Source organism: Equus caballus, chromosome 3, assembly GCF_041296265.1.
Source record: "Equus caballus isolate H_3958 breed thoroughbred chromosome 3, TB-T2T, whole genome shotgun sequence".
Lineage (NCBI taxonomy): Eukaryota > Metazoa > Chordata > Mammalia > Perissodactyla > Equidae > Equus > Equus caballus.
Genome location: NC_091686.1, coordinates 81,628,373 through 81,916,730, shown reverse-complemented (window position 1 = coordinate 81,916,730; position 288,358 = coordinate 81,628,373). Strand labels below are relative to the sequence as shown.

The 288,358-nt window shown below is 42.1% G+C and overlaps 4 protein-coding genes, 1 long non-coding RNA gene and 1 pseudogene across 9 annotated transcripts; 3 read left to right on the top strand and 3 right to left on the bottom strand.

Annotated features, from left to right (window-relative positions):
• Positions 1-15,223: 15,223 nt before the first annotated feature.
• On the bottom strand, positions 15,224-15,571 carry LOC111773006 (large ribosomal subunit protein eL34-like; annotated as a pseudogene).
• Positions 15,572-32,551: 16,980 nt separating this feature from the next.
• Positions 32,552-54,760, top strand: REST (RE1 silencing transcription factor). Of its 4 annotated transcripts, none has more exons than XM_023638041.2 (4): positions 32,552-32,908; positions 35,296-36,199; positions 42,194-42,277; positions 48,896-54,760. In XM_023638041.2, the coding sequence occupies exons 2-4, from the start codon at positions 35,305-35,307 to the stop codon at positions 51,034-51,036; spliced, it is 3,120 nt and encodes a 1,039-aa protein (XP_023493809.2). In that variant the 5' UTR covers positions 32,552-32,908; positions 35,296-35,304; the 3' UTR covers positions 51,037-54,760. The 4 variants fall into 4 exon arrangements, with proteins under 4 accessions (XP_023493809.2, XP_023493808.2, XP_023493810.2 ...); XM_023638040.2 differs by lacking the exon at positions 32,552-32,908 and adding an exon at positions 33,206-33,738; XM_023638042.2 differs by lacking the exon at positions 32,552-32,908 and adding an exon at positions 33,681-33,913.
• A 13,478-nt stretch (positions 54,761-68,238) lies between these two features.
• NOA1 (nitric oxide associated 1) lies at positions 68,239-78,910 on the bottom strand. Of its 2 annotated transcripts, none has more exons than XR_002807026.2 (7): positions 77,723-78,872; positions 76,531-76,695; positions 75,506-75,708; positions 73,022-73,153; positions 71,999-72,110; positions 68,871-68,991; positions 68,239-68,561 (listed from the first exon to the last, which is right to left on the bottom strand). XR_002807026.2 is itself a non-coding variant. In XM_001916805.6 (7 exons), exons 1-7 carry the CDS (start codon positions 78,870-78,872, stop codon positions 68,350-68,352), a joined length of 2,100 nt encoding a protein of 699 aa, XP_001916840.5. In that variant the 5' UTR covers positions 78,873-78,910; the 3' UTR covers positions 68,239-68,349. The 2 variants fall into 2 exon arrangements, 1 of the variants encoding a protein (XP_001916840.5); XM_001916805.6 differs by having other exon boundaries at positions 71,999-72,115; positions 77,723-78,910.
• POLR2B (RNA polymerase II subunit B) lies at positions 78,896-123,722 on the top strand. Its single transcript, XM_070263748.1, has 26 exons — positions 78,896-79,026; positions 79,456-79,630; positions 84,329-84,401; positions 88,417-88,567; positions 91,296-91,408; positions 91,533-91,752; positions 92,122-92,280; positions 94,848-95,012; positions 97,551-97,747; positions 97,903-98,022; positions 99,116-99,302; positions 102,035-102,178; positions 102,421-102,560; positions 102,662-102,773; positions 106,224-106,378; positions 107,143-107,341; positions 107,664-107,832; positions 115,035-115,131; positions 116,138-116,232; positions 117,278-117,528; positions 117,609-117,698; positions 117,949-118,056; positions 118,773-118,886; positions 119,303-119,463; positions 122,767-122,962; positions 123,460-123,722. The coding sequence occupies exons 2-26, from the start codon at positions 79,612-79,614 to the stop codon at positions 123,547-123,549; spliced, it is 3,525 nt and encodes a 1,174-aa protein (XP_070119849.1). The 5' UTR covers positions 78,896-79,026; positions 79,456-79,611; the 3' UTR covers positions 123,550-123,722.
• Positions 123,640-191,460, bottom strand: IGFBP7 (insulin like growth factor binding protein 7). The gene is made up of 5 exons (XM_001491171.6): positions 190,841-191,460; positions 132,974-133,083; positions 125,660-125,776; positions 124,933-125,059; positions 123,640-123,905 (listed from the first exon to the last, which is right to left on the bottom strand). Exons 1-5 carry the CDS (start codon positions 191,313-191,315, stop codon positions 123,886-123,888), a joined length of 849 nt encoding a protein of 282 aa, XP_001491221.3. The 5' UTR covers positions 191,316-191,460; the 3' UTR covers positions 123,640-123,885.
• Positions 156,159-190,178, top strand: LOC138923647 (uncharacterized). Its single transcript, XR_011437564.1, has 3 exons — positions 156,159-156,268; positions 189,220-189,277; positions 189,843-190,178. It is a non-coding gene; the product is annotated as an uncharacterized lncRNA (long non-coding RNA).
• Positions 191,461-288,358: the final 96,898 nt, after the last annotated feature.

Below are 288,358 nucleotides of genomic sequence, written 5' to 3'. Positions count from 1 at the left end.
CTCTTAAGATAAGTGTGCGTACTTCCCCTCCTACGCCCTGTTGGTAACGCCCATGTTAGTCCATCTCCCGACATCAAGGTCAAGTCGACCTGCTAATTTGCAACTGAATACCTCTTTGAAACTTTGATGAATATGTATCCTGGGTGTGTTTAATGTATGTTCTTTGTTCTAAAAAGGTATTAGACTGTACTTAAAACCATGCTTCTTTGGAATGCTTTCTTCCTTTGTGGAAACTGCCTTCCTGGGTTATAATCCTTATCCTGGCTCAAGTAAAACTCACCTTAGCTTTTTTTTTCTTATTTTTGAGGAAGATTAGCCTTGAGCTAACTGTTGCCAATCCTCCTCTTTTTGTTGAGGAAGGCTGGCTCTGAGCTAACATCCATGCCCATCTTCCTCCACCTTACATGTGGTCACGCCTACTACGTGGCGCCGTGTCTGCACCCGGGATCACAACCGGCGAACCCCGGGCTGCTGAAGCAGAACATGTGAACTTAACTGCTGCACCATAGAGCGGGCCCCTCACCTTATCTCTTTTATCAATAGAATGGTTATTGGTTATTTTGCATTGCATCGACATGTGGAATAGTGTATGAACAAATTGTCACAGAGGACACTAGGTTGTCTACAAGCAATGTGAGATGAATTCTTTAGAAATTGAAAAACAAGGCCAGCCCCAGTGGCCTAGTGGTTGAGTTTGGCATGTTCTGCTTTGGCCGCCCAGTTTCAGTTCCTGAGCAAGGACCTGCACCACTCGTCAGTGGCCATGCTGTTGTGTCAGCTCACATACACAAAGAGGAAGATTGGCAACAGATGTTAGCTCAGGGTGAATCTTCCTCAGCAAGAAAAGGAGGAAAGAAAAAGAAGATTTTAAAAAGTGGCTACAATAGAATCTGGAAGCGAAAAAAAAGAATACGGTGAGAGAAGCCATTTTACCTCCACTATTTTGATGAGGATTTTTAGGCTGCTTAATTTTAAAATGGCTTATGATGAGGATTTTTAGGCTGGTTAGTTTTAAAACTACAGATGAGATTCAGGCTCCAAGGAGTGGAATTTGTTTGCCCCTTTGTTGGGAAACATTTACATTTGTAAGGTAAATCTCTATCTGTAAAAGGTGCCTCCCTCTCTGTACCAGGAAGAAGAGGAGAGATGACCTTGTCCCTAGAAGCTCTTAATGGGGAAGGCAAGAACTTAAGTTGGTTGCTGTCTGGCAATCTCATGTAACTGGTTTAGGGTGGTGGCGTCTAACCTTTCTAACCTTTACTTAATCCGATTTGATTCTTGTCTAAAAGTCATGGGATCACCCAATGACCAGACCCCACCTGCACTGATACCATTTTAACTTTTTTTCATGTTCTTTCCTTTGTCTTGTAAAGAGATGAATCATATACCTATGCCTTAAATTTAGCCCTAACCCACAACTCGGGGCAGCAGCAGGAGCTCTGACTGCCCGTGGGTCCTGTCCCCACACACCAGCTCTGACTGCCCATGGGTCCTGTCCCCATGCTATTCTATACTATTCTCTAAATAAAAGAGCACTACTGCCAGATCTTGAGAGTCTAAGAAATCTTTCTTTCGACTCCTCGGCTCACCGACCCCGCATCATATTTGACCCATATTCTTGGAGCTGACTTTGTCCCAGGGTTGAGTCTAAAATAAAGAATGTGCCCTTTCCATTGTCATTTTTTTAAGTCCTACTTAGCAGTATGAAATTCCAGCTCTCTGAAAAAAGTTGAATACTTAAGAGCTTAAACTTATAGCAAGTCACTTGAATGAGTATACTAAATGTCACAAATCTTATTTTGAAATTGTACATCTGATTTTGGAAAAATCTGATTCTGATTTTGGGAAACATTTCCACGATAGATTTAGTTGTAACTTGTCATACTTCTGTGCAAAAACCTCTTGGATACCTGAAGTTTTCTTAAGTTCCTTTTCCCTCTTTTATAACAGGGCCTCTTAAATTTTAATGTGTGTAGACAGCTTGTCAAAACGCAATTTCTGATTGAGTGGATCTGGGTTGGGCCTCAGATTCTGCATTTTTAACAAGCTCTCAGGTGATGACAATGTTGCTGGTCCGTGGACTACACTCTGTGTAGCAAGACTTTAGATCACAGAATTCTTAAAACTCAGTGGGACCAGGTCTCAAAAGCAGGGATTAAATGGTCTAATAGAGGAAGACTTTTCATAAGGGGACGATTAACATTGAAAAGAGTGTGAATAGAAACTATCTTAAACCAGAACTTGTTGAGCACTTTACCATGGAGAAACATAGACGGGGTGTAAACAAGGAAGGACTTGGTCAGATTGGTTTACTATTACTCCTTTCTTGCTAAGTAAGCACTAAATCTTAGTCTCAGAGACACATTAACAGCACACAAGTCACTACTGGGGAAGGTAGCTAGATAACAGAGAACAAAGCCCTAGCCAAGTCTTTATCTCTGCCTGTCTCCCTCCCTCCCTCGCGGCAGTTAAGGGCAAATTGAGAAATTCAATCAAACATAGGACAGGAGATACAGTCTTTGCTCATGACATACATGATCTCAAAGCGACAAACTCCCAGGCCTTCATAGTTTTGCAGAATAGAAGAAAAACTCTTTAAGGAAGCTTTCTGGATTCCATAACAAGCTGCAACATCTATTCTCTGGTTCTTCCTAAGCTCCAATTTCCAATAGTCCAGCCACAGATCAAGAGTCACTTCAATGGGAATCTTTCCTGGGCCTTTACTGGGCCAAGCAACTCCTCTGGGGTCCCATAACCCCAATGTATGCTTTGATCATGACACTTAATACCTTGTATTTATAAGTCTCTTCAGCTATTTTCTTACTTGAACTAGCTCCTTGGACAAGAAAATAATAAAAGCAACCTTTATTGAGCACTTACTATGTGCCAGGCACATTCTAAACACTTTTTGTGTGTGTGAGGAAAATTGGTCCTGAGATAACATCTGTTGCCTATCTTCCTCTTCTTGCTTGAGGAAGATTGTCGCTGAGCTAACATCTGTGCCAATCTTCCTCTATTTTATGTGGGATGCTGCCACAGTGTGGCTTGACCAGCGGTGCTAGGTCCACACCTGGGATCTGAACCTGCAAACCCTGGGTCACTGAAGCAGAGTGTGTGAACTTAACCACTACGCCACCAGGCTGGCCCCTCTAAATACTTTATATCTCTACGACAGCCTTATGAAGTAGGTAGTACTATCTATCCCCAGTTTGCGGAAGAAACTGAGACTCAAAGTTGTAGCAATTGCCCAAGTTCATTGAGCTAGTTAGTGAAAGGGCTGGGATTTGAGCCCAGGCCATCAGGCTCATCATCAGGTCCACCTGAGTGGACGCTTCCTCCAGTATTGCTCTCGATAATTCTATAACGTAGCACAGAGTGGTATGTAGCAGGCATCCAGTCTTATTGGATTTCACGTTGATAAATTCATCAGAATCCTGTTGGGAATGAAATAATTGTAGAATCTAAATCTCTCCCAGAAGCCTCTGGTACATCTGTAGTGTAAGTTTTCTACCTGTGCTGTCTCCACATCTTCAACTTCTCTTTACCCTTCAATCTATTCAAATTAAGCTAGGCATCTGCTCTAACTACTCCACACAAAGTGATCTTTTCTAAGGCACTGCTGTCTTCCACGTTGCCATATGTAATATATGCATTCTAGTCTTTCTCAGACACAGCCTCTCAGCAGCATTTGACCCAGATCAGCCCTCTCGTTTCTCTGACACTTTTTTCCCCTGTCCCTGTTCTGTCTCCTCTCTCCTTTGTTACCTCTTCATGCTCCATGGGTCTTTAAGTATCAGAGTTCCAATTTGATATTGTATCAGGTAAACTATTCTGTGTCTGTCTTTATTTCTTCTCTCATTCTTTTCCTCACTTCTTTATCCTTCCTCGTTTATCCTTATGACTTTAAATACCTTTTTGATGATGCTAATGATTCCCAAACTTATACTGTCAGCCCAAGCCTCTTCCCTGAACTCAAAGCTCAGAACTTTCTTGACATCTGCACTGACATGTTTCATGGTCATCTTAAACCTCACATGTTCAAGAACTAAACTTGACTGTAAGATATAAGTGGAAAAAATAAGCTCCACAAGCTGTGGAGACTGGGCAAATCTCTCGCCAAAGAAAATGTCTTTTCCCGCATGACATTGACTACAAAAAGGAAACTGAGGGGTAAGGAAAATGATATTTATTAGTAACTTGACCAAAGTTAAAATCTGGCTTGCAGACACATATGTATGTGGGAAAGATTTGTTTAACTTATCTGTGAGGGAACTGGCAGTTCAAAGACCATCAGAAGAAGAGAGATTTATTAAGTCTGCCAGGAGAGACATGCTGAAATCAATTTGCTAGGTGAGAGACAAAACTAGTTAATGACCTACAGGGCGAGAAGACTGTAGCCATTCAGGGGTATCTTTTCTGTTGGAGAGAAATCATTTGCCTCTCTATCAGACAAAAATCTCCAAGTTAACACATAACTTCACAGAGTCTGGGCCTAAGCAATAGGAAGTGGCATAGCAAAGGTAGTCATTTCCCTAGAGAATTAAAGCATCCTTGGGCGGGCCTATTAAGACAGAATTCAAGTATGACGTTGAAAAGACACACAGCCTTCTTTTTGCCTTTTTTCCATGTTTTGGATAATTTTTCTTAACAAGTGTCAGAATCTTTACACTTTTTTTTTTTCTGGAGCACACAGTTTATAATGGACAGAGCTGGGATTTTGACTCCAAAGCTCATATTCTGTCTGCTATACTCCAATGGCACATAGTATCTTTCATTTGAGAGGGCTGCTATAGAGATTTTCAGGCTCTGGGGCTGACAACTGAATATCCATTACCAGGACCAAGTGCTCTTAGAACTCAGAAGGTTGAGGCTTGTCTCTCGATTTCCTCAAAGCCTACTCTCTTAGTCCCATTGAGTTTTCTGTCCCCAGAGACCTGCTAAGTACTTCAGGTTTCTATCATTCATTCTCCAGTTTACCCAGTGTTTTCTTTAGTGTTATTTATCTTTACGTACACGTCCAGTTTCCTCAAGTAGATCGTAAGCCTCTCAAAAGAAGGTTTTCTTTCTTAATACATTGCTGTACTTACAGCTCCTTGGATATGTTCTACAAGGCTCAGCAAGAATTAGCAAGTAATGAAGTCATATATAGGTGACGAAACGAAAGCTAAAGGGCCTGGTGGCGCAGCAGTTAAGTTTGCACTTTCCGCCTCAGCTGCTCAGGGTTTGCCAGTTCGGATCCTGGGTGTGGACCTGTGCAACGCTTGTCAAGCCATGCTGTGGTGGGCGTCCCTCCCACATATAGAGGAAGATGGGCATGGATGTTAGCTCAGGGCCAGTCTTCCTCAAAGAAAAAAAAAGAGGGGCCAGCCCAGTGGCACAGCGGTTAAGTTCACACGTTCCCCTTTGGTGGCCTGGGGTTTGCTGGTTCGGATCCCAGGTGAGGACCTGCACACTACTTGGCAAGGCATTTGTGGCAGGCATCTCACATATACAGTAGAGGAAGATGGGCACAGATGTTAGCTCAGGGCTAATCTTCCTCAGCAAAAAGAGGAGGATTAGTGGCAGATGTTAGCTCAGAGCTAATCCTCCTCAAAAAAATAAAAAAATAAATAAAATTTAAAAATTTTTTTAAAAAGAAAATGAGGGGCTGGCCCCGTGGCCGAGTGGTTAAGTTAGCGCGCTCCGCGGCAGGCGGCCCAGTGTTTCGTTGGTTCGAATCCTGGGCGCGGACATGGCACTGCTCATCAAACCACGCTGAGGCAGCGTCCCACATGCCACAACTAGAAGGACCCACAACAAAGAATATACAACTATGTACTGGGGGGCTTTGGGGAGAAAAAGGAAAAAAAAATAAAATCTTAAAAAGAAAAAAAGAAAATGAAAGCTAAAGAAGTTGAGAAAATGGAGACATTGAAAGTAAAATAATGTGGAAAACTTAATGGAAAGAGGGAATCTGAAATTTGACTAGAAGAAGGAATAGGATTTGTACTGATATACTAAGAAGGCCATACTTAGCCCCAAGGAGAATTCCTAGTGATACCTGCTGGAGGACTTGTTGTTGTTGTTTTGTTTTTTTTGAGGGGGGAAGCGGGGGAAGATTAGCCCTGAGCTAACTCTGGCCAATCCTCATTCTCCAGTTTACCCCATGCTGTGCCGTGGTAGGCATCCCACATATAAAGTAAAGGAAGATGGGCACGGATGTTAGCTCAGGGCCAGTTTTCCTTAGCAAAAAGAGGAGGATTGGCAGCAGTTAGCTCAGGGCTAATCTGCCTAAAAAAAAAAAAACAAAAACCAAAAAAAGCAAACAAAAAAATAACATCTGACAATATACCTGACTGGGACTCCTCAAAACTGTCAAGCTCTGGGGCTAGCCCCATGGCCAAGTGGTTCAGTTCACGTGCTCCGCTTCGGCGGCCCTGGTTTGGATCCTGGACGTTGACATGGCACCACTTGTCAGGCCATGCTGGGATGGCATCCCACATGCCACAACTAGAAGGACCCACAAGTAAAAATATACAACTATGTACTGGGTAGGGGCTTTGGGGAGAAAAAGGAAAAATGAAATCTTAAAAAATTAAAAAAAACCCAAAACTGTCAAGCTCGTCAAAAATAAGGAGAGTCTGAGAAACTGTTATAGCCCAAGGAGACATGACAAGGAGACGTAATGTGAAATCCTGGAAGAGATGAAGGACATTAGGTAAAAAGTAAAGAAATTTGAATGTTCTTATTAACTATGGACTTTCGTTCATAATAATGTATTGAAAGTAATGAACCCATATTAGTTCATTAACTGTAACAACTGTCTCATTTTAATGTAAGATGTTAATAATGGGGAAAGCTGGGGGGGGGGGTGAAGGTATGTGGAAACTGTGCTATCGGCCCAACTTTTCTGTAAATCTAAAACTTAAAGTAAATCTGTGATTCTGTCAATTCTGTAAATCTAAAAAATAAAGTGTAGAAAAAATTTTAAATGCTTTCACTGTAAATAAAAACAAAAAGTATTTGTGATGAACACTAAGAAGGCGAAAAACTGGGTGTTTGCTAGTCTATAAAGGTGGCAAAAAAGGCTTTCCTGAAGAAATCACATGAAAGCTGAGGTTTGAAGTTTGAAAAGGAGTTGGCCAAGGAAAGAGGAAGTCACAATCCTGCTGGGCAGAGGTCACAGGGAATTCTAAGACTGTGAGAAAGTTAAAAGTAAGTTCAGTGTGGCGACAGCAAGAGCTCCAGGCAAAGATGATAAGAAGAGCTATGACTGCCCCAGATAGGCCTTGAACGCCAAGTTAAGAATTTTTAAGTTTTTCCTAAAGCCAAGGGAGACCCATTCACTTCATAGCCAATATTATCAGCACTAGTATGTGAAGCTTGGCTAAGCACTGGCCCTATAGCAATGAACAAGCAATAGGACACCTGCCCCCATGAAGGCCCCAGTGGCTCCGAAGAAGATGGGGAAGGGGATTGCGTCCTGCAGCGCCTTTAGTTTTACTCTGAGATGGAGGGTTTTGAGCCAAGGAACTACTTGACCTTTGCGCATTATGTGTGAAACCTCCTAGGCTGCCGCTTTTCCCTACAATCCATTCCCTGCCATTAGCCAAAGTGACCTTTTGCAAACATAATCAGACTTGGTCATTCCCCTGTTTTAAAACCCCAATTCTGGGGCCAGCCTGGTGGCGTAGCGGTTGAGTTTGCATGTTCCGATTCTCAGCGGCCCGGAGTTCTCTGGTTCGGATCCCGGGTGCGGACATGGCACCGCTTGGCAAGCCATGCTGTGGCAGGCGTCCCACATATAAAGTAGAGGAAGATGGGCACGGATGTTAGCTCAGGGCAAGTCTTCCTCAGCGAAAAGAGGAGGATTGACAGCAGTTAGCTCAGGGCTAATCTTCCTCAAAACAGAAAACCCCCAATTGTTTCTTTTGCACAGTGACAGAAATTGAAACTCTTAAAACACTAAAGAAATTTAACACCTAAACACTAAAGAAATTTCAGCAAAAATGTCAATCTGAAGAGAAAATGTAACTTTCAAACAAGTTTTTACCTACAGCGATTAAAGGGGGAAAAAATCCCTCTCCCGATTAAACCAGGTCTCAGAGGAATCTTGCGTTCTCTCTGAAGTGATCTGCATATGCAAACCAATGTCCCTTACCTTATCTATCTACCAGACCCTTACCTCCATTCAAAGACCTCCCTCCTGTAAATGGGAAAAAAAGTTTTCCCTGGATTCCTGAGCCTGCATATCAAAACTGCACCAAATGAACGGGTTTGTGAAATATCCTCTTTATTTCTTCAATGCTGACTTTTTCTACCCTTCTATTCTCCCAGAACCCTACTTTGGGGAGATTTCGTTCAAGAAGTTAATCTTTTTATATATAACAAGATTTGGTAGGTATTATGTCTGAGCAAATTTTGCTGTAATTTTTCCAAGGGACATGACCCATTGAAAATGATAAATAAATGTATTTCATTTGTACAACATAAGGCAGACTTAATTTCAGTATGCAAATATTTAATTTTGTTTTTGGAACGCTTTAACATTTTTAATAAATGAAATTATGGGAAGTAGTTAAAATGAACTGGATAGATCTGCAGATAATAACAGGTTCAAGATATATTATTAACGGGAAAAAGTTTCAGGGCAGTATGAGAAAATTTTGGTTAAAAATGTTTATTTTGTATGTATATGTATATACGGTTAGAAAAAGCCTCGTGTATGTAACTGGTGACACTACTTATTCTTGAGTGTGATTAACATATGATTTTAGTTTTTAGGTTGTACATTTCTGAAATGTTTAATATTTTCCACAACCTTGTTTCTGATTAGTTGTGACTCACACAAAAAATTTAGAGTCCAATATTATAAAGTATATAATACTTTAGCATTTAAATTCATATTTATAGAAACTGATAAAATAGAAGTAAATGGTAAGACTATCATAAAACAATGATAGCGAATGATGGGACTAAAACTTCCCCCTGAGTGTGCATGACGGGTTTTATTTGGACTTTCAGTTGAGGACGACCTTATACTTGCTGGCAAATTATCAGTGATTATTCTCCAAAAAAAAAAAAAAAATTATGCTGCCATTTTGCAGCTTCAATTAAGGGAAAGTCCACCTCCTGAATTATAATTCCCACTTTCCTCTTTGAAAAAAACTGCTCATCCTATTCCTACCCATTTACTAACCCAGCCCAAGACGGGATTGAACAAGAGTGGCTCTGCTCACAACCCATTCCTTAAGTGAGAAAAGGTGGATGGCACCTGACCACAAGCCAAGTCAGTCTAGGGGAATATCAAGTGGGAATGTTGTCATCTGAACATTTCTTTCTTTTCTTTTTTTTTTTTTTTTGAGGAAGATTAGCCCTGAGCTAACTGCTGCCAATCCTCCTCTTTTTGCTGAGGAAGACTGGCCCTGAGCTAACATCCGTGCCCATCTTCCTCTACTTTATATGTGGGACGCCTACCACAGCATGGCATGCCAAGCAGTGCCACGTCCGCACCCAGGATCCGAACCCGTCAACCCTGGGCCGCCGAAGTAGAGCGTGCGCACTTAACTGCTGTGCCACCGGGCTGGCCCCCATCTGAACATTTCTAAAAGGTCACTGAGACAGTTCCCCTCCCTCCACATATGACTGTATTTGAGGCTTGTTGAGTGGATTTCCTCCACAAAGTCACTGTCTCCTCCAGTAAGCCTATCCTGACCCAGATTGGGTTAGGTACCCCTTTAATGGATCTCATTGGCTGCCATGTATCTGTTCCCCCATCCTAGCACTTCTAGAAATGCCTCGTCATTTTTCTATTACTTCTCCATCTGTCCTCCTCACTAAACTGTGAGCTGCTTTTTATCCTTAAGGCCTGACAGGGAACCAGTCGTTTGTCCACATATTTTTATTTGAATGCCCACTCTGTACCAGGCATTGTGCTAGGTGCTGGAATTACAATGGTGGCCGAAACAGTAGAAATGACGTTACAGAATTTACAGTGTGGAGAGGGAAATCAGTTGCACAAGTAACTAACTAATTAAGATGGTGTTTAGGGCCCCTAAATTACATCCAAGTAGCAGGTGCTAACAGAGCACATACAGGCTTAGGAGGACTTGATCTAGCTCAGGTGAAGGCTTCCTGGCAAACGTGACATTTAAGCGGATTCCTGAAGAATGAGAACAAGTTGCCCAAGCTGACTGTCTCTGCGTTGGGATGCGGCTAGGTGCTGAGGCCCGGAAGAAGCCTCTGAGTCATTGGAACTGCACATAGCGGGAGCTGAGACTGAAATGGGCAGGAATGAATGGTGGAGTTGGTGAAAGGAGAGGTGGCAGCTCAGGCCGAGGCCAGGCCAGACAGCTCCTCCTGGGCCTTTTTTTTTTCCCCCCTTTTTTTGAGGAAGATTAGCCCTGAGCTAACATCTGCTGCCAATCCTCCTCTTCTTGCTGAGGAAGCCCGGCCCTGAGCTAACAGCCGCGCCCATCTTCCTCCACCCTACATGTGGGACGCCTCCCACAGCATGGCTTGCCACATGCCACCGGGCGGCCCTCTCCTGGGCCTTTTTAAGCAGCCTGAACCTTGTGCTAAAAGAAATGTGTAGGTACCAGGGGATTTTAGCAGAGCAATGATGGGCTCAGATGAGCAGATTTGCGTTTGTAAAAGTTGACTTTTTTAAGGCTGATAGATGAAGAATGGAATGCAGAGGAGCAGGAATGAGCAAAGGGAGATTAGTTAAACCAAGAGATAATGGTGGCTTGATGAGTGTAAATTGAGGAATGACTGAACTTTAGAGTCAAAGTACAGGTTATAAGGCCTGGAAAGTCCCTAGAAATCCCATCGAGGTTTTACATGTGAGTTAAGAGGAAACTGAATCCCAGGGTGGTACTATGAATTATTCAGTGCTGCACAGTTTATTCATAGCAGAGCTGGAACTACACACCAGTTGTGCATTTTGGCTCTTTCCATTTTTTCATGGACCTCATCCTGTGACTCATCAAGTTTTTGAATTTTTGTTTGTTTGTTTTTTTTTTTGAGGAAGATTAGCCCTGAGCTAACATCCACTGTCAATCCTCCTCTTTTTGCTGAGGAAGACTGGCCCTGAGCCAACATCTGTGCCCATCTTCCTCTACTTTATATGTGGGACGCCTACCACAGCATGGCGTGCCAAGCAGTGCCATGTCCTCACCTGGGATCCGAACCAGCGAACCCCATGCTGCTGAATTGGAATGTGTGAACTTAACTGCTGCGCCACCGGGCCAGCCCCATGTTTTTGAATTTTTCAAAAAGCAGTGCTGGGGCCGGCCAGGTCGTGCAGTGGTTAAGTTTGCACGTTCCGATTCGGTGGCAAGCCGTGCTGTGGTAGGTGTCCCACATATAAAGTAGAGGAAGATGCGCATGGATGTTAGCTCAGGGCCAGTCTTCCTCAGCAAAAAGAGGAGGATTGGCAGCAGATGTTAGCTCAGGGCTAATCTTCCTCAAAAAAAGTTATATATATAAAATTATATATAATATAATATATAAAAGGGCAATGATTTAACACTTTTTTTGTTAAAAAACTTAGCTATAAGTGACTAATTTGTCAGCTATGATTTCTTAATAATTTTTCTGTATACTCAGGATTTCTTGGGAAGTGAGAAAATCAAGCCTATAAGTTTTTTCTTTCTTTTTTTGAGGAAGATTAGCCCCGAGCTAACATCTGCCACCAATCCCCGTCATTTTGCTGAGGAAGACTGGCTCTGAGCTAACATCTGTGCCCATCTTCCTCTACTTTCTGTGTGGGACGTCTACCATAGCATGGCTTGCTAAGTGGTGCCATGTCCGTACCTGGGATCTGAACTGGCGAACCCCATGCTGCTGAAGCAGAATGTGTGAACCTAACTGCTGCACCACCGGGCCGGCCCCAGGTTTTTTTTTTTTTTTAACATAATGGCATTTTAATAAATGCTCATGAGATAATAGAAAGTGTATATTGGTCTCTGACCCCAGTTCCTGTCACAGAGCTCCTAAAATCCTTGTAATTTCCTAAGGAATAAGAATGCCAGGAGCATCTCCTGTTCTAATATTGGTCTTTTTTTTTTTTTTTTAAAGATTGGCACCTCAGCTAACATCTGTTACCAATTTTTTTTTTTATTCTCCCCAAAGCCCCCCAGTACATAGTGGTATATCCTAGTTGTAGGTCCTTCGGGTTGTGCTGTGTGGGACGCCACCCCAGCATGACCTGATGAGCAGTGCTGTGTCCACACCAAGGATCCGAACCAGCAGAATCCTGGGCCACTGAAGTAGAGCACAGGAACTTAACCACTTGGCCATGGGGCCAGCCCCCCTAATACTGGACTTTGACTTCTGTTCTTGACACAGAGCTCCTGAAACCCTTATAATTTCCTGGGCGGTAGGAATGTTTTTTGTTCTATTGAGGGGACTCTGGGTGGGCTCCTGGATGGCTCCTGGATGAGGGCTTGTCATCAGAAAGACCTAGCCATGATTAGAAGCTTAAAATGTTCAGCCCTGTCTCCCATTCTCTTGGGAAGGGAGAAAGACGGAAAACGGAGTTAATGATTGATGGTGCCTATGTGATGAAGCCTCCATAAAATCCCGAAAGTGTGGGGTTCTGAGAGCTTCCAGGCTGGTGAATGTGTGGAAGTGCTAGGAGAGTGGTGTGCCCGGAGAGGGCTTGGAATCTTTGTGCCAATTCCCAGACGTTGTCCTGTGTATCTCTTCATCTGGCTGTTCATCTGTATTCTTTATCATATCCTTTAATAAACTGATAAAAGTAAGTAAGTGTTTCTCTGAGTTCTGTGAGCCACACTAGCAAATTAATTGAACCTGAGGAGGGGGTCGTTGGAACCTCCAATCTATAGCCAGTTGGTCAGAAGCACAGGTGATAACCTGAGCTTATGACCTGTGTCTGAGGTAGTGCAGGATAGTCTTGCAGGACTGAGCCCCTAACCTGTGGGATCTGACCCAGTAGATAGCGTAAGAATTGAGTTCAACTGTAAGACACCCAGCTGGTGGCACAGAATTGCTTATTTTTTAAAATTTTTTTGATGAAGAAGATTGGCCCTGAGCTAACATGTATGCCAGGCTTTCCTCTATTTTGGATGTGGGTTGCCGCCACAGCATGGCTTAATGAGTGGTGTAGGTCTGTGCCTGGGATCCAAACCCGAGAACCCAGGCTGCCGAAGTGGGACATGCCAAACTTAACCACTATGCCACCGGGCCAGCCCCAGAGTTGCTTATTATGGGGCAAAAGCTGGATACGTTTGGTGACCACAAGTGTCAGAAGTGAAGTCTTCTGCGTGAGCAGTAAAGGGGACTCACAGGAAGGAAAGACGTAGTAAGGAAGAACTGGGTTTTTCCCCACATGGGAAGGAAAACAAGTTTTTCCTTTTAATGCTAAATTTATTAAGTTGACATAATGTATTTGCAGACATTTCATTAAAACTTTGTCAATTTCTGTCTTAACATTTTATTTTTCAAAGTTTGGAGCATAAATCTTTGTAGGCATGGCTAATCTGGCTTAGAAATGATCTCACCAGAGCCGGGGGACATGATTTATATTTTTTACACCAAATTGTCTGGCCCAGCAGATTCTTTCAAAAAATACTGTGGTGCTTAGTCAGTCCAGGTGAGGGAATGTTCTGGAAGATACTATTGACTGTTTGGTGGCAGACGGTGCAAGAGAACGGAACTGGAAAATGACTTAGGTTTTCACAGGCTTCCAATCAGCCTTTTGGTCATGCCTATTCCATGGTGAAGAGAGGGACAAAGATGTGGAGTTTCTGTACAAAGATTGCTCCTCAGAAAAGTCAAAGCAATGAAGCAGTGTAAGACCAAGGCTAGTGGGTCTCATCCAGGACAATCTGCTCCCTAGGCAGGGTTGCCAGATTTAGCAAATAAAAATATAGGACACAACATTCATATCTGGTATGGGACAAACTTATAAAAATTATTTGTTGTAGGGGCCGGCCCAGTGGCCCAGCGGTTAAGTGAACATGTTCCACTTTGGCGGCCCAGGGTTCGCTGGTTCAGATCCCGGGTACGGACATGGCACCACTTGGCAAGCCATGCTGTGGCAGGTGTCCTACATATAAAGTAGAGGAAGATGGACACGGATGTTAGCTCAGGGCCAGTCTTCCTCAGCAAGAAGAGGAGGATTGGCAGCAGATGTTAGCTCGGGGCTAATCTTCCTCAAAAAAAAAAAATTATTTGTTGTTTATCTGAAATTCAAATTTAACTGAGTCTTTGTGTGAGGTAACCATATTCCTAGGAGGCATTTGCATTGTCTGCAGTCACAACTGTGGGTGTATGGGGGGTGCCACTGGCATCCAGTACGTCGAGGCCAAGATGCTTCTAACATCCCAGAATGCAAGGAGAGTGCCCCCACAGTGAAGAATTATCCAGCCCAAAATGTCAGTGCCGAAGTTGAGAAACTCTGATCTAGGCAACTGATATATAAGGCATTCATTATAATAAAAATAGCAAGAAAAGTATTATTTGAAAGCAGAAGTCTCCTGTCAGCCTACTTCCCAAATTACCATAATTAGTTTGAAATGGTATTCCAGATATGTTTTCACGCCAGTATGTACCATTTTTAAAAATTAAAAACTGGCTCATACTACATGTTCTGTTTGCAACTTGCTTTTTAAAAATTTTTTCATTTTTTAAAAATTTTATTGAGATCGGATTGGTTTATAACATTGTGTAATTTCAGGTGGACATTAACATATGCCAGTTTCTGTATAGACTGGATCGTGTTCACCAGCAATAGTCTAGTTTTTATCCATCACCGTCCACATTGTGTCCCTTTACCCCTTCTGCCCAGCCCTCCACCCCCTTCCCCTCTGGTAACCATTGATCTGTTTTCTTTATCCATGTGTTTTGAAACTTGCTTTTTAAAAATTGCACAATGTGCCTTAGATAGCTTTTTTTTTTTTTTGAGGAAGATTAGCCCTGAGCTAACTACTGCCAGTCCTCCTCTTTTTTGCTGAGGAAGCCTGGCCCTGAGCTAACATCCGTGCCCATCTTCCTCTACTTTATATGTGGGACGCCTACCACAGCATGGCGTGCCAAGTGGTGCCATGTCTGCACCCAGGATTTGAACCAGCGAACCCCGGACCACCAAGAAGTGGAACATGCAAACTTAACCGCTGCACCACCGGGCCGGCCCTGATATCTTTTTTTTTTTTTTTTTTTGAACAGAACAAGCCTTTTGACTTTTTTTATTACTTAAAAAAGCTTCATTTATTTTTATTTAGCTTTCTGACTCTGCTTGTGCCTTCAACACTTTCACAATGATTTTCCGCTCCTCAGTGAGGAAAGCGTGCTTGATCCTGTCATGGACACGTTTAGCACACAGGAAACCTCCATAGGCCCTGCTGACAGGCTTTTTCATTTTCGACAACCTCATAAGAACTTCAGGTTTCACAGCATGAACTCCTCAAAGTTGTCCTGGGCTCACACCACACATGGATTTTGGTGATTTCCCAACCATCTTGGAATAAAGGTAAACAGTTCTATCACCAGGGGTTCAGGACAGCCTAATTTTGTTAGAGGCTGTGTTGGTGGATAGCCTGTGATGGTATGTCAAACTCTGAACCATTCTGAATGCCTCTAGACGCCGGCCTGAGAAGAGCCTTAGATATCTTTTTGTTTTTTTTGAAGATTGGCACCTGAGCTGACATCTGTTGCCAATCTTTCTTCTTCTCCTCCTTCTCCTCCTCCCCCTCTCCCTGCCCCTCCCCCTCCCCCTCCTCCTCCTCCTCCTCCTTCTTCTCCTCCTCCTCCTCCTGCTCCTCCTCCTCCTCCTCCTCCTCCTTCTCCTTCTTCTTCTCCCCAAAGCCCTCAGGTACATAGTTGTATATTTTAGTTGTAGGTCCTTCTAGTTCTGCTATGTGGGATGTCACCTCAGTATGGCCTGATGAGTGGTACCATGTCCGCGCCCAGGATCTGAACTGGCAAAACCCTGGGCCACTGAAGCGGAGCGTGCGAACTTAACCACTCGGCCAGGGGGCTGGCCCCCTTAGATATCGTTTTATACCAATATACACTTTTATTTTGTCCTTTTTAGAGACTACATGTCTATGACTATCTTAAAAACCAATTCTCCAATAACGAACTATTAAAAAACTTGTTTCAAGTCAGCCCTGGTGGTCTAGTGGTTAAGATTCGGTGATTTCTCCACCACAGCCCAGGTTCATTTCTCAGTCATGGAACCACACCACCCATCTGTCAGTTGTCATACTGTGGTGGTGGCTCACATAGAGAACTAAAACTAACAATCAGGATACTACAACCATGCACTGAAGCTTTAACAACAAAAAAAACCCGTTTCCAGTTTTTTTCAGTTACAAATGGTGCCACAATGAACATCCTTATAGATATATCTTTGCAAATTTTTGTAATTATTTCTGTAGAGTAAATTCTTAGAAGTGGAATTGTTGGACCAAGGCTATGCCCAAATGAAATCTTTAGAGTCATAGCCAAATTACCCTTCCAAGAGGTTATACCAGTTCACAGTGCAACTTACAGTGTATGAGATGGCTTAGCATTTTCTTTCTGAGGATTATTATTTACTTTATATTTTTTCTCTATTGGAATTGAAAAAGCAATGTAACACCAGCAAATAAATATTTTTATATTCTTTTTTTCCTTCTAAGATTGGCACCTGAGCTAACATCTGTTGACAATCTTTTCTTTTTCATTCTTTCTCCCCAAAGCCCCCTAGTACACAGTTGTATGTTCCAGTTGTAGGTCCTTCTGGTTGTGCTATGTGGGATGTCACCTCAGCATGGCTTGATGAGCAGTGCTAGGTCCGTGCCTAGGATCCGAACCAGCAAAACCCTGGGCGGCCGAAGCAGAGTGCATGAACTTAATCACTTGGTCACAGGGCCAGCCTCTAAATATTTTTAGAAGGAAACAAAAAGCTCTCACTGTGGCCTCAGATCTATTTCCTGCTCTTCTGTGCTCCTCTGCCTCTGAAGGGGCTGGCCTTTGCCAGCTTTTGTTTCCTAGGCTTCCTGTAAGCTGGCGTCAGATTGGGTTTGGTTAACGGGAGGCACTGGTGAGAGATCGGAGTGGTGAAGAAGGGAGAAGTTCCCTCTCTCTCTGTCCTGGGTAGAGTCTTAGTAAGGACAATTATCTCTTCCTTTGCTCCAGACCCTCCACGGCTCCACCTCCTGTTAAACAGGCTACAGCGGTTCCAGCTCCTGTTCCACATCCCTAGCTCTTTGATTGCCCTTTCTTCGCTTCTCAGCTCTTCCATCACCTCTGTAAACCATCCTTTGCCTCAAATTCCCTTTGTTTTAAATACTTAGAAACAGATTCGGTTTCCTGTTAGGACCCTGACTGGTAACACTCATCACCTTGCCATCCTAGCATTATTTTCTTAGCAGATTTTCTTCCACATGCTCACATGTTTTTACATTGTCACAGCCATGTAAGTTAACACTTTTCTGTTATCTTTATTTAACATTGTATCATAAACATATAATATAAAGATGTCTTTGAATACTTTTAATAATTATTACATTCAATGGCTGCAGAGTATCTTTTCTTGTAGATGTACCATGAATCATCAATCTTATCACTTAATGTGTTTTTTTTTTTTTTTGAGGAAAGTTAGCCCTGAGCTAATATCTGCTGCCAATCCTCCTCTTTTTGCTGAGGAAGACTGGCCCTGAGCTAACATCCGTGTCCATCTTCCTCTACTTTATATGTGGGACGCCTACCACATCATGGCTTGCTGAGCGGTGCCATGTCCGCACCCGGGATCTGAACCGGCAAACCCCAGGCCACCAAAGCGGAACCTGCAAACTTAACCACTGTGCCACTGGGCCAGCCCCTTAATGTGTGTTTTTAAATTGTTTGCTGTGAGAACTGAAACTAACTTTCTTGTCTCTGGGCTACACAATTCTGGGATCAGGCAAAAATAACTTTGCTATTTACTCTATGAAATTCTTGCTCCTGGAAGATACCACTACAAATCCACCAAAATAGCTTACTTATCAAAGTTAACAACTCGATCATTAATACTTGTTTCAAGACCCTCATCTTGCTTTGTTCACCAATCCTAAACTATCGTGTTAAAGATTTTACCCTTGCGCTGGCCCAGTGGCACAGCAGTTAAGTGCACACATTCTGCTTTGGTGGCCCAGGGTTCACCAGTTTGGATCCCAGGTGTGGACGTGGCACCGCTTGGCAAGCCATGCTGTGGTAGGTGTCCCACATAGAAAGTAGAGGAAGATGGGCACAGATGTTAGCTCAGGGCCAGTCTTCCTCAGGAAAAAGAGGAGGATTGGCAGCAGATGTTAGCTCAGGGCTAATCTTCCTCAAAATAAATAAATAAATAAATAAAGACTCTACCCATTCTCAACGAGTTCCCTGTCTCGCCAGACCTGCTTAAAGTCATCCAACCTGGCCTAAAACCCTATAAATGTCCTCCTCTGGATCCAGCCCTGATGGCCTAGCAGTTAAAGTCTCGTGTGCTCTACTTGGTGGCCTGGGTTCAGTTCCCAGGCACAGAACCACATCCCTTGTCTATCAGTAGCCATGTTGTGGTGGTGGCTCACACAGAAGAACCAGAAGAATGCACGACTATACACAACCATGTACTGGGGCTTTGAGGGCAAAAAAGGCAGAACAAAGGGGGAAGATTTGCAACAGATGTTAGCTTAGGGCGAATCTTCCCCTAGGGAAAAAAAATTCTCCTCTGACTACTAAGATCTGTCAAGGTGCTATTCCCTCTTTCTGCAGTATCCTAGTAAACTTAGCTTTGTTTGATCATCATGTTTTTCTGGTGATTTTTTTGGAGTTTAGTGATTGACAGCAATAATCTACATCACAGGATTGTCATGAGCAGTGGAGGAAATCAAGTACCTGAAAGCATCTCTAAACAGTAACGTACTTTCCAGTGCATGGCAGACAACCTCTGCGATGGCTCCCCATGATCACTTCCCTTCTCTTCCCTTTTCTCAAACCATCAAGGCCTCACGTGACCTGAGAAATTCAGAAGAGAAAGGCAAGGAACTGACATTTACTGGGTACTCAGTCTGTGCCAGGCACTCTGCTAGGTGTTCTCCATCTGTGATCTCATTTAGTCTTCACATTAGCTTTGGCAGGATGGCATTATTACTCTGATTCTCCAGCCTAAGAGAGCTAGGCTGAGAGAGGTGATGAGATTTGCCTGAGGCCTGACTCGAAGTGGCAAAGCCAGGAATCCACCCAGATCTGTCTGACTCGCCTTGTACTTTCCCTCCTGTTATCACTTTACTTCCCAGGCTTACATGGTTTTCGTTGCAGTTAAAGAAGGTGAGGCTGAGGTTTCAGGGCAGCTCCTTATATAGAACCACACACGGGAACACAACATTCTAGAGCAGCACGGATCAAATAGAAATACAATGCAAGCCACATACGTAATTTTCAGTTTTCTAGCAGCCACAGCTGAAAATAGTAAAAAGAAACAAGTAAAATCAATTCTTTAAACATTTCATTTTAAAATAATTACAGGGGCCGGCCCCCTTGGCCGAGTGGTTAAGTTTGCGTGCTCCGCTTCAGCGGCCCAGGGTTTCACTGGTTCAGATCCTTGGCGTGCACCTAGCACTGCTCATCAAGCCATGCTGAGGCGGCGTCCCACATGCCACAACTAGAGGGACCCACCACTAAAAATATACAACTAGGTACCAGGGGGCTTTGGGGAGACAAAGGAAATATAAACTCTTTAAAATAATTATAAATTCTCAAGAAGCTGCAAAAATAGGACAGAGGTATCCTGTGCCCTCCTTCTTCTACTTTCCTCCAATGATAACATCTTATGTAATTATGGTATAATCTCAAAACAAGGAAATCGACCTTGGCACAATATACTTACTCGGATTTCACCAGACTTACATGTGTATAGAATTGTTCCATCATTGCAAAGATCTTTGTGGTACCCCTTCATAACCACATGCCACCACCCCCCACCCCGGTCTTAATACTTGGCCGTATCTAGTCCATTCTCCATGTCTATAACATCCTCAGTTTGATAGTGTTACCTAGATGGAAGCACGCAGCGTACTAGTTTCCTTGGGCTGCAATAACAAATTACCACAAACTGGCCGGCTTAAAACAACAGAAACTTATTCTCTCACGGTTCTGCAGGCTGGAAGTCGAAAGGTAAGGTAATAGGGGGCCGGCCCCGTGGCCAAGTGGTTAAATTCGCACGCTCTGTTTCAGCGGCCCAGGGTTTCACCAGTTTGAATCCTGGGCGCAGACATGGCACTGCTCATCAAGCCACGCTGAGGCGGCATCCCACATTGCCACAACTAGAAGGACCCACAACTAAAAATACACAGCTACATACCAGGGGGCTTTTGGAGGAAAAATTAAATCTTTAAAAAAATAAAGTTAAGGTAACAGCAGGTCGATGTTCCCTCTGAATGGCCTCGATGGGAAAATCCATTCTGTGTCTCTTCTAGTTTCTTTCTTTCTTTCTTTTTTTTCTTTGAGGAAGACTTGCCCTGAGCTAACATCCATGCCCAGATTCCTCTACTTTCTATGTGGGACACCTGCCACAGTGTAGCTTGCCAAGCGGTGCCGTGTCTGCACCCGGGATCCGAACGGGCAAACCCTGGGCTGCCGAAGCAGAATGTGTGCACTTAACCCACTGCACCACTGGGCTGGCCTCTCTTCTAGTTTCTGATGGTTGCCAGCTTTTTTGGCTTGTGGCCACATCACTCCAATCTCTGCCTCACAGTGTTCGCATTGCCTTCTCTGTCTGTTTTCTCCTCTGTGTGTCTCGTATAACAACATTTGTCCTTGGATTTAGAACATGCCCAGATAAGCCAGGATGATCTCATTTCAAGATCCTTAAATTCAATTACATCTGGGGCTGGCCCTGTGGCTGAGTGGTTAAGTTCACATGCTCTGCTTCTGTGGCCCAGGGTTTCGCCGGTTTGGATCCTGGGCGTGGACATGGCACGGCTTATCAGGCCATGCTGAGGCGGCATCCCACATAGCATAACCACAGGCACTCACAACTGGAATATACAACTATGTACTGCGGGGCTTTGGGGAGAAGAAGAAGAAGAAAAAAATTTAATTACATCTGCAAAGGCCTTGAGACAGGACTATGCCTGGCATGTGTGGCTGAAGCCCAGTGAGTGAGGGCAAGGAAAAGAAGAGATATTGTAGGAGATGTTAGGGGAGAATAGTAGGAGAGATGCAAAAATTAGAATACCAACTTGATAAATGTCTTAATTGTGGCTTGACATCAAAGTACGGAGGGTGTACATTATTAACTATCAAGTCACTTTGTGAGCATGGACTTAATGTCAGGAGAGAGAAATAATCTTGCAATCTATTCTAGACCATGGAAAGTCTGAGTGAACTGTCCTTATCCTAAACCTAGATTATGCATTCCTGTCTGCCAGATTCAGTGTCTGAATCCTCTCTGGACAGTGTTAGGTAAACAGAGCCAATTTTTTCCCCTTCATTTTCCTTGTTTCCAGATTACACGCAGACTAGCTTCTTATAGAACCACATTCTTTCTTCTGCACACAATATGTAAATTTAGGTTTCCGTTTCATCCTATATACTTGATTAGGGTAAGGTTTGATGGTGTGACAGTCACAATTACGATTGGATTGTAGTGCTCTGGCTTTGTTTTTCTGAGAGATTTCATCACTGTTTATTTAAGACCTTGTTGGAGCAAGCCAAGCCCCTATTTAAAAAGATGTCTGTCCCAGACTGATGCTGGGCACTTCATCTTCTGTCCTCTTTTGCTCCAACTCCAGCTGGTTTGCCATTCTGGTTTACCTGACTTTCCTGCATCCCCTCTCCTGTCTCTTCACCTTTCAGCAGAGGACCAGTCTCCCCTCCTCTTGGAATGACACATTAGGAATGACCTTACGGTAACTGATCTCTGGACTTTGGACGCTTCTCTTGTAAACTGTGCCCATGGGCTGCTTAGTTTCCTGAAATACAGACTCCACCTTTTCCTTGAAGCTTTGCTTAGCTGGAGGCCATTTCTCCTCCAAACTCTAAAAGCTCTTACTGTTTGTGCTTTTACTAAAGCAGGGTGTATTTTATTTCCCCAACTAGATTGTACACTGGTGAAGGTCAAAACCCATTTTATACTTCTTTACCTGCCTTTCACTCCCACACCACCCTTGTGCCTTAAACAGAGAAGGTGCTTAATAAATACCTGTTGAATAAAACAGCTTTAAGGAAAGGAAGTGATTTTTTAGTGTAAACTGGTGGAGACTCTATCAGGAGGAAAATCATCATTCTTAGATAAAAGATTTTGTGGAAAGATTTTGAACACTTACCAAAATAGAAAACTAGTTTCTACTGTTTACAGTTGTATTTTTTCTTTTTTTTCTTCTTTTTTTTTTTTCTGGGGAAGATTAGTCCTGAGCTAACATCTGCTGCCAATCCTCCTCTTTTTGCTGAGGAAGACTGGCCCTGAGCTCAGGTCTGTGCCCATCTTCCTCTACTTTATACATAGGACACCTACCACAGCATGGCTTGCCAAGCAGTCCCACGTCCGCATCTGGGATCCAAACTGGTGAACCCTGGTCTGCCAAAGCAGAACATGTGCACTTAACTGCTGTGCCACCGGGCCGGCCCCACAGTTGTGTTTCTTAAAAGTCAGGTTTAGGGGGGGCTGGCCCCGTGGCCGAGTGGTTGGGTTCGCGCGCTCCGCTGCAGGTGGCCCAGTGTTTCATCAGTTCGAATCCTGGGCGCGGACATGGCACTGCTCATCAAACCACGCTGAGGCAGCGTCCCACATGCCACGACTAGAAGGACCCACAACTAAGAATATGCAACTATGTACCTGGGGGCTTTGGGGAGAAAAAGGAAAAAAATAAAATCTTTAAAAAAAAAAAAAAAAAAAAAAAGTCAGGTTTAGGGGCCAGCCCGGTGGCGCAGCGGTTGAGTTCGCATGTTCTGCTTCTTGGCGGCCCGGGGTTCGCTGTTTCAGATCCCAGGTGACGACATGGCACTGCTTGGCACGCCAGGCTGTGGTAGGCGTTCCACATATAAAGTAGAGGAAGATGGGCACGGATGTTAGCTCAGGGCCATGCTTCCTCAGCAAAAAAAAAAGAGAGGAGGACTGGCAGTAGTTAGCTCAGGGCTAATCTTCCTCAAAAAAAAAAAAAAAATCAGGTTATTGAGGTATAATTTGCATTCATCAAGATTTGCTGTTTTAAATTGTTCACGTCTTTGGATTTTGAGAAATTTATAGAGTTGTATAGCCATCACCATAGCCAAGATATAGATGATTTACATCATTCCCAAAATTTTCTTGTGCCATTTTGCAGTCAATTCCTGTCCCTCACCACCAGCCCCCAGTAACCACCTGTTTGCTGTGTGTCTCTATGGCTTCCCTTTCCCAGAATGTTATATAATTGGAATCATAAGGTAAGTGGCCTTTTGTATCTGGCTTCTTGAACTCAGCATAATGCTTTTAAGATTCATCTATCTAGTTGCATGTATCAGTAGCTAGTTCCTTTTTATTGCTGTCAAAGGGGTCCAGAATACCTACTCACTGTGGCAAGAATTATTTTTAGCAGAAGGCATTTGAGTTCCTGAAATCTCTTATCTTCCTAAAAGCAGAGCCTCCCATAAGAACTAAAAAGAACTCAGTTGTCATAAATCCCCTCCTCTGGGATCCTCCAGGGAAGATTGACTCTTATCATGGGAAATGAGAAGTCTCCAGGCCACATCGAAACAGACATTGTCATAAAACTATCATATCTCCCATCTATTCTCCTGAGGCCCATTTTTCTTTCCAAAAGTCATTTGTTTGCCCATAAGTGTCTTTCTCCCCCACGCCATCCCCTGTAAAGATGATATATAAGCCCCAAATTCTAACTTCCCCTATGAGTCACCTTTTTCTGTGTACCCTCTACATACCTTCACAAAAATATGGTAGTTAAATGTTATCTTTTGCTAGTCTGTCTTTGTCAGTTGAATTTGAAGGACTTAAACTAAGAGGGTACAAGAAAGTTTTAACTCTCTGGCACTATTATTGCATTGTATGGCACAGTGGTTAAGTTCGAACATTCTGCTTTGGCAGCCCCGGGTTTGCGGGTTCGGATCCCGGGTGCGGACATGGCACCGCTTGGCAAGCCATGCTGTGGTAGGCGTCCCACATACAAAGTAGAGGAAGATGGGCACGAATGTTAGCTCAGGGCCAGTCTTCCTCAGTAAAAAAGAGGAGGACTGGCAGTAGTTAGCTCAGGGCTAATCTTCCTCAAAAAAAAAAAAATTTGTTTATCCATTCATCAGTTGGACTTTTGGATTGTTGCCAGTTTTTGGACACTCTGCTACGGGGTGTACATGGCATATAATTTCAACTCTTTTCAGTTAACACCTACGAATGGGATACCTAGATTACTTGCTAAACATCTCTATAAGAAACTACAAAACTGTTTTCCAAAATGATTGCCCCAGTTTGCATCTCCATCAGCAATATATGAGAGTTCCAGTTGTTCAGCATCCTTGTCAGAACTTTATATTGTCAGTTGTTTTACTTTTAGCCATTCTAGTAGGTTAAGTGATCATTTGAAGACAAATAAGGAAAATGTACAGGTTGACTTATCTAAGAAATGTTTATTGATAAAACGAGGGCTGGCCCGGTGGTGAACCGGTATGTTCGCACTTTCTGCTTCAGTGGCCCAGGGTTCACTGGTTCAGATCCCGGGCACGGACATGACACAACTTGGCAAGCCATGCTGTGGCAGGCGTTCCATGTATAAATTAGAGGAAGATGGGCATGAATGTTAGTTCAGAGCCAGACTTCCTCAGCAAAAAAGAAAAAAAAAAAAGATAAAACCAGTGCCTGGTTTTAGCTTTGGTTGGGTTGATACATTTTGTCAGATGTTTGATTTTCTTGACTGTGTCAGGAATACGATCGTGTTGGGAACATACAACACTGTTCCTTAACTCCAGGTCCTCAGAGTCAGGTGAGAAAGACATAGAGAAGAAAGTATGTACGAGAGTATACTTCTCACGGCACTTCTGGGAGCGTAGTCTGGAAGCATTTTATCTCTCCCTGGGAGGAAAGGAAAGGCTGCCAGAAGTTGTCTTTTACTTCGGGTCCCCTTTCCCCTAAATTGATGGTGAACTTTGTAGGTTAAATGTCAATGCTGGGTCTTGAGTTTGTATCTTTTTTCTGAGAAAGATTCACCCTGAGTGAACATTTACTGCTAACTTCCTCTTTTTGTAGGTGAGCTGCCACCACAGCATGGCCACTCACAGATGAGCGGTGTAGGTCCGCACCTGGGAACTGAACCTGGGCCGCCAAAATGGAGCGCACCAAACTTAACCACTAGGCCACGGAGGCTGGCCCAGGATCTGGAGTATTTTAAATGCAGTGGAAGACAATGAGGGCTTCCCCAGCCAGAAGGTAATTAATCTTAATATGAAAATCAGCCTAAGAGTTAAGGAATTGTGATCCTTGGAGAGTTCTTACCTCAAATACGCACTGTCTGTAGAGCTATGGACAAAGCATCCCCATCAGGCCCAGGGGAGTAAAAGATGTTTTTGGGAAGGGGACTACTGGGGCTAGAGAAGAACAGAAGGAAGACTGGAGAGTTTGAGAGAAGTGGAGAGCACAAAACTGGCTGGAAATCTGAGCTCCTGGATCCCAGTTCCAGCTGTGCCCTAACTAGCTGTACAAACTTTGACAAGCCAAATGCCTGCAGGCCTGTCTGTCTCCTTTCATCTATAAAACAAGAGCTTGGACCCGTCCCGTAAGATCTCTTTCAGTTGTGACATTCTGTGGTCTGCACACGACATGGATGGAGAATTCTGGGAAGAAAGACAATGGCAAAGGCCAGAGCAAAAAGAGAGAGAATGCAGGAGTGGGGCAAGGCAGATGATGGGCTGTGCACGGAGAGGGGTGTGGCTTGTATTTAAATATAGTCAAATGGGGGGATGCCTAAGGCCCAAACAGACTGTTCAGGGCCACCAAGGAAAACCCAAGTGGAGACTGGTGTGTGAAATGAGGGATGTGCTAGGAATGCAATACACGGAGGAATGAGGCAGGGAGATTTTCAACAAGAATGCAGAGCACAGGGACCAGGTATCCAGGAGCATTTATTTATTTATTTAACAAATAGTTATTGAAAAGGGGATATTTTAGGGGACATTCAAGGAGGCAGGCTAGCATTTAACATGAGGGAAGTGTGTGATGGGTACTGAACTGGGGGTACTGATGTGGGTAAGGGGGGGTCCCCAATTTGAGAGATTGTAATACCAATCTAGGATCCTGTAACCGTCCATTTAACAAATACTTGTTGAGGAACTAACATATGTTATAGGCACTGGAGATAAAGGCCAATTGCTCTGCCCTTCTGGAGCTTAAATTCTAGGAAGGGAAGATAAACAATGAATCAGGTAAAAAAATAAACTATATAGCACGTTAGTGATAAATGCTAATAAGAAAAACAAAGCCGGGAAGGACAATAGGATTGGGTGTAAAGGGGAGGGGGCTGTAATTCTAAATAGTGTGGCCCTTGGGAAGATGATATCTGAATGAAGGAGGGGAGCGAATGAGCACGAACAGAGGGGTACTGGATAGTCTTTCAGAAGAGGAACAGCAAGCAGCGTAGGGGACCTGAATTGGGAGAGTAGCCAGGGTTCAAGGAGGTCGGTAGGGATGAAGGAAGAGGAATAAGGGGAGAGTGGTTCACATGTGGTCTGGGTTCAGGAGAAGGCAGGAAAGAGCCCAGCTCATTCTGGAGTTCCCTGGCTCGCTTCCTTCCCTTCTCTCAGCATTTAGGGAACACCTCTGTGTCTCAAGCCGCACATCCTCCGGTGGATAAGACACTGCATTCCAGTTATCAGAACCAGAACCAAAGGTCAGGGGCCAACAGGTAGCAAGGGTAGATGATGCTGCGTTCAATAGAACTATAACAGGCGTTCCATCCCTCTGTCTTCAGACACCATCAGTTTTGAAGCCAGTGTGGCACAAGGTCTACTGGTGGGTCTCCACAGAGGGCAAAAGGGATCTAGAGAGAAAAAACCAGGGAGGGCAAGTTTATTGCACTGAAGAATATATAATTGCACTAGGAAATACCTGCACATGATTCAAATTTTCAGACAGAATAAAAAACACCCTACGTTTCTAAAATGCTGAGAGTTTTATTTTATTTATTTACTTATTTTAATTTTTCCTTTTTCTCCCAAAGCACCCCAGTACATAGCTGTGTATTTTTAGTTGTGGGTCCTTCCAGTTGTGGCATGTGGGATGCCGCCTCAGCGCGACCTGATGAGCGGTGCCATGCCCGTGTCCAGGATTTGAACCGGTGAAACCCTGGGCAGCTGAAGCAGAGCATGCGAACTTAACCACTCGGCCACGGGGCTGGCCCCAAAACTGCTGAGAATTTTAGACATCACCAGTCCAACGTCTTCATTTTACAGATAAACTCAAGAGAAGTGATTTTTCAAAGTGATAGAGGGAAGAAGAAACAGTTCTTTAGCCTACCTGGCCAGTGCACTTTCTATCCTATCACAACGTTTTTTAACCTCACCAAAAGTTTCAGAATAAGGTTATAGAGAAAGCAAAGCAACTTTTTTCCCCCAAGGAAGATTAGCCCTGAGCTAACATCTGCTGCCAATCCTTCTCTCTCTCTCTTTTTTTTTAAATGCCTTGCTTCTTTATTTTAATGAGATCTTAACATGTTGAGGTAAATGCATAGAGCATAAATGTAATGTTTAAAATTGAAACCTAGAAGATATAATAAGTCAGACCATTTTCTGGGACCTAAGTTTGCTAAAATTGAATGTACACTTGGTTTTCAAACTTATTTGTTGTCCTATTATTCTAAAGCTTTGAATTGTGCTGTCATAGTCATCAGTGGTGTAGAGGGAAAAGAGGCATGTTTCTGGATACAGCAATGAAATGTAGGCTATAGGTTTTATATAAAAACCTTTAAGATATATCTGAGTAGAAATCACAATTATGTTACTAAGTTTTTGCACTTTACTGCTGACAGTAAACTTCAATAAAAAGTGACCGTTATAATAATGGGGATCTGCATGGATGTCTAGGACTAAATCTCCCAAGTAATCAGGGAAGAGATAAAATAGAACTCAACTGTTTATTTTTCTAATTGTTTCTTCCTTTCTTGCTTTCTATCTATCTTCCAATATGTTTGGTCCACAATCCTGTGTCCAAGACTCTTGGGATAAAACGTATTTTTTATCCTTCTCTTTTTGCTGAGGAAGATTGGCCCTGAGCTAATATCTGTGTCCATGTTCCTCTATTTTATATGTGGGATGCCTGCCACAGCTTGATAAGTGATGCTTAGGTCTGCGCTGGCATCCAGGCTGGCAAACCCTGAAGCAGAGCCTGTGAATGAACTTAACCACTACGCCACTGGGCAGGCCCTGCATAGCAATATTTTAATTTGTGCTTTAAGTTCGTTTTTTTTTTTTGAGGAAGATTAGCCCTGAGCTAACATCTGTTGCCAATCCTCCTTTTTTTTGTTGTTGTTGTTGAGGAAGACTGGCCCTGAGCTAACATCTGTGCCCATCTTCCTCTACTTTATATGTGGGACGCCTGCCACAGCATGGCTTGATAAGTCGTGCGCAGGTCCTCACCCAGGATCCGAACCGGCAAACCCTGGGCTGCTGAAGTGGAACCTGTGAACTTAACCACCATGCCACTGGGCTGGCCCCTAAGTTCATTGTTAACTAAATGAGAAATAGAAATTGTGCGGACTCAGAGATCAAAAATTTCAGAGCCAGAGTTCAGTCAATGCAGGATTAGTTACAGTGGGAGAAGATTCCTGGAGGTGTAACTAGTGACAGGTACCACCGGCAATGCAGAGAATGGGAGAAAGACTCTGAATGTTAGTGCCTGACAGACCAAAGTCATCTCTTTGTCTGGTGACAGCAAGAGTGGAACCAAAATCTTTTAAAATCAGGATGAAGATGCTGCACCTTAATTTTTTTTTTCTGCTTTTTCTCCCCAAATCTTCCCAGTACATAGTTGTATTTTTTAGTTGTGGGTCCTTTCAGTTGTGGCTTGTGGGAGGCCGCCTCAGCATGGCCTGACAAGCTGCGACATGTCTGAGCCCTGGATCCGATCTGGTGAAACCCTGGGCTCCTGAAGCAGAGTGTGCAAACTTCACTCGGCCATGGGGCCGGCCCCGTACCCTAATTTTTTTTTTTAAGATTTTATTTTTTTTCGTTTTTCTCCCCAAAGCCTCCCAGTACAAAAGCCCCCCAGTACATACTTGTATATTCTTCATGTGGCTCCTTCTAATTGTGGCATGTGGGACGCTGCCTCAGTGTGTCCTGATGAGCAGTGCCATGTCTGCGCCCAGGATTCGAACCAACGAAACACTGGGCCGCCTGCAGTGGAGCGCGCCAACTTAACTGCTTGGCCACGGGGCCAGCCCCTCCTGTACCCTAATTTTTAATTAACACAAAACTTGAGTAAGATGTAACATTTAAAGCAGATTATTGAACTTCAATGTAACATTAATGTGGGTTCAGTCAAATGAAGCTCTTTTTTTCTAAGGAAAAAAATGAAACATGTTAGGAATAAAAAGCATATGGAAGCTCAAAAACAATATTTTACCAAACTTTTGAAATAAATCTCTAGAGAAAAATACTATTAAGAACATATGTTAATTAAAATAAAAAAATTGATGAATTAAATATGTAGGAAAGAATCCAGATTCTCAAAATAAGAAAACCAGAACTCATTCACATTTCAAAGTCTTTATCTTGCAGGAGATTTTAAATTTTCGATGAGAAAAGTAAAGTAAAATACAGCTTCTTGAAAAACAACTAAGAATTCAAGTTCATAGCACCAGCTTCCCTCAAGGAAATTTTCTATTGATTTGTAACTTGGCCTTGAATTTGACCTGTGGCCTTCATGTCATGATAATTTGGGTCACTCTGAATATGCCATCCCTTGAACAAGAGCCTCTGCTAATTTTAAATGAATGCAGCTGCCCATTTGCCATTATTCTATTTGCATCACAATATGTGGGAATAAATTTGCAATTAATAAAACATTTCCAGTAAGCAGTCAGACTGAGGAAATGAAGGACATTTGTCTAGTAAGTTTAAAGGGAGATGTTTCAGTTTTCCTTTTTGGACCTGAAAAAGGGAAAGAAAACAGTTTATGTCTTTGATAGCTTTGATAGAGGCCAGAATTGTTCCCTGGACTACAACATCTGAAAAAACCATAACCTCAAATCAGATTTTAGCTGAAAAAAGAAAAGAAAGAAATTTTTAAAAAGAGTATAAACAACAACAAACAAACACATAGACATAGAGATCAGATTGGTGGTTACCAGAGGGGAAGAGAAGAGAAGGGAGGGTTAAAGGGGTGATAGGGGTACATGTGTGTGGTGATGGATGGTAGTTAGTGTTTGGGTGGTGAACATGACGCAGTCTACACAGAAATCGAAATATAATGATGTACACCTGAAATTTATATAATGTTATAAACCAGTGTTACCGCAATAAAAAAATAAATAAAACTTAAAAAAACAAAAAGAGAGGGGCCAACTCAACGGCACGTCAGTTAAGTGCGCATGTTCCGCTTTGGCAGCCTGGGGTCCGCCAATTTGGAGCCCAGGCACCAACATGGCATTGCTCAGCAAGCGATGCTGTGGCAGGTGTCCTACATATAAAGTAGAGGAAGATGGGCACGGATGTTAGCTCATGGCAAGTCTTCCTCAGCAAAAAGAGGAGGATTGGTGGCAGCAGTTAGCTCAGGGCTAACCTTCCTCAAAAAAAAAAAAAAAAAAAAAGAATCAATGTAGAAAAGTTTGTACCAGGCCTAAAAAAGTTCTTTCTTTCTTTACTTTCTTTCTCTTTTCCTCCCTCCTTTCCCTCCTTTCTCTCTCTCCTTTCTTTCTTTTGTCCTTCTTTTCTACATTTCTTTCTTTTTTCTCTCTTTCATTCAATTAAAATGAATATTTTTGAAGTTTGATTCATGGAGAGGGCTTGCATTTGATAGTAAGTAATCAAAACCTTTTTGGTGGTTAAGCACTTTAGGGCCTTCAGTCCATCTTGCATGTGATGCTGCATTAATTAATAATATATTGTCCAGAGGCCAGCCGGTGGTGGAGTGGTTAAGTACCCGTGCTCTGCTTCAGCGGCCCAGGCTTTCGCTGGTTTGGATCCTGGGCACGTACATGGCACCGCTCATCAGGTCGTGCTGAGGCAGCGTCCCACATGCCGCAACTAGAAGGGCCCACAACTAAAAATACACAACTATGTACCGGGGGGGCTTTGGGGAGAAAAAGGAAAAATCTTAAAAAATATATATATATTGTCCAGATATAGGGAAACAAGGGTCCTACTGTGGAGTAGACCAAGGAAGTAAGGAGTCTGGAAGCTCTGTCATAAGAGTAACAAGTGAAGGAACTTGAAAGAAAAGGAGCTGGGGCAGCTGGAGGAGGAGCTAGGGAAGTCTCAATAGATGGGTTTTTGAGCTTGCTGTTTTCACTGTGCAGAATGTTCCTTCCTCTATTTTCCACCTGTTGAAATTCTCCTAATACTCCAAGGCCAGAGTAGATAATCACCTACTGTGAGAAGGTCTTCCTCTCACTGTGAGAAGGTCCTCTTAGGAACCTTCTCGCTACTCCAAACCTCAATCGCACTCGCTGCTACCTCTACCACACCAGGATAGTCCCACTTAGCTAGATCAGGTTAGGCGCGGCCATGAACGCCACGCCAAGGGGCTTAAGGGAGCCTGGGAGCCATTGCATTTCTGAGGACAGAATGATTTAAGGTGATTTAAGATATTGAAGGCAGACTAAGGAGGCATTTCAGGTTCACAGAAGGGAAAAGGAGCATGAAATTACTTTCTCTTTTTTTAGTATATTACTATGTGCTAGGTATTATGCATGGTTACCCCGCTTCATAAACCTGGAAGCCACGTTACTCTCCCACACGTCACTAGGCAGCCTCACCACCCTCTTTACCCTCCGTAATCTGAGGGTAATTGCTCCACTGAAATCGTGCTTGGAAGGCTCAGCTATGACCTGCTACCTGCCACGTCTAGGGACTTGTCCTCCTTCTCACTGTTCTGAGTCCATGATCTTCCCGAAACATTTTCTTCTTACAACTCACGAACTGATTGCATTTTCCTCCCTGAATGTTTAAAATTTTCAATGAATGTCTACCGTAGAAGCTTAAAACGAAGCTTAATTAGTTAAAGGTGGCTATGGGTGGAGACCTGAAGAAATTCTGAAGGGTATTTTCGGGCTTTTTAGACTTCAAAGGCTGTGAGAGTTCTAAAGAGAACGGTCAAAGCCTGCAGATTTCTCTTTTAACAGCTCTATTCTCATGCATGCGCGCCAGGGCTGGGGGGTAACTTTTCTGTTGTTTGTTTATAAAAGAAATCCAGAAAGGGAGCGGGGCTCGCCCCTCTTCTGACCCAAGGGCAAGAGCGAGGGGCCAGGCGGATTAGGCGCGGCTCCCCCTCGGCTCGCCCCCAGCCCACCCCGGGCCCGGAGCAACCCCCTTCGCCGAGGGGCGGGGCGCGCCAGGCGGCCACGCGCGCGGGCGGGCGAGTGGGCGTGTCCCGCGGGCGCGCGCGGGCGGCGGAGGGGGCGTGTCCCGCGGGCGGCGGCGGCGGCGGCGGCGGCGGCGGCGGCGCGGGCCGGGTGCGCGGCGCAGCCTCCTGTGTTGGAATGTGCGGCTCCGGCGAGCTCGCGGCGCAGCAGCAGAGCCAGCGCCGCCGAGACCCCGGGCCCCAGACCCCGGCGGCGGAGGCGCCCGGGACGGCGGGGCCAGAGCCGGCGGCCTAAGCACTCTCTGCAGCCCCACTCCTGGGCCTTCGCGGGCCTCGACGGCCCCAGCGCCCAACTTTTCCCCCCTCCCCCTCCCCTTCCCTGAAACTCCAGCAACAAAGAAAAGTAGTCGGAGAAGGAGCGGCGACGCCGGGTCGCTAACCCCTCCTCGCCGAGGAAGGCCGGTAAGCACGGCGCAGGGCTGGGGGCTCGGTCGGGGTGGGGGAGGGCCGGCCGGGCGGCGGCGGTGGCGGTGGCGGCGGCGGCGGCGGCGGGAGGGGGAGGGCGCGGAAGGACGCGGAGCGAGGCGCTGTCCAGGGCTGATTTGCAGATACTGTGGCTCCCGCGGCGGCGGCGGCGGCGGCGTCCGGGCCGGGCGGGGGCGGGCGGCCGCGCGGGATCGGGTTACACCGGCGCGGCCCCGGGGCTGGGCCGGGGGCGTCGGTGGGGAGCGGCGCGGCGCCAGGGCCCCCTCCCCAGACGAGGCCGGGCCGCCGCCTCCGCCTCCGCGCGGGCCGGGGCGCCGCTCGGAGTCGGGTCCTGAGGCCACCGCGCGGAGCTGCCTGGAGCCCCAGTCCTGAAACTTCCTCCTCGCCCTCCTTTTGCTCTCAGGTCGCGCCGCAGCCCCTCGCCGGCCCGCGGGCCCTCCTGTCCCCCGCCCTCTCCGGCCTCTCCCTTTCGCCGGAAGGCGCCGTTGAGTGCGGCCGGGCGGGTTGAGTCAGCCCCGGGGCCCGGGCAGGTCAGCCAATGGGGCTGGACAGCGATTTCTGCGCTCGGGCCGCCCCGCCGCCGCGGCCCTCCGCGCCCGGCCACCCCGCCGCCGGAGCTGGCGGGGCCGGGGCGCGCGTCCCGCGGCGCGCCGTGGGGGAGTGAGTTCGCAAACTTCCGGGGCGCGCGTGGGGCCCCCTCCGGCGCTCGGGGCCCGACGCCTCCGGAGGGCGCCCGCGGAGCCGCCCCTGGCCTCTGCGGAGGGCGAGCGCGGAGGCGCGGACAGGGCCGGGACGCCGGCGACGCGGTAACTTTCTTCCCTCTGCCCAGACTCGGGCCCGCGGGCCGGGCAGGGGGCGGCCGGGACTGGGAAGACGGGGTCCGGCCCCGCGGCGCCTCGAGTGTGCCCGGCTGCCCCTTTTTCGTGTGGGAGAGCCCAGGAGGAGCTTCACGACGAGTGCTGGGGTGACTCCCGCGAGTTGGTGTGTAAATGTGTGCAGTGAGCGGGCCCAGCCGAGAGGAAGCGAGAGCGCCCGAGTTTGCAAAGAGCTGCTTTGTGTTTGGTATTTTGAGAAAATGGCCGAATGCCTATTTCAGTCAGGAATGCCGCCGCCGAGGCCGGCGCTGGTGGCAGCAGCACAGAGGAATTCGTGCAACACGTTGGGCTTTCGGGCCGTGCTGGGATGGTCTTCCCGACAAACGTTAAAATTCCTTTAGGGATGGCAGTTGGGGTTGGGGAGGTATTAGAAAAGTCGGTTTTGGGGTAAATTACCGAGTAGCCAGGACGGTAAAGCCCAGGGACAGCTTTTGCCTTCGGTTTGTTTTCTGTGATGGCATTTGATTCCGACTTTTGTTGGTACGTATAACTCAACTGGTTTGTGTGTATGCACTTGGGGTGAAACATTACTTTTTATATTTTGGATTTAACTTAATTTTTTTAGTACTTGCCACTTACTTTGCTTTTTCTGATTTGCGAGAGAACACCTAATTTTGAGAGTAGCACCTTTTAGATTGGAAAGGAACGTGGTTAAGACGATTTTAAAAGCCCAGCATGTTTTCAAGAAGGTGATCTTGTAATGGCTTCCACCAGGCAAGTAGGCCAAGTCAAGCACAATGCGAGAATGTTGCTGATTGTCGAGTTGAGTTGTATCATTATTTTATTAGGGGGTTGGAAAGATTCTTTATTTTCATTTGTGAAGTTTTAAGTATACCAAACTTCCTTTTTCACGGGAAAAAGGGTCCGAATTTTTTTAACAGGCCAAGTCATCGAGAAAATAAGAAACTAAGTGGTACTTTTTCACAGTAGTTTATTCTTCTAGAGTTAGTTGAGTTCATAGGAAATTCAATTCAGTTGACCGGTTATTACAGGCTTCTACTTTCCAGGCGTGTTGGGACCTAATAAATGCGCACTATGGCTTTTGGATTTCTCCCTTTTCTGATTCAGCCCTGTAAACTGTTGAAGGGGGGAATTGGGAGGACTGCAGTGTACTATTCATGGATTGTAATTTAAAAAATAATTTTAATTAACATTAAAAATCAAGGTTACTTATTTTTTTTCTACCAAAAAATTGAAAAGTACTTGAGGGGAAGGCATACCAGTGGTAGACCTAGGTGATGGATGAGTTATGTCAATTAATAGAGTTTTTTGTAGGGAAATAGAAATTTTTTTGGTGACTGCAGTAAAGAGAATTCAGAATTACAAAAATATTTTAAAGGCTTATTTTTATTAGTTAATGAAGCTCATTGGGTTTAAAGGTGTTTTTTTTTAAAGTTATGAGGAATTACAGTGATGTTTTGGTTTTAGACTAGTAAAAGTGGTGTCTAAACTAGTGCTTCTGTGTTTTTTGTTTTGTTTTGAATTCAGAATACAGTTATGGCCACCCAGGTGATGGGGCAGTCTTCTGGAGGAGGAGGGTTGTTCACCAGCAGTGGCAACATGGGTATGGCCTTGCCTAACGACATGTACGATTTGCATGACCTCTCCAAAGCTGAACTGGCTGCACCTCAGCTTATCATGTTGGCAAATGTGGCCTTAACTGGGGAAGTAAATGGCAGCTGCTGTGATTACCTGGTTGGCGAAGAAAGGCAGATGGCAGAATTGATGCCTGTTGGGGATAACAACTTTTCAGATAGTGATGGAGAAGGACTTGAGGAGTCTCCTGAAATAAAAGGTGAACCCAGTGGACTGGAAAACATGGAACTGGAAAGTTTGGAACTCAGTGTTGTAGAACCACAGCCTGTGTTTGAGGTATCAGCTGCCCCAGAAATTTATAACGCAAATAAAGATCTTCCTCCCGAAACACCTGGAGCAGAGGACAAATGCAAGAATTTGAAGACCAAACCTTTTCGCTGTAAGCCATGCCAGTATGAAGCGGAATCTGAAGAACAGTTTGTGCATCACATCAGAGTTCATAGTGCCAAGAAGTTTTTTGTGGAAGAAAGTGCAGAGAAGCAAGCTAAAGCCAGGGAATCTGGTTCCTCCACTGCGGAAGAGGGAGATTTCTCCAAGGGCCCCATTCGGTGTGACCGCTGTGGCTACAATACCAATCGCTATGATCACTATACTGCTCACCTGAAACACCACACCAGAGCTGGGGATAATGAACGAGTCTACAAGTGCATCATCTGCACATACACCACAGTCAGCGAATATCACTGGAGAAAACACTTGAGAAACCATTTTCCCAGGAAAGTATACACGTGTGGAAAATGCAACTATTTTTCAGACAGAAAGAACAATTATGTTCAGCATGTTCGAACTCACACAGGTAAGAGGACCTTTTTAGTCCAAAAGTTCAACTCCTGATAGTTAAATGAGTGGGTAGTTAAAATAGTGCTAAAGAAAGGGGACTTAGTTCAAATCCTGGTTCTGTTTGCTGTCTTTGTGACCTTGGACAGGTTATTTAACCTCTTTGTGCCTCAGTTTCTCCAGGGGGATAACAGTATATAGGATTGGAGGATTAAGTGAAAGAACACATAAAAGCACTGAGTGTTATTTGCAAGACTAGCCAACAGAAATCTTATTAATGCTCTTCCTAAAATACGTATTCTAATAACTTGGGATAGACCATTTGGCTAAATTAGACTACTCTCTTTTTAGAAGATGTATTTAGTTAATAGTGAATACATTACATCTAAGATGCAGTGTAGTTTCCCAAAGGAATTAAGGGCTTAGACAAAAAGGAAAAAAATCCAATGATTAACCCTTGCATAGCTCCTTTTAAAAGAAGCCTCACACTTTTTAAAACATTGACTTAGGTTTTTGAGTTCCTAAGTGGAGTAACTTCACTTGTCCCCAAAACCTAGACACATGAGAACTAGTTTTTAAAAGCTTGGTGGGATTACCACACTTGAAACCATATTCCTAAGAAAGCAAACACGTATGTAAAATGCAGCTGTTTTTCAGACAAAAAACAATAGCGTTAGCATGTTCAAACAAACGTATCAGGTAAGAGGACCTTTCTAATTTGTAAGGGCACTCTATCAAAAAAATGAAACAGTCTTAAAAATATGAAAAATTTCAAACATCTCAGAAGTAAAGAGAATGCCACACTGCACTGACATGTACCCATCACCTATACTCAGCAGTTATCAATATTTTGTCACGTTGGGCAATTTATTTATTTTTTTGGCAATTTTTTTTTAAATAGCATCTTTATTGACATATATTCCAGTGCCACACAATTTATCCATTTAACGTTACAGTCCATTGGTTTTAGTATATTCACAGAGTTGTGCAACCATCGTATCACCACAATGAATTTTAGGACATCTTCACCCCAAAGATAAATCCCTATCTCCTAGTGGTTGCTTCCCATTTTCCCCCAACACCCCTTAACTGTTCACTTTTAAATTGACTTTCAAGTCTTTGTTTTTAAAGAGTCTCATTTTTTTCAATGAAATGTTTGTAACTATTGGTAGTTAATTTTCACATTTATGTTACATTTTCCTGGCAAGAATTGGTATCTTTGAGGACTGATTACTGGTCTGAATAAAATGTGGATGGAGTATCTAGTAGTGTAATCTTTGGGGCACAAGTGAAAAGGGGCTGTGGGATGCTGTTTGCATCTGGTCCCTTTGGCAGGACTTTTCACTCTGCAGGACTGCACCCCACAGTAAAGTGGGACAAGTGGGGAAGGAAATCGATAATTGCTTGCTTAAGTGGTAGACTTAATAAAACTTGCAGGTGAAATTCCATTACAAGAAAGACACCTGCAGTAAGGTTTCTAAGCTCCAGCACATGGCTCCTGTATTTAAACCTTTAAAATCTAGTTAAGTAAAAGAATTCGTGGACCCTTTGGAGTTTGTTGTAACCTGTGATTGATTGTCTCCATGCTTTGAAACCATTTTATTTCAATAGTAAAGAAGTTCAAACATTTCAAAAATACATAGTATAGGAAGTGAAAGTTACTTGGGAATCCTACCCAATCAATCACTTAACAGTTTGAATTAGACCAACTGTTAGACTAAACTAACTTCACCTACAATATCTTAAAACAAATCCTAGATACCATATATACTTCAGCAACAAGTACTTCATATTCATTTAACAGTTTTTTGAAAACCTTGGGGCCTAATTTAGAATTGGCTGTAATAGAGCTTTCAGGTAGTAACTATGACATGTGGTAGAGTGTGTGACTTTTATGTGTCTGCCTTGATGAAGTTTTACAAATAGATGTATACTCATAACTGCTATGCAAATCAACATAGAGAATATTACCAGCACCCCACTGCCTTTGTCTTATTAAATTTTGATTTTTTGTCAGTTGCATTTTGTTAACTTCAGAACTGTTGAGTCACTGAAAAATTATTTTCCCAAAAAATTTCTTCCCAAAAAAAGCTAAAAATGTTTTCAACAATATATCTAAATTGTCAATTTAAGAACATTTTTAGAAGGAAGGAAAAAAGGGAAATGGAGAGAACTGGAAAATTTCAGTTTTGGTGTGTATTTCCAATTTTTGATGTAAAGGGAAGGGTTCTTTTTTTTTTTCTTTTAAAGATTTTTATTTTTCCTTTTTCTCCTCAAAGCCTCCTGGTACATAGTTGTGTATTTTTAGTTGTAGGTCCCTCTAGTTGTGGCATGTGGGATGCCACCTCAGCACGGCTTGATGAGCGGTGCCAGGTCCGCGACCAGGATCCGAACCTACAAAACCCCGGGCCCTCCGAAGTGGAGCATGCGAACTTAACCACTTGGCCTGGGGCCGGCCCCAGGGTTCTTTTTTAAAAACGAGAACTCTACTTTTTGCAATTTCTTAATTTTTTTGTTATAGTGGTTTATTTTCATCTAATTACAGTCTAGGTGACTAATTTTTAATGGATATATTTTATATATAGTTAACTATACCATCCATTACTTAAGATTTTCTCCAAATTTCCACAATAAGTTTATGATTTACATAGCTAACATTGGTTGTACATATCTCATTTCATATTTTAGTGTTAAACCCTTTGGTCTTTTTTTTTTTTGAGGAAGACTGGCCCTGAGCTAACATCCGTGCCCATCTTTCTCTACTTTATATGTGGGACCCCTACCACAGCATGGCTTTTGCCAAGCGGTGCTATGTCCACACCCAGGATCCGAACCGGCGAACCCTGGGCCGCAGAGTAGAATGTACGCACTTAACCGCTGCGCCACCGGCCGGCCCACCATTTGGTCTTAATGCTTTTGTGAAAGACTTCTACCCCTAGTTTTAGCTTACTTGTGATTTTTTCTTTTTAGTTTCGCACCTGAGCTAATGTCTGTTGCCAATCTTTTTTTTTTCCTTCTTCTCCCCAAAGCCCCCAAGTACATAGTTGTATATCTTAGCTGTGAGTGCGTCTGCTTCACATGGGATGCTACCTCAGCATGGCCTGACAAGCAGTGCCATGTCGGTGCCCAGGATCCGAACCGGTGAAACCCTGGGCTGCCAAAGCCCAGCGCACGAACTTAATTACTCGGTCATGGGGCTGGCCCCATATTTGTGATTTTTAAAACAATTTGGTGGTGTATAAATTGAGGGATAATATTTTGATTATGTGAATTCTGAGAATATCTTTAGTGTTAAATTCATGGTTCTGAAAACTGTGTGGAAAAATAAATTCATCTAGTTCTGAAGAGTGGAGATGAGAAAATGATACTCTGAGGGAATCACTTCTCATTTCTCCTTGAGGTAGCCTGGTTTCATTTAATGAGTTTCTTCTGTTCTTTTATTGAGAGCCCAAAGTTAGGTGTTTCTTCTATTCTGTGCCTTTAGAACAATTCATTGAGGAAACAGAGTAAGTGATAATAGCTCATGTTTACTGAGGAAAACTTCAGACTTTGAGAGCCTGAAGTGATATGCCCAAGGTCACATACAACTAAGATTCAAAGTTCTGAGAGCTCTCTTTTTAAAGGTAATTATCATGGTGGGGGCTGAGGATTATTTTTATATGAGTCTTCAATCAAAAGAATTTAAATTTTGTGGTTTTAATTTTTAGTCAGTTCCCAAATTTTACTTTAAAAGATGACATTTTTGCCTGTGTGTGACTGAAAAATCACTAATTTTTCTAGAGTATTTATGCCTATATTGTAGAATTGCATAGACAGAAGCAACCTATTCTGTTAAAGGATTTAAAAGTAAGTTACCCAGGGGCTGGCCTGGTGGCATAGTGGTTGTTTGTGCACTGCTTTGGTAGCCAGGGTTCGTGGGTTCAGGTCCTGGGTGTGGACCTACACACTGCTCATCAAGCCATGCTGTGGCAGTGTCCCACGTACAAAACGGGAAGATTGACGTGGATGTTAGCTCAGGGGACGATCTTCCTCAAGCGAAAAGAGGAAGGTTGGCAAAAGATGTTAGTTTAGGGCCCATCTCTCTCTCTCCCTCTCCCTCTCCCTCCCTCCCTCTCTCTCTCTCTCTCTCACACACACACACACACACATACACACACACACACACACACGCGCACACGAAATAAAAAAAAAAGTAGATTAGCCTTAATCAATCCTTCATGTTACTCTATAGTGCTGTTTAACTAGTTTTCTGTTAACTTTTTTTATGACAGCTTAATTGAGATACTATTTACATACCATTCAATTCACTTTGGATTGGCCTGTTCTGGACATTTCATACAAATGGAATCATACAACATGTCCTTTGTGACTGTCTTCTTTCACTTAGCGTAAAGTTTTCAAGGTTCATCCATGTTGTATGTGTGATGCTTGTTTTCCTTCTATTGCCAAATAATACTGTCTTGTGTGGATATGCAATATTTTGTTTATCCATTCATCAGTTAATGGATATTTGGATTGTTTCCACTTTTTGGCTGTTATCAGTAATGCTGCTATGAATGTTTCATGTACAAGTGTTTGTGTGGACGTGTGTTTTTTCCTCTTGGGTATGTACCTAGGAGTGGAATTGCTAGGCTGTTTGGTAACTATGTTTAATCATTTGAGGAACTGCCAAATTGTTTTCCAAAGTTGCTGCACAATTTAATTTTACAATCCTACCAGCAGTGTATGAGGATTCCGATTTCTCCATATCCTAATCAATACTTGTCAATTTCTTCACATCTGACCCAATAATTAACATCTGTCATTTTGATTATAGCCATCCTGGTGGATGTAAAGTCTTCATCTCATTGTGGTTTTGATTTGCATTGCCTCATGGCTCATGATACTGTGCATCTTTTCATGTGCTTATGGCCATTTGTGTATCTTTACAGAAATACATTTAATATTTTTTAAACTATCTTAAAATTCTTCCAGGTCAAAGTAGGCATTCTATTGCTGTGAGCTCTTTATAGCTGATCTATAGCTACCAGCTAATTAAAGCTGAACAGTTACTAGGAACACATTTCCCACTTATCACCACATTCTTTTTCCTTTTTTCACTCTATCTTTTCGTTTCCTGTCTCATTTTATTAGACATCTCGTACTCTATCTTCTTGTGTAGACAAAAAACTCATATTTTTTGAGCCCCTTATTATGTGCCAGGCATAGTGTTAAATGCTCAGCATGTATTATCTTTAATTTAAATTATTACAATTCTAGGAAGTAAGGGTACTGTTACTTTTATACATGAGGAAACTTGCCCAAGGTCATAATTATTATCTTGTAGCCAAAGTCTAGATGAAAACAAATTGTCAGGCTTTTCTTTTTTGAATCTGTTTTGTCGTTGACAACCCATGTCCAAAAAGAGTACACATTTCCTGCCTTTGAGTCTTAAATTCTTTAGTACTAAATCATTGGCCTCTCATCTTCAGTTGCTCTCAGTCCCTATGGCTTTATGAGTATAATTTGTTTTAACACTGACCTATTTCATAAAAGTTATATCTACTAGTTGAAATTGTTAGCTTAAAACAACATCCCCACTCAAAAGCATTCTTGCTTTAAGCTAACAGTTTCAAATGATAGATTTGTCATTTACAAGGATTAAAAAAATGACTCAAACCATAGCATCAGAAAATTTGGGTAGATTCTTTTAAGGATAATTCTAATTAAAAAAAGTAATTAGGAGCATTTCTTCTTAATATTTAATGTAATAACATGTAACATTACTGTGAAAATTAAGAGGGGTGTGAGAATTCAGAAAGCCAGTGATGTTTTTTGTCAGCAAAGCTGAAATAATGTAGTTACATGAATTCTGAATTAAATCATTTCTGTTTCCAATACTTGGTATAAATTGACCGTTTTGCCAGGAATAGGGGAAAAAAATGCTTGATACTAAATATTGTATATATTGTTAGTGAGAATTGTATTTGCCTTATTTTATCATATTTAAACTCTAATCATTATATTTTTGCAGGAGAACGCCCATATAAATGTGAACTTTGTCCTTATTCAAGTTCTCAGAAGACTCATCTAACTAGACATATGCGTACTCATTCAGGTTGGTAAGAAATGGGAACTTTTAAAATCATTTTTAGTAAACTAGCATTAAAAGAAAGTTCTTCTAGACCTGGAACTGGGTCATTATTTATGCTTATTTTTTAGTATAATTGAGAAATTTATAGTTAAAAATCAGTGTTCTATTAATGTGGAACTGTGTCTGAAGGGAGATTCTTAACAAGGAGTCCTTAGGTAGAACTCCTAAAACTGAATGTAAATGTGCATATGTACTTTTTCTGGGAGCAGGGTCCTTAATTTTCATCAAGTCTTCAACAAGTTCCATGACTCTGATAAAAGTTGAACTGATAGCATATACCAAGATTGATTCATCCTTCTTTTGAACAGTTCCTGCCTTCTCAACTCCCTCCTCACCGCAGTGTAACGCCAAGTTTCATAGTGTGTGGTTGCCAGGTTCCAGGTATTCCTTAGCTTCTCAAGTCTTGAAATTTGGGTTTATTCTCTTTGGAGAGTTGATAGAACTTCTGAGGACTGATTTAGAAAAGCAAACTTTACAGAATGATACCAGGATACCAATATATTAATCTACAGTAGAAAAAATGCAGGACTCTAACAAGTGGGAGATTCATCCACTGCAGTGACTGAAATAAGTATGATCACCAGCCAGAATTGGTCCCCATTTTCAAGGTATGCAGGTGGCCAATTTAAAGAGTAAATATTAGCATAGGTGGTCTTCATTGGATAATTATTTCATTTTGGCCATGATTGACCTTTGGTGAACTGCCATGGCTGATCAGAACACGGCACTCTCCTTCCTGATTTAGAATATATACCCCTGTGGGCAAACTCTACACTAAAATTTTGCTGTTCACAAAAGTCTATGTAGACCCATCTCTTTTAAGTTAAGTCACTATAAATCTGTGCTGTCTGATTGGGTAGTCACTAGCCACATGTGGTTATTGAATTTGTGAAATGTGGCTGGCTTGAATTAAGATGTATAAAATACATACTGGAATTCGAAGAGTATGAAGAAAATGTAAATTATCTATTTTTTTAAATACTGATTACATGTTGACATGATATTGGGTATATTGGGCTAAATAGTAAAATTAATTTTACCTGTTTATTTTTTACCTTTGTAATGTGACTATTAGAAAACTAAAATCACATATATTACTTGCGTTTTATTTCTATTGGATGTTGCTGTCTCAAGTCAGTGATGAATAAGACTTGATTCTAGTACAGATTCTGATTTGAGCGGCTATGAAGGGGTCACATAGTATGCTTGCTAGCCTTTCTTGACCATACAAGCTTGTCATGTTAATATACTTTGAGTGTTCCTTGTAAATGTCCTAAGCTATTGAGTTGGGTCACTTAATCAGAATCCTTGATTATATTACTTCTGGGTGCTTCCTGGTTTCATTTTCTGAGGGTAACTGGGATGCTATCACAGGCTTTGTGGAGGGTAGGCATCATGTCTTGTTTTTGGTTTTTTTTTTTTGAAAGATTTTATTTTTCCTTTTTCTCCCAAAGCCCCCTGGTACATAGTTGTGTATTTCTAGTTGTGGGTCCTTCTAGTTGTGGTGTGTGGGACGCCGGCCGCCTCAGCGTGGCCTGATGAGCGGTGCCATGTCCATGCCCAGGATTCGAACTGGTGAAACCCTGGGCCGCCACAGCGGAGTGCGCAAACTTAACCACTTGGCCATGGGGCCGGCCCCGCATCATGTCTTGTTGATAGCTATGTTCTAGCCCTTACATCATTTAAGAGCTTTACATGAATTGACTCTGGTCTTCATAACTATTCCGTGATGTATAAGTTCTATTATTATCCCCATTTTACAAATGGGGAAACTAAGGCATTGAAGAAATATGATCACCTTTCCTGTAAAATGTCCCCCCTTCTGGTTTTTGTCTTTCTCATGGTGTCATTAAGTTTTTCTTCTGTCCCTGTGCCTTGTATTACTTGTACACTGGAAATTAAATTCTTGATACCTACTTCATGATGTCTCATTTGGAGTCATGTCTGGTTGACCCATTATTAGTGTTGCCGGGTCACTAGATTAGAATGATGACACACTTGTATTTTTTCATTGAATTCATAATACTTTTCGCATTCTGTAAGTGTTTATCTATGGTATTTTACACCAGTCAATAATCTTTGCCTGAACGATTTTGAGTTTGCTCTTGTCTTTTGAATTTTCTTTGCTATATTTTAAAGATTATTTTTGGTAGTTGCTGTTTGTTACAGTACAGCAAGTATTTTAAAAGTTTGTTACTAATCAGTAGTACTACTATTTCCTGAATGCATGCTCAGTACTGAAAAATTGGGATTTGTTATCTCTAAGTACTTCTAAAATACTTAATCCTAGTTTGTAGATTAGGATACAGGTTTAGAGAGGATAAATTCTCTATCTAAGGTTAATTGTCATTCTTCCAAATTAGAAGAGCTAGGATTTGACTTCAGACTCCTCCACCCGCCCATTTTCAGTTATCAACATGTTAAAAGAACATCATGGCTAAAAAAATGGTTCAAGGGGCTGGCCCCATGGCCCAGTGGTTAAGTTCGCACACTTTGCCTGGGCGGCCCAGGGTTTCTCAGGTTCGCATCCTGGGTGCGGACATGGCACTGCTCATCAAGCCATGCTGAGGCGGCATCCCACATGCCACAACTAGAAGGACCCACAACTGGAAATACACAACTATGTAGCCCGGGGGCTTTGGGGAGAAAAAGGAAAAAATAAAATCTTTTTAAAAAAAAAAAAGATTCAAGAAGCTACAGCATAGTGAAATTGGAACCACAGTGTATTGAGAAAGCAGAGCCATTGTCTTGTATTGGATGCCAAGTTTGTGAGTCACAAACAGGAAACAAACATCGTTAATCTGTTTTGTGTATGAGTGTGCTGAATTATTTATTTTCAGCAGATCCTACGTTTTAAGACTTTGAATACAAGTTACTGATAACACTTGCAGTAAAGTGAGGCTAAGTTATTAGGTGAAATTGAGTAGGTGTGGTGTTTCTAACTGGGTTGCATGGAGTGAATATCTTGGTCTTGGGTGCCTTCTCTGCTCTGAAGTCTGATCTTTACAGATCATCTTGGGCATTTTGGTTCCTTGTTCATGTGAATGTGTTTTAGGGAAGAGATGTGTGTGCTCGGTCCTTTATTTCTGGAAGAGATTAGGCTCTGTTGAGTTGGTACATTTTAGCTAAACTGACAAAAAGATTGGTTTATGAAGCAAAACCACATTGGTTATTTACTTGGAGCACTTTCATCCATAGGGTAGGTCGTCTCATGCCAAATTAGGATGGGATCAGGATGTTGGTTTGGTGAAAAAGAAAATTGGATGTTGGTGAAAATAGACACATTAACCTAATCTGGTGTTATTCTCCATTTTAGTGGTGTTTCTACCTAATGGTATTAGAGTATGCTCGCCTAGGTAGTCCTAGAGGCATTGACTTTTTTTTTTTTTGAGGAGGATTAGCTCTGAGCTAACATCTGCTGCCAATCCTCCTTTTTTTGCTGAGGGAGCCTGGCCCTGAGCTGACATCCCTGCCCATCTTTCTCTACTTTATATGTGGGACGCCTACCACAGCATGGCTTTTGCCAAGCGGTGCCATGTCCACACCTGGGATCTGAACCGACGAACCCCGGGCCACCAAAGCAGAACCTGTGCACTTAACCGCTGAGCCACCTGGCCGGCCCCGAGGCACTGACATTTTGTCCTCAGCTCTCCCTTTCCTATTCTTGGTAGAGATGCTACTATGATGTATGTACTATGAAATACATCCAGTTTATTTTTGCTATTATGGTATTTTTTGTATCACGCTGGCTAGTTCCCTATCCAGCTAGCATAGGAGTTCATTTTGAATATTTCTCCATTAAAGTGTAATGGATATATTTGTTAAAGGGAATTAACAACTGGCCAAGTTCCACCTCCATTTATTACTCTTTTTAAGATGGAAAAATATTTTATTCTGCAATAAATTTATTTTTCTTTCACCAAGTATTTGATGATTATTATGGAGTCACTGTTTTAATAGCTGGGTTTATTTGAAAGATGTTATGATTTGAGAGTCTTTTGTGAATTCTAGAATAATTTTTAAACAGTATTTTAGTGAGGTTTAATTTACACACATGAAAATGCACATATCTTAAGTATACACCTCAATGACTTTATGTATATTTTCACGTGTTTGGCTACCACCCAGATGAAAACATGCAACATTTTTACCACCCTCAGAAAAATTCCCTCCTTACCCTTTCCAGTCAGTACCGCCATCCTCCCCGAAGTGGTACTCTGACTTCTATCAAAAAGAATGTTTGTCTAAATGTTTATGAGATTCGTCCCATGTTGCATTATCAGGACTTTGCATTTATTGCTGAGTAGTAATCAGTCCTATGCCCCTATTACTCTTTAATTAAAAATTTCCCTTGCTGTTCTTTCTGGATCATTCTTGATAATGTATAAAGCTTGTAAAAATCTTTCCTCTTTTGAATTTGCCTTACATCTATAAATTAATTTTGGAAGTATAAAGTAGACGTCTGATACATTTGTAAAGGTGAAGAACATAGGTAAATATTGCTAGAATTGGAAAAGGCACTTAAGTTAAAATCATTAGTACAGGGCAAAAAGATTTATATTCAGCTAGGTACTAATAAACTATAAACTTTTGATGAATAGATATTCTAATACAAGCAAGATTTAAGGGCAGTAAAACAAAATTGGGGGGGGGGGGTGGTGATGAATGGAGCAAGTAAAATATTGCCATCGAATTTTAAACAGATTCCTGTATCCTCTCATTCCCTGACCATTTCATAGATAGAGGCTTGCACCTTGATTGATGCTTGCTGTGTAAATACCCTCATTCACTAGGGGTTATGAAGTGGTGGATATTTTCATTCTAATTATTTTATTAGCACAAATATTTTCATAAAGAGATAAATCCATTAATCAGGTACTTGTTTGCTCAGAGGTAGAGTTTATGTGGAAAGGCAGAATAAACACATAAATCTTCCCTTTTGTTTGCCCACACTAAAAATTACCAGTCTGTTCCCAAAGCGATGAATTATGGGTAATACACATTGACTGCTTGGCTATCTGCCCTATGCTAAGTGCTTTATATGAATTAGATTATTAACAGCTCACAACACTCAGGAGTATTTTACAGATGAGGAAATTGAGTCGAGCTTTCAATCCCTTGCTCAAGATCTCACAGTAAGTTGCAGAGCCCATATTTGATCCCCCAGATATTCTTACTCTAGAACAAGTTCTTAACTTTTATGCCGCTTATCTTTCCCCATTCTGTGTCTGTATATGTTAAGCAAGTGTTTGCCTCCATTGAAGTGATTCGTTGGAGAGGACAAGATAGGGCCAAGTACAGACTAATGTAGCATGTTGTAGAAACCTCTATTTGTGAATCTATTAGTGGACTAACATGGAGAAGGTTAACATGTGGCTGTTTGTGTTTTTTGAGGTTACTTCTGTCTGCTGTTTTATAGTCACAGTGTGGGCAGGTAAGAGGTTTAGGCCCATCCACTTAGCTCCTTATCCAGTCTGATGTACCTGGATAAATTTTTGTTTCTGTGATTGAATCTTTTATCATCAGACATTTTATAATTATGGTAAAGCTTACCATCTGCATGGTTATTACTTAATGTCTGAGTATTTTTGCTTTATGAAAAAATTAAGATTTGATATGAATTTGAGAATGTTTGAGAGATGAATTTTCATAAATGTCAATTTCCATTTTTCTACTATGCATTCCATTGGACCAGTGGGGTATGGATACCATTTGGTAATATTTACTAGAGTGTGACTAGATGGGTATGTATTCAGGTAGAATGTGTTACTCGTACGCCTTTAATGTGGGGGTGGGGGTGTGGGTGCTTCTGGTTTTGTATGTACCTGTGATTATGACTTTGTTTGCTTATTATACATACCATATCTATTTGTATGCCCCTTCTCATGTACCTAATTTTTTTGCCTGTTTTTTAGAAGAAGGTGGGAAAAAATCAAGAAAAGTTTTCTGACTTGGCTATATTTTTGTTTTAAAATAGCAACTCTGGCATTGGAAAAGTTTGTTGAATGAAACTTAACTCTTGCCATGATTGACAAAAGGGTTAAATTTAAAGATGACTTTGATCCCTGAGGCTAAAGCAGTATTTTAAAACTTTTGCACCTGCAGGTCTGCAGTACAGGAAATTTCTTTGAAGTCTCAAGATTTACCTTAACAATATATGAATTTTATATTCTATTCCATTATACATTTGTTCTAACTAAACATAAAAAATTTTAAATTATTTTCTCTTTTTGAGTCTCTTTGCCTCCAAATTGACATCCAGAGCCCAACTGCCAATTATTGTGTACTTTTTGATGAATCTCTGCTCTTTAATAGTGCTTGAGAGCCCTAGCTTGATGAACTTTTTAAAAGATGATGGCTAACTGAGATAATTATTCCTTGTTTTGATTTGAGAATCAGTGTCAAGGGATAGAGAAAAGATATACAAATAAATATGGTAAATAAGGTGCATGATACAATCTTTTCAATAAATAGTTTTTGTGGTTTTTTTTTTAAATATCCAATTCCTTATAAAGTGTATTTTAATAAAACCTTGAATTCATTTCTTAATCTATGTCTTCAACCTCTCTTGTTTACCTTCAGGTGAGAAGCCATTTAAGTGTGATCAGTGCAGTTATGTGGCCTCTAATCAACATGAAGTAACTCGCCATGCAAGACAGGTTCACAATGGGCCTAAACCTCTTAACTGCCCACACTGTGACTACAAAACAGCAGACAGAAGTAACTTCAAAAAACACGTAGAGCTACATGTTAACCCGCGGCAGTTCAATTGTCCCGTATGTGACTATGCAGCTTCCAAGAAGTGTAATCTGCAGTATCATTTCAAATCTAAGCATCCGACTTGTCCTAATAAAACGATGGATGTCTCAAAAGTGAAACTAAAGAAAACCAAAAAGCGAGAGGCTGACTTGCCTGATAACAATATTACCAATGAAAAAACAGAAACAGAGCAGACAAAAATAAAGGGGGATGTGGCTGGAAAGAAAAATGAGAAGTCTGTAAAAGTGGAGAAAAAAGATAGTGTTTCAAAAGAGAAAAAGCCTTGTAGTAATGCTTCGATCCAAGTGACTACCAGAACTCGCAAATCAGCAATGGAAACTAAAGAGATGGATGTGCATATAGGAAATAGTTCAGAAAAACCCTGTAAAACCAAGAAAAGCAAAAGGAAGATGGAAGCTGAAGCCCATTCTTTACAAGATCCTGTTAATGATGAGGAACCTTTGACAAAAAAGAAAAAGAAAGCAGAAAGAAAATCCAAAAATAATCAGGAAGCGCCAAAAGGTGACAGCAAAGTAGAGGAGAATAAAAAGCAAAATACTTGCATGAGGAAAAGTACAAAGAAGAAAACTCTGAAAAATAAATCAAGTAAAAAAAGCAGCAAGCCTGCTCAGAAGGAGACTACTCCAAGGGGGTCTGCTCAGACAGAGCCTCCTCAAATAGAGCCTGCTCAGATGGAGTCATCTCCTCCCCTGGAGTCTGCTCAGACAGAGCCACCTCCTTCCATGGAGTCTGCTCAGATGGGGCCTCCTCCTCCCATGGAGTCTGCTCAGATGGGGCCTCCTCCTCCCATGGAGTCTGCTCAGATGGAGCCTCCTCCTCCCATGGAGTCTGCTCAGTTGGGGCCTCCTCCTCCCATGGAGTCTGCTCAGACAGAGCCTCCTCCTCCCATGGAGTCTGCTCAGACAGAGCCTCCTCCTCCCATGGGGGCTGCTCAGATGGGGCCTCCTCCTCCCATGGAGTCTGCTCACATGGAGCCTCCTCCTCCCGTAGAGTCTGCTCAGACAGAGCCTCCTCCTCCCATGGGGGCTGCTCAGATAGAAGTTGTCCAGAAGGGGCCTGTTCACGTGGAGCTGATTCCCAAAAAGTCTCCTCGAAAAGAAAATAGAAAGGAAAAGTTGAACATGGAGAGTGAAATGGCACGGAAGGAGCAAGTCCTTATTGAAGTTGGCTTAGTGCCTGTTAAAGATAGCCAGCCTCTAAAGGAGAGCACAGGTGCACAGCATCTTTTACCACCATCACCACTGCTGCCAAAGGAAACCTTAGAAGAAGAGGAGTCAAGAGACCAAAAATTATTCACTGAAGGCAAAGGAAATAAAGAAGCCCCTCTTGAAAAAGTAGAAGCAGAAGAGGCAGATAAGAGTCTAACTGGTCTTGCTGCTATTATCAAGGAATCTGCCAATATTTCATCCTCTGAACAAAACTTGAATGTGCCAGAGGGTGAAACTTTAGATGGTAACCATCAGGCTGATACTATGCTTTGTGAAATGGAAATGGACACAGATGAGAACAAAACAGAGAATCCCCCTGGCAAAGACTCAGCAGTTGAAGAACCAATTTCACCACTGCTTCTTCCCTTACCAATAGAAAAACATGAAGAAGCAGTGTCTAAAACTGCTGTGGCATCACCTCCTGTCACCACGGCAGTAAATGAGTCTCAGGAAATGGATGAAGATGAAGGCATCCACAGTCATGATGGAAGTGACCTGAGTGACAACATGTCAGAGGGTAGTGATGATTCTGGATTGAATGGGGCTCGGCCAGTTCCACAGGAAACTAGTAGAAAAAATGCAAAGGAAGCCTTGGCAGTCAAAGTGGCTGAGGGAGATTTTGTTTGTATCTTCTGTGATCGTTCTTTCAGAAAGGAAAAAGATTACAGCAAACACCTCAATCGCCATTTGGTTAATGTATACTTCCTTGAAAAAGCAGCTAAAGGGCAGGAGTAATTAAACTTTGGACAAGGCTTCATTTCTTAGGTTGTAAGATCTATTACTAAATTTACATTCATTTATAGTAGTAGACAACCATTTATTTTAAAAATTGCTTTAATTAGTGTCCAGTGTTGATTTTTAAGTGGCACTCTTTTCCTTAGGACTCTGTATACCTATTGTTGTATAAAGTGTAGCAAATCCAAGGGAGTTAGTGTATTAGTATACTAAACCAGCAGACATGTAAATCTGTTAGCTTATGCATTTAATTGAAACAAGAAGGCCAAGGTGGTATTACAGCGTTCTATTGCTTTGTGCAGCTATAACTTGTCAGTTTTTCTCCTGATGGCTATCTTCCTGTTTTACTTTAGTTTATTCTTAGTTCCTTGTTTAGCTCCATAAAAATTGGCATACTTAAATAGCAAATGACTTGAAGAATTTGCCTGCTTTATATAAAGTTAGCACTTTAAAATTTTTTTAGAGATGAGAAGAGACATGTAAATTGAAGAAAAATTCTCCCAACAACGGACATTGTATCAGTCCAGGTATTTCCTTCCTGAGTTTTGATCAATATTTCTTATTTGTGTATGTTAATCGTTATAAAAACAATGATTTTGGTGTGTTTTTTTTATTTTGGTGCTTTAATGGCTTAAGATGTTGCACATTGTTTTTTGTTTTAACCTATGCAGTTCAATTTTTTCTAGAAATAGCATTTGTGTTGAGCAGTAACACTTTATACATATATATGCATGTTGATTTTGTCCTCTTTGGAGGGATGCTTTTAGTCTTGTTTGCAAAAGGGCAGTTTTCTTTTTCCTTTGCTGCAATTGTCTTTTTTGCAGAATATTAGTGTGCAAGTTTGTGAGCAAATGAAATATGCAGGTTCAATCCATTGATTTTGATTTTCACATCTTATATCTATGCCAGAATCTGTATTTCATGTAAGTTATTTATTTTAAATGGATGTAGTAAATTTGTAGCTCTCAGTTTGAACTTTGCAATAAATAAACCACTAGGCTCTATATTGAAAGATGTTTATCTCAAATACCAACCATAAGTAAGTTTTTTGGGGCCTATTTTGTTTTAGTACAGCTACTTCCTAAGTGTACAGTGTTGAGTCGTATCTTTGAGGGAAACCCTTTTTCATAGATGGTTGGTGTCCATATGGCTCCTCAGCTGAATAAAGAACTGTAAGTGATACTTGGAAACTGCAAACCTGGAATTAGGAGACATAATTACTCCTTCAAGTTATACAGAATATCAGTTGTGAGATTCCAAAGCCATAGCAACTATATGGAAAACCTAGGATGAGAAAGGTAGTTTAAGTGCTGGTAGACCAGCTGCTACTTCCTATGAATACAATGAAAAACGCTGGTGAGACTTAAGTACAGTCCAGATTAAAAAAAATCACACTTTCTCAGGGATCTCCACAAACTAGTGGGTGTCCTGGCTGTCCCTATGACAGCCTCTTTCTACAGGTGAGGCCTCAAATGAGTTGTAGCTAGCCTAGTGTTCCTATGGGGGCACTTTGTATGAAAAAGAGTGTGTACTCCCAAACTTTTGGTGGTTCTTTGGACAGTTGCCAAAGAATATGAAAGAATCCAACATAAGGATTTTTCTTGTTGATAGCAGGTATTCATTGCAGTAAAATAAAGTATGATCCCAATAGGGAATCTTAAAAATTCTCATCTCCCATTTTCTATTCTGAAATAACCACTTTATATTTCATTTATTTTTTTTTTATCTGGTGATCTCTTTGAGGCGCAGGTTTCAGAGTTTGGCAGTGCAACATGAAAGATTAGGAAAAGCATTGATGAAGTGTGGGTGGAAAATTTGTTAAAAATCTGAGAGAGAAGTTTGAGTTAAAAGACATTTGAACTTGGAATTGACTGGGAGGCCAAAGATTTAAAGAAGCAGAAGATTCTCTCAAGACATGAGGAGTAAGTTGTGAGTTAATGGTGTGTGTTTTGTGTGCATGAATGGGAATTTGTAAATGATGTTGAATTCTAGGTGAATTCTCGGCTCCGACAATCATTGTCAACAGAAGATCAAGCTGCAAATATTTATGTTTAAAACTTAAATTATAAAGCTAGTTAAGTCTTTCTAACAACTAGTTTTAATGTTCATGGGTACATTTTATGTAAGTTACCTTTTGCATTATATATGAAAAGATTCATGTTAAGTACAGATTAGAGATTGGGAATCAGTTTGGGGAAGACGTTTTTGTGGATTCTTTCATACTACGAAAGAGAAAAACTTGACTCTGGGGAATTGGACTAATTTTCTTAGCTAGTTTTTAAGATTAGAACGCTAAAAACAAAATATGAAGAAAATTAAAACCCCTTATTATTAAATTGATCTGTGAAAACATTGTTACTGGAAATTGAGTGGAACTTGAGGCCTTTCTTCCAGAAAACAAGGACTTGATTGTCAGGCCTATATTAGGTTCTGAACCTTAATGCCATGTATTTGTACTTACTAAAAATTGTTTCAATGAAAAGCATATTAGTAATGTGAACTTCTGGTCTAGTTGGGAGTTCTTCCATTTGAAAAATGTGATATTTGCATGGAACTGTTTGAATCCTTTTGTTTTCTCAGTTTCCCCTCCACTGGATAGAATTGAAGCTAGAATTTTCCCGTTTGATAAGGAATAAAAAGTGAACATGTTATTTGTAAATTGCTGTTTAGTAACTAGAGATAAACTTGAAATACTAGAATACATTATAAACCTAATCCTAGGTAGTCTTATGAAAATGTATCGCTTTTAACTATCTTTTGAACCTATATTCACATTGGTTTTCAAGATATTTTAAGTTATATTTTTTCCTCTTTTCAGAGCTGCTTCTTCGGGGCTACTTTTTTTATTTTTTATTTTTATTGAGTGTAATTCACAAGGAGCTACTTTTTTTTGGATAAGGCTTCTTATAACTATGGCTGGATGTTTTGCTCTAGTCTTCCAAGAAGGGCCATTTTATCTTTTAGAGTCATTTCTAAAGTCGTGGTCTTTAACTTAGGGGACTATTTTGCATATGAGTGCTAATACAAATTTAAACCCACGTAGACCTCATCACATGTCACCCCATGAATGTTGACAGTGGAGGGAATACCTTGCCTGTAGTATAATATCAGTTCTGGACTGAAAAGCTGGGGAAGAAACTTATTTTTCTCTTTTGCATAAATCAGAAAAACAGCTAGTATGCAGAGTTTTCTTATTGACCTCAGCAGATGAACTGAGCTGATAGTGTTAATTCAGATTGAAGAAATTATCTGAATCTTGGTTTGTGTAGATTTGTGATCTACATGCAATATTAACTAAATCAGATAGCTTTTACAGTTTCACATGTGTACATAGGCTCTCCCCACCCTTTTCAACATCCATTAGTTATTGAACTTTGTAAACTGGCATTGAAACATTACAGCAATGTTTTGTTGCACCAATCTTGTAAACTTTTACAGTGCAATACGTATTATTTTTCAGAGACAAACCAAAGGTTAATTTCTCAAGGTTCTTGCTGCCTGCTTTAGCAGCATTTGATGGAGGATCTTTTATATACATTTGTAATAGATAAAAAATAAACCAGATTGCAAATCCTTTTTTTTTTTTCCTTTTTAAAGCTTAAACCATGTACCAAGTTTTTGGTCCAAATTGTGTAGGATAAGTTAAACTTAAATTGCATTCTATTAACCTATATGAGTGTATTTCTGTAAGCATAGTTATGTTGAAATAAAGTTTTAAAAAGTGTTTTATGCCTTTGTTCATTATTGGTACATCAAACATCACGGAAGCCACATTTATTTTGCTGGAATTGCAAGTGTATTAATAATTTTCAAAATTACTTCCCCCAGATAACCCATAGATGGTAGAAAAGCCGTGGTGGTCTTCATTGTTTGGGGTAACAGTCCAGTGGAGTAGTCAAAAGCATATCTTTTGTACTCTCATTTCTGGGAGGTGGAGGTGGGGGAGAAAACAACCTTCAGACAATTCGCAGGTTTTACATAGTAATTCCTTCCCAGCCACAGGTCCTCTTGACAGTTTTAACATGCATGTCCCTTCTCAGTAGCAGGCCTGGTGTTAGTAAAATTTTGACTCTTAATTGGAAAAAGATGCATTGAAGGGACAATAAATTAGGTTACATTCAGTGTTCACTAGGTGTCAGGGCACAGTTTTAAGGATTTTACTGACTTTGCTGGAAGTCTGAGAAGAAACTGAAACCTAAGAGAAAGTGATAAACCAGCTGAGCTGTACGTGGAAGGCTTATGTGTTTTTGTGGAGTTGAGAGAAAAGGGAAAGGGAGTTGGAGAAACCTCTGGCAAAGCATTGAAGCGACTGGATTACATTTTGTCCTGATGCAGCACGTGACCTGGAAGATCCTGAGTCATAAGAAAGAACAAATATTTTGTGTTGAATTGATGAGAGGGATTCACTCTCTTCCCCTTCCTGCAAGAGTGCTTATTAGGAACAAAGCAAAATGAATTTCCAATCATTTTATTGGCGTGGTAGAATCACTGACAAGGAGCATGGAAGCTCCTGCCTGACCAAAGATATATGGGGAATTTATCTTGAATATATAAATGCTATTGATGTCTGATTTGGTTTGTTTAATGAATGAAAGAATTGTTACACCCACCTCATCTTTCTCCAGTGCCTTGCTGCCTCTTTCCCTGAGGCTTACCCCTGTTAGGACGTTTACTTGTATCACATATTTACTCTTGACCTATTGGCTATTTTTTCTCCCCAGGGTCTCAATCAGGGCTTGACCCTAGCTTGTAGGTCGAGTTGCAGTGTAGTAATATGAGCTCCCCTCTAGGGTACTTTACAGCTCTTGTCCTCAGCTCCACAAAGGCAGATTGGCGAAGGTGCTAAGAACAATGTATTAATGTTTGCCAGTTGGAAAGTTCCAGTGTTAAGAAATAGCTTTTTCAGAGGTTTTTGATGCTCACTGTATCAAGTGTTCTGTGGGCCCTGGAGTTAGAGCTGGGTTCACAATGGGCCCCTCTTCCTTTCTACCGTAATTGGGCAGATTATTTTAACTTTACTAAACCCATTTCTTCATCTATAAATTTGGGGATATGCGTGGTACTTCTGTCCATAGAGTGGTTATTAAGCACTTGGCCTGCATGGTCTATAGTTTTAGTATTAAGACCTCTTCCACTAGATAACAAATCAAATAAGTATTCTTAAATAAAGAAAATGCTTCCTCTGGGCATGATTAAGTTATACAGTTGACATGCTTGTCTTGCACGCCTTGCAAAATAGTGAGCTTTTAATGTCAAAGTAGTATGTGGGCTTTTGTCTCCAACTTTATTGTAATCTCTATGAAACTCAGAATGCTTTTATGTTCACTGCTTTATTCAAACACTGAAACAGCATCTGACCCTTAGGGCAAGTAGTTAATTGCCTGGTACGAGAAGTGTGTGTTTCTCCTTGATTTCCAATTAATTAATAGACAATGGTACTTTTACTGTAATTTTTAAATTCTAATAATGGAGAAGTCTGTTGGTTCATAGACAGACTAGGTTATTTTTCTGGATGCGTTAACAAGGCAGGGAGGGTCAACCCAAGTAGCAGGAAATAGGTAGTCTTGAGAAAGACACTGTTAAGAAACTATTTTGAGAAAGTTTCACACTTACAGAGAAGTTGCTGGAGTGGTACCTTGAAATCTAGTTTACCCTTCATTTGGATTCACCACTCACATTTGCCTTCCGTGTACTATATATGTAGTATTTGTGGAACCAGCAGAAGTGGTTTCAGGCATTCCCCTTCATCTCTGAATATTTCAGTTTTTGTTTCCTAAGGATAAGAGCATTCTCTTGCACAACCACTGTAGAAGTATCAAATGCAGGACTTCTAAGATTGGTGTAATTTAATATATAGTCCATGTGAGAATTGTGCAGATTTTTCGAAATGTCTTTATATTAACTTTTAACAATCTCCCTGCTCCTAATCACCCATTGCATTTAGTTGTCTCATCTCTTGAGTTTCCTTGAATTTGGAACAGTTTTTAGCTTTTGTCCTTCATAACATTAAGAGTTTGAAGAGTGCATGCCAGCTGTTTAAAGAATGGTCCATAATTTGGATCCTTCTAATTGTTTCCTCATGCTTCAATTCAGGTTAGGCATTTTGGCAGGAATACTAAATGCTGGTGTATTATATCAGAAGGCACATGATGTCATTTTATCCCATTGGTTGTGTTAACTTACTTGGTTAAGGTATTGTCCACCAGATTTCTCCACTGTAAACTTATTTTTTCCCTTTATGGTTAGTATTTTGTGGAAGGATATGTTGAAATTATCTTATTTCTCAACAAACTCAATGATTTTAGCATCTGTTGATTTTTGCTTGAATTAAGTATACCTTCTGTTAAGAAGAGTCTTCCTTCTCCCCATAGACCTAGGTTCTTGTTTCATTTATGTGTTAACTGACAGCCATTAGGCTTACCCCATTTCATGCAGTGGGGGGTGTGGGGGCTCCTTTTCTAGCTCCCTAAATGAGACTTATAGTCTGTTAATACATTGAAGGATTCTTATTTATGACCAAATACTTTGAAACTCAGATATCAAATTTCTTTCTGCTTAAGTCATAACAGTACTATAAAATTTATGAAAGCTTGATGGAATGTCTTAAGGGATAAACTGCAAATGGAAATTTACCAGTGGTCAAGATAATACCACCAAAATGGGCAATTTTAGAGAACAAATATCTAATTTTTACTGATTCTGAAATATCACACCTTTCGTTTCTTTTGTGTGTGTGTGTGCTCTAATTACTTCTTTTTTGAGGAAGATTAGCCCTGAGCTAATATCTGCCGCCAATCCTCCTGTTTTTTTGCTGAGGAAGATTAGCCCTGAGCTAACATCCATGGCCATCTTTCTCTACTTTATAAGTGGGACGCCTGCTACAGCATGGCTCGACAAGCGGTGTGTAGGTCTGCACCCGGGATCTGAACTAGCCAACCCCAGGCTGCCAAAGTGGAGTGTGCAAACCTAACCATTGCGCCATTGGCCTGGCCCTAATTATATTTTAAAAATCATATAATGCACACCCAACTACATTCTCATGAAATTGAAACACGTTAAAATCCACCTTGACTAGCTGTCTTCATACTAACTCTTAATCTCATTTGTTTCCTCTCCAGAATTACCTACTGTGTATGATTTACTGTTAACTCTATCTACATATATATATGCATATTGAAATGCTTCATTTCTACCTTTTTTGCATAAATGTGATTATTGATGTTATGCAATTTGCAGAATTTGTAGATATTTGTCAGGAGTTAAAGACCTATAGTGTGCCATATGGATGGATTATGGTTTACTTACTTTAATATCTAGTTCTCTGACATCCTTATTGCCCAAATTGCTTGGCAATCTGGAAGTATTTTGAGAGTGCAAACCATGTGAAATGAGTGGTTCAGAGGACTCTTAATTTCTTACAAACTTATAAGTTATGTTTATGCTTGTGTTCTTAAGATAGAACTTCCTTCAGATTTGCTAATAGTAATCAAGTCTTATACTCTTTATGTTAAAAATTATTTTACGCAGATACATATATTCGGAATGTTTAAGTTAGTGTTGCTTAAAATAACAGAATGACCAATAACATGTCCAACACATAACGTTCAGCATAGCTGTGGTAGAGGAATAGCACCTTGACACTCAACTAACATTACTGAGGTGAATGAATTAGCCATTCAATGGTATGTTAATGAATTACAATTTAATAAGGCAGAGCCCTACCTGAGCATAAGCTACAGCCATAGCTGGAATTTGGCTATGTCTTTGGTGGACCAACATGGAGAGACCAACAGGAGTCTTACTTGCATGAAAGAATGAAGACTTTTCTGATGAGATACAGCTCATCTTAAAGATATCGAGAATAAGGCAGGCTGGTTTGCCCAGTAGCAAGCATGGGGCCTTGCAGTTAGCGGTAGCAGAGGTAACCATGGTGACTGCAGTACCCAGAGATCAGAGAAAGGCAAGGGCAGGAATCATACGAGCAGCATGGGAAGTGTTGAGCCTCTTTGGTAGGGACATTAATAAACACGATTATTCCGCTGGTCAGTAGTGGCAGCAGTGGAGTGGTGAGACATTGCATGCTCTGTGCGCTGTGCACACAAGTATGAAATTCCATTAAAGGGAGCCGTTCTTGGAGAGGAAGAAAATGGCTGATTTCATGTATGAGCAGGCAGGCCTTATTCATGGTCCATGTGAGACAACCTTGGGGACACCTGGAAATAATCGGGCAATATTTTGCCTGGGACTGGAGATCCTGCGTTAGCATCTCGGAGTAATGTGTTTATCAGTACCAAGCGTCTGTGCCACACTGCCTTTCTGGTTGTTAAGTGAAGAATGTTATATGGGGAAATGGAGGCTATAATAAATCAAAGGAGCAGTTAGGAGTGGTGGTCAAAAGGATTTCAGCCTAATCTGAATGTTTTCAATTTACAGCATTAATACATTATCACGATGTAGAGGGAACTCTTTACATAGGCTTCCCTGTATCATAGTATCTAACCCTTATGTTACTAAAGACCATAGAACGTTTACCAGCAGCAGTTAGCTTAATTTCACCTTTTTGAGATAAAAGTAAACTAGGATTTAACAATTGTGCCCTGATTCTACTTATGCCCAGATCTGAGATAGCATAAGCTGGCATTTTTAGATAAGCCACTATATTCATTATGTGGGTAGCTATTTGAAAACATAAGAACATGTCATAATTTAAAGTTAAGAACTGGATTTATTTGAAAATGCGCTTGGTTCCTGGGCCCTGTGAGCCTGCTGTGTTTTAGGCCTTGATATCTCTCCCATCTGATCCATGTATTAGAATATTACTTGTGTTGTAGCCACTTCCAGTAGGCGCAAGTCTCCTAGTCTCCCAGAATCAATAGGGACCAGTGGAAACAGAGTAACACGCTCTCTTATTCTGGAGAGCAGAAAGCAGTGAGAGTGACGAATGTCCCTGAGTTGGGGTTCTATCCGCTTGCTTGGTGTCCGCCAGACACTATGTGCTACATTCCACTTAATTGAAAAAATTTTTTAACCTTTTTTTTTTTTTGAGGAAGATTAGCCCTGAGCTAACTACTGCCAGTCCTCCTCTTTTTGCTGAGGAAGCCTGGCCCTGAGCTAACATCCATGCCCATCTTCCTCTACTTTATACGTGGGACGCCTACCACAGCATGGTGTGCCAAGTGGTGCCATGTCTGCACCTGGGATCTGAACTGGCGAAACCCGGGCCGCCGAGAAGCGGAACGTGTGAACTTAACTGCTGCGCTACTAGGCTGGCCCCTAAGCTAATACTTTATCAAGTCTCTAGATAGGGGCTGGCCCTGTGGCTGAGTGATTAAGTTCCTGTTCCCAGGGTTTCACCGGTTCAGATCCTGGGTGTGGACCTAGCACCGCTCATCAAACCATGCTGCGATGGCGTCCCACAGCACAACCAGAAGGACCTACAACTAGAATATACAACTATGTACTGAGGGCGCTTTGGAGAGAAGAAAAAAAAAAAAGATTGGCAACAGATGTTAGCTCAGGTGCCAATCTTTAAAAAAAGAAAAAAGAAAAGAAAAAGTCTCTAGATACTCTGGTGTAAAGTTCTGGTAAAACATTGATTTGACGGCTGGTTTAGGAGCAAGTGGGACTGCCTATATGATTCCCCCTACTCCTCACTCTCTAATCCAGTCTAAGCCTGGGCCCAGTGTGCTCTCGCAGGACTGGAATGGGCATAGGGAGGGGAGGGATGGAGATCAAGAAATGCTGGTAGGTGGCCAATGCTAAAGGGTTCTGAAATCACTTCCAACTCCATGTCATTCCACCCCTCTTCCTGGTTGTGAAACCAGGAAAAGAAGAGTTTCTTGGGCCTCAGGATCTTCAGCTTGGATTCTGCCTCAAACTCCCATCCTTTTTTCCTTCTTGGAGAGTAATGAGATACTATTCTGAGATATACAGGTCTTTCATTTCTGTGTTCTTATTACCTTCCTCAGCATAGAGACTTCACGATAGCTTTCTGCTAGTCTAAGTGCTCCTTGGGGGTGGGTAGGAATGGGAGTGGAGATAGCCCAGATTTGAATATGAATGGATTTCTTTTCATTTAAATTTTAAAAAGTAATACATGGACAGTTAAAATATTCCTAAAAGATTTATAATTAAATCGAAATTTCCAGGGCCCACTCTGCTTCGGCAGCCCAGGGTTTGGATCCTGGGCGTGGATGTGACACTGCTCATCAGGCCACGTTGTGTTAGCGTCCCACATGCCACAACTAGAAGGACCTATAACTAAAAAAATACCCAATATATATATATACACAACTGTACTGGGGGGATTTGGGGAGAAAAAAGAAGAAAAAATTGAAATTTCAGAGCCTCTCCCTCTCTCCTTTCCTCAGTCACATAGCTGCTATGTGTATCTGACTCCTGAGGTAAATTTAAGTTAGCATCTCATTTCTTATTTGATAAATATACAGTGGATTCTCTTCATATAGGTCCTTAGAACAGACAGCACGTTATATAGCATTTTCCTCAAGGTGATGATCACCCTAAAACCTTGTGGTGCATAAAAATGGCCAGAAAGTCTTCACAACCCTTTCAGTCAGCCTGACTGTGCTGCCACCCCAACTTGCGTTGGCCAATAGAATGCAGCAGAGTGACGCGTGACTTCTGAGCTTCGGCCTATAGAGGCCTTGCAACTTCTACTCTCACGCTTTTTCTGAACAACCCTGAAATAGCCTACTTGAGGGTGACCCCCAAGGTAGAGAGAATGACCAATGGAGAAAGGCCCAAGTTCCCCAGCTGGTACAGCCATTCAGGCTGAAGCTCCTGGCACACAGTGAGGTCTGCAAAAGCATGTTCCCATAGAGCAGAAGCACCACTGCAATGAGCCCAGATTACACTGCCAAACTGAGAAATAAGAGCAAATAAATGCTCATTTAAGGCTACTAAATTTTGGGGTGGTTTGTTACTCAGCAATAGATATGGATACAAGCCTAATTGTGCTCTCAATCTAGTTAATAAAAAAGAAGTATTTCCAATTAACAGTTGAGCAACTGTACCCAGAAGTGACGTATCCCATGCCAAACGGGGGAGTTAATGGGTAAAATGGGATTGCTAGGCATTGTTTTCCTTTGTTGGAGGGTCTCATCCAAGTTCCCATGCTGAAAATACTAACACATTTCTCAGAATGAGCTTTACATAATAGCTTTATTTGGCCAGTGAAAAAGACATTTTCTTTACCTAGTGCTTCAATACAATACATCTTTTATCTGGCATTTTAAAGGAAAGTAGTCCCCATTTCTGTAATTTTCTTTCCTGTTGAGTATTTAACCATAGAGTTTAAAGTCAAAGACAGGAAAAAGATAAATCTTTTTAGGCCAGATGTTAAATGCTGAGAAAAACTGGAGATAATAGAAAGCTTTAATTAGGCAACCAGGATCCCCTTTTAGTGAAAGTCAGTTAAGACGTAAAAAGGAACAGGAAACAGGATGAGTGCTACACAAGTAGAAAAGGCAAGACCTTTTAAACAAGTTCAGGGCCAAATTAACTTGGTTTTCGAAGCTATTTGGTTCGTGAGTAAATAGGGACCACCAGTTCTTCTAATTCTATCTCACTAGCAGGGCCAGGATGAAAAATCAGTTTCTTTCCGTTGACAGTTGAATGGTGTAATTCTTTGGATGTTTGCATTCCAAATTTCCTGTGTATCTAATTTACTATTTTCTTTCTTTCTTTCTTTTTTGTGAGGAAGATTGGTCCTCAGCTAACATCTGTGCCAATCTTCCTCTACTTTTTGTATGTGGGACACTGCCACAGCATGGTTTGATGAGTGGTGTGTAGGTTCAAACCCAGGATCCGAACCCTCCAACCCTGTGTTGGTAAAGTGGAGCAGGTGAACTTACCCTTACTATGCCACTGGGCCGGCCCATAATTTACTATTTTCTCAATCAGAATTGTGGGTCAGGATCTCCACGCATGCTGTGATCTGTCCGTGGTACTTGGCAAAGCTCACTAGCAATGTGAAAAGATTCCCAGCCAGCCATGAAAGCACAGTCGATTTAAAGCTGTCTGACCTGGTAAAACAGCACAGAAATCACACTGGGACTTTTGTTTAGGTTTGGGCAGCATTGCTGACATAAGACACACACACACACTCACAGTCAATCTCTGAGAAACATTCTCAGGGTGGAATTATATATGGTAGAATTCAAAGGAAGCTAGAAAGAGAATTAAGTGGCAGTGACATAGTTTCCAAGGAAACTGTGTCATTACCTTTGGAGGTCTTCCAAGTGGGTTACCTGTCTTGTCTGAGATAACATTTCCCTCCTAAGGTTGAAAGGTTCTCACCTTTAGACTTGTGATGGGTTCCAGTATGTAGAGGAAGTATTGTGTAGTGGTTAAAAACATGGGTGCTGATGGGACTGCTCTGTATCCTGGGTATAGGTCATTAAATGAACCTATACAAATATTAAAATCATAGTACATTGAAAGGGAAACGAGTCAGTTTTGCTATATAATTTTAAAAACCCACATGGGTGCCTGAGCTGGACTGCTTGGGTTTGTTTGAATCACAGCTCCGTCACTTATTAGTTGTGTGACCCTGGACAAGTTACTTGTGCCTCAGTTTCCTCATTTGTAAATGCAGGTAATAATAGTACTTCCAGCATGGGGTTGTTGTAAGGATTCAGTTAATACATGTAAAGCTCTTAAAACAGTGCTTGGATCACTGTACTGTATGTGGTATGTAAGAGCTAGCTACTATTATTATTGTAAGGATGCAAAGGAATCAAAAGAAGATATATGGGCTGTCGTATGATTATAGGAACTATAAGTAGTCTGAAATACAACTTCGGTGAGGTACTGCCTTTATGTAAAGAAGGAAGAAACCCTAGAAAAGTATAAACTAAGCAAATTTAAGTCTCCCCTGTTGCTGTTTTTAAGGGACAGCAAAAACTAAACAAAAAAATCCCCTTATTCTCCTAATTCATTCATTCATACATTGAATGCCTGCTGTTTTCCAGGACTTACTGAAAAGTGAGAAATGATCTTGGCAGTCTTCACTTCCCAAATCACCTGATGAAGTGTTCTCTAGCATGTGTGTCTTTTTTCATGGCCCCAGTTTTCTCAGATTTACTGCAGCGACTGGCCAGAGGTACTGACAATATCTGTGATTAAGCATCATATGTATTGCATTTAGCAATGAGAATATTAAGACCAAATAAATTCTCCCACTAGGTTAACTACCCAGAAGGTAAATTCTGAGAATTATTTGGGAAGTAAAAGGAAGCTTTTGAAAAACAGGAACCTGGGAGGGGTCCAAGCTGTGAGTGTTTTAAGGAAGATCTAGACATACTCAGGAATATTCAGATCATGAGACTCCTGTACTAAATGAGACAATGCTGCTCTTTGACATGAAGGGGAAAAGTGAGGCATCGTTCCTATCTGATGTTAAAATATAAATCATGAACCATTCCCCTCCCACTACAGGGCATTAATGGGGCAGACAACATGACAGAGAGACATTATGAGTAGGCAGAGGTGCCATCTATTTGATTCACATGAGTCTGAAGTCTTGTTTTTTATGTTTAAGCATTACTCTTTGACAGTTTGAGAGAAAACAATCCCCCTGGGAGGAGGAAAGCAGCCAAGAGAAAATAGAACAGTCTGAGAAAGAATGGAAATGATTCTATTGCTCCACGAGACAGAGCCAAGTGGGAGCGAAGCCAGGGTAAATTATCAAGGCTGTCTACGAAACAGCTCGCCTCAGCTGGGGCGCTGGGTGCCTACTCAGTGAAGCAGTAACAGCTCTGCCATGGCTGACACAGCTGGAGCTCCAAGTCAGCCATGTGCAGGAAAGTGGCCTTGATCTCCATTTTGTAAGAAGTGTCTGCATGAGCGAGAAACACAAGCACACAAGATGTATCTGTACTCCACTTCTCCTTGGTTGTCATGGGAAGTGAGTGTTGCAAGTAACATAAACAAATTTAGACTTTGGGGAACTATACAGTAAAGCCCTGCTGATTGGTAGGGCTTGCCATTTATGGTGATTAAAAATACAAATGTATTAAACCTCACTTTGTCTCAGTTAACTTTTAAAAAGATGCTGCTGTTTTTAAGAGGGGGAAAAAGATAAGGTTTAGGGGCCAGCCTGGTGGTGCAGCGGTTAAGTTCGCATGTTCCGCTTCTCAGCGGCCCAGGGTTTGCTGTTTCGGATCCCAGGTGCGGACATGGCACCGCTTGGCAAAAGCCATGCTGTGGTAGGCGTCCCACGTATAAAGTAGAGGAAGCTGGGCATGGATGTTAGCTCAGGGCCAGTCTTCCTCAGCAAAAAGAGGAGGATTGGCAGTAGTTAGCTCAGGGCTAATCTTCCTCAAAAAACAAAACAAAACTTCGAGTTTAATGTCACATAGAAGTCAAAAAGCCCTTTGATGGCACATTTTACTTCTTCTAGGTGTCACGAGTACAAAAGAGGTGACATGCTGAACACAAGGCTGCAGAGCCAAGTAAATGATCTAGTATAAACTTGCTTCATTGTTTTCTTACCACTCAAAAACAACCTCTGTCCAGTGGAAGTGACACTTTACCATTAATTTCTCCTCTTCACTAATTCCTGCATGCTATCATGGTGTAAATGGTTATTGATTCAAGGGAAGTCTTCACACTTAGATTCATGGATTAAGACGTATCAGTAAACTGACTACAGCTCAGAAACCAAGACGGTATCAGAACTTCCTTAAAGGAAAATCCACTGTGGAGCAGTTGAATAGGCCAGCAGTGATCCTGGGCTGCACGAGGGTGGCAGAATATGGAGGAAATTAACACCAGATCCTAGCAGAAGTCCTTGACTGTGTAGGCGCGGAGCATCTTTTGTGTCTGAGGTATGGTAACCCCCATTGCCTGGCTTTCCTGTCTGTTTTTGCAGAGAATCATAAAAGGTTAGAACTGAGAAAAATCCAGTCATTCCCTCATTTTATAGGTGAGAAAATGAAGACCCAAAGAGATTAACTAATCTAACAGGGAAACTGACTGACTTAGTAAACTGCACTGTTTGAAACTCCCAGCAAGGCACCTTGGAACATTTTTAGATATGCCTCAGCCAGGCTTTATGAAACCGGTGAATTTTAGAAGTAAAAGGGACTTGAGAATATAAATTATGAACATTTAAAGAGTTTTTGCTAGTTGAGAGGCGTAAAAGCCTAGAGAGAAGATAAGGAGGGAGAAATGTTATGCCTCTAAAATACATACCCATAAGTTATCAGGGTAATGACAGCATCTGTTTTTAGGTTCTGTATTTCTCCACAATTGCCAGGTTCTCCATATTTTCTTCATTCTATCTAAAGATTCATGGATATGCTCCAAAATCACCATGAACAGTAGATAGATATGTAATGGCTACAATTTTAACTTGTAAAATTAATGGTATTTCATTCTCTACAAAACAAAAGACTAGAAATCAACCACCAATCAATTTTCTCAACTTGGGAAGCTACCGCCCTCTAGAGGGTGGGTTTGGGAAAGTCAGGGGTACTTTTTCGTTGTCACAATGACAGATGGGGCAGAGGGAGTTGCTACTGGCATTTAGTATCTGGGGATGAGGGATGCCTGATATATTGAAATGCAGTTTTACACATAAAGAACCCTACCTTCCCAAGATGCCAATAGTACTCACTTCGAAACATGATGAAAGTGAGATCTACAAAGTTTGTACCAGTTACCTCTTGAAATATTAACCATTTATTCTAAGATGACTTAGTGAGAAGGGGGCTAGAGGGTACACATTGACAGCATGGGTCTGTGTATTAGGAAGTTCATGGACCTGACTGCATTTTAGGCCAGCTTATCCCACTAGCATTTATCTCAACACTGGGATCTGGGACTTGATGTGCCAATTGTTCATTGTACACAGCTATAGTGCTTACTCAACTAGGAATAGCAGAAGGTAAAGACTTCTGATTGACATATGTTATGCAGTGTGTACAGGCAAAAGTTGATAAACTGGTTAAATGCTCTGATAGTTGCAGAATAGACTCTGGATACCAAAAAGATAGAACTTGAATCTTTTTTTTGAGGAAAATCAGCCCTGAGCTAACTACTGCCAATCTTCCTCTTTTTGCTGAGGAAGACTGGCCCTGAGGTAACATCCATGCCCATCTTCCTCTATTTTATATGTGGGACGCCTACCACAGCATGGTCTGCCAAGCAGTGCCGTGTCTGCACCCGGGATCCAAACCGGTGAACCCTGGGCCGCCAAGAAGTGGAATGTGCAAATTTAACTGCTGCGCCACTGGGCTGGCCCCTTGAATCCTTCTTATCTAAGATTTTCAGGTACTTTTATTTTTTTAAATTTTTTAATTTTTATTTTTTTGAGGAAGATTAGCCCTGAGCTAACATCTGCTGCCAATCCCCCTCTTTTTGCTGAGGAAGACTGGCCCTGAACTAACATCCATGCCCATGTTCCTCTACTTTATATGTGGGACGCCTACCACAGGACGGCTTGACAAGTGGTGCCATGTCTGCACCCGAGATCCGAACTGGTGAACCCTGGGCCACCAAAGCAGAATGTGCAAACTTAACCACTGTGCCATCAGGCCGGCCCCTTCAGGTACTTTTAGATCACGTAAGGTAAACTTCTACTTGTTCTGCAGTGTCCATTCTCCCCTTCTTCCCTTAAGTAAGAAAAATCCAAAACGGTCCCCATTTCCCCTTGCAACTCCCAGCTTCCTTGTGGGTGGGTGTGGCCATGCAACTGTTGACCACTGGACAATGTAAAATGATGTGCACAACTTTCAGCTCTTCTCTTCTTTTAAATAGGGAAGCTGCATGCTCTTCACTTTCTTCCCCTCTTCCCACTTCCTGGGAAAGGATGACAACTTGAGCAACCACCTTAGAGCTAGAGATGGAAGCCATGGAGTGTCCCACCAGTTAGATCCTTGGATGACTACACGGAGCAGAGCCACCTACTCACTTCTATCTTATTTAAGCCAATGTATTTTGGAGAAATTGATTTTCTACCATTTTTTCATGAGCCAACTGCTAAGTTGCTCTGTCAACTAGACTCTAAATAAGAAGTGACATCTGGTCTCAATAAAAATAGTAGTGGGAGAAACTTGAATGTAGTAGAACTCCTTTTTAGGTATATTTGGGTCACAGATACATATATATATATACTCCCTATAAAAAAATAACTTCTATTTACAAATTCAAAACATTACAAATCAGCACAGTCCTGAGTAGTTAAAAAAAGGTGGGAGCAAGGGGGTTTTATTATAGCCATATTTAATACAATTCAATGTATGTAGTTATGTTTAATAGAGTTAATATGCAATGTGAACAAGGTCAGCTTCATATATTTATCTGTTTTTTCTTCTTCTGCAGATTGTACACCAGGGAAGGCGGCTTCTTGGTTTTATAGGCCACACTTCTCTTGAGGCGCTCTCCTTTGATGTTAACGATATGTGGCAAGAGAGGGGGCCGGACCGTCAGAACTGTTCCTTGAGGCGTATAGCCTCGGAGACGCAGTCTGTCCTTAAAATGTGGCGTAACTGCAACCCAACCTATGCAGGCAGGCGACAGAACACAAAATGGCATTAGCAACCATCTTATTACAAATACCAAACCAAAGCTCAAAATGGAGGAGCAACAGAGGCTATAGTCTCTTTCACTTAATTTTTTTAAAAAGCATTACAGTGCATTTGTGAAAAGGTACAAATTTATTTTCAGAGTAGGTTGCATTTATGAATAAACTAGTATGTATTTCTTAAAATTCTCAGCTTATGTCAGGTAAGGCACATTTCTATAAAAACATACTATACGTCATAAGGCTACTTTATTCACCTTTTAAAAAGTGCCCGGTGTAAAATTACCTGCAGAGGAAAACTTGATGTCAGCCACTGCTTCAGATTCCCCAAGTCCTTCTTCTAATGTAATGTCTTCACCAACAAGAGGAGGAAATCCTGCCATTCGCTCTTCTCCACCCATTGGGACCTTCCATTGAGACAAAATGAAGAAGTTTGGAAATTCAAATTAAATTCCCCATAACTAATATTAAGTAAAGCACTGATAAGATAATTCTGTACAGGGATCAAGAATAAAATCCTTTTAAACATTCAGCTCTTGAAAAAACTCTGAATCACTTCTAGGTCAAATGCAAAAGCACAGGCGCTCTGTGATGAGATGAAGCCTACAGATCCCAGTGCCAAGGGCCCCATGTGGACATGCACCTGGAGGTAGCCTCCTGAGAGCACAATCTTGCTTTATTTGTTTACACTGTTTTTATAGCCCTCCATAAAGCTTCACACAGAGTAATGTGGGACAAGTAGGGCAACATCCTTCCAAACACCTTGTTTCTTGAGGTCTGGCTGGCCACAAAGATTAATCTCTACCTTATTACAAGTCAAGGGTACATGTATGATAGGTAAGATTCAACTTCTATGTTTATAGATATTCTAGGAATTGGAAATAACTGGAAAATAATTTATTAATTAATCTCGTGTTTAGCACTAGGGACACAAAGATAGAAGTTACAATATGGTCCCTGGCCCCAGGAGATCAGAAGGTGGAAATAACAGGTAAACAAATAACAAGGTAAGAAATGTGATGAAAGGCAGCTATTACTAAGTACTATGGTTGTGGAGGAAGAAGTCGGTCAAGGAAAACATTAATGAAGAAGCAATATCTGAGCAGTATTGTGAGAAACAGGTCAAAGTTACTCAGTGGATGCTATTCTGGGTTAGCATCATGCACAGACACAAAAAGCTGGCAGAGGGCTAATGAGTTCAGGGAACTGTAGTTTAACTGTCCAGAGTATGTTACGTGTGTATCAGTGAGAGGCTATCAGTTTAGACTTCTCTCAGTAATGTGGAACAACCAAGTAATTACAAGCAGGAAAGAGAACACAGATAAGAATAAAAAAAGGATACTTGTGACCTACTTTGTATTTTGGAAAGATCTCTCTAGTGCAGGGCTTCTCAACCTCAGCACTACTGACATTTTGGGCTGAATAAGTCTTTGTTGGGGGTAGGCTGTTCTGTGCATTATGGTATTTTTAGTAGAATCCCTGGCCTCTACTTTGGCATCCATCAAGTTGTGAAAACCAAAAATGCCTCCAGGCATTGCGAAATGTCCCCTGGGGGCAGAGGTCAACCCTGGGTGAGAACCACTGCTCTTGTGGCTGTGGAGGTATATTCGGGGTAGGGGTGGGAGGAGGGCAGTAAAAATGGGATGTTGGGAAAAATACTTAAGGATCTCAAAAACAGCCTAATGGAAGCAGATTACAGCCTGAACTACAAGGCTGGATTCAGAGATAATTAGGAGGCAGGACTGACTAACTGGGAAGGTCAGGAAACCAGGAAGCAAGAATGAATCCCAGAGCAGCCCAAGAACCATCTGAGTCACACTGGGAGAGAAGACTAGGACTGTTGCTTTGGAAAGTATCAATCATGTCCCTTCTGAAAACTACACAGATGCATGGGGGTAGAGTGACACAGAGTTCATTTTTATGACAGCCATGTTATACAAACTAAGGAAGTTTTCTTTCCTGCAAGTCTCAAGCTGTATTTCAACTTGGTATTATTATTTACCTAAAAAGTGAACAAATGTAATAGAACAACTCAAGTCTTTTAGTGGGGAAAAATCAATAGATCGTACCTTGCTGACTGCCTTTATGTGCTCACTCACCCTACAAATCCTGCAGGTCTTTGGAATATTAACTTTAGGGCAGTTATTTCAGTGGTTTTAATTTCAGTCTGGCTTTCTTAGGAAATTCAGAGAGGGGAAGTATTTACTTCTCAACTCAGGTTTGTTTTGATCCTGTTTGAAGGGAGGGTGTATATTTTGCATTTTGACTTATTTTCATTTGCATGAGCACTAATGCTAAATCACCTCTGTATTTTTGCAACAGATGTGTCCCATCATCATCATCATCACAAATAATGACACCGCACTTACAACACTTAGAGCCCCTAAACTTAATCCTCTTCGCAACCTTGTGAGGTGGGTACAACACACGGCGGTAAAGGAAACTTGCCTAGTCACACAGCTTTGTTAGGTGGTGGAGTGGAGCAGGCATTTGAACCCAGGCAATCTGGCTCCAGTGATCTTAGCCATTGTACAATACACACTAGCCAACAGTGTGTATGGCGTGTCTAGTTAAAGGGCTGAACAGTCCCCACTCAGCCTTTGGTGAACTTAGTAAGAACAATTTCAGTGGTACAGCAAGGGCCAAACAGGACTGCAGAGGATGGGGCATGAGGAGCAGGAGCAAGGTTTATTGGAAAGAGAAGAAATGAGCAGGACACTGACTTTTGTTTTGTTTTTTAAGGATGAGAGAAATTTTAACATACATACAGGCCAAAGGAAGGAGCAGATAGAGAAGCAGAGAAGAGGTGGGATAATCAGTATGTGTCTCGGATTAAGAACCTAAGAGGAGAGCTTTTCCACCCAGACCAGGGCTTCTCAACCTTGGCCCTACTAACATTTTGGACAAGATAATTCTTTGTTGTGAGGGGCTGTCTGGGCACTGCAGGATGTTTAGCATCATCCCTGGCTCCACCTACTAGATGCCAGCACCATCTCCCAGTTGTGAGACAATCTGTAACTTCTCTTCACTCAGCATTATCCAATACAACTTTCTGCAATGATGCGTCTGTTGGGCACTTGAAATGTGGCTACTGCAACTGAAGAACTAAATTTTAAATTTTATTTAATTTTAACTAATTTGTTTAAATTTAAATAACCACATGTAGCTACCAAATTGGACAGTGTAGCCTAGAGAAAACACAGCTCTGCAGCTATCCTAGGATCAGTCCAAACCAACATTCCTTTTCTTACAGAGTCCACTTCACTTTATAGCCAAAATCTTCAAGGCGAAGAAAGTGAGGGGCGAGCTAGCTGACGGTATAACAAAGATGGTTCTGTCTAACAAAGGCAGGACTGTGGGACTATCACGGTGTATGATAACCTAACTAGCAATCATCTAAGAGTGTTGCCTCACCTTGAGTAATGTATGACCCGCATGCTTGTGATACACGGTATCCGCCTTGTCCAAAGAAGTAACGTGCACGGGAAGGAAGTTAGAAGCCACAACTGTAAACCAAGCTGACTGACTTCCCTCAACAAAGGAAGAGAGAAGTTGTTATTTTATACAATCAAAAACTTGCAAAACCAGCACATTACAAGGTACAATCAATTACGAAAAAAAAAATCAGGCTCACTTTATAAGTACTGGTATGGCAGCTGTAATCAAACTATATTAATGCCAAAAAGAAAAAGGGTACAATATGGGGGAAGCAGAGTCTTTAACAGTTTATGTAAAACTATGATTCCTTCTATAGGTTTGTTGATACTATTCAAAAAAGTAACACTACTTCTATTATTAAAAATAAAAGGAAATAATGTCTGCTTTAACTTTCCCTGGGGAAAGTCAGGTTTAAAATATTAAAATTCTGTGGGCTTTAATGAAATATGTAAGGGTTTTAAGAATGCAAGGCTAAATTCCCAACAAATTATGAATACAAAACCCGAGAAATATGCTATAGCAATGGCCTGTAAGTTGCATTCAGTGTTGTTGGACACATCCATGCTTTATTTTCCTTTTTTTCCCTCACTTTGGCAAAACGAGAAGCAATTCTAGATACTCTAAAATCCCCAGAATGATGCTAATTAAAAAAAAAGTACATATAAAAAAAGTACACATATCATGGGATATAAAGAAGTGTGGAATCTATTTAATGCATATTAACCCTGTACCTAAAGGTGTGACCTATGATTTCCATGTGAAACAATACCACAGGATAGGGACAGTTATCTTTTCTTCTTAAATTTCTTAAATGCCAACCTGTCTGGGGCACTCAACATCCTCCTGAAGATCTACTTTCTTTTTTCCTATTTCTTTTTCCCAAGTTTTTATTATGGACATTTTCAAACATCAATATTTTGCCAGTCTTGTTCATATATCTGCTTTCTTAAAGTAAATCCCAATACTATGTCATTTTTTAATGGTACAGACTTTCCTTACCTGCAGAAAATCTATGCGGCCTATAGCACCCAAAAATAGAACCATTCCTGGTTTAAGCACAAAAGTTCTCGGCACAATGGAATGTGTTGGCAAAACAATATTTACTTCTTTTTCTGTTAGAAGATTTAAAATCTGTGAAGCAAAGGGCAGATATTTTAGAGAATTACTTTTATTGAAGATATGCTATATTGTAATTTACCTGTAAGATAAAAAGTGCTGAAAAAATATTTCAGACTGCACAATAAAACAAAGTACGTCAGAATTTGCTGCACATAAAATTTACACATTCTTTCTGTCTAAATGAATCAGTTTACGGACAGCCCTACTCTTTTTTCATAACTTAATCTTGAGTAATGGCAAAATAACTTTATAGGACTATGAGACTTTCTTATGTCAGCAGCAGCCTGGGAATGTCAAAATCGGTGTGAACTGAAAACACTGATGATTCAATCCCAAGATAGAAAATATGTTCTCTCCATCAAGGCTTCTAGGAAGCAATAGCTTTCGGCTAAAGGTAAGGCAATGTGCTACCTTATGTCCTAGTGGCAAGTATTCGTGCATTAAAGGCAAAATGGTCACCCTACTCTAGGAGCGGGTAAAGAGCTGCAAGAACCCCTTTCTAAATTCTGCTCTTCAGTTTCCTTATTTCCACCGAATACTCAGCAAAAAATGAGAGAAAGTTATGGCTTTCCTCTGGCTTATAAGGATGAAGAGTTCCTAAACAGACGAGAGAAAAGAGAAGAGGAAGTCAGAAAGTACAAAATTCTAGTTAGATTTAAGGAATTGAAATCTGATTTAAAAAGAAAAAGACCAGAGAAGGTAAAAAAAAGGATAAAAAACTTTTGTGAACTTAAGAAAGTAACAAGGAAATAAAAAATAAGTGACACCTAGAGAGGCTGACAAGAAAATAAATAAGAAGGGGACTGCAAGCAGAAGGAGTTGAAGTTAAAGTGATAGAGTAGCATTAGAAAGCAGCACAGTTACTCTAAAGTTATGGATTGCTAAGGAAGAAAAGATGGGACACAAGCACTTATTCCAGGAGGGCAATAGAAGTTAAACGATCTATGATTCTATGACATGGGATACCAAAGAGAATACAATTCTGACAATGAAACTGTAAATGATCCTGATGAGGCAAAGGAAGGAAAAGTAACTAAGAAACCAGTGTTGTTTTACAGAGATAATTAAGCAAATTAGAGACTGGTCAGGAACCAGATTCAAAAGCTGACTAGTGGATGTGTTGTAAGGCTCTATCCTGGAGGGACACTTGAGTCAATCAATGACTTGGATGGTGATCAAAACTGCAAATGGGGGCCGGCTCCGTGGCTGAGTGGTTAAGTTCGCGCGCTCCGCTGCGGCGGCCCAGGGTTCAGATCCTGGGCGCGGACATGGCACCACTCCTCAGGCCACGTTGAGGCGGTGTCCCACATCCCACAACTAGAAGGACGTGCAGCTAAGATATACAACTGTGTACAGGGGGGGTTTGGTGAGATAAAGCAGGAGAAAAAAAATATTGCCAACAGTTGTTAGCCCAGGTGCCAATCTTAAAAAAAAAAACTGCAAATGAATAAAAAGTTATGAGATTTAATGAGTATGTAGGATATAGGCTGAATTTAACAGGATAAAATTAAAGTTGCCCAGGAGATCCTGCAATTGGATTAAGAAGATGTATAAGGGCAGGACGGGTAGAGTTAATCGTATTCTAAATTATGCTCACATTAGGGCACAGATGCAAGAAATTTAGTTCTTAGTGTCATGTTTTAAGAAAAAAACAAATTAGAAAACATTATGTAAAGAGGCCTAGACTGATGAATAGCCTCTCTCAGAGAACAGCTGTGGGCAATGGAGACAAGTAATCTGGATGACGTCAGCACAGTAAGTGCTCAATGTTTGTTGGATGAACTCATGAAAGAGAAGGAAAGAGCAGAGTGAGGAAGAGATAGGACACCACACTTTAAAACGTTTCAAAGTCTGGCAAGGCAAACAGGCATTAAATTCGTTCCACACAGCTTTGAGGAACAATGGGTACAAGTGACAGGGAGACTGCTCAACACAAACAGCAGGTCAAAGACTGAATGGGTTACCTTGGGAGGTAAGGTGACACTGCTCACCTGATGGTAAGTCACTCCTTACTCAGTTTAAGCTGGATGCCCTCTTCATGGATACGGTATAGAGGGAATTCAAGCATGGAATAAGTGGCTGGACTACGGTCATATTTATGATTTCTTCCAACCTCAAAATCTAGGATTCTGTAAACGTCTCCCTAACTAAGGTAACAACCTCAAGGATATAAATAGGTTGTCACGAGTGAACCCTACCAAATGGAACACAGAACTTGATGGCATATAGATTCGTCCCTGAACTGCTTCTATGAATGAATCAGAACTGAGTCTAAAATGAAAGGATACCTCCTTTCCTGTGTTCTGTCAATTACGACAGTACTCGTGTAACTGAAAGTAAATGTTTAAGCTATCAAATACATACACAATTTTCTTTTGTAATTCCAGGGGTGTCATGAAACCAGTGGGCATCTTTCACATCTTTTGGGGTCAACTGTACTCGTTTGGTGGGTTTATCTGCAACAACAGGTTCATTTCCCATGTCAAAGGCAAGTGAATCAGCATCAAACTCGAAGGCAGCTTCATCCTTCTGTTCTTCTGAATACGAGAATGTTCTTCCAACTCTTCCTAGAACAAGATATACTGAAGTTATTAGTCACTCTTTTAAAGCTTTTGACTCCAGACAGGTAATTCTTATGTTTGCCTCAAACAAGTTACTAGGACTAACTATAGTGTATGGAAGTGAGACTACAAAATAATACCTTTGCTTTTTTTCCAAAGGCAGTGGGAGCCAGACTCTTGCAATGATCAAGTGAGTGGCTGGCTGTTTACACTGGGTGGCGGTGGGAGGAAGGGTTAGAAATCAAACTGTTTTTAGTAAATGGAAGGTTGAAAAGAGATACCAAGGAAAGGGTGACAACCTGCACTCATGTGTGGTCAATGAGAGACCACATATACGACAGTGGTCTCACACGAGATTAGTATCATACTATAGCCTAGGTGTGTAGTGGGCTACACCGTCTAGGTTTGTGTAAGTACACTCTACGTTTGCACAATGACAAAATGGCCTGATGATGCATTTCTCAGAACCTATCCCCATGGTTAAGTGATGCATGACTGTAATTTAAAGCTGCTGTGTGAAGTCAACAACCCGTACTAGTCTGTAGGGAGGGGGCTGTATCTTAGTGAAAAATGCTTCTACTGGTGACAATGGCTGGGTGGGTGGTTATTGCATGTTTCCTTTCCTGGATTTCTCCAAGTATCTACCATCTCAATTTTCTCAGCACAACAAACCCTGGGTTCCCAAACAGTAGCCTTGCCTCTAAAGGTCCTCTATGTTGCAGAATGAGGAAAATATTCTCTCCCCACAAAAACCGGCTAGCCCCAGACAGCTGTATTTCAGGTTGCTCAACAAAGAATTTTAGCATGACTCCTATAGAAGATGCTTACCTACTACATAGCCATGCTTTTTTAAGAGATTAAGTTGATTTTGTTCTTGCTGACTAAGATCTTCTTCAGCTACAGCTGCATCTTTTTTCAGTCTTTTTTGCCTTTTAAACATTCTGTAAGGAGTTGGGTTGCAAATAGGAAACTTCAGAAGGTTTAATGTAGTACCTGAAATACCAAAGAATAAATACTTTTTTATAAACATCGTACAAGAAAGGGAATAAGAAGAGGAAAACTAACATTTTTGAGGAGCTACACTGTCTTGGGGACTGTGATTTATTTCGCTTAACCTTCATGACAACATTCTACAAAATTATTCTTTTTTTCTGCTTTATCTCCCCAAACCCCCCCTGTACACAGTTGTATATCTTAGGTGCCGGTCCTTCTAGTTGTGGTCTACAAAATTATTCTTACTTTACAGATGAGGAAATTGGCTCAGAGACTGGCTCAAAGGCTCAACCAGGATTTGAATCCCTGGATTAAATCCCAGGATTTAAATCTGCAGGCCTGATTTCTTTCCATCCTACCATCCAGTATAAAAGCACCTCTGTGTATAATTCATCCAAAGTCCAGGACAGAGAAGATCAGCTTATCAAACAAAGTTAAACACTGATTTCAAAAGAACAAGTGAGGCAGTTTTGCCAACTGTTAAATACAAACAGGGTCATAGCAGAACCCATTCTGCAATCACAGAAGTTTCACAGGGTCATAGAAGAACCCATTTTGCAATTACAGAAGTTTCGTAAAGCCACAAAGTTGATATTTCTTCCTAACGAAGCTACACATCCTATTGCATTAGTGAATTATTCAAATGTTAAATGCGTATAGTATACTGATCTCATGAAGAAACTCAAGATATGAAGAGTTAGACTGAGGGATGGAAGGAGGTTTAGAAAGTAAAGGAAGGACTTTTGTGAGAAACATACAAAGAAGTAAAGCTACAAGGGAAACCTCCAAGAGAGCAGGAACTCTACTTTGTTCGCTGGTTCATCTACAGTGCCCAGAACAGTGACTGGAACATAGAAGTGCCCCATAAATATTTCTATTAGAAAATTACTACAACATATACTGAATTTCTAAGTACTAAGCTGACACAGAAAAGAGGTGTGACCAAAGTAGGGAGACAATTTTTAAAGGGAAGACTCCAGACTTCCAACTTCTTAGACAACGAAGGGGAATGCCTCGTATGGCTCACCAGGCCAAGGGGAAATGGTGGCTTTGTCGATAGCCTCAGCGCCCTTGGCGATGCAGTAATCGGACTCCAGGAGCGTGTTGAAGAGAGTGGACTTGCCAGCGTTGGTGGCGCCAACCAGGTAGACGTCGCCGCGGTAGCGCCAGGAGCGCTGAAGCGCGGAGATCAACTCTTCCACTCCAAAGCCAGTCTTGGCGCTGATGAGCCGCACGTCCCTGAGCACCGTGCGGGACCTGGCTGAAGGATTCGAATTCTCCTCCTCGTCCCGTGGCCCGTCCCCGCCGGGGTGCTGTGGCCCTCGGTGGCCAGGGAGCGGCAGGAGCCCCGCGCGTGCACAGTCGTCCCACAGCCGCTCCCGGAGCCTCTGCCGGTAGCCGGGAGCGTCCTGGGGCAGCAGGTCCACCTTGTTCCCCAGCACGATCAGCTGCTTGGGGCCCACCAGCGCAGGCAGGTCGGGCAGCAAGGCGTCGGGCAGATCGAGCAGGTCCACCATGTAGAGCACCAGGGCGGGCCCGGGCCGCCGCAGCGCGGCGCTCACCAGCTCCAGGTACTGCTCGCGGCTCACCTGCAGGCGCAGGGCGCGCCGGTGGTGCACCAGCAGCCAGCAGCGCTGGCACACGGTCCTCGCCAGCCCGCCGTCGGCCTGCGCCGCCGCGCTCAGGAACTTCTCGCTGGGCAGGTAGCCGGGCATGCCGGGGTCCTGGCAGTGCAGCTCCGCCCCGCAGCCCGAGCAGTTCAGGCCGCTGGGCGGCACCGTCGGGTCCGGGTGCCCCACGACCGGATGCTCCCGGCGCCTGGCCCGTAGCTTCTGCTGCCGCCGCTCCTCCCGCCGCTGCTGCTGCTGTCTCTCTTCCTCCTCCTGCCGCTGCTGCAGCGCCCGCAGCTGCTCTTCGGGGGTCGGTTCGGGCTCCGGCTCCGGGACGTACTCGGGGAACAGAAAACGCTCCTCCATGTCAGCCCTTCCTTCGTAACCCCCAGTCGCCATCGGGCCACGAGGGAGCCCACGTCCCAGGCCCGATGGGTGCTGGGAGGAGAAGGGGGTCGTGCGCCTCCTCTCAAGGAGAGGCTCCCGGAGGCCATGGCGCGCTACCCTGAGAGCGGATCCCCGCAGGAAGCCGCAGAGAAGCCTACCAGTTAGGCGTGCTGGCAGCATGTAGAACACGGCCCCGGCAAAGGGGCGGAGCCACGTGCGCGCACGCGCAATGGGGCCAGAGGTGTGCGTTAAAACCGAGGGAAAGCCCGCGACTACCTGAGAGCTGTCATTTGTCAGCCGCTGCACTTCGTCTCCTCCTCCCGGGTCTAATCCCGTGAGTTACCGCGATGAACGCTGTGAGGCTTGGGAACCCGCTTCAAGCTAATACAAAGGCACCGCGGGCCTAGACTTAGCTGAATGGGCAGGAAAGGCTAGTGAGTCAGGGTTTGTTCCCTTTTAGGCTTCTTCAGTGCGCCACCGCTGGCACAACCTGCCCATAATAAATCACATTTTTAAAAGCTTCGTGTTTTTTGGTGTTTAGAAATGCAAAAAATAAGAGCATCAAATGCCGCAGACTCATGGCCACAATTAAGATTAATATATCTTCTTGGCTTTTTTTTAGGTGTCATTATTTGTGCAACAACATTAAAAAACAAAAACTTTCACCGGCTGAATCGGGCCCTCTGACCGTAAGAGCCACAAGAGGAGTCCGCCTACAATTTGCGCGTGCGCAGTTCTAACCTTTAGCTTACCATTTGCGCAGGCGCAGATCTTATATTGCCTTTGGCGTGAGACGCAGAGTATTCTGGGAACGCCGGAGACGGAAATCACTTCGTCTAACGCTCGGAGAAGTGGTGGCTGCTCAGCGGCTTTCTCTCTGTGACTTCAAGAGTTAGGAGCTCGGGAACCGTTTGCCAATATGTATGACGCGGACGAGGGTAGGTGCCCACTCAGATCACTCCGCTGCGACCCTTCTGAGTAGGGAAACGTGGGGAGCTGGACGACTTGAGGATTTGCGGCCTCTTTCCCAGCCCGCCGCTCGAGTGTCCCCAGTCGTGTTCCCCACGTCCCCCAGGCCGGGAGCGAAGCCGCGATGGCGAGAGGTGGAGGGTGCAGGGAACGTAGCCTTAATGTACCGGGCCAGGGTGACGCTTGTCGTCTCCCCTTTCAGCTGGATAAATCGGATACCGCCTCCCCGTATTGAAATAACGTGCAGAACCGTAAGACAAATTCCATTGTTTTGGCTTTGTCTGAAGCAGAGGGCTCCTTTCTTGATGTCCTTGTAGGCTAGACCTAGTGGATTTATTGAATATTTGAATTTTGGAGCGTCAGCTTGTGCCGGGAATTGTGCTGAGCTCTGCAAATACACTGGAGACAAAGAATATAGTGTGTGTGTGGCGGGGGGAGAGGTCGGTCTAGTCTGGCCTTCATGCTGTCGTATGGCTAAGTCAGTTGTCTTAAAAGATGACGCTTAAATTCCCTTTTCCCACAAGATGACACAGTTCTCAGGTGGTATATATTCTAGGACCAATGTATCTTTTTTTTTTCTTTTCACGTGTAGAATTTTTAGTCCTGTCTAGTGTGTTTTCATTATGTATTTTAAACCTTCCTCTTCCGTTCTCCACAGCTGCTATTTCACACCTCATGTTCTTCTAGCTCCCAATCCTGTGGCCACCCCTCACATTTTCCCGTATTTCCTCAGCTGCTTCATGGGGAAAATAGAAGCAAAAGCTTCAACTCTACTGTTTAAAGTGCTCTATCTCGTTTATATCTTGAGTCTAGAAATTTATTAGCATCATTACATCCTCTTTTCTTAACTTCTATCTCAGGAAAAAAATTCAAAAAGTTTTTTTAGCATAGTTTTTGAGTAGGTAATATGATATAATATTCTTATGGCTCACAAGCTGGAAAATATAAAAATGTTAAAGTATAAGGTCTTGTTCTTGTCCACCATCTGTCCAGTGTGAGCCCCCTTCACAGTAGGTAACTACTTAGATTCTTCTCTCTCCAGGGTGCTTTGTGTGTATTCAGGGAAATATAAATGGAATTCTATTTTCCCCCTTTTTACAGACAAAAAGTAATATTCACACTTTTCTGCACTTTTATTTTTGTTTTATATAGATCTATATATATATATCTAGGAGATTTTCGTATAGTACATAGCACCCTAATTTTTTTTCCCCACAGCTACCTAGTTTGTATGGATATACTATGACTTAAGTAGTGTCTTATTGATTGATACTTGGGTTATTTCCAGTCTTTTTTCTGGTTCAAACTGTTTAATGAATAATCTTGTACATGTCATTTTGTCTAATACAAGTATGTAGGATAAAGATGTAGAATTGTAGATGTAGAATTGTAAGGTCAAATAATATACAAGTTTAACAATTTGCTAGATGGTGCCAAGTGACCAACATAGTGATTGACTAATTTATATTCTCATTAGCAATATGATAATCCTGTGGAACAAGGGTTAAAGTTATCCCGTTTATCAAGTCTGCTCCATCGTTGAGTCTGTATTCCATTCCTACCTGTGTCCTTTGATATCTTTATTAAATATGTGCCCGTATCAGTTCTCAGACACCCCTTTTCAGCTGGCTTCTTTCTATGTGAAATAGTAGATCTCTCTTGCCCTCAAGAAAACAAGTTAAACTCTTTATTTTAGTTTTCTTCCCATATTTTGCTTTTCTCCTTCCAATCACAGCCAAGCTTTTAAAAAGAATAGGCTCCTCGTTTTTGCCAATTCCTGTCTTTCAGGTTCTCCTCAACGCATTGCAGTCTGATTAGGCTCATGCCACTACATTAAAACAGATCTTAATAAGAATATTAGTGATCTCTCAATTGATAAATACGATGGTCATTTTAAAAACCTTATTCAAACCATGTGATACTCAACATTGTTGATGACTTCCTCCTGAAAACTCACTTCTTTCTGCTACATCACTCTCACTTAATTCTTCTTATCTTGTCACTCTCTTCTGCTGTTCACATTATCCGTGGATGATTTCATCCATTCTCATCTATATGTGGATGACTTCTGAATATATATTTCCAGTTCAGATTTCTTGCATATCTAACTGCCACTGGATAACTTCACTATCTCCTAGGCCCCTCAAACTTGTCACTGCCCAAGCTGAGCTCTCTATTTTCTTTTATTCATCACCCTCCCAAAGCTGCTTCCTCCTGTGTTCTCCCTCTCTGTGAATGGTATCACTCTCTTCTATTGTTGAAGCCAGAAGCCTGGGCATCATTCTTGATTCCTCTCTTTCCGCTCCTGTGTCTTATGAGTCACCAAGCCCTGAGGGTTCTGTCTCCTTAATATATCTAATCTGATCACTTCTCTATCTCCTCTGCGCAATTCTAGTTCAGGACACCACCATCTCTTGCCTAGACTACTTCAGACTTTTAACTGGTTTGTGTATTTCCAGTTTTCTTGCTTCTCCAATCTACTCTCCACACTGGCCATTGTGATTGTTCAGAAATGAAAATCTGATCTGGCCACACCCTTGCTAAAACCTTAGAATGGTTCCTCAAAGTTCTATTGGTAAAGACCAAACTCTTTTACCACTGCAACTTCACACTCTGTGCCTCAGCTACATTGGCCTTCTTTCATTCCTTGAATAGCTTTCATTGTGGAGTCCTCACTGCCTCCCCCTCACCTCCTCCTTTTTGCCTGGTTTACTCTGGTTTATTCGTATGTGAGGTCTCTGCTCAGCTCAGCTTTTGGAAAGTCTTCCCTAACCTCCTCTGATCCTGTTTAGGACCGTCCATATCACTTTGTTCTTGCTTGTAATTGACTTCGTCTTGTCTGTATCTCCCCAGTAGGTGATGATCTCCCTGAGGATGCAGCCATCTTTTATATTGTTGATCTCCAATGCATCTCATCACCAATGCCTGTGATATAGTAAACACTCACATTCAGTAAATATTTGATGAATGGATGAATGAATAAATAAGTCTTCTTCATAGATTCATTTTCCTTCCATGACTCTTAATAGCAGTGTTCCCTATCTCCTGCCTTCAGTCTTCCTTCTCTGTGTAAACTCTGTATTCTACCAACCACTTGTTAATAATTCCCACTTTTTGTACTTTAGACCCCTTATCTGAGTTTCATATTTATATCCAGTTTCCTACTGCAGGTATTTAAAGGGATAAATGATCTACAAGAATATTCAAAGCTGATCTTATCATCTCCTCTCCTTTTCCCACCTTCTTACTTGCTTCTCCTGTGTGTCTGTGATATTAATTTCCAATCTGTTAGAATGCTAGAAATCTCTGAGCTATTTTAGGTACTTTTGTCTTTCTTACTTTTCCCCCATGTGTAGGGATCAGTAATTGCAGTCCATTCAAGAAGCATTTATTCAATAATTTATTTTGGATATATATCAAATTTTGAATCCGAAGCTCTTAAGTTTTGCAGACCATATATATAGGTCAGAATATAAAAATGAATAAAAATACAGCACACTTACTCTTTTACATAAGAAGATGAGACTAATATTAGAGGACCAGTGCACACTTATTTTTTCAAATACCCTGTTCAGATTATTGTTGCTGTATAACTCCCCCAAAATTTGGCCACTTAAAAATTAGTTTAATTGTGTTCATGGATTCAGCGGATCAGGAATTTGGACAGAGCTTGGTCGGAATGACTTGTCTGCTCCATGATATCAGTGATTCATTTGGGAGGACTAAAAGGCTTGGTGTTGACATCTGGGGCCTGGATGATCTGGGGTGTTGACTCACGTGTCTGGCACCTACTCTACGAGGACTCAAGGACTGGAATTTCTGACTGGAACATCTATAAGTGGCCTCACCATGTGGTTTGTGCTTCCTCACAGTATACTAGCTTCAGAGTAGTAGGACTTCTTAAGGGCAACTCAGGGCTGCAGAAGCAAGTGTTTCAGCAAACAAGGTGGAACTGCATTGCCTTTCCTGAGGTAGCTTCTGAAATCATGTATCCTTGCTTCAGCTGCATTCACTTAGTTACGGGAGAGTCAAAAACCCAACCAGATTCAATGGAAGGAAACATAGACCCTTACATCTTGATGGTACAAGTGTCAAGATCACGTTACAAAAGAGTATGTTAAGTGGAAGATATGAGTGTGGCCATCTTTGGAAAATACAGTCTGTCATACCTGTACTTGTATGAAGCATTGCTGTAATAGACCACCCCACCTTGAGGTATTGCCCAGCTATTGGAAACCCTTTTCTGGCTCTACACACTTACCCTAATCTCTGACTCTAGTCTCTGAGGAGCTTATTGATCAGAGGACTCTAAACTTGCTCCTGGGTATCAAAGTTAGCTATTAATGAGAATTACATAGACTTTCTGGAGAAGATGGAAAACTTAAGATTCACACAACTTACACTGAACTTTTGTAAGGAAGCCTTTTTGTATATTGAGAGGCTACCTATGTGACATAGATCTGTGTATATATAAGTGTATACCTATTCATGTTACTTCATTACAGTTCAGTTAATGCAATTGACTGAAATTTTAGAAAAGTGGGGTAAAAAGATTGTTTTTTGTTTAGCAGAGAGCCAGTATGTTTCTGTTTCTTCAAATCATAGGAGCAGGTTGTTAACTAGTAGCGTTTTATTGCAAATGAGTACAATATTTTTGTGTTTTGCAGATATGCAATATGATGAGGATGATGATGAAATCACCCCAGATTTGTGGCAAGAAGCTTGCTGGATTGTAATCAGGTAACTTTATACCAAACTGAATAAACTCTGCAGGGCACTATAACCTATAAAGGGATTTCCTGCTTATTCTATACTTGAAAATTAAATGTTCTATATGAATATGCTACATGAAAGCTGCTTTTTCATTTTATTTGTTTACATATTTAACTTTTTAAGTATTTCAGACTTATAGAAAAGTTATACAAAGAATTTATGTATACACTTTGCCGAGATTCCCTGAATTTTAACCTTATACTACATTTTCTTTCTCTCTGTTGATATTTTTTTCCTGAAACATTTGACAGTAAGTTGCAGACATAAGAACATTCTTCTACATAATCATAAGTACTCAAAATTATAAAATTAATATTAATATAATAATCTTATTTAGTCTGTAGACCTTACCCGTTACTGGTGATGTTAGTTTAATTCCTTGGTTTTCTCATTTTAAATGGATAAAGTGACAATGTTATATTTCAACCTAAATTCTCATTTAATTCTAAGTGTAATTAAAATGTAATAAAAATAAAACTCAGGAAGAAGCCTTACGTATAGATAAGAAAAGTAACTGTTAAGTAATGAAGTAACATCCTGCTATGTTAGGATGTAAAATGCTACAACTCTGCTCTCTTACCAAAATGACAGTTGCTTTGTGTATAGTAGCATGGTGATGCCTGTCTGAGCCCCACCATCTCTAAGATGCACATCTTCTTGGTTGACGCTGTCTTCCTTTTCAAAGAACACATGCTTCTGACATTCTACCAGTTGTGTTTAGAGTATAACTGAATCTTTTTTTTTTAAGATTGGCATCTGAGCTAAGAACTGTTGCCAGTCTTTTTTTTTTTTTCTGCTTTTTCTGCCCAAGTCTCGCCAGTATGTAGTTGTATATTTTAGTTGTAGGTCCTTCTGGATATCCTCTGTGGGATGCTGCCTGAGCATGGCCTGACGAGTGGTGCAATGTCTGCGCCCAGGATCCAAACCAGTGAAACTCTGGGCCGCCTGAAGCGGAGAACACGAACTTAACCACTTGGCCACGGGGCCGGCCCCTGAACCTTTCTTGAACATTGTTTTTTTTTTTTTTTTTCCTGCTTTATCTCCCCCAACCCCCCCGTACACAGTTGTATATCTTAGTTGCAGGTCCTTCTAGTTGTGGGATGTGGGACGCCGCCTCAATGTGGTCTGACAAGTGGTGCCATGTCCGCGCCCAGGATCCGAACCCTGGGCCGCCGCAGCGGAACACACGAACTTAACCACTCAGCCATGGAGCCGGTCCCTTTTTTTTTTTAAATTTTATTTTATTTTATTTTTTTTGAGGAAGATTAGCCTTGAGCTAACCACTGCCAGTCCTCCTCTTTTTGCTAAGGAAGCCTGGCCCTGAGCTGACATTGTGCCCATCTTCCTCTACTTTATACGTGGGACGCCTACCACAGCATCGTCTGCCAAGCGGTGCCATGTCTGCACCCGGGATCCGAACCAGCAAACCTGGGCCGCTGAGAAGTGGAATGTGCGAACTTAACTGCTACGCAACTGGGCTGGCCCCTGAACGTTGTTTTATTAAAAATGTATTGAGTTGTTGGGATGTAACTGTATATTTTTTCTATTAACATGGGCTATAAAAACTTTGTATTGAGACATTTGTATCTTCTATGATGTTTGAGTAGTAAACATCAAGAGGCATTTTACAAGGAAACAATAACCAGGTAGATGTTCTCTGGTGCATCCTTAAATTCTGAAGTCTCCAGGGAGAAGGAATATTTTCATCTTAGACGAAAAAGAATTGTTTTCAACATATGTGGTAGATTGCTCAAGAATAAGATACTCTAGTGTGAACAGTCACTGCATTTAACATTTATTACAAAATATATTATTTGATTTTTATATTTAATTGACTATAGGTACTTAGGCTGTTGTAAGATGATGTTTTGTTTTTTCACTTTTAAACATCAAGTGATCTTTCCCAAGCAACGTGAATGTGATATTACTTAACATCATGAGTGACTTCAGCATGATGACTTCTGGCAAAATAATCATGATAATAGATATCATAAATAGGAAATATTTAGTTTAGGCGTTTAAATGATGACATTCTTAATGAAGCACTCTTCTGATGATTTTGGGGAAAGTAACTGTGCTTCAGCTTCCTGGGGGAATGAAACTTGTCCATAGTTCTGTAAAGATCTTTCATCATAAATTGTCCATAAAAATCATTGCTATTATAGACAGTGCCTTCCATATGTTTCTTATATATCAATGGCTGACTCAAGTAGTTGTGAGAAATTTCTTTTCTGTTAGCTCACAGTCTCTACTGAAGGAAATTGCCCCAACCATTCTTTAGGCTGTACCTTATACAAGGATGATTGTGTACTGTCTTTTCTACCATAGGACCTAACTTCTAGTATTGACTGTCATGGTTGATTGAATCAGGGTGGGACCTTGACCCAAAGCCAGCCAATCTGTACACCTGTCGGTGACCTGTGAGGTGACCTGATGATGCTAAAATGGGAGGCTGGTGATAGATTATGCATATTGTCTCAGAAGATTGATGTGAGCTTGGGGGAGTTAGTTGTTACTAGGGAGAGTGGAATATAAGCTAGGAAAATGTCACAGATATAAGATGCAAGAATCATAAGGTGGAGGAGTTGAGACCTGGGGGTATGCTGGGGGGCAGTTCCTACTGCTTAGGGGTGATGAGTTAATCCAGTGTTTAGGGTTGTGTTAGATCTCAGAGCTCTCTTGGTCTCTCTGAAGCCCAGCTATGCAGGTGTTCCCGGATGGTGGTGAGGAGTGAGGTGCCTCTCGCACTTACATTTACTTGTATTTTTATTATATATCTCCTTTCCCATCCCTCACATGAACCAATGTCTGTTCCTTGTAAACAGTACGTCTGCTCTTTTAGATTCTCCATCCTTCTTTAGGGCTTCACTATGTAATTTCCATATGTATACTACTAGCTCTGATCTCTCACTCATGCTCCATTTTTTTTTTTTTGAGGAAGATTAGCCCTGAGCTAACTGCTGTCAGTCCTCCTCTTTTTACTGAGGAAGGCTGGCCCTGAGCTAACATCTGTGCCCATCTTCCTCTATTTTATATGTGGGACGCCTACCACAGCATGGCTGGTCAAGTGGTGCCATGTCCGCACCTGGGATCTGAACTGGCGAACCCTGGGCTGCTGAAGCGAATGTGCGCACTTAACCGCTGCACCACCGGGCCGGCCCCTCATGCTCCATTTTTTATCAGCAGTCATTTACTGAGTATTTTCACTTGAATAACTTACTCTCCTCTCACCTTTAACATTCAAAAATAGAACTACTAATCTTTAACCTAAAATTGCAATTCTTAAACATTCTGTATTTTAGTTGTTGATATCATCATCCTTCCTCTTATTCAAATTACAGTTCTTTTTTTTTTTGAGGAAGATTAGCCCTGAGCTAACATCCGCTGCCAATCCTCCTCTTTTTGCTGAGGAAGACTGGCCCCGAGCTAACATCCGTGCCCATCTTCCTCTGCTTTATATGTGGGACACCTACCGCGGCATGGTGTTTGCCAAGCAGTGTCATGTTCGCACCCAGGGTCTGAACTGGTGAAACCCGGGCCGCCGAAGCAGAACATGTGCATTTGACCGCTGCGCCCCTGGGCTGGCCCCTACAGTTCTTATTTTTATTTTTGACTGTGCATTTTCTTTTGTTTTCTCTCCTGATGTTTTTTTTCAAGAAATATTTCAAAGAGGTTAGATGAAATTTATCTATATAGGGCATTTGTAAATTGGGTTTCCTTATCCTTCTTATGTTGTGCTTTAATTGTTTTACCCATAGTATAAGTCTCGTTTCGCTGAACTTAACAATAAGTTCTACAAAGAAAGTGTTCCTAGTCTCACCTTTTTTTTTTTAGAGAAACCTCATAGTATCTTGTGTACTGGTGGGCATGTAGTGGTTCGTATTTAATGATTATTTGTAGAATTTAATTATAGTGAAAATGGGGAAATATGCTAGAAAATATCACTGAATTGTGACTAATTATGAACTCAAATATTTTCCAGTTCTTATTTTGACGAGAAGGGCTTGGTCAGACAACAGCTGGATTCTTTTGATGAGTTTATTCAGATGTCTGTTCAAAGAATTGTGGAAGATGCTCCACCTATAGACCTGCAAGCTGAAGCTCAGCATGCCAGTGGGGAAGTTGAAGAACCGGTAAGATGGGTGTTCTAATAAAGGAACCTAAGTAAAAGAAGAGTATTGATTTGAAATTTCAGTCCTTCTCCTACCTGGCTTAAAGGTCAAAAAAAAAAAAAAAGTCAGTAGGTGTTTTTAGCAGTGTACTTAAAGCATCTTCAGTCAGCTCCTGATAGTTTCTTACTAATGGAGAGATACATTTTTGCAAGTAATCCAAAACCCTAATCCTTATTCAGATAGTAGATATTTAATAGTTGAGAAGAGGGAACTCAGAACTATGGTGAACTACTAAGAGAAGCCTGCTAGAAATAGTCATATTGCTTCAGAAGATCCCACTTTTTTCTTTCACAGTATAAGGAATCATAAAAGAAAAAGTGTTTGAAGGACTTTCTCCCCTGATTATTTGTTGCATGAAATACATTATTATAAGAGATCATAAAGGAAAAATCACCCAGACATGTCAGCTATTTTAATTTTTCTCAGTTCTTATAGTCTTTGTTTACAGATATGCATATCTTTAGTGTTGTTAAAATCATAGCAAGGGTATAATTTTATAATCTGGTTTTACATGGGTGATTGTAAAGAAGTACATAGCCTAAAATAATGACTGTCCCTAGCTTTTGAGAGGTAGAGAGGCAGCATCATGGGCGTTGAGAGACAGAAAACTGAAAAAGTGAGGCAGAGAGAGTCTCAGAAATAGAGGGAGGTCATTATTTCTAGCCAGTTCAGTACTTCTTGTCTATAGCTAAGCTCCTAAGGGCTGATCTTTTATTTTCATTCTAGTTGGACATGCTGTATAGACTTTGGCTGTTAAGAACAAAAATAATTGGCTTTTCTGGCACTGTGCTGGAAAGATGGGCATAAAATGCCATTTTTATACTTACATCATTTTCTCTTCATGGTCTTTGCAAAACAAGAGAGAGAACAATATAACGTAGCATATTCAAAGTGCCAGTACCGTAAGTACTGCTGGAGGAAGAGATCTCTGAAGCTGTAGTATCAGAGCTTAGTGGAAAAGATGGGAGGGACTTAAGCTGACCGTTTAAGGGCAGGGTAGGACATGTCTTAGTAGAGAAAAGATGCTTAGGCATTTCATCAAGAAAATACTTGGTGTATTTGGAGATGTACTTGGGGATGTACTTGAGGATGGAATGGGGACCATAACAACCAGTATATGACTTTTGGTTTGATCTATTTTTTTTTTTTAAAGATTGGCACCTGAGCTGACATCTGTTGTCAATCTTTTTTTTTTTCCTTCCCCCCAAAGCCCTCCAGTACATGGCTGTATATGCTAGTTGTGGGTCCTTCTAGTTGTGCTATATGGGACGCTGCCTCAGCATGGCTTGGTGAGTGGTGCTAGGTCTGTGCCCAGGATCTGAACTGGGGAAACCCTGGGCTGCCAAAGCTGGAGTTTGCAAACTTAACCACTCGGCCACGGGGCTGGCCCTGGTGTGATCTATTTTTTTTTAAAGATTTGCACCTGAGCTAACATCTGTTGCCAATCTTCTTTTTTTTTTCTTCATCTCCCAAAAGTATCCCAATACATAGTTGTATATTCTAGTTGTAAGGTCGCTCTGGTTGTGCTATGTGGGATGCTGCCTCAGTATTGCCTGATGAGTGGTGCCATGTCCGTGCCCAGGATCTGAACTGGTGAAACCCTGGGCTGCTGAAGCAGAGCACGCAAACTTAACCACTCGGCCACGGGACTAGCCCCCGGTTTGATCTATTTTTGATAGGTGTTAGTAGGAGATAAGATGAAACCAGATTGTCACAGGCTTTGGATGTCATAGGAAATTATTGAAAGATTGTCAAAGAATATTCATAAAGCATTATTTTAGAAAGGTTACTTTGGAAATGGTGTTTACTTGGATTGCGAAGAGGCTGGACGTGGATAAAAGTCTTGGAATAGCCTTGTTTAGGATAATAATGTTCTAGACTAGGGTGATGGTGGAAGTAAGGAGTAGAGGGATGTCTTCCCTTTGGCTCGTTATCACCACCAGTTCTCTTTGCCTTCTGCCTACTCCAGTTTAGGAAACTTGGGTGTCAATAATTTACCTTTCGTGGTCTGCTTAGTCCCATCATCTTCTCTGAGATTTGGTGTATAGCGAAATCCACTATGTCTTTATCTCTAGAAGCTTCTCATGGATCTTGTTTTGTTGGGCAGCAAATAGATATGTACTTGAAAGCTTTTTATTTTATTTTATTTTTTTTGCTGTGGGCTGAGCTATAGTCAGCCAGGATTGGAGGTTCTCAGGCCTATATATAGAATAATTAGGATTTTTTGTTTTTAATTGAAGAGTTAGGTTTATTTTTTCTTATTTTCTGCTGATTAGATTACAACATGGTTCTAATTGTCTGAGTTTATCTTTCCTTTGTTTTCTGGTAACTTTGTACTTCTGACCCTAATCAAGGAGAGGGCACATGAAACTATATAGATCATTAATACAAATCCACTTTAACTGTTTGATATAAACTCAGAGCACATAGTATGTGCATAGCCTTTAGGTACTTGTGATATATTGTCTCTTTTTGGCTTTACCTTATGAAAACAATTAAGTATAAAACTTGACATCTATGGAATATGGATGTTGACTTTGGAGAGTCCTTATATTAGTAAAGTTGATTAATTTCACCAGTTTCTGGAGCTTCTTCTACTCAAAATGTTAATGTCATTTAAAATGGAATTGTTAAAACTTTTATGGAAAAAAATTATTTAACTTTTTTGTATTTTTTGGTTTCTTTTCAGCCAAGATATTTGCTGAAGTTTGAACAAATTTACCTCTCCAAGCCTACCCATTGGGAAAGAGATGGTGCTCCTTCACCAATGATGCCAAATGAGGCCAGATTAAGAAATCTCACGTAAGAAAGAATTTTTCCAGTAGCTGATATTGAAATGCAATTCAGAAAATGTAATTTTAACCAGTTGAGAGTTTTAGCAAATACCTTACTATTACTTAATCCTGACCTACTTTTGTTTTCAAAGGTATTCTGCTCCACTTTATGTTGATATAACAAAAACAGTCATTAAAGAAGGTGAAGAACAACTTCAGACTCAGCATCAGAAGACTTTTATAGGAAAAATTCCAATTATGTTGCGTTCAACTTACTGCCTGTTGAATGGCTTAACAGATCGTGATCTTTGTGAGTTAAACGAATGCCCTCTGGATCCTGGTGGCTACTTCATTATTAATGGATCAGAAAAGGTATAGAGCATTATTTAAAAAAAAATAGAAAATGATAATTAATATTTAAATTATGAAAGTTGAAATTAAAATAAATTTTTATACAGAATAACCTGGAAGTGGCCGTTGAATTATGTAGGGGATGACAGCTGAACTTATATAAGCCCAAACTTTATTTAGCTGTATATAATATGCACTAGAAATTGGGTCAGTTGTTTGAGCTTGCATGTTTCTAGGAAACATTTATGCAAAATGGAGTTTGTAAAGTTCAACAATTGATATTTCAGTGAGCCTATATGATCAGATTAAATTAAGATGCATATTTCACTCTTCTTTCTACTTTCAGGACTTGTAGGTTTTATGCCTGTAACTTTTTTATTGTCAATATAGGTTCTGATTGCTCAAGAGAAAATGGCAACAAACACAGTGTATGTGTTTGCCAAAAAGGATTCTAAATATGCCTACACGGGAGAGTGTAGGTCATGTCTGGAGAATTCTTCCCGACCCACCAGTACTATTTGGGTTAGCATGCTGGCAAGAGGAGGACAGGTATGGACTGGGATATGATATTGTTTGCATTTATTCCTTTTTGTCTGGTTTTGTAATTTACCAGATTGCATTTTTAGTCAAAAAAGCTTTTCTGGAGCATCAGTGTTATATGGTAGGCATTGTATAATTTACGTATTGCTGTGTAACAAAGGATTCCAATAGCAACATTTATCATCTCAGTTTCTGAGTCCAGAATCTAGGTGTGGCTTATCTGGCTTCTCTGGCTGTCTCTCACAAGGCTGCAGTCATCCTAAGGTTCATTCACGTAGCTGTTCAAGATTCAGTTCACTGTGGGTGTTGAACTGAGAGTCTCAGTTCTTTGCTGGCTGTTGGCTGGAAGCCTCTCTTGTTTTTTTTGCCAGTGGGCCCTGTCCATACACCAGCGTGGCAGCTTGCTTCATCAGAGACAGTAATCCAGAAGAGCCTTAGAGTGTCTGAGCAAGATGGAAATCACACTCTTTTATAACTTGATCTTGGAAGCAACAGCCTATCATTTTTGCTGTATTCTTTTTGTTAGATATAAGTTAGCATGTCCAGCCCGTACTCAAGGGGAGGGAATTACACAAGGCAACAATAGTAGTAGGCAGGGATCATTGGGCACCATTTTAGAAGCTGCCTACCACAGGTATGTTACTTATAATAATGTAATGTAATGATAGCTAGCATTTCTGGACTATTTACTGTGTTCCAATTATGTTACTCAGATTGCTTGATTTAATCTTTACAACTATCTTGAAAAATAGTTGTAATTATCTCTATTTAATTTCATGTACTTTTTTATTGTTTTTTTGAATAAATCATACTTGCAGCATTAAAATTGTTCAAAAAAAATACAAAAAAGGTTATACTATAAAAAGTAGTCTTCCTTTGACCATCAGATCTTCCCCAGAGGCAACTGCTTTGATAATTTCTCATGAATCAGTCCAGAAATAGTCTTTATGAGAAAAAAACAAATGGGAACATACCATACGCACTGTTTGAACTTTGCTGGTATCCTTTAAAAAACATATTTAGATCAGCACTTGATCATTCTTTTTGAGCTATGATATTCCATATGTAGATGTAGCATAATTTGTTAAACCATTTCCCTATTGATGGCCGTTTAGGTTTCCAGTCAGTGCTCTTACAAACAGTTCTGCAGAGTTTAATATCACTTTTATAAGTTGTAAAGATGAGGAACTTGAAGATTAGAGAGTTTTAACCACTTGAAGTTAACTATATATACACGTAGAATAGATGTTTTAAAGAAGTAATATGGTTCTTCCTTGTAAAAGGAGGTTGAATGGAGCCCAAGTACAAGCATTTGGAAAAGATCCCCAGGTGATTGTGATATACATTCTTTGTTGACAAGCATTGGCCTGGATTATGGAGGGCAAAGACGTGAACATAGTATATTAGGGAGATTATTATGGCAGCTATGGACAAAATAAATTAATTAGAGGCAGAGAAAGGAAAATCATTTGGATTTAGTGAAGGTTTGATATGAGGATGAGTCAATTAAGATTCTGTGCTTTCTATTCTGATACCATAAAATAGAGACCTTCTAAAAATTGATTTTTAGAGAGAACCTAGTGAGTTCATTTTTAGACAAAATATTTTGGGGAGCTGCATGATGTAGCATTGTTTTTTTAGTGTTTTGCTTATTCTGAAAAAGATCTATGATGAAACAAATAATTGACTGAATGGAATAATTGATATCTAGGTAGAAACAACCAAATGGCAGTTGGAAATATGAGGGCTGAGGGTACAGGAAAAATGTCAAGATGAAGATTTGGGTATCATTTATAAAATGTTATTACTGAACACCCATGAGGTGAGATAAGGTTTCTAAGGAAGGAGGCCTGAAGTAGGAGGAGGAAGATGACAGATGTTGTGAGAGGGATCATGATAATGTAGGGTTATGAGGCTAAGAGAAGATAGAGTGAGTTTGATATTGAGGAAAAGAAATATGAGTAAAAGTGAGAAACCAGGTGTTTGTATGCCAGTGTAGGCTAGTAACTTTTGTTTGTTTTTGTATGTGTGTACATGAAATTTACTGAAAGATAAATTGGAAAACTGTGTGAAAAAGGCTGTTTGTTAATTTTGTAAGGTTTTTCAAACAAGGAGATACATTGTAGACCAGCTCTGAGTTAATATTTGTTTTTCATTCTGTCCTTAGCTTTTTTCCACATTTGTCTATCTATATTGTCTTGTTTTTTACCCCTCATCTATTTCTTTCTTCCAGAGATTTTTTTTTTTGGGTGGGGGCAGAAGGTGAGGGGTCAGTGTTCACATTCTTTGCAGCCAAATATCATTTCTAAATACAGTATTGGGTAATTCTGAAAGAATCTTGGCAGGCAGTAGAGAGTGGAAGTTCTCTTGGGTCTGTATGCCAGTCTCTTCATCAAATTAGTAAACCTGTTTCAATGGTTTTGAAAAGTAGCCGTAGGACATGCCTTAGAATATGAGAGGCATGCTTCTTTGAAATATGTACAGTGAACATATATATAACATGATTCTCATGAACATTTTTATATGCCTGTAATTCTTATTCTGTATATTCATATTCTATTCATTTTTTTTCCTAGGGTGCAAAAAAGAGTGCTATTGGTCAGCGCATTGTGGCAACTCTACCATATATCAAGCAAGAAGTTCCTATCATTATTGTGTTCAGAGCATTAGGTTTTGTGTCTGACAGAGATATTTTAGAGCACATTATTTATGATTTTGAAGATCCAGAGATGATGGAAATGGTAACGTGAAAGCAAATGTATTCATAATGTTTTACAAGAGGTTTCAAGTTACTGACTGTTGCTAATCTTAAAACATAGTAGAGAGCTGCCCTGAAGAGCAATTTAGCTGTCACAAATCCCATGGCATTTATTGTGTAGTGAAATCCTTCAGCTTTGCCTTGGCCTCTTTCCTGACAATTTTCTGTAAAATAGACGTGAAAACTAGAGGCAGCCAGAGTTCAATGATAGCAGTGAGAACAAACAGTAGTAAGGAAAATCATAGAAGTATACAAGTCTGGTGCAATTTAGTAAAATGGGAAATGAGTAGTTGATATTTTCTTTTTTTTTTTTAACTTTTTATTTTGAAATAATTTCAAACTTACGGAAAAGTTGCAAAGAACTCTTGCATACTCTTCACCCGTATTCACTAGTTGTTACATCTGTCACATTTGCTTTAGCATTCTCTTTATATATACGTTTTTTCCCGGTCATTTGAGAGTAACTTTCCGGCCTCATGCCCCTTACTACTAAACACTTCAGTGTATATTTCCTAGGAACCAGCACAGTCACTTATGGAATCATAGTACGTTTATCAAAATCAAGATGTTTAACTTAGATACAGTACTATTAATATACAGATCTTATTTGGGTTTTTGCCAATTGTCTTGATAATATCCTTAATAGCATATTGTTTTTTTATGGTTCAGAATCCAGTCCTGAATCATGCATTGCATTTTGTTTTTATGTTTCTTTAGTCTCTAATCTTTCCTCACCTTTTTGCCTAGTCTTTCTTAACATTGAAATTTTTGGAGAGGATAGGCCATTTATTTTGTAGAACTTCCCTCAATTTGTTTTTTCCTGATATTCCTCATGCTTAGATTCAATTTATGCATTTTTTGGCAGGAAGAATACAGAAGTAATATTGTGTGCTTCCCAGGGCATCGCATCAGTAGTCATATGATGTCATTTTGTCCCATTATTAGTCATGTTAACTCTGATCACTTTACAGTGGTATCTGTTAGGTTCCTTCGCTATAACGTTACTATTTTTGTGGGAAGATTTTTCAAATCTAGATAAATATCCATTTTCATATCAGTTTTTTCCATTGGTGATCCTTGTCTGAATAGTAGTTGATAATCTTAAAGTTTTCCCTGATTGTCCAGAATCTTTAAGACTACAGAGAAATAAGGTAAAATGCAGGCTAAATGTCACAAAGTTAGAGAGTGGAGTACATTTTAGATAGTGGAGTATTTATTGATATGGTTACTTGAGAAAAATGGGTTCTGGTTAGATTTTACTTTAAGTTTTTACCGGTAGTCATATGCTCTTTTTTTTTTTTTTTTTTTGTTGAAGAATATATGTTATCTTTTATCCAAAATGCATCCCAAATGATTCAAACTGGATACAAAATTTCAAACTGAAATTTTCTTAAAACGAAAGACCTGATTTGCTTTATGTATATTGTCTTTTTGAAAATTCCTATTTGTTTGCTAGCACTTAAGCCTAGGCCAATTTTTACAAGTTTGTGAGTCAGGTATTCATTGTGCAAAAGTGCTTTAGTTTATTCTTCTAAAAGTACATTATTATTATACCTTTTTCCAAATCCATATTAACCGTAACAAAACAATTTCATAACAGGGACAATTTCCTTTATAAAGATCACTTTCGTCTATCATTCTATCTGTGGCCTTACTTTGACTGGTTTACATGGCCTTTTTCTGATCTTTGGTTCCATGAGTGGAATTTGGATGTTTTAGCTTGTGGGTCAGTGACAAATAGACATAAGAAATCAAAGGCAGGAAAGGCATTTCAGTATATGTGATAGGATTAAAGTATATTTTCAGGGGCCAAAGCTACTAAATGTTACTCCTCATTTCTCATGCTCATTATTTTGTAAAATTGGAATTTTACAATGTTAGAACTGCAGTGGAACTTAGAGATTATTTTATTTAGTCCCTTTTAGATGAGGAAACTGCTCAGAGGCCACAGCTAGTTAGTGGCAGGAGTGGAACACAGGTCTTTATAATGATATACCTTTAAAATAGTCTCCTTTACGAAATACTGAGTGGTTTTATTTATAGGTAAATAATGTATAGGTGTAAGGAATAGGTATAAAATAGGTATAAGAAAAACATCTTAAAGCAAGGCTGAAAATCTGTCACATTTACTTATTTGTAGCTTAGTAACTTTTAATTTTAGTATTAAACTTCTCTAAATTGATTTTGTATATTCGGAAGGAACTTTATTTTGTCATTGTTCATTAAAATGTAAAGAACATTTTAATGTTTTTAAACATTAAAAAACCATGCTACTCTTTATAATGGAATCATGTGTATTTTTCTAGAAAGTATAATTGCCTGTGTTGATGAGTGGATTTTGTCAGGGATTTCTAAGGTGTCTTCAAGTTCTAAGACTTTGAGATTCCTTGGTTTTCTAGAAGTATTTGCATATTTGATTAATTTCATAGGGATATTTAACATGTTATAAATTAAGTGACAGTTGACTCATTTTAAGGTGAAAATATGAATTTGAAAATAACTTATTTAAATTATCTGATAGGTTAAACCTTCTCTTGATGAAGCTTTTGTCATTCAAGAACAGAATGTTGCACTAAATTTCATTGGCTCAAGAGGGGCAAAGCCTGGAGTCACCAAAGAGAAAAGAATTAAATATGCAAAAGAGGTCTTACAAAAAGAAATGCTCCCTCATGTTGGCGTCAGTGATTTTTGTGAGACCAAAAAAGCCTATTTCTTGGGGTATGTTAAATTTCATTGTTTTAAGTTCTTTGCCAAGATATAGTTGAGGTAAAGTTTTTCTTAAAGCTAAAAATGTAAAAAATTTGTTTTTAATGTAGTAGTTAAAAAAACCCCAAAAACCATGTGTTTTTTTTTTGCTTTTCTTTCTTTCCAAGGTACATGGTTCATAGGTTGCTTCTAGCAGCATTGGGTAGAAGAGAATTAGACGACAGAGACCACTATGGAAACAAAAGATTGGATCTTGCTGGGCCGCTACTTGCATTCTTATTTAGAGGGTAAGGAATTATAGAATGATATTGTTAAAAGTAGAGAGATTTCACTTTAGATTGGTCATTGTACATGGAGGGGTAAACTGTCTTGGAATCATAGGAAGTTAGCTAAATTCTCTTTTCCAGTTGCTCAGATTTAGTTTTGCTTCGTGTCTGTGAATTTCAAGTTTGTGAGGAGAATTTATTACTTGTTTACATTTTATGTTTTCCTCTGATGCCTTTACAAGGCATTAGAGAAAGCTGAAGTAGGGCCTTGATTTTCTAAGTGTTGATATTGGAGTTTTTATTAGTCTTGTTTTTGTGTTTTTTAGCACACAAAAGGTGGAGGGAGGTCTATCAAAAATATTAGCGGTGGTTGCCTCACAGTATTGGAGTTATATGTAATTTTAATTTTTATTATTTTTATTTTTTTAAGAACTTGTTTTGTGGGGTTTTTTTTTTGGAGGAAGATTAGCCCTGAGCTAACATCTGCTGCCAATCCTCCTCTTTTTTTGCTGAGGAAGGCTGGCCCTGAGCTAACATCTGTGCCCATCTTCCTCCACTTTTTATATGTGGGACGTCTGCCACAGCATGGCTTGCCAAGTGGTGCCATGTCCGCACCCGAGATCCGAACTGGCAAACTCCGGGCCGCAGAACGTGTGCACTTAACTGCTGCACCACCGGACCAGCCCCTGTAATTTTTATTTTATTCTTAATATGTTTTTTATATTTTCCATATTTTTATAATGAACACATACTTTTACAACTTATAATAATTACAGTTATTTAAAAAATAAAATATATAGACAATTTAATACAAAAAAGATAACACTAGCAATTTAACGTTTTATACAATGTTATTTAGTGTGTTGTAGATTAGTATTTTTCAGCCCTTTTTTTTTTAATCATCACCCCAGTAAGGAGCCTCTTTTGACATTTTTTCACTAATTGCTCCACCCATGTATGCTTATGTACATCTGCACTTTATGCATAAAAAGAGTAAAAACACCTATCTCCCTCTATCCCAACCATTTTTTGCCCTTTGTGGGCAATTTTATCTTTGTTGAGAATGCACGTTTTAGAACTTTACATGTTTAAAACATATCATTTTATTTGGCAGTATGTTTAAGAATTTGCTGAAAGAAGTGCGGATCTATGCACAGAAGTTTATTGATCGAGGAAAGGATTTTAACTTGGAGTTGGCAATTAAAACAAGGATTATATCTGATGGCCTAAAATATTCTTTAGCTACTGGAAACTGGGGTGACCAAAAGAAGGCTCATCAAGCCAGAGCTGGAGTATCTCAGGTAAGGATGTTGACTATGAGTACAGGTTTGATAGGAAAATGTTATGAGACTGACAGATTCTTTGATTCATTGAAGGTAAGTTATTTTGCTTTTTTTTCTTGGTGGGATGTAAAATCACTAGGGGCTTTTGAATTATGAAAATAAAAATTTTCTTAAATTAGCTGTTAGCATTACTAAGAGAGACTTAAGATTTTGGCTTGCATCAAGATAGTAAATAAATTAGAGTAGCTACTTGGGAGGTGAGACAGTCCATGTGAGTGAAATTTTTGTCTGAAAAGCTTGATGTTAGAAGCTGACCCAGAGGATAAATGGGCATCCCCTTACTTTGTTGCAAAATGTAGTACTTCTAACACTGATTTCTCTATGTTGGCATGTTGTGTGTATGGTGCCTGCAATAGCTACTCTCAGATGGTGTAATGGGGAAACCTCTAAATAAAAGTCTCACTAGGCGTTTTTATATTTTCTGTTTATTTTTCATGTAAGATTGAAAATCTATATTATACATGTCTGGCTTTATGGAATTTTGGGGGGTCTTCCCCTCTTTTTTTTTTAACTAGCCTTTATCAGTATCACCCGATTAATTTGGCATTCTGACACCAGCTTCAAGCTCCTGATTCCTCGAAACCCAGATGCTCTAAGAAATTCTGGGAGGCTGCTGATAAAGTTGAATTTCTTGTTCCTTTTTATTTAGTAAGGATTTATTTTATTCAGTATACTTGGTGTTTGTGATTCTGGGTCCACAAACATGAATGAGATTCCAGCCCTCAAGGAACTCACCGTCTATTAGAGGAAACATTCATCCATTTACAGCTGACTATGCTGAGCTGAATTTTGATAAATACCATGCTGCCAGTTCAGTTCAGTGAATGATTATTGGGACTTAAGATGTGCCAGGCACTCTGCCACACATCAGAGATGGCAAGATGGCTAAAACGTGATCCCTGATCTTCAGTAGTTTACAGTCTATACTCATAGATAGATGTAAAGAGATAGTTGCAACATGGTAGAGTAAGTATTTTAATGAGAGATATGCACAACTGCTCTGGGAATGCTGGAGAAAGGCATTTAACACAGCCTGAGAGTGTGAAAAGAAGTCTTTCTTTAGGAGGTAACACCGGAGCTAATTTTGAAGGGTAATTGGGAAATAGGCCAAACCTGGTAGGAGAGTAGAACCAGCAGCTCACAGGAAAACTGGAGAAAACTTCTTAATATTCTGAAAGGGATGGAGAGAGGAAAGAATGTGTGTGTATGTGGGAGCAGCTAGAGCAGTCTAGGGTTTTCAAATCAAATGGGAGAGTTAAGGTGGGATTGGAGAGGGGAGCTGGGATGAGCTCATATAGAGGAGTGTTGTGGGCATTTTTGTTTTTTAGGTAGATTCACAGTAATTGGCTGTTTGGAGAAAAGATTTGAGAAGGGCCAAGTTGGTGGCTGGAAGATTGTTGTAACAGGCTGAGTGAGAAATAAGTAGGGCCTGGACTAGAGCAGTCTTGTAGAGATGGAGAGTGGAGTCAAATTTGAGAAATATTTAGGAAGTACGTTTTGTAAGACTGACTGATTAGTTGAATGATGGAAAACTCAGTAGAGTACAGAAAAGAGAACAGTTCTTCTTGGAGCTGGGTCAGATGACTTTTATAGAGGTGGCAACATTTCACCAGGCAGAGCAGAGTGGGGAAGTGCATTCCATTCTTTGGCAATACAGTGGTCAATGGTGTGCACTTGGGAGGGTGTTTGGCAATGTGGATGGGTACAGGAATTGGAGAGACTGGTAGGGGAGGGTCATTTCAGACTTCACTGAGAAGAGCTTTAATGTCGTGTTTCTCTCTAGTTGGTGGGGACCTGTTTAATATTTTTTAAATAGGTGAGTGATGTGAACAACTCTGTGTTTTAATAATTCTGGTAACTGAAGAGGGTCGATTGGAGGGTACATTGCAGGAGGTGATGCCAGTAGTATAGGCAAGAGGTAAGGCGCTGGCCTGTTGCTGTGATGTTGGGAATGGAAGGGTTGGGTTTTTGAGAAAATTTGAAAGTAGAATTGCCAGGGTAAGTTTATTAATGTATGAAAGAAGGAAGTCAGAGACTAAAGTGATTTTGAGCTTCTGGATTGGGAGATTTCTGGATTGCCATTAACCCTGACAGGAGTTTTAGGCGGATGGAGGAGGTTTGGGTTGTTATAGGGCTAGGAAAGATGGTGATTTTTTATTAGGTGTATTGAGCTTGAATTGCTTGCTTTATATCCCTCAAAGGATAATAAGTAATAAAGGTAATAATTATTACCTGACTTATGAGTATTACCTTGCTTAGTGTCCTATAAGTATTGAATCTCCATCTTGGATTCAGAGACCTCAACCTGGAAAAAGTACTGAGTTGGTAGCATTTATTACTTGCTGAGTGCCTAACGTGTGTCAAGTACTGTTCTAGGTACAGAACAGAGAAAAAACAAATAAAAAATTCCCATTCTTATGGAGTTAACATCCTAGTAGTTGGAGACAGACCATGAAACATTTATGTAGTCTGGGAGAATACCGCCTATTTGCCATTCCTCCTGTAAGGGGCAGCTAAGTTATGGGGCTGAACAAGATTATTCAGGGAAAGGGTGGAGAATGGAGGGATGTGGACAGTTTGACACTCGGTGGATTATATGTAAAAATATGGCTTTGCTTCATTCTAATATTTGCCAGAATTGTGCTGTAACAGAAATGCCTAAACTTTAAAGATTTGCTATTGTTTTCTAGGTATTAAACCGCCTGACTTTTGCGTCCACTCTTTCTCACCTGCGTCGTTTAAATTCTCCGATTGGTAGAGACGGCAAGCTGGCCAAACCAAGACAGTTGCATAATACATTGTGGGGAATGGTGTGTCCTGCTGAGACCCCAGAGGTAATGCGTTAGAATTTATGTTCAGGACAAAAAGTCTGCCAGTAATTATGTAAAGTATAATTACTTTTAGAAGTAAGTTTTTATTTAATTAGGCAGTGTGGTTTAGAACTAAATATTATTTGGGATTTTGTTCTTAGGAAGTAAGAGTAAATCCTGAAATCAAATTGAAGGAAAAATGTTTATGGACAAGAATTTTGATAGGCATGTTAACTTAGAATGAGTAATACTTTGTTTGTTCCTAGGGCCATGCTGTAGGACTTGTGAAGAATTTAGCCCTGATGGCTTATATTTCAGTTGGATCTCAACCTTCTCCAATTCTGGAATTTTTAGAAGAATGGAGTATGGAAAATTTAGAAGAAATTTCTCCTGCAGCTATTGCTGAGTGTGTATAGATGCAATTTTTTAAAAAACTATTGTTAATTTTTGGTTATAGCTTAGTATAGAGTTACTAAGTGCAAAATGTTTTTGGTTTCACATTTTTAGTGCAACCAAGATTTTTGTTAATGGCTGCTGGGTTGGAATACATAAAGATCCTGAACAACTTATGAACACTCTAAGGAAATTACGACGTCAGATGGACATCATTGTGTCTGAAGTAAGAGTCTTGAATTAACTAAGAGGGCGTGATCTATGGGATTTCTAAACAAGGCATAAAACTAGTGAAAGTTATTTTTGCGTTACCGTCTTTCTTTAACTGGTTTCCCTTGAGTTGTAAAGTATATTGTCGAAAGTCTACGTGATGTTTAGGTCTAGGATGAACTAAATTTAATTATAAGGAATTGCTTCCTTTAATGCTTTAGATATATGCTTCTAAAAATTTGATGTGTAATTTAAATTATTAAATTAGAATTTAGAATTTGAATCATTTTAAAGTAAAAGGAATTCTTTTGAGGACATTTTTGTAAAGCTGACACAACAATGCTTTTTTGTTTTTTTTTAAGATTTTATTTTTCCTTTTTTCTCCCAAAGCCGCTCACTACATAGTTGTGTATTTTTAGTTGTGGGTCCTTCTGGTTGTGGCATGTGGGATGCTGCCTCAGCGTGGCTTGATGAGCAGTGCCATGTCCGCGCCCAGGCTTCGAACCAGTGAAACCCTGGGCCACTGAAGCAGAGCGCACAAACTTAACCACTTGGCCACGGGGCCAGCCCCCACAATGCTTTTAAAAAGGGAATAATCATCTGATTTATCCTTTATCTGAATCCAGAGATTCATTCATAAAATGTGATACACCTCTAATAGATTTTCTTATATTTAGGTAGATATTGAAGTCTTTTGGGATTAGGATGAACTTTTTTTAATCATTAAAATATAGTATGAGCTTTATTATTCCCCAAAATAGGGCTTTTGCCTTGAGTGTACCGTCATGCATTGCTTAACGACAGGAATACGTCCTGAGATATGCATCATTAGGTGATTTTTGTCACTGTGTGGACATCATAGAGTGTACTTACACAAACCTAGATGGTATAGCCTATTACACACTAGGCTCTGTGGTACTAGTCTTACAGGACCACTCTTGTATATGTGGTCAGTTGTTGACCGAAACATTGTTGACCGAAACGTTGTTATGTGGCACATGACTACTGTATTGAGGGATATGGCTCAGGCTTTTGATTCATCCACATCTATACCTTAGAGTCTGGCTAGGTGAATATAGTTTTGGAGAGAAACTGCAACACGCTTAAGCCAGTAGCTGGCTTCTTTCTGACCTAGCAAAGCAGAGAAGAGAGTTTGGTTGCTCCAGGCTTTCCAGTAGCAAAGACCCTGGATTTGGACCCCAGCATATGCACAATTTGAAGTCAGGAACAGAGTGCTTCACTTGAAGGCAGGCAGGGCTGAAAGACAGCCTAAGAACCGAAATTGGCTGTATTTTTTATGATTGAGAACTTTACTGATGTCATGTTTTTCTGCTAAGAGCTGCCTTCAGCTTTTCTGTGTTCTCTGGGGTAATTCTTTATGCTTTTTTAGGCCTCTTTACCTTTCCATGGGCCCATTCCTTCAACCTGGAGTGTTTGCGCTCCCTGTCCCCTGTGCCTCCTGAAAAACAGGCAGTAGGGAGAAGGGTACTTATTACTTTTCCCAGCTAAATCTCACTTGTTCTGCACAACTTCTATGAACTCTTATCTCCTTCAGAATACGTTACCTGACCCTCCAGTTTGATTTAGATCAGAGGTTTGCAAACATTTTCTGTAAAGGGCCAGATGTTAAATATTTTAGGCTTTGTTTACCGTACAGTGTCTGTTGCGTATTCAACTCTTCTGTTGTAGTGAAAAGCAGCCATAGACAATACATAAACCAGTAAAGCTATTGACAAAAGCAGATGGCAGGTGAGGGCAGATTTGGTCTTCAGGCTGTTGGCTGACTCCCTGATTTAGATCTCTGTGACTATATATAGCATATTTTACTTAAATACTTCTGACAGAATGCTTATACCAAATAGCAGCTATTGATTTGTTTGCCTACCTCACTACTACACTGTTAACTCCTCAGAAACAGGGAACATGTCTTAATATGACTTTGTATTTTCACCTCTGAGCATGGTGCCTGACACATAGTAGACATTGAGTGTTTGTTGAACGTACAAATAGACCCTGTGTCCTTGGACTAGACACTTTGATCTCCTATTGGAGAGTGATGTTGGGAGTCTCTAAGTGGGAGAATTGTGTGTATTTTTCAGAAGTCGTCTAGTGCTTTTTCTTGTGTTTCATGTTTTCTAATAACCAGAAGTCATCATTTTATCCGTTTCTAGCTTCAGTCTTCGGTTGGACCTGTTAGGCTTTCCTGTCAGTAGTCTTCTCTAGACCTGTTAAAGAATATTTGTTTCCTTTGGAATGTAAGATACTCTTTGGCCTTTGAGGAGGCACAGCTCAATTTATGTCCTCCTTTTAAGACAATAAAGCTGTATTCTATTTGGAATTCTCTAATGATTTAAGGCAGTGCATCTGAAAGCAGTGTCTTTTCTGGGACTTCAGAATGCCACTAGTGGGGTGTTTCCTCGCAGACACAGTGTTTCTCCTCAGATTGTTTTCTAAGGATAGGAAATGGGCGGAGAACGTGAAACATTTTCTCTTTCTTGGCTTTTGACTCTAGTTTTTACAAAGTGGATATTTTTGCTGGCGCTTTTATGATTTACTATTGTTTTTAAACCAAGTCATCCAAATCTTTCCCTTTCTTAAATAAACCCAATCTTTTCTTTAATCAAAGTATCCAGATGTAATTTCACTTTTTTAAAGTACTTTTTTGGAGAAATACCAATCTACTTTTCCAAAAATTTCCCAACTCATTGGCATTTCATCTTTTAGTTGACTGATCTAGATATTTCACTGAAAACCCTTATTTATTTTCTTTTTGGCTTATTTCTTGACATGTAGATACCTCAAATTCTGCAGTGCTTTTAATAATTATTGTGCTCTTTATTGCAAATTTTCCCAAAATATTTTTGATATTTTCTAAGCATATATTTTCTGGTGCCATCCAGTAGAAATATAGTGTGAGCTACTTATGTGGTTTTATACTTACAGCATATTTCAGTTCAGACTGTCCACATTTCTCAACAGTGACATGTGGCTGGTGACTGCTGCATTACACAGCTAAGCTATAAGCCATTTGCCTGATGGGGATGTGTGAGAAGTCAGGCTTATTACTGGGAAAGTATGATCACGGCAAAGTGATATAGGGCTGGTTATTGAAAGGTTACAGAGTGAAGTATGCGTAGTTATCGAAGAGGTGAAATAAGAAATTGTCATATACTGGTGTTTGTCATACCAAAAATGTATTTTCTTCATTTTACTTTATCTTGTATGATATTATTACCAGATGTTGTTCAGCTCTCTAATTACCAAGGTTATATATTTATACTTTAGAAGATTTTTATTATACGTAGGTTTTTAGTATATTGAACAATGATAAACTAAGATTTATCCATTTTATTTGATAATTGGTTGCTCCAGAAATTTATTAGGACTTTGATTGTATTTTTAGCTAAGCCTCAGTGATACAGAGAAAATAAAAATTCACGAGACTGTTTTGTCTTCTAATATATAGGTTTCTATGATCAGAGATATTCGAGAGAGGGAGATTCGGATCTATACAGATGCAGGCCGGATTTGTAGACCACTTCTGATTGTGGAAAAACAAAAGCTACTTTTGAAGAAGAGACATATTGATCAATTGAAAGAGAGAGAGTATAACAACTACAGGTAAGAATATGCAACGAGACAAAGATTGAGATATAATTCACATACCATAAAATTAACCATTTAAAAATACACAGTTCAGTGGTTTTTATATATTCACAAGATTGTGCAACCATCACCACTAATTCCAGAACATTTTCATCACCTCAAAAAGAAACACCGTACTCATTAGCACTCAATTTGTTTTTCTTAATTTTTGTTATCAAGTAAAAGGCTTACATGGTTTTGTTTAAATGTAAAAGTCTGTGGCATGTTAAAGTTTAATAATAATGATAAGGAAAAACCTATTTAATATAAATATATAACCTATAAGATGAGTAATATAATAATAACTTTAATAAAAAGATGAACCTGCGTTAAAATTTATTTTTATTGTAAAAAAAATTTTATTGTAAAACAATTCAAGCAATGTGTATAATAAAAATATATAAAAACCCAAATTCATACTCTCCTCTTCAAAAATAAGTACTGTTAACAATGAGTATATATTCTTCCAGATCTTACTCTGTGTATTTATATACTCACCCCCTACCCCACAAGTAGTTTCTTTAGAACAAAGCAAAACTAGTAATAATAGTATGGAAGCATACTTTATGTCTATTGTTCAGTAACTTTCTCTTTTTTCATTGTTAACAGTAATGTATCTATTTTGGAACTCTTTCTGTATCAGTACCTATAGATTTAGGAATCGTCTTTATTAAGTAGGAAGCCTAGTTAATTAAAATAGCTCAGGAAATAAAGAAATTAAGTGAATTCTTCTTTTTTAGTTGGCAAGATCTTGTGGCCAGTGGGGTAGTAGAATATATTGATACTCTAGAAGAAGAAACAGTAATGCTTGCGATGACTCCGGATGATTTACAGGAGAAAGAAGTAGCTTATTGTTCCACATACACACACTGTGAGATTCATCCGTCAATGATTCTTGGCGTCTGTGCATCTATTATTCCCTTTCCTGATCATAACCAGGTGGGTAGAAGTTTTAACTTCTGATTTGTAAGAAATTGAGAAAAATATAATAAAAATTAGAGATTAGTCTGTAGCTTCCTCCTAAAGAAAAGCTTTTCAATGAAAAGACTGTGGACTCCTACAGAATGAGCATTTAACAGGCTTATTCTTGTGGTTCACTGTTAAGAGCCATAATTGATTGTTCCAAATGGTTGTCACTTGTCTTTCAGAAAACAGTAGAAACTTTTGAACCATATTTCTAATTTATGTAGTACCCTGTAGAGTCTATTCCTTTCGAAGTAATTAAATTTTCATTGATTCTGCTTTTCGTTTCTACGTTTAGTCCCCTAGAAATACATACCAGTCTGCTATGGGTAAGCAGGCTATGGGAGTTTATATCACTAACTTCCATGTCCGTATGGATACGTTGGCCCATGTTCTCTATTATCCTCAAAAACCACTTGTGACTACACGCTCTATGGAATATCTACGATTTAGAGAGCTGCCCGCAGGTATGTTCAGCTTTCTTCATTTTTAAGATCCTGCCATGCTTAAGGCACTTTTTTGGGGGCTCGAGAGGGTTAATAAAATGCATACGACACAGTTTCTGTTCTCATGGAATTTATAATGTGGTGGGAAACATGAACACCATTAAATAAAAGTAGATATGTGGAAACTGTTAAGATCGAGGTATACAGAGTCTTTTGGAAGCACAGAGTGAAGAAATAATTGATTTCTTTTGGAAATCTAGAGCCAGTTTCATGGGGGAGGTAGCATTTTAGACTGAAGTTGTACAAAGGGTATTTGAATCTGAGAGATGGTTTGAGCAAGGGCCTAGATGCATGAAGGCATGAGATAGGGGAACAATCAGTAGGCATGTCACTTTAGTATAGCTGCAGTGTAAATGCATGAGCGTGAAACTTGGTCTCATAGCATGGAGAGAGCAGGTTGAATTTGGAGAATGAAGACTCCTCCAGCATTTTGTTTGTTTGTTTTTGGTGAAGACGATTGGCCAATGTCTGTTGCCAGTCGTCTTCTTTTTGCTTGAGGAAGATTGTCACTGAGCCAACATCTGTGCACATTGTCCTCTGTTTTGTATGTAGGATGCCACCACAGCATGGCTTAATGAGCAGTGTGTAGGTCTGTGCCTGGGATCCAAACTGGTGAACCCCAGGCTGCCGAAGCAGAGCACGTGAACTTAACCACTACATCACCAGCTGGCCCCCCATCCAGCTATTTTGAGCAAGGAAGTAATCCAGTTAGGAATATCATTCTGGCAGTCATGTAAGGGATAGATTAGAGTCAGATATGGTATTACCAGGGGGATAGTTTAGAGGTTTTCACAGTGGTCTAAGTGAGAAATGGTAAGGTCCTTAGGAAATGAAAAAGAGTAAGGAGTGAGACACCTGTTGAAATACACTTGGTAGGATTTGATGACTGATTGGTTGTGTAATGATGAGAGGAAAGAAAGGAATTGGAAATACTGGTGGTGTTCCTGGCTTGGGTGATCAAGGAGAGAGAGGTACTATTAATAAGTTTGGGACCCACATTAGAAGAAGGAAGAGATTTTAGATATAAGATAATAAATTCAGTTTTTGACATGTAGATTTTGAGTTGCTGCCACAACATCTAAGAAATGATCTTCTAAAAGTGAGTTGCAAATGCAGTTTGAAAGGTCAAATCTAGAGCTGTGCAGTTTTTGATATATTAGTATTTATAGTTTACTATGAAATTGCTGAAGGAATATGCAGAGTGAGAATAAAGCCAGAGACAAACAGACCTTCAGGGACCAGGAAAGGAAATCGGGAGGAGATTTGAAATGTAGTTGCTAAGGAGGAGAATCAGGAGTTTGCTGGACCAGATTCTTAAGGAGACTGGACAACAGGTAAAGTGGTGCAGAGAAGTCTGAAGAGTATGAGAATGTTGACTATTAAAGGAAGTAGTATAGTTCTTTGGCACAATTCTTGTCTTAACTGCATTATTAACAGAATTTTGGCTGTGGGTAACATTATTTATTTAGTAAAGTTTGTCTTGTAAGTAGTGGATTTAAATTATTGACTGTAATAGGGGATCTAATATTTTGATAGCAAATTCTCTCAGGTTGGAAGATTTATTTTCAAAGTCCTCCACAAGGGGTTACTCTTGTCCAGAAAAACAAAATCTGCTATTTGTGGACAACATGCTCATATCGTTGGGCTGTGCTTGCAGTGTTGTGTTTTCTTCAAAATTTAGATAATAGTTGCTTTGTGGCTAGAGAAGAGAAGAAATATAGGTGAAGGATTGGATTTGAAATCACATGTTCCTTTGGTGCTGATGTGAAGTGGTGAGGGCGTGGTTGGTGGGGACTACATCCCTTTCAGTTCTCTTATTGTCTCGTGCCTTAATCATCTTATCTATTTCAAAACTTTATTTTGAGAGAATTTCAAACTTAGAGAAAAGTTGTAAGCCTAGTGCAAAGAACTCCTATGTACTTTTCATCCAGATTTCCTAGTTCACATTTTACCACATTTTCCTTATTCTTTCCCTTTCTCTTTCACCCCACGCCATTTGAGAATAAGTTGCAGACATGAAGCCACATCACTCTTTAGTTCTTCAATGTATGTTTCCTAAAAACAAGGACATTCTGCACAGTACAACCATCAAAATCAGGAGGTTATCATTGATACCCATCTAGTTAGGAGTCCCCAATTCAAATTTTGCCAGTTGTCCTAATAATATCCTTTATACATGTAGGATCTAATCCAGGATTGTGGCTTGCATTTAGTTGCATGTCTCTTTATTTAGTCTCCTTAATCTGAAACAGTTCCTTAGTCTTTCCTTGTCTCTCATGGCCTGGACATTTTTGAAGAGTCCAGGCAAGTTACTTTGTACATTGTCTCTCAATTTGGGTTTGACTTGTTTTCCCATGATTATATTCAGGCGATGAATTTTTGTCAGGACTAGCATAGAAGTGTTGCAGCCTTCTCAGTGCCTTATCAGTAGCCACATGCTGTCTACTTGTCCCATTATTAGTGATTTTAACTTTTGTCATATGATTAAGATGGTATCTGTCAGGTTTCTCCACTTTTTGTTAATTTTAAGTATTTTGTACTTATTAGTAAGTAATGAGTCTTTTGTGAGGAGATACTTTGAGATGATGTAAATATCTTCTTCCTTGTCAAACCTTCAGCCGTTAGTGTAGCACGATGATTGTTGCCTTAAGGTGATTTACTAATTACATCATTCTTTCCATTTTGATGCTGAAATTGTCCCAGATTTTCCAGTGGGAGCACCTTCAAGATGACTCCTGATAGGTGCTCATCATTCTTTAAGCACTTCCTTATATTTTGCCTCATCTTGAGCTTTCCTTCTCCTAAATCTGGAGTCAGCCATTTCTCCTTTTAGTGAAGGATAGTATGTAGAAACCAAAGTCCGAGTGCTAGATGTGCTCCTTGCTATTAGAATGTCATAGTTTCTAGGTGCTCTCAGCTGACAGAGCTAGGAAAATAGTGTAGGCATAGAACCACAAACATACCTTTATCCATTTTTATATCTGTGTATATTAAAGAACTATGAATTCACACCAGTGTTTTCTACCCCAATCGAACACCATAGTTTATTTTAGAACTTTATTTAGAACAAAATTTTTTGTTTGTTTTGGAACTCTGTTCTCTGACAGTGAGAAACCTGGCTCTCATTGTCCACAATATATTTACTTATTTGCTCAATCTATTGATGTAAGCTGTCTCCTGACCATCCTGGCTGAATTATTGCCCCTGGCCCTGCCTAACACGCCAGCTGCATAGGCCAAATTCTGAGCCCTAACCAAGGGAAGGGATTGATCAGGTTATCTTAAGGAATGTCTTTGATTAGTATCATTCCTGTTTCTATGGAGTACTGTTACCCTGGTTGACATCTGGAAGCAAAGATCCTTATGACAAAAGTTTGCCGTAACTCAGAGTGGGTCAGGGGACTTAGAGCCTCCTCAGTGCTGAGCTGAGACTTAAAGTGGGTGAGGACAAAGTGGCAGGAAGGGTTTGGACTTGCCTCACAGGTGGGTTGTAATCCTAGACTTCGCATAGTCCTTGAACTCACAGATATTTTTAACATAGTTACTAATACTTATTGAGCAGTTTGTGTGAAACACCATCCAAGGCACTTTACGCATGTAATTTCTAAGCATCATAAAAGCTTTGTGATGTTTCTTCACTTGTAAAATGAGAATAATAATAGTACCCACCTCACAAACCTTTTATGATGATTACATGGTTAAATCCATTTAAAACTCATGGCTTAGTGCCTAGCACTTAGTAAGGGAAGAATAAATGTTAGCTGATTAGTAATAGTGATGTTTGTATCATCTGTTTTATCAGTGTAGAGACAGAGTCAGAAAGGTTATTTGCCCAAAGTCACACAACTTAAGAAATATAAATCCAGAATTTAAGTTCTGGTCTTTTTCCTTTTGACCATATGTAGGCCTTTCACCCCCATCTCCCTTTCTTGCGCTCTTTCCTCTTCACTACATTGCTTTTCTTTTTTTTTTTTTTTTAAAGATTGGCACCTGAGTTAACATCTGTTGCCAATCTTCTTTTTTTTTCTTTTTCTTCTTCTCCCTAAAGCCCCGACAGTGCATAGTTGTATATTCTAGTTGTAGGTCCTTCTGGCTCTGCTCTGTGGGACGCTGCCTCAGTATGGATTGATGAGCAGTGCTACTGCGCGCCTAGGATCTGGTGAAACCCTGGGCTGCCAGAGCGAGGCGCGTGAACTTAACCACTCGGTCACAGGGCCGGCCTCACTACATTGCTTCTTGATTTGGCGCTTTTAAGTTAAGAAGAAAATTTTAGAAATATAATTCAGAAGTTTACTGTTTTTAGCTAAATTTAGCTGATCTCAGACTTGTCCACATACCTTGGATAAAGGTTGTAGAGTGGAGGGGGTTGCCTCCTGGACTGTGGTAGATGTAGCACATATGGACGATCCAGGGATTTTCGTATGAGAGGCAGGAAAGTCCTTGTCTTGACAAGGGCCAAGACAGCTGACCACCTAAAAGGCAGTGCTGCCTGGAGAAGAAGGGGGATAATAGGCAGTGCTCTCCCAAAACATGAGGACGTGCTAGGGAAGTCTTGCCTGTTCCATGCATCAGAGATGTCACGTATGTCCTACTGCTGGCTTCCCCAGTAATAAGATCGCATCATCTCTCTCAAGACTCTGCAAATTCTCGAGTCTTTTCAGGTCTCCCCTGCCTTCAGGATCCTGTGTCTTTATATTTATATACTTTCTCTGCATTATGCTTCTTGATCGTTTGTGAAACTTAAAATTCTTAAGTTCTCCCAAAGAATCCACACAAAAGGGTGGTGACCAATATGGATGTTACTAAAGGTTTCTTAGAGGAAGTCATTTAGATTTCAAGAGGAGTTTTCATTGCACACCTGAGGAGTGACTCTTTGATTTTTCAGGTCTCTGAAGACCCTTCTTGGCTGCCTGCCACCGGGAGCTTTATCTCTGGCCTTTCCCAGGAAGGGCTCAGCTTCCCTAACACTGCCCTTCCCTTGGAGAATTTCACACTCCCCTTCCTCTTCAAGCAGAACATTTTAGCTTTTTCTGCTCCAAATTTAAATACAGAAAGCCATCAAGGTGCTCAGAAGAACAAATGCCCACTTGTTATTATGATCCTTCTTCTTAGAGAGCAGTTGGGGTTATATTTAGCCCGAAGTGTTCAGTGTTATCTGTTAAACAGGGCTTGTAGTCTCAGATTCCTGCCGAGTTAGGCAGGATTGGTGAGCAGTTGGTGAGTTGGAGAGATGTTTACCTGGGGTTAGGCCTGTTCAGCTTCAGCTATGGGTGTGATGTGTATATGCAAACACGGTGATGCCAGATCTGATTTTTCATGAAAAGTTTGAAGTCTAAGCTTTTGTGTGAATTTACTTTTTAAAATGTTATGAATGAATTCAAGTTAAAAACATACTCTGGAATCAGCTACCTTGCCAGTGTGTTTTAAATAGCCAGCGGAAAGCTTTTCGTGGTACAGAAGCCAGAGCTTTTAAGGAGCAAATATAGTTGTCAGGGAGGAGGGCCTGCCCTTTGCGTGTATCTCTTTCTCCACATCTGTTCCTACCTTGGGTTGGGAATTACTTGGAATTGAAGACTTAAAGGAGTGTATCTTCAGTGTCCCCAACCCAGACCAGCATCATCATCACCCCTAACCTGCACTCCGCCTGTTAAAACCCTTGCCCCCCTGCTGTACACATAAAGGAGTAAATGAATGAGATGGAAGGGAGGGTTGTATTTTGGAAATTGAATTTAGCTTTAAGGAAGCAAATAGACACTGTTTATTGAGATAACCAAAACATTCAGTCATCCAGATTTTGGTTCTTTTGTATTCTGTAGTCACAGTTTTTACTCCACATTTGAAATATTTAAATCAAGATATTATGTTAATTATAGCTTTAGGGGCTGGCCCTGTGGTCGAGTGGTTAAGTTCTTGTGCTCCACTTTGGCATCCCAGGGTTTCGCCAGTTCGGATCCTCGGCACGGACATGGCACCACTCATCAAGCCATGCTGAGGTGGCACCTCACATGCCACAACTAGAAGGACCCACAACTGAAAAAAAAAAATACAGCTATGTACTGGGGGACTTTGGGGAGAAAAAGGAAAAATAAAATCTTTAAATAGAATAGCTTTAGAGTTGAGTGTATTTTCTTTTCTAGAAAATCTGATGATTCACATATATGTGAATTATGTTCATTGAAACCCCACTCGCATTGAATAATCATTTCTTTTTTCTTTTAATTTTTATTGAGTTAATGATAGGTTACAATGAACAATCATTTCTTATATTGCAGTCTACTAGTTTATAGTGTGTTTTCAAGTTTTTTTCTTACTTTAATACTTGTTACTTTCTTTACAGTCTCATCAAAAGTAGTTTTGGCAGCTGCAGCTAAGAATAAGGTTGTAGTGGGAAAGATAATACCACTGTTTTGGTGGCATCGGGAGGGTCTAGGAACAGAACAGGGCTGGGAAGAGGAACAGCAGAGTAGTACCAGGTTCAAACCTAAAACCAGAAATCAGGAGACAAGGAGCTGGGGCTCGAGCCTGTTGCTTATTAACTTTGGGATCATGAATAATTTATTTAATTAGCTCTTTCTCATAATAAAAATAACAATACTTGTTTATGGCATAGGGTTGCTGTGAGAATCGTGAAACTTGGTTTAGGGAGGCACTTCATAAATACGAGTGACTTGTATATATAATCACTGATGATAAGAATGGATACATTGGGAATGACTACTGTTTTTTTCTTTGAGGAAGATTAGCCCTGAGCTAACTGCTGCCAATCCTCCTCCTTTTGCTGAGGAAGACTGGCCCTGAGCTAACATCCGTGCCCAGCTTCCTCTACTTTATATGTGGGATGCCTACCACAGCATGGCTTATCAAGCTGTGCCTTGTCCGAACCTGGGATCGGAACCGGCGAACGCTGGGCCACCGAAGCGGAATGTGCGCACTTAACTGCTGCGCCACCAGGCCCGCCCCAAGGAATGACTACTCTTAAGATTTGCATATATTAATCATTAAGGTATCAGAGTAGTTGCCTCACAGATCACTATTCCAGGAGGAGTAGACTTTGATGGTTACCATGGTGAAAAACATCTGTGGCAAATATGATTAAATAAAAAGGAACAGTTTTTCTTTGTTTCCCAGATGATGCTTTGATGTATGCTCTTGAATGTGTTACAGGTATCAACTCAATTGTGGCCATTGCATCGTACACGGGGTATAATCAAGAAGACTCTGTTATCATGAATCGCTCAGCTGTAGACCGAGGCTTTTTCAGGTCAGCTATTTATAAAAGTTGTCAAAACACAGAGTGGAAATATTAATTATTTAATCAAAAAAGTTCTTTAAAAATAACTAACTTGTATGTATCTAAACTTTTTGGTGGTTTTGAAGGGTAGGCTGGAAGAAATTTTGATCTGACAATAGAGAAAATTTTCTGTTAAGGTGTATAATCTTTTGTCTGCATTCGCGAAGCTTTGTGGGTATCTGGCAGGCACATGCTGTTGTATGGATGTCTGCATAGAGGTTAGTGTGGGAAATCAGTGCCCTTCCAGAGAGCCCTGGTTGATGGTCAGGAAAAACTGAAGACACTGCTTCTTGTATCTCAGGATTTTCAGATGCCAATATTTTGAGCCCCATTTTTGGTAAGCAAATATATGTTTGCATTTAGATAATTTAGAAACATCTTAAGAAGAAATAAAAATAAAGCTATGATCCTAGGGCCGATAAATAACTGCTGTTAAAATTGTAGTGTGTTTTCTTTTCAGTCTTTTTTCTCTTATACTTCAATTTGATTATTTTTTGATAATCGTTAATCTCAAATCCATGGCATATGAAGATTGGTTAAAAAACTGGGAATTTAGAAGAGGAGGGATTTTTTTCTGTCTAGTTTCTTAGAATAGCACTAGGAGCAGAGGATGGACATTATAACTTAGTATCACAGGCTTCTCACTAGAAATATTGGAGTGGATCCTAGGTGACCATCTCTCAGGGTCATTGTGGAAGGCTTCTTGCTTTGGGTGGGAAGTTGGAGTCAGTGATGTTAGGTCCTTCCTGTTCTCACATAGAATTCTAGCTGTGTTATGTTATGGGTCAAATGCTACATGTGTGGCCCATGTAATAACATTTAGGACTTAACTTTGACCCTTAATAAAGTTAACCCATGTCCCAGATTCATGGTTTAAATTGTCTCCCAAATATCAATTCAGTCAAAATTATTGGTATGTTCTAAGCCCTATTATTAAAGGCAAATAGAAGTTACCTTTAGAACCATGTGTTTTTAGGTCTGTTTTCTATCGATCATACAAAGAGCAGGAGTCTAAAAAAGGATTTGATCAAGAAGAAGTTTTTGAGAAGCCTACACGTGAAACATGCCAGGGTAAGTGATACTGACATTTAAATTATGGAATTCAAAGTTAACTTACCATAATTTTTCTGGGTTCCCCCCGTTTTTTTTTTTTTGCCATGTAGGAGTATATTTTCATGTCATTTTTAGAGCTCATATTTAAGAAAATATGTGTTTGCCTAGTCTTTCACCTAGGACTGTGCTTGCTATAGTCCTTCTGTCCTAGTGGGTCCTGCACTGAGGAGATTATTTAGGAAATCAGAGAGGTCATGTAATTTCATGGAATACACCTCAGCCCCATTCTTACTTGTACTGTGTTCTCTCCCTTAGTTTATGAATTTGCTTGGGAGCTCCTTCCCCTCTTCAGATTGTGGTGTGACCATAATATTTGTCTAGCCACAATATTTGTATACATTTAACAAATAAATAATGAGAGGATACCTAGCATTTTTTGTTTCTTCTAGAAAGCTCAACCTTATTTTCTTCTACTTGTTATTTTCACAGACACTTAAAAACTATATATACAGTGAGGTGGATGGGATGTCCCAGGGAAAATAGGGTATCTCAGCTACAATTCTGACTTCTGATAGTATTGGGTGAAGTAAAATGTGTTTTGTTTCCTTAGGCATCTTCCTATTACTCATTTCCTGTGGGTGGTTCTGTGAGATAGTGAATTGATATTCAGTGGAGTTAGGATTACATAAGATGAAATTCAAAGTTTCTGTGGGAGCATATGTGTAGAGGGCATAGATATTCTTTCTCATGTAATATAGAGATCAGAAGATGACAACAAGCTTAGCGAAAGTTGCCCAGCAAATGGAGAATCTTATTTTCCAATGTTCAGTCCAGTGTTTTTTTAGAGTTCAGAATAGTCTTTAATATTTGAAATAAGGGCATTATATTATCACTACACATGGTTTGTGGTATTAGAGATTCATGTGAACTTCTCTATGACTTGGAACTGATTTATGATTTATGGTTTCGGTTTTTAATCTTTTTTGGGGGATTATGTGACATTTTAAATACTTTTCTCTATGATAGTACCATTTCAGAAAATTCCACGTTTGTTTCCTTGCAGGTATGAGGCATGCCATCTATGACAAGCTGGATGATGATGGTTTGATAGCTCCTGGGGTTCGTGTATCAGGAGATGATGTTATTATAGGCAAAACAGTCACCTTGCCTGAAAATGAAGATGAATTGGAGAGCACCAATAGGCGCTATACCAAGAGAGACTGTAGTACTTTTCTCAGAACTAGTGAGACTGGCATTGTGGATCAGGTTATGGTAACTCTCAACCAGGAAGGATATAAATTTTGTAAAATCAGGGTAAGTATAGCTTTGTTATATCGCTATTTATAGAAAGTAAACCAGATTAATTTAACTAACCTGTTTTTATATGAATTCAGGTGCGCTCTGTTAGAATTCCACAGATTGGAGACAAATTTGCTAGCCGACATGGTCAAAAGGGTACTTGTGGTATTCAGTATAGACAGGAGGTACGTATCTTTTATCTCTCTCACCCCTGACCCAAAGTTTTGTTGAACATTTTATTAAATCAAAATTTGCTTTAACTTAAGAACTCAAAGGTAGTGGAGGCTTGACTTTTAATTTTAGTTTTAAATATATGAACATACGATGTTGCACAGAATTTAGATCATGGAAAAGTTCAGATGGGGGGGTCAGTTCTAGTTCCATAGCTAAGAGATATAAGTTTGTTTAAGTCTCTTTTAAAAAATTCCTTTATAGGATATGCCTTTCACCTGTGAAGGTATCACCCCTGATATCATCATTAATCCCCACGCCATCCCCTCTCGTATGACTATTGGTCACTTGATTGAGTGTCTTCAAGGGAAGGTAAGAGATTTGCTTTAAAAACAGAGGTTTCAAACTGATATTTCTTCCAGAATGACAGGTGATTTCTCATATTTGAGGCAGGATACTTTGGAAAAAACTCATATGATACTTAATTTTCCTGCTTTTCAATTGGTTATGATTATACCTTTTCTTTTTGCAAAAATTTGCAAAGTTATGGCTAATTCAGAATTTTTATAAAATTTATTGCATCCAACCTCTGCATACATATATGGTTGTCCTTTTGACTCGTTCTTCTCTATAGATGAAGAGTTAATTCATTGGTGGTTAGTTCAGTGTGAACTTATTTTATAGCTGTATTATTAGCTATGTGTGCATCTCTCAGTGGAGATTTTCTGTTTTTAAGTATCTTGTTAAGGTAGAATGGCTGTAGCCTAACACATGAATGGCTTAGTTTTAGGGCATTAAAATGTCCTTTTCCTTGAGCCATAGGAAATATTAGGGCATCTTTTCTTTTTCTTTGTATCTCATCCCATGGATGTCTTCCTATTTGAAGGCTTATAATTGAGTTTTTCTTTTTAGGTAAATTAGATTATTATAAATATGTAATGTATTAATGAAATGAACCTTAATGAAAAATCTTCCCTTTTCTAGAAAGTTTTTTTAATTGATATAAAAAATATATATATTTTTTGTCATAGATTTCTAAGGGGAGACAGAAGGAAGCAGGCCTTTAAAAGACTACTTTTTTTTTAAAGGTATCAGCTAACAAGGGTGAAATTGGTGATGCCACTCCATTTAATGATGCTGTTAATGTGCAAAAGATTTCTAATCTTTTATCAGATTATGGTTACCATCTCAGAGGAAATGAGGTATGTTTGCTCTTACGTTAGTAATTTGTTACGTTTATTCTTTTTTGTATGTGTGTAGTTTCATTCTTAAAAAATTAAACCTTTTCTTAAGTATAATACATCAGATATGTGTACAAATCATAAATGTACAGCTTGATGAGTTTTCACAAAGTGAACACATCTCTGTAACTGGCACCTAGATCTCGAAAAGAAAATTGTCAGAACCCTTTATGCCTAGAGGCCCCCTCTTGTGTCCCCTTCCAGTCACTGCCTTCCCACCCCTACCCCAAGGTAACCACTCGCGTGACTTCTAACAGTATAGATTAGTTTTGTCTGTTTTGAGTTTTCTAAAGATGGAATCATACAGTATGTGCACATACATTCTTTGAACTTGTTTAATTTTTTTAAGTGTATGCTTCAAAATCTGTCTGTTTCAGGTCCTGTACAATGGGTTCACTGGTCGAAAAATCACATCACAAATTTTTATTGGCCCCACTTATTACCAGCGTTTGAAGCATATGGTGGATGATAAGATTCATTCTCGTGCTAGGGGGCCTATCCAGATCCTTAACAGACAGCCCATGGAGGGTAGATCTCGGTAAGAGAGCTGCATTATTATCATTGTTGTTAATTAGCCTTTTTTAATGAAGAATGTCAAACACATACAAAAATAGAGATAATGGTATAATGAAACCCCCATGTGTCTGTCGCCTCACTTCAATAATCATCAACACACAGCCAATTTTTGTTATATCCATCTCCCTATCAATCCCTGATTATTTTTAAGCAAAGCCCAGATATCAGGTAATTTCTTCTTTAAATATTGCAGCATATATGTATAAAAGAGTAGTTCTCAAATTCTTGATTCCAGGACCACAAAGAGCTTTTTTTTATGTTGAGTTTTGTCTATTGATGTTTATCATGTTAGAAATTAAAATTGAGATTTAAAATATTTATTAATTTATTAAAAATAACACTAATAAACTCATTACACATTAACATAAATAACATGAATTTTAATGAAAAAATATTTTCCAAATAAATTTAGTGATGAGTGACATTGGTTACCTTTTTGCAAATCATTTTTTTTGGTGAGGAAGATTGGCCCTGAGCTAACATCTGTTGCCAGTCTTCCTCTTTTTGCATGAGGAAGATTGGCCCTGAGCATCCATGCTTATCTTCCTCTATTTTTTATGTGGGATGCCACCAGAGCATGGCTTGATGAGTGGCGCCCAGGATCTGAACCCATGAACCTTGGGCTGCCAAAGTGGAGTGTGTGAACTTAACCACTCTGCCACTGGGCCAGCCCTTGCAAACTGTTATTTTTAATAACCTGGATTACTAGAGACAGCTGGGTTCTTGTGTCTGCTTCTCATTCATTCCATTGCAGTATTTTATTTTTTATATTTAAGTATATGAGGAAAATCTGACCTCACACAGATAAGCTGTTGGAAAAGGGAGGAATATTTTAATAACCTTTTCAGATGATTGTGGATATTCTTTTTTGATGTTACACCAAGAGGACAAGTTGTACTTTCTTAAAGGTTAGTTGTGATGTAGAATCTGAAACCATATCAGATATTCATATTTAAATCCATTGGCCTGAGTTGTACTTTGAATCTATCTTTTACACATGCATAATTTTGTAGCATCATAATTGGTTATTTGGAAAATATTGGTTCACTGAGTTATGCAGATTTTTAAATGTCAACACATTTCATTGTACCAAAAAAAAAAACACATCGCGTTTGTGAATAGCCCCACCGATGTCATCAGAAAAGTCTTTTTAAGTATTGGGAAGTTATCAAGCCCATGGTGTTGGATTGATGTTTTAAAAATCCTGACTTTTGATTAAAAACTCAATTTTTAATCATTTTCAACAAATACTTAAAATTATTTTCCTTGAAGTTTCCTTGTCTTCATTTAAAAAAAAAGTCTGCCGAATATCTAAGTTTGAATTATCATAGCTGGTGTTAATGTTGGTGAATTAATGCAGCTTGGATCAGCTCTTTTTTTCAAGTGAAAAAGATAGTCCAGGGTAAAAGTGACTATTTCAGAACCGTGCAAGTGCTTTTCTTCAAGACAACCATCCTCAGTATACAGCAGAAGTGCTTTATGAGAACTTCCCATTTTGTCATAGAATATTAAAAAGATGTGTACTCGGGACAGGGTTTAATAAAACTAATCATTTTTACTGCTTCATTAAAGACATTCTTAGGTAAAACTGGCATTCCCCCCCTTTCCCTCTTCACTGGCAGTGGAGAGTATGACTGCTAGTAAAGGTTGGTTTCACTGCCTTGATTTGTGTTCAGGTACCAGCAGTTTTATTCAGTTATTTTTGTGAACATTAGTGCAAAATCAACACAGTGAAAGAAGGAAATGTGTTGTTAGTATTACTATTTTTTGTTTTCACCCTTACGGAGTCCACAGACCACACTTTGAGAACCTCTGTTTTACAAGATTAGAACATTAAAAAAAATAATAACCATAGTACCTTCTTAATATTTTTAAATATCCAGTGTTGAGATTTTCCTGATGATTGCATGATTTTTAAAAAGGTTAGTTTTAATCAGGATACAAACAAGGTCCATGCTTTGCAATTGATTGATGTGTCTTTTTTTTTTTTTTAAATCTGTAAGTTGCCCTCCAACTTTTTTTTCCTTGCAGTTTATTTGTTGAAGAAACTGGACTGTTTGTCCTGGGGGGTTTCTCACAGTCTGGATTTTTCTGATTGCGTGGCTGGGGTGTGCGTTCCTGTTTTTCTTGTAAATAGCTAGTTAGACCTAGAGCCTTGAGGAAGGGTTTGTGTTCTTTTGCAGTAGTACTTCTTAGGCGGTATCGTTTACTTCCAATATCTGGTTGTTTCACTTTTATGATTTTAGCAGCTATTAATGATCTTCACCTAAAGCCCTTAATTACATAGGGATTGCAAACTGATGAGATTCTAATTGCATCATTCCTTCGTTTCTTAGCTGGGATACTTTTATGGAGGGAAACTTTGTTTCCTCAACTGGTTGCTTGGTGACATAGTTCACATAGTAAAGTCTTGTCAGTGCTTGATTCTTTCCCTTTATTTACTAGTTTTCAAAATGATGAATTGGTTGTCTAGCATCCATCAGAGTTGACCAGTCATTTGTGTTTTAGTAATATCAGTAGAAGCTCATTGATTTTATGTATTAAGAATGTTAAGGAAGCCATCAGCATCCACCTGCCTGGCCATCTGAACAGTGCATTTCATTTCACTTCCACGCTTGGGAAACCTGTGATCATTCACCTGTTCTTTCTGTTACTTTTGCCAACATGCATTTGTCATTTCAGGCTTTATTGCCTGGGAGACTCATTCACAGAGAAGCTGCTTTTTTTTTAGGTTGAGGTTTTTAATTATTCTCTTTTGACTATAGAGTTGAATTCTAGTAAATTAAATGATAGCATGATTACTCTGTACTTTATTGTATTTTATGAGGAAAATTATATCCAAACTTGAGAATCTACTGTGTTTACTCTTCTTGGGGACCTTCTAATGCACATCAAATAGTTGGTAGACTTCTCCCTCCCCACCCTGTAGAGAGAATGCTAGGGTATAAAAGTTAGCATCTAGTTCTTTACTGTCATTCTTTACCTTTGCCATTAGTTGAAGTGGTGTTGATAATAGAAAATAAGCATAGTCATGTGCTGTATAATCACGTTTCAGTCGACAAACCGTATATACGATGGTGGTCCCATAAGATTAGTACTATATAGCCTAGGTGTGTAGTAGGCTACACCATCTAGGTTTGTGTAAGTGCACTCGATGATGTGTGTACAACGATGAAATCACCTAATGATGTGTTTCTCAGAACATATCCCTGTTGTTAAGTGATGCATGACTGAACAAAATAATATGTTGTTTTCCCCTTAACAGTGATGGTGGCCTGCGTTTTGGAGAAATGGAACGAGATTGTCAGATTGCCCATGGAGCAGCCCAGTTTTTAAGGGAAAGATTGTTTGAGGCATCAGATCCATATCAGGTTCACGTTTGCAATCTTTGTGGAATAATGGCGATTGCTAACACAAGGACCCATACGTACGAGTGCAGGGGTTGCCGAAATAAAACCCAGGTGTGTATAGACATTATTGGCAGTTGCTATTTGTTTAGGATATAACCATGTTGGTCTGATCATCAGCCAGATTTACTGTGGTGGAAAAGATTGACATTTGCACAACTTTGATAGCATGTCTCTGTAAGAGTCCTAGTTTTAAATGAGGAAAATATATAAATTTGATTTTTCTAAATATATAATATATAAATTTGATTCATCTTCTGGAAATAATAAGGCCATGTATAAGGAATTTTAAACAATGAGTTTAAAACCTTTTAATTGAGAAGGGTGAATAATATGCACCATGTCTAGCAGAAAGGGTGAAATACCAAAACCTGTTAGTTAGACTCCCCCACCCCCTAAGCTAAGGCAGCAGGATGAGTGTTACCAGTCTACCAGTCTGTTCATTTAGTCGTCATCTGTGGTCCCAAGTCTGTACCTTTTTCTGGGGTAGGGAAGTGAGGTCACTTCCATACAGCTTTGCTAATTACGTTTTTCCTTTTTTTTCCCCCCAGATTTCTTTGGTGCGAATGCCTTATGCGTGCAAACTCTTGTTTCAAGAACTTATGTCTATGAGTATTGCACCTCGAATGATGAGCGTTTAACTCTTAGAAGAGTCTCAAGATACTTGTGAATATCGTTTGTGTCTTGTTTCTATGATACGGCTTTTAAAAATATAACAAATATGTACTGCATTGTGAGAAAAAGCATTTTATTTGTTTCGTTTAATGATACACATGCTTTTCTTCTGTAAATAGACAATAAATTTTTGTAGATAGTTGTGATGTATTATCTTTATTGTGTATTTCACTATGTGAAACCAGTGACTCTAAGTAAAGTGTTAATGGATTGGATGAAAAGAAGCTGGTTATTAGGCAAGAACAGGGGTTGTAGTTATTCATGACTACTTTTAGCTATGCAGACGAATATATTCTCCAGGTTTATAGCTCGGCACCTTCACCTGTTTAAAAAAAGAAAAAGATAGATAAAAATTAGTTACATATATAGATGTGGTGGATTTCTAATTTTCAGGGTAGTTCAATATTTCCAAATAAGACGCTCACTGTGGGGATGGAACTGTACAGACGACATGGTGGAATGCTCTCGGGAATCTGAGCTGTATGATTTTACACGTGGGAGGCGATTTTGTTGTACTGGTCCATGTGTGAGAGATGGACCTTATAAAGAGCACGTTTCACGGAGAGACTGAGGAGCCTTCCTTCAGAATTTGAAGTGGAGGAACAATTAGTGGCAGAGCTGAGACTCAGCTACATGCCTTGTCTCTGAGCTACTGCTCTGTTTGTTTCATCACCTGGCTTTACACATCCTGCCGAAGAGAATCTGACCAAACACATCTTTACTTGATATTTCTTCCTTTCAATCCACAGCTGAGAGATCTGCACAGTGCAGTGGTGTGACAAATGCTGACAATAAATTTTGCTCTTATTTTTGGCTTAAGGAAAAGCCAATTCAGACATCAGTCTAATAGAACTATATAAATGTAAAGTAGCATCGCTCTGACGCCGTCAAGATCGGTGCTTAGAGGAAGCTTTTGACAGTGAAGTGGATGGAGGCGGAACAGAGCTGGGTACTTGCCAATAGACTCACATCGTGGCTTTTTCTTATAAAAGCTCAAAGTGAAGGACCAGAATCGCCTACAATCATTTCCTTTTAAATGGGGATTTAATACAATAGACACAAGACCAAAGAAAAATGCTACGTAGATAGAAAGTTAGGGGAAATATAAGCCATTTCAGTCAGGTTTGAGTTTGACTCTTCCAGGTAAGATAAGGGGAAAGCCTCCAAGTCACAATAATAGCATTCCATCCACCACGTGCTCTACATCTTGATGGCATACTTAATGCCCTTGTGGATTCCTAACAGAGAATTTCATTAAGAGCTACATCTTATACCTTCGTACTTGGTTCTGTTCTTTATTAAACAAAAGCACTAGTCGTTTTTAAATGGTTGTGAGATTTGTTGCCTACCTTTTTTCACTGGTATTTCATGTAAGGCATCAACCACTGTAATTTTTGCTGATGCTGAAGCCTGCCCTTGGGAATTGGAGGCATGGCACTCATACTCTCCAGCATCTTCCTTACTGAGAGGAGATACCTGTGAAAGAAAAAGGATGTTTAGTTCCTCTATGGCAGGCTTCTCTTTTTCCAGTGGCTTCAATTAGGTCATTATTTCCTAAGTTTCCTAAGATGACCAGGGGATTGATAGCAGAGATACTGCTAGGAATAGTGAATGTCCGGTACTAGGAGATTCACAGAGCTACCGTATTTAGTCTGCCAGGAGGATTGATACTCTCAGGAAATGTCACTGACAACTTTTAATCACATTGGACAGGTGCACATACTGGTTTGAGGGAGACCTTGATAAGGTATATGATCTAAGTACTCCATAAGTATCCAAGGTCAAGTAAAATAAAATACTAATAATTAATTGAAATAATGCTTGGGTCATTTAGTTCCTTGTGAGGATTTTGCTTTGAACTCTTAGGAAAAAAACTCATTTATTCACTGGTGGTTTCCGCAATACTCAATAGTCTCTTTAGTTCCCTCTGAGAGAGGAGCAGCGGCCCTGTGGTAGGGCTGTTCCAGAGAGGTGCAGAGGGCACGGTCCTTCAGCCTGGAAGTCCCTCAGGCACCTCTGCCAGGTCTGCTATGTCTAATCCTAAGAACGAAATCCTTGCCAGCTCTTGGTACTCACCAGCACCCAGCCAGTTACTTCATGCTTTTCAGGGCCACCCCGGGTTTGAATGGCCAGGTTGTCCCGGTCACCAGGCAAGAGTTCTGTCCTTTGAACTCCATAGTGACCCCTTTTTACCTGCAAAAATAAAAGGAAATAGTCTTGAGTTTTCTGCACTGAATCATCAACTTGGAAGTAGCCACGTTCCAAGAATTGCACAGGGCGTACATCAGACTTTCTGTTTGGATTACACCTGGCAATTTCCATATTACCCTTTCCTGAATACTTAACATAAAATATAGATTTTCTTTTATTTTTTCCTATCAGTTTTTCTCTAAGCTTATATATTTTAAACTGACATTTTTCTGGATGCTCGAGAAATACACATTGTCATACTCTCCTGCCACTGGCTACCATCATTCACACATGCCTTTGTAAATTCTGCTTCTCAGTGCCAGGCCTTTTCCTGCCTGCCATGCCATGTTGGACTCTGACAAACTGTGTCACTCAGTGCTAGGTTTGATGCTTGGGACCTTGCATAGGAGTCCAAGTCTGGGGGCTCTTGCTGCAACAACTTCATCAATGGTGAAAATAATAGGTTGAGTCCAAAGCCAAAACCATTACTTTTTTTCTGAGGGCTGAGGGTTCATTAAATCATTATGACAGACCTGAGAGCAAAAACTGTCAGATACGTTTAATGATGGGTTAAAAAAAAAAATACACAAAGCAATGTTTGTTTATTCTTTCCCAGGCTTCCTTTAAGAGCTAAGCTGATGTTTATTGATATTACCTTTGTAATTAGAAAAAAAGGATTTACAGTCTCAAATAGTTTCCTTTTCATTTTCCTTTATAATTAAGAAATCTTGAGTTAAGAAAACCCAGATCATAGTATATAAATTTCTTTTGACACTCTACATCAATGTTGCTTCTCCCACACGTGGCCTCACTCCCACTGTATGCTGTTACCAAGCTCTCATCTCAGTGTCAAACTCACCCTTTATTTTCTCAGAGACACCAGGGCTGGGACTCTGCGAACCACGTGGGATTCTAGGCCAACTCCTACTCTATAAAAAATATCTAACATTACTGGTTTGGAATGCTTGGTATTTGTTTATTTGTTTGCTTTTTTTTCTGGGATTTCCCCACATTGCCACTATTAGTGAGAGAAAACCAGGTATCTTAGTGTTATCTTCATATGAATGCTATAAAGACAAAATGGATAAATCAATAGGCATCTTTTCCCTTGTTTCCCAAGTTGCTGGCCGAAATGGTTTATGCTGGTGCAGATTTTGAAACACTTATTTAAAAATACTTTTTAACAATGGTCTAAGTAGTAATTCGATTCAACAGCTAAAGCAATATGTCTCTGGTCTTTGTTTACTGACTTTCAGAATCCTTTAAGTGTTCTGTGTGTGACCAAAGCAGAAAAGCACTACAGCATAGAAACACTGAATCTTCATTATTTGTTTTTTTTGAGGAAGATTAGCCCAGAGCTAACATCCACCACCAATCCTCCTCTTTGCTGAGGAAGGTTGGCCCTGAGCTAACATCTGTGCCCATCTCCCTCTATTTTATATGTGGGACCCCTACCACAGCATCGCTTGAGAAGCAGTGCATAGGTCTGCACCTGGGATTTGAACCAGCGAACCCTGGGCCACCGAAGCCGAGCACACAAACTTAACCGCTATGCCACGGGGCCGGCCCCTCTGGTTGTATTTTAGCTGCAACAAAGTCTTTCTGAATCCTGCTATTGCAGATAGTCAACCAAAAAAAGAAAAGTGCCAATGATTACAGAAGTGGGATGGGTGAGTCTGATTCCTACAGGTTAATACTGCATTTCACGGGTTCACTGAAGCTCAGGGAACCTTTCAAGGACATTTATGCAGCACAGAACATATTTGTTGTGCCTTTTTGGTGAAGTTTCAGAAGAGTTTTATGATGAAATAAAATACGTGTTTGTTCAACCCTGCAGATCCCCAGCCACTCAAAGAAATAAAAGACAAAATGATTGTCAAGGAAAAAATTTGTAATACGTGAGAAAGGGTCAATATCTCTAATATACAAAGAGCCACAGACTGATAATGAAAAGAAACAACCCAATAGAAAAATTGGTAAAGGATATTGCATAGCAATCCATATAAGAGAAAATGCAAATATGAAAATATTTTCAACATAGTCAAGGAAATGAAAGCAATAATGAGATGATACTTTTGCCCATCATATTAACAAAACCTAAACAGAGGGGTAATATTCAGTGCTGGTGAGGATGCAGGGAAACGGTGGCCACTGCTGGGAAGAGTATGAACGGCTTGAATCCATTCAGAAAGTAATCTGACAATGTCTACCCAAACTAAAATTAAATCTTTTGACCTAGTCATGTAACTTTTGGGGGAATCTATCCCATAGGGAAAAAACGCACTTGTATATAAGATATGTGTACTCTGAAGTTTCAGGTAGCATTGTTTAAGGGGATGAAAAATTGGAAGCAATATGGGAGTGGTTTAATAATTATGGTACATCCATACTTGGAATATTATGTAGTTATTGAGAAGCAGCCCTGGAGGAATGCCCATCAAGTATTTACTGAGGAAAGCAAGTTTCCGAGTAATATGCACACTATACTCCCACCGCTCCCTGCATACTGGGGATATGGGTTTGTATATGTTTGGGCAGGAACAAGGCTATAGAAAGACACAAACCAGGGCAGTTCACAATGGCTACTTCAGGGAGCAGACGGAGGTGGGGGGAGATTATGAGCTCACTCTTTATATGTCTTTGGATAGTATTTCCTTACCATTATTACTTAACTATTTTTTTCTTTTTCTTTCTTTTTTTTTTTGAGGAAGATTGGCCCTGAGCTAACATCTGCTGCCAATCCTCCTCTATTTTGTATGTGGGACACCTGCCACAGCATGGCTTGACAAGCGGTGCATAGGTCTGCATCCAGGATCTGAACCTGCGAAGCCTGGGCCGCCGAAGTAGAACGTGCAAACTTAACTCCTGCACCACTGGGCTGGCCCCTACTTAATTATTTTTAATTTAAAAAAGAGAATAGTCTTAGAGGTCATGAAAGCCCAAATCTGAAGAATGTTCAGGCAGGAAAGGAAGTGAATAGAGAGCCTCTCAGTCTCAAAACATCGAAATATGGCTATTTCTGTCCATGTCCCCATTTCAAAATATCACCCTTCGACTCTTTATAGGCTAGCGGTTTGCTGCAAAAGCATGGGACCTGTTAACATCGGCTCGATAACCACTAGTAAGGAAAGTTCAAACCCCTCACCAGGTTGTGTCACCATCAGAAGTGTCACTGCAGCCTGAAGGGTCTCGGAGACAAGGCTTGTCCTATTAGTTCTGCTATTGCTAAAAGTCCTTGAGTAAGAAGGACATGCTACCTTCTTTGAACCTCAGTTTAACAAGTGAGATTCTAATACTCGTTTATATCCAAAAGCTTAAATTGGACTTGAACACGTGTTATCTTCAATATGTCTGCATTCTTAACAGTTTGGTGACAAGCAGAGGAGAGAAAAACCAAATGGCCTGTTTAATTATTTAGGTCAGTGTAATGGAAAAAACTCAGTTTTTTCCTTTCTATGTGAGGAAGAACTGGTTCTTTCCTACAGAGTGTCTCCTTCATCTTCAGAGAACACTTCATTTCTGACGCTTCTGGCCACCATATGTTGGGGCGAGGGGATGTTTCCCCACAATAAGCAATCTCTGACACCAGCTCTGACACCTACAATTTAGCTCAATTCTGACACTACCTACCCAGAGATAGCGTCAGAGCTCATAGGCAGGGCTCAGTCCCATAAGACTGCTCTCCCCACCCCCACTTCAGACGCCATGCACAAGCCCATGGTTTTTTTTTTTTTTTTTTTTAAGATTGGCACCTGAGCTAACATCTGTGGCCAATCTTTTGTTTTCTTCTTCTTCTCCCCAAAGCCCCCCAGTACAAAGTTGTAGATTCTAGCTGTGAGTGTGTCTGGTAGTCTTATGGGGGATGCCACTTCAGCATGGCCTGATGAGCGGTGCCATGTCTGCGCCCAGGATCCGAACCAGTGAAACCCCAGGCTGCCGCAGTGGAGCGCACAAACTTAACTACTTGGCCACGGGGCCAGCCCCATAAGCCCAGGTTATCAACTATGTTTCTGACCAACTGGCTACAGACTAGAGGTTCTAATGACTCCCTCTTCAGGTTTGATTAATTTGCTAGAGCAGCTCACAGAACTCAAAAAACACTTACTTATGATTATCAGTTTACTAAAGGATGTGATAAAGGATACAGATGAACAGCCAGATGAAGAGATATACAGGGTGAGGTCTGGGGGGTCCAGAGCACAAGAGCTTCTGTCCCCTCAGAGTTGGGGTGCATCACCCTCCTGGTATGGGTGTGTTCACCCAATCTGGAAGCTGTCTGAACCCTGTACTTTTGGGATTTTTGATGTAGGCTGGCCTATTTTTTTTTTTGGTGAGGAAGATTGGCCCTGAGCTAACACCTGTTGCCAATCTTCCTCTTTTTGCTTGAGGAATATTGTCCCTGAGCTAACATCTGTGCCAATCTTCCTCTACTTTATTTGTGGGTTGCTGCCACAACATGGCTTGATGAGTGGTGTAGGTCCGTGCCAGGGATCTGAACCAGTGAACCCCGGGCAGCCAAAGTGGAGTGCATGAACTTAACCACTACACGACCAGCCAGTCCCTCAGCCCCTCTTTTCTATTTTTAATGAAAATGCTGGTTGTGACCCCTCCATTAAACTCAGGACTCGCTGATGGGTCATGGTCTGCCATTTGAGAAACACTGCTTTAGGACATGCATTTGGCAGATGACATTATAAGGTAGAGGAAAATCAGCAGAAGCCGGCAGTCAGGTTTTTGCCTTTTCTGGCAAGTCTGTAGAAAATCGTTTCTTTCTGTTTCTCTCTCCCTCTCCCTGACTCCTTCCCTTCCCTTCCCATGCCTCCTCCCCACCCCTCGTGGACGAACCCTCTGGGAAGCCTCTGGGATCTGCCCTACACAATCTCAAAAGCTTAAAGGAAAAGATTCGCAGGCAGGTTTTTTCCCCTAGTAAGTGTGTACTTTAGTGGGGGTGGGGCAGAGCAAGCACTGAAGAAATGATTCTCCGCTGAGATGGTCAGTAAAGTCACATGTCCCCGGACACTCGGGTCAGCTGGCTTCTCACTGAGTGATCCCTGGAGAACTGCAACAGAGCTTTTTGTGGATACTCTTTGGAGGAGTTGTCCCTCCACCTCTCCACCCCCTGGACAAGCCAGCAGCCTCCAAACAAGCAATGAGGAGCTTCAGCAGCTTTGCCGTGAAGGCCAGAGGGACACAGCCGCCAGCTGCGTTTTTCCTCTTCACTGCTACCCGCCCCCACTTTAAAAAAATACTTTATTGGGGAGAAATTTCACTGCTTCCTTTCACAGAAGTTTCAGCTGGAAAAGATAGTTGTAGCAGTGTTGTTGTCTCTGCCCATCCCCACCCCCAGCCCCGACTTCACTCCCAGCAGATGGCCCCACCGGGGTGCTGCAACCCTTTGGCCACAGGGGGGAGCCAGAGGTTGGCAGGCAACAGGCAGCTGAGAGCGGGGAGGCCCTTTCTTTCCTCTGGGGTCTTTAAGTTGTGATATTAATGTGAGCGTGGAGCTGCCAGAGCCACTATCACCCACAGTGTGGAGGAAGCTTTCTGAGGTGGAAGAAAAAAATGAGAAAAAAACACACTGAGGGCAAAGAGTCAAGAGTCCTGAGCACACTGTGTACTTGGATCCACTGCCCTTGAGGCTGGAATCACCCCCTCTTCTCTCTCTCTTTTTTGCCTAAGATAGTCTGAAGTGAGTTTCTAAACTTGCAACAGAAAGAGTTCTGACTACAGGAGTCAAAATCACTCCCGGAGTTCCAGAAGTTGCTCCTCTGGTCAGACACCAAGCGAACAGCTTGCGAGAGAAGGAAACCAGCTGGAAAGGGGCGTCTGGAGGCACCTATTCCTTCAACTAGACTTCCTTTTTGTTAGCACGAGTTTGATGATGTTTACTCCACAGGATTGTTGTGAGGCTTAAACAAGGCAAAATGTATAAAAAGGGCAATAATGTAAAATAATGTGGGGTATAATTGTGAAGTATTATTTGATCTGGCAAATGAGTGTTTTCTCTTCTACAGACATGCTGAGAATATGTTGTCCTTCCAATGCGAAGAGAGTTTATAAGACAATGCCGCTCAAACAGGAAAACTCCCGTGACTGGCACCTAAGCTAACATCTGTTGCCAATCTTCTTTTTTTTCTCTTCTTCTCCCCAGAGGCCCCCAGTACACAGTTGTAGATTCTAGTGGTAGGTCCTTCTGGTTGTGCACTTTACGTAATCTTTACAAGTAGGGTATGCTACTTTCATCACACAGGGGAGGAAACTGAGGCTCAGAGCATTGGTTCTCCATCCGGGGTGATTTTCCCCCAGGGGATATTTATCAATGCCTGGAGACATTTTTGACTTTCACAACTGGGAGGTGGGTGCCAGTGGCATCTAGTGTGCAGAGGCCAGCGATGCTGTTAAACATCTTCTAACACACAGGGCAGCCCCCCAGCAAAGAATTATCTGGCTCAAAATGTCACTAGTGCTGAGGCTAAGAAACCTGGGCTTAGAGAGAACTCAGTCAACCTGGCTAACAAACTCACGTTCTTTTTTTTTTTTCCTGCTTTTTCTCCCCAAATCCCCTCAGTACATAGTTGTATATTTTAGTTGTGGGTCCTTCTAGTTGTGGCACGTGGGACGCCACCTCAACATGGCCTAATGAGCAGTGCCATGTCCGCGCCCAGGATCCAAACTAGCGAAACCCTGGGCTGCTGAAGTGGAGTGTACGAGCTTAACCACTCGGCCAAGAGGCCGGCCCTGGAACTCACATTCTTAAATGCTATGCTACAGTCTCTAATGGGGACACAGACACGTGCACATACGTGCGCATATGTGCACACACGCTCACTCATATATGCATGCACCCACACGCTCCCATATGCACACACATATGTGTGCACACACGTACACACATGCACTGCCCCCCACACCCCAGACACACACACTCAGAGGGTGGGTTTGAGTGTTCAGCATTATAGTCCTTCCAGATCCTGAGGCTCCCTGCTCAGCCACTGCTAACAAAAAGCAGGGCAGGGACTATCCGAGGTCAGTAAAATCGGTCCACAGATGCTGAGGAGTTGTCTGGAAGACTGCCGCAGGCTTCGCCTTTGAGGAGCAGCAGGCCACAGAGCAGGCTGAGGATGTTTGGTTATTACCATCCTTGTGCAGTGAGAGGAGCCTGTCAGTCCAGGATGTCTTCCCGAAATCTGTGCCACTGACCTTGTTCCAGATGAGGACAGGGGTTGGGATTCCGATGACCTCACAGCTCAAGTACACCTGGGCGCCAGTGACATTCCAGATGTCCTTGGGGGGTGTCACGATGGAAGGACCTACAAGAGAGGGCACAAAGCCAAATGCAACTTTTTAAACAGACTTGAACATTCATCAGCATGCTAGGGAGTAAATACTTGATCGTGTCTGAAGCAAATTTCAAAAACCAGACTGGCTTCCCCCTGCCACCAGCATAGTGGTGAGCTATGCTTTGGGAATACACACAGCTAGATAAACAAATAAAAGCAACTAGGAAAACAAATTATTGTTTACAAAATTTTCTTCTCTCTCAAATCATGCTTTTAATTAAATGAGTTTTAATTTACCAGCTGTTTTGCATTATCTAGGACTTTCCAATTAATACAGTGAAATTTTAGTTCCAAAATGATTAACATTTTTTTTTTTTGTTTGCCTGTACTTGTACGGGGGGGCGGGGAGCAAGCAACCACTCCTTGTGTTATGAAAAAAAAGTCTAAGAAGATATTTGAAAACGTGTGGAGCCCCCAGAAAAGACAGCCGTTCCTGCCTCCAGCATCTTAGTATCTAAGATTGACAAGTTGATGCTGAAAAGGCAGGGATGGTCACTTTCATCGAATAGAGAAATGTGGAGTGCTCTGTGCCCGGCGAGACTGGAAGGAGACACCTTGAACAGAAGTGGCGTGGGTGTCAAGGAAGACGGTGGAAGGGTCCTTCTCCCAGCACAGGCTGCGGGAGGCAGTGGGTGCAAGAGAAGCAGGGACAGGTCTAGCAGTGACTAGGGCTCCCAGGAGAGGGCTCTGTCCCAGGGTTCTCAGTGTCCAGGTCCCCGCCACGGGGCACTGGCAAGTGGGGGCCCCTGTCAAGGCACTGCTGAACAGCATCACTAGGTATGGCACCACCCAGGGAGAGCCTAGAGTGCCACCTTGCTGTCCCCCCAATTCTGGATCACATCCCTAGGCCTTCTCTATCATCTCTGTCCATTACAAATGTCCTTACTTAGAACCAACATCAATGGTGTGCCTTTTTGTTACCAAAGAGGTCCCAGGTTTGGCAAACTCTGGCTCATGGGCCAAATCTGGCCTGCCACTTGTTTTTGCATGGCTTGTGAGAGGTCTCGGCATTTTTTTTTTTTTTTTGAGGAAGATTAGCCCTGAGCTAACATCTACTGCCAATCCTCCTCTTTTTGCTGAGGAAGACCGGCCCTGAGCTAACATCCGTGCCCATCTTCCTCTACTTTACATGTGGGACGCCTACCACAGCATGGCTTGCCAAGCGGTGCCACGTCTGCACCCGGGATCGGAACTGGAGAACCCCGGGTCGCCGAAGCGGAACGTGAGCACTTAACCGCTGTGCCACCGGGCCAGTCCCAAAATAAGGATATTTCATGATGTGATAATTATAAGAGGTTCACATTTCAGTGTCCATAAAATAAAGTTTTATCAGAACACAGCCACACCGAGTCATGCAGTTGTGGCTGAGACTGCATGGCCTAAAACACTTACAGTTTGGCCCTTTACAGCAGCGCTGATCCCTGCTCTAACCACCTGAGGGCTGACCAACACCCACATAAGATATTCAACTCTTTACACATTACCCAGACTCATGCAAGTAAACCCACTAGATGATCGCTGGTCCAGCTCTGAAACTCAACACTTTAGAAGCCAACAGAGATGGAAAGAGCTGGGTTGCTTACTGCTCCTTTCTGTTGAGGGGACAGCCCCCCAACATCGGCAGTAGAAGAGTCACACACACCTACTTTTAGTGGGTGGTAATTAGAATTTCACCTCTGCTAATTCTGAATGCTGGGTTTCAGGCATTCAGGGCTTTCAGAGAGAGAGACCAGGGACAGTGCCCAGACGAGGGGAGTAGAGCTAAGAGCCTGCCCAGCCCCGCTTTGTGACAGTACACTATTCCAGAACCAAACCCAGCCTGTAGTCAATGCTCAACACCATTTCTAGAATGAACGAATGAATTATTCCCTCTCAATTTCAGCTCTTCACTCCCTTGGGTTTTCCAGCCCTAATAAAATGTCTAACTGCAGGGTCATCTTGCATCACAGTCCTGGGAAAGGGACAACCTTCCCTTTAGGCCAGGAAAATTTTCTGGCATAATCAGCATTCAAAGGACATGAAGTCTCCCCTTTTGCAACAGGCTATTTCCAGCACACTATTAATTTCTTGAAACAGAAAGGAAATGACCCCAGCATGTAAGATTTTTCCCACTCATCTAAAGTATTTAGAAGCTGATTTTTTAAAAATCCCTTGGGGCATTTTAATTTTTGTTCCTTGTAAGAATGTGCCAAACAATCAAAGTTTTGAAAGCTCTAAATATATTTTGTGCTTCCTTCCCTCTAAACCATAGGTCTGAAGAGGAAGCGTCAATCTTGGCCAGGGGTCTCGGCTTTGCTGCTGCAAACGTGGATGCGGTAAGCATGGCCGTGCTGTGTTTATGTGTGTTTCTGGCTCTGTCTCCGACGCTTCCTAGTCTGACCACAACGATACGGGACCCGGCACAGGGCTGGGCTGGGTCACCCCAGCTATTCCAGGCTTTCCCCAGGGCCCTGGGACCCCAAGGGCTTGGCCACTACAGAACCGGATCTGGCTGGACTTTGAACTCCTTTCGCTCACCTCTCTGAGGGCCTCCCTGTGGCTCTGTCCTCCTTCCCACACACGGACTTGGCAGGATGACCTCAAAGCTCAGGGGATCTCACGGGATTGTTCTGAGAAGAATACACCAGTGTTCAGAGAATTGGAGGGGCTCGGGAACCAAGCTGCCTCTCACACATCAAAACCACACAAGGAATGCAAGACTGTTTTATTGGGAGGGCTGGGTGTCTCAGGTTTGCAAAACATCACTTATTTTAACTTGCTTCCGTCTGCCTGTATGTAGCAGAGGCATCCGTCTTTGGCAGGGGACAGGTTCGGGAGGGCACATGGAAGAATTCCAGCCTGAGTTTCTGTCACAGATCTTGAAGACATGCTATGGATTCTTCCTATGGCATAATTTTAACACCAAGATATTTGTATCCGATTTATCAAATTTTTCTTTTATGATTAGTGCTTTTTGTGTCCTGTTAAAGATCTGGTTTCTTCTACAAACATTATGGTTTTACCATTCACATTTAGGTTTGTGGTCCATCTTGAATTAATTTTTGTGTATGCTATGAAGTAGAGGTCAAAGCTCACCCCCCCTCCCACCCCTAAAGGCCATCCAATTGCTTTGGCATCATTTGTTGAAAAGACCATCATTCTCCCACTGAATCATAATGGTGCCTTTGTAGTAAATCCACTGACCATGTATGTATGAGTCTATTTCGGGATTCTCTATCCTGTTCCATTGGTCTATGTGTCTAGCCTTGCACCAACAGCCATGGTACAATTTAGAATTAAGTGTGTTAAAGCTGAAGCACTGCATAGAGGGCAGATCCATTGTATCCATCTCTCTCCAATCTATTCCTTACTCCAAGAGGCTGAACATTTCAGGAGGAGCAAGAATTCCTTAAAAGCATCTGAACTCAAGAATACTTCAAATGAGAGCCATTACCAGCGGTTTCAAGATTAGGCAAATCCTGTGGTGGGTTCCTCTTTCTCTCTTCCAACCCTTGGAATACACATAAAACCTTAGGTGAATAGGCTGAGTCAAGATTTGAACTATTCTAAGAACACGATGATTTTGTTAATGCTGCTACTGGGCTATTGCTAGAATTCTACACAATTTCCATACCACAAAAACCTGTACTACTCCCTGGCTCCTGCTGACTTGATGGGGAGGAGGGGCCAGAAGGACCTGTTTGCTGCATGACATTTACAAAACTCCTTGGCTATTTCAAATGTCCTTGAACAAATGTTGGATTCAGTAACACAATGAAAAGTTTAATAAACAATATCTAAACTGGAAAGTGCTAACCTATAGAATGGCCTTTTGGTTTTGATATGTAGTCTCTCACGAAGTAAAGTCAGATTAGTGAATTATTAGACTAATATTCAAGTGATCAATTGATCTCCTAGAGTAGGTGGGGGTGGGCTGGCTTTAACCCAACTTCCTGGGTTGGAAGAATCCATGGTTTCAGATTTCTCCTGCTAACTTTGTTCAGTGCTGATACCCGCTGGGTCACCTGCCTACTATACTCCACACTCACTGGTCTGGAAATTCCCTCAGAATATGTAGAGGGAATGGAGAAACTCTTAATAAAGGGAGAACACAGCAGCACTATAGAAAGATGAGTGATGACGCATGGTGAGAAAGAATAAGAAAGGGGCTTAATGGTGACCCACAGAGACACCAAGTGGACAAGTCTTGTATGGAAGCGAAGAGATGGTAAAAATATTTTGGACTAATACAATGGTAGACCCAATAATGGTGCATTCCCCTCCCCCACTCTGAAGAACCATCATCCCACATATTCCATTGATAAGCATTTTCACTGCCCACAATCATCTTGAATAGCAGTCTATCATGCAATTCGATTCCTGAAGGTTCTGTTCTACTTCAGGAGAGTGCTCAGCAAAATGACTCTTTACCAAATAACTTCTAACTCTTTCCACTCTGCCTTTTCTCCAAGAAGGCCAAAGCAAATCCAGAATTTAAAAAGAATTTAAAAGAACTTTTAGTTTCCTCTGAGCTCGATTTCAGGCAGAAAGTTCAAATTCAGTTTTCGAGGCCAGGCCAGGGGTTACAACATTGCCATCTAGATCATGCTGTGTTTGGATTCCATTCAAAACAAGCCTTGGAATAGTAAAATGTATAGGACACACACCAGGATGGGTTCAATTATTTATTTACCCTTGCCTTTGTTCCAGTAAGGACTTCAGGCTGCTCAAACATCTGTCTCGCAAACATCCTGGACATAGAATAACTGGCTGCCCACTGCCTTTCTCCTCCTCTTCCACACCCTGGGCAACTCTAGGCAGAAACCAAGCCAGCTACAGCGCTGCCCAGCGGCTGGTGTGAGAAGGTCCATCTCAGGGCTTTCCTCACTGCAGACTCATCCCTATCTTTCTGTCTCAGATGACCGTCCCAAACCAGGCTCCTCCATTTTCCTTTCTTACCTTTCTCAACTCAGTTCTCATTCAATCTCTCTTGACCTTTCTCGGTCCTCTAAATTCATTTTCTTGCTCCTTATTTTTTCATAACTCTTGCCTAGTAGCTTTAGATGGTCTCTTCTTTTTAATTACTGCTTGAAGGGAAAGAGGAAGAAGAAGGAAGGGAGGAGGTAAAGGAGAAGAAAGAAAAAAATGACATGAAGGAAGACAGCCAGATCCTAAATGAAGGTATAACAAGGAAGAAGAGAGTTCTAAGTCTAGAAGAAAACTGAAATTCAATTTAATAAATCAGTGTCACCTTAAAAGCACCTAGAAGGAGTTAGAAGTCCACCTAAGTCTATATCTTCCTCCTCAGCCCCCTCTTTTTTCAAGTTCTAGACAAATGACCCACAGACTACCAGATTAGGAATATCTGATGATAACCTAGAAATAGCTATGTTCTGAGAAACCACTAAAGATACAGAAAAGGAAGAATGGTCAATGGATGGATTTAAATTTGGACTATTTCAATTTGATTCTGAAGAAGCTAAGAAGGATAATTCTCATAAAACACACAAACGTCATGAGAAGACCCTGAAATGGAATTAATTTGAATCTGACCAGCAACTCATTCAGGCTGATTTTACATAAAGTTGTAGTAGAGAGGACAGAGTTAAAATCTGCTAGCCTATAAAAAGCATGGGGATAACGTAAAAGAAGCATGTGAACAATTTCCTAGTCTCTTAGAGAGCACAAAGCACTCTGGAGACATGACCTGAGATGTCCTCACCATGTTGCCATTAAAAAAACAAAGAACAAAGACACTTGGGGACAGACACTTGGCTCTGGATCCTTGTCCACCGCTTACAGCCAAGAGACCTTGCACAAGCCACTTATCCATTGTTATAGAAGAAGAAACAGGGCAGGTCTGAGGATCTTCTCTTTGGGCTTGGAAGTGAATGTACCTATCCTGAATGTGTCCCAGAGCACAGTCATAGGGCATCTTTGACGTCTATGAAGTTTTGAGGTTCTACTGTCTGGCTCTAGAGCTCTCTACCCCTGCAAATCAGTCCAGTGTACCTCCCCACCTACCTAAAGGCAATGTACGCAACTCATAACAAAGTTCACTCTCCCAGCAATTAAAAAAAAAAAAGAGCTTATAAAGGCACCAGCCATTACCTAGTTAGCCAATTTTTTAATCTGAAAGAGCTGCATAGAAGATGTTAGGATAGGTCATGTTTTGGAGCTGAATATACTCCACTGAGCCTGGTCAAAAGTCAAATTCTCCCCAATAGTCAAATTTTGTCCAGTTTTGTTCACATCACATTCAACCACATTTTTTTTTTTTTGCTTCATTGCCTTCTTCATTTTCCCCATGATCTCTGCCATTTTTACCCTGCGAATGTACTCTTGTTTTTTACTTCTACCCAAACTCATTCTCTACTCCTAGTAATCCATGCTAATTACCATTTTCCGAACCTCTGCTTATGCTGATGTACTTACCCACCTGGGATGTCCTCCTTCCTCTCATCTATCATCTGTGCCCTACACTTTATTTGAAGTTCTAAGGCTGAAGTTTCATTACCCTTTTGACATTTTTTTACAGCTCCAGTTCCCACTTATTTCTTCTCTGAAATCCTGATGGGTTCAGCGTTGGTGCCACATAGCTTAGTGCGTCATTGTTCTCCAACACTATGCCCAGCAGGGCTAACTGAAGATGCCAGTGTCCTGATAGAGTCAGAACTGAGCCAGAAGGTCTGGAATCAGATGTTCTTCGTGCTCATTGGAAGGAGGGACAGCCCAGATCGTATGCAGTGGGTAAAGGGCAGCAGTAATATCAGAACATAACGTGATCAGCCATACAGAACTGAGAAGATAGCCACTGTCTTGAAAACGCACCAGCATACACGTTGCCAAGGTACCTGAGGTATCTAACGAAAGTGGTGCTACAGCCACCTCTTATTTATGCTGGCAAATTGTTCATCTTGATTTTTCTTCAATCCTCCCCTTCACTTTCTTTTGCCATAAGCAATGTTTCTTGGCTCCTGCCCACTCACCAACAAATCTGTATATAATCAGGGGATGCAAATTAACTTGAACATATATTAGTCAAGCAAATCCCAATGAGAAGGGTAGGTCTGCCGGCGGGAAAGGATTATCAATCATCCTCATATCAAAAACAGGGTTTCTGCAATATGCTGGGTTCTATTATTCACACTATAGCTCTCACTGAGTACTTATTAACACGGCTAAGACAGCCGACGACAAAGGCTTCTCCAAGTTATGGCAGATTTGCAAACCACATTCATCTTGTCTCTTGATGCTGGGCCCTGAAATAGTTCTACAGAGTATGTGCATTCATACCAAAAAAGGAGGGTTTATGAAAAAAGTGAGATACCACGTACAGAGATAAAGAATTGAGACAACTTGGCATAAATCCCCAGACTGGATTCCGATAACACATTACATGGAAAAGGACCAAACAAAAGTACAAAATGGGAAAAGAATAGTAGGAAGGCACTATGGCCAAGAGGGGGAAGGGGATGAAACACGTGGAAACTTCCTGATATTAAATAAGGGGAAGCAGTCACCGTATGGCTAATTAAAGAGCAGAGCTATCTGCCAAAGCAGGTCGTTTTGGGAACTTCCAGAGGTGGAGTGATGTAGCAGCTGACCCTCTGTATGGGAATCTGGTACAGTCAAGGGTATCAGCTGAAGACGGTAAAGGCAGGAGAAAAAAGTACTAAATCTTAAACAGCAGAGGCCAGACTTAATTTCAGGGTTTTAGTTTAAGGCAAAGTCATCTGGTCATGGAAGCTACTGTTAGCCATTTACACTTTAGTATGAATGAAGATCCAAAAGTTTATAATGATGGAGCCCTGCCAACAATTGCTGGGGGCAGAAGTGTATAAGAACTGCTTCCTCTCCTTCAGATATAATTTACCGAGGTGGGATGGGGGAGGTTTAACACACTCAGGCTGAGAATAAAACGCTGGGGATGTAACAGACTACACTGAGTTTGGAGCATGGACTTTGGAATCAGGAATTCTGCTCTACCACTTTTGAGTTATGTGACATTGCACAAGTTATTTAACTTCTCTCAGTTTATTCATCTGTGAAATGGGATAATAATATCTAAGTCATTAGATTATCAGAAAGATCAGAAATGAGATACAGCAATTAGCATAGTACCGGGCATGGGGTAAACATTCAGTATTAGCTATTGCTTTTGTTTCAAAGCAAATTCCTTATGACTGGAGCTGATGACCTTGCTTATTCAGAGAACAGAGACAGCACGTCACTTGGACGTAGGGTGGCTGGGAAAGGAGATGGCCTCTGAGCAGGCCCTGAAGTTCAGAAGTAGGACTTCTGTCAAGGAAGGTTCCCACCTTCAGGGACCTGCCTGCGCACAGATGTGGAGGCAGAAAACACTAGCCCACTGGAGGAACAGCGAGCACCCCAGGCTGGCCCGGGGGAACATTGTACAGAAGGAGAGGAGCTGAGATCTGGGTGTGGGGCACAGCAGGAGGTGGAGGAGGTGCGGCTTTATGGTCCAGTGTGTGTCTGAATGTCGGAGGGACACGGTTCAAAGGGCATTTCAGCGGATGGTTTTGGAGGCCTTTGCAGCAGGACTGGGACAGGGTGGGGGTGAGGGGCCTAAATCAAGCTTGTAGCAGTGAGAACAGAGAGGAAAGGGGCACACTTGAGAGATTATTCAGGAAGAACTACCACCCCCCAGTAACTGACTGATGTGAGGAAGACAGGAATGAGTCAAAAGGCCTGGGCAAGAGGAGACTGCTACCCTATGAACAGGGCAGGGATGTCACGATGAGGAAGGCACTGGATTGGAAAATGGAGAAGGATGCATTGGACCTAGATTTGCTGCATTTGAGGTATCACCTGGGCACTGAGGAGGGACTACACCCCACGGAGGGAGGGCAAAGGATAGACTGGGGGGACCAGTGATGCCAAGGTTAACACTGTCTAGTTTCCATTTTAGCCCTGGGAAGGCTAGGCAGGTTCCTTTGTATGGAAGGAAGACAGCTTTGGCTCTCCCTCCCACGGGCAGCTTCTCTGGAAGGAATTCCATCAGCTCACTGCCGACCATCCTCCCCATCCCCACCCCACCCTGGTCAAGGCAGAGAAGCAGACAGCTAAGGCAGTGCTAGGCCACCAGCCACTTATTTGCAGGGGTGGTCCATCTGAAAGCAGGTCGTCCACTATGACACAGCCTTGGTGACGGCATACACAGGTCCTGTGGATTACATTTCCTGACTCTTAGTCGCCTCTGGGTTAATACGATACCCATGTTGGCTCCAATCTTTGATGCTGAAAATCATCCTAGAGTGTATTAGTCTATTTTTTCTGTAACAGACATCATGGTATTTACATATCTTTCTATGACGACTGTGAATCTTGCATTGTCTCAAATGATCACCGTAAGTTTGAACTGACCATGGAACAGAAACAGAAACAGAAATTTGCTTCTTACAATTTGTTGCTTGCAAACAGATCTCTGACTGTTTTCTTATTCCTTCCCCCTAACTTGTCTGGGTCTGGCACAAGAAAGAGTAGGGTATTGACCAAGGGTCTGACTCCAGGGCGTGATTCCCATGCAAAAGTGATTCTGGTGTATGTGGTCTGGGGACCTCCTTGGAGGAAGCCTGCATTAGGTAAAGTAAATCCATGAAGGACTTACAGCCAAGTTCAGAGGTGTAAGTGTAGTGATCACTCTGGGAGCATGTGGTGCATGAGTGCACCTGGGCTATGTCAGCAACACTGCCAGGGGATGAGCTCACCCATCCAGCGGAGCTCCCACCAAGTCGGAACACCTAAACTACCATCACTATACCAGACTGACTGATGTCCGCACCAGTTAAATTAGCGGGCTAGGTTTTTATTTGCTTTGAGCTATGGAAGAACTGACTTTATATGGAGTACCTTCATGAGGGACACACCCTAGTTATGCGAGTGTATCTTGCTCATGTTAATATCGCCTTGGCAATTCTTTTTTTCCACATTTCAAGGCCTGTCCTGACTGGATTATGACTCACCTTAAATTCAATGTATTAAAGTTCTGGGTCACTTTTTCCTACTCCACAAGCACTGAACTAGGTGGAGAAGTTTCCACAGGAAAGCAGTTCTTGCCACCTGAGTCTGGGATTCTTAGAAACCTAGATGGTGGGTTCCCCAGGATGCTTCATCTTTGAGTCCCTACCCATACCCGGCCCCCAACACGCCCCCAGTGCCTGGCATCATCAGACATTAGGAACTGAGCTGTAAGGGGACGTCTTACCGACCCTCAAAGCTTAGTCTCTGACCATCGGCCCTGTGCTGACCACAAGGGTCGCAGTGTGAGCAGTCCCTAAGAACTAGATATTCTTGAACCCTGCTCCTGGGGGGAAGGACGTGAGGGACTCCAACATCCTCCTTCGACTTCAGGAGAGTTGGACTTGCTAAACCTAGCACCTAGAACATTCTGGAAGCTGAAGAAGGCTGAGGCCTGAACTCCCAGGCGGCCCTGGGAGGGCACTACCATGGGGCCAGTTCTGCTCTTCCTTGTCCTCTAGACAGTCAGGTATCAAGGAGCTTCCCACCCGGGGTCTTCAGCAGAGACCCAAGTTCTCCAGCTCCTTGAGGACTAGATAAGCCTTCAGTGCCACTCTCTGTCCAAGGAAGAGATTTAACTACATTCTTTAAGTCCCAGCGCATCCCTCAGGCCGGGCTGGCAGCTCTGGGAGCGGCCCGCAGGAACCGACAATACAGCCTAGGGTCACTCTTTTAGACTGTGAGTTATCAAAAAAGAGTAGATTTGTTCAGTCTCCAGAAGGTTATGCAGGTTGGACAAGAGCTTGCAGAGGGGCATCTGCAGGAGTAAGAGGCACCAGACACACAGTCAACGGGGCAAGCGCCAGCCACCAGGACCTGGCCTCTAAGAAGGATTCTGTCTTGCAGCTTCTCATCCAGTGGGTGCCAATCCTGCCTGCACATGAGGCTCCCCTGGGAGCGTGTAACTAGCACCCAGGCCTGGGCTGTACTCCCAGAGTTCCTCATCGGTCTGGGTGTGGGGTCCGGCACTGGCATTTAAAGAAAATCCCTAGATAGAACCACTCAGTTAAAACACTGCTTCCAAGCAGGCGACACTCAGATGATGAGGAAGATAGGAAGGCGGAAAGTAAGAGAAGAGGAGAGGAGGACAGAGCTGAAGACATCAAGCTCCCAAGTCTTTTCAAGGAGTGGTCACGGATACCTGGGAGGTACAAGTGTTCAAGGAGACGAGAGAAGTCCAGGCAGCCGGCTCTGGGTGAAGGGTACAGAAACCTGCTGACAACACCACCACTTCACTGTTGTTATTGTTCCAGCCGTGGGGGGACGGTTGGCAGTGTCTGACTTCCCCCCTTTGTCAGAAGCTTTGAGTTGCTTCTGCTCTCACAGTCTTAGCAGTTCTTTTCTGTGCCGTTTCCCATTTTCCTAAAATAAAGCATTTGGTTCACATCCCCATCCCTTTAATTCCTATCCTTAATGGCAGGGCACAGACAGGGCTCTGCCTCAGGAGTTTGTGGGTCCGTCCTGGTTAAAATCCCACTAAATTGGGACCCCTTCCCTTTGCTCATTTCGGGTCAGAGTCCTCTCTGTTAAGAGTCCAGGAGCAGGATGAAGTACCAGGGATGTGTGGGTGAGGAAACAGCCCCAAGGCCTGGCATTGTTACTTGGTGATGTTTTTGCCCTCCAGGCCGCAGCCTCCTCTCACTTAGAACTCTCATGGTTCCAGTTGCCTTCTTGGCTGACAACCCCAGACGTTAATCAGCCTCCCATTACGGCTGCCCTGTTCCTTCTCAGTTTTTCCCTCTTCCCCTTGTGCCCTCGGGTTATTTTCTGTACTCCTTTGTGATGTCCCTGGACTTGAAAGCTCTCAGCTATTTACCCCAAGTCTCGTCCTTTGTTTATCTCTGCTCCGCTCTCAGATTTCCTTCCTGCTTCCTAGTAGGATTTAGCATTTCTTCTCCCACGTTCTGCATTTTCTAGTGCTGTCCCTTCCCTAAGGCTCCAACTGGAACACTGCCTTTATTTTGCGGGCTAATTCTTCTTGTACGTGTCTCAGCACACACACACACACACACACACACACACACACACACACACACACACACACAGCCTCTGTACCTGTGCTGCGGTGTACCTGCTTTGTGAACCACTGGGAAGGTAGTGGGTGTTCCAGTACAATCACGGGACATTCTTTCCAAGTGCGGAGAGGAAATTCACATCATAGAAGGTGCTAGATGTGGGTACAGTGGACCATCTAGGTTCGGAAGAGCTAGACTCTTCAAGGAGGCTCAGAAAAGTGCCAAACAATACTACTCTAAAAACTAGGGAAATGGGTATATGTCTCTGATCACGGGGTAGGAGGACCTATCTAGAGGAGACTGGGGGATTTTGAATAAGGATTTTGTATTTTCATTAGCGAGGCAAGTCATGCTGGCTTTTATTGGGTGAGGGACAACCTGGAGCCCATCCTCTTGGGTGTGAAATATGAGAAATGGGAACAATGCAAAGGAAAGTTATGCCAACGTGCAGCGGAGTAGTTACCCTAGAAGAAGGGATCCTGGGGGCAGGGGAATGCCCTTCGCTGTTCTTACTGGTATTTAGAGGACTAGACATCTTTACTTTGGCACTTTATTTTTAGGCAGTGATTATTTTTCTGCGATTAGTGGTGGTCCCTTTTGTGTGTGTCTGTGTGCTTTGTTTTCCTTGAGTTGTTAATTCTTTTTACAGTGCAGGAAAAAACAAGGAAAGGGGTATTCATGTTTCAATAGTAGACTGGGAGTTAAAGGTGAGGACATTGCATCTGTACAAGGACTGGGGGCAACTGCACGCAAAGTCTCCTGGGGGTGAGGTGAGCATCAGGGAGAATCCTGGGCTGTGGCAGAACCCTCCCTTCCGTCCACAGGTGTTCTTTCTACAGCAGCCATCAGCTCCAGCCTTGGAGAACTTATTCTTTTGTTTAAGTAAAGGAAAATAATTTCCTCATAGAGCAGCTGCGATTTCAGATTTGGCACCTCTTCAGAGCAGCCATACATAAAAGTAGGAAGCCCGTTCTTCACAAACTGGGGGAGGAAATTGTCCTTGATCTTCCTGAAAGTGACGGGAAGCTGCAGTTTATGCCTCCTCAGTCTTTGCCTTTTGGGGACATTCTCAGAGGTCTCTTGAGCGAATGTGTGACCTTTTAGGAGGCTGGGGGCTTCAAAGATGATGCTTGTTCACAAGAGGAATGACAACTGTTCTGCTTGTGGACCAGGGGGAAGAGTCAGAAAAGTAATCCAGGCTTACCTAGGCCATGGGAAAGGATTATGGTCTCTGAGTCTGTAAATCAGTTAAACTGAAACTTTAAGAGAAAACCTCAAAGTAGACTCAAATAGAGAAAATAAGAACAAGGCTCTTGGGACAAGTATGGCGTCAGCTAATCAGGCAACCTGTCTCCAAATTTCCGCCCACATATCCATGGGAGCTTGGCTACTGTGAAAGCTGAGCGTCATGATCTCTGGGGCAGAGAGAGATTAATCCCAGTCACAGACAGTTCTGAGGGAATTTTTTTTTTTTTTTAAATAAGCAAGCAGCATTTTAACCTTTGCAATAATAACGAGGAATAACAATTCCACAAATATTCCATAGTGTCAGCACTAGACAGCTTTCCCAACGTCATGTAATGTGTTCAAAAGACGGTTAAAGAATGGATCTTTCTGGAACATATTGATCATCAGATGTAAAACTGGGCTAGTCAGAGGTTGAAGTCCTAATAATTAGGGGGTATCAAAAGAAAAATGTCATCTATTCATCATTAACTTTAATATTCACCCCTGTCATTAGAGCACTAACTTCTATTGCCTAGTTGAATTTATTCTTTAAGGGGAAATGCTATAAAAGTTGAGAAAGATCCACAAGGATATTAACTAAATCAAATTTCAGCATTGCATGGCATTAAGCAGGTAAAAACATAGAGTGGGTTAATTCATTCAGGTCCTCCAAGAACTACATGCTGGGCTGGGTGATGTGAGGGATGGAAAGATGCTGGGGTTGGACTCCTACCTGCTATGGGTTTACAATCCAGGAAGTGCAGACAAATATACAAGTATATAAACAATTATAATATGAATAGTGTGACTGGGCCTATGATATAAATATAAAAAATATTCTGACTGAGTAGGTCAGAACTGAATTCACAGAAGAGGACACAGGCCTTTAAAAGTTAATGACAGTGGGTGGGGTAGGTAAGGAAATTCCAGGCAAGGGGATCTGCATGCTCAAAGAGGTGAGATCCCACTTGCAGGCATAGGGGAGGAAGACATTTCCTCTACCCGCTGGGGGTTCTTCTGGCTAGAGAACGAATTAAATTCACATGAGACAGAATAACAGGAGAAAATTAAACAAAGCTTTATAACATGTATACATGGGAGAGGCTCAGGCAATCTGAGCAACTCACTGCAATGGCCGAAGCCACCACCTTAAATATCATCCTCAGCTAAACACAAAGGAGGATGTTGGCGCTAGGGGAGTCAGTTACAGGAGGTTACCAGACAAGTACAGTAAAAAAGGGTCAGGTTATTATGCAGATTTAAGTCCTTGCCTTCTGCATTGATAAGAGTTTCTAGAGATAAGGTCATCCCTCCTTCCTGGTACAGAGAGGCAGACACCTTTACAGATGGAGATTTCCTTTACAATGTAAATGTTACCTAACACAGGGTAGGTAAACTCTGCTTTTCAGAGTTTCTTTCCTGTCTGCAGTTCATTAAAAGTAACCAGCCCCAAATAATCCTCATGCCAAAGAGACATATCTTGGGGTGGCCAATTCCCATCCCCCACACAGGAAAAATAATACTTTATAGGCTTTATACCCCACAAAGATTTTTTACATCCACTACTTCATTTTGACTTTCCCAACAATCTTGTGAGCTAAGCTAGTCATTTTACAGATAAAGAAACTGAGGTTCGGTGAGGTTAAGTGTCTCAATGCAAAGTCCCCTAGACTAGGAGTGGTGTGGCCGGGACATGAATGTCGGTTTTCTGAGTCCAAACCCAGAGTTTTCTCTTGGCTACTGTGCTGCCTCTCCACAAAATCCAGTATGGCTGAAGTGTTCTGTCTTGCTTTGTTTTGTTGTGGGGTGAGATGTTTGGAAAGAAGGAGAAGAAATTTTGAGAAGTGGAGGCTAGACTAGATTGCAGAGGTTTTCAATGTCAAGCCAAGGAGATTAGTTATGTCTACAAGTTATCACGACGAAAAGAAAAGCAAGAGAATAAAGACATTAATATATTTTAGAGAAAAGGTCACACAATTGCCAGAATCATAAATAGAAGTCATGGCTCACCATTCACACTCTGGCCTGAAACACAACAGAGGTGTTATCTAACTGGTTCCTGGTAAGTAGTCTGGACTTGCAACCCCAAATGGGCGAGAATTATCCTCCTTATACTGAACACTGGGCAGATGTTAACCCTACTGTGACCACATGGCTGGGGGCCTACTCCCATCTTAGAATAAAACAATGCGAGAACTCTAGCCTTTTTTACTGGATTTTAATGGTTTCAATGAATGTTTAATGTGAAAATCAGTATTTGAAAATATCCTTCATGTTTTGTCTTGAAAATCATTAGGAAGACGCCGTATTTTTAGAAAGTACCTTATACGGGCAGGAATCCTATGAGAACTTGAAAAGTCAACGTTAACACGTAGTAAACATTCCTGGGCAAAGTCATGCAATCCTTGTATTCGTGAAAATGTTTTCTCTCTGGGATTAGATGTTTTAGATACATTTTTATCTCAAGAAAAATTTTTCAGCTGCCAGAAAGGAGATAAGGGTCCTAAATGAATACATTTACTATAAAATCCAGAATAAATAAGATGGCCCTGAGTATCTTCTCAGCCTCATTTCTTGCCATGTGAACTCTGAGCTCCAGCCACAATGAACTTCTTGTGTTCCTCAAATGCATCCTGCTCTCCCTAGCCCCTAGCCTTTGCACATCCCCTTCCTTTTTCTGGAACATTCCCCCCATTTCCCATTCCTCCCCACCTTTGCCTGGTTAACTCCTAGATATCCTTTAGGTCTCAGTTTAGTTATCTTAGTTATCTTTAGTTATCTCCTTATCCCTTAGCCACCCCTCCATTTAGAATGAGGGCCTCCTTCTCGGTTCTTATATGGCTCTCTACATTTACGTTTATCACAGCACTTTCACAATGCATTGTAACTGTGTCTGCATGCCCCACTGGACTGTGGGCTCAATGCTGGTAAGGACCCACCAATTTATTCTCTCTGGTTCTTTTCTGTGTCCCGATGCCTATCACTGCGTAGATGATCAACAAACTGCTGAGTAGCTGAGTGAACCAGTGCCACTACCAAAATATCCACCAGGTTTAGTATTTTCACAAGAAGGTTCAAATAGCAAGAGTTTAGGAAACATTCCAAGAAACTGGCTCGCTTTGTTGTTGATTATAAAAAAGACTTTGCGGGGCTCGCTCGCTATAACTACTTTTATTTCAGAGTTTGTACAAAGGCCTGGTTTACCATTTGGGAAAGGTTAAAGTGCAGAGACTTTGATTAACTGCGGCCTATTTAAAAACTGGTCCTCAGCTGTTCACAGGTACAAACAGGTCAATGTTTAGGTGTGCTCTTCTTATGTTCCTGACTTAGCTACTCAACTAGAGCAGTAAATGGTCAGAGTTGCTGATTCTGTACTTTTACACTTGTACTTATGTAGATCATATGTTAAAAATGTATATTGGGGCTGGCCCTTTGGCCATGTGGTTAAATTCGTGCGCTTCGCTTCAGCGGCCTGGGGTTTCACTGGTTCGGATCCTGAGCGCGGACATGGCACGGCTTGTCAGGCCACGTTGAGGCGACATCCCACATGCCACAACTAGAAGGACCCACAACTAAGATATACAACTATGTACCGGGGGGATTTGGGGAGGAAAATAAAGCAGAGAAGAAAAAAAAAAAAAAGAAGATTGGCAACAGTTGTTAGCTCAGGCCCCAATCTTTAAGGGAAAAAAAAGCATAAAAAAAGTAGCAATTCCATTTAAAAATTTAGATAAAACTCAAGAGACAAAAGATAAAGACCTACTCTAGAGCAAAATGCTGCCTTATTAGTCAACTTATAAGATTTAAAAATTGGGAGTTATGGGTCAAAGTTTCTGGGAGAACCAGAGTGAAGTTTGGGGCAACTACTTAAAAACACAAAAGTGTGAGTCCATGTTGACAAGCAATAACAACGTATCGGAAAAGACTGATTTAAAAGCAAACCAGCAAAGCCTAAGCCCCAGTTACCCAAAGATGTTAAAAACATTTATATGAGGATTTAAGTGAAAACGGTCAACTTAAAAATCTGTTTCCAAACATGAAGGGAGAATTGCTGATTCCACACGTAGAGGGAAGCCTCCAGCTGAGGACCAGGCCCTTTCTAGAGAGATTGTGACAGGAGACAGTATTGAGATTCTCCTCTTGTGGTAAATGAATCCTTCCCTATTAATACTTTCATAATCTTAAATTATCATATAGTCAATGAACTTCAGATTTAGAAGGACTCTAAGATCCATTTTATCCAAATCCTCATTTTACAGATGAGGCTTGGGGGGATGGTAAACATTTGCCTAAGATCACTCCTGGATGCTGGCAGAAAAGAACTCGAACTATATGAATTCATCTCCTTGCACTTTATCAGTAACACAGAAAAATCATTATCTGTTCTCAATCAGTTGGCTACCATTTAAACAGTGTGAAACTGAGAGGTTAGAAAGGCACAGGGCCATGAAGCATCCACAGCTACACTTCCCAGGCAGATGGGCAGCCCACAGTTTAGTTGTGGGAGTATTTCTAATTCGCATGAATGGAAGATAAACAAACAAGATAAGGCTGCCTCCAGGAAAGTACTTCCCCCAATTCCCCTAAGCTTTGGATTTGGAAAACTGGAGACTGCTCTGAAATTTGGGAACATCATGAATGATACTGGGCAGAACTCCCTGAACGACCTCAGCCCACGCACGGAGGCTTGTCATGGTCCAGGTGCCGGCTCGCCCAAGGGCTATGGCTGAGGCAGAAAAACAAAGAAAAAAATCCTCCCCAAACATACACATAAGCAAAAATTATCTTCCTGTGTTCTCTGCCAAGAGAGCTGGAGCTAAAGAGACGAGTTTGAGACTCAGATTCATCCATCAAGACAAATAAACTCAGTCTACGGAGGTTAGGAGTGCAATTTAGGAAGTAAACACAAGTTCAGTTTTGGAACGAGGCTTTGGAGAAAACACAGAGGCCATTCCTGGAAGCTAACTCCATAGTGAAAACAGAAAAGGGATCTCTCTCATGGCATGGAGTTCTGGAAATGCCAACAGATGAAAACATTCAAAGGGGTAACTCCAGAGGAAAACAGCACCAAGATGTTAGGCCTCCTCCCATGTGGAGTCTGGGTTTTGAGCCAGCCCCTTGCTGAGCTGAAGGAGTAGCTCTAGTGCAGAAGAGGGCACTGTTCAATTTCAGCAACAGCAAAGGAAAGTCTGTGTTAAAAAGTACTTCCTCCCATCAGGAGTGCAAAGCTCCTAGGCTGGCCTGGAGCATCCACCCTTGTTTGCTGGTCAAAGTCATGTCTTTACCTGTATCACTTCTCTGGTGTTGTCCCCCTGGCGTCCTCCCTCCCCCCGCTTCAGCCCCCATGCCAAGAATAGATGTGAGTTTATGTCCACTTTCTCTTTGTCTCCCAGCAACACTAGAGTATCTGGTCCAGGTCTTGTTCATCCCTTCTGCTGCATGGGTCTTCCATCCCCTTATCAAATCCCCTCTTTTTGGTAGAGCCTAATTCTGCTTCCCTTGAGTGTGGGCTGACTTCCTTCTAATAAATAGAATGTGGCAGAAGAGACAATGTGTGACTTCTGAGGCCAGGTCATTAAAGGCACTGCAGCATCCTTCTTGCTTTTTCTTGGATGACCTGCTCTAGGAGCAGGCAGTTGCCATGTTATTAGGATGCTCAGGCAGTGCAATGGAGAGGTCCATGTGAGAGGAATTAAGTCCTCATGACAACAGCCATATGAGTGAGCCAATATGGAAACAGCTCCTCCAACCCCAGTCAGGCCCTCAAATGACTGCAGTTCCCACTAACATCTTGACTGCAACCTCACGAGAGATCCCAAGCCAGAACTACCTAGATAAGCCAGTCACACATTTCTAACCCACAGAAACTGCATGAGATAATAAATATTCATTGTTGTTTTAGGCTGCTAAGTTTTGGAGTAATTTATCATATAGCAATAACTAACTAATAAATCTTTGAACTTTCTTTACCATCAACTAGAGTTGTCCCTTCATTAATCATAATCTCTTCATGGAGAATGAGCTTTTTGTTTGTTTTGGTTTTGTCATAAAGTCCTCTCCCCGAGGGTTAGGGTAAAAAACGCTGTGTTTATACAGACTCTTCTTGGATGGACATTTATTAACTTGGGGCCATTATGGCTCAGTCCCAAGGAGATGAATGCAATGATGATAATACACATTTTCAAGGACTATTCTAACATGCACCTACTATCCTAGAATCTTTTTATGTTACTTCATCATTATACAAAAAAAAATTGGAACTTCTACCTCCCCAGGATCCCCAAAACATAAGCCTTAACTGGGAGCGTTTATAACCTTAAACGGCCCACAGAAGATATGAGGGACTTTTTTTCTTAAGAGTCTTGTAGTCACACTTTCAGAAATAGTGAGTGAGATTAGCCTGCCATCTACGACAACATGGATGAACTTTGAGGACATTACGCTAAGTGAAATAAGCCAGTCACTGAAGGACAAATACTGTATGATTCCACTTACATGAGGTACCTAGAGTAGTCAAACGCACAGAAGCAGGAAGTAGAATGGTGGTTGCCGGGGGCTGGGGGAGGGAGAAATGGGGAGTTGCTACTCAACGATCACAGAGTTTCAATCCTGCAAGACGAAAAGCTCCAGAGATCTGCTGTAGGGCAATGTGCGCAGAGTTAACGACACTGTACCGTACACTGAAAAATGTGTTGAGAGGATAAATTCCAAGTTATGTGTTTTCTACCACAATAATAAAAAAAAAGGAAATAGTGGGATTAAAATAACCGTATTCCAAAATTCACAGCAGCGATTCCCTTTTTGCAACACTCCAGAACTTCTCCAACACACCACTGAGCGTCATACCATCCCCTAAACCCCTCAAAACTGAAAGACCTTTCATTTGTTTTTACATTAAAAAACAAAAATGTTGCTCTTTTCTTCCTGGAAGATCAGCAGGTTAGAGAAGGAGGTAGGATGTCAAAGAAACCGAACATAAGGATGCTGTAATTCGAAGAAGGTTGAGAATCACTGACCTGGAGATAGGCTGAGGTTTCAAAAGAAGGGAGCTTAAAAAAAAACACCTGAGCATTTGAAAAGCTAAAATCCAACCAAAAGACTGATGTCACCATTTTACCATCTAATTCTCCCCACAGCTAACACCTCTAAGACAGAATACCCAAGAGAACAGGGCAAAACCGAAGCCAGTGAAGACTCAGATAAGCAATGAGCTAATGCACAGATAAGAAGGGCCCAGCATTACACCGGTAAAGGCAGAGAAAGATAAAGAAGACTGAGATACTTTCTATTTATTAATACATGAGTGGGGTAAGAAATGAAGAACATATAGATGGCAAGATCCTGTTATATCATTTTCTGCAGAAAGAAGGAAAGAAAATATCAAAAGAGGGGAAATGGCACAGGCAGGGTTGAATTTTCAAGGTGCATACACATCATTATCATTGCCACGTGGTAAACGAGGAATGGGATTAGCGGAAGGCACAGAGGGAAGCGAAAGGAAACTTTGGATACTATAAGGACAAGGAGAAAGGGCAAATTATGATTAAATTCAGAACACACACTAATGCTCTCAAGTTGACTGACAGCTGGAGTATGCTTTCTCTTCAGTCATTCCTCAACTTGCTACTTTTTTTTTTTTTTTTTTTTACATTAAAAGCTAATCCTGTGAAGCTTTTCAATTGCTGCTCTTGGGTGCAGAATCTTTCTGAAGGACATGAGAGAAAAGCCTAAGTTCTAATGGAGCTTTTCTGGCCAAGACCAGAGAAACGGTCTGAGCCCCCTGCCCAGACAGGAGGGAGGGTTCAAGGTGGATGACGGAGCTACTGGGCTGGCTGCCACCAGGTCTACCGCTCTCAGGCCTCCCTGGAGGTATGCTCCCAGGAGTCAGGATGAAGGAGACGTTATATCCTCCCCTTGTATTGTTTCAAGACAGAATATTACCATCAAGAGACACTGACTTGCACAGTAAGGAAACTCAAAAGCCCGAATGACCATCTGTCTCCTGGGTCATCTGTGGGACTAAAGGCAGGAGAAGAGAATAAAGACAGCAAATAACCAGAGAGAAGTGGGGCAGGAAGCAAACGTCTTCAATTATTCAGATTTCTATCAATCTAGGTTGTTTACGGTCCCTCGAAACAAAACACAAGTGCAAGTTCCTCCATCAGGAGCCCTTTGGCACTGGGAGTTCTCCTTAGATTAAAGAGATTTAGTTCTCTTTAGATGGGAACCTTAGGTAAGTCTTTCTTTCTTCTAAAGTCCTCCCAGAATGAGACATTTTTCCCTCAAAATGTTGACCAGACTCACTGTATATCATTGTCTTATTAAGCAACTCATTTTACAAAGAGGAGGTTGGTTTAAATAAAAATGAAAACTAAAGAAATATTCATTTCACGTTTGACAGAGCTTTTTCTGTTTCCTCTATCCTGCCCTCCTGCTCAACCCCCCCAAAAGTCTGATGTCTTATTGTCCTAACACAGATTCTGTTTATCTCTGCAGTTCCATTATGGTTAACAAATCGGGAAAAGCCCAATTCCCACTAAAAATCACATTCAACAAATCCCTTTGGGAACAGAAAAAAGTGCAAACCATTTAAAAAGATTAGTTTGTGGGAGGAAGAAGTCAGCGCCAAATCACTCCTCTGCATTATGCTCTAGTCAAATGAGGAGGACGCCCCAGGCCACGTTTATAATGATGGAAAGTTCTCAGTCTTTTCACTGCAGGCCTGAACCTCTCTGAGGCTATAATCATTCTCAAATCAAAACATGGAAAATGTAAAACCAAAAGCTTAAATAAGAACACCTTTGTTTCTCTTATGGATGTCTTAGACAATTCAAGTCAGTTCACAAATTGGGGGGCATGTTAATGAGCAATGAACACAGGAAGGGCCTCAGAAAAATGTTCTATTTGGTTAAGACTGGTTAATCTGGGGCCGGTCCTGTGGCCGAGTGGTTAAGTTTGCCTGCTCCACTTCGGCGGCCCAGGGTTTCACCGGTTTGGATCCTGGGTACAGACCTAGTACTGCTCATCAGGCCGTGCTGAGGCAGCATCCCGCATAGCAGAGCCAGAATGACCTACAACTAGAATATACAACTACGTACTGGGGGGCTTTGGGGAGAAGAAAGAAAAAAAAAAAGAAGATTGGCAACAGATGTTAGCTCAGGTGCCAACTTTAAAAAAAAAAAAAGACTGGTTAATCCTGAAAAAGAAATGTGATCAATCTTGTGGATCAACGTTGAATGGTATAGCACACGCACTTCAATATATTAAATAAAATACCGAAATAAAACTGCTAATTACAAAGGCCAATTTATCTGCAGATGGGCTTTCTTCACGTGTTCATTTTACACTACTTCCTATTTCCTCTTCTGTGAACACACTTGGCCCACCAGGTTAACGAAGACCGCAGGATTCATATGCATATGGCAGTGGTGAAGCTCAGATAGAAGAAGTATGGGAACTGGTACAAGGTGCAGCACAAGTATATTTTGGCCCAAAGTGATGCCCAATAACACACAACTCTGCGTCCTGCTAAAGGCACCGTTTTTGATATATCTCGGGTGTGAAACACCAGCTTGGAATTTACAAAGAATGCTCCTCCTGCTACAGCCTTTGGCAAGCCTCTTCTAGTCAAACACTTCATTCCACGCCGTCACTAAGTACATTCATGTCTCATCAAATCAGGAGTGTTCTGCATGCGTCAGGAGAGAAGGGTCAGGCAGTAGGAGGCCTATCTGGGGCTCTCACATCCAGCATGCCTATTTCCTCCCTTCGTCTGTGCTGATAAATAAGTGTTTGCTTTCAGTCTGGCACTGTACCCAGTTCTTGATCACTCACTCAGGCTTAGACTAAGCAACCCCAGATCTCCAACACTGGCCAGTTCCAACACATACAAGGTAAGACTGCCTCCTTTTGTTTTTCCGGGGTGATCACTCCACAGGGGGGATCCTCTAACAGGACATGCTCTGCCTCCAGGCTCCTGGCCCACAGTCCCAGTGGTCAGCCGAGCAGAGGAGGATGGCCTTCAGCAGCATAACGGGTCTAGGGGAGCCATGCTGGTACTGTGGCATACTTGACATGGAGGACATCACGTGCAGGGTACTCAGGGAGGCAGGTCCATATTGGCTCTCCAAACTTTGAGTCTGCTTAGGAGCGCTTGTCTTGAACAACTTTTCTCTGAGGATTGGGAAGCCTGGCTGGGGGAAGGGAGGTGCCTATCAAGAATGCCCCAGAACTGCTCGGAGTTGCTAGGGTCTCCGGATCATGAGGGTCAGACTAGGATGGGCCTTTTTGGGTAGCCCCATAAACTTCCATGACTACACAAAAACTGGCCCGGCTATAAGTCAATCCAGATACCAACACCACAATCAGCACCACCACCTCCACCTTCCCCCACCATCACTGCCCATCTGTGGAGAACTTTATAAAGTGTGCTATCTCCCTGGACCCTCAGCACAGTCTGCGGAAGTGATTGGGAGCCATAGCGAACGACCCTTATTCCACAGAGGTGAGGAAATGGGGTAGAGCTGGGGGAAGGACTTAGTAACCTGCCTGAGGCCAGCAGCTTACACAGCCCGCTGCTGTCCTGGTATGCCCACACCTGCCTTGCCTTCCTCTTTGGAAAATGCATCTCCAACCCACAACAAAACCATTTTACTGTTTCTGCCCTTCCCTTCCTTCCGCTCTCCTACCTGCCTATGAAGGTGTTAAAAGATAAAGGTGAGCGGTGACTGGCATGTGGGTTCTGCTTCTCATTCAGGCAAGTCTGGAAGTGCTACAGCCTTCGCTCTTCCTCTCTCTTGCTCCCCAGGACGTTGACTTTCCAGCCTCCCCTCAGGGGCTAAGTCACTGCTGCCAAAGCTCTCCGTTCCTTTTCCTTTCTCTCTTGAAGTTGCAGGAAGGCCCTTCTCTCATAGTACCCCTCGCTTTCTGCCCTCTATTTATACCATTCCAATAGCTGAGCCCTCTTTTTAAACACTTTTTCAGGCAGCTGGCTTCCTTTAAGTCTTTCAATTAAAAGAAAAAAAATACAGCTCCTGAAGTTAAAAAAGTCACCAGCACCCAAGTACTGTCATGCTTCAGGAACTTAAATTGTACTTCATTTGGTATAATCTGTGTTAAAACAATACAGCATTATCTACTTTGAATGTACCAGAAGCCCTCGGGTAGCATTTTTGTCTGAGGGATATTAAATCTGGTTGGCATTCAACAAGAAACAGTGTCATGTGGGGAAATCCATGCCTACCGGACCCTTGACTGATCACATTTCAAAGCCTAGTGCTTTGCTGAAGGGCATCTGACTTTAAAAATAAGCAATCCTGTTACTCAGAGCCTTTTCTGCACACCATAGCTTTGAAGGAATTTGATAGTTTGCAAATTCAAAGTTGAAAATTAAAAATCCACGAATAAGACTTGAATCTATTTATTCATGGTAAAATGAATACAGCTTTGAAAAGTCTCTCCTCATTAGGATCACTTCAATGTAACCTGTGATCTGGTATGAGGCTGCTTAACTAGCCTGTTGCCCACGAAAAGAGACCCATTTTCCTAAAACGGGCTCTGTCTTCAAAGGACTTATAACTGAAGAGCATATCTTTTTTCAATAATATTTCATTGTTTTCTTAATCAGTGTCATTTCTATTTTGCCAGGTTTAGGGTACCTCTTCCCCTACTCCCTAAGGGCATTAAAATAAATCCTGGCCCCTGCAGAAAGGATCAAAGCTTCCCTGTCCACAGAGGAATGTCCATTCCTCAGAGCTTGGGGAGGTTTCCTAACTAATGAACTAGAACATGTCAGATGTCTGGTTGCCAAGTAATATATTAAAGTGCTTTTCTAATGAGATTTCTGCAAGGTAACTATAAAACCATAAAAAGCACACTAAGCTTCAGTGAAGCGAAAACATTAAAAATAAATAATAACCAAATGCCTTTAAGGGAAAGAAGAGTTCAACACAGCAACTAAAAAGCTAAAGAGAATTTGACAAGTAGAAAAATTAAGTCTAGTCATTTCAATCTGAGAAAAAGGGCGGACGTAAAGCAGAGCAGGATGGTGGTTAGATCATACAGGAGCTGCCTGAATATCTCAACATCTGACTTCAGATCTCTCCCTTTCCACGCATCTTTGCCTGTTTGGAACATGGGTCTGCGATACACAGAGCTACAGTGTCCCCTATCACGAAAAGAAGGAACATCTCTTCATTTTTAGAACTTGTGCCTGAGAATTTAGGAACAGTCCATAAAAATCTTGAAAACTAAGGATTTCTTTGTTAGAACCAATATAACGCGGAACACTCACTTGAAATACAAACTATAGCAATGATGCAAAGCCTCTTTTATGGACCACTCTCAAACAGTTCTGGGAAGTTCTTCCCTTGGCTCCCGCTTATCACTCTGCCTTCATTATTTAACCATGGAGGCCACCTTGACATCATTGAGGCCAAGAGTCTAGAGGCCAGTCGTCTTGGTCTGCATTCATGTGCACCTATGGCTCCAGTGTGGTCTGTAGTGATCTGACCAGTCCTGCAGCCCTGGGTCCTGTTCAAGAAGTTAAGAGTGGAACTGAGCCATCTAAGGATGGTGTGGGGTCTGAAAAGCAACAGAGAAGGTGATGTGGGTGTTTAGCTTAAAGAAGAGAAGCCTAGGATGGTGAACTACCTGTTAAATATCTTCTAACATCGGAAGGGATGCCATGTTAGGGAATGAGAAGTCCTGATTTTAATTACTCCAGAAGGAAGTGCTAAGATCAAAGACGCAGTCCATATTTAAGGTCAAGGTAACAAAGTGTTTGTCAGCAGTTGAAGATGTCCAACAATAAACAGACCTCCTTAAAATGCAATTGTGTGTATATGAGCGACAGCTGAGAGTTGTCAGGGATGAAGGCTTCATTTTATTCACAATTTCAATCAAATTCAATCAAAAGATGCAATGATTCCAAAGGAAATTTTTTCATTCCTTAATATTATCATGTCTTTTAAACAGCTTACTTCACTAGCGTTGGGAAATGATTTATTCAAGATTAAGAGAATTAAAATATTTTTCAAAATATGGTGCCCTGGATTTATACAGAAGAAACACAGCATGGATATTAAATACCTGCTTCTATGAGACCACAGAACACAACAAATCAGTCCTCCCTTTGCAGAGGTTCTCCAAGGCAAGCACACTTTAAAAAGCCAAATAATTGACAGAACAATTACCCTGGTTCTCCAAGTCCAATGCAAATGCTGACATGTAGCCTTCAGTGGAATTCTGTACGACAGCTTCAGTCTTCAGGAATGTAATAGAAAATTGAATGCAAAGGAAAAGGAATTGCTGTGTTGCTAACACAATCTCTGGATTCAGACAGACCTAGGTTCTAATCCAGGTGATCTTGGGTAAGTTACTTAACATTTGAGCCTCAGTTTTCTCACTCATGAAATAGGGTAGTAAGAGTACCTGGGCCTCATGGGATTGTTGTGATACCTGCGCAGGACTTCCCATGCTGTCTGGCACACAGGGAGCACTCAATAAATGGCCACTGTTATTTATGATTTCCAAATAACTATTTTAAAATGTGACAGGATTTGTTTTCCTGGTTAAGGAGGAGGCTGAACTAAGTGACTTTCATAGTTCCTTCCAACCACCATCCTCTATGATTCCATGTTACTTTTTCTCTCCTCAGCTCACTCCTGACACCACCACCTCACCAGTGGCCATTAGGAAGAAAACCAGCAATACCTATTCATTGACTGCCTGCTATGGGCATTCTGATGCGTAACTGATTTAACCCTCTCAACAACCATGTGAGGTTGGGGCTGTCTCCCATCTTATAGAGGAGAAAACTGAGGCACAGAAGGGTTGAGTAATTTGCCCAAAGTCACAAAGCTCATCAATGGTAGAGCTGGATTCAAAACTAGGCAATTTGGTTATAGAACCCAGGCTCCTAACCACCATCTCATATTACCTTACAGGTAACCTAAAATTCTGCCTCAACAAATCCATTAACAAACACACAAGTAAACTACTTGTTGTAGCTGATGGAAAAATGGTAAAAGATTCAGGGTCTGCTTCCAATCTCCTTTTCTCAGTCTTCAACACAGTTCTTCTGGCTCTAAATTCCATACCCTCCATTCCTAATTATCAATTTCTCTCCCTGTTTTCCCACAAAACACCCTTACCCTTGGTGGGCCAGTGATATAAACATGCATTTTGCATTCACTTGTGGGGTTAGGGTTTTAAAAAAAATTGGCTCTACCATGTTCCTTTGATCTTTGTTCATAATGCGGACTGGGTGCATGGAGGGCTGGCTAATCCACAGTTTACAGAGCCCTGAGCACAGTCAGGTATTTCAGAAATGCACTTGGATAATGACTCGGAGGTTGCTCTAACAACAGAAAGTTCCCAAGGAAGCTGTTAGGACTCCAGAGGACCAGCTCCACCTCCACCCCCCAGGCCTCAGAGGCGCCACCTGGGCAGAGCAGGCTCCACAGGGTCACTGATCTTCCTGGCTCAACTCATTGCCTCCTGCCGCAGTTGCTCATTTCTTCTTGTCCCAAATGTTGTTCTCCAGCCCTGATGATTAATGCCTTTTATTTAGGGTGAGAAAAATATCCTTGCTACCCATACAAGTAGGGATCATTCCATCTCCCAGAGAGGCGCACAGCTACTTGGCTCAACTCAGTATTCCTCTTTGCTAAAGACCATCACTTCTTCAAGCAAGGTATTACATTGTCCTATGATTTCGTTTTTTTCTTAAAACAAAAACAAACTGCAGGTGATTCACTGCATCTTGTGTTGCTAAAATTCACATCCCTGTGTATTTCATTAGTGAAAGCCCTTTCTCCCCCACCTCTCAACCCAGCTCGATGAGATGCAAATATAAGCATTTCAGTTTTCCAGTTGAACAGCCATGAAAAAAGAAAGAGCGAGCTCTGCTTATCTCCATGTCACACATTAACACGGTCCTCCTTTTGCAGAGGTTCCTCAAGGTAAGCACACTTTAAAAAGCCTAATAATTGACAGAATAATTACCCTGGCACTCCAAGGTCAATGCGAATGCTGGGGTGCAGCCTTCAGTTCAATTCTGTATCAAAGCTTCAGTCTTCTGGAATGTAATAGAAAATGAATTGCAAAGGGAAAGGAATTTCCCAATTTCTCCACTAAGATGTGATTGAAAAAAAATAATAGAGCCCAAGGGAAAGAAAACTAGCAAGTCAAGTTCTCAAAAATCTTCCCAGCTATCTCCAGTCCAGTAATCTCTCTCCCGCTGACGTGCTTTGCCCTATCACTCTTGTGCTATTGGTCTCATTAATAATAATAATTGTTAGTAATGAAAATTACCACCACCCTTAATACTGCCTCCAGCACCATTTGCTGAGCTTATTATATGCCAGGCACAGTGTAGGCTCATCCTTATGTTATTTCAGGTAATTCTCACAAGAATCCATTGAGGTGGTTATGCTTATTAGCCTCATTTTACAGATGAGAAATCAGAGGCTCTGAGAGGTTAAATGACTTGCAGAGTCCCAGAGCTTATCAGTAGCAGGGCCAGGATTCTAGGGTAAGTTTAACTCCAGAACTTTCATCATGACCAAGATTCCCAGTTTTCTGAGTAACGGCCCATTGACATGGCTCTTTCCATTCCTACGGAGCCTACTATAGGGCTTGGTGGGCACTTGAATGAATGAATGAAAGAATGACTACGTGAATGAACGAACCACAAACAAGTGAACGTGCTTTCTAAAGACTAGCTTTTTAAATTAAAATACTTTATCTCAGAAAAGCAAGAAATATCTTAACTGAGTATGGGAATACTTATGATTTCAAGACGAGATCATTTCTCCTCCTGCTCCTCCTCTTCTCAAAGGAGAAGAATTGACACTACTGCGTTCCACCTGCACTGGTCCTGAGTGCTCCTGGCCACAGGGGTAATGGCTGACATAACTGAGGCTGACATGTTCAAAAGAATGTTGATACATGAAGGGTTTTACTAAAGTTAACATCAAAATCTTTTCTTCCAATACCGAACTCCCCTTCCTTCCATTTAGAAGTTGTTTGCTGAGTGATATTTATTTTTCTTACTTTTTATTTACAATTGAGCAGAGAGAACATCAGTCTTACTCCTTCCCCCAGAGCACACCCATCCAGGAAATGAGAGAAGACAAACCAAACAGCAAATGAGAAGGAAAGTGCTCAAAGACATAACTGGACCAGCACTACCAATGAGAGTGCTCTGGATCACAAAAACTATGTTGCTTTCCTTTCTCCTGCCAAGGGGATATCTATGTTGGTTCCGCTCTTCAGTCTCTCCTCCCTGTCCTTGGCCAATGTTCCTGGAATTCCTCAAGTGGACTGAGGATGCTGAGAGGTGCCATCTGGTCCACCTCACCTTTCCTCCCCTGGAAGTCAACACCCATTTCCTCTACTGAGCTTCCCCGTTTTGTCAGCACAGGAAGCAAGGATCCAAACGGGAGTACTTAAGGTGGGCCTTGAATGGATACCTTTTGGAGCATTCCTAGCCTCAGGGATGGGAACCAGGGAAACTGGCCCCAATGTCCAGCTTGCTAGGTGATCATTTCGGAATTGCCTGATCTTCACAGATTCCATCCCTCTTCTCTTTTGGCCTATATCCAGTTATGGGTTCTAAGTATGAAAGCCTGTCAGGTTATTAAAAATGGCTGCTGCTAAAATGCTTAAGAATTATGAAAAGAGGAAGCTGATGTTTAGATTTATTCTCCTCTACCCCCTCCCACTCACACCACAGACCACATAGTTTCCCCTCAGAAAGGAAAACATTCTTGACCTCTGTTTAAATGTTTATCAGACCTTGTCTGGACTTGCAGAGACTCTGAAGTCACATTTTTTATTAGTCACATCCTTCTTGGTGTGTGGTGTGACCCTCCTATCAGGCCAGGAGGAATGCTTGGACCTTGAGCAGACACCATTTGGTGCTGGAAGCACCCATTACCTCCCAGGGATTTTCACTTAGCCCAAACACAAGCAGAAGCTGAGCAAAGAACTTGAGCCACCTGATGGTGGCAGGGCTTCAGTTTTGAAGAGATAGGAAAAAATTCCTCTTGGTTCCTAATCCTGTGGGGCCTTGATTTTAAAACAAAGCCTCAGCATGGAGCCTGGAACCAGAGAAGAAGAAGCAAAGGTTCTAGGTCCTCAGCACAAAATGAGGGGTCATTCAGAGTTTTATTCTTGCTCTAAAACACTCCTACTTTGGAGTAGGAAGGGAAATCACTTTGCCTTCCTGGGCCTTTGATGTTGATAAATTAGTTCATATTTCAGAAGTTATATAAGTTGTATGCTTTTAACGGATCTTGTATCAATGGGTGAAAGGCATAGTATGTAGAACCAACTAGATAAGGCTGGTGTGTGTCTGAGAGAAAAGTGTGATGGGGCAACAGAAAGTGCACTTGTCTGGCAGGTAGGGTAAGTGGGTTTTGGTACCAGTTTTTACCACAGGCAGGTTATACATTCTGCTTGGTCTTCAGTATTTTCATCTGTAAAATGAAAAGGTTAAAGCAATCATCTAGGAGGTCCTTTTGAGGCCAAGAATCGTCTCTGATCCTTTGTCTCTAATATCTGATGTGGAGGAAATAGATATAAGCTTCAGCCCAAAGATATCAGTCACAATAAGAGAGACTTTCCTGAGAGTAAACCTGAGTTTGCAAAGGATACTCCGGAATTTTCCTTTCTAGACCAATGTGGGTCCCAAATTGTGGTCTGAGAGAGCTCTTCTGGGACCAGCGTCTCTGGAGCTGCCATGTTTGAAATCTCCTAGACTGGGATGATATAGGGAAGTGGGCAGGGACGGTTAATAGGGAGATGAAATATCACTTGAGAATCATTCTAGATCTATGAATCTACATTTTAAATCTAATTAAATGGTTGGCAATTAAAATAAGGGAAAGAAAATGCCTTCACACTTTCAGCAGCTTTTATCATGTTACACGGGGAATACCAACACTGTAATAGGGCAGTATTTTTAAAAACTATTTTGTTAGTATTTTAAAAAAATACAGAAGTACATGCTGATCAGCATTCATTTATGATGAACAGTCTCAGCAAAGTGAGTACAGGGGCTGGCCCTGAGGCCAAGTGGTTAAGTTAGCGCGCTCTGCTTCAGCGGCCCAGGGTTTTGCCAGTTCGGATCCTGAGCACATACATGGCACTGCTCATCAGGCCATGCTGAGGCGGCATCCGACACAACCAGAAGGACCTACAACTAGAATACACAACTATGTACTGGGGGGCTTTGGGGAGAAGAAGAAGAAGAAGAAAAAAGAAGACTGACAACAAATGTTAGCTCATATGCCAATCTCAAAACAAAAAAAATTCCTCAAAAAAAAAAAAAAAAAGCAAGGGAACATACTGCAACATAATAAAGGTCATATATGACCAGCCCACAGCTAGCATCATACTCAACAGTGAAAAGCTAAAAGCTCTTCCTCTAAGGTCAGGAACAAGACAAGGATGCCCACTCTTGCCACTTTTATTCAACATAGTATTAGAAGTCCTAGCCAGAGCCATTAGGCAAGAAATAAAAGGCATCCAAATTGGAAAGGAAGAAGTAAAACTATCACTATTGCCCAGGACATGACACTATATAGAGAAAATCCTAGAGACCCACCAAAAAACTTCAGAATCAATCAACGAATTCAGTAAAGTTGCAGGATACAAAATCAATATATAAAAATTTCTTGTGTTTCTATACACTAATAATGAGCTTTCAGAAAGAAAAATTTAAAAAATCTCATTTACAATTGCATCAAAAAGAATAAAATACCTAAGAATAAAGTTAAACAAGGAGGTGAAAGACCTGTACACTGAAAACTATAAGACACTGATGAAAGAACTGAAGAAGACATGAATAAATGGAAAGATATTCTATGCTCATAGATTGAAAGAATTAATATTGCTGAAAGGTCCATACAACCCAGAGCAATCCAGATTCAGTGCAATCTCTATCAAAATTCCTATGGCATTCACAGATATAGAATGAATAATCCTAAAATTTGCACGGAACCACAAAAGACCTTGAATAGCCAAAGCAATCTTGAGAAAGAACAACAAAGCTGGAGGCATCACATTCCCTGATTTCAAACTCTATTACAAAGCTATAGTTATCAAAACAGTATGGTATTGGTATAAAAACAGACACATAGATCAATGGAACAGAATAAAGAGCCCAGAAATAAATCCAGGCATATATGGTCAAAAGGAGCCATATTTCTGTGAAATATGTATATTTCACATACATACAAAAGAATATTATTCAGCCATTAAAAAGATGGAAATCTTGCCATTTGCAACAATGTGGATGGACCTTGAGGATATTACACCAAGTGAAACAAGTCAGAAAGAGGAAGGCAAATATTGTATGATCTCACTTATATGTGGAATCTAATACAAACAACAAACAAAAACCTGAACTCCTAGATACAGAGAACAGATTGGTGGCTGCTGGAGGCAGGAGGTGGTGGGTGGGCGAAATGGATAAGAGGGTCAAAAGGTACAACCTTCAGTTATAAAATAAATAAGTTATAGGGATGTAATGCACAGTATGGTGACCACAGTTGTTAACACTGTATTGTATATTTGAAAGTTGCTAAGAGAATAGATCTTAAGGTTTTCATCAGAAGAAAACATTTGTAACTGTGTGGTGGTGGATGTTAACTAGACTTATTCTGGTGATCATTTTGCAATATACACTAACATCAAATCATTGTGGTGTACACCTGAAACTAATACAACGTTATACATCAATTATATCTCAATAATAAAAATTTTAATAAGAAATGATTACAAGCCTTATTGTGTAATATTACTAAGCTATTATGAAAACTGTTGGGGTTGGAAGGAATCTTAGAGTCGAGTCCAGCACTCAAACTAGCTACAAAAGTCTTCTCTCCAGCAGCTTATGATTCTCTGCCTGAATACTCACAGGGACTCTCATCCACGGTTCCCAAACACATTGCTGAATCACTGTTACTGTTAGGAAGTTCTTCCTTAGATGACCTTTTAAATCAGCCTTCCTGCAACTTCCACCGCTGATTACAGTTCCAGCCTCCCAAACATCATGGAATATGTTAAACTGTTTTTCCATATGACGTTAAAAAAAAAAGGCCATGCTCATTGTAACGATTCAATCAATATACAAATACAGAGAGAGAGGCAGTAAATTGTCTACTTTAATCTCATGATAATCCTAACCTCCTAATAACCTACATTAACAGTTTATATGTACATATACTTTTCTCATTTTCTTTTTTTAATTAAAAACCTCACACCTATTACCCTACAAGTTGTCTTTTGTCAGTGAACAATCAAAACATCATATATTGATCTTAAGTCAATACAAGTAAGTCAAATTCATTCTTTTCAACAGCTGCAAAATGTTCCATGACATGGGTGTACCTCTTTAAGAACACTCAGGATGTTTCCATTTTTTTCTATATACAAACTATGATATAATAAATATTCTTATACATATGTCCTTATGCATTAGTGCTTTTGTTTCTGTAGGATAGGTTCCCACAAATGTGGTTTCAAGGTCAAAGAGTATGAGAATGTTTCATTTGAACAGGCACTCCTAGATTACTTTCAAAAAAAGTTGTTAGGAATTTTTAGGCTTGGCAATAGCGCATGAGGATGCTCATTTCCTCACACGTTTCCCAGCAGTGGGAGTTAGGAATTTTTAAAAAGTAGGCCAAGCTGAAGGGGAAAACACTGTATGTCATGGTTGTTCAAACTGCATTCTCAGGACTACTTGTGAGGTTGAGTAACTCTTCGCACGTTGACTGGCCATTTGTAGTTGCTTTCCTTTTCATTCATTATTTATAACTTTTGCTTATTTTCCTATTGGGTTATTTGTTTACCAATTTCTATGAGCTCTTGTTTATTGCAGATAGTTACTCTTTATCATACATTTTGCAAAAAATTTCTCCATGCCATCAGTGTCTTTCAGTTTCATTTACAGTCATTTAGGTATGCTACTGGCTGCCACCTAGCATGTAAGCTCTTTGAGAGCAGTGACACAGGCTGTTGGCACACTGCTGTATCTTCAGCATCGAGAACTGCACCCGATACACAGTATGTTCTCAATTAAAACAACGAATGAATGAATGAATGAATAAATAAATATTACTTAAGATTTTTAAGTAACTAAGTCTGTAAGGCTTGTCCTTTACAGATTCTGCGTTACCAGAATAGCTTTATTTTATTAATTTTACTTTTTTGTAATTACTCCTTTAATCCATCTTGACTTTTTTACTAAAAAAATTTTTATCTTCCATTTGGAGTTCTAATCCATCTTGAATTTGTTTTGCATGTGTGAGGCAGGGTAAACTGTTTGACCCTGAACTCTGGCCACTACTGTGTACAACAAGCATTACATAAAATGCAAATTCTTTTTAGAATTTATTTTAAGGTGTTTTATACATTAAAATATAAATACATCTTACCATCCATTTTATGTGCTATTAAAATATCTAAAATTAATTAACCCAAAAATAAATAAAGATGATGACTTGCTTTCTGTGATTTCCTTGTTTGGTTTCCCTCCCCAGCTTTTTTTTTAATAGAAATTTTTTTTTCTATTTTTGAGGAAGATTAGCCCTGAGCTAACATCTGTCGCCAATCCTCCTTTTATTGTTGAGGAAGACTGGCCCTGAGCTAACATCCGTGCCCATCTTCCTGTACTTTATATGTGAGATGCCTACCACAGCATGGCTTGCCAAGCGGTGCCAGGTCTGCACCCAGGATCTGGGCCGGCGAACCCGGGGCCGCCAAAGCGGAACGTGCTCACTTAATCACTGCGCCACCGGGCTGGCCCTAGAAAGTTTTTTTATTTTTATGTAATTGGTGCTGAGTTGCTCCCTAGAATTACTTGACAAGAGATCCGATGCTTCCAGAGACTGATTCTACTTAGACAATAAAATTAGGTCACAGGCTTAAATGACGATGATTGTCTTCATACTTATTATAGTTTAAGAACCTTAAAGACCCAAAATCATAATTTATTCATTCTACATCCCACCACAATTCAAAGATTACTTTGATATATTCAGTAGTCAATAAAACTTATTTAAATTAATACTATGATAATAGAGCATGTATCCAATTTATCCAAGAGAATTGAGGAGATTTTGAAAAGAGGCTCAAACACAACTATATATGTCACCCTTGAAGGCTTATTTTGTATGTGTGGTAACATGTCTACCAATTGCAATTAATGGGAGAATTCCCATAGACTTAGTGTGATGACAATATTTGAAGACTGGAAGCCACAACATAACTGGGCGCGATAGCAAATTAAGAGAGCAAATTGTTGCAAATACTGCTGTTTATATACTCAACAGGCAGGCCCCTTCTTCCTTGATGGCAAACCAGACTTTTGTTTGGGTCTTCAGTCTCTCATGTGCAAAGAGAAGGTTAATTTTGATAATTATGGGGTGATTTATGACTGAAGGCATCTGCCAGTCATGGGTGTCTCATTCTCCTTGAGAGTGACTAGTTCAGACATGGGTACGTGACCCAATTCTGGCTGACGAGACCTGCAAATAAATCTACTAGAGCATTTCTTAGAAAAGTCTTCTCTGGTAACAATGTGGAATGCACAAGAAGATAGGACTCTCTTCTTTTTCTCTGGTTATTGTTGAGCTGTTTTGAAACCACAAGGAGTTAAATCCCATCCCCACTTTTATCTGGCCTTTCCTTCATCTCTATTGTCTCTTTCTTGCTCAATTTTGATTCCTAGAAGCTTCCCCTTGGTGAGGGACCCTGTCCTGGAAGGCAGCCCTGGTTGGTCAGTTTTGAGAGTTCCTGGGACTCTTCCAGCTCCTCAGACCTTTCCCTGGGTCCCTCACCCATTAATGGACTGGGCGCACCACAGTTTCCAGTGAGTCCCTGTTGGCCATGGTTGTGATAAATTTTCTATTATCAGGTCTGTCACCACTCATTACTTCCCTCTGCTTCCTTCCACAAAGCTGCTGATATCACGGCCTTGTGGGTGGCCTAGGTGGTTTGTTTCAATCCACTTGTATTTGGGGATTTGAGGGGAGAGCTTGTTACCTTTTGTGTAGTAAATGTTGCCCACGGGGTTTGGGTTTTGCTATCTAGTGGCTTTGCTTTTATTTTTTAATATTTAAAAATAATGGTAAAATACACGTAACGTAAAATTTACCATCTTAACTATTTTTAAGTGTCCAGTTCAGTAGTGTTAAGTACATTCCCCTTGTCGTGCAACCCGTCTCCAGAACTCTTCATCTTGCAAAATGGAAATTCAATAACAACTCCTCATCCTTCTTTCTCCTAGCCCCTGGCAACCAGTCTTCTAGTGGGTCTATGGAGATCAACAAACTCTGCTGCTGCCACAGCCCCATGATTAAACTGTAGCTCCCGGAAACTGGAGTTGGTTCTATGCCCGCAGCACAGGATAGCACCTGACATACAGAAAATTCTCACGTATTTAGCTGATGAATGAGTCATTCTTAATTCCTGTATCTTTTGGCAGGGTAAGAGGATGCTTTCTTGTACTCATTAAAGTGATTGATGGTTAACATAAAAGTTGCCATCACTACCTGGACTAACACCTTTCCAGGTCAACATGCAACATGAGCTTCTAGATGGGAGAACACTGCCAACTCCTGATTACCCAACTAATGAAGGGCAGGAGAGGAACAGACTATCTCAAATCGATGCTGATTTTAAAGTACTTTATATTTTGCCACGTACGAATTTGTTGTGGCAGATTTCTCTACTCATTATGCTTGGTTCAGGCTAACATTGTAACATAAGTAGTCTCTGGGTACTACTTGCTTGTGATCTGAAGGGAAGGGGTGGGCCAGGCGTGTATGGGGTGGCCTATTTAAAAAGCAAACACTTGACACAGATGTACACAAGGTAGTTAACTAATTGGACATATTTGAGAGTTGTTGCTATAATAATTGGTGAAATCAAAGGGAATAAAATCTTGCATTCATTTAGGGCTTTACAGTTACAAAGGGCTTTCAAACCCATCACCCTCATTTATTTCCCATAACCCTAACCCTTTAATACAGGCCCTGCCAGCTCCATTGTACAGGTGAGGACACGGAATCGCCCGAGAGATTAAGTAAATTACTCACAATCACACATTTAATCAATGTATAGTCAGGATTCTGACTCTCTTCTTCTAAATTTAGTCTCTTTTACAACACTATCATTAAACTTGAAGAGTGTGGTAATATAAATGCTGACATCCCATATTGGAAGACAGGGTATAAATTATAAATATATAAAAACAAAGAGGCGTGGACTAATTTGGGCAAGAATAGCCCCCGTTTTCTCCATACAATCCCCTAAAGCACTCCGACCATGCATTTTCTGTCCCTGCTCTCAATCACATTTCTAGATATCCTTGCAGAAAGAGACAGGAAAAGAGGGAAGAACAAAGGTAAATGTACCATAGTATGACATTTTGGGGCTGTTCCAGAAGCATGAGCACTACTACTAATGAGGGCAAAGAGCAGACCGTTGAACCCCGACAGTGTGCCAGGCACTGCGCTTGAGCCTCATCTACGGTTAGTACTATCACCAACCCTGCAGAGTAGGTAGCATCACTCCCACTTTACGTGTGACAAAACCGAGCTTCAGAGAACTTATGTAACTTGCCCAAGACCAACTTGCCCTGGGGGAGTGGGGATTTGAATCCCATGTGCTCCTAAACATTAATTTCTGTAATACGTATGATTTAAATAAGCACAAGAACATTACGACGATCAGAAATTCACCATACTCAGCCATGAGGATGAACTGAAGTTTACCTTTATACAATTTATGAAAATCAAAGTATGCTTGTTTCCTAAGCATTTTTACAGCACTTATCCACAAACGATACAAAAAGTTTTCTTGTTATTTCAGTTAACTTCAAATGATGTCTTTCCACATACTAAAGCAAATCAGGCAGGAAGCCTCAAATCTGTTAGCTGTCATTTCTGTTAAGGAAGCTGTTAAGAAGTGAAATGTCATTTCTTTCAAAATGGTCTCTGTGAAGATCTTTGGTACCTTTAGATAAGACTTCTTCCCACTGAATTTTGGGAATGACATATTTTGCTACAAAGCTTGTCTTATTTTTTTCCCAGCCATGATCTATTTTATTATCTGGTTTTCAAAAGTAATTGATTACTATTCAGTGAAGTGTGATGGGGTCTGTGGACTCTAAAACACTAAACTTCCAGTCATCCTTTAAATTTGCCTTCAGCAACTGTTTCTGAAATGTAAAAATAAAAAGAGAAACTGCCGCCCAGCTATGGCAGACGTTGTAGGTAACCTGACTCTGCCCTAATTGCTACCCTCCTTCTGTCTTTCTTGATGCTAGGGGTAGCCAGGTGACTCATTTCTGGCCAATGAGATTAGGCAGAAATGTGCTGAGAAGAGAGCTTCTAGGAAACTTGCTTACCTAATAAAATGGGACATATGACCACCCTGAATTAAGACTCAGTGATGGGAGGTGCAGCAACCTTCTTGCGACCATTAAGCATGAAGACAAAAGCCAACTTGCAAAGGATGACAGAATAGAAAGACAGAAAGAACCTGGGTCCTCCATGGCATTGTTGAGCAGTTAAACCCATACCAAGACCTGGACTCCTTGTTCTGCTAGCAAATAAACTAAAATATAACGCAAACTACATACAAACTAAATTACATGACTGATTCAGAAAATTTCTGAGAAACGTTCCTTCACCTCTTTGCCTAAGAGTTTCTTGAGTCTGAGATAAATGTCCTGCTTCCATGAGAAACCTACTATTTCCTGCTTTTTTTGGCAGTGTCCACAGTTAGGCGTTCTTGTTCTTATGATATACCCTGTTGGTTTTAAGGGCTTCTCAGCGGGTCACTTTCTCATTCCATAGAGATGAAACACACGCACACGCAAAGGAGTAGGCTCGCGCACACGAAACGACAACGAAATCCCCCCGGACTCAATTTTGCTCATACTGATTAAAAATTTAATTTGTTCTTCACAAAGTTCTTTTTATGCTCTTCAGTGATATAGGTTTTATTTTTAGAAAACGTATGTGAAAGCAGCAATTTATCTGATTATCTTTTCTGACTTATTTTGCATTTTCCTCAGAAAATTGAATAACACTTTGGTTATTTTATTGAGTAATGCTAACAGATCCAGGCAGTGTGCGCTCTGGAAGCTGGACCACCTCTAATTAACCACGTTAATCATGGGCATTTGAGGAATAATTTAATCATGCTATACTAGACAACTACCACTGCTAAAACCTGGGATTTAAGATATTTTCATTTATTAAAACAACAGTCTTAGATTCTCTGGATATTTTTCTGCAAAAACACATACATGGTTTAACAAAACAAGCACAAGAATATGCATTTCCACACAACAGTACTAATCAAAGTAATTGGAGATTGTGGAAATGTAGCATATTAACAATACATGAAATTCAATGAAGGAGACACATGTTTAGGAATGGAAACTGAAATCCACAGATTAAGAACTATAATGAACATCTCTTACGTTTAACAGGCTCCAAGACTCAATTTTTGGCTTCCTGTGACTTTAAATATGGGCACATGTACGTGTGTGCCCTGTACACGCCAGTGCAACCCAAATCCTTGTTCCAGCTTCACTCGATACCCATTAATTAGGTCTCTGCTTAGGCACTCAAACACAGCGAATCTTGGTCCCTAATTCATAATGTGGGGATAATATTTATACCACACGGTTCCTGTGAGGATTAAAAAGGTGACATACACCTGCACGTACGTGACAATTCTTACAAACTGTGCTGTGCTACATTGATTTAAGGTACTGTTAGTATTCCTATCTCCTGGTCAAGTATGGGAAAAATTCTGCCAGAACAATCACATGTAGCTTCTAGATTTTATAAATATATTCTCAGCACTGCTTAGTTACTATATAAGCAAGAATAACTGCCTGACAAAGGATTATTGTTGCTGAATGTGCTGGAGATTAAAGGACTTGAGAAAAACAGAAACAAGGCTTTGCCAATCTCTTTAAGGACCCAAGGAGAGCTCCAAGGACACGTGCAGTAAAATGTTGTAAGTATATTCTTTTCCAGTTTTAATAAGCGGTGCAGGCCACAGGCTCTCCCTGAGAGGTAGAGAGTTAACAGCACATCTCACAAACTGAGATGAAACAATTGGTCACACCATGGTTTCATATTAAGCACAGAACTTGTATTTAAAGAGATGCTGAGAATCAACTGTGTGTGTATTTCACTGTAGTCAAACAGAGTTGCAAGGGATGTTTTTTCCTTCTGTGAAAAAATACTGAAGACAAAACCTCTAAATTTCACTGAGTTTTTACTGTTTACATCTCGTGCAGATGGCTGCCATCACAGCAGACATTTTCAGGCTACTCCAGCAGGGATGCACATGCTTTCTATGAACCTCAATTTAATGATGTACAAAGGCAGATTCTTTCCATGTCCCTATTATTTGATTGGCGAAATTGGACTTTAACAGCAGAAAAGCATTATAGCAAACATATAATAGCCTTTCTGCTCTTGCTGGAAGAGTTCTAGCTGATCTGAACTAGAAACTCCCAAAGCCTGGCAGTCTTGGATGCTAACTAGATAACTGGCAGGGCTCTTGGTTTTTCGGCCAGTCTTGCAAATTTCATACATAGAACTGGGGTGAAGTTACTCCTCTCAATGGTCTCTATGCCATTGGAAAGGGACAGTCACAAGCATAATCCAAGTCTGAAGGTAATTAAAAAGTAATTTCAACTGCATATTGGAATGCTTTGTTTTTGGCCTTTTGTTTTTTGGAGAAAATGTATCTATTTAGAAGAGGCTAATTTTTAAATTGGAATCATCAATGTCAATATGTACCAAAATTTTTTAAATCTTCCTACCTTTGAATTAGTAATTCCAACTTTGGATCTATTCTAAAGAAATAATGCAGAAGAAAGAAGATCTTCATGTCCAAAGACATGAATTTTTTTTTTTTTCTTTTAAAGATTTTATTTTTTCCTTTTTCTCCCCAAAGCCCCCCGGTACATAGTTGTGTATTCTTCGTTGTGGGTTCTTCTAGTTGTGGCATGTGGGACGCTGCCTCAGCGTGGTCTGATGAGCAGTGCCATGTCCGCGCCCAGGATTCGAACTAACGAAACACTGGGCCGCCTGCAGCGGAGCGCGCAAACTTAACCACTCGGCCACGGGGCCAGCCCCAAAAGACATGAATTTAAAAGTTACTTACGACAGAGGAAAACTGGAGTAAATTATGGTTCATTCAAATGATTATGCAGCATTATAAATGATATTTATAAAATATTTTAAACACATGGAAAATAGTTATAAATGCAAAACAAGATGTAAAAAATATGTGGATAGCACTATCAAAATACTTACACAATATATGCTTAGAAAAACACTAGGATGAAATACAATAAAATATGGAACGGGTACAATAAAATTATTAGTAATCACTAATATTCTGATTATATGTATACATATACTATGCATACACATTATGTACATATGTACATGTACAGATATTATATAAAGACATGTATTATGTATATGTATAGGTATTTTTTATATATATATATATATATATATATATATATAAAATAATGAGAATGGACTGTCTTTGTTCCCTCCTCCGTCCCTGTTTAACCGAAGGGAAAAGTAGCCTGGAAGCAACCTTTACTAAAGGTCAATTGTGGGTCAAACACTGTGCTAATAAGCGTTTAAAACACATATTAATGTATTTATATATTATGTACATATAATATATGCATAAGTAAATACATATTGATTTCAATGAATTCTACAAATTTCCATAACATTTATGTTTTTCTTCAATAACAAAAAAGATCTTTATTGAAAATGAAATTAAATTAGCTCACATTCCCAGAACACACAGAAAATACACGGCAGCTGAAATTAAATTTAATTAACAAGATACACAAGTCCAGAATTTAAAATCCATTGTGGTTTGTCCAAAAAGCTAAACATCTGACAATGCATGTAAATGCCAAACGGTATCCACAGCGTCTTGACAGGTCATTGCACCTATTTCAAATTCTGCTTTTACAAATTTGCCAGGGAACTAGGGAGAGCAAAGTGCATTTACTGCATTTTTTTTCCCTTAGTGTTTACCAAGGTATTTAAACACAATCTTTAAGATTCTTTGGATCAATATTCTATCCTTACCTCAATTCTGAGCAAACAAAAATAAAATTCGCTCATGTCCATTCCAGAATGTCACTTTGGGCAAAGAAATAACTCATTCATTTATATATGACACATCTAGCCATGGTTACATTACGTATAAGCTCATACAGTCTGTATTTAAATTATAATGTGTTCCCAGGCCACAAATGTGAATATTCCTTTGCTCATTTTTTCCTTCCAGTAGAAATTGCACAGAAAATATATGCTTCCAAGGGTTAAAAATGGAGTTGAGGAGCATACGGATGCGTGTGCATCTTTGCTCCTGTGCATTTTTATTGACTTGACTTACACAAGGGCTCTTTTACTGCAGTCTAACTGCCTGCTCTGCCTTCCCACACTTCACAAACCACCAGATGGACCACAGGTTTGTAGGCTCCTTAGAGAAGGAACATTATGTTTCTCCTCACTGCAAATTTCCTTATTATGGCACTCAGCACAGCACTTACGAGAAGCAGGCACTCAACGTGAGTGACAGGGAATCATTATAATTTTCCACTTCTAATGACAGTGAGGATCCAGGTAACCTTTGTTTCCCGAGCTAAGTGATGGTGAATTCAGATGAGCCAGGACAGAGCCAAATTGCTGAGCATAAACCTGGAGAGAGATGAGAGGCCTGGTTGCAGGCCTGTTGAAGGACAGTGCCTGCCAGGCTGGCTCTTTGTGGGGGAAGGGCAACCCAGGAGACGCTAGGTGGTAGGAAGGCTGGAGAGAGAAGTGAAAGGGACCTTGCTGCTGCCCCCATGAAAACTTAGTAGAATCTACACTTTCCACTAATGCCAGCGGAATGGGAGTCCTGCTTGCAGGTGGGTGCAGGAAAAAACCAGAGGCTCGTCACAGGCATGGTCGACACAGGGATAGCACATGTGTTTGTTAAACTGGATCAAGAATCCCACAATTACCTGCTAAGCACCCGATCTGTGCCCAGAATTATGTTACATGCTTCGGGGCATGCAAAGGGATCATAACCCACACATGCGCTCGGCCCTGAGAAACCCTGGTCATTCCCTAATGCTTGTCACTGATCTGAACATTTCCAACACAGCCGATCACCATTATTTGTAATTGCAAATTCACTTACTTGCTAAAATTTATTTGTAACCCCCCAAATCAAATCATTCTTGGACAAGCACAGAGTGGCAAAAAATCGGAGGTCCCAGCTGAGGCTGGACAAGGCGACATTGCCTTCTTGTTTCAGCTCTCACACTGTAAACAAGCGTCCCTTTCACAGTCTATTTAGTGCCACTTTTTTTGCATTTTTGTGCTTTCTGTTGGCGATCTAGCTATTTAAAATGGGCCCCCAGTGTAGTGCTGAAGTACTATCCAGCGTGTCTTACAGAGAAAATATGCGTTAGATAAGCTTCATTCAGCCATGAGTTATAGGCCGCTGGCTGTGAGTTCAATGTGAACAAATCAACAATATATATTAAATGAAGTGTCTTTAAACGGAAACACACACGAAACAAGGTTATGTACTGACTTGTTAACGAAAGTGTGATTAGAGGCTCACAGGAACCTAAGTGTATTGTCTCTAGGAGCAATGGTTCAGAATTCACTAATTCAGTGTTTGCAGAACTTTACAGAGCATAAGGACCATGAAGAATGAGAATGGACCATATTTGTGCCTTTCTCTGTTGCTGTTTAACTGAAGGGAAAGGTAGACTAGACGTGACCTCTATTAAATGTCAATTGTGGACCAAACACTGGACTAAGCATTTAAAATACATTAACTCCAACAGAGATTGGATTGGTGGTTACCACAGGGGAAGGGGGAGGGTGAAAGGGGTGATTAGGCACATTTGCGTGATGACGGATTATAATTAATTTTTGGGTGGTGAACGTGATGTAATCTACACAGAATTCGAAATATATTACAATGTATACCTGAAAGTTGTATAATGTTATAATCCAATGTTACTGCAATAAAAAATAAAATAAATAAATAAAAAATAAAATACATTAACTCACATAACTCTCACAACCAACTTATGAGGTAGGTAGTATCTTCATTTTACAGATGAGAGAAATCATGCTCAGAGAGGTTAAGTGAATTTCCCAAGGTCAGACAGCTAGTGGTAGAATACCATTCCCACTGCCTGGGAAATGATTAGCGAGAGATGATAAAATTGAACTGAACATTTGTTCTCAGTCTCAGAGACTTTGTGATAACAGGAAGTAAGTATAAAGGGCAATTTGAGAAGATGCCAATGAGGAAGGCCTCAGTTAAGTGAGAAGAGATTCCAGGGGGGTAGACACAGAGGTGGGCTTCCACCAGTGTGAAGGTTCCCCTTTCCAACAGGGGAATTATAATCTACTCTGAATTATTATAATCTACTCTTAATTATTCATTCATTTACTCACCCAAGTATATACTACATCCCAAGGACTGTTCAGACACTAGGGATTCAACAGTGAACAAAACAGATAATAAGCTCTGGGCTCATGGAACTTATGGTCTAGTGATGTGATGGAAAGACAGGATAGTGCAGCTTTAGGTGAATAGTTTTTTTAAAGTACTGTGATACCCAAGTTTTTATTAATACCCACAATACAGACAGATATAGAAGTATTTCCATTGTCTGATTCAAATGACAGCATTGAAATAGCCAAGGAGATAGGAAGTAGCCAAACCACCAGATTGCCTGCTCTATACTGAGTGAGCCTGTTTTCCAGGGCTGCTTCTTCCAATGGTGTACCAGGTATTCTGAAAAATCCTTCTGCTGCAAAACACTAGATGCTGGATAAACTGAGAAAAAATTGGCCTATCACTATTATAATTATCCCAAGGAAATGCGGCACCCCCAAAGTCACTTGAACTCTTTTCAGAACAATGGGTCTAATGAGCCTAAGCTGGACGTTAAACCATGTGGGAAGCTTTTAAAAGTCCTGCTGCCCAGGTCACAAGCAAACCAACTAAATCAGAATCTTGGAGTGAAACTCAGGCATCAGAATTTTGTAAAGCTCTCCAGATGATTCTGATGTCCAACCAAGGTCAAGAACCACTGCTTTAGAAGGTGATAGAGTACACAGGGCATGGAGAGGTAGTAGTCCCAATGCTCTGCCAATTTCACTCAAAATTGCTGATGCTAGTAAATCTGAAAAGTTAGCCAGCTTCTTAAATTTCTCCATATCCTCATTTCTTCTGCTCTTCCCCCTATGCTGGGAGGTGAATGTCATCACTTTTCAGCTAGATGCAAAGAACCAACCTAAGTGGGTACCATCCAGACCTTAAATAAGCCTGTTTACAGTTAAATGTTTTAATTTTTTAAATGAGTTCCTGCTAAGCTGTGGTGACATCTGAAAGCCAAAGAAGAGACACGTGAATTGCAGCAAAGGACTTTATTATTTCTACCACTAAATCTCTAAAAGTCAAGTATAAAACCCAATGTGTACCTAATAGATACTAATCGTATCCTTTTTCTGCCAATCTCTGTGATTTTGGTTCACATTCTCCTTCAGAGTCAATATCTCCAACTTTTTTTCTTTAAATGAACCAACAAAAAACAAACCATTTCCTAAGTATGCAAGGAAGAAATAGACCAATAATTACTGAATTTGAGTGTCCTCTGACTCCAAAATGTCCTCTATACCTAAAAGGTGCTGTTAGAAAATAACACGTGTGACACTGAGCGAGAAGATGGAAATATTCCAAGCTATAAAGCAAAGCAAAGCATATCCTCTGGGCAGCATCCTAGGTGGCTCCCATTTGACTGTCTGCATTTGGACTGTGGGATCTTTCAGAGATGGAACAGGACTCCCTGTCCGGCATCCTTGAAGGGCAAGAAGAGCCAGATGGAAGTTTCCAGGGATTTGTTTATAAGAACATTATTTTGCCATTTTGTTTGCAGAGATCTAAACACAGATTTCAGATCTAACCTGGAGATACATGAGGCAGTTTTATGTCTAGATTGGTCAAAGTTAAGACACCAACATGTCACAGTCAAGGCACTTATAAAGAAAGCCATACCAGGTTCCATAACGCTAATAATAATAAAAATTGAATGGATCAGCATTTAATGAGACTTTCCACATGCTGGGTACCAATGCCTCGCATGTGTTATCTTACTTAACTTCCCAACAACCCTAAGTGGCAGATATGATTAATACACCCATATTGCAGGTAAGAAAACTATGATTAAAGCAGGTTAGGGTCACACAAGTAGTTAAGTGGCAAAGGGGGATTTGACCCAGGTGGTCTGACTCCAAAGTTCAGATCCTTAACCACTCTGCTGTATTTCCTCACATCTACCAGCAAAGCATTGGCTGCTGGGTGACCCAGCACAGTCACAAGAGTTGAAGACAACTGGTAGGGTCAGGCCTGGCATCAGCCCCGGAGATCTGACAAACCCACTGGCACCATGGGTTGTGGCTGTCTCCCCCACCCCCTGGACTGGACCTTAGAGGGATGATAGGTTTTGGGCTGTTGCATGGAGTCGACCAGGATCCCAAGACATCTGAAAAAACTTCATCCCAAAGGAGCATCAAGAGAAGAAGGGCCAGTCATGTCCCCTGGATGACGCGGACTGAGCTGGCTGCCTTTCAGAAGTGGCATGCCAGTTTTTGCTTATTCTCTTATGGGGGAATGCCAGAGGTGGCTCATGAGTCTGGGGATGGAGTTAGGGGGAATGGATAGAGCAGAGCTGACCATTTATAAAGTCGCTGGCCAAACTCTGTAACTAAGAAAGGGTTGGGGAGTAAAGAAGGAAAATCACATTTCTTTGCACTTAGACAGGAAAAAGGTGCAGCGTGCAATGATGGGCCAGGCAGAGAGGGTGAAAAGAAAGAGGCCTCAGATGACAGTACATCAGGAGGTAGGAATAGGTGGTGGCTAGCTTTCCCACATCACAACTGGGTCCCAACAGGCTGCCCCTGCCCTGACAGTTATCATGTTGTGAACCAAAGGCTCTGTGGTGCCGAAAGAGCCAAGCTGGATCAGCTTCTCCCTCCTGCCCCGGAGCTCTGATCTGAGATGCACCTGAGCAGAGAGGGCCTCTGGCTCCGAAGCCCTGGCCTGTCAAAACTCGGGCAGCATCTTGATCTCTGCTCCAGCCTGCCCTCTCCAGCTGGGCTGAGCATCTCTAATAAGCAGCCTCGCCACAGGGATGCTCTCGCTTCGCCGTCTCTAACTCAGAGCGGCACTGCTGCTTAAGCATTTCATTCTCCATCACATGCTCTGTGGCCTCCTGAGGGGGGTCCTTTGGAAGCCAGGGTTGCAGTGTAATTGCTGCAGCTGCTATTGAAATTCACTTTTGGATTTCTGTTTCCTGAGCAGAAAGTTCTGAAAGCTCCCCCGGAGAAGGAGCAGGCTTTGCATCCTGCAGGCTCTGGCTACCCAGACAAATTCCTAAAGCCTCATTTCTGTGTGGTCTCCTTCAAAACCTTCCGAATGTTCCAGTGATCTATTCCTTGATAAATTTTTCTCCCTTGCTTGGGGTCAGGCCAGAAGAGAGCAGAACAGATGTTAAATCTAAAACTTTCCCATTTCAACCACTTGACCGCTGGCCCACTAATCTGCCATGATGTAAATGAAATGCCTATGTGCCTTTCTCACTCAGGGAAAGACAAGCCTCTGAAAAAGCTGGAGACGTCCCTTCTTCAAGGAAAACATGAAAGAACGGCGCGATGGGAGTCAGCTGCCGTTTCTGCCTGTTAGACTATTAAACTGCTCTTTTTTTCCCCCTCTCAGAAAGTCAAAACAGATTATGCTTAATAGAGTTCTCAAACCCCTAAATAGATTTTCCTTCTTCTGCAAGTTGTCACCTGACTGACAAAAATATGCTTCAATGCCTAAAATGCAAATTCCCTCAAGAGAGGAACTCTATGAGGAAACACAGCTTAGACGTGGAGTAAATATTATTATCCCAGCTGGGAAAATGGATGGCAGAGCAGTGCTGGGGGCAGGGCTCAGCATGCACGGCTACAGCCTCAGGAGAAAGCGAACACTTGAGTGTGTTGATGGTATCTTAGTGATTTTTCTCCTTTTCTACCCTCCTTGGAGTTACCAGAAAGGCCTGGCACATGCTCCAACACCACACACAGCCAGTATGCCCCGAGAGGTGCTACTTGGGAAAATATTCATGCCAGCTGCCCTCAGCACACTGGACCTTCAGGAGCCTCTTGGTTGCAAACGAGTAGACTGGCTCTCAGATTTCTAATCTGGCCTTGGAAGGACTGACACTAGACTGGGCTCAGGGATCTGCTATGAAGAAAATCACGCCAACGCAAGGCCCCTCAGAGACCTTCATTCATTTAAGAAATGCCATCTCTCACTGCACACATTATGTCATTCATTGTAAGTCACACCACATTACCACAAAAAGCCAACTGAACTACGACACAAACTTTGTTATCTCATAGAATTTCTATTTTATGCTAATTGAAAGAGATCTTTTAGAGCTATTTAGACAGGAATTTATCATATATCCCCCATGTCAATTCATCAAAAAGAAAATAGAAGCCAAATAGATTGATTAAGGTAGTCCTAAAACTTTTTCACATCCAAGAGTTTGACTTTTGTGAATCACTCCTGTTTTAAACTGTTTTTGTTGAGATTAACAGAAGAGAAAGAAAGCACAGAGAGCCAATGCTGCTGGTCTACGTGCCACACCGTGAACAGCAAGGCTTTAGTAAGATACCCGGATTCACATACCAGAACTGCTATTTACTGGCTCTGTGATGCTGACCTTCAGTTCCCTTATTTGGAAACTGGGATAACTCCCTTTACCTTCCAAAGCTGTTGTGAGCAGCAGAGGAGGAAACATCCACAGAAGCCCTCAGTAGTGTGAAGTACCATAAAGTACCACACAAACCTCAGTTATCATTAACACACCCTTACAAGGCGTTATATTCAGTTCTTGCCCCGAAGAAGTTTACGGTCTAGTCAACAATTCTGTATATTTATTTGGTGCTGCACAGTTAAATAGTGCTTTTATATCTGTTCTATAATTTGACCTTCATAATAATCCTGTAAAGCAGGTAGACTAAATTGTACTTTCATTTTTTATATACATTATCCTGAAGTTTGGAGGGTGCTGCTTTTTTAGACTAGCAAACTCCACTTCAATACGTCAGCTTGTTCTTGGCCTTGTCAACACTCTTATTATAAGCAAGTAACTTCAGACCATATGAAAGAGGCTTTGTCAACACTGGGTTACTAGGTCTGTTTTACCTGGTCTGAACCTTTCTTACTTTCCAGACACAAAACTGCTCTGCAGCCCTGGCCTGCTTTGGGGCCCAGTTGATTTCCTGGACGACTACTCTCTGATAACCCACTGCTTGTAGGGGTATCGAGTAGGGTGGGGTTATTGCTAGCTTCAGCTGTTTCTAATTCTGCTCACTCTGCCTTCCTCTGTAGAATGGTAAAGTCAATTCAACAAAGTGGCTTCTTCAAAGGCACCAGATCATTCTGCCATTAATCCAACTTGGGATACAACAGAGTTCAACTATTTAACACATAAATTTTAAATCAAAAACATTTTCTTCCCACATTATGAACCCTGGCTTTCTTCTTCTGACCTCCCCACTTTCTCTTGGAGACTTTGTGGGGGTGGTGGGGTGCTCGTCTTGCCTGACCTGGAAAATTCACACAGAACAGGTCTGGGAAAGCTTTCTCTGGATACTTCCCGTCCCTCCCACCCCCCCACCCCATCTCATAAAGAGCAAAGAACTCACTGGGAAATCTTTAAAGACTTTTTAAAAAAATTTTTCCTTTTTCTCCCCAAAGCCCCCCAGTACATAGCTGTATATTTTTAGTTGTGGGTCCTTCTAGTTGTGGCATGTGGGATGCCACCTCAGCATGGCCTGATGAGTGGTGCCATGTCGGCGACCAGGATCCGAACCAGGGAAACCCTGGGCTGCGGAAGCAGAGCACGTGAAGTTAACCACGTGGCCACAGGGCTGGCTACCAGGTAATCTTTAAAATTGCCTAAAATAAGCAGACTCGTTCATTTATATATTCCTAAATTTCCTTCCATCTCAAAGCTTTCTAACAGTGCCACCCCTGAATCTAAATCACAAAAAACGTTACATTCACATGCCTTGGCTTAAAAGTTCTTTGACAATAGTTCAGGGTTCCTCTTTTAACAGTTGCTAAAAACAAGATGTTATTTGTCTTACAATTAAAAACACAGATGAGGTCAGCTCATTTGCGGGGTAGCCTGAGGTAAAGGAAGCTCCATAGTCTTATCCACTGTGGGGAGGAATTTAGAATGAGAGAAGGCTGGCTGGCCTTGGACTCTATCCAAGGGTGTTTTGTCGCTAAACTACCCCAAAGAGAGCCTTATAAGGCAGTTTCTTCTAGAAGGCAAGTCTCTGGTAAACCCCAAGGGCAGGCTCTGGGGACAGGATGCAAATCATATTTAAGGATGACAATAAATGCCGGCTCAGCTTAATCATTCCATCTCATAGCTCCAGAGTGTAAAAGATCTTAAAAGTTACAACATCCTCTCCCAGCGGCTTCCCCCCCTTGCTTAGGATAAAGCTCTCTCTCTGCTCTCCAACAGAGAATCTTCAAAACAGAATTCTCCTGACTCCCACATGAGCATGTAACAGTATTCAAGGTTTTACCGGCAAGTTCTTCCTGGTGTGTAATCTAAATGTGCCTTGTCGTTGTTTAATTCGAGGCTTTTTAATTCTGTCCCCTGAAGAACTGTAGAACAGAGGTCAGGCGCCTTTCACTTACTAATTCCCAAACTATGAAGAAACATTAACCTGTTCTTTGCATTACTTTCCTCCAAAAGAATCTTAAGTCCTGCAAGCCCCTTCTTCAAGGCTGCCTATTTTCTTTTCTAAAGCTTCTTCAGGTTTTAAAATCTGTCCTAAAACCCAGTGATACCCATTAAAACTGGGTAAAGTGATAAGAAAGAACCAGTGATTTACTTAACTTTCTATAAGTTTCTGTGGTCAAGAAGGGCAAAGGAGGCCAGAAAAATTTTAAAAGCATTTCTACTGGGCTGGAGTAAACTCTTCGGGACGGGAGTTTTTCTGTTTCTGATCTGAAAGTGGAGAGAGAGAGGAATGAAGATTAGAGGGGGGAGATCTTCCTGAAATTATAGCAAGTAGCTATAATTTGGGAGCAGGGCTGGCTAATGAGTGAGTGACATGAGGGCCCTTTCTGAGGAGTCATTTAATAAGAAAAAACACAGTACAGGCTTTTCACTCCTAAGTAACAAACAGCTTGCTGTGGCAGATTAGAAACTTGGACTTGACAATGCTTCTAAGATCTGAGAGAAAAACTAAAGGTCTCGTGAAGAAGAAGTCTAGGGATCTCTTGCCAGGATTACTGTAATAGCTTCCTAACGGGAGTCTCTGACTGCAGAGTTGCCACCTTCCAATCCATTCTCCTAAAGGCGGCCAACAGAGATTTTTTTTAAAGCACAGATTCAATGAATCATTCAATGGCTCCCACTGCTCTTGTGACAGCGTTTAAACTCCTTAACAGGCCACAAGGCCCTCCACCACTGGGCTCTGTTAAGTGTCCAGCTGTCATCTCTGCTCTCCCTCTCTATGACGTAGCCCCACAGAACCATGTGCTATTCCTTCTGCTCATAATGCTCTTCTCATCTTCCTTCTAACTCCATTCCAGCCTCCATGCCAGCTCTTCTCTAGTCAGCTACGTCTCATCCCTGTGACGTCTCAGTCATGACATCACTCTTCCAGGAAGTCATTCCTGGCTCTTTCTTCACAAATCTGGGTTAAGGATCCCCCTGCCCTGGGCTCCCTGAATGTCTTCATGGTATGACTGTGTTAGTTCAACAAAGTATCACACTGACTTGCATTCCCCCCGAGATAAACCAGACCATTAACAATTTCATGTAATGTTGGAACCCAGCTGGTTCAACTTCAAAGAAGTTCTACGATTCCGACACCAGTTACAGTGTGTGTTTTTTTCCTACACCACCACTAATTCTCCAACACTAGCTAGCTGTCCTATAATTCAACTCAATTCTGACACTATTTACCTAAAGAAAGTGTCAGATCCCACAGGTTAAGGGCTCAATCCTACAAGACTGCCTTCTCCCCTCACTTCACCTGCCAATCACAAGTCCAGGTTAGCACCTGTGCTTTTTTTTGAGACTGGCACCTGAGCTAACATCTGTTGCCAATCTTTTTTTTTCCCCCCTCCTTCTCCCCAAAGCCCCCCAGTACATAGTTGTATATTCTAGTGGTAGGTCCTTCTGGTTGTGCTATGTGGGACGCCGCCTCACCGTGGCCTGATGAGCAGTGCCATGTCTGTGCCCAGGACCCTTACCGAGAAACCCTGGGCCGCCGAAGCGGAGTGCGTGAACATTACCACTCGGCCACGGGGCTGGCCCCTCGCCTGTGCTTGTGATAGGCTATAGGTTGGAGGTTCCCAAGACCCCCTCCTTGGGTTCAATTAATTTGCTAAAGCAGCTCACAAAACTCAAAGAAACATTTTACTTACTAGACTACCAGTTTATTATAAAAGAATATAACTCAGGAATGGCCAGATGGAAGAGATGCACAGGGCAAGGCATGGGGAAAGGGCACAGAGCTTTAGCATGCCACTCTCTCCAAATCTCCATGTGTTCACCAACCTGGAAGCTCTCCAAACTCAGTCCTTTGGGTTTTTACGGAGGCTTCATTACATAGGCATGATGGAAGAAATCATTGGCCATTGGTGATTGAACTGATTCTCCAGCCCCTCAATGGAGGTGGAAGAGTGGAACTTAAAGTTCAACCCTATAATCACACAGTTGGCTCCATCGACAATCAGCCCTCATTCTTAGGTGATCTAGGGGCTTTCCAAAAGTCGCCTCATCAATATAACAAAAGATCCCTTGATTGCTCTCAACACTTAGGAAATTCCAAGGGTTTTAGGACAGAGTGGCAGGAATGGGACTAAGATCAGATGGCTATTTCTTATTATAAATTACAATATCACAAGTTCACAAATTCATTGAAGGATAGGAATACAACAGATGCATTTAAATGACACGTTATCAACCAAAAAATGAGCTTAAAATGAGCTTCTCAAAGAACAAATGTTTAAAATCCATCAAATAAAATGAGTGTCTGAAAATCAAAGTCTTTTTTGAGGCTTTTTCCATTTACAGAACAGTTTTTGTTGCTCTGAATCTAATTCTAACCAGCATGGGGATGTAGAAAAGGTGGGGTTTGGTGGGGGGGGGAGTGACCACCTAATGTGACAGTTCAGGATGGCCGAGGACAGGAAGGTGAGTCACTGACAGAAGTATTCCCTGGCCTAGTTTCCAGGAAGGCAGAAGATGCAATGAGAAGAGGGAGAGGACAGGCTCCTAGGAGGGTCCATGGCCTGCATTTCCATATTGGAAGGGACTTTCTTAAGAGGATTCCTTTGTTTTATCAAGTAGCCACCACGTTTCTAAAGAATTACAAGATAGACGTCCTCTTTTAGGATGCTCCCAGTCTGTCAGGGAAGACAGACATTCAAAGGGCCCTTTGGAAGCAGCATAGAGGGGCTATACTAACTAGGAGAGCTTGTTCTCCCCTCAGAGCCTGCGGCATTGCCGCTCCGTTGGCTGAAATCCTCACACGGGTCCTTTGCAAGGCTCGGCCCTTCCTACTCAATCCTGCTCTTCCATCCGTAGTCTCTATCCTATTTCCCTGTTGAACATTCTTCGTAGCTCATACCATTATGCGAAAACATCTTTTACTTGTTTCTGTCTAAAGCTTACAGTAAACTCCAGCAGAGAGAGACCGTGTCTATCTTATTCAAGGGAGCTTATCCTGAGACTAGAAGAGGGCCTGGAAAATTCATATATTCATTCATTCACTCAACACATGTAATGAGCTAATAATCTTAAATCTTGGAACTGTCATGAATTTAGTGCCCTTAGATCTTACTGAAGTCCCTGAAGTCATGAGTAACTGGAAGAGGGGATTTGACAATTCACTTTAATAAAGTCACACAGTTGGAAGAGAACGTAGTGCATCTTTATTCAGATTCCTGGTGCAGACACTGATCTGTGCCCTTGGGATAGATCAGGAAGCAAAAATTCCCTTCCCTCATGGAGCTTACTTCCAAGTTGAATAATGACAACATTGAATCTTCACAACTCTATGAGACAGGTATGATCATAATCCTTATACTGTATGACAGGTGAGGAAACCCAGGCCCAGAGAGGTCAAGTAATTTGCTCAAGGCCAAGTAAGTGGCCAGGTTACATTCACACCCAGGGAGTCTGGCTGTACTACATGGTGTCTTTACCATTCTGCTAGAATGCTTCTTGCTTACATATATACAGTACATGTGCAATAAATATTTGTTGAAAAAATGGTTTGAAGCCTACACAGAGCTGAAGAAGAACAAGGACATCATTACGTGGAGGTGAGGAGGAGAGAGTCAAGGAGTTCACAGAGAAAGTGACCCAGGCTGATCCTTGAAGGCTAAGAGTTCAAAGGGTGGAAAGATAAGTGAGAGTGTGATTGCAAACAATAGCAAATAGTAAACAATTATTGTGACTGGAGTAAAAAGGGGTTTAGAGGGAAGAAGCCAAAATAATACAGTTATTATAAAGAATATATGCCCTGCTGGGTAGTTTGAACTTGGTCCTAAAGGTATTAACAAGGGAGACCCTTAGGAATAAATTCTGATTCCTCAAGTAAAAATTAATTCTGAGGGAGAAAAGGGGATGGTACCCAAAGGGACCCAGGTGGCTGAAATGGGATTGCCAAGGAGATCAGATTTAAAGGACCATGGATCAAAGCTGTAACCAAGAATCGAAATAAAGATGCACTACGTTCTCTTCCAACTGTGTGACTTTACTAGGCATCTCAGCTTCTCTGTATTAACTTTTTATTAAAGTGAATTGTCAAATCCCCTCTTCCAGTTACTCATGACTTCAGGGACTTCAGTAAGATCTAATGGCACTAAATTCATGACAGTTCCAAGATTTAAGATTATTAGCTCATTACCTTTCAGATCGATTTTCGAGAAGATAGCTTTGCCTCCTATCACAGGGGTACAGAAAACAAGCAGACCAAGATATCCCCCCAGAAGGTGTGCAAGTGGTGATCTCAGAAAAGAAGGGAAAGGTTGGGAGCATCTCCAGGCCTCCAGGGAAAGGGCTCTGGGAGTGAGTTGGCAACTTGTATGGATACCTTCTTAATCAGCAAGACCAGATCTGTTTTGTGCATCCCTGGCTGTACAGCATCTAGTATAGGGCTAACTCACGCTAGATGCTCAATAAAGTATGTTAAATCAGACCAACAGAACAGAACACAGACTGAACCACACCATTGTGGCAGAGTCCTGGGCTAGCCCCTCCCTCTCAGTACTCGGAGAAGCATAACAAGTTTTTTCTGCTGGTGGAAATGGCTGGAGGAAGCTAGAAAATGCATTTCCTATTCTTTGCAAAGCCCCAGTACTAAATGGTACAGAAGTAAATGGCACTCTGGGGTTTGCTTCTACAATTGTCAAAACACATCCAGGGGTCAGGAGAAATATATTAGGAGCTCTGGTTTTAGCCCTATTTGTCTCTGCTGGGGAAAAGTACTCTGGTGGACCTCACATCCTTTTCTGCTCTCTCTGGCACTCTATAAATGGTCCCGGACACTAGACTCTATATCTCTAAATTTAGGTTGGGAAGAAAAGGCCAACTTATGTCAAGGCCTCCAGTTTTAGATGTTATTTCTCTTTATATTTTCCCAAACAGGAAGAAAAACCAGGTCCTTACCCTCATGGGGTTTACAGTCTGGAGAGATGCCGAGGAGGTGAGTGTACGTGGTAATGAGGTTATACACTAGTTCTATATGACTATCAGTCTCAATAGGTTCTTACCGCACTGTGTATTTAGAAATTTAAATAGCAGGAGAGAAAAGGGATAAAACTAGCTACGAGTTAAAATTGACAACAATATTTAATCACCAAGCTAAGCTTCTGCTCTGATAAGGCAAGTACCAGCAATCTGTGGGGAAAAGTTTCCCTTGAAATGTTTATAAGAAAAGTCTCAATATTTGGAATGAATTCTTAAACTATGCACTCTTCTCTTTTCACAATATGGCTGATAAATTAGATCCAGAGTAACAAATGACTGTTTCTGTTGGAAAAGTATGTGGATTATTTTGGGTGGTGATTTTCTAAGTTCAAGGTGATGATAATATAAATAGTTAACAGTAAGTTCCACAATTTAAGGCTTTCAATAGTGAACTCTGAAATTAGTGACATACGACCTATTAGTTTATGGACCTCTGAGAAAAGCTCTAAAAAAAGAATTATTTGGAAAGTCTGGAGAAAGTCTGCGCTGTGTTAAAGAAGCAACTGCTTCTGTCATTTCAGGAGAACTGCTTCCCTCCCTTTTTCTCCCTTGGCTGGGATCAGGAGACGGACTGCCAAGGTTGCATTTCTAACTCTCCCTTGAAACTACTGCCTATGGAAAATGTTATTTCAGACGTTAGACTTAAAAGCTCTGCTTCTTTTTTCTTTTGCAAGTCTCTTTATTTTACTTTCCCCTTTCATTTATGGCAAGCTTGGACTTGTCTGGAATAAAATACACGATCAAACATAACCTCAAAGGCTTTCCTGCTGAATCGTGCATCCTGGGGACAAATTACACAAAAAAGGAAGAAGAAAGAAAAACAACATGGTCGTCAGACTCACAACATAAACTACATCAAAAAAATTCTTCAAAGAGTTTGCATTTTATTTTTCGCCCACAAATAATTAGCTAGTTAGAATACTGTTTGAGAATCTGTAATTTCCAGTAAATGAATTATTTTCCTTAATATTAAGGAACCGTGAAATCCAATTTTTAAAATTCTTACAACCTAGACAATTAAACGTGGGACAAACAGCTTCCCTCTGAACGTCCTTACTTTGTATTTCATCGTTAAACTCATTTCCCCCATGTCTGGATTTCACCTCTGTCTCTATACCCAAGCCAAGAAAGAATGACAAGAAAATGACATCTCTGGGTTCCCAAAAGAGTGGGTGCAGCTTTTATGAATTGAGTGTTCGCATAAGTTGGGTAAGCTTTTGGGACGTGGGATATCGGAAAATCTTTTCTATATATACACTCGCCCTGCAAGTCTTCACTTTCTTGGCGCACGCACCGAACTCTCAAAATAAAACCACCAAAAAAAAGAGAAGGGGAGGCGTCGTCCGTCCCTCTCGGCATCCCGGCGGCTGCCAAGTCCTCCCTCCCATCTGTCTCCTGGGATGTCCACAGGGGGAGTCGCGGGGACCGGCGTGGGCGCCCTGTCGGGTCGGACCCGCGAGGGGGCGCCCGGCTCACGGGCCGAGCGGGGCGGGGGTGGAAGGAAAGCGCTCGTGCCCACCTTGCTCGCAGGTGCCCTTGCTGACCTGGGTGACGGCCTTCTCCCCGCGGCTCTCGGCCCGCAGGCTGGCGGCGCGCAGCTGGCACCCGCTGGGGTAGGTGATGCCGTCGCTGCCGCACACCGGGTAGCGGCTCTTGCACACGCACACGCCGCTCACCCCCGGGCCGCCGGCTGCTGCCCCGGCTTTACCCTTCCGCCTCTTGCGGCTCTTCACGCACTCCATGCCCGGCGCGCAGTGCCCCCTGCCGGCGCCGCCGCCCCCGCACGGCTCGCCCTCGCCGCGGGCGCACACCGGGCAGCAGCCGCACGCGTCGCGCGTCTCGCCCAGCGGGCAGCCCCGCGGGGGCAGCGGCGGGCAGGCTGCCGGCTCGCACGGGCCGCAGGCGTCCGAAGAGGAGGAAGAGGAGAGGGGCAGCAGCAGGAGCAGCAGCCCGGCGGCGCCGAGGAGCAGGGCGCGCAGCTGCGACCGCTCCATGGCGGGGCGGCGGCGGCGGGAGCGCGAGTGAGCTGGGGGCCGCCGGCCGGCGCCTTAAACGAGGCGCCCCGCCCGGCCGGGCCGCGGGAACCACACCCCGGGGCGGCGAGAGCGCGGCCGCCCCGCCCTCACCGCCCGGCCACCCGGCCGGTCCCGGGCGCTGCGCGCTCCTGCTGGCGGGCGCTCGGTGTGCCCGCGGGCTCCCGCCGCCTCGCGCTCAGCCCGGCCCTCCGGGCTCGGCCGCAGGGAGAGCGCGCCCTCACCCTCTCCTTCCTCTGCTTTCCCGGTCCAGACGTTCCTACGGCTTATCCAGAAGCACGACTTTGAGACCACTCCGTGTTTAATCCATTAAATCCTCCGTGGGCCTGGGAGACCTGAGTCCTGACTACTCTCAAGTTTGGGAAGCCCTTTTGAGAACAACTCGTTTTTAAAATCCCACATGGGGATTTTGTGTCCCCGTTGGCCACAGGCCTGGTGTGGTCTTGGGTGCCAAGCTAAAAGGACATATCGCTGCCAGCTACTCCTCTTTTTGGAAGCTCGTAACTGCCTCCTCCCCCTGTGCTTTCTTGTGCCAAGTCAAGTTTTAAGGACGACTACTGAATCCGTGGGAGAGCTGTGTCGCTGTCTTAAGTTCATGCTAAATTGTGTTGGACCTCTGTCAAACCTCGCCGGGGAACAGGGCACAGCTGCGGGTGCCCCTGACGCGCCTAAAGCACCCCCAATTTTCACCAGTAAATGACTGACCGTTTCTCCTCAGTCTTTCTGTACAGTGCTCTTCAAACTCAACTTAAAAGCATTTTTTCCCAAGAATATTGGTCCTTCAAATCCCTCCTGTGCATACATTTGTTTCCATTTTTACTGAGCGTACAACACTGCAAAGTGTATCATTCTGCATGTCACATTTTAGTTCTTTTGAGTTCCTTTTTCTTAGCATAAATCCAAGGATTTATGATTGCTAACTCAAAGTGTGCGGTTCACAGTGCAACCAGCAATATATAGATGTCACTCTCACCAGAGTCTTCCTAGGATTATTGTTGTAAACTTTTTTGAAAATTAAATAACCACAAAATTCAGGGAGTGAAAAACCAAGCACCCTGCTATCCAGATAACCTAGCACTTCTTTTTGGCCTCTCTTAGCATATTCCAGAAAAGTGGCAGTTTTTTTTTTTAAAGATCATATTGACATGATGATTGCTTGTAGAGCAATGAAAAGTCTATAGAGCAGAGTTTTCCTAAATTTTCTTGCCTTGTTCCACAGTAAGAGATACAGTTTACATGATACACTCATGTATACAGTATACAGTCCCAAGTTGAAACAAATGCGGAGTACAATCTGATATTTCCTATTCTAGTTCAATTTTATGAATTCGCTGGTCAAGTTCCCCTAGGTTGGTTTCACAACTTATTATGACTCTCTGTGACAGTTTTCGGTTCCCCAGAGGCCAACCTGGAGACAAGGATTCCAGTGCAAAAGTAGTTTTTACCTGAGAGGCCACATCAGGACACACAGTTACAAAGCGGGGCACAGGGAGTGAGCAGGAAGAGAAGAAAGTCAATAAGGGTACTTATGAAGTCAGCTCCCAGCTGGGTGGGATGTGCAGCCAGGCAAAGCCTTCAGGCTCTACAAATTTTTTTTCTGTGTCTGGGGAGGGTATGCGGGCACTGGCAGCAGCTGCACCACTAAGGGCTGTACCCTTAAAAACAATGTGTTTAAAACCCTCATCAAAGCCAGCAGTAAGAACACAAACATGTGGTACAGTGGAGTCCTTTTGGGGGGCCCTCCCTGCCCAGCAAGCAGGGTTATCATCACTGAGGGGGACGCCTGGACTGTGTGTTAGCGCCCATCTGGAGGACTTGAAAATAGGAACAGACGTGGTCATTCCGAGGAAGGAGATGGAACCTTTACGAAGAAATTTGACAACTCTTTCCTTCCAAGAAAGATGATATTGTCGCCTATTCAGCTTCAGTTCTAATAAGAAGAGGAGCCTGGATGTCAAGACAGGATTATGTCTGCAAATAGAATTTTACTTCTTCCTGTTTAATCTGGATGTCCTTTATTTCTTTATCTTATCTAATTGCCTTGGTTAGAACTTCCAGTATGGGGCCAGCCCTGGTGGCCTAGTGGTTAAGTTCAGCATGCTCTGCTTTGGCGGCCAGGGTTCAGTTCCTGGGCATGGACCTATACTGCTCTATTAGCAGCCATGCTGTGCTAGCAGCCCACATACTAAAAAAGAGGAAGATTGGCATGGATGTTAACTCAGGGTGGATCTTCCTCAGCAAAAAAACAAAAAAGAACCTCCAGTATCATGTGGAATAGAAGTGATGAGAGTGGGCACCCTTGTCTTGCTCCTGACCTTAGAGGGAAAGCTTTCAGGCTTACCATTAAGTATGATGTTACCTATGGGTTTTTCATAGATGGTCTTATGAGGTTGAGGAAATCCCTTTCTATTTCTAGTTTGTTGAGTGCTTTTATCATGAAGAAGTGTTGAATTTTGTCACGTGCCTTTTTGCATCTTTTGAGATGATCAATATTTATTTTATTCTGTTGATATGATGTATTGCATTAGTTAATTTTTGAATGTTAAACCAAACTTGCATTCCTGGGATAAATCCCACTTGGTCATGTTGCACAATCCTTTTTGTATATTTCTGGATTTGATTTGCTAATATTTTGTTGAGGATTTTTGTATCTCTATTCGTAGAAGATACTGGACTGTAGTTGGGTTTTGTTGTTGTTTTTTGATGTCTTTGGTTTTGTTATCAGGGTAATAGTGGCCTCGTAGAATGAGTTAGGAAGTATTCCCTCATGTTCTGTTTTTGTGGAAGAGTTTATGAAGAATTGATATGAATTCTCCTTTAAATGTTTAGTGGACTTCACCAGCGAAGCCATCTGGGCCTGAGCTTTTCTTCATGGGAAGTGTTTTGTTTACTAATTCAATCTCTTTACTTGTTATAGGTCTGTATTAATTTTCTTGGGCTGCCGTAACAAAATGCCACAGATTGGGGGGCTTAAACAACAGAAGTTTATTTTCTAACAGTTCTGGAGGCTGGAAGTCCAAGATCAAGGTGCCAGCAGGGTTGGTTTCCTCTGAGGGTCGAAGGGCAAGATCTTCTCCCCACTTCAGACAAGGTGCCACCCACAAAATACCAGGCAACCCCCTCCCTCACTAAACTAGACTGCTATTCTACCAATTATAGCTTTATGTGGCTGGAGTCTTCCCTTCCTGTGGCTAAGATTTATTGAGACAATCATAGAATTGTGTCATCCAGAGCAAGCTCCTGTTTCCTCAGACTTTCCCCCAAATTACTCAACCAAAGGCCAAATCCCGTAAGAGGTTCTTTCTAACACCCTTTTACCAAGACTCGCCACAGTACCAGTACTCCCCGCAGTATGGAGTCTATTCTCTTTGCTACAATGAGTAACAAAACCAACTTGTTTGACTCCAGGTATGTTCCTGGTGGTCTTTGGCTGAAGGACAATGATACATTAGAGATTTGCCCTCTAGCTCCTTCTCTTCTATCCTACTTCAGCTCAACATTCCCCTGCCCCACACTATAGAACACTCCAAAACCCTTTGCCAATGGGTCCTTGTACCTGGCAAGCACCCTTCTTCTTGGGGCATCTCCAAGACTTCTCAGGCCAGCAAACTTCAGTGGCATCTGTGGGAAACCCATGGTGCCATGCAGCCTGCCCTGCTGTGTCTCTCTCTGCCCTGCCTCCTCAGCGGATGTCTAACTGGAGAAGGGAATGTTTGTCTCCCTTTATTGTAACCATCACAAATATGTTGGCTTCCCACCACCACCACTTGGCTTCTTTGGGTGGAGAGGGGAGCAGGATGGGAGAGGAGGAGAAACCCTATGCGTCCTCCACCAGGCTTCCACTCACTCCCAAGCTGCCTATGTTGAGTGAGGGTCTGTGTGCTGAGTGGGGTTGATTGTGGTAGGGCCACTTAGCACCGAGGAACATTCTCCTCCAATTCTTGGTAGCTCTTTTTCAGAATTTGGGGACACATGGCATCTGTAGTTTTGGGTTGTGCATCCTAGTGCCATTTCCAAGCAAGGGAAAAGTTGTTCTATTCAACAGTCTGTTATGGTGGTTATCCACTATCTTTATCATCATTTCATTTTTTTTCTCCTCTCCCTCCTCCTTCTTCATCACCATCAGTAAGTAGATTGTCAGGTGGTGGGGTGGGGTGTGGATGATCATCCCAGCCCAGATAAACAGCACATGAAAAGGAATGAAGCCAGTGGAAATCATTTGGGCACATTCCAGCAACCAGAAAAAGCCTAGCACAGCTGAAGCAGGGTGTGTATGGGGGGAAATGAGTCTGGAGAGAGGGCAGATGACCCAGGATTTTGCACACCATGCCCAGGACTTTGAACTGGAGCTTATAAATGACATTGAGCTGTTGAAGGATGCAGGGGAGAGGCCAGATCAGGTTTGCAATGTGGGAAGGTCAATACAAAAGAGGGGAATGGATTCAAATAGGGATGGACTTGAAGAAGGAATATAATTTCTACAATGCAGGAGCTACACTTAGCCTATGCAGTGTCTTTATGTGAATAGATAAAAGCACCCCCACTGGACAGATGCAGCACAGAGGGTGCAAGACTTGGCAAGCAGATGGTGCCCTTGCGCCAAGAAAAAGGTGCCTCTTCCTCCTGGGATGAGGACCTAGCCCACACCAAAGAGCATGGTCTAGCAGGTGAAGGCGGGGCTGAATTGCAGCCTCACTTACTCCCTGGGCTGGGCACCCTTGTGCGGTGTGCAAGCTGCATAGCCTTACAGGGAAGCCCAACCTGGTACCAACATTGTCACTGGTACAGAATTGGCACTCAATTAAAATTTTAAAAAAGTAATTGGATGAAAGGAAAGATCACTTGGGCAGCTACTACTTCCCACTATGGCCAACTACCACTGCTATCCAGGCAGGAATCAATGAGGGCTTGACGTACATTGTGGTGATGGGAATGGAGAGAATGGACCATATCATTTGTCGTCCATCCTGGACACGTTTGTGAGCAAAAGGGGCCACTGTTCATAATTATGCTGGGAAGACAGGCGTAAATCAAGAACATCCGGGACAACAGAGACATAGGGTCACCCTAAATAGAGAGGAAAGGATGGTTGAGAGATTTTTAAGAGGAGGAATACAGAGACCTTGGAAATGACTGTGAGAGGAAGTCAAGAGAAACTTCAAAATTTCTTGTGTGGGAGACTGGGTGAAAGCTGCTGATAAAGCAGGTTTGTGTTGCTGGGGAGGTGACGAGCTTGATTTTGGACATGCTGATTCTTTACACAACCAGGTCTGTCCTTTTTGGGTGGTTCTAGAAAGGGAAGGAGGGGCTCCTGCTTGATCATATCCATTGTTGTGGAGACAGAAGCATTTGACTTAGAGTAAGCCCTTGATGTTTGTTTTCTCTATATATGTGAAGTCCCTCAATGATAAAATCTCATTGTTTAATAAAGGCCAGAAACTGATTTCTTATCAGCATTCTGTATCTGATCTCTTAAAAGAGCTACGGCTGACTATGCAGGGAAATAGCTAATGATATAATTGAAAAGGCATTAATAGCCTATACAATTCAATATTAGAGACACAGAACTTAAGGACTCTCTGGAGGTCATTTAAAACTAGGTGACCCCAGAGCATGCCGGTAGCCCTGATCATAAGTCATCCGGGGCACAGAGATACCTGAAGAACTCTTAGAGATCATCGAGGAAGATGGTCTGTCTGAGATTCTCTCTACTATTCGACAGCCTTTCAAGATTTCAGAAGGTCACTGAATAATAGCCAACTTCCAAATATATACAACTGCAAAGAAAATTTAGCTTTAAACTCTAATCCTCACTATGCCATATGTATCATGTGAGGCTGTTAAACCTCTAGAAGCTTCATTTCCTGGCTTAAAATTCATTATTTTACACTTTAACATTGAATGAACACAGACTTTTATATTTACATTCCCCTATAAAATAAATTAGAGAGCATTGCTCTTTGTGACAACAAGTAGAAAGAAATCTCTTTGGGTTATTCCATAATTAGGCTCCATCCTTTTTGGTTATGGGGGAAATGATATGATCATTTGGTGGTAAGTGATGCAGTGCCCCCATATGGATCTCCCAGTAGCCTGATTCCGTAATTCACCTTGGCAAAATAGAAAAATAAAAAATGTCTCTTCATCATTGCAAGAGGCCTGGGAGAACATCAAACGAGGATGAATAAAACATTTTCAGGGAATAAGTGGTTCAGTCACAGACTTAACTGTGGGTAAAACTTTGTGCTCAGGAGGGGGTTACGTGATGTCTTCGAACATTTGTGGGAAAGTTTCTCTGAGAACGTTGATTCCTTCCCTTCCGAATGGATGATCAGCTAAGATGTTAAGATGTTGAGTAACAAATTATCTTTCATTGATACTGTTTTTTTTTTAAGCTTGTTAAGGGATTAGAATAACAGCATTCCTTTCCCTGATGCTAAAGACTCACTTTTTTAAAAGCAGATAATTACATGATTGTTGCTTTATTTACTCCTGCATTGTAGCTGCCTGGCTGGTGTGTCAGCCTCTTAGGTAAATGACAGGCTGATTCCAGGATTGTCACAATCTATAGCTATCAAGCTTCAAATGCAAATCCGTTAATGCCAAGCCATCTCCCTCATGAGTGCCTTCTCATAGCATTAACGTTTATTAAAAATGCTTGCTCTTAAAGAGAAATGTTGACGTCCCAGAACAGAGGGAATATTGGGAAGTTTTAAGTCCCTCTTCTTTTTGATTCTTGTTGAGTGGAATTTTTTCAAGGCATTTGAGTTTATTCCTATACCTATTAAGAAGTAACATTTTTAGATTTTCTCCGAGGTTCAAAGGTGAAATTTTTGTCCTCATATTACTTGACCTTGAGTCCTGGAAGCCTGTGAGATGCAATGGTGATTGGCTTGAAAGTCAAGGACTTCAGGGGTGGGAGAAGTTCCCCACCAATTTTCTTACTGCAGAAAAGTGATCTGGGGGTCAGACATTCAAGAGACAAGGGAGAAGATACAACTTTAAGAGAAAGAAGCTGGTGTCTCCTTGGCCCACAGTGAAATCTCTTGTTTTGTGTGTGGTCTCAGGTCTCAGGATTTCATGGGCAGGCTGGCACACAGCTGGGGGGTCTAGTGGAGGCTTGAACAGCCTCCAGTGAGGGAAGCAGACCCGACTGAGGTGTCCTGTTAGGTGTGCAGTGGGAGTGTTAGGAGGGGCTTCGGGGTGCCAATGATGGCTGTGTGGGAAAACCTGCCATCTCCTGAGCCATGGAAATGAGGTGATGGAGATGCAGTAAGTCCAGGAAATGGGTGTTACAGAATTAGGCTTGTTTTGCCTGCCTCATGATATGCCTGCCTCATGATATGCCAATCACTGAGATGATGAGTTTGCAGCAGAGAAAGGGTTTATTCACAAGGCAGCCAAGTGAGGAGACAGAGAACAAGTCTCAAATCCACATCCCTGAAAATGGAGATTAGGGATATTTATGGGATAAATGGGCAGGGTGGTCTGCAATGTGGGGATACATGATTGGAGGTAAGGAAAAGTAAGCTAATTGATGCTCTGTGCAGGCATAGTCAAGCTTCATGGCTTTTCATAGGACACATGTTCACAAGATGGTGGTGTTAACATGATCTGAGATCTTTTGGCCCCCTGACATTAAGAGGTCACCTATAGGACACTCATGCAAATCCACTTGATGGTTTGGTGGTTTCTACTGGCCAGAACTGGACAAGACATTGACTCCTAGTTCCTGAAAAACAACTCAAGCACCTGTTACCATGGTGACCCAAGCATCAGAGATGTTATCTGTAAGGAACCTAGTGGGAGCTGGATAATATATTTCTTTCTCCATGAGTTTTAAGGATAAGCAGCACAGCTAACAATGGATGGGTGAACAACTAAAGGCTACAATTAATAACTGCCTGAAAAAAACACTTTAGTTTCCAGCTACCTAATCCTTAATGGCTAACCAACCACGGGTTTCATTGTCTTAATTTGGGAAAGCGACACTTTCCAGCTTCATGTGCCTCTCAGAAACCATCTTGCTAAATATTTTTTTGTCACATTCTTAATGTAATTTTATACCAATAGCATTTGCAAGAAGAGGCTCATTAGGGACCAAATAAAAGCTATTCCCAGGTATAATTGCATCAAACCAATTAGAACATATAAAATTCTTAATCTGGGCCCCATCGAGGCAGAGCTGGTCAATAGAGAGTTATACCCAAATAAATACTGTTGACTTACCACCCCTAGTTTGGCAGGAAGAATGCCAGACTTCTTACAAATTTTCTTTGTAAAGCACTTTAAAACCTGCCCTCCAGCTGCATCACTCGACCCTTCCCCTTTGACCTCACTGATCTGCCAAATTGAAAGACTTCCGGTTCCCTGGTTTTGTCATCCTCTCTAGACTTCTCACACGCTGTTTCTTCTTTCTGGAATTCCCTGGAGAAACTAAGCATTTAGCTTCTTCCCAAGACCCTGTTTTCTTTCTCTGGGACAGAACCCTGCCTCTTTTGCCTGTTTCCGTTTTGGGAGTTGTCTTGCTTCTGAACGCCAGACAAGTCTGAACTCCTGCAGTTTGTTGCCAGGTCTGCCTGACGCCTGCCTGCCTGTGTAGACCTCTGTGCATTGTCTGCTCCAGAAGTTCAGTTCCTTCTTGCGGGGCCACCCTGGGTTGGCTGCTCACTTGGACTGCTTTCACTTGTCTGTGTCATGTTCTCCAAGTACATGTCCACACACCGGGCATGCTCCCCTACAGCATCTGTAGCTGAATTTGCTCACAAGAGCTTCCTTCCTCCCAGCCTTTCCTAATCCATCCATCCTGCCCTGCTCTGCCTTTGCCAGAGCTTTTTCTTTCCCTGGGGGCTTTTAGGGTAGGAGGAAAAATAAACTATGACTGGACTCATTTGGAATTTGGCTGTCTATCTTGTTCTTCTCTTCCTTTTGGATTTATTTTTAAAACATTCAGGGCTCAGGGGAAGTGAAAATCCTTCTCAAGGGGCTTAGGCACTCTACTCTGACCCCCAGAGCATCGTTGCTCATCCTTCAGGTCTCAGCTCAGACATTGGCTGTGGGAAGAGCCCTCAGGTCTGGCAAGGGCACCCCTCCTGGGGACATTCTCCATCTTAGCTTTACTGCACTGTATCTAACCACCAGACCACGCAGTCTCAGGATGATGACTAACTTTAAGAACTGATTATCTATTGCTGTATCTTTAGCACTCAGCCCAATAGGTGCATGAATGAATGAATGAATGATGAATGATTTGTCTATACATCTCCCACTGGTTAGCTCTCTTGCCTAGGACATCTCAGTGGGAGAAGGGGATCTCTTTCTTCTCTTATTCCAGCACTTTCCAGCTGCATGACCTTGAGTAAATAACCTCTCTGTGCCTCAGTTTCCTCATCTATAATAATAGTAACACCCACCTCATAAGGTCTTAGGAGCGTTAAATGAGCTCATACACATAGAGCACTTGGAACGGTGCTCTGGACATAATTAACCCTCAGTAAATGTTATTATTCAATTATTTCCTGTGTTTCCCTTGGTGTTTTCACGGGATTACTAAACCAATGGGTTTTTTGGTCAAAATTGATTAATAGAATAAAATAAATCACTGGCTGGACCTTCCCCTCGCACTGGGTTGGGGGGAATTAGATAAACACAGCTTTATTTTCCTTTTTTTTGCTCCTCCATTTGACTCCTCCTGTGTTTTTGGGAGGAACTCAGGGTATTGAGGGGCATGGGTGGGTACTTCCGTTGATGGCCCTTAGGGCTAAATGGCTTTGCAAGCGACCCTTAGAGTTACCTAATGTTTGCCTTAAGTTTGAGAATCTTTTAATGGTTTTACAAGGCGAAAAAAAAAAAAATACAAAAATCCTATGTGAACACTGATAAAGTTAAAATGGTGTCTGGGACAAAATGGAACCTTGTTTGTGTTGGGCTGGTCTTTGTAGCCCAACTTGCAAAGACCTCCAAGCTGGCCTCTGAGCTGTCTGCCAGTGGGAAGGTCTCCAGGAGAACAGCCTCCTCTGCACCCAGAGAATTCTTCAGTTTCACAGTTGCTGCTGTAGGACCTACAGAGATTTGGGGATTCTCCTTTTTCATTCTTTTAAAATAAGCAATAAGGCAGAGGTTCCAAGGCATCAAAGGGTTTTTCTATTTCTCTTTAATTCTCTATCTCAACGAGTAGTGAATGACATCTGAATATTCCCTACACTGGTTTCAATCCCCTGCTGGTGAGATACATTTTTCCAAAAGGCTAAGCAGTTCTAGACCTCCACTTTCAAGGGCAAAGTGGGCAGAGAGGGTTGATTCAAACGGGTTGGGGCTGTTTTATCCCTTTTTATTGTCTCCCATGTAGTAGAAGGTCAGTGTTAATATCCAATCTGAATTTAATCACCCCATTTGAAGCAGGTTCATAGTTAAGTCCACCTCTGCTCTATGGGAGCAACATTGAACAGCAAACTGGCACAACTTTTGTGGAGAGAGGTGTCTCCAAGGAATCTCACAGGTATTACAGGTTCCACCTGTTGCAGTATTTGTCTTTTTGGAAAAGGTGCCTGCAGACCTCAGTGTTACTTGCTTAATATTCATAGATTCTCAATTCCATTTTTCCTTCCAGAGAGAGGAAGCATTATTAATTTCATGGTGTGTGTCAGAGGGGTTTTAGGAATTTGATCAAGCAGAGCCACTATCAGAAAAGCCAATAGATGATTTGGAAATGACATTATTCTGGCCTTAATAATGGAGGGGATGATGGTTGTATTGGTTTTCTATTGCTGCTTAACAAATTAACACAAGTTTAGCAACTTGAAGGATTGACTGGGTTCTCTGCTTAGGCTGAACTGAAAGTGTGAGCTGGACTGGGTTCTAATCTGGAGGCTCTTGGGGAAGAATCCACTTCCAAGATCATTCTGGTTGTTAGCCAAATTTAGTTCCTGCGGTTGTAGGACTGAGGTCCCCGCTTTCTTGCTGGCTGCTGACTGGACAGCTCTCTGGTCCTTGCAAGTGGCCCCCTCCATCTTCAAAGCCAGCAACTGTATTGTTGAGTCCTTCTAGTGCTTCAAATCTCTTTGACCTCCTTTTCTGCCACCAGAAAAAACTCTCTGCCTTAAAAGAGTTCATGTGATTAGACTAGGCTTACCTGAAGAATCCCTTTTTTGATTAAGTCAAAATAAGTTGATCAACAATCATTTAATTGTATCTGCAAAATCTCTTTTCCCATGTAATGTAACGTAATCATGGGCACAATAACTCATCGTATTTACAGTCCTGGAGATCGGGATGGGAAATCTTGGGTGGTCAGTTTAGAATTCCATCTACCACAGCTGTCAAATATTGTTTTCTGAAATTAACTCTTCACTGAAGCCAAGCTCCATGGAATCCCTTCCTTGCTCTTGTGTGCCTGTGATCTTGCGATTTGCTGCCTATGCCCTGTATTCTATCAAGGGAATTTTTCCTGTGGTTCAGAGAGGGTACCAGTCTCCCAGGGCACTGATCCCTGGGGCTCATCTGTTGGTTTTGGACTTTGAGGATTGGGTCTGAAGCCCCCCTCTTCGCTTGGACCTCCCAAGGAGGCATCTGAGAAGCAGAGAGAAATCAACAGAACCCCTGCCAGCCTCCAAACCTGTATGTTTTAGTGTTGAAAATAAATAAGAAATTGCTGCTGTATTCACAGACCAACAATTATCTCATTAAATAACTTCTCAGACCTTCATTTAGCCATTAGGAAAAGATGTTTTGATAAAGAACATCTGGTGGTGTTTTCAATTAAATTTTGTACCACTAAACTTTGATTAAAAACTGATTTAAAATTTTAATAGCCCCTTCTTTAGAAGATGGCTAAATGCAAAAAAGAAAAATGTCACTTATTTAAATTGGTTTTTTCCCCTCCTTTGTTGCTCTGTTTTAACCAGATTCCCATTAATGACTGTTTAAAACCCACACAGTTTTGGATGCTGTAAATCTAGCTGCATAAATAAGATTACCATAACAATACTGCTGTTCTCACTCTTTTACTATTGATACCTCATTTTATTTTTATGCTTTAATTAAATTGAGTATATTTTATGTTTCAGTTTGCTTTAAAACAACCACAGCGCATATAATTGACACTATTTCATCTTTGTTAGAAAGTGCTGAGTTGAATTAAACACACCAGTTCCATTTCCTTTTACATTTAATCTGTGGAAAAACTAAGACAGAAATAATATGAACTGTATTTCTTTTCCAAGTTGCCCTGATAGGTGAAAATAACTAACCACCTAGAAATTACTAATAAAGACTGAAATGAAATCTTTACTGTTAGCCTAACTCTTATCTATATAAAAATAGATATTTAGCAGCATAAAGTAATTTTTCCCAAATGGTATATAACAATAAACATATTATTGCTATTCAATGTATTCCACATAAAACATAAATCTTCAAGCACATATTTTGATATACTTTTACTTAAGCTATCATGTTTAGCCTAAGTATTTTTGGTGAGGAAATGATATTATGCCACGTTTCTATAGATCAGGGCTCAGCAAACTTTTTTGGTAAAGGGCTACATAGGAAATATTTTCAACTTTGTGAGCTATACTTATCCTGAAACTATACAACTCTGCCTTGGTAGCATGAAAGTAGCCATAGACCATATGTAAACAAATGCTCTATTCCAATAAAACTTTATTTATAAAAACAGATGGTGGGCCAGGTTTGATCTGTGGGCAGTAGTTTGTTGACCCCTACTCTCGAGGACAATGACCAAGCACTGGCTAATTTCACAGCTGAGGAAAATCAATTCATGGTTTAGGGTCCTGATCAGGATACCTTTCTTATCATAGATAGGGGTTTTTTTTTGTCTTACAATAGTTTGTCTTAATTTAATCTAGTGATTCCCACCTTAGAATTTCTTCTCACATCTTGTCTCTTAAAGTGGGGACCCAGGCTCCTCAACATTTCCTCAAGTCTAAATTAACTTAACAAATAATTATCTTGATTAAAATTTAATATTTTCTCCAGTGGTTCAGACTATAACTACAGTATATTATCTTGCGCACAAACTTGGCTTAAGTTGGGCAAGACTTTGCAAGCACTCAGCTTCATACCATTGTACTTCAGATTTAGTGCCAGTTTTGGGTGAGAAGAGGGTTAAGTACAGTGAAAATGCCAGGAAGCAGTTTCTTAATGGAATTTGGTAACTGGATACTATTATTTTGCCAATAAAAGTCAGGAAAGATATTTCTCCTTGTTTTTTGTGCATGATGCTAGTTTTCCCCTCATATACAAATGTGCCTGGAAAACGTGATGGGTGCTTGGCCTGTGTTCATGTGATGTTCCCATAGTGCCTTTGCCACCCATTGCTTTCTGTGGGCACAGCATTCTTATTCAAGAGCAGTTACTGACAGCTATGTCAGTTGCTTTGTGGCAGAATAGCTGCCTCTCGGTCTGTAGTTGCTGACACACGTCACTTATGAAGGGCATATTGCCTCAGTGAAAAGTCGGAGTGTGGACGATGTTAATTTTAAGAGGAGTGTACTTCTGGCCTGCCAAGCATCCTTCCTATATGACTGGACTGAGGGGACCTATGTAGAAACAAAGCAACCCTCTTCCTTAAAGTGCTAATATTTTGTCATCTAGGCAACATTGCCTTACTTGTTTAAACCACATGGTGCTAAATATAACTCTGCAATGGGTTGTGTGGGAGGCATTAATAATACTTATACCCACCATTTCTTGAGGGTCTGTTATGTTCTAGGAATTTCAAATGTGTTTTCTCTAGACCTTACAATATCCTGTGAGGTAGGAATTAGTAGCACCATTTTACTTGTATGGAACTTCGAAGATTTTAAGTGACTCACAGAAGACGGTGAAGCTAGTAAATGGTGGGGTTGGGATTCATGCTCAGCCGACTTTGGAAACAAAGCCCTTGTCTTTTCTCTTGTGATACGTGCTCTGATATAGCTCCAGGCCGGTGGTTCTCAAATGCCATACTGTCCCCCCCCCCCCCCCCCGCCAAGAGCAATTAAGTCACATCTCTAGAGTGGGGTCTGGACATAGTTATTTTTCAAAAGAACCCCAGGTGATGTTACCATTGCAGCCAAGGTTGATAACCATTGGTCTCAGGGGTAAAATCTAGAGACAGCCTGCATTTGGGTAAAGACTGGGCTTATCCTGGTTGTTAAGTGGGGAAAATTTATCCTTATCACCCTCACTGCCTCTTTCCATCATTTTGTGGTGCCACAGCACTCTCCCATGGCCCCTTCGGGAACCCGTGCCCTCTGTGAACACACTCAGAGCAGCCTCTTGCACCTGGCGTGGGTGACACACTTGAGCTCCATCTCATTGTGAATAAGTCTGTGGGTTATCACTGCTAGAGGTCTTTGTGTGGCATTTTATTTTCTGATTCTTACCTTTCTCTTGGAAAGAAGGCTGGAGTAAGTCCCTAATAAAGGTTGCAACAAGGTGGTTCCTGAGTTTGGGGAAAGGAGTGACTAATTCAGAATGGCAGAATCTGGGAAAGAGGTGAAATCTGAGTTGAATTCTGAAATGAGGCTATAACATCTATAGACTGATAGTGGGGTTGGGCTAGTTGGGGGTCAGCCTTTCTGGCAGAGAGGGCACAGCTTGAGGCAAGATCTAGAAGCAGGGAATATAGGATGACCCAACAAAACAGTTTGAGTAGTGTCTTCATAGTGAGTGGCCCACATGAACCGGGTAGAGAATGAGTACACTTGTGTGTAGTGGGAGGTAACTCTGCAAAGGTGGTGACTCCCCTCTGAGACAAGTTTCAGTATCTGCAACCACAGATCCCTCTGGAGACCCAGCACCTTCTGTTACCCTCGGAAAGGGCAGTCTATGACCTTTCCCCCTTGACCTGGCTATTGGACCAAGGGAAGATGCTAAAACTAAGGGCACAAGTCCATTGCTGGCTAGAGAACCAATCAGATGATCTCTCTTGGGACTTCGAACCAATAATCACAGAAATTTCATAGCAGAAGGTACTGGGCGTGAAAGGTCGTGCATTTACTGGGTGCTGATTATCTGCCTCATGCTGTTTTAGGGCCCACGGCTGCTGGGATGTAAAAGACAAAGTCCTACTCTCATCGAGCTTATGTTAAAGTGGGGAAACGGACAAGCAAATAGGTAAGACATTGTCAGGTGGTAATTGTCTTAGTCCCCTTGGGCTATTGTAACAAAGTACCATAGACTGGGTGGCTTCTAAACAACAGAAGTCTATTTCTCATGGTTTGAGAGGCTGGAAGTCCGAGATCAGAGTGCCCCCGTGGTTGGGTTCTGGTGGGGGACCACTTCCTGGTTTGCAGACAGCCATCTTTTTGCTGTATCCTAACGTGGCAAAAAGAGGGCTACATAGCTCTCTGGCTGCTGCTGCTGCTTTTTTTTTTTTGAGGAAGATTAGCCCTGAGCTAACATCTGCTGCCAATCCTCCTCTTTTTGTTGAGGAAGACAGGCCCTGAGCTAACATCCGTGCCCATCTTCCTGTACTTGTATGTGGGATGCCTACTGCAGCATGGCTTGCCAAGCAGTGCCATGTCCGCACCCGGGATCCGGGCCAGCGAACCACAGGCCGCCAAAGCAGAACGTGCAAACTTAACTGCTGCGCCACTAGGCCGGCCCGGGCCTCTTCTTGTAAGAGCACTAGTCCCATTCATGAAGGCTCCACTCTCATGACCTAATTACCTCCCAAAGGCCCCACCTCAAACAACATCGCACTGGGGATTCAGTTTCAATATATGAATTTTGGGGGGACAAAAACATTCGGTCCATTGCAGTGATAAAGGCAACGAAATGATAAAACAGGGCCATCAGATAGAGTATAATTGGAAGAGACAGATATCATCAAATAGGGCAGTCAGGGAAGGGCTTACCAAGAAGGTGACAGAGCGTATGGGAAGGGGGTCCATGGCAAACAAATAGGAAGGTAGTTGACCGGGGATGAGGGGTGAGTCCGAGAGGGAACTAGAGATGGGAGGGGCCACGTGGTCCTCGACAGATTTAGGGAGCCACAGGTGATTCCTGGTGGATTTCTAGTTCCTTTCAGCCCCAGAGCTATTTCCTCCCTTGCATTCCTTCAACAACATCTCCACACACATGCTCACACACGCACCCACACACAAACGCCCTCTTTTGAGCTAGCTTGAGTGGGTCTCCCGTTTCACAAGCCGAAGTGCTTCAACTAAAAACTGGGATAAATTGAGGAAGATCCTCAATAGCAGTCTGGGGTTTGCGACTTTGTTCTGTCTCAGAAGGGGCTTTTGAGCAGTGTAGAGTGTGTCTTCATGCTCTGGTGTCAGGGAAAACATTCCTTTTTCGAGGATGGAAAGCTACTGATTGTACTGAAGCATGCATTCCTCTGCCAACTGCTGGAACAAGAAAAACAACCACCGCCACCCTGAGCCAGCAATCTGGGCAGCCGCCACCTGTTCTCAGTGCCTGTGCGTTGTGTTTAGCTTAGCTAGGCAGCTCCAACAGCACCTGGGATGCAAAAACATCCTGAATTTCTCCAAACACCGCAGCAGGGCTGTTTAAACAGCATGATATTCAGGAAATAGTCATTATCTCCACACCTCCTGCATCCAGTGGGTGGATTATTGGATGAGCTTCAGAGGGCAGCTCCAGCGAGTGCCAAGACCTACTGGCCCAGATCTCCCATCCATGTGGATGCACTGCCAGTGGGGTGATGGAGCCGGGCCGCTCCTCAGGATGCTGGAGAGGAATTTGGGCTGGGGTGGGGTGGGCGTCTGTGGGATCCTCTCCACACCTCAAATGAACTGTCTGCATCAGCGCAAAAGATGGGTACAGATTTGCCTGGGGAAGGGGAGAGACTACTGTTGTGGAACATATTTTCCATGGGGAGGGGGGGTGGGGGCAGTTTGGCCAATTCCGGGGGAGAAGGATGGAGGAGGCAAAAGAGTCTCACTTCTCTTCACTTCCCCAGGAAGGAGTGGAGACACTGTCAGCCATCACCTGGTGTCTCCCTCCCTTGGTTTCCCCTTTCCTTCCCACATCTGGCAGCAATCAAAGCTGACCTTCAGAGGTAAAGCAATTGTCATCAGTTTGGGCTGGAGGAAGTTCTCATCAAGGAAACAGAGGTTGGTAGTCAATAACTATATGAGACTTTTAAAATACTCTTCATTTTACAGCTACATATGGTAACCCTCTGGGGTACTCTGATGTGCCTGCCTATTCCTTTGTCGTTTTTAAACTTTACTTAAAAGTCAAACCCTTTATTTAAGTGAATTTTGTAGAGCTGGATTAAAAACCAGGTCAGCTGAGCTACTTCCTACGGAGGCCACTCTAAGGGACTCCGGAATAAATCAGAAACATGGTACTTTTTAACTCAGGTTCCCACCTGCTATTATCTTCAAGAGTGTCAAAAGGTATATTGTTCCTAATCTTAATGACGTACGTAGAGGCCTTCATGTGGAATCAAAACCAAAAACAAACACAAAACACTTTTTGATGGTGCTGGCCCGTTTTGTCTGAATGTTGTTAGGGCTCCAGCAAGCGTGAAGTTTGGTTGGGCCCAGCAATCCCAGCCAGCCAGCCAACAGCGGCCCGAAGGCGGCAGCTGCAGTCAGCTGAAATTCTGAAACCCAACAGCGTGTCACTTGGTCCCGCTTACTGAGAACAAATGATTTATATTATCATATAAATTTTAAGCCCTTAACGTCTCCTAACGTATCCTATCTGGCTTGGATATATCCACATTTACATCCTAAATAAGAACACATGTTTCAGAAAATAGAGTGTTTTGTTAACAAGAAAGACAAAACAAAACAGGATAAAAGCACATTGAAAAAGCCACATAAGCTACTTCTATCCCCAGTCAGTCTGACGGGCTGGGTGTGAACGTGCAGTGCTTCGTGGTTAGGAATAATGGAAAATCAGTGAAATGAAAGTCAACTGCAAATAAGTTAAAATATTATATTAATAATAAGTGTACATAATTGTCTCTTATTCTGAACATAAAGGGTTATAATTTTTGTCAACAGAAGTCAGTTAATTTCTTTCTACTCTCACTGTATATTCTCACCCAATATCTGGAGAATGGGCACAAACCATTAGCCAGTCCAGAGAAACCACGTGCCCCTGACTAGCCTGATTAGGTGGAATCCCAATAATTGGTTTTTGTTTTGTTTTGGGTTTTTTTTTTTGAGGAAGATTAGCCCTGAGCTAACTGCTGTCAATCCTCCTCTTTTTTGCTGAGGAAGAGGGGCCCTGAGCTAACATCCATGCCCATCTTCCTCTACTTTATACAAGGGAGACCTACCACAGCATAGCGTGCCAAGTGGTGCCATGTCTGCACCTGGGATCCGAACTGGTCAACCCCGAGCTGCCGAAGCAGAACATGCGCACTTAACCGCTGTGCCATCAGGCCAGCCCCCCAATAATTGTTGAATGGGAGTAAGGCCTCTCTGGTTGAAGTGGGATCCTAGACCCCTAGCCTCCTTCTCTTCTTTCCCTGTGGCTGCTCTACTGGATCATCCTACAGCCAGTAGACCCTTGTTCCTAATCTTCGTTTCTTTCTGTACATTCACTAGTCTGCCCTCACTCCATTCTTGTATCTTCCACCACCTCTAAGCTGGTGGTTCCCAAATGCCAGAGCTCAGGGCAGCCCTGATGCCTGACAAAGTTCATACTCCATGGCAAGTGGTGAAAGAAGACATAAGCACTGGTTAGGAAGTTTCTGCAAGGCCAAATTATTCAATTTAAGACATTTTCCTTCATTATGAGATACTGCCTACCCTACTTGTATGGTGGTTAAAGTATTCTTTCTTTTATGAAATGATGAGGATAGCAGATTAAAAAAAAATAATCCTTTTGGGGCCGGCCCCATGGCGTAGTCGTTAAGTTTGGTGTGCTCCACTTCAGTGGCCTTGGTTCATGGGTTTGGACCTTCAACACTTGTCAAGCAATGCTGTGGTGGAGACCCACATATAAAGTAGAGGAAGATTAGCACAGATGTTAGCTCATGGTTAATCTTCCTCAGCGCAAAAAAAAAAAAAAACAAAAAACCAAACCTTTTTGGGGCTAATTATTAACCCTGTATTAGTCCCCAGGATTTTCATTAAAATTGTACTTGTTTATAAAATTCTAAAGTCTGGGCACCACTGTTTTAAGGTACATTTTAAAGATGATCTATGTTTTACTGAAAAAAAGGAAGTATGACTTTTTTTTCTGATTACAAAGTTATATATATTCATTTAAAAATTTAGAAAATACAAATATGGTAGCATCGGTGACATTAAAAAGTATTAACGTATAAGTAATCACAGCTTTCCCCATTCGGCTCCTTTACTAAGGAGGGTAGGATCTGGTGTTTTGCTGTGCTGACTGAGGAAACATGAAGCTGCAGAACTGGAAGGAAGAGGGAGACTAGACTGATATTTAGTGGAAAGAGCCTGGAGCCGTCGGAAGAAGAGAAAAGATTGCAGGAACGTGGTTGGAGTGGGAGGGAGAGTAAGAAGGATGGAATTTTGCATGGAGCTGCTGAGGAGAAATATCAAAAAACAGATTTAAAGAAGTTTTCCCAATTGTCATTGCCCAATTGCCTCTTTTCCAGTCTCTTCAAAATAATTCTGTAAAGATTGAAATTGCTTTTCAATGTCTTCTTTTGGATTCTTTTGCATTTAAAGCTGTGTGGAGACTGACCATGAAATACCCAGTCTCATTTGGGTTACAAAGAGAAAAACGAAGTAGAAAATATTCAAAATTCAAAATCCCATCTTCAGAATCTGTTAGGTTTTTAAAACATGATAAAGATGGTATTTCACCTTTATTATCTTTCATTCTTCTGAGGAAAGCAAGTACATCAGAAAATATGTCATGTGTTTTTCAAGCCAGTAGAAACTTACTAGCCACTGGCTTCTCTTGATAATGGTACTCTAGTGTCATCATTAGCTTCATCTCTGCTATGATGCTTCTTTCTGACAAAGCCCTCCTGGCTGCTAGAACTTGTGACCGATGCTTTAGGTGCCATCTCAGAGGCCTTGACACACTAAAAGCTTCCTTTCCTCCTATGGTGGAGAATTCTCTTCCACACAGAGAATTGTTGATCAACCATCTTCAGCTTAAATGATTATGTAGAGCTTCTAGTACCAAATAATATATAGATTCCATTCCACAACCGTGTATACACTCTTTCACCAAAACAAATAAACGGCAGAAATTGTGGAGTATAAAATGCTACATGATTTCAAAACATCCAAGGCTCAAATCAGGGCAGAGTCTCACTCAAGGAGGCCCCTTCAAAAGGGTTGGGAGGGGTCTTCCCTAGGGAAGCTTCATCCTTCTTCTATCTGGACTGAGATGAGAAGCCTTTTGGTTTCCAGAATTCCATGCCTGGATATGTTTCCTTGATGTTCTTTCAGATGATTAATCCTCCCTCCAATTTCTTCCTCTTCTTCTCCCCTACGGCAACCCAAATAAGTTTAAAATTCCTGCAGGTTTTTGACAAAAAGGAGGGTTGACATAAAAAAATTTTATGACTAAAAATGCCCATATAAACATTGTAGAGTTGTTCAAAAATTTTTTAATAAAAATTTCCTTTTGTGAGAAGGACTAGAGAAGCAATGTCAGAGTCCCTTGTCCTGGCAATCTTTAGTTTCTGACCTTTTTTCTGTAGTGATCAGGGTACCTCCTGCCTTACCCTTTTCTCTCTTGTCTATTTCTGGACAGTTGCTCTTGACCTCCAGGGATTTCTTGGCACTTCTGAAAACCGTGGGGTTTTTTCCTCCCATGTCTCCACGGTGTCTGATAATTACCTTTAATATCATCTTCAGTAATCTCTGTTGCATGTTAGTTCAACAAACATGTAGTAAGCAGCTTCTATATGCGAGGCCTGTCTCTTGGGACTGGAGACAGAGACAAAGATCACTGAGATCCTGGTTCCTGCCCTTGACGCTGGGAGAAGGAAAAACCCCATATTGATTCTCTATGCACAATCCCACTGAATTGTCAACGACCCACACCGTTATATAGATATGACGGTAAGTGGAGGGGTTGGGAAGGACACCTAGATCTGCCTGACTCTAAAGCTCTGTTTCTGCTCTTTCCACTCTGCTGCACAACCCCAGACTTGGCTGGGGAGCAAAGCCATCACACTTGGGGCAAGAGAACCACACCTGAGTATCCACCATGTGACTGGCACTTTAGAAATATGGTTTACAGGACAGAAAGTTTAGTCATTGAACTAGTCTTTCCACTTGCACATGGAGAGAGGGTTGAGATGTTTTTTTAATTGGGGGAGTCAGGTGCATATTCAGGGGCTGAGAGTAAGAGAGTGGTGGAAAGGAAGTATTATGATGAAGCTGGGGGTAGAAAGTCAATATTTCAAGATACAGCAAGAGGCAAAATGGACAAGAGCAAGAGAAAGTTGAGGTCTTTTTCTCGTAAGGGAGGTGGTATAGCATTTATCCTGAGATGAGTTTGACGGAGGGATGATGGATAATGAGGTAAGCATATCCAAAGATTGAGAGGAGAGAGTTTGGAGTATTTATCCGTACGTGGGTTTTCTCAGAGGCCAGTGGGTCCTATGATGAAGGTAGCATTGGATAATCTGAGACGAGTTTGGCTGTCCTAAAATGCAAGAGGTAAACTGTTTCCATTAGAGGTAGAAATTAGAGTAAAATAGATACACATGAAGTAGTTGGGATGGGAGCGCGTATATGTTCGGTATCGCCTCTATCTATAACAGTCACATAAAACAAGCCAGAAAAGAAAGTTAGTGAATACAGCAGCTCTGGGCAATTATCAGATCCATAAAGAGTAGAAGAATTTCAGTCAGTAGAGACCTTCCTGAAAGAGATGATATAGAGGCCACCATTACGCCTAAGTATCAATTGATGGAGGGAACCGTCTCCATTCTAACTTGGAGGAAGGAGAAAGATGATTAAGTCATTAGTTAGACAAAGCAAGAGCTGACAACAGTGATAAAGCATTGGTGTATCTGAGGGAATTTTTTTGTGCTGCTCTAACTGCAATATTTTTTACTTTTGAAAAAGAACGCGAAGTCAACTAATTTATCTTGCTGACTATATAAAGCATTAAAAATCTGTTTAATGACATTCGATTATATTAAATGGTATGTTTCTCCTCTTCAAATCCTCTGTGATTCCAGTGTGTCTACCTGCTAGTCCTGTTTCCCTCATTAGGCACCTGGGAGCAACCAATGAAGTCAGTTGTAGGGCTGGAAAGGCACAAACAACCTCTTCTGGCACTTACTGAGGTTCCAGGCATGTCCTGTGGAATTTTACAGCTTCTGTCCCTAGGACATTGCACTGGGCTGATTTCTCTTATAAACTGGATTCGTGTTTTACTTGAGCTGATCCTGGGCTGAATTGGAAAGTAGGTATCTAAGGTGTCTCTCTGTATTTCCTTTCCATGACTCTCTTCCTGTTCCTTGCGTCTCTTCCCAGTCAGGGTGTTTCATATTCTCATAAAGTCTGTGCTCAGTGCCTGTCAACTTAGGAGACATCTCTGCTAAGGCGGAGATAATATTTAGCCCTCTCAGTGGTACTGGAATTTTTACAAGGGCCATTTAGAGATCCCAGTTTGAACTCTAATGAAACAAATTTACAAGGGTGAAAGTTTTCAGTATCATAATAGGCTGCTGAGGGGGCCGGCTCCGTGGCCGAGTGGTTAAGTTCGTGCTCTCCGCTTCAGGGGCCCAGGGTTTCGCCGGTTCAGATCCTAGGCGTGGGCACTGCTCGTCAGGCCATGTTGAGACAGTGTTCCCCACAGCACAGCCAGAGGCACTCACAACTAGAATATACAACTATGTACTGGGGGGCTTTGGGGAGAAGAAGAAGAAGAAGAAGAAAAAAAGGAGATTGGCAACAGTTGTTAGCTCAGATGACAATATTTTTTTTTCTGCTTTTTCTCCCCAAACCCCCCTGTACACAGTTGTATATCTTAGTTGCAGGTCCTTCTAGTTGTGGGATGTGGGACGCCGCCTCAACGTGGCCTGACGAGCGGTGCCATGTCTGCACCCAGGATCCGAACCCTGGGACGCCGCAGCGGAGCGCGCGAACTTAAGCACTCGGCCATGGGGCCGGCACCTCAGGTGACAATATTTTTAAAAAAGTCTGCTGAGGGAGGGATTTTGGGTAGGGGAAACTTTTGTGAGCCCTTGAATTCTATCTGGGATGAACTTGTACTTAGGATCTCTGAGCTCACCAGACTCTGAGGTCTTGGAGCTATGATTAGCATGAAGCTGATGCTCACATAAACTGTTCTCTTCCTCTTTTGACCAACAATGACCAACCACCTACCTTCTGCAGGGTGTAGAAGTATCTGCTAGCCAAATTAGTCAGTAATGCTTAATGCTTTTCAGCATCAGAAAGTGATAGCAGCAAGGATGAAGTTTGGTCTAGCTTGCGGGGAGATAATGACACCTGGTACGTGTGCTGGTTTCCATTTGGTCCCATTCACGGAAGCGGAAAGTGCATACAGCCTAGGGTAGGTCAGGCCATCAGAGATCTAAGTTGTTAAATGGTGGCTGGGCCTGGGAATCTGGGGTGACTTTTGAGGAATTCAGTTCTGAAAAGACTGAAGAATATGAAGCTGCCTTCATCTTAGTCAAATGCAGATAATCAATCTGCCCTTTGCATGCCATAAACTAGGACCTTGGAAGTGAAGACAAAAAGTCCAGGATGGAAAATTGGCTGGAGAAGGTCCAGCCTGACCTGGATGTAGACATTTCTCCTGCCTTGTCTTGTCTCTTGCTACAAATCATCCTGCAAGGAATAGGCAACAGCATCTTCAATTCACACACACTTGAAGGATGGTGACTTCCACATTATCCATGGTGAAATTCACAACTAACAATCAATATGTATTTTCAGGCAAAGAACCATCATTCATTTCTGTTATCGGACAGTCTCAGGCAGAAATCATATCTTTTGTGACTTGAATGCGCAGCATTTTCAACTGCTTTATGACTGTGACTGAGAATAGGGCTTTGCTCTGACTGGTATTTCATTGCTGCAGTTTTCTGAACTGCCATTTGCAGCAGGGTATCCAGAACAAGTGTGAGTTTTGGGAGGAAGAGAAGGAGGAGGAGAAGGAAAAAAAAGTTGTCTGTAGGGAAACGGCTATTTTTGTTAGCTTGAAGGAGCTTAATTTGTTATCATTGACACTGAGTGTAATGTTGATTTAACTTTTGCACTGGGGGTATTGATTTTACACTGAAAAGCCAGACACTAGCCATTGTCTAACAATGACCAGCACAATCAGAATTTCAGACCGAGCATGATGTAGAGGAGGAACGACTGCCAGAAGATAAAGGATCTTGTCCTGGCTCTTTGAAGTATTTGCTCAGTGACACTAGCCAAGCCACTTTACCCCTGTGGGCTTCAGATTTTACATCCATCAGGAGATAGATGTGAAATACTTGACCTAAGTTGCCTTCTAGCTCTAAGAGTCTTTGAGTCTATGATTGGGGTTGAGTTTTACTCTTCATTAACATCATCAATGCATAAGATGAGGTAAGTTTCTACGGAATGACACTAGGTTGTTTCCAGCTCTTTGCTGTGACAAACAACGCTTCAATGAACTTCATGATTGTGCATATACATATTTCCATACTTGTGAGAGCATTTCTGAAGAGTATGTTCCTGGAAGCAGAATTGCTAGGAAAAGAGTTATGCACTTGAAAAATTTTTAAATAGATACTGACAAGTTGCCTACCAAAAGCTGTATCGATTTATACTCTGTACCCATTAAGATGTTTTTGGTGTCAGATGATAGAAAAGTCAGCCCAAAGTGGAGAAAGAAAATGTAACAGGAGGGGACCTGGTTTCAGGCACGGTTGGATACAGGCTCAGAAATGATGTCATCTGGCTCCAGTTTCTCTCTCCTGACTTCTCAGCTCCACTTCCTCTCTAGCGGCTCCATCTCAGACAAATCTCCCTTCATGGGATTAAAACAGTGGTGGAATTCTAGGCTTCATCATTTCAGGTTATAGTCTAGTGAGAAATATCCACATGTTTATATCGCAGAAGTCTCAGTCAATGTCTCTTTTGTTTTGATAGGTCATGTGCCCATCTCTACACCAGTTAGAGTACCCAGGGCCATGAAGGCTTTTATTGGCCAAACCTGGAGCTGAGTTAGCTGGAGTTAGCTGCACCAGAACTTCGTGGTGAGAGTGGGGCAGGGGGGCTCACCAATTAGAGTTGGCAGCTATTTCTGGAAGTCGGGTCAATGGATAGAGTATGAAATCAATAAACATGTATGGAGTATACTAAGGAGATAGATTCTTTCATGTGGATTTAGATTTCGTTCCATCTTGAGATGTTGACCTTTAGAAGAGTTGGCATACAGGATCAGTTAGGTGGTCTGATTTAAATGACATCCTTTGCACTGCTGGTTAGGACCATAATTATGTACTACTAAAATGTTTTTAAGAGACATCCTTAGATAAGATTGTTTTTTCTTAACTGAAAAAGGAACATAGTTTCTTTAAAAGAAAGAGCAGATGTATTAAAGAACAAAAGCATCTTAATGGTTTTGTTAAGGTTGCTATGGAAATGTTGAAGGCAAATTTTATTTTAAGACCCTTGAAGTTAGCATCTGTAAAGAGGAGAGAAGTTTGGAGCAGGTTTTTTTTTTTTCAAAGATTTATTTTTTTTTCCTTTTTCTCCCCAAAGCCCCCCGGTTCATAGTTGTATATTCTTCATTGTGGGTCCTTCTAGCTGTGGCATGTGGGACGCTGCCTCAGCGTGGTTTGATGAGCAGTGCCATGTCCGCGCCTAGGATTCGAACCAATGAAACACTGGGCCACCTGCACCGGAGCGCACAAACTTAACCACTTGGCCACAGGGCCAGCCCCTGGAGCAGATTTTTTTTTTTAAGAGAAAGAAAGAGACGTCTTAAGGTCGGGGCAAAAAGAATTTGAGGTTTTTAATCTAGAAGAGACTTGTGAGTTCATTAAGGCCAGTGGTTCTCAAATTTGAGTGAGAATCATCTGGAATGTTCGTGAAAACACAGATTTCTGGGCTGCTTCCTAGAGATTCTGATTTAGTAGGTCTGGCCAAGGCCTAAACATTTGCATTTCTAATGAATTCCTCAGTGCTACTGATGCTGATGCTGTTGGGGTGAGGACCACACGTTGAGAAGCACTGATCTAGGCAACTTCCTATCCTCTCCATTTATAGATGGGGAAATTAAAACTTGGAGAGATGAGGGGCTGGCTCAAGGTGACTCTGAGAGTAAGCAGAGGACCTGGGGTTAGAATCAACTCCACCCTCCCCCGTAAGGAAACTGAGCTCCAGATTGGTTATTGCTAAGGTCATGGAGCAGAGTTAGGAAAGAACCCAAACCTCTTGACTTCCAGGCTCGTACCTTCTCCATGTCTCAAGGGTTTTCACTCCTAGAGGAGCAAAGCACCAGGAGATCATGGGTTTTTCCTTTCAGTAGACAAATTATTCAGAAAGTGTTTTCCTTCAAAGTAGAGAACAAGGAGAGTCTGCGTTGTTAGGTAGTATGAATCCTGAGGCCCACAACAGAGGGAGACTCAACAGTTATCAAATGGCTCTAATGGCTCGGAGAAAAGATCCCTGTGGCTGGTGCCGGGGAGGAAAAACTTTCCTCTACCCTCTTATATTCAGAACCTACCTGGGGGCTTGCAAATTAAACAAATGACAGATTGACAAGAGAAGAAAAGTATACAATTTTATTGCTATTTTACTTGCACAGAAGTTCCCAGAAAAGAAGTGAAACTTGACGAAGTGGTTACACTAGGGGGCTTATATACCATTTTAACAAAGGAAAGTGGGTTTGGGCTTCAAGGCATGACAAATCATGGGGAAGTGACTAGGAAGTACATGGGGGAACTCATGCAAGATAAAGGTTACTTAGTAAGGTATGTTTATGCAAACCCTTCTCAGTGTGGTAAGAATGCTCTTCTCTTCTGGTATGGGATGGGGAGGGAAATACCTTTACAAAGGACATTTATGCCCTGCTTTTAGGGGGTAAGAAGAAGGCAGAGAACACTTCCTGCATCTGTGGGCTATCAATTGCCTTTAGCTCAAAATAATCTTTATGCCAAAGTGGCATATTTTGGGGTGGCATATTCTGGATGTCTTCACCAGATAGGGGGTTCAGAGACTTGCCCAGGCCAGGGCTGGTGAAACTCAGACGTGTGCTGGAGCAGCGTTGCCATGCCATGGGGTGAAAGAGTCAGGGTGAAGGTCATCCAGCCGGGGGGCAGCCATGCTTAGATTAAGCACTTATTGGAAGCACTAATAGAATGAGATTTCAAGTGATTTTATTTATTTTTATTAATAAGTAAAAAAATAATAATAACACACAATTCCCTTAATTGTGTGTTATATTTTAGAGACTAGCATTTAATGATATTTCTTAAAGAAGACTTTTATTTTGGCTTTTAGAAAATGTCTGTGTTAACCATGCCAACGTAAAGAATAGTTATTTTTACCACTAGGCAATTACTAAAAGACCATTATCTACCTTAATCTCAATTATGGGCAAGGTAACTAGGAAGAAATAAACAGCATTGGGAGTGTTGGACTTGCAAATGCAAATCTATAAAGGGACAGCAAATGTCTTGATCCCCTGCTTTAAAATATCTTCCCAGCCTGGAACCCTGGTGCTTGGGTTAAACATCAGCTGTGTCCTGAGTTATCTCGCAAAATGTACACACGTTGTGTTTGCAGGTCACTCTGAAGGAGTTACTGTACCAGATCACTTCTTTCACGACAGGAGGCTCTTGGGCAGCGTAGGAACAGGGAGGCAAAGCAGAGGACGAGGGAAGGAGGGCAGAAAGGGCTGCCTGGGGGTTTAACCGTGTGAATACATTAAGAGGATGTGATACTGTTCTCAGGATTTATATATTATTTTTTCTCTCCAGTTCTGGAAGGAAAGGGATGGTAGTCGGCAGCTGGCTGGGTGGGAGGGGTATTTTGGGTCCTGGGGACCTTCCAAGAACCCCTGAAATCTCATCGAAAGGTGAGTGCAGTTTTTATCCCATTGCTGCTCTGCCCTTTAAGGGGCTTGCTCCTTCCCTGACCTACTGCTGCATGTTAGGTCATCAGCAGTTCCTTTGGAGGGTCTTCTGATCAGCAAGCCCGGCTGGTGGCATACATTGGGGCTGGACTGGCCAAGTTCAACTCCACTTCTGCCACCATGTGACCCAAGGGCAAGTTACTAAACCTCTTAGAGCCTTGGTTTCCTCAATTGTAGACAGACTAATAATTTTTATATCACACAATAGTGCAGTTTAAGAAGGACAATGTATGTAAAATATACAGTATAATCAAATCCAGGCCATTACAGGTTGGGTTTTCAGAAGCTGAGACGCAGCTGGGGTGCAAGACTGTGATTAGGGATCAGCTCCTGTGAGCAGAAAGGGAAGGAAGCAGCACTGGGCAGAGGGAGATGAGCTGCAGGACCCCCAGAGCCTCCGCCAGCCTAGGAAGCCTGGAGGGAGCACCGCCCATCTGAGTTGTCCCACGAGGGACCAAGATGGCTGGCCCCTTGTATCCCCACCTCCCTCAGCCACCAGATGTAGCTGCCCTGGGAAAGGCAAGCTCGTTGGCGAGGCAGCTCCTGCAGCAGAGGCAGCCCCCAGGCTGACATCGAGAGGCTGTCTGCTGGCCACACTCCTGCGGCGAAGCAGCAAGGCTGCCCCTGAAGGCTGGGTGGCTTATCTTCACATCTACCACATAGTCATTCAACAAACATGTCTCCTCCCTGCCACCAAAACCAAACTCTTTCTTACCTTTTCTTCATTTCCGTTCTCCATCAGTCGGCTTCTCCTGTGCCTGCTTTCTCAGGTCCGGTCCTCTCCAGCCATCCTGAGAGCTTGTGGTTACCCAGCAGGGGCCTGGAAGTGGTGTGTGCTTCAGCTGCACTCCTGTACAAAGCCATTTAAGCAGGAAGTATCTTAAACACTTTTTGTTTCATTCAGATAATTTACCAGTTACTCATGACTCCTCTTTTGCTTTGGTAGAGAGAAGAAAACAGTCAGGCTTTATTCTGCAGAATAGAACAACACAGATGCTGGCGAATGCGCTGTTGGCCCATGGCCTGCCAGCTGGTACTAACAATGGGGGAGAAGGCAATGGATGCCTCGCTAACAGATTTCCAAGAACGCTCTGGGCAGCCAAAAAAGCCATTTGGCTTGTTTCTTTTCTCTCTGTTACCTTTCTGAGAGATAAAGAGGCTGACAGATCATGAATGGGAACATGGATTTGATAACTTTTGGGAGGAGGTTAATGTCAAGGGCGCTAGGAAACCAAAATACAAATTAGAGAATAGGGAAGATGGTGTATTTCTAAATGCCTGTGACATTCAGAAGCTGCTCTTATGGAAAATTTGAAGGTATCCAGGCAATGGGAAACCAGACCATGGGCAGAGGATTGCAAGCAGCTGTGAGGGCCCCAAATGAGTTTGTGATTGTCTTCCTAATGTGATTGATCCTGGCATCGGTCCCTGGAGATGCCAGCATCTATAGGTGTCCCAGTCCACATGTCTCTGAGCTGCGGGGATAATTCCAAAAATGGCAGAGAGAGTGAGTGCATGGACATCATTTGGCCACATTATGAGAGCGCCACTGATTCTACGTCCGGGCAGTTGATTTGCTCGACATGAAATCTCCTGTGTCTGGGCTAGAAGCCCATGTCAGGGGCTGGAAAAGACCACCAGCTCCCTTCCTGGACTGCAACCATGAAATCCACCGTACAGTGGCCTCTTGTGGACTAGCTTCCTTCATAGGTCCCATGAAGTCCCAGGGAAGTGGAAACTCCCTTTCAGACCCCATTTGGAGCCTCAGCCATTCTTTTTAAAAAATTTTATTCTGGTAAAAACACTTAACATGTGATGCGTCTTCTTAATAAATTTTAATTGCACAATACGTTATCCTTGACTATGGGTACGATGCTGTACGGCAGATCTACAGAGCTTATTCATCCTTAACCGACACTTGATGCCAGTTGATCAGTAATTCCCCATTTCCCCTCCCCCTCAGGCAACCACTATTCCAGTCTTGAATTTTATGAATCTGACTATTTTTGATACCTCATATAAGTAGAAACAGTACTTGCCTTTCTGTGTCTGGCTTATGACATTTAGCATAATGTCCTCAGGGTCTATCCATACTGTCACATATTACAGAATTTCCTTCTTTTTTAAGTCAAGCCTCAGCTATTCTGTGGAAGAAGCTAATAGCAGGACCTCAATTTAGTTCCATGTTTGGGGAGTTCAGCCTGGAATCCTGACGTGCTCTGTGCAGGGAAAGAGTAATGTAAGGTGTTATAGTGCTCAAACTCGATTCTGCCCACAACAGTCCATTTCATTTGCTAAGACACTGACACTCGGAGAAATTGAGTGCCTTGCCCCAGGTCTCACCAATTGTGAACAGAGGGGCAGGTCCCAAGTTCTCGCTCTATCTGGCTCCAAAGACTTCAGGTACATGGTGACTCTGGTTCTGATTTTCCTCAGATCAGAGAAGACATGGGGACATGGACATTTAATCCATGGAGACTCAAGTCAGGCTCACTCAATAACAAGGGTTCAGAGGATGCCACTCATCCTTACTTGCAAATAATCAGGCATCATGCTGCTGTCCTCTGGACCGCACTGGCTACTAGCCACATGTGGCTACTGATCACTTGAAATGTGGCTAGCCCAAACAGAGATGTGCTGTACACGTGAATTTCAAAAGCCTAGTATGAAAGAAGAAGGTACACTACCTCATTAGTAATTTTTATACTGATTATATGTTGAAATGATGTTTTGGATATATTGAGTGAAATAATTATATTAAAAATTATAATTCATATTTATAATAATATAAAATATATTCTTAAAATTAATTTTGCTTGCTTCTTGTTACCTTTTAAGATAGTGGCTGCTAGAAAATTTAAAATACCCACATAGCTCACATTTTGTTGGATTTCTCTAGATTCGCCATCCCTAAACGCCATTACTTAATTTTTAGCTTCTGCTTCTTCACTGAACATCACTCTTACTGGTGGGGACTGGGGAGGTCATCAGCTTTGGACCTTGAAATTTAAGAGGTAGTTCACAGCATGAGTGTTATTTCATAGTCAGGTAAGCATGGCCATAATCGGGTGCTCAGAGGGGACTCGGCAGTTTAATGTCAATGAAGAAGCCTGTTAGGGCGCATGCCTCATTCATTCAATAAATATTTACGTAATATCTTCTTGATGATGAACTATTATGCCAGGTTCTGGGACTATGTCTGAGAACAAGAAAGAAATAGTCATTGATCTTGGGGAGCTTATAGTCTGGTAGGGGCAATGGACATTGTGATGTTAATTTTATTTGTCAACGTGACTGGGCCACAGGGTGCCCAGATATTTAGTCTAACATTATTCTGGGTGTGTCTGTGACGGTGTTTTTGGATGAGATTCCCATTTGAATCAGTAGACTGAGTGAAGCAGGTTGCCCCTCCCTCATGTGGGGGGACCACATCCAATCAGCTGAAGTTCTGAAAAGAACAAAAAGTCTGAGTAAGAGGGAACTTCAGCAGCCTGACCCCCTGAGCTGGACATTGGTCTTTTCCTGCCTTCAGACTCATTCTGGAACTTATGCCATTAGCTCTCTTGGGTCTCCAGCTTACCAACTGCCGATCTTGGGATTTTTCAGCATCCATGGTCACATGAGCCAATTCCTTAAAATAAATGTCTCCCTCTCTCTCTCTCTCTATGTATATATATCTCCTGTTGGTTCTGTTGCACTGGAGAACCCTAATACAGGCATTAAACAATAATACATAACTTAAGAATACATAACTGAATAATTACATACTGCTTGGAGGTGTGTGTGTGATGAGTTGTTATGGAAATATTTAGGGGCTGAATCTATTCTAATATCCTTGGGGTTACCCTAGACTCTGGCCTTTTACCAAAGAGTCTTGGACCACTGGATCATCTCCCACAATTTGGCCACCTCCTTGTGTCCACAGGGCAAGAAATGACCCAGCCAGGTCTATACCCTAAGTCTGGTCCAGAGTGGAAAGGCTTTACCAGTCTCAACTCCAGGTAGGAGAGGTGAGAAAAATGAAATCTGTTCTATTTTTCACTTCCCCTCATTTCCTTTTTATTACTTACATTTCCTTTGATAAGATGGGTTAATGAAAATGACCACCTTGAACACTTCTGCCACTTGGCATTCTGCATGTTTCATGCAGTTTTGACAGTGAAACTAAAAATGTCATCATTCTTTTTATACCTTAATGTCATGCTTGCAGTTTTGGGAATAGTCTTGCGTTCCTGGCAGACAGCCTGGGGTGAGGGGATGGGTGCTATATTGGGTGGGGGGGAAGCATGTACGTTTTGGATGTGGTGAGTGTGGTCAGATTAACTTGGATGTCAGTCCTGGCTGTCTATGTAACCCTGGATAAGTCATTCACAGTTGCCTGACCCCAGCTTCCTCGTCTGTACAATGGGCCTCATACCGCACACTGCGTGGGTTGCAAGGAGGATCAGAGATCAAGTATAGAAAGCACCTAGCACCACTTTAGCATATGATAGATGTTCCATTAATGGTCTCTATTGATATGGTGGTTAATTTTCATAGGGAGACCCCCATGTTCTTCTCTGGTCCCTGGGTCCTAGGCTGGTCCGGTTGACAGAGGGACAGAATCTGAGCACTTAAGTTAGAGCAGTGCTCTGGCTGTCTATGACAGCATGACACACTACCCCAAACTCAGGGGGGGAAACAAGAGCCATTTTGTTATGTGCGTGGATCCTGTGGGTCAGAGATTTGGGAACATGCATGACCTGTGTGCTTGACCACGTCTGGGGCCTCAGTGGGAGGACCTGAATGGCTGGGGGCTGGAATCATCTAGAGGCTTCCTCACCCACACTGCTGGGTGTGAGGTGGGACCGTACTGTGCTTTGATTAGCATTTCCCTGACTGCTGATGATGCTGAGGATCTTTCCATGTGCTCATTGGCCATTTGTACATTTTCTTTGGAGAAAAGTCTATTCAAGATCTTTGCCCATTTTTAAATTGAGTTGTCTTTTTATTATTGACTTACATGCATTTTTTAATACATTTTAGGCAAAATTTTCTTATCAGATCTTTGATTTGGAAATATTTCTCCTAATTCTGTGGAGTATCTTTTTGCTTTCTTGAGTGTGTCCTTTGAACTACAAGTTTTTAATTTTAAGTCCAATTTATCTATTTTTACTTTTGTTGCTTGTGCTTTTGATGTCATAGCTAAGAAGTCTTTGCCTAACCTGGGTTCATAAAGATTTACTGCTATATTTTCTTTTAAGAGTTTTATAGTTTTTGCTCTGGTCTGTAATACATATCGGATTAATTTTTGTGTATAGTGTGAGTAAAGGGACCAGTTTTCCCAGCACCGTTTGTTGAAAAGATTGTTTTCCCCCTATTGAATTTTCTTGGTCAAAAACCTATTGACCATAAATGTTAAGGTTTATTTCTGACTCTCACTTTTATTCCGTTTATCTATATGTCAATCTGTGTGCCAGTACCACACTTACGCTCTATTTACTGTAGCTCTGCAGTGAGTTTTGAAATCAGGAAATGTGAATCTTCCAAGTTCGTTCTTTTTCAGGATGTGATGTTTTGGCCTCAAAAACACATCCCATCATCAAAGCCAAAACTCTAGGTAAAACTGAAATAGGCAATTTTGGGCAACTTGCCTCTTTTTCTGTATCCTTTTTCTTTTTATTCCCCATGATCATTCAGACAGTCCACATGCTTTCCATCCATCTCTTTACCAAAAGCTGCTCTCTGGGGAAGAATATAATAAACTTTTTCTTACTTAAGTATAAATGACTAAAAAAGCTTAATGTTAGTACCATTCTCAGGGGAATTTGCTTTTCAAAAAAGAGAAGAAAAACTTCTTAAACCTGAGGAATTATTCTCTAATGGTAACATTTTCTCTAGAAGAAGGCAGGGAAGTCCTCATACTGCATCTGAAATGACATTTTGGACGGGCCCTTATACTGCCTGTGCCCAAGGCTGGCTTTGTTCAAAGTTTATTGATTCTCTCTCTTCCAACTGTGAGTTTTATACCCATCACTTACTTGCTTTGTGACCTCGGGCAAATTAACCTCTACGCACCTGAGTTTTCTCTTATGTCATACGGAGAAAATCATGCTCATTGCAAAAATGTCCAGCATGTGTTCTGTTGAGCTGCTAAAAATCAGACCGACATACATTTTCACTTGACAAATACAACTGCAAAAAACAAATGCCCTTGTCATTCTCCCGGTTACTGTTCTCCAAGGACACAGGTGAGCTTTTTTATTAAAGCAATTTAATTCTTCCTTATAACATCCCTAGGGAAAGTATGGGCGAACCACTCAGGAAAGCCAGGTTTTGCTGAAAACAGTATGTGGGAAAATGGAATGGAGATACTCAAACTCTCCCCTCAACACCAACAGCCGTGGGTGCAGGGCTTCTTGCTTAGCCACCTGATTTGGAACAAGAGTTTGCACTTGATCACATCTGGTGATGACCTGTAGCTTTGTACTTCCCACGCTCTTTCCAAGGATCAGCATATCTGATCCTCAAAGCATTCCTGTGAGGCCAACTTTATTGCCACGTTACAGATAAAGCAACTGAGCCCAGAGAAGCTAACAGACTTAAGACCCAAACCTTCTTTCTGTGCACTTCACAGATATGTAAGGATGAGAATCACTTTGGACACTATGACCACCACCCACACCATTCCAGACCGGAGAGACCAGCCTTCTCTTTGTTTTACATGCTTATTGGAGATTTTATTTGGTTTGGTCATGGGAGTATTTCTGTTTCTAGAAGCTTCTTTGTTGTTATAAGATGGAAAATTCAAAACCCTCAAACACAAAACACCTGCATATTTTTCTGAGTTGCCATGTGAGCCAGCGACTCCCAGTGTTGCTAAGCCTGAAAACCGTCCGCGAACAGTGGGCGCTACTGTGGAGCCGGACGTGGCCCCCTCTGCATTGAAGCGGCGGGGCCCGGGGAGGGCGCGGGCAGGCCGAGCACTCCTGGACCTGCCCGGCAGATGGCAGCGTTGTGCAGCCGATGCCGCCTCTCCCCGCGAGCCCCGCTTTTTCCCTCCCCGCTTCCCTGTGCTTGGCCGCGAGGCGCAGGTAGCAGCGCGTCCTGACTCCCCGATGTCCACTGTGCCGCCCCATCTGCAGATGGCCTGTGCCTGGCGCGTCACGACAGGACTGAATCCGCCGCATGGGGCTGACTCAGATTCGGGTGTTTTTGTGGCTCCGGGCACAACCGTGACTTTGGCTAATTGGCCCAGTTCGTTTGATTTCCCACCTGCCCTTTCCGCCACCAAGAAGTGCAGGGAAAGCTGATAAATGTCCCCCATCCAAATGGTTTCCTCCCCAGCTCCTTTTGTGCCGTGAGCCTTGTCCTTAGAGACCCCGTGTCCGCCCCCTGCTCAGGGGCCGGGTTGTGTCTCGCTGGGGTTCTCCCGGGAACGGGGGCTCCGCGTGCCCTGCGACGCGGACTACCGCCGCTAGAGGGCAGCGTCGTCACGTGCCGCGCAGGAGCCGGCCCGGGAAGGCGCCGCGGCGCTCGGCGCGGTCCACGTCCTAGGCATGACCTTGGGACCCGCAACTGCCTTATGGCGGGGCGCTCCCCCTTCCTGACTGTGTGGGCTCCTTCACGGGTGCTCTGGGTCCCATACCCTTAGAAATCTCATTCCACCCCTCCTCTCTCTTCTCGCCTGTTTCTCAACCTCTCTGAATAGATTGGATCTTTCCCACCAGCTTTTAAATATCTCCAGGTAAACTTCATCTTGGAAGAAAAATTCTCTGACACTCAGTTCTCCTCTACTGTCCACCCATATCTCTCAGGGCACCCCCCATCTCCTCCCCCAAACAAGCTCTGAAAGGCCAGCTTCCTCAATCCCCTTCACAACCCTTCTGCCTCCTCCCCTCCTTTTCTCAGAAACTCATCCTTATCTTATTTGATCTTTCTAGAATAGGCACCCTCTCCCTTCCTCAAAACTCTGTCCCACCTTGGGTGGATTCTGGTTTTGAGACTTCCACTGCTCTGGCTGTTCCTTTCTATTCTTTAAAGGAATTTTCTTCTTTTGCCGACCCTTTGAATGTCCACTGTCCCAGTATTCTGTCTTTGGTCCCCTTCTCACTCTGCTCACCCTCCCTGAGAACCTGTTTATGTGCATAGAGCCCACCACCACCTTCTCCACTACTGCCAGCATTTATTGATCACTAATCCTGATGACGCCCACGTTTTTACCTCCAGTCCAAATGTCTCTTTTGAGCTACAGACTCATTTCTTCATTTTGCCAGGCTCCCAGGGGCCACTTGGAACTAATACTTGGAAAATAAACTCTGGGCTCTTACGCTGAGGATGGGGGGCAGGGGGGCAGCGTTTGTCTCCTGTATAGCGATGCTTTGAATAATGATGCTTTACCTCCGACCAGCTGCTGCTTCTCCTTCAAGGTGTCTCCGAGATTGAAAAGAAGCCTTTACCTAGTGCTTAACTGGAGATGCAGTCACCGAGCCAGTCACTAACCACCCCTTTTCCCTCTACCCCCTGTCGAGGGAACCAACACATGATGGCACAGTCTGAGCCTCCTTCCCAGCCCTGGCTGATTGGACCTAGCAGGACGTCTGAGCCGAAGCTACAAAGATCAGGTGGCATTGGGGTGATCAGAGTCTTCTTTTGAGATTCTGGGACTGGAACACTGAAAGGAATGATCTAGTTAAAATAGGGAGAGCTGAGCTGAAAAGTCATGTGGATTGAGGGGCATGTGACACATGAGTGAACTGAGGCAGCTAGCTGAGTAGGAGGAGGAAGAAAGAGGTAGGGGTTAGAAAGCCCCAGAATATTTCCATTTCCAGTTTCTCAAGAAACCCAGTAGTACTGTCTGCCCTTGCTTTCTGAAGGTTTCTCTATGTTCTTTCAGTAGCCTCTTCACCTTGAGACAGCCCAGAATTTTAGCTAATTCGTGAAGAAGCAGAGGGCAGTAAAAGCAAAGGAAGAACAGAGGCAGGAGAGAGGACTAACGGGATCCAGCAGGCACCCCCACTGGGCTCCAGAAGCAGGGGAGGCTGGGGGTGCTCCTCCCACATCCCACCCACCGCTGGATCTTAGCAGGTTGGTCAGCCATAGCTTCAGAAGTCTAATGTTTTTCAAAATGTCACTAGATTTATGGTAGAGGAGAATACCAAAACATGGCAACATGAAGTGTTTATTGAATGCCTATTGTATGTCAGGAACTGAGGTGATTTCTGGGGAAATAGAGGTGAATAAGATATGGTCCTTGCCCCCAAGGAGCCCACAATCCTTCAGAGAACAAAATACCTAAATATAACACAGAGTGAAAATACTAAAGTGGAATTGTGTATAAAATGCTATAGGAATATAAGAAAGGGAATAATTAGTTCTGCCTTAGATACAGGTGAGAAGGACACAGGCAGACTTTCAAAGGGGAGGTGACTTTGGAACTGGACCTTGAAGAATGAGTAGGAGTTTGCCAGACAGAGTAGAGGGGTTTGCATTCTAAGGAGAGAGTGCAAAGGCTGAAAGATACACGAGCACGTGGTGTGTGGGAAGAATTGTGGTATTGTACTGTGTGTGTGTGAGGGTGAGGGTCTCAGTGGCAGCAGATGACAAGGAAAAGGCAGGTGAGGACCAGAATGCGATCTTGAATGTCGCAATTAGAAGCTTGGACTTCATCCTGAGGACACTGTGGAGCTGCAGAGGTTTTTAATGAGGGAGTCTTGGAATCAGAGCTGCCTCTGGAATGACAACTGGAGGCTGCAGAGAGGATGCCTGGAGGAAGGGGAGGGTAGAGGAGGTCAATCTCAGCACGCCTCATCTCAGTTTACCTTCAAACTCTGTAGCCGTATCAAGGGGCTAAGATAAGACCGTGGGCAGCTGGTAAATCGTAACTTATAGCAACTCTGTTCTCAAGGAAGGCTGCGAATCCATGCGTGCTCCCATCAGCACAGAGGGCCTGTGGTTCCACTGCTGTGCCATCCGGGGCTGTTTTTATTTACTCATTCACTCAATTATTCAGCAAATATTCAATGAATGTCACTTTGGGCCGAGTACAGCACTGGGGGCTGGGGATACCATGATGAGAAAGCAGGTGTGGCTCCTCCTGTCATGGAATCTATTGTTGAGTTGGGGAGACAGCTATAAATCAGGTAATTTTTGACCAAGTAAATGAATTTCCCACTTGGAAGGAAAAGAATGTGGTTCTGTGAGTGTATAACAAAGAACTCCCTCTGCCCTCAGCCTGAAGGACTATTGGGAGTTCACCAGATGAAGGGAGGGGGTTTCAGGTGAGGAGCAGAATGTGGCAACGCCCGGTGGCCTGCAAGAGCGTGGTGTGGTTGAGGAACTGAGAGCCTGAGTGTGAGGTGAGTTGGTGGGAGAGACAGGAGCCAAGCCATGGGGCCTTGTCTTGCCCATGTCAAGCTTTAGATAAAGTATTTGTTGAGGGAGAACAGATCAGTTAAATCTGAATGACACAAAGCTGGGAGGAGAGTGAAAAATTTGAATTTCAGAGTCAAGATTCAAGAAAATTTCACAGGTCTAAATGAGAAGGGATGGAGTTCAACAAATGTGAATTTCTACATTTAAGTTAAAAATTTTAATTGAAGTTCAAACATTTATGTATAAGGGTGTTCATCATTGCATATTTATAATAGTGAAAAAATGGGAAAAATGAAATATCCGACTACAGGAAAATGATTAAATATCCTGTGTATACAAAATTGGGTTCAAATGCTGCCTTCTCCGTTTCACAGCCATGTCATTGGACAAGTTACATAACCCCTTTGTGCCTGTTTCCTTACCTAGATTGTAGGGTTAATCCTCTACCTCACATAGTGAATGCTACATAAGCATTATGCCTGTGTTAGCTGTTATATCTATTAATATTGTTTCCAAATATGTTTAATGTTATTAGAAAATGCTCAGAATCTACATTATGCAGTTTAATCTCATTTTGTTTCACACTATGGGGGTCTGTGTTTTTCTGTAGTTTTGAGCTTCTGCTTTGTCCGCTTGGGTATCAGATATGGTCCCGGGTCTCCAGGGAACTGAATAGAGGCCCTTCCTTGCTCAGCATGAAAATTCCCTTCTTGTTCCTGGTTATCCCCTTCTTGCGATGTGTTTCAGGCTCTTCTGGGCCAGTTTATTCAGACTGGAGAATCAGTGACCCTCCCCAGTGCCTGTGGGGAGAGTCCTGGAGAATCTGATCAGTCCATTGTGGGCAGCGTCTGCTGCTCCCAACACCGGTGTCTGGTGAAAGCGGCTGGCCACTCCCGCCTTGGGCCATCCCACAGCTGGTCAGGGGATGGCTCTCGTGGTGCTGGGAAGAGATTTCTTCTCATTGTTCTACACCGACAATGGTCTGGGCCTCCAGCGTTTCAGCTTCTTGGTTTGCCCTCATACACATTTTACTCAGACTGTGGCCTTGGTGCTCCAGTGGCTGCTGTGGTAGAAGGTTCTTGTTTTGACCTCGTGCTCTACCTAAACCACCTCCGCCTCCTCACCAAGAGTTCAGAAATCCGGGCTCCCGCTTAAGATCAACTGAACTCATCAGAGATGTTTGAAAATGAGTGAACCTAAGGAGAATGGGTCTTGATTTCTCTCCTCCTGGGAAGCTCCTAGGCTCTCTCTCAGATTGTCTCACCTACTTCCCAGTGACATTTGGCTTTAGTACCAGGGGATGAGAAGGACCGCCTTTGTCAAGAAAAACATTATCCTGTGACTGATGTTCTTGCCTCCGGAGGATAGGTACCTCTGCCTTACATCTGCAAAACTAAAAGAAACTGCCCATGTGATTGATTCCAGAACAAAAAAAGTGTCCCAAAATGACTTGTTAGACATGAAAGTGGCTGGCAACTTTTTAACTTGCAGACTTTCTTGCTAACAAAAAATTTTTAAGTTCTGTCTCATGAGGGACACTGCTGCATATTCATAAAAAAGAAATTGACTAGAAAGAACCATGCCACGATATTAGCTGTGCTTACCTCTGCGTGGTGGGATTCCAATGGACAGTTTTCTTTTTATATATTTTGTTATGTTTTCCAGATTTTCAACAATGAATATGTATTACTTTCACAATTAGAAACAGGTCCTGCCAATAAATTTATTTAAAAAAACCAGTCATATGAATGAATACCAGATGGGGATATCTGTGTGAATTTTTGCTCCTGTCCTGGATCCATTCCAGTTATTCCAAAGGACAGCCCTGTTTTCTGCGGGCAGATCTGGCTTTCCCCTACTACCAGTGAGGGGCCCATGGGTCAGTTATGTAAGAGTCCCATATGGCCACAAAGAGGGAGGTTTGGAATTAGTCTTTGTATTGGGTGTATGTCTGAGTTCCAAGCTCTCCCACAAGGCTACTGGTCACAGCCACACCCTCACAAATTCTGCCATTGCAAGGTCTATGTGGTGTCTCCAAGATTACCCTTAGGTTTGACAATTTGCTAGAAGGACTCACAGAACTCAGAAAAGCTGTTATAGTCACAGTTACAGTTTGTTACAGTGAAAGGATACAGATTAAAACCAGCAAAGGAAAAAGGTGTATAGAGTGGAGTCCAGGAGAAACCAGGCATGAGCTTCCAGTTGTCACGTGGACAGCACGTGATTTGCCCGCAATAATGCCTGATAACACACATAAAGTATTGCCACCTTGAGCCTTGGTGTCCAGGGTTTGTATGAGGGGTCAGTCATGTAGGCATGGAGTGCTCATATGACTGACCTTAGCTACTCAGTCTCTAGCCTCTCCAGAGGTCAAACTGATAGTCTGGCCCAGGGCCCCAAGCAAACAAAAATAGGCATTTATCATATATCACATTGTTAGTGTAAACAATCTGTGATGGCCCCAGCCTCCAGGTATACACAGATACTCTTCCCAGGCAGGATATTCCAAGGGCTTAAAGGTTATCCTCCAGTAGCTGATCAAGGGCCAGCTCTTTTTTTGGACTGTGCAGGGTGTGACACCCCAAGCCTGTTGAGTCACCCCTTATTGCACAAAGGTCAGGCTCTACAAACTTGAGCTTAGCTCCCTTCTGTCTGGATCTCTTGGGTAGTTAGAGTTTTCCTGTTTTTCACCCCTTTCTAGATTAGGGGACCTGAGCCAGGTGGGCAAAGCCCTGCTTTGTGGCTTTATACACTGTTCTCTGTGGCCCTGTTGGAGCCAGAATTCCATGTGGGTCCTTGGGTTAGCTTGACATTCTCATAGTCAATATTTTATACCTTTGAAGCTGCGTCCCTGCTCCACTCTCCCCACAGGTCTTTCTGAGACCCTGGAAATGGGCTGCCATGGCTGTGTGTCTGCTTGTATTTGGGTTTGGACACTTGAGCCTGTACTGGGGCCACAGCTCTGCCCACACAGCCCAGTGCCCCTCCTCGCCTGGGTCCAGCCCCTTTCTCCCAGCATGCCTTGCAGTGAGTGCCTGCAAAGCAACTTAGTCCCTGAAAATTCTTAAATGTGTGAAGGTGAAAGAGATCTGGGGATTGTAGTTGACCACAGTTTTAATGACAGAACACAGAGGTAATCATTAAGAAAATATTAGGCAGTATGTCACATTGGGAAGAATGACAACTTTGGAGTCAAACAGAGTGGAATTTGAATCTCTGCTTAGCTATTTTCTAGTTCTGTGAACTTGAGCAAGTTATTTGCTCTCTGAGTTTCAATTTTTTTCATCTGTTAAATGGGAATATTAAAATTGGCCATGGTTATGATTGGAAAGAATGTATGCAAAGTGGCTAGCCCAATATCTGGCATGTGGTGGGCTGCAATGAATAGTAGCTACTACTAATATTATTTGGCCGTACTAACAGAGTAAGTGTTTCTAGATTGAAGAAGGTAGTTGACACACTACTTAGCTTCATCTGGGGACACATGTTCAATTTGGGGCACTCTCCTCTAGGATGTGTATGTGTGTGCATGATTGAACATTTCGCGTCTTTCCAAGGATGGTGATCAGGAAGGCAAAGAGTCTGGAAAACATGTGGTATGAAGGAAATGGGGATATTTAGCTTAGAAAAGAGAAAGCTTCACTTGTGTTGCCTTTAAATATTTGCAGCGTTACCATGTAGAAGCAGAAGTAGTTGCATGCAGTGCAGCTCCCATGGGGAAACTCTAGGGAGACCCCACCCTGCATGAAACTATTCTAGTTTCTAACAATTAGAACTGCCCAATAGTACGTTAGGTGGGCCCTGAATTGTCCTGTCCCTGGAATTCTGCATTGGAAGACGTGTGACTTGTGGGAACATGGAGAAGATTTCATCATTGGATGGGAGCCTGGCTGAGAATGAACTCCAAGGCTCAGTGTCTTTAGTGGCTGTCTTGCTCATTTTTCTCCTTAAGATCCTGTAGGAGGCACCACTCATAAAAGCCCCTTGATATTTATACCATTATAACCTTGAAGGAGTCATAAACACCCAGAGAATGTGAAAAGTGAAGTCCTCTGATTCCATAGCTGGTTGTCTCCCTAGAATGAAATTTCAACTTGGTTTGGGAGAGAATGTCCCAGCTAGTGTTTCTCTTCAGAATGATTAAAGTCTTTGGGTCCATCTGGATTCATTCATTTTAACTATTCCATTTCCCAAGAATATCATCTCATTACTTTTTCAATGACCCAATATTTTCAACACAAATGAATGAGTCCAGAAAGTCATTTCAGCCATTGATTATTTTTGGTAACCTTCTGATCTGTTCTGAATCCTTTTTCTTTTAATTTCCATTTATGTCCTCCTGTCTTGTCATCTGTTCTGAGCTGAAAATAGTAACTTGGCTTGACCTTCTTATCTACCATTTAAGATTTTATAGTCTTTGATTAAATCTCATCTTAATAAGCGTTGCTGGAGACTAGGTTTTTTTTTTTTACAGGCTGCTCTTTGTGGCTATCTGTTATCACAGGACCAACTTTACTGTCCTTCTCCAAACATGCCAAAATCTCACTTCATCTTTTTGATAAGAGCTGGCTTCAAAGTCAGTCTTAATAAGATATACCTGTTTGCTTAGAAACAAAGAACATCTCCTCTTTAGGTTTGAACTGTCTCCTAAATCTGTTTGTGAATATGCTAGAAATCTTACTTACGTGCAATTTAAAATGCCGCTGGGCAGGACAACCACAAAGTGGTGTTAATTAGATCTTAATGTGACTGAATTGATCAGCTCGTTTCTTTTTGATGTGGGAGAAGAGATAGGGCGATAGGAGAACTCTGGGCATTTATTTGGTCAAACAAAATTCTTCTAGCAAATGTTTATTGAATGCCTGATTATGATTTGGCAGTAGAATATGAGAATAAACATGAACAAGACATGATAGTTGACCTCAAGGACCTGCTGTGCAGGGGTCTGGGGCTGTGGGTTAAGACACAGAAGAAAACTTAGACAGGGCCTAGAAGACAAAGTTTAGATTTTGAGAACAGGATCTGGGTAGATAAAGTCATTTTCATACTTGGAAGTGAGGAGAAAGAAGACAGAAATTGGTAGAAAAGAATAATTTTCTTCTAGCTCTCTAGGACGCTTTTCTCATTGAGGAATATGAGTTTCTTTAGATATTTAATTATCTTTCTAGTGTGTCCTGCCTGGTTGGGCGTCACTCAAACCATCCAGTCCTTTGAGGTTTGGGCAGATTCCTGATGCTTGTCCTCAGGCAGGGTCTGTCTTTGTTGGAAAATCCAATTTAAGAGGAGGCAGCAAATCAGCAGGAAAGGAAAAGACTCCCCTTTCTTCACGGCCAAAGCTCTCCTCCTTCTTCTCTGTCACCAAGTCTTCTTCATGTTCCCAGGCCCAGTTCACGTTCCACCTCCCCTGTGGCACCTTCTCTGAACATCCAGCTGGACCTGAGCTCTGCTTGGCTGCCGTGCCTTCAACTTTCATTCTCCAGAGCTCTCCTGTGGCGCTCATGGGCTGGCATTGCAAGTTGTCCTTTCCCATTTAGGGTGGGAGGTTGGCCGTCATCATATCACCATCTCACTCTCCAATAGCGGCAGAAAGGCTACTGGTCAGGGTGCTGAGGTTATCATAAAGGACAACACTCAGGCGGGCCCTCGTCAAGGGCTCCCAATCTAGTCCAGTCTGTCTCCAGATGAGGTTTGCTGGTATTACCTGAGGTCTATGAATCCTATAAGAACTTTAAAAAATTGTGTTTTTCTTTCAATAATAAAAAGATATTTTTATTAGTTAGAAAGGTTGAAATTATATCTTGCAATGATAATCTGCGATTAAGAGACGTTTTCAAAGAATAAGAATGAACTTTCTTAAGACTATATTATTTAAATTGGCATTTTGTAGATAATCTCTGGGGTCAAGAGACTTATTTCTCTGAAATAGGTCCCTGTATTACTCAAGTTTGAGAGACATTGGTTTAGTTGACTTCGTTCATTCATTCATTCAATAAACATTTATTGTGCGCCTATTAGTTATGTGTGTCAGGCACGTGAGCAGGTGGTCAGGACATGTTCCAGGCTCCAGAATCTTAACAATTACTGACTTACCAGGTAGCACCTCCCACGTGGGTCAGGCTGTCGACTTCTCTAAGCTTTACTTTCTCCATCAATAAAACAAAGTGAGAGTATCTTATCTATTTCTGTCCTCTCAGAGGTGTAGAAAAATATACCTGGGATCGGAAAAAAACCCCCCAAAACCGCAAAGAATTGGTTGTATCCAAATTTGGTGTTTCCAAGTCAGCTGCAAGTGTTAAAGCTGCATCTCTCCTACTCCCGCTGGGCTCAGGAGGGACCCGGGACCCAGGGAAGGGCTCAACCAGCTCTCACAGAAATGGGTTCTACACCGTGGAGCAGAAGATTTTTCACAAGAGCTATTTTTGGATCTGTTTACGCTGCCAACGACCTCCAATTTCACATTTCACAAACTCCCGTGGGGCCGAGGAGTTACTCCCTGGGAATCTTCTCTGCTTAGCAGGAACTCACGGGCAGGTGCTGATGGCTGCCGTGTTCAAAGAACAATCTGTCACGAAGCTAAGGGGCTTATTACTCATTCTAACACTGAGCACTAAATAAACACCAGACTACAGGGAGATGGAACCTGGGACCTTTTGACTCAGAGCTAATATGGATAGCCATTAAAGGAGCACTTTTGCAAACCCATCACCCACTGAAACAGTTCTTGTTAAAAATGCTTAACCATCCCGCACCCAGTGGCAATGCAGTCATCAAGAACTACAGCATGACGCTTAAACATGTCGGAGTACAGCTCTAACAGCCACTACCTGCTACTCCATTGTTAATGGACTAGTGAGTGGGATGCACTTTCTTTTAACAGGAGAAATTCCTTTTTAAATATGCTGTCAGACAGATGTGGATCCAAGATCTACATCTCAGTCCAGTTGGGCAAGTTGTCTGATCCTGAGCATCACATCCAGCAGGGCGAGTTTTCATTTCTAAAGCTTCCAGGCCTGGAGCAAGACCTCCAAGGGTACCTATAATGCATCATGTGTGGGCATTGTAGGAGATATAGTGTGGTCCTATCACTGGGCTACCTTATTTTTCAGGGTCTGTTCTCTCTTGCTCTGTGGAGCAAGAACTAGGGCCTTTCGGCGGGGCATGATGCCTTCATTCATTCAGCCGATATTTACTGAGTGTCAGGCACCACACTAGATGCCAGGAATACAGAGATGGATAAGACACAGTCTCTAGTTTATAGATGCTTATAATCCAGGGAGAGAAACAAACAAGTAAAGAGCCTGTTCTAATACAGAGTAGTCAGAGTGATGCGGGCTGCTTGACCCAGCCTTGGAGGGTCAGAAGAGGCTTGGTGGAGGGTGAGTGTTCGAACTGAGACCAGGAGGTTGTATAGCAGTCGACAGGTCAACGTGAGGGGATGGTGAAGGGTACATGACAGCATGTCAATTTGGAAACTACACGTATTTCAGGATGGCTGGTCACAGGGTGCAAGAAGGTGTGATGAGAAATGAGATGGGAGAATTAAACATCCCTGACTATATTGCCTCCTAGTTATTTTTCACTGCAACACTCCTCCCCAAAGCTGATATGGCAGGTACATCTGTGTGTGTGCGCATTTAAAACAAACAAACACCCCCCCCCCCCAGCCCCAAACCCTCAAGTACCCTCTTCAATTGAACGTTTAGTTTGCTTGGTTGAAGGCTATTTAGAAGTAAAGTGATGGTCTCTTTGCTTGCTCCAAGTCAGGTTGGGAAAAACATCACATGTGAGGCTAGTTATCACAGGGTCTGTGACCTGGTATTTGCCAAGCTTCCAAATGCTCAACTGAAAGTTCAGTTTTTAAGAAAGAAAGCTGCCAGGGACTCTGAGTATAGAACAGCAGGAACTGTGCCGGAGGGATGCCAGGAGCAACTCTTAACGTGGGAATGCAAGACAACTGAGTGTGGAGTTGTGCGGCCTTTGTGACCTGCAGAAGCAGAAACTATGGTCCTGTGGATAAGGTGGTGACTGCTGTGTGACAATACGGGTTGTCAAATCAAGATGGCAGATGTAATTAACAATAAGAACAATATCAAGTCTTGGCATAATATTCATTATGTTTATACATTCAAAGGATGTTGCTATAGTTAGAATATTGGTTCACTTGCTATTACAGAGAACAAAATAACAGTGGATTTGATAAAATAAAAGGATTATTTCTTTCTCTCATAGAAATCTGAGCTGGTAGGTGGCCCAGGGGTGGTAGGCAGCTCTGCTTCAAGAGATTGTGCAGGACCTAGACATTTTCTATGTCGTTCATCCACCATTCTCTAAGTTCAAAGATAACCCACCACCACGTCAACTTTGAATTTTCAGGAAGAAGGAAAGGGGAAAGTAGGGCAAACAGCTTTTTTTAAAGGCATGGCCTGAAAATTGCAGATATCGTTTCTCTTTGTATTGCATTGGTAAGCTGTTTGTTGGTTGCCCACGTCCAGCTGCAGTGGAGTCTGGGAACTGTAGTTTCTGGCTGTGCAGTCTACGTTAGAGTTTGGGATGTTATTACCAAGAGAAAAGAGGGGAGAATGGATAGCGGTAGATGATTGACAGTCTCTGCCATAGAGGTTTATCTCCATCATGCCATTTGATCTGCTCAACAACCTTGTTAGGAAGGAGGCAGAGATTATTTATTCTCCTTTTTGTAGATGAGGAAAATGAGACAGAAAGATTAAGAGACTTGGTCAATATCACACAATGAGGCCACATGGCAGAGTCATAAAAAGCTTGGTCACGAGGTGCTCTGGTAGAGCACATTATTAATCACTGAGGTTTCTAAAGCTTATTCCTCAGCCTGGGAAACAGTCTTCCCAGTTACTGTGGCCCCTTTCAAGAAAAATCTTCAAGGTTAACATGAGTTAGAGGCCTGAGGAGCACAAGTCCATGAGCATTTGGAACATGGCGCCGTGTGGATGTGGTCTGGGCTGAGCATGTCTTATTTTGCCTCTTCCACTCCAAAGGCAAAGACCTGGGCAAACAGGATACTGGGGCTTAATGGAAAGAACATTGGATTGGGGGTCAGGAGACCCGGGTCTCGTTCGACTTCCCTGACTAGTGAGGTCATCTTTAACTAGCATCAATTGCATTCCTATGAAATGATGGACGCTGAGCTTGATACCAGCACATCTTCTTGTTTAATCTCAGAACAACATTGTGAAATAGATATTATTATCTACATTTTAGAGAAGATGAAATTGAGGCCCAAAGAGCTGAGTGGACCAACATTATATAGCTTGTTGGAGGTAGAGCTGGGATTCCAACCCAGGCCTTCTGACTCCAAGGCCAGAGCTCTTCCTAGCAAAGCACACTGTCCTGTATGCCAAGCAACTGCTCGGTAGCTGGATCTGAAGTTGGGTACCTGACTTGTTGCATGCATGGCTAATAGCACTCCTCTTGGGGCCAGTGTACTTAGGTTGTGCCCTTTATGACGCTGCCTTTTTGTGAAAGAAGTCCCTCTCCTGGAGGGCAGATCCCCTAAACTGGCCTTCCTCACACAGACAGTCTGCTTCTTGATGGGCTCTCCCTGGGTGACTCTTTTTTCCTTTATTAATTTTCTTCTCTTTTCAAAATTACCAAAGGGATACATGTTCATTTGTATAAAATGCAAATAATATGGGAAGGTCTTAGTTTCCCCGGCCTCCCCACCTCTCCTCCAGTCCTTTTCTCAGAGTTACCAACCGTTAGCAATCTGGTGAGCATCTTCACATGTTTTTGCCTATGTATTTATTTTTGTGTAGATTTTTTAAAAGTAAAAGTGGGAATGTGTAGATTGTTCTACAATGTGCTTTTTTCACTTAACAATACATTGCATTTATCTTTCTATCCCAGGACATTAAAATTGACCTCATTCTTGCTGGTGGTCATGTGTTGGACCGACCACGTAGCTGACTTCAGATCCTGTTCACATTTTGGTATTATAGTCATGTATCACATCATGATATTTCAGTCAACAACGGGCTGCATATACGACAGTGGGCCCATAAAATTAATTCCAGACAGCCTAGGTGTGTAGTAGGCTATACCATTTAGGTTTGTGTAAGTACACTCTATGATGTTTGCACAATGACAAAATCACCTAATGATGCATTTCTCAGAATGTATTCTCATCGTTAAGCGACTCATGTTTGTATATGAAACATTGTTAATAGTGTGGACTTTAGATCCTTACCATCTCCCTTCTGAATCTTGGATCCATCACATATTATCTAAGTGATCCTGGGAAGTTGACTTAACTACTCTGTGGGTCAGTTTCTTCACCCATAAAGTGGGGTTAATAACAGTGACTTCCCTCATAGGCTACTTGGAGGACTAAACGAGTTAACACGTAACATATTTAGATCCTGGAACATATGTAATATGAATGTTACATGAGGGTTAGCAGGTCTTTTTATACTTGGATAGTATTTCATATTGTGTCTGGTTTCCTATCACTTGACACTGAAGTTGTACATGATTCTTTTTTTGTTAAAACAAACACAGTTGTGATCAATATGCTTTTACATATACTTTTATGCACATGTGAAAGTGTTTCTGTAGAATAAATTTCTTGGAGTAGAATTAATGAGTCAAAGGGTATGGGCATTTCTAATAGTGACACAAGCTGGTGGGCTTTGCCTGACCATGCTTTTCTTGGTTCTGTCACATCAGCTCACCAGGAGCCGCTATTGGGCATCCTGCAGGCGTCCTGTCCTCCACACAGCCAACAGTTGGCAGAGCTACATGGCAGCAAGTATTCCCCTTTGTCTTCCGAGGGCCTGGCCCTTTGTGAACATGCATTAGACTGGATGGCTTCCTGGTGATCCTGATGGGGATTCTGAATTGCTACTTTATGTAAAGTGTGGTGCACAGGGGACAGGTGACCCTGGCCAAGAACTTTGGTCAGATCCCACATACCCATTGTTAGACTGAGGATGAGATGGCACAGGTGGTCAAGAGAACTGACATGTCGTTTCACTCCTGCATCTGTCCAGGTTCTCTAAGGGCTTGGTCATGCTTTTTTGCTTGGCCGTCATGTCTTTGCTGAGTGTGACAAGGGGTAATGAATGGGGTAGGTGCAGTTGCAATGATTCACAGGATGCACGGATCAAGTGCGCTCCTGGAAAAATAGGAAATGAAACACAGTGGTGCTGTGCATTGCTGCTATGATATTTCTCTTGATCTCATTACACAGGAGGGGCTGAGGGATAAATGTGATAATCTGACTTGGGGACTAAAGGCTGGTGATTTATTTGTCTAATTAATGAACACATTGAGCAGTTACTTTGAGTTGGGCATTGTGTTTGGTGCTGGGGGGTACAGAAATGACTAAGACATAATTCCTACCTTTGGAGACACCACAGAAGCTTTGTGAGTCCTTGAAAAGACTTAAATTTTCAAGAACAATGGGAGTGAATGTGATAATACTGCAGATGGAGCCTGAGTTCCAATGTAGATCTGAGGCTGAGGGTGGGTGTGAATGAGAGTTTTGGGATCTTTTTGCAAAAAATTGATTAGTTGAGAGGCTTTCCTGTAAAAATATTCCAAATTGAAAATTACATTCTATTTTCTTTTTCCCTGATGGAAAAGATACGTGTTCAGTATAGATGATTTAGAAAAATGCGAAGGAAATTAAAGATCACCTGTAACTCTCCCATCCAGAGTCAACCATCATTAGCAGTAAAATTCTTTATATTTGGTCACATTTATATGTAGGTACATTTTTAAAACAAAATTGGGAATCATACTTTGTATACTGCTTTGTGACTTACTTTTTCACTTAAACTATATTAGGAGTATTTTACATATCTTTCATATTCTTTGATAGCATGATATATAATGGATGTATGTGTTCTGTTATAAACATATATTGTAATCTATTTAGTTATTTAATGATTTTCTGGACTTTTAGGTTATTTCCCTGTTTATACTCATCTATTTTCTTGTAATGAGTATTCTTTTTACTAATCTTTCTGTGCATGTCTCACCCTTTTCTTAAAATATAGTAATAGAAGCAGAGTAACTGGGTCAAAGATTGTGGACTTTTAAAACTTTCATTACTAAGTTATTCTTTAGAAAGTTTATGCCATGTGGCATGTTCAGCGAGGGTGTAAGAGAATGCCCATGTCCCTGCATTCTCTGCAACACTGCATGTTATTAGTTTAAAGTTGGTTTCTGTTAGAAACAATACGCAATAATGTGTCCGTGTATTAGGATCTAGGTGTTGAGGTCTAAAGATTCCAGACCACACTTTTTACAACACACTCTAAATTAAGTAATGGATGTGAAAGTGCTTTGTCGACTCTATGAGCCACACAAATATATGGATGTTATTGCGATTGTCATGTCCAGACTGAAGTTGGTCAAGCTAGGTTGTGCTGGGATGCAATCTTACATAGTAGAAAGAGAACTGACTTTGTATCAAGTTCTTTCTTGATTACTAACTGTAACTATCTTACAGTATCTTAATCAGCTTGAGCTGCTATAAAAAAATACTGTAGACTGGGTGGCTTAAACAACAATTTATTTCTCACAGTTCTGGAGGCTGGGAAGTCCAAGATCAAGGTGCCGGCTGATTCAGTTCCTGGCGAGTGCCCTCTTCCTAGCTTGCAGCTGACTGCCTTCTTGCTGTGTCCTCATATGGCTGAGAGAGATCAGCTCTCTTCTCATAAGGGCTCTGATCCCATTCATGAGGGCTCCACCCTGGTGACCTAATTCCTGCCCAAAGGTCTCATCTCCTACCACTGTCACACTGGGGGTTAGGGCTTCACATATGAATTTGGGGGGGACCAAAAAATTCAATCCATAGCAGTAACTTAGGGCAATTTATTTAACATGTGTTTCTTCATTTGTAAACTGGGAGAACAAGGCATGCTCAGAGGGTTATTCTGAAAATTACATTATATCATGTGTATCCATATAATAAGTATGTGATCAGAGAGAGTTATTAGCTATAGATATCATAGTTCCATAATTACCAAAAAGTAATCACTCTTTACGATTCTGGATATTACTTACAAGGATCATATATTTAGAAACCAAAGTGAAGTCCACTCCTGCACAAACAAAGCCTTTACAAATTGTTGAGAAATGCACACACACACACACACACATACATTCTTAGCTGATAGAAGAACAATAAAGTGGGCAGGGATTTCAGCCTTTGTTGACAGATGTACTATTTCGGGTTCCTGGACCCAATTCCAGTATGTGTGTGTGTGTGTGTGTGTGTGTGTGCACACGTGTGTGGGGGTGGCAGGGCTTCCCACACAATACCAAGCAATTCTTGGATACCAGTAGGGTATGTTGGAGGATTCAACTCAATTCTGACACTATCTACAGAGATAATATGAGATTCCACAGGTTTAGGATTCAGTGCTACAAGACTGCCCCCCTCCCCTTCAGACACTGGTCACAAGCTGAGGTTGTCACCTATACTTCTGCAAACTGGCCATAAATCAAAGGTTCCCACAACGTCCTCCTCAGGTTCAATTACTTGGCTAGAGAAGCTCACAGAACTCAGAGAAACATTTTACTTACTAGATCATCAGTTTATTGTGAAAGGGTATAACTCAGGAACAGCCAGATGGAAGCGATGCACAGGGCAAGGTTTGGGGAAATGGCTCAGAGCTTCCATGAGCACCTCCACGTGTTCACTAACCTGGCAGCTCTCTGAACCCTGGCCTTTGGGGTTTTTAGGGCGGCTTCATTCCATAGGCATGATTGATTAAATCACTGGCCATGGGTGATTGATTCAACCTCTGGCTCCTATCCCCTCCCCTGAGGTCAGGAGGGTGGGAGCGAAAGTTCCAACCCTCTAATCCTGGTTGGTTCCTCTGGTCCCTATCCTTACGTGATCTAGGGGCTTTCCAAAAGTCATATCATTAACATAACAAAAGACACCTTTATCAATCTCATCACTTAAGAAATTCCAAGGGTTTTAGGAGCTCTGTGCCAGAAACCAGGAGAAGACCAAATATGTATTTCTTATTATAAATCACAATATCACATCTCCCCAGGGGAGATGGCAAGGGTCCATTGGTTGATTAACATTCTCATTTCTCTAGTGGCTCCTGTTTTTGCTTTACTGTTACTTTTTTAAAGACACAGAAAAAAAATCTAGAACTCTGAGTGTTTAATCCCCATCCTTGCAAACACTGCCCACAGGCACACAAAGCAACATGATTTCAGTTTCTACGTTCATTTTAGTATTCACTTTAAATGGCCACCATTGAAAAATCCCTCGGGAGAACTTCATTCAGGCTTTACCTCTAACCTGATTCTAGGCTCAGCGTCCAGGCTCCCCGCTCTCCGATTTTCCCCGGCCACTCACCCAAGTGCCCGTTTCTCCTTCCTTTTCAGATGCCTCAGATGCATCTGATTCCAGAAACATTTTTTCCTCTTTAAGTCTGCTCCACAGGCCGCCCTCTCCCCCTCATCATTTCTCATTTCTCACCGTGAAAATCTCTCCTTTCTCTCTTTATGGCTTCCTGAGAGCCGAAAATAGAGGTAATTTAAATTTGGTAATTATGACAACAATGAAATAACTTTTGTGAAAAACAGAGTTTAAAATTCAGGAGTTTCCTGCTGTTGAAACCGCTTCTCTCTTCGCCTTCATTCTCTGGATACCCCTGCAGGGGTGCCTCTGAGTTCACCCCAGCACTGCAGGATGAGACACAGCTTCCCCCCACGGGGACTAAGGTGACTTCCACCACTTGGAGGCGTGGGTGGGGGTGTGGGTGGCCAAAGTTACCAGATTCAGTTTCAGCCTGGCTTCTTCTACCTGGAAATGACCTTTGCAACCCCGATGTGGAATCTTTGCCCTCCCACACTCTGCACCCTGCACTGGGACTGTCCCATGCTCCAGCCACATGGTGGCAATAGGTAGCCAGAATCATGGAGTGGGGGGGCTTAGGGGAGCTGCCATTTCTTCTCTGCCAATAACTAGGTGAGTCACCTTCTGTGGGCTGTTCATGGCAACCTTTTCCTCCATCCTTGAAGTGGGGCCTTCAGAAGACCTCACCCCCTCTGTTACGAAGTGCTTTGAGCTCTCCAAAAGTCAGCAGCAAATGTACTAGTGTGTATCACCATCCTACTTTCCTGGCGCACATCTAGGCTACCACTTAAACAACCGGCTCCAATTCTCAGTAAAAAAAGATCTGCGAAAATCTGGTTTCAGAAGGAGGACAGGGAAGCATATAATATGGAGCCCATCTCCCAACGGGCACCATCTGTTCTCATTAGACAGATCTAGCAGCTTAGGCTGATGAGGGCGGGGCCTCCAGGTGCTCAGAAGGAAGCCTGCTCCAGCTATCCTTTCAGAGACTTTGCTTTTTTGTTTTGTTTAGTTTTGTTTTTGTCTGGCAGACTCAAAGAGAGACTGTCCTACTTTCCAAGAGAACAATTGCTCCAACATTTTAAGAAATTAAGTCCTTGGGAAAAAAATTTTGTTCGAGAGAGCTTGTAAATGGCTTCTTGACCCACATGCTGTGCTGCCCAATTTATAACAGAGAAATATTACAGAAGTTGGGAGCCAAAGTTGGTGTGCACAGCCGCTGCTTTAAAAGGGATGGCTGCTTCCTGGGGACAGTGATCCTCCCCCTGGACCCCCCAGCATTTATTCAATCTGGAGGGAATCTGTCTGCCAGGCTCTCACTCCTACATTCTGGGAAGAACCGGACCCATTCATTGTCCTCTGCATTCGGAAAGTGATAATAATTCCTCTGAGACCCAAAGGAGTTTGAGAAAATGTAATCAAAGTCCTGCTGATGATTGGAACTCCTTTTAGGGGGGGATAGTCCTCAATTTTGCAGCTGTCTTTTTATTGCCAGCCTGTGGGGATGCCCACTGAGTCAAAAATATATTACCATGAAGATATTCCTTTTGGGGGTACTTAATCACATTGTAGGGAAAGGCAGAGAAAATAACAAGAGCATTTGGCCCCCATTGTAAAATGATCCTTCCCTACATTTTATATTATATATAAAGATTGGCCAGCGACCTAAGGCTTGACTTCAGGTCTCCTGTGTAACGCCCTCCTCCTCTCTTGGGGTCTCCTCCTGCCTGTCCCCTTCAATCCTTACCAAGCTCCAATAGGAGCTTTTGCCTCCATCGAGGGCTTGGCTTGTGCATCCTGTCTTGTCAGCCAATTCCTGCTAAAATGTTAGCCGAGGTTAGGGTGTTCTCCTGGGGGGATGTTTGCATTTTAATAGGTGGCTTGAATATGGAAAGGTTTCAGCCTGAAGCAGTGAAGCCTCCTGGGGAAGAGACAGGCAGTTTTGGATGGGGCGAGGGGGTGTGAGATCTGAGACAGGATCAGATCCTGCTGTGGATATTCCAGGGAACTAGCCCTTCTTTCTCTCTCTTTTTTTTTTTGTCCCCAAACCTCAGAGTAAATGGCACCTCACACTCTTAAGTGGCAGAAACGAAGCCTTTTATAGGCAGGTGGGAAATAAGACAGCAGTTTTTCCAAGAATACTGTAACTCAGCGTGTCCCAGGGTGGAAGAAGCGTCACTGTAGAGAGTCCGCTGTACCTGCCCCTGTGAAAGGGGGTGATGGAAGCAATTTTTTTTTGATGCACAAGGTGAAATTTTGCTTTGGAATTTGGAGAGGAGATGCATTGATGTGGCCTCTGAGGAAAAGTCAAAGACTGAATGAAAGGTGCTTCTTTCTGGTTCTGAGCCTGAGAGTAAGCAGGGCTGCAGTGAGGGGAGCACACTCAGGCACCATGCCGTAGCATTGCCAGAGTCAGCAAATTCAAATATAAGATGCCCAGTTCAGTTTGAATTTCTGAGAAACAATGACTACTTTTTTAGCATGAATATGTCCCATGCAATAGTTTGGACATATTTATACAAAAAATTCTTGTTCATCTGAATTCACATTAATGGGGTGTCCTATATTTTATCTGTCAACCCACTTCCGTAGCAGCTTTTTGCAATTCCTTGTGTATGTTGTTAAAAAATAACTTCTGAAAAAGGTAAAATTATTACTTACAATTATACAAATATAAAATGAACACGTGTCAAAGATTTTTTAGCTCATTGATTAATGAGAGAACCAGTAAGATGTCATGACTTGTTCAAAGGAGAATTCAGAAAACACAAGACACACACAGACACACACATAAACAGATACACACAAGCATATATAGACAATCAGGAAATACTGTAATGAATTTGTTAATAGACGCAAAACTAGCCATATTCATAGGGCAATAATGAATTGCATTCCGTTGGGCAAAATTATTTTGCATTTCTATGGACAAGAATCATCTGCATTACTCTCAGTTTTCTACAACTTGCAATAGTTGTAAAATAGGTCAAAGATAATGAAAGACCAGGGAGGGTGTGTTAGAACATTCAGTAATCATTTTTCCCTATTTCAAAGTCTTTCACAGTGTCTCCTGGCAGTGTCATTCTCTTTCCTGCCTCAGGGCCTTTGTACATGATGGTTCCCCTAACTTTTTAGTTGTCTTGTACTTGCCGTTGATTTCTCAGAAATCATTACTTCTGGGAATCCCTCCCTGACCCTCAGTCTAGGTCAGCTACATGTGCTATATGCTGTTATAGGAGCATTTTTCTTTCATTAGAGTATTGATATCACTTTATAATTTATGCTCCTTACTGAGGTCTATAATTCTTTGTACGAATTCCTAGCCCCTGTTCTCATCAGCTTCTGCTTCAATAATTAAGCTCTGGTCATACTTTTCTCCTTTCTGTTCTGCCGCCGTAGCAAATTCTTTCCTGCCTTAGGGGCTTTGCACCTGCTGTTTTCTGTGCCTGGAATTTTTTTCTCTTGGCCTTTGCCTGGCATGTTTCTTTTTCTTTTTTCCTTGAGGAAGTTTGTTGCTGAGCTAACATCTGTGCCAACCTTCCTCTGTTGTGTAGGTAGAATGCCACCACAGCATGGCTTGACAAGTGGTATGTAGGTCTGCACCCAGGATCTGAACCTGGGACCTCCAGGCCACTGAAGCGGAGTGCATGAACTTAACCACTACACCACGGGGCTAGCCCCTACATGTCTCTTTTTCATCCCTCAAGTCTCAGTTTGAATGTCAGAAAGGCCTCTCCTGATCATCTTATCTAAAGGTGTTCCCCTCCTCACCCTCACTTCCTATCTCAGCGGTTCTTAAACCTTAACCGAGATCAGAATCCTCTGGCAGGTTTGTTAAAACAAGGATTGTGGGGGCCCACACATAGAGTTTTTGATTCAGTTTGTCTAGGGAGGGGCGTGAGGATCTGTCTGTTTTTTTTTTTTGAGGAAGATTATCCCTGAGTAACATCTGCTGCCAATCCTCCTCTTTTTGCTGAGGAAGCCTGGCCCTGAGCTAACATCCGTGACCATGTTCCTCTACTTTATATGTGGGACGCCTGCCACAGCATGGTGTGCCAAGTGGTGCCATGTCTGCACCTAGGATCTGAACCGGCAAACCCCAGGCCGTTGAAGCAGAACGTGCAAACTTAACTGCTGCACCACTGGGCCGGCCCCAGGATCTGTGTTTTAACAAGTTTTTGGGTTTTGCTGATGCTGCTGGTTTGGACATCACTCTTGGAGAAAGCATACTCTGATTACTTTCTTTCAAAACATAGCATTATCTTTTTTTCCCCTTTACCGATTTGCTTTCTGTCTCCTACACAACTGGATGTTCCACTTGAGGAGGGACCTTGACTCTCCTATTCTCTGCTTTATCCACAGTACCAAGGACAGTGCCTGGTTTATAAAAGGTGTCCAATAAATATTGTCGAATAAATGGATGAACTATTTTCTCTCTTCTTGTTTCGTGTTGTCATAAAGGACTTGTTCACCAAAGCACTGCTGAATTCAGGTGCTGGGACCAAGCCAAAGAGATTGACCTTCACCGCTAAGATGAGTTTGTGGAGGGCTGGTCTTGATAAACCACACCAACATCCATCAGTAGCTTGGATAAAGGCCAGTGATTGTTGGGGCCTGTGCTATCCCATAAGTGTGCCCTCCTCCCTAGGGCCAACGTCACTAACCAGCAGTTGGTTAGATGACAGAAGGACTTTCGGTGCTATTGGTAGGGCCCAAGCTGGCCTGGGTTTTGCTAAGACGAGCAGCTACAGTGAACATTCAGGAGACATGGGCAGGGGGTTGGTGCGGTGGGGTGGGGTGGGGGTGGGGGCTGTGCTTTAGCCTCAGGTGCTCGTCCAGGCAGCTTGGGCAAAGGAACAGAGAGACTGGGCAGCCAGGGGCACCCTTCTTCTAAGCTAGCCTCTAGGTAGTGCTCTTATATCTTTAGTCTTGGCATCTTCTTAAATGTGTTAGGGTCCTTTGTCCTTCTGATCCTAACTCCTGGGCTTCCTGATGCCAATATTCTGTTCCAAAGGCCCACACCTCCAATGGGCACATCCTTAGACCCTTCCTCCCAGCAGCCCTCCAGGCTTGGGCTCTTTCTCTTCTAGACCATTCTTCTAGGGTTTCATCCTGCTAGGTTATGTGGTAAACTGATGGGTCCTTGAGAGAGAGAGAGAGCCATTATGGCAGAGTGCTTAAAAGCGCATGCTTTGAAGTCAGCCCCAGATTCTAATCTTATTCCTGCTAAATACTGTGTGTCCCTGAGAAAGTTACTTAAGTATTCTGTACTTCAGGTTATGGGGATCACAGTAGCACTAAATCATAGGGTTGTTGCAGGTATAAAAGAGATGATACTTTTCAAAAGTTTAGTCCCCACACCTTGTAGCTACCAGGATAATAGCTTGGTCCCCCTTTGTGGAAGCAGCTTTCCATTTTAGCAAGGGACTTTGGTAGACATATGCTGTGACAGCAACAATCTTGGCAGGTCAGATATTTGGGGGCCTTCAGATGACAGTATGTGAGCCAATGCCCATTGTGTGTGCAGATTAGAGGACCCTCTGCAGACCCCTCTGGGGGACAGAACACTAGGCGACTTAGCCATTGTCTCTGGATCTAAGAGAGAAGCCAAGCTCAGACTCTGGCAATTGAGGATAAGACAATAATAGCAGTGTTGTATTCAGAAGCGTTGCTTTAAATAATCCTTCTCCTTAATAGCTTTGCCCCTGTTGTGTGACAGGTGTTTACATTATTAAGTAAAAGCGTTTAAACAGCGACCTCCTTGGTATAAGGGTGAAGGAGATTAAAATCCAAGCAGTGCTCCAGCCATTTAAATCAATGAGACTTGTCAGATGTGTAACACACGAGCCACTTAGAGGGCGCAGGCACCCATTGTTTTTGAGCTTCGACTAATATCTCAATACGCTCGTTCCTTCGAAGTCTGCCCAGGCCCTGGGATGCTTGTTAAAGGCTGGTCTGGCCATGGCCTCTCTCCCGTTGGAACCGGTGTTATTTAATGGTTGGCGAAATGGGCACCAAGTAGTTACACTGTTAGGGAAGATCAGAACTTGGGTTGATTCCTGCTTAGAGAAATGACCTTAGAGAAATGCCAAGGGTCAAGTCCCTTAGCTCATCAGAAGCAGGGCCTGTGAAGGCTGGCCCCGCCTTCACTAGGGGATGCTAAGCCAGGCTGCTTGGCTTCACGCACAGTCACCCTTTCTAGAATTGTGGCATCCAGTCTTTAGCCACTACATTGGCAACCTCATGTCCACCAGCAGCACTGAGGAACCAAGATTCCGAGACTTAAAAATCTTGTTTTTTAAAAGAATTTTTTATTTTTTAAGCTTCATACTGTTACCATGCACTGGAAACTTCTCTCTCCCTTGATAATCAAATGTAGATCCTTTATATTTGGCGATGGAGGGGAAATCTCCAAGTGAGAATTGCAGCTGGAACTTAAAGATCCACCCCTTATTCCTCAAGATTGATCTTCCTGTTGAAGGGCTTTAGCTAATTGCTGCAGGCCCCACCAAGCTGGTTTCAGGGCATGAATTCTTTGTTAATGTTCTGGGTCTCAAGGGGACGCTCGACCCTTCTTTTAATTCCTGGGATTCACAGTTGAGGCAGGCTGGCCACAAAAGGAACTGCACACAGCTAGGGTTACAAGGCAGAGTTGACTTTTCTTCCAGTTATGGCCCCATCTGTCCGTCTGCTGGGGGCCAGGATCCCTCATCCCTGAGGGACTGCTCGAGCCTCAGCCGCGGATGTATTGGTCCAGCCGAGGGTGAGGCACTTCCTCTCTAGATGGTCTGAAGAACTCTTTCCCAGGTGACTGATTTTGGGAATGTTCTCTGCTTCAGAGGAAAACCCTCCTCTGACTCCCAGCAGTGGGGGGAGGCCATCACCTCTAGTCTTACAGAGCTTCGTTGTCCAAATGCAACATTGAGGGCTTCCCATTGAAAAAGAGACACGTGTAAATAATACCTGGCCACTGGCAGTGTCGGGGCCGGCAGCATGGGCATCCCCAGGGAGCTTGTTAGAAATGCAGCATCGCAGGCCCCTGGACCTGCTGAAACAGAATCTGCATTTTAACAAGCTCTCCTGTGATTTGTGTGTGCGGATACACACAAGCCTGAGAAGCACCGATACAGCACAAAAAAGACCATTTTGTCCACACCATCTTTCTCTGCCACAGGAAACAACTCCGTTTAAGCCTGGCTCAGGGAAGAAAGTCTCGCGGCATCCCTGTCTCTTGGAGCTAAGGAGTCAACAGGGCCTCTGTGAGGGTTTTCTGGATTATGGCAGAATAACTGGGGCTCTTGGATTTCTGAGACTGTTAGAAGGGAGAAGGAATGTTAAGGACTTTCTGCTCAGAGCAAGGCGATAATGGGACCACTGCACAAGTTCATTTGCTTCTTTCTATAATCATGGTCAATGCCTACGACATCATCCTACCAACGGTGTACAGGCCCCCAGGGGTCCTGGAGCAAGACCAGCACCCAGGCAGCAGCCCGTTAGGAAAACCCTACTCAAAGCACAGGGAAGTCTCCCAGTCAACGCAACACTCATTCAGGTCAATCAATTCTATCAAAAGTCCATTCAGTGAAAACAATACCTCGTGGGTGTTCGGATGCTTGATCAGTTTAGTCTCCACAGCAACTTGGAAGCCACTGGCAAATGCAGTCTTAGATGTTGAAGGAAATCCGGTATTTATTCATAGAGGCAGTGGAGACCCCTATATATTCTACTTGCTACCTCTGTGATTTAACCTCCCTAATCCTTAGGTTCTCCATTTTAATATTGATTATCAGGATGGTACTGATCTGATAGGCAGCCCTGGTGGCCCAGTGGTTAAGAAGTGGTACTCTCACCAGCGAGGCCTGGGTTTGTTTCTGGTCAGGGAACAACTCTGCCCGTCTGTCGGTTGTCATCCTGTGGCGGCTGCATGTTGCTGTGATGCTGAAAGCTATGCCATGGGTATTTCAAATTCCAGCAGGGTCACTCATGGCACACAGGTTTCAGTGGAGCTTCCAGACTAAGACAGACTAGGAAGAAGGACCTGGCCACACACTTCCAAAAAACTGGCCATGAAAACCCTGTGAATAGCCGTGGAGCATTGTCTGATACAGCACTGGAAGGTGAGAGGATTGTGCAAAAAGACTGGGCAGGGATCCACTCTGCTGTACACAGCATCACTAGCAGTCGGAATCCATTCAAGGGCACTAACAATACACAACAAACTGATCTTAGGAGTGTGTGTAAATACGAAACTTAGTACTCCCTCTGTAGTGCTTACTCTGCATCACTCAGTCCTCTTTACAGGAGGTAAGAATTATATTTCTGGAGTGGAAGGAATCTCGAGGTCATTTTATGGCAAGGGATGAGAAAGGAAAAACCACAAAGACGAAAAAAGGCTTCTGTTTTCATTTTACCAGAGCCATGGGTTCCAACTCTAGGTCTGTCCTGCATCACCACAGTCCCGAACAAGTGTAACTTCCCAGGGCCTACAAGGAACTCTGGAGGGAATATGAGCTGGGAGCAGGAGTGTGACTGCCGAAGGTTGGTGGGAGGCCACAAAGCTAGTTAATGGGGAAGATAGATGAATGTATTTATTGTGGCAAAATTTCAGAAGATCTGAGGTCTCAATAGTGTTGGAAAATAATATGTGGGGGACTGGAATTGGCCACCCCAAGATATGTCTCTTTGGCATGAGGATTATTTCGGGCTGGTTACTTTTAAAAAACTGCAGACAGGAAAGAGACTCTGAAAAGTAGAATTTACTTAGCCTTTGTTAAGATATATTTACGTTGTAAAGGAAATCTCCATCTGTAAAGGCGTCTCCCTCTCTGTACCAGGAAGAAGGGGGGATGACCTTATCTCTAGAAACTCTTATCAATGTGGAAGGCAAGGACTTAAATCTGAATAATAATCTTACTCTTGTTTACTGTACTTGTCTGGTAACCTCCTGTAGCTGACTCCCCCCACCGTCAACATCCTCCTTTGTCTTTAGCTGAGGAGGATATTTAAGGTGGTGGCTTTGGCCATTGTGGCGAGTTGCTCAGGTTGCCTGAGCCTCCCTCATGTATACATGTTATAAGGCTTTGTTTAATTTTCTCCTGTTATTCTGTCTTATGTGAATTTAATTCGTTCTCCAGCCAGAAGAACCCACAGCGGGTAGAGGAAATGTCTTCCTCCTCTACAAATATGATGGTTGATTCTTGATCAATGTCACTGGGGTGGAGAACTTCATGGCCAGACACTGTGTTGTGTATTATAAATCCCCTGCTGTGGTTTTGCAAGGTGGCTCCCTCAGACGTGCTCATGCGCACCCTTGCTTGGGCTCTGCCCCTCTCCTGCCTGATCCTGCCTCCACACCCCACAGCCTGGTAGGGTGCCAGTGGGCAGGAGGAGGTCCCATCACAGAAAGGACTTTCCAGAGTCACCAGCAAGCTTCCCAAGGACATGTACTTTCTCAGGAATATTCACTCTGGCAGCTCCATTCCTGGGGCTTAAATAGCACACACTTTCCACTGACAAATAGTTTCAGGTGGGGAGATCTTGTGACCTTGTAAATATGGCACATATATTTGAATTTTTCATTCTGGAAGCTAATTGCTGAAGGCAAAAGTGAAAAAAAAATGATCTTCCTCTGTCTGATCTCAGGGAGAAGCCAAAAATATGGGGAGGGTGTTCAATTGGCAACAATCTGGGTGCCGTCAGATGGCTTGTTTTCCTCCGGAGTCGAGCTCCTGCTTTCAGATTGCTGGCCTTTTGCTCTTTCATTCTCTGTGTCCAGGTACCCCTTTGTGCCTACCTGAATCATGCATAACAAATCATTTTAATTACTTCGGGCCTGGCTTCCTCTTCCAGTACTCATTTTCTGAAATTCTTGCAATGGTTACCAAATCAGTCTGTGTGGGGTGCTAGCCCTTGGAAACAGCATGGAGGCAGCCACAGCAGCGAGAGGAATTTCAAAGTTAGTTAAAAGGCACAGGAGGAGTGAGGGAATTGAGTGAGAACCCCCCTGGTTTTCAGCCTGGAGATGTAGTGCTCACTATACCCCAGGTCCATGTTCATCGCAGGGCACAGCCCTCTGACCTTTCCTTGTGGAAGAGAGAATAATTAATGCTGTGTCTCCTTGGCTTGGTACCCAGAGCTCTGCTTCCATCAGCTGTGTTCCAAATGCTGTAGGAACACACACCCTGTGAGGAAACCCAGGTGGGTAGAGAAGGAGGAAGGAGATGGTGGTGTGCTGTCACCTGCTGGGGCTCCCTGGCTTACCCAGGAGGAGGCCCCAAGCAAGGCAGAAGGTGGTGGGACAGTGGGCCAACTTCTGGGACCCGGCACTGAGTTGGAGCCGGGTTGCGTGGCACTGTATTTTAAGTGGGCCATTCTGAATGAAGAACCTCTGGCAGAGAGGTGCTGAGGCAGGCCAGGCTGTGATCCTGTAAGCTGGGCCGTCCAAAGGGAGGCAATTAGAAGCAACAAGCTGAAACTGCGGAAAAGAAAACGTAAGCCTGGCAGCACAAAAACCTTCCTGACAGTGATGTCTATTAGCCCATGGCATCCTCTCCTAAGGGAAGTTGTGAAAGACCCATTACTGGAGGCATTTAAGGGGGCCCTGGTAACGCCCTGGGGAGTGGGCTGCTGGGAATTGCCTTGCTCATTCTCAGGACCTGGGGGCCCTACCAGAGCCGGCTTGAGGCTAATTGCTTGGGCCCCCACCCCATCAATGCTGTTGGAGGGACCACTTAACACTAACTCCTTCAGCAGGATCGTTTCACCTTGGAGTCATTTCTGCCTCTGCAAAGGGAAGGTGCTGTGCATGCACGTCTATAAATACACACAGCATGCTCTACAGCCCCTCAGGTGTGCAAGGGAATGTTGGTTCCGATAAAAGAAAATTTGAAAACAAAATTTTCACTTGCTGGGTGATGGTTTGCAAAATATTTTGAGGGAGTCTTTTTTGAGGGAGATAGCTTTACTCATCTAGCACACATTTTTTTTTTTATTTACATCTATTTTAATGGTTTTGATATGGATTTGTAACAGAATGGTAAATGTGACTTTCTGTTGACTCCATTTCAGCAGAAACCTCAAAAGTCCAGGGAGGGAACATTTAGGAACATTCTGAAGCCAGGCACTGGACCAGCTGTGCCACACTTAATTTTTTAAAACATGGTGATGAAACAGGTTTGGGTCCACCAAGTAGAAGGTGTCACTCCTCCACCCCGTCTCCCTGTTGGCCCCAGGGTCCTGAGGGACTTTGGAGGTCACCCAAGTGACTGGGAAGTGGCTTCTCCTGAGATAACCATCACTTTTCTTTCTTTACTTGGTTCTATTCACAAAACGCCACAGTGTGTTAGGCACCCTGGGGAGACAAAATGAATTAGACTTGGGCCCCCACCAGGGCTTTGCATTCTCTTCCTTTACACTCCCCCTTCCTCTTCTTTAGAAGGGCTTCTGACGGCTCCTGGGCAAGCAACTGTTTAGAATGCAAAGCTGGATTAACGAAGTAAACAGCTTGAACTTGTAGTTGCTTTGGGTCCAGCTCACCCGGATTCTCCTAGACCATCAGGCCTGCTGCCCTGTTGATAGCTTCTCATAACGCTCGTGTTCACCATCTCCACCTCACGTTAGATGAGCAAAGGCTCATTCCTGGATAACTGCCATTGCAGTTAAGTGACTTCCCTGTCTTTAGACTTGTTCCTTCTAACCCATCCTTCCACCATAGCCAGGTCCATCTCTGGAAACCACCTTTTCATCATGATACTCACTTTTGAAAAACCTGTCAATGGCTCCCCATGGCTTCCAGGACACAGTACTGGGCTGGAATCAATGTCCTTTTCTACCTATAAACATAGTTGGTTATGGTAATATTTTGAGAGATTCAGACCTATTCATTTCAGGAACTGAGTAGGGTTGACATTAAGGACTGTATTTCCTCTGTATGATTTCAAAATACATCTGAATATTGACATTGACAATCAAGTTACAATCTGAATCCTTTACGTTTTTAAGCTCAGCCTCTTCTGCAAGATGAGGGGTTTGTAGTAGAACAGTGGATCTCAGTCCAGTATGCCCGTCAGAATCATTCGGGAGTTACTGCAAATTACGCATGTGTGGGTCAGAATCTTTGGAAGTAGGGCTTTGGGTACTGGAATTTTTAAAGTGCTCCCCAGGCGATTCAAACATGCAACCATTGTTGGGAATTACTATAAGTTATCTCTAAGACCACTATCATTTCAGATATTTTTTGGTTCCCTAATTCTTGAGCTCTTCTAGGTCAGCTGACTACATCTTAGGTAGCGTGAAGAAGGGTCCTTTTAGTTACCATGAAGAAATAATCTTAGATCCAAACTGACATTGCTCTTTTGTGGCCAGTATAACCCCAAACAAGATTCTCTTTTCCTCTGATTCCAAAAACACCTCCCCTAAGCCGCCCATTCTACAAATGTTTATTGAGTACCTATTATATGCCAGAGGCTCCATTCTAGACTCTGAGGAAAGATACAATGGTGAACAGGGCAGACAAGGAGTCTGTTCTCACAGAATTTTTATTCTAGAATCAGGTCCAGATCAATATGGATCTCCTCTTTATTTTGTTTGAATCTCTTTCCTAAGCTCTTGGCCATATTCTTCTGGCTACTCATTCCCACTTTAACCCAGAGCATCAATGTAAAGTTCACTTTTATACTTGGCTAGCTTTCATCTATAGAAAAACACCAACTCAGATAAGAGATAATAACTGTGAAGTACAGTATCTAGAGGGTATTATGGTGTTTCTGTAATAGTTGGGCTTAATATCCTTTTATAACTAAAAAGCTAAAGGATCTAACCATTTGGATGCATATATTTGCTCTATGTGTTTAAAAGTAAGTCTTACTTCCTATTGTTAGTGACATCTATTGTTGCTATCATCATTCATTTACTCTCTTGCTAAATGTTGGAAGGAGACATTTATTCCCCATTCCTCTGTTGTTGTGTGTAGAGACTTTTTCAGAGTAACAATCCTAGCTCCTCTATCTCCTTACTCGCCTTCTCCCTTTGTCCCAAGAGAGGAAGAGTGACTTACCTAATGGGTGAGTTTTGGTGCAGTGGCTGAGCCTGTTAAACTCAGCACTTTTCTCTTTGTCACCTGTCAGTTTGTGGAGAGCATTCTCTGCTTCTCCATGTCATAAATCCGGCAGGGGCAGGCGCCCATGGGAGACTACATGTCTGTGATGGGCCAGGTCCATCTAGTTTATGAATTAGCAAGCTCACTTGGTTAACAGACCTAAAACTATGTAATGAAGGTGATATTTTTGTGCCGCTCTACCTGGCTCCTGGGTCCTTCAACTGGTTCCAAAGGTGGGACATTGAGCCTCCTGAACTCCCAACAGTAACCATACCTCAATTCCCATATATCGAACCCCTTTCTCCAACTCACAGTTGGATTAAGTGAAACTGACCCGACACATGAGACCCACACATGACACCCACAATTAATCCCCCCTGGCTACAATGATTATTTTTAAGGATGAACATATGACCCATTCATAGCCAATGAGCCACAATGATGTTTTCCTCATCGAGAAACCCTTGATCTTATCTGCTGGATTTAAGGAGAGTGTAGGGGTTAGAACCATTGCTGTCATTCTGTTCCAACATGAAGCCGAGAGATGGAGAAAAATGGTCCTGTTGAGCTCAGGATTCAGCCACTGGTGAAGCTAAGTATGCCTCTGGACTTTTAATCCTAAGTGAAACAATAAATTCTCTTTTGCTTAAGCTAGTTTGGGTTCATTTTTATGCTACTTACAATCGTAAATGAGCCACTCTTCATTTTATTTTTACATTGTTAGTTTTAACTGATTTTAGAAACCCACAGATCACCTCCATAACTCACTTAGATCCTAGGAGCTAGAGATGACTTTAGAAAGTATTAATTCACCACAAGGAGAGTAGTTCGGTTATAATGTCACAATATTAATTATTTTAGGCACTTTTCATTACTTATTTCCTTTGTCTATTTATTTGTTATTTTTTGGAAAAAGGTAATTTGATGTGACACTTGACTCCAGTAAGTCTTTAATCAAAACTTTCAAAATGCAAACAGTTTATATTTTCCTTCTGATTAACTGGAGAAGAATGAATCTTGTTCTTTGCTGTTATAATGATCATAATAAATATCCTCAAGGAAACAACAAACTCTTTGGGGAAAGTTACTTTAGCTACTTACCAAGATGAAAGACTGGAAATTTTTTTATTGGGAATTCTGGTGTGGGTGAAATATAACCAGAAGGGTGTTGAGGTTTGGATGGGCAGCAAGAAGGCGGAAGGGCCTTCTGGTAATGGGGAAGGAAGTTAGCAGAGGATGAGTGAGCCATATTCATGGCTGCTGAGGCAGAGATGTCCACAAAAGTGTATGTTCTCCCTTCCATTTTGTAGAATTGTTATTGGGAAGTGGCTGTCCCACCAGGGACTACATTTCCCAGAACCTTTGCATCTAGATATGATCATTTGGTTAGTTTTCACGAATGTAAGCGGAAGTGTTATGTGACCCTTCTATGCCAAGGCTTTCAAAAAGTGGTCTGATTTCTGGACACCTTTCCCCACTTCTGTCTGTTTATGGTCCTAGTGCTTAGTAGAGATGTCAGCTCAAAGGAGCTTGGGTCCCTGCATCACTGAATGGAAGAAAACTTGCTTTGGATTGTTTTGTGAAAGAGAAATAAACTTCTATTGTCTATGGCCACTATATATTTACAAATATATTTGATACAGTGAGAACTTGGTGATGCTCAAAGCCACACCAGGAGCATCAGCATCACTGGGACTTGTTAGAAATGCAGATCCTGGGGCCGGCCCATGGCCGAGTGGTTACGTTTGTGCGCTCCACTTCAGTGCCCCAGGGTTTCGTGGGTTCGGATCCTGGGTGTGGACATGGGACTGCTTGTCAGGCCATGCTGAGGTGGCGTCCCACATAGTACAACCAGAGGTACTCACAACTGGAATATACAACTATGTACTAGGGGGGCTTTAGGGAGGAGGAGTAGGAGGAGGAGGAGAAGGGAGAGGAGGGGGAGGAGGAAGATTGGCAACAGATGTTAGCTCAGGTGCCAATCTTTAAAAAAAAAAGAAATGCAAATTCTCGCATCCCACCCTAGACCGGCTGAGGCAGAAAGAGATCCACATGCCTGTGGTTTAACAAGCTCCTCAGGTGATTCTGACACATGCTCAAGTCTGAGGACCACTGCCTTCTTTACCAACTTCACTGCCACCCTAAATGATCAGTGGACACAGCTTGTTTCTCTCCTCAACTTTGCCTTTCTTGGTTAAAGCCTCAAAGTATCTTAAATTTCTGGCTTTAGTTAGGAACGGTGGCTGAAAGTTAAGAATAATGTTAGAAAAACTGGTGCAGCTGGGAAGACGTTGGGTGAGTTTGAAGTTCCGTTGAGTTTTGAGGAAGAGAAACATCTTTGCTTAGAAGCAACTTTTGTTCAGTTCTAAATATTTTCATTTTTTGAAGGGCATATATCCTAGAACAGGGGTCACAGCCAAATGCCTACCAGGTAATCTAACCAAGGGAAGTGGGCTGAGTGGATGGAAGCACCCAGTACTAAGCAGCTGATTATTGAGGATGTGGGCCCAGTGTTTTCAGGTCTAAATATTTTTGAAGAGAACTGGAAATTTGGGTTTTCATGTCAAATCTTCTGGTTCATACATGTTGGCTTACATAAAAAAATCAAAATAAAAGAAAACAAAACCAAAAAACTTTGTGTGGTCAAACATGCCTGAGTGTTGAATTTGGCCCCTGGGCTGCCAGTTTTATAACCCTTGTCTGGAAGAACCAGGGAACCAGTCATGCTGGCTAATGTCTTGTCTTAGTCATTAGGAGGCAAAATAGTTTTTACACAAATGATGAGCTTCAAAGGAGGAAGGAATAAGAGCTGTACAAAGTAGTTGCCAAGGTAACATCTTGCTGATCAGAAAGAGACGGCGATTGGTTTTTATGTACACGCATGGGAGAATGAAACTTAATCTTTCCCTGTATTCTTTCTGTTTAAGATCAGTGAGGAAAAGCATGTGGACGCAGAGCGGCTGCCTGAGATTAGCAGGAAGCAATTCTTTTCCCATTTGGAGAGACCCTAGTGAGACCAGATCACCCACTAGCAACATATGGAAGTCACACCATTAAATCTTCCAATTTGCTAGCAGCAAATCAATGAACTCTGATAGCTGCCGCCCTGAGCCAGCATCCAGGGAACTGTAGACAAGCTATTTGATACCTGAATTTTAGTGAAGGAACATTAAATCTTTCTCTTAAAGCAGGAGGAAAAAAAAGATTTTATTAAGCAAAGAAAGGAGAGTTTTGTGAAAGAGAGACGGTTGTTTTAAATTGTATCTTTACTTTAAATGTATTGGAAAACTATTGATACTTAGTGTTTTGTTGTATATTTATCCTAACAAGTTAATAGGACAGGCTTTTATATTTTATTTCATTTAACTGAAGCTTAACTTTATTTTTTATTATGCAAATAAGGCATTGTCCTAGGGCCTGACAAACTAGGCAGTCTCTTCTCTCTGGGCAAGATGATACTTTGGTATGTTTTCAAGACAGTGAGATGGGAATTTTAGAACACCAAGAGACAGATACTTGTCGGAGGAGTTTTACTCTCCCTTTAATCCTTATCAAATACCCAGATATTATCGTACTGCGTTGGCATGCTGCCTGAAGGTGGGCTTCTTTGATTGTATGAAGAGTTCTGGGCCCTAGAGGTGACTTCGCTTGTGTTGTAATGGGGGCAATTAACAGGGTGTTATGTGACACAGTCAAGCCTCTTTTTCACTAAAGCTTTATTTTGGATATCTTTTAGTAAAGATCTACTTCATCCCTTTTAATAACTGCATAGATTCTTCGACATTTGGAAGCCTCCAAAATATTGGTTTTCACTTATGGTATATTCTGTTTTTGTTATTATGATAATATTGCCATAAATATCATAGTAACCCATTTTTGCTTACATGTAGTATAGTATTTTTAAAGTATAAATTCCTACATGTGAAAACGAAGGATCAAAGTATATATATATTTAAAATTTCAGTAGTTGTTACCTAATTGCCCTATACTGGGGTTATAACAATTTATACTCCTATCAATAGTTCACGAAGCTGCTGGTTTCCCCTCTGCCTTACTCTATACCAAAAAATTTCTAATCGTTTCCAATCTGATATGAAAAGAAATGGTGTTTCATTGTTCTAATTTGTTTTTCTTTTATTATGAGAGAATTTGAGCACTCTTTCATGTTTTAGATACTTGCATTTCTTTTTCAGTGAAATGTCTCTTCACATACTTTGCTTTTCTAAAAATTGTTGGTGTTTTTTAATTGACTATAAAAGCTCGTTGTTTGTTAAGCAATTTAGCCTTTGTCACATGAGGGTTGGTTTAAAAAAGTAAACCTTGTAAGTATTCACAGCCTCAGCCTAAGGCACACAGGGAAAGTCTAAACAATGGCTACACACAGCTCGTTGCTCAGTTAAAATTGCGTGACTCTTAGGTACAGGCGAGAAGAATCTGGACGGAGCCGTCTTGCACATGCAAATCTGTAAAGAAAGACAAAGTCTTAAGACCATCTGGAGACAATCACTGAGTGCTTAGTGCAATGTCATGGGCATGGGTGATGGTTGGAGGTGGCAGGGTGAATGCATGATGGGTGGGGAAGTCAGGGCTGGGTGTGAGGTGGGATTAGCAAGAGTGATGAGTATGTGGCCTCTCGGGGCTAGAACTCTCATGGCAGGGTTTCTTTTCATTCATATTCAAGGACAGCCTTTTGCTTCACTGCTTCTTGCTTGTGCACCGAGGACACTTGGTTTCCTGTGGATCCCTTTTGCTGCCAATGCCTTTCCAGGCTAGTGTTTTGCTTGCCCTTAAAGGGATGCTTGTTCAGGCCAGCACCAGACCCTCTCAGGGTTAAGAGGCCGATTTTCTTTTGAATACCCTGTGTGGTCTCCAAGTGACTCTTTCCCTCATTTTGGGTCCCAGGCTTGCCTAAAGCTCTCCATTAAAGCAAATGGTTAAAACCACAATCAGAGTTAACCCAATTTTCCCTCCTTTGATATTTATAAAAAACAACCCTTAAAAACCTTGAAATTTACTTAACTGACAACAAAAGCCACTGGACCATTAATTCCTTCCTGGAGATGGTTCTTTCTTCTCAAATAGGCTACTTTTCAGACTGGAAATCACCCCAAATCCTCAAATAGCCTGATGTTTTTCATGTATGATTCTAGCAAATTGCTGTTTGCGTGATGCCTGGTGGGGACTCGCTTAAGAGCTAGATTTGTTACTGTATTTACTGACATTTTAACATGGCGTTTTCAGCTGCCTAAATAATTGTAATATTTACCAGCAAAAAGAAATCAAAGTAATGAAAGGTATCTAAAATTATTCATATCTTAACATTACATGCCTTAATTTCCTGCTTGAAGTGTGGTGAATGACTTATTTTTAAAGTCATCTTGAGCTACTGAGAGTCTATGGTTTTGTAAATAGATGGTTTATAGATTGGGGAAATCAATGAATATTGCAGATTGTCAAGATAGGGGATGTGATTATAGAATAATGAGATCAGCTAAAAACATTGGGTTTCAGATATCCAAATTGTAAGAAGAAAATGAGGACTAGCGGGGCGGGGGGGAAGTAATTTGCTCAAAGTCTTGTGGATAACGAACAATAGAGCGTTATCCCCACTATGTCTAAGAGCTTCTGCTCTTACCCACACACTGCTCCAATTGCCCTTACTCTGGGCTTAGACGGGCCAGGAGACGGCTTTGCAGGAGGAGAGGACTGTGAACTGGGCTTTGGGGTCTCTGGTTCTACCTTGGCTGTACCCTCTCTGGAAGAGGCCTGTGATAAGTATTATCATTCTTGGTGGCCTAGCATCTAGATTAGCCAATCTGTAGACAGAGTGGGTAGCCCTTATAATTTGAATAAATAGAAAAATGCTTACTTGATTAAAAAATACTTTTTTCTCCTGATAGAAACTGCTAGCATTAGAGTCACCCTTTATGGGCTCATCATTGTAAAGATGCATTTTAATAGGCTAAGTTCTCTTCTAACTGGGAGGGATAATGCCTTAACAGGAAAATAAACATCTTAAGTGTTATATGCTCTCTTCCCTTATTTCTGGTCTCATAAAACCATGTACATTTTTAAGCTTCTAAGTCTTTGCTCATGTTATTCTCTTGATCTGGAAAGACCTTCTTACACTGGATAAATGTCATAATTTTCCAAGGCTCAGATCAAATATCGCTTCTTTCTATGATTTTCTTGATTGTTCCTCCCAAGTAGGAATAGCACCATATATACACCTGTACAATTCATTTGTTATTAACACAAACCTCCTCGTTCTACAGAGAGTTTGAGATCCCTTACCAACATACCTACAAAAATATAAAGGAGGATTTAGGGTCGGGAGGAAACAAGGGCAGCAAAATTAATGCCTACCACTCACACTCGTACCGTTGTTAGAAGAGGACTACAAATGTTGTCCTTCCCAAGCTTCTGGCAGCTAAAGCAAAAATGGAGACACAATGAATTATAAGATTTCACTGTATTCAGAAACAAAAACAAATGAACTCTTCTTGAATCTGAGATCTGAAAGGAACTTCTCCATGGGGGTCCTTAGAAAATGAGCACAGTGTGATGCAGCGGAGGACATTCTCAACATTCCTATACTGGTTACATGTTTAATTTCATTCGGCAGTGTTTAAAATGTTGCTCAATCTAGGCAAATGATGAGACACCAAAGTACTGCTGAGAAAAGCAGTTCTACTGAGGTATAAAAACCAGGCTGTGGATCATGTTGTTTTTGTTCTTCATAGATTCTTTTAAAAACTGAGTTATGCTTCTGTCTACATGAATGGTAAATTTTAGGATTTCTAAAGTGATAAATGGGCTGTTTGTCTTTTAGGTAAACCTCCATAAATTATTTATTATATTTGATAAGGAGGATATGACTGAGAGTTCAAGGTTGCATTTTTTCCTAGCAAGAACCAAGAGTGCAGATAACCTGCAGCCAATCGAGGACAGATCTGCATGGTTTGTCAATCAGTCTGTCAGAATGTACCCGTATTGTAGCACTTATCACTTTGTTTTATAGACATCTGTGTCCCTGGCATAACGGCATACTCTTCAAGGGCAGGAACTACTTCTTTTTCATCTTTGCATCCCTAGCTGCTAGCATAATGCCTCAAACGTAGCATCTCCATAATAGGCTTTGTTGAATTGAATCAACTTAAAAGCTTCCATTATCATCCAGTGCCACTTGGAAAAAATAAGAGCCCTGAGGAGACAAGGGCTTGGAACACAGGATAGCTAAGATTTTGAGGAAGGGAAAAGGCAGAGGAAGGAAAGGATGGGAACTTGGAGAACAATCTGAGAAAGCAAGCCCAGGTGGAAGGTTCCAGTGACGGGTGGTGAGTGGGCCTTACACGTAGAACAGACAACATTGGAGCATCAGCTGACTAAAATGAGGGGACCGGAAGGGGGTTCTAAAAGAGCAACTGGGGTAGGAGGTATGGAAATGACTGGAAATAACCATTTCCTATTGTCCCAGCTATTGTCTATTGTTAGTCCTATTCCAATCGTTATTTCCTGTCCTATGAATGGCAAGCTGCTGGAAACCTGGGGAATGCATTTCTAGACTCCTTTGATAGCTGCACTCTAGGTAAGGTTTGTCAATGGGAGCACTCAGGGGAGTTTGGAAAGTGGTAGGAAGGGAAGACCATTCATCTGGCTGTGACAGTGGTAGCAGTGGGTGGTGCCATGGGTGACTGGGGCTCCAACAGCACTGGTGGTGGTTCTAGCATCATCAGTGGGAACTTGGGCTCCTGGGTTCCTGCTAAGCAGCTATGATGAATAACTTCCAAGATGGCCTCCAATGATCCTTGCCTCTTAGTATTCATGGCCTTGTGTAATCCTCTCCCCTTCTGTAACTTGCTAGTAAACAACAGAATATGGCAACATTGAGGGATGCCACTTCCGTGACTGGTTACAAAAGATTTTGACTACTGTCTCACTAGAAGACACTCTCTCTATTTTCTTCTCAGCTTGTATGCTTTGACGAAGCAAGCCATCATGTTCATGAGACTCACATGGCAAGGAACTGAGGGTGGACTCTGACCAACAGCCAACAAAGAACTGAAGTCCAACAGCCTACAAGGAACTGAATCCTGCCAATAGCTACATGAGCCCAAATGTATTTTCTTCCCCATTTGAGCCTTCAAGTGAGTACAGCCTAACCAACACCTTGATTGCAGCCTGTGAGAGACCTTGGAACAGAGAAAGGACTCAGGTAAGCCATGCCCAGATTTCTGACCCACCGGAACTGTGAGATGGAAGATGTGTGTTGTTTCAAGCCTTGTGTTTTGAAGTAATTTGTCACGTGATAGCAATAGATAACTAATACAACGTCCGAGCCATCAGTTCCAACGGTGGCATCAAGTGTGTGCTGGTGGACTCTGGGTAGTATCACATTCACCCCTTTATCCCTCCAGCTATAGGGGCAATGACAACTTCCTGTAGTTGCTGATCTCTAGGTAATGCCACCTTCCTCTTAGCCAGCATCTTCAACATCTTTTCCTGTATTAAATCCCCTCTGAAATATCTGAATGGTGACTGATACACCGACTTAACTATTTTTCCTGGGAAGGAGATAAAGGCAACCATCACATTATTCTAAATGCGGTCATGTCTTTAGATGTTAAAAAAATGTAATGCAATTTTTGGTTTTTTTTTTAAAAGCGAACAGAGGCCTGCTTCTCTGCAGGTCTTGGTTTCTGGGGAAGGTCAACTTCAAAAGGTAGAATCATCTGAACCTTCTTTCCTGGGTGTAGTTGGTATATATCCCTGCCCACCTACTGGCAGCAAAGGCAATGCCTAAGGGATTCTGAAGGACACACAGTGGCTTCTTCTCCGTTTTCATGTGGGAGTCCATGGAAGTGCAACCGCCACATGCTCCCTGTAACTAGAATAAAATAGAATGGCGCGTGTGTGAGGGCAAACTCTTAACTCAGCAGGTGAACAGCCACATCTACTCCATATCCCTTGGAGACCATGAAACTAGAAAGAAACCTACATATCAGGCCAGAGCAGCCCTTGATGAGGCTCAAAAGAGAGGTGGCAAACACATAGCTACACAGGAAAAACCAAGTGAGAGGCAGCAAAAGCTGTGGCTTGAGAACAAAGGGAGAGAAAAAGACTAGTCAAAGGGGCCATATCTAACCACCCACAGAACCCCCAGTGAAGAAAATGAGCTGCACTGCTCCCACGGGAAGGCTTTGGGGACGGAGACATTCAGGAAAACCACAGGGGCAGAAAATTACAGAGTTTATCTGAAACAGGAAAAATGAACTCAAGTGTGCTTTTTATATATGGCTGAAAGTGAGGACAAAGGTGAAACAGCAATGTATACTTGGCATGGGAAGAATGCCTTTTATCCAAAGATCTCAAAGCAGTTTGAGTCTATTAATTGACTTGGGAGACAGTGAAATTATTACTCCTTTGTTTTTATGCAGCATTTTATTCTAAAATTTGCTAAGCTTTTTACAACCCAAGTACTCTGGTTATTCCTTAAACAACCCGATACATGCAGTGTGGCCATTCCTGTGTGACACGTGGAAACTGACCCTCAGAGAAGTCAGGTAACATATTGAGGATCAGGAGAGGATAGAAGATCAGAAATGAACTTATAAACCCTGAATAAGGAATGGGGAACTCTGTGGAGAGAACTCAGGCTTTTCTATGGTTAGTGCTTCATGGCACCTGTGGGAGGCAGAATAAGGGTCCCCTAAAGATGTCTGTGTTCAAGTGATGCAAGGCCATGAGCCAAGGAATGTGGGCAGCCTCCAGAAACTGAGAAGGGCAAGAAACATTTTCTCCTTTAGAGCCTCCTGACAACCCATTTTAGTCTTCTGACTTCCAGAACTGTAAGATAATAACTTTGTGTTTTTCTAAGCCATTAAGTTTGTAGTCATTTGTCATAGCAGCCCTAGGAGATTAATACAGCATCTTTGAAGACTAGAGATCTGATGATTTCTTTATTTTCCTTTTTTTAAAGGAAGATTGTCCCTGAGCTAACATCTGTGCCCATCTTCCTCTATTTTATATGTGGGATGCTTGCCACACCATGGCTTGATGAGTGGTGTGTAGGTCCATGTCTGGGATCTTAACTGGTGAACCCTAGGCTGCTGAAGCAGAGTGCACAAAATTAACCGCTACACCACCAGGCCAGCCCTGAGATCTGATGATTTCTTGATACCACAAACATAATTTTTTATCTTCTGTGTTATTAGGGTAACACAATTAAAGAAGTTTTTTGGGGTAAGAATTACTTGGGTATCTATTCATGACAATAATGGATTAATGGTTTGAAGGAAAAGAATAATGGCAGTAACCACAATAATAGTAATGGGTGATAGTTACTGAGGCTTAATATGTGCTCAGTGCTGTGTCAGACTCTTGATGTGCCTTCTCTCTGGTTTCTTATAACAGATCTATGAGGTAATAATTATCCTCATTTTACAGAGGAGGAGGAAACTGAGTCTGAGAGAGTCATGCAGGTAGTGAGGGAGTTGGCATTTACACACCAGTATATCTGACTCTTAGCCACTACTTGAAATGGCTTTTCCAGAGACTTCTCAATTCATTGAAGGGAAAGAACAAGTCACGTGTGAAGGCAGATTGTGACAGAAAGTTGAGGACAAGACTCCCTCTGGCACTGAGGAGGTGTGATGACTTTGCCTCAGCCAGGATGGAGTGGGGAGACAACATCTTTCCTTCTTTTCCTTCTAGCACTAGAGCTGACCATTTTATAAAGTACCCACCATCAGAGGGCAACGCCTTTCCCCCACTCTTTTTTGCCAAGAGTGACACCGCTATTTGAAAGCAAGCAAGCAATTTCACATTCCAGAAACTTGCAGAGGATCCTCCTCCGGGGCTTCAGCTTATGTAAGCAGGAGGGGGCTTCAGTGAGTGGGGTCAGGAGGATTTGAGATGAGAGGACCGCAGTGTTAATGAGATGCTGCTGGGACTAGTGTAACCAAGTTTGGTATCAGTTAGAACGGAAATAATTCAAAATGTTATAGGCACTATTGTAAAATGGACGTTTATAATAATTCTTACTTCATAGGGTAGTTGTGTGAATTGAGTTAATAAATGTAAAGTGCTTTGAATAGTGCTATAAATGTGTAGCTGTTATTCCATTGCACCCACCACTGCAACTGTTCCTGTTGCTACCAATGCTGCTACAATTACCTCCACTGCTGCGACTCCTACTAAACCATTGCTACAACCACTGCTCTGTTTCTACCCCACCACTGCTGTGATTACTACTACACCATTGCTACTACCACTGCTCAGTTACTACCCCACCACTGCTGTGATTACTACTACACCATTGCTACTACCACTGCTCAGTTACTACCCCACCACTGCTGTGATTACTACTACACCATTGCTGCTACCACTGCTCAGTTACTACCCCACCACTGCTGTGATTACTACTACACCATTGCTACTACCACTGCTCAGTTACTACCCCACCACTGCTGTGATTACTACTACACCATTGCTGCTACCACTGCTCAGTTACTACCCCACCACTGCTGTGATTACTACTACACCATTGCTGCTACCACTGCTCTGTTACTACCCCACCACTGCTATGACTCCTACTACACCATTGGTATTGCCACTGCTCTGTTACTACCCCACCACTGCTGTGATTACTACTACACCATTGCTACTACCACCACTATGATTAATATACCTTTGCTACGGTTACTATCACTATCACAATTACTCTTACTGCTATTACTATTGACTACATCTGCCTCCATCACTATTATTTCAAATGCTACCATTACTCTTACTACTACTGTTACTACAAGAATTATTACGATCACCACCACTACCACTACTGTCAATGTCCAGGCATGGCAAATGCTTCCATTACAATAAACATGCAACACAGACTTCTGTACCTTCCAAAAGGGGTGGCTAGACAAATCCTCAGGGTATCCTGGGCTTACCTGGCAGTACTTCCTTGTCTTGTTCCTTCCTTTGGTCTGTGGCCATCCTTTTGCTATGCTCAGGCCTGAACAAAGTGGCTGTCATTGCCGTGAGCTCTCTGAGGTAGCAACTCTGCCTGCCTGCTTCACTAATTCTCGTCAGTGACAGATCCTCCTCGAATCCATTCCCAATGGCCTTTGAAGTGGACAAACAACTCCATAGCCATGAAATATCATGTTTTAAATAGAAGGCACTGTGTCAAATGTCATCAGCAGCTCAGCCATGGGGCTGCTGATCTCAGACTGATGTGGATAGTTTGAGGATAATAATAACTAATGTTGATTGAGTGCTTATCAGATCTTATCAAGTGCTTTTCAGGCCACTAAACACAGATTAATTTATTTAATCCTCCACAACCGTTGTGAGGTGGTTCCTGTTTTTAATCACAAATGAGAACAGTGAGGCACAGAGAAGTTGAGATGCTTGTTCAAGATAACACAGTATGTGGGCAAACTGGGGTTTCAGCTGAGGCAGTCTAACTCCAGGGAAGATGCTGCTAGCATGGCCACCACAAACCAACACACTGGCTTCACTGTACACAGAATTCTACTCAAAGGAGATCAAGACCTAGCGAAGACAGCTGCCCATAATGGGTGTTTGATAAGTGCTAGACCAGTGAATGAATGAATAAACAATGAGTGGAATAATGAGGGTAACCTCATGTCATTTGTATGAGGGAAGAAAGGAGGAGGCATTATGAGTGTTTTAAACCAAAGGGGCAGCTCAGTTATCAGCAGGAATAGATTGGAAAGGGAGTCTTGGAGGTTGAGAAGAAATTGATGAGGAGGTATGCATAGAGACCTACTTTGCTGGAGATCTAGGGAATTTGTCACTAGGTTTTCAGACTCAAAGGAATTTTCTGGGCTTCCTGAGTTTGCTGGTGGCTGGGCAAGTGGAAGCCAGTTCAGTGGCGGGAGGCAGGGAGACTTCTGGACACTTGGACTTTCCTTGGACCTGCCTGCTACGGCACGTGATATGGTTCCACCCGCTACCACAAGTAAGCACCTATCCCTGATGTGGAGAGTCATTTGTTTGCCTCTTTTAGGTATTAAAAACCATGTGCCATAGAGTTTTAGTGCTGGGAAACTCGAAGGTCAACCCTTCTCCTTTTACTGATTAGGAAACTGAGTCCCAAAGAGGTCAAGTACACGACAAGCCCACAAAACTAACAAGGGGCAAGTTCCCTGATTCTCCAGGCACTAAGCCTCACCTTTAATTATGGTTTATTTGTTTGTTCACCCTGATCTGGTGACAGTCCCTTGTGCTGACTTAAATGCTTTGGTGTTTCAGATAAAAAGGTTGGCCCGAGCCATGGCCACAGGCACACTTTGCCTTTCACAGCAAAGATCTAATTAGCTAATTAATCTACATTGCATTCTCTTGATACAAGGTCATACAACTTTCATCTTTAAGATGGACAAACTAAGGTAGTTTGCATTTTCCTTCATTTAATATTTAAAACCTCTTTATAAGAGGAGGCCCCCCCAAAGGATTCTATTTGCACTTATATTAATATCACTTAATTAAAAACATTTTTCAGCATTCTAACAAATAGAAAAACTACCTTAGCTGTAAGATATGTTCTTTTAGCAGCGAAATTTTGCCTCTTTACATAGTTAACAAATGCGAGCATCGTAAGATAGTAATAAATTATTTAGAGGATATTTACTTTTAATTATTATTTTCTCAATAAATTCTAAAATTCAATTCCAAAGAACCTAAGATGACTTAGTTACATATGAATGTTTCACATTGGACTCATTTTGGCTTTCTGGAAGTGACTACATTGCTTTATTAAAAATTTCTTTTTGCCTTTAATAAGGGAGAAAGGGAGAGACCACGGTGTCATTTAATCGCTCACTCTGTCTTGCCTAGTATGTTAACTTCTCTGTAATTGTATTTTCCCAAAGTTCCTCCTGCTGAACAGAAAATATCAAATCTCCTCTCCAAATCTTCGCTCTAATCATTACTCCTATCTGACATAAAACAGTGATTAAAGTAACTCATCTCTAGAACCCATTTGATATAAGACAATAGAAATTACTGGTCAAATTCCAATGTCATTTGGGTGATTTGGCTATATACATGGCCTGTGAGTGATTTTCCCTTCTTTGATAATTCAGCACTACTTGTCTTTGGGTTCTCTCTGGCTCAAAAGGAAAAAAAATATGCCATTTTTATTCTCACTCAACATTTTTATTTATAGGTGACCTTTTGGTAGAAGTCACATAGAATCTGTGGGATTTTAATTCAAGTGAGTAATCCAGTTCTAAGACCTTTGGATTGTGGATGAGCACACACATTTTTGCTGGTTCATGGCTTACAATTCAACCTGATCTCAAGATTTTCTCTATTTCCCTCCCCTCTTATATTTTTCTCTTCCATTATTCTAGTATTTGATGCTTGTGGGATTGATAAGAATTAGCACAGAAAATGGAACTCAAGTGTCTGATTTTTAAGCCCCTTTCTTCCTTTGTAGAGTTCACAACAGAGAAAAATGAAAGGAATCTCTTCCTTTTATTTGTGAGCTGCTATTATTTTTCCATTTTATAGTTGGAGATATTAAGACTGAACCAGCGTGGGGACTTGCTCCAGGTTACATAGTGAATCAAGGTTGCAGTCAAGAGGAACGAAACATAGGAATGAAAGTCAGTTAAATAAATAAACTATTGCCCCATACACAATATTAGCTGAAAATGCTGGTATAAAACTCAAGGAGGGTTTGAGTAAAGTTGTGGATGACAGAGCCTTAATAGGAACTTAAGGACATTAAGGAGTTGCTTCTAAGCTTGTAAGGCTGTGATTATGGAGGAAATCGCAACTCTTTCCTACAAAATATCTCTTGGTACGTACTATTGTCAGACAGTTGGTCTAAGCCAGTATGGCAATTCTTATTCTGTTATGTTTCCCAAAACCCCTTTTGGTGTTTTATCTACTGGAGCATTCATTTGAGACAAACAGCTTATGTAGTCTTTCTAGCCAAGCAGAAAGGAGAATGAATGAGAAAATCACCTAAGAAAATCTGTCCTCCTAATTTCCCACATGAAACTGGCTGGAGAGTCACTGGTCCCCTGACAGAGCCTTCTGGAGGCTCTACCAATACCTGTCAACTGCCTGGCTTATTGTGGGGATGCTGGCAGCTGCTGCTTCTGCTTCTTCAAAATAAAAACTGCAAATAAATACATTAAAAAGTGTGTCCATCCTAATTCATCTCCCCAGCTGTCTTCCTGGTGGAATTAGGATAGAGGTGTAAGTGAAATCTTTTCTGAACCTCATTGAAATCCAGACTTGCCGAGTCAGTGGCTTCATTTATTGATCTTTATTCTCATTTATATATTTTCTTATTTTTATGATTTATATATATCAGGCACTGTGCAAAAAGCTTTATATACTATCTTAGTCGGTTCAGGCTGCTATAACAAGACACCATAGACTAGGTGGCTTAAACAACAGGGAGTTATTTTTCACAGTTCTGGAAGCTAGGAAGTCCAAGATCAGGGGGCCAGCAGATTTGCCGTCTGGCGAAGGCCCTCTTCTGGTTTGCAGACAGCTGTCTTCTCATTATATCCTTACAGAGTAGAGAGAGTGACCCCTAGTCTCTTTCTCTTGTAAGGGCACTGATCTCATCATGGGGGCTCCACTCTCATGACCTCATCTAAGCCTAATTACCTCCCAAAGGCCCTACCTCCTAATACCATCACACTGCGGTTAGGGTTTCAACATATGGATGTTTTAGAGACACAAGCATGCAGTCCATAACATGTATAATATCTCATTTAATCTCAAAACAGCCCTACAAAGTGGGTGTTATTATCTGTAGATGACAATATCAGGTTGAAGTGACTTGCCGAGGTCACCCAGCTGGGTAGCATACTCAGGTCTGGCTGACTCCAGGGCCTCAGTTCCTAATCAGGATATTCCATGCCCCCAACTGGGGACTTTATTGTCTATAGTCTTGTTGAGTTGAACCTCTTTGATGGTCCTTGCAGATGCACCACCTTGAAGATGGGTCCTTGAACGGCCATTGGCAATTAAAGTTTTTGTACACTTCCTGGGGACTGGTGGTAATGAATCAGGCTTTCTGTGAACTCAATTTTCATGTGCCTAATTTGGCTTCAGTTAGTATCGATCTGGCCCCAGACCTCTTGGTATGCATGTGTGCATGAGTGTGTCTATGTATGTGTGTGTGTGTGTTCTCTGGCTTGGAGAGTCAGCAATTACTGATGATCAGAGTTTCCCTCATCACCTTTTTAGGAAGACTTCTTAGTGTTCCTTTATTTGAAGGTCAAGTTGAGTATGGTAGTTCTCCTAGAGATCCTTCCCTCTTAATTCAGCAAAGACAAGTGGAATATTTTAGAAGAAAACAAAGGGAAAAACAAACACCAATCCCCAAACATTTATACACATGCACCCAAAGAATATATGCAACATAGATGGAGATGCGTTTTCAGAGCACAGATTGATTGTCTGAAGCCAGGTAGACATAGATTCTTATTGGCATTGTAGGGACGTACTCCTGAGCCTTTAGTTCTGCATGTGAGCCTCATGGCCATCCCTTTTGGCCCTGGTTAGGCTCTCCTTCATCTGTACAGTCACTCTGCTTCCTAGGCAAATAATCCCTGAATGTGGAAGGCTTTTCTCTCTGTGTTCCACAATCCCTTCCTGGAATATAGGCTCTCCAGTGCTCTGATCTCACCTTCCCCAGTTTACATACCCTGCGTTTGCAGTTTTCAGTGACACTTAGCTGCTTTACTCATTGGGCTAGGGTGGTGGCTGGGCTTGCTTTCTCTTAAGGTTCTGGAGCCCCTCCAGTTGAAGGATCTATCCTGGGAGTCTCTTCACCCCTGTTCAGCTTCTCTAGTAGGCTTTGCCTACTTTTCTTCTAGTTTCAAAACTTTGCATCCCCTGTTGGATTTCTTACTGCGTTCCTATTTCAGTCCTAAGGGATATCTCTTGTGCTCATTTGCAGGGCAGGGATTATTGCAAGAACTCTACCATGTTACCCGGCCTTCCACTTCCCTGTTACTCTTGGCGATTCACCAAGACCACAGAAATGGGTAACAATAGAAAAATACTTCACACATAGAATGGCAGTAATAAACCTACCAGAGAAAGAGTATTCATTTTCTGTAAGCTTTTCTCATATTAGTATAAGACATAAAATAGGAACCTTGAATAATAATTAGCTTTTTGGAAAGCATACTTTTTCCCCCTCAGGATGTTTCCTATTCTGGGCCTCAGTCTCACATTCATGGAAGTCTCACAATGATGGCTATCAGTTACTGTGTTTTGGATTGCAAGTAACAGAGGTCAACTCTTACTCTAAAGCAAAGAAGGGACATATGGAAAGCAGAGTGGAGGTTGGGAGAGCGTGTTTGGAAGATGAACGTGAACCAGAGACTCAAGAAGCAGGAGAATCTGGCCATGCCACTGTTGTGGTCATGCTGCTGCCATGACTACATTTAAGCAACCCTTTATCTTTGCTTCATTTACTCAAAATTCAGGTGAATGAGAGCATCTGACAGGCTGAGGCTTGATTGCGCGCCAGCATTGCCTCCCAGGGTGTGGGGAGAGGAAGGATTGTGTCTCGGTAGCTTCCTCTGTGGGAGCTTATGGGAACCCTCTAAGAGTGTGCACAAGGGAGTAGGTATGCCTCAAAACCAGGAAGAGGTCAGGTTGGATGCTAGACTGCCATCAAAAAAACAGAAAAGACAAAGAAGACAAAGGACTACAGTGGGAGAGAAAAAATCTGATGGCCAGTCCAATGTGTTTCCTCCTTTACTGTTTTTTAAAATCTCAATTAGTATTCTTAACACTGTTCTCAATCTCTATAGCCCTCCCTATTGTTCTCTTTCTTAAACACATACTTTTAGGTTGGCAATTGCTTGAATACTGTCAGCGTTTTATACTGAGACCATACAGTCACTGTTAAAGTGTATAGTCAGGATTGGATTCAGAAGATTGATGTTCTCTTCAGGCTGCAGAGCATCTGATTACTGGATCTCCTCTGGGCAATGAAGCCGCCTCCTTTTTCTCCTCTCTCGACCATCAAGCTTGCACCACAGTAATAATATTTAATAAAAGCAGCAGTAAAACTATGTCATTGCTTCTCTGATGGTCAGAGTGGAACGCAGCTCCAAATAAAACAGGAGTGACTGTCATACAGATAATACAGTTGTTTTAGTCCTTTCACCTTGAGAAAGAATGAGGTAGCCTGAATGTTGATTGATGCTTGTCTCTCATAGCCTACTGGAATAATACATTAGGTGTTCGGGTGAAATTGTGAGGTGCACTTGATCATGTATTAAACATTTGTGAGCTATTTGCTGCTATACATTCTGACTGGATCTTGAAAAACAGCCTCGCTAGGTCAGGATAAAGGAAATAAAGCCTTTGTGTTTTTTGTCTGTTCTACCTGAATCAGGTGATTCTTTTTCTGAGGATATCTAAGCACTTTGCCACATTCATCTGCCTTTTCCTCGTGTCATCCCAGAATAAGTGAAAATATGTAATACAGGGCAACTTCATTTAAAAGAAACTTCTACATACAGAAATCTGAATTTACAAAACAGAAAAATTGTGGGGACGTTATTTACAATAGAGAATAATTTTCTTTTTGGTTTTACAAAAGGATTCACATTAGGATTTCTTTAAATAGCAGAGTCCCTCACTGGGTTAAGAATATGACTGAAACTCTCTCTCAGAAATATAATTACTATGAAATAAGCCATGTTTTATGTCATCCAATTTTACAACTGAAGAATTGGGAATAATTTAGAAAAAAGTGATAGAAACTTTGTGTGGCTCTAGAAAGAGGATGTAGGATACCTGATTTTCACTCCTTTACTCTCCTAGAAAGAGAATAGCTTCTACGGAGATAAAAACTGGGGCACATCTTTCCAAAAACCTGGAAGATTCCTGTGTTAAGTCATGACATAATCCTAAGGTCATTCGACTATCAACGGTGACATTTTCAAACTATGTTGTGAATAAGACATCACATTGATGGTTTGAATTTTCTGCTTTGGCAAAAAGAATTTCAGCGAGTTGGACTTCTAAAAATATACTACATTCCAGGAAAATACTGTCTTCAGATTCCCTAGTTTGTAATTTAGAGGAAGGCATTTCACTGTGAACTTTCCGGGTCTTAGTTTCCTCAACTGCAAAATAAAGTTTTTTTTTTTTTTAAATTGAGATGTAATTGACATATAACATTATATTATGTTATTTTCAGGTGTACAACATAATGATTCGACATTTGTATATATAGATGGTCCCCGACTTACAATGGTTCGACTTATGATATTTCAACTTTACTATGGTGTGAAAGCAACATGCATTCAGTAGAAACCATACTTTAAATTTTCAATTTTGATTTTTTTCCCAGGCTATTGATATGTGGTATGATACTCTCTCATGATGCTGGGCAGCGGCAGCAAGCCACAGCTCCTAGTCAGCCACCCAATCATGAGGGTAAACAACTGGTACACTTAAAACCATTCTGAACCCATAAAACCATCCCGAGTTTTCACTTTCAGTACAGTATTCAATAAATTACATAACACATTCAGCACTTTATCATAAAATAGATTTTGTGTTAGATGATTTTTCCTAATTGTAGGCTAATGTAAGTGTCCTGTGCATGTTTAAGGTAGGCTGGGCTAAGCCCTGATGTTTGGCAGGTTAGGTGTATTAAACGCACTTTTGACTTATGATGTTTTCCTGTTACGATGGGTTATTGGGATGTATTCCACCATAAGTTGAGGAAGATCTGTATTGTGAAACGATTGACACAATAAGTCCAATTAACATCCGAAATGAAGATTTTGAACTGGATAATCTCTGAGACCTTTTATAGCTCCCAAATGTGCTACTTAGTTCTTCGTAAGAGTAGCAGAAATCCTATGATTCTGAGATTCTATCTCCTTTCCTTGCTTAATTCAAATCCTACATTAAGGCATTGATTGATCTATTCTGTGCTTTATCGTCTCATAAATATACTTATTTAGTGTTTTTAAAGCCTGTGTCCTGACTTGTAAGTAGTTAAAGGTGTGAAGAATAGTGCAAAAGAACGTTAGGTGTACCTAGATACTATTCTTCTCTTTTTATTTTAATGAGGAATGAAATCTTAGATTGCACCACACAGTGGAGGTGCAAAAAGAATAAAAATGTAAGGGAGGATGGAGGCTGGCCCGGTAGTGCAGTGGTTAAGTGCGCATGTTCCGCTTCGGTGGCCCGGGGTTCGCTGGTTTGGATCCCGGGTGTGGACATGGCACCACTTGGCAAGCCATGCTATGGCAGGCATCCCACATATAAACTAGAGGAAGAGGGGCACAGATGTTAGCTCAGGGCCAGTCTTCCTCAGCAAAAAGAGGAGGATTGGCAGCAGATGTTAGCTCAGGGCTAATCTTCCTCAAAAAAAAAAAAAAATCAAAATGTAAGGGAGGAAAACTCATTGAGCCAGTGATCAGAAATTCCCCTCTTGAAGGAGCCATGGTGGTTCATCATTATCCTGGCGGAGCGCTGGGTCTGGTGAGTTAAAGTGAGATCATCTGGTTAAGAGGGACAATGAAACATTGACATGGAAGCAACAATCCTTAGACAACTGTTGCTCGTGAAAGCCATGTGATGGTAAATTCTGAATCCTAAAATTATCTTTTAGCCAAGTAGAGATGAATATAGCATTTTCTATATAGCCTGGAGCAATGACTTCTGATGCTAACTCCCCAGACTTGGGCCAGACTTCACAGGCTGAGGGCACAGTCCTCCACAGGTCTGCCCCACTTCACACAGCAGCCAGAGTCTGGGGGTTCCCAGGCCATGCTCACTTAGGACCAATTGGCTACAGATTTGGGCATTCCCACTAATTTGAGATAATTTGCTAGAATTATTCACAGAACTCAGGAAAGCACTATAGTTATGATTACCATTTTATTATAGCAAAGAGGATAAAAATCAGAACCAGCCAAAAGAACTGCATAGCATGAGCTGCCCTCTCCCTGTGGAGTCAGGATGCATCACTTTCCCGGCTCATCCATGTGTAACAATACACACAGGGTACTGCCCACCAGGAAAGCTCACCCGAGCTTCTGTGTCTGGAGTTTTTATTGAGGCTTCATTACCTAGGCACGTTTGATTGAGTTATTGGCCAAAAGGCTGAATTCAATCTCTACCCTCCTTCCCCAGAGGTGGAGCTGATAATCAAGTCGCTCAAAACCCCAACCCTCTAATCCCACAATTGGTCCCTCTAGCATGGCCAGCCCCATCTTGAGTCAGGTCATTAGCTTAAACTATTTAGGGCCCACCTTGAGTGATCTTGTTAGCATAAACTGTCAGGGCCTGCTAAGCATAACATAGATACTCCTCTTACTTTGGAAATTCCAAGGATTTAGAGGCTGCCTTCCAAGAACCCAGGACCAAGACCATCCACATTCTCTATTACGCAACACCTTGCTTTTGTCTCTTCCGTAGTCTTGTTAAGAAGTACAAGTTGCTAGTTCTATCTTTCTCTGACAGGGACTTCCGGACTGGCTTGAGATCATTAACTGGGTTAGCGACCGAGTAGCAGAATGGCTGTTTTGCGTTGCTGCACCCTTGGACCTTGATAGAACTCCTACTGGCACCCCAGGAGCCCGTGCCCATAGCCCCAGCCCCGGTGCCTCCTGCAGGCCTGGAGCCTTATGGCCTCGCACGCGCAGTTCACTGCCCCACTGCGCGTCAGGCAGGGCCGTCCCTGCACCTCCGCTGGCCGAGATCTCTGTCCCCCACAGGCAACCTAGCCCTTGGGGCGAGCTGCAGCAGCGCTGTAACTGAGGGCCGTGCGTGTTTGCCTGAACGGTGGCATGAGCAAGAAGCCATACTGATAAGTCTGGGATAAGGGACCTCTGGCAACTGGGTGTTTCTCATCCCAGGACTCTCCCCCGCTCCTGAGATCCCACGAGATGAGCTCTCGGCGGAGGGCGCTCGGGGCCTGCTTCTGCGGCCTTTATAGCCGCCCCTGACGTTCACCGCATCCCAGCCCATCCTTTTCCTGCCTCAATATCTGGACTTGGCCTTACTTCCCGTCTCCCCTCAGATCCATAGCCACAAGGTGCGCCCTGAAGGCTCCAGCGTGCCCTGCGTCACCCCCTGGGGAAACCCCACATTTCACCCACACAGGCCTGGCCCCGCGGGCGTCTGCCTTGGTGTTCACAAGAAGGGAGCATTTCCTGATTGAGGGGCTTGGGTGAAGAGGCCAGCTGCCCCCGCCCTGGTGCTGGCACTTGGGCTGGGTCTGAAAGAGGGAGAAATGCCCTGAGGCTGTTCTTCGGTAGAAAGGCTCCAGGGGCAGGTGGTGGTCTCCTGGGACTACGTCTGGTCCCCGCAGGAGGGACAGCTGGCCCCTGGCCCTAGGAACTGCGTATTTTGGGTTGCTGCTGCCTTGGACCTTGGCAGACATCGGATTGGGGCCCCAGGAGCCTGTGCTGGTAGCGCGGGTGGGTCAGGGGAAGGAGCTTAGGCTGCTTGGTTTCATGCTGGTTCTGATGTGGCTTTGTGAGCTGAGGAGTGGAAAGAAAGATTTCTTGGACTCCTAGGGTCTGGCAGTAGTGCTCTTTTATTTAGAGAATAGCATGGGGACAGGACTCATGAGCAGTAAAGAGCTGCGGTGTGTTGAGGATTAGAGCTAGATTTATAAGGCATAGGTATGTGAGTTATTTCTTTACAAGACAAAGGAAAGATCATGAAAAAAATCATTAAAATGGTATCAGTGGAGGTGGGGTCTGGTTATTGGGTGGTCCTATAACTTTAGATAAGAATCAGATTGGGGCGGCCGTATGGCCGAGCGGTTAAGTTGGCAGGGTCCACTTTAGTGGCCCAGGGTTTCGGTGGTTCGAATCCTGGGTGTGGATGTGGCACCACTTATCAAGCTGTGCTGAGGTGGCATCCCACATGCCACAACTAGAAGGGCCCACAACTAAAAATACACAATCACGTGCAGGGGGGCTTTGGGGAGAAAAAGAAAAAATAAAATCTTTAGAAAAAAAAAGAATCAGATCGGATCAGGTTAGGACATCCTATGCTTCCCGGAGGATGATATAGACCAGTATGTAGGGCAGGTCACCTTGGGCTTCTCTCCCTGGGGCAGCCTTGATCCTCCCAGTTCCATCACTTGTCATCTTAATGATCTTGGGCAAGTTCCTTAACTCCCCTAAGCTTCAGTGTCCTTGTCAGTAAAGTGGTAGCTTGCCATGACGAAGTCAGTTCAAGCCTGTACTGTGCTAGCAGAGTGTTGGGCACGTAGGAGCTCAGGGTTTGCCACTGACGATTGCTTTTGCACTTTTGAATAGCCATGGAATATTTCTAAATGTCTACTTTTTTAAGGTGGCATATCCTAAATATCTCCAGGTCAGTGATTTTATCATATTTTTAGAAGTTGGCCCCTTTGTTAAAAGGAAATCTTTCACAAAATTCTAATCATAAAGCAGATGAAATTTGTGCAAAGTGGCGCTCCTCTAGTTGAAGAGGGTCTGGCTCATCTAGCCACTCTTTTCCCTGCAGGGTTTCCAGACAGGGTTGAGGAAGTCTGTTTGAAAAAGGTCTAGACCACTGCCCATCTGGCTCCACTCCAACCTCCCCTCAGCCCGCCCCTGTAACAGGGTTGACAGAAACAGCTTTGTACGATGTCAGAGGCAGGCTACAATGTTCTTATTTCAGTTTCCCCATGAGCAAACTGGAGAAGATAATGCCAGCTTTGTTGTGATAGTAAATTAAATAATGTCTGTAAACTATTTTGAGCCTTTAGAGGTCCCCTAAAGGGACAAAGGCTCTTGCTGTCTTTAATTTCTAGCTTGCTTTTAAAATATTTTAAAACAACCAGTCTGTTTTGTATATCCATGAGCTCAATTTTGTTTTTTGTTTTTTTTTGTTTTTAAATTCCACATATAGGTGAGATCCTATGATATTTGTCTTTATCTGACATATTTCACTTCACATAATGCCTTTGAAGTCCATCCACGTTGTTACAAATGGCAAGATTTCCTTCTTTTTATGGCTGAATACTATTCCCTTGTATATATACACCACATTTTCTTTATCCATTCATCCATTGATGGACATTTACATCATTACCATATCTTGGCTGTTGTAAATAATGCTGCAATGAACACAGGGATGCATTTATTTTTTCATATTAGTGTTATCCTTTTCTTCCGATGAGTACTCAAGTAGAATTGCTGTATCATGTGGTAGTTCTATTTTTAATTTTTTGAGGAATCTCCGTACTGTTTTCCGTAGTCACTGCATCAATTTATATTCCTACCAACAGTGTACGTGTGCTCCCTTTCCTCCACATCCTAGGCAACACTTGTTATTTCTTGTCTTTTTGATACTAGCCATTCTAACAGGTGTGAGGTAATACTTCATTGTGGTTTTGATTTGTATTTCCCTAATGATTAGTGATGTTGAACATCTTTTCATCTACCTGTTGGTTATCTGTGTGTCTTCTTTGGAAAAATGTCTTTTCAGATCCTCTGCACATTTTTAAATTGGATTGTTTGCTTTTTGCTATTGAGTTGTATGAGTTCTTTATATATTTTGGATACTTACTCTTTATCAGGTATATGATTTGCAAATATTTTCTTCCATTCCATAGGTTGCATTTTCATTTTGTTGATGGTTTCCGTTACTGTGCAGAAGCTTTTTAGTTTGATATAGTCCCATTTGTTTATTTTTGCTTTTATTGCCTTTGCTTTTGGTGTTAGATCCAAAAAATCATCACCAACACCAATGTTAAAGAGTTTACCACCTATGTTTTCTTCTAGGAGTTTTATGGTTAAAGGTCATACATTCAAGTCTTTAATCTGTTTTGAGTTGATTTTTGTGTATGGTGTAAGATAGTGGTCCAGTTTACCCATCACCATTTGCTGAAGAGACTATCCTTTCCCTATTGTATATGCTTGGCTCTTTTGTCGTAAATTAATTGACAATGTATTCATGCGTTTTTTCTGAGCTCTCTATTCTGTTCCATTGATCTATGTGTCTGTTTTTATGCCAATACTCTATTGTTTTGATTAGTATAGCTTTGTAATATAGTTTAAAATTAGGGAATGTGATGAAATTATTATTAATTATAAGTTTGTTATCATGGATGCTAAATATCTTCCCATCTGTATCTATGACCTTCATCTGAAATTCTAAGTTCTAAGATCATCAAGAATTTAGAACTTGAGAGGTAATTCCCTTCCGCAACTGGACAACCTGAAACTAGGAGAGATTTTGATTTGCTCAAAGGTATTCTGGGAGTCCTTGCTATTTGAGCCTTCATTATCTGGGCCCTTGCAGTTATGAGCTTTCATGTGGAACAGAGCTCCTTATACTCCCCCAAAATGAAGTGACCGCTTACAATATTAATCCCCATTTCAATATCCTTGGGTAATATTAGTTTCTATCTCTGCTCATCTTATCAACATCTTTTTAAACAAGTGTCTTGTTGACTGCCTCAAGTTGTTAACTTCAGACAACAAATAAAAAGAAAAGGAAAACTGGTTGCAAAGTAAAATTGCAAATCTTGTAAAGGATGCAGGATTTCATGAAGGTGATTAAAGCGATATTGGAGAACTGTTGAATCAGTCATTAATTCAAAAATTTTTATTGGGCACCTTCTGTGAAGCATGTACTAGGTATTAGAGACTAGCCCTGAATAAGACAGATAAAAATCTCAGCCCTGTGGACCTGACATGCCAAATTTACACAGAGCCAATGACAAATGGATCTGGCAGAGTCGAACCCATCAACAATCAGAAGACAAAATCAACAAGAAAGATGGCATGATAGATGCTTTTGGTAATTTAAAACATGCCCACAAATTCGTTGACACTCCTCCCACAAAAGGTAGAGCCTAGTTTTTCTCTCCTTGAAAATGGGCTGGCTTTAGAGATTTGCTTCTAAGGAATAGAATGTGGCAGAAGTGATGCTGTGTGCGTTCCTAGGCTGGTCATAAAATGTAATATGGCTTCTGCCTTGTCTCGCAGGGGCTCTGAGGTACCATGTAAAATCTAGCCACCTGCAGCCACTATACTGGAAAGACCGCATGGTAAGATCAAAGAGAGAGAGAAAGGAGCCTGAGGAGCCCTTGCTGTTTTGGCCTCCAGCTGAGTCTTCCCAGCCTAGGTGCCAGATACATGAATGAACAGGCTGGCAGATGATCCCAGCCCTCGGACTTTGACTGCTCCAGCTGATGACAAGTGGAGTAATGATGAGCTGTCCCCATTGTGCCCTGCTCAAGCTACCCATTTGTGAGCAAGATAAGTGTTATTATTTTAAGCCACTAAGTTTTGAGGGTAATCTGTTACTCAGCCATAACAACTAGAACAATGCCTCAAAAGAGAATGATATGAATATCAAAGGAAGATAGAGACCCATGAGAAAACTGAAGAAATCTGAATATTTTTGCAAAAATAACCCTCTTTATGATCATTCTGTAAAAATCAAATGGGAAGTGATGGATCTTAAATTGGGTTGTCATTCAATTCTTTTTGGGGAAAATAAATGAAAAAGAAACCGCACATTAAGACTGAAATGTTTAGAGATGTTTAGAAACTGCATTCTGTTAAATATAAGATATAATATACCCTTTCATTTTGCTAAATAAAGTCCTAATCAAACCCTCCCTGCCCACCGTGATTTACTCCTTGAATTTGTTCGCCATGTTAAGTGGAGTCACATTGAGTGGGCTTTAGTCATTTACCCATTTTCTCAGGAGGGCCTGTTGCAGTTACAGGAAGGGGAGTGGGACTGATGAGGTTTGGTTTATTATGATTGTTTTACAGTGATTTTCCTCTGGTGAGCTCTGGAGAAAATATGGAGCACCTTCTTATAGTCAATCGAGGCCTAAGCAGTGAATCAGTTAAGACGAGGAGAGTGCTTGTACAGGCATTGTTGTATGTGGGTGTTGTAGGGAGGTGATGGTTCTATCAGGGGGTGCTATAAACCTAACCAGTCTTTCCTGAAGGTTCCTGAAACAAAGGCCCTCCATTTGGAACCGGTTCCAAAGGCCTTGCCTTACATTGGACTTTAACAACATAATCTTGGTTCATTAGAACAAGCTTTCCCTTTGATAACCAAAATGTGTGAGTGTCTCAGAGAGGGAGCCACACAGAGAATAAGGGGTCAACCGTTTAAGTTTCAGAACTGAGCTGCTTAAGAGTTTTTGTTTTGCAGTTGGGATCCCTGAGGATGAACCTGGTGTTTTTGTATTGATTGCCTTCTGCACTAATGTAGTTAGGGAGGAGAGAGAGTTTTTGCAGAATGTGGGATTGAGCAGAGGGAGAACGTATTAGACTGGCTGTGTTTCCTCGCCTCTGGGTGTGGTTTGCTCCTTGAAGGTTAGAGCCAAGGGGATTCTTTATCATCCAACATTTTCATTTAGGGCAATCAGACACCACAGTTTGCAGTCTTCAGCTTTAGGGAATCTCAGACTTCAATAAAGAGGATGGTATTTTATTATCTCCTCGGGTTGTTTTAGGAACTTTGAAAAAATCACACAAATGCTTCTACTGACTGGATGACTATAACGGGGCAGAACAAACCACTCGAGTCTAGTTTCACTTAGGAAACCAATTTTCATTGTTGAAGACACTTGTAGCAAGGGTACTACTACAGGTAAGGTTTTGGATTTCTTAGAAACCTTTTCTTTAAGTAGCTAGCACTTCCATTTCATTGAGAGCACAGAGAAAAGAATGGCAAGTCAAAGGAATTTTTCATAGTAGACAAATGGAGGGCTTCAGAACTTTGTTTCTCAAGCTCTTAATTGCCCATACAAACTTGATTTACCCACTGTGAGATTTTTTTCCCTTCAAAAATAAATCTACCTCTGAAATCCTGTAGGGGGAATATATGGAGATCTGCTAATGTGCCTGAGGTGGGCAGAGGTTTCTGTCCCTGCCACAGCTCTCTGACTGCTACATGGCTGTGCTCGAGCTGCTAAACCCATTGGGTCTCAGATTCCACATGTCTAAATTAGGGGTGAGTAATAACTTCTTTGCAGGTTGGATCAGAGGTGGCTTGTGTAGTACCTGCCAAATAGGAGATGCTCGTGGGTATTAATTAGCAGCTTACATGCTTCTCTGAGCCTTACCTTCTTTGTCTTTATTATCAGATCTGGAGGCTGTGAGGATCAGATGCATGCGACAGGGAAACTGCAATACAAGAGACAAATGTAAGGCATGTGGCTATCCACTTTCATCTAGGGAGTAAGACGCATGTCGGTAAAAGAAATGAAGACGCTGTCCTGAATGAGCAATCTTCGAGGTGATTTGTACAACAGCCAGGCCTAGGTCACTAGAAGAGTCAGTCAGAGGGCTGTTAGGACCTAAGCTTAAGGACTAATGTTCCCATCACAAATGTGGACCCTACCCTTTATCCTTAGAGCAGAGGGGAACATCATTGTGGTTTCTCAGAAGTGAGCTTTTCATTCTTAGGCCTGTGGCAGGTTGGTAGTCCTCACCTCACTTGAACACTGACTGGAGCATCTGGGCTCTCGTCCCTGATTTACCTGGAGTAGTCCAGTGTCAGTCCATTCAGTGAGCCCTAAAATGGCCAACACATCTTCTTTGCCCAGGGGCTGGTGGCAGCAGTGAGGGTAAGATGCTGAGCAGTAAACACTCCAGGAGTCCCAGTTGGGAAAGTGCCGGGTCACAAACCAGGTGCTGGGCCAGGTGCTTCTTCACTTGGCAGTATGGTTCCTCGGAACAGAACCTCTCTGTCACCCAACACACACTTAAGTGACTAGTTAATGTGGGCAGTAGAGGGCCAGCTAAGGAGGGGGCAGTTAAGGTCAACCAGCTGGGGGAATGATGGCTTAAAGTTATTAAAGTTGGGTTTGTGCCCCATCTGAGAGGCGGTTTACTTATTGCATCTAATAGAATAGAAGTGAAACTTTGTCTTAGCTTTGGATTCTCTCTCCAGCTCCCCTCTCTCTGACTTTGTCTCCGTCCTTAGCCCTCTGTCTCTTTGTCTCTGATTCTTTCTCAGTCTGTGTCCCCCTCCTTGTCTCGCTGCCTGTGTCCCATCTCTCTGCTGCCTTTCTCTTTCTTTTGTCTCTCAGTCTCTCTTTTTCTTTCTTTCTCTGTGTCTCTCTCTTTGTCAGAGGAAGAAGATTGTATTTCTCACTCTTTATTATTATATATAAAAAATAAGTGAATAAAGGCAACCTACTCCATTGCCTGTATGAGAGTCATTGGATCCTGGCACCTTCTCCTTCTCATGTTGGCCTAGAGTACTCCACAAGTTCAAAGCGCTCTCGTCTGTGCTGGCCATAAGCAGTCTTCATGGAAACTAACCCTGGAAAAATGCGAGGCAGGAATGATTATCCTTATGTTTCAAGTAGGTAAGTCTCAGAGAGGTTAGAAACTTACCCAAGGTCAGTGGGACAGTTGGCTGGTGGCAGAGTTGAGGCTGGAGTATTGAGGGGCCTTCTGTCTTCCACCAGAGGGGCCTCTCCCTCCACCACAGAGATGGATTCTGATCAGGACCAAGATGTTTCAACCTAGGCCCATCTGGTCTGATCTGTAATATAAGGTCTGGGTCCAAGTTGAGGGTCAATACTAAGGGTACCGTGTACCCTATGTTCCAACCATTTTTATCTAGATAAAATTAACGAAAAAGAATACTGAAGGGAAAACAGGGCTGGGGTTGGGGAAAGAGGAAGAAATCGCAAAATGGAACTTGCATCCTGAGGGGATATGTTTAATTTCATGCAACCTGGCATTAAACCATTTCCTGGTTTCAGATCCCAGCTTAGACCACTAACTGTATGATCTTGGGCAAGTTACTTAATCTCTCTGAGCCTCTCTTCATCTGTAAAATAAGGAAATTTTGTTACTTACGTAAAAGGGTTGCTTGTGAATATAAAATAAGACAATCCATATCAAAATGTCTAGTAAAGTGAAATAAGCATTCAGTGAAGGATGATGAGAACAAGCCCCCGTTTTTTGGTTTTGTTTTGTTTTGAATGTTAGCTGGGACTGGTGCTACCCCTTCTGGCTGCCTCCTGAGTCACTATGTTTATTGAATGCTTCTGTCAGCTACGTACGGTGCCAAGATTTGCAGAAACAAAAGTCAACTAAACCTATTTTCTGATCACAGAGATGTTACTGCCTATTGGGTGAGACATGCCAACATGTTCCTGGGCAATTTAATACAGCGTGATTGATGTGTGTTGAGATGAGGTAAACACGGGGTGGTGTGGGAATCCAGCATGAGCCGTCTCATCAACACTCCCCAGATCCAGACCCTGGTGCCACTCCTTTGATTTGCAGACCCCAGGCACGCTCTGCACAAGACCTCCATCTCACCAGGTCAGCAGATAGGAGTCGCTGCTGAGGGGGAAGGTCTCAAAAGTATAGGTCACCCTGGGTCAAAAGCCTTGCCTTGTGGGACAGACAGCGCCACTGGAACACACAGACCTTCCTGGAGCTTAGAACATTAATAAACAGGGAGCCTAATCCTTTCCAGCCATTTTGTTTGATCTTTTGTGACAGTTTTTCCACAACACACACTGCAGATGGGGATGTTTTAGCAGCAGGGAGAGCAAGCAGTACTCACAGCTCAGAAGGGCCCCCCCATCGGCACAGTTAGCAGTGGCAGGCGTTTTCGCATTTTGTAGTTGCTACAAAAGGCATTTTCAACGGGCCCCGTCTCTCAGCTTTATCACCTTAGGAGTCACTTCTCACAATAGCATTTACAGAAAAGAAACAGTAGGGTTTAGGAAAAATAAAATCATGGCCTGCTCTCCAAAGGCAGGGAGGATGCTGGAGTGGAACAGCAGTTTCAGTTCCTCATGGGAGGCATCAGCGGTCCTGACGGCTGCTCCCCACCGGTAGGCAGCAGCGGGCTTTGCTGTTCTGGATGGAAATGACAGGTGTTTGGGATTCAACATGTCCTTGTCTCTGCATCTCGTCATGGTCTGCAGTACAGCACTGTGCTTCCATTCATATGTTTTCTCTTTCTTGAGAACAAGAAAATTTTCTCCCAGATTGGACCAACAGTTTTAAATGGAATTATTGGCATTGGAACATAATGATAGTGTGAATACCCCTCTGTGATAAGATGATGCTTCTGAAAGAAATTCATTGTTCCATGTTATCCAACATGGATTCAAAACATCATTCTTTTTTTTTGTTTTTAAAGATTTTATTTTTC

Coding starts and splice junctions, on each gene's coding strand:
- REST (XM_023638041.2), top strand. CDS start 35,305: ATGGCCACCCAGGTGATGGGGCAGTCTTCTGGAGGAGGAGGGTTGTTC. Junction 36,200..42,193: donor GCATGTTCGAACTCACACAG/GTAAGAGGACCT, acceptor ATATTTTTGCAG/GAGAACGCCCATATAAATGT. Junction 42,278..48,895: donor ACATATGCGTACTCATTCAG/GTTGGTAAGAAA, acceptor GTTTACCTTCAG/GTGAGAAGCCATTTAAGTGT.
- NOA1 (XM_001916805.6), bottom strand. CDS start 78,872: ATGCTGCCAGCACGCCTAACTGGTAGGCTTCTCTGCGGCTTCCTGCGG. Junction 76,696..77,722: donor CACCATTTCCCCTTGGCCTG/GTGAGCCATACG, acceptor TTGGTATTTCAG/GTACTACATTAAACCTTCTG. Junction 68,562..68,870: donor CATCAAGTTTTCCTCTGCAG/GTAATTTTACAC, acceptor CTGCCTGCATAG/GTTGGGTTGCAGTTACGCCA.
- POLR2B (XM_070263748.1), top strand. Junction 102,774..106,223: donor TGGACATCATTGTGTCTGAA/GTAAGAGTCTTG, acceptor TCTAATATATAG/GTTTCTATGATCAGAGATAT. Junction 116,233..117,277: donor TACACGTGAAACATGCCAGG/GTAAGTGATACT, acceptor GTTTCCTTGCAG/GTATGAGGCATGCCATCTAT.
- IGFBP7 (XM_001491171.6), bottom strand. CDS start 191,315: ATGGAGCGGTCGCAGCTGCGCGCCCTGCTCCTCGGCGCCGCCGGGCTG. Junction 125,777..132,973: donor CTGTCCTCATCTGGAACAAG/GTCAGTGGCACA, acceptor TTATTTTTGCAG/GTAAAAAGGGGTCACTATGG. Junction 123,906..124,932: donor TGAAATACCAGTGAAAAAAG/GTAGGCAACAAA, acceptor TTTTTTAAACAG/GTGAAGGTGCCGAGCTATAA.